This window comes from Kogia breviceps, chromosome 16 (assembly GCF_026419965.1).
Source record: "Kogia breviceps isolate mKogBre1 chromosome 16, mKogBre1 haplotype 1, whole genome shotgun sequence".
Lineage (NCBI taxonomy): Eukaryota > Metazoa > Chordata > Mammalia > Artiodactyla > Physeteridae > Kogia > Kogia breviceps.
Window position 1 is genome coordinate 61140124 of NC_081325.1, and position 251103 is coordinate 61391226.

At 37.1% G+C, this 251103-nt stretch overlaps 1 long non-coding RNA gene across 1 annotated transcript; it reads right to left on the bottom strand.

Moving 5' to 3' along the window:
• Positions 1 to 87912: 87912 nt before the first annotated feature.
• Positions 87913 to 233686, bottom strand: LOC136792788 (uncharacterized). The gene is made up of 6 exons (XR_010837210.1): positions 233599 to 233686; positions 225958 to 225995; positions 188112 to 188207; positions 117080 to 117116; positions 101495 to 101591; positions 87913 to 90963 (listed from the first exon to the last, which is right to left on the bottom strand). It is a non-coding gene; the product is annotated as an uncharacterized lncRNA (long non-coding RNA).
• Positions 233687 to 251103: the final 17417 nt, after the last annotated feature.

A 251103-nucleotide genomic window follows, 5' to 3' on the forward strand; every position in this document is an offset into this window, starting at 1 on the left:
GACTTTAAATGCTTTTAATGTAATATATTCCCCAGGAATGGCCTGTGTTTGAAATAGTCCTGTCAGAGATAGAAAAGAAACACAACCATCATGAGAGATGTTTATTTTTCAGAGTTTGAGATTATAGATTTACAAATAAACACAGATACTACACAACTGGATTATCTGCATTTTCAAGGGGATTAGTATGAACTAAATGCTTCATGGTGCAGATTATCTGGCAAATTTTATCACAATGGATGATGGTGTTTAGACTGGGAATCTCTGTTCAGAGTAATTCTGTCAATACAGATCAGAACACCCGTAATGGTTTTTCTCTCTCCAATTGCAAATAACCTTTTCTTGTTTGACTTTACAAATTTGTATGATATCAATTGCCAGTGTCCCTGAGGATTTATTTATGCAGAGGAAAACACTTTGATTCATAAAACTAATTTATATTTTAATTACTAACTTGGCAGGACACTTGGTCAAATTGCCAACACAATAGCAAATAAGATCAATAATTAAACTTTGGAGAAATGTGAAGTTAGGAATTTCTCAACCCACCAATTATTTACTGTTTGTTGATTTCAATTTTATTAAAATCATTGCTAAAATGTTGAATGGGCAAAAGGTTATTTTCTTGAATATTCTGGCATCCATCAATGCCAACATTATAGAGTAGAATTCATGAATTCAATCTAAAAATAAACAACTCCTTATCATTTATACTTGCTCTAAAATGAGGAATTGCATAAGCAAGTGGAATTGGTGCAGGTAACAGGTTTAGGTTTTTTAATAACCATACCTCATTCACATGTTGCTTGCTCTTTCATTGAAGCACTACGGGATTCAAAGAGAGTTTGCAAGTATCTAAGACAAGATCATTTCCTTTAAGAAGTACAAGGGGAATTTAGGGAGATAAATTCAATATAAAGTTAATTATAATACTACATGAGAAGTTCTGTAACAGAAATGTGACTATTGTGAGATTGTGAGAGCATATAGAGTCCTACCTAGAATGATCAGAAAGGCAGATAATTAATCCTGAAAGATTGACAGGAATAAGAAAATGAGGAAGGAGCACATTTCAAAAAGAAAGGAAGGCATAATCAGAAAATATATATATATATATAAGCCATATCATCAAATGTTGCTTAAAAACCATTGCAAAATGGGTATTTTTCAACAATAAAGACTTAGGAAGATGCACATAGTTCTCTGGGCCCAGTATCCATCCACCAACTTTGTTTTTGTCCTGAGATCATTAAATGACTGTGGATTCTATGTTGACTCTATGTGAATAACTGTTTGTAGATATCTATAGTATACTGTGGGAAAGAGAACATTAGACTGAGGCCAAAGAAACCTGAATTGTAGCATAGTTTTGTTAACCCTGGGCATGTATCTGATACATTATGCACTCTGATATAATAATGTAGCAGTTAAGTATATAGCAGAGGACTCATGAATGTATATCTGTTACCACCTAATGGTGGTTCCTGGGCCTGTGTGTTCTTCTAATCTTATAAATTTAAACTATTAAATGGGGAATTTAATTATCAGTGTTAAGTCAACATTTGAAAAATAGATGGAAAAGTTGAGCACAAGAACAGCTGACTCTCTTGGCAAAAAGCCATTACATAAGTAATATCCTTTCTGAGAATACTATTGCAAAGTTAGTATACTAGAGAGAATTCAGATCTCTCTCTAGTGTGCTCGTCTGCTTCATGTAGACGATCTCTTAGTGACCTTTCAGATTTCTGGAGAGAACATCTTGAGCTGGATCAAGGTCATAGGCTTGTGAACCTACAATTGCGATTATCTTTTAAAATTTTGTCTCACTTATGAAAAGTGATTTTCTCATGAAAGTCTATCTCCATGTACCAGTACAATACACCTACACCTTATTATCAAAGGAACATTTATTTATTCTTGCTCAAGTAAATTAGGATTTGCACACCAAAAAGAATTATTTGATTGGAACCAATTTGAATATCAGTGTAAATAGAGAGAAGTGAAGTGGTCTAGGACAAAGGTGGAAATCAAGAAGTTTTCAAATTTAGCAAAATCTGAAAAACGATATTTTCTTTGTTTCTTTTTTAAGTCACTGGATTAGAATCACTAAAAATCTTACTTTATAGTCCAATCTCACTTGCTGCTCCACACTGCACAAAGGAAAATTCTTTCAACATCATGATGACCTGGCCATACCATTTCTGAAACTTTTCTAAATACCCTTTAGTGAGGTATCCAACAATGTCACAGAAGCAACAAGCATGTGCTATGTGACCAGGAATAATTCTATGTCTTATTATGATATGCAAAGGGCACATGTTGTGTCCCAAATCCAACTCCAAATGGAATGTCCAAATTTGACTTTAAAATGTGGTGATAGAGCCTGGCTTTGCAAGGCTAAGCTCTACTGTGATTTAGAGAAGGAATACAGGATCCATTTCTCTGCTTTTATGTGTGATTGCTTGCTAAACCAGAGACTTATGATGTCTACCATAGAACTAAAAAAGTTGCAGTAAGGAATTCATACATTCACGATGCCAGATTCTGTTTCAGGTAGCAAATCACTAGGGATTTTTAGTAGATTCATAAAGAGAAAGAAAGAAAAAAAAAGAAGGGAAGGAAGGAAGGAACTCTTCATTAAACAGGGGAAAGGGAATATAATCAAAGAAAAGTTTTCATTACTACAAAGAAATAAATCAAGTTCAAGATTGGATAGAGGGCTTCCCTGGTGGCGCAGTGGTTGAGAGTCCGCCTGCCGATGCAGGGGATACGGGTTCGTGCCCCGGTCCGGGAAGATCCCACATGCCGCGGAGCGGCTGGGCCCGTGAGCCGTGGCCGCTGAGCCTGCGCGTCCGTAGCCTGTGCTCCGCAACGGGAGAGGCCACAACAGTGAGAGGCCCGCGTACCGCAAAAAAAAAAAAAAAAAAAGATTGGATAGAAATTTGCTTCATTGTATAATAACTCTTTATCCTCACCTGTTGACTTAATAGTCAATATATTGGGTTACAATGATTTTTTCTTTCCTCATTGCTACCGTTCGATATTTTCTAGTGTTTTCTTACTCTTAAAAAAAAAAAAGATGACTGTCTAGCAACTATGAATGTCAAAGTAGATTTCCCTCAGTCTTAAATAGAGACACTGTGTTCTTTTTCTGTTTGTTTCAACACTTTGCAGGGAAATCTAACAGTGTTAAAAATAAGAAACCCTATCATATTTTCAACTCATAAAGCAGCGGTTGGAGGTACTTAAAAAATAGAAGCACTTAACTTTCAAAATTATCAAAATTCCTGAATTATATTCACTGTGCACAACAAGGTTGAATGGCTCCGCTTAAGCAATAGATTAACCTATTGTTCTATTCCCTGTTTGTAGCGCTATCGGAAACATATAAATGTGTTTTGTTTTCTATTGATTTGTTCCTTTCATCAAGTAAAGATTTATGTCTTGTTTTCTAAAGAGCCTTGAAATACAATCTGCTTCTTTGGTCCCAGACATTTCAATAGAACCTTATGTAAACCAGATGCCTCGGTTTCTTCAACCTCATCACTAATGTCAGTGCATTTTAATGTCTTCTTTTTTATCCATTAAAGAAATTAAACAAATTAGCATATGTGTACAAGCCAGAAAGTTTAAAAAATCAATCCAAACCCTAAGAAATAGTGCAGCAAACCAAAAAGAACCACAGCAGCCCTTGATTTATAAATTGCATGGATATCATGTTCCAAGAGTTATTAGTGAATTGTGTGGAAGATTAAATGTCTCTGTATTTTGAAAAATGTTTTTCATAACGTTTGTTTTCTATGCAAATCTAAAATATTAAGTAAAATATCTTCAGAGTTCAGTTTTATCAGAGGGTATTTGGAAAACTCAGTGATGTTCCAGTTTGAGATGTGAGCCACATTTTCCTCCCCTGTTGTAAATTCAGCTGCGGGAGAAGTATGTTCTCTTCCTATACTCAACTTTAATATTAAAAATATTTATAGTAGAAAAAAGAATCTCAAGGCTTTCGCTGCAGCAGACAGCCAAAGAAGTGAAGAGTTCATTGAATTCCCAATCAAAGCAGAAGGAGGGCCTATAGTCAGTGTTCACAGGCCGAGCACACAAAGTAAAGGAGAGTTTCTGGGCTGCTGACTCAGGGAGCTGGGTGCCCAGTGAAATCACACCTATGTACCATACAGATGTCTGTGTGTATTAGGATTCTCCAGAGAACCAATATAAAATGTGCGTGTGTGTATGTATGTGTGCACTTACATATAAAGAGATTTATTATAAGGAATTGGCCCATGCAGTTATGGAGGTTTGCCAGTTCCAATATCCATAGGGTGAGTTGGCAACGTGGAGACCCAGGAGAGCCAGTGGTTTAGTTCCAGTCCAAGTCCAAAGGCCTGAGAATCAAGAGAGTGGATGGTTTAAGTCCAGTCTGAAGTTCCAGCAGGCTCAAGATCCAGGAAGTTTTAGTTCCAGTCCAAAGGCAGGAAAAAAGCCAATGTCCTAGTTGAAAGGTCATCAGATAGGAAGTATTCTGTCTTGCTTGGTGGAGAGACTGCCTTTTTGTTCTATTCAAGCCTTCAACTGCTTGGATGAGGCCCACTCACACTGACGAAGGCAATCTGCTTGACTCAGTCTACTGATTTCGATGTTACACTCATCCAAAAACACCTTCACAGAAGCAGCTAAGACTATATTTGACCAAATGTCTGGCCACCTCATGGCCCAGTCAAGCTGATACATTAAAATAACCGTCACAATATGCCAAACATTAATAAATCAGAAATAGAGCATCTAGGGGTTAGAAAACCCTTGTTTCCTCTTCAAGGATATCTCTGTTCTTTAGGGCTGTTGGTCTATCTTTTCTGCATTGACACTTAGCACAGTAAAGACCTGATGGTAGGGATGAAGGAATGGGGGGGTAGAGAATAAAAACTTGTGTTTAGTAGCACAATTCTGGATATTAAACCTTAGTTCCTCAAGAACTGTGTATAGCTGGGCTGATTTTATTTCTCTCTGAACTATGTAAACTGAGAAAAGTTTGCAGGCAGATTTTTTTTTGGTTGTGTTTTCTTTCAAGTGGTTCTGGTAATGAAAGTATTATAGGACAAGCAAACATTTAAACTGAAAACCTCAGCGAGAAAAGACCTCTGCTTTAATCTTCTACATGAGAGGTAACTTGCTAATTTCCAGATCTATTATCAACTTGGAGTGGGATTGGAGAGGCTCTTCTGATATAATTAGTGGTACTCACCAAAGAACTACCACTTTCAAAAGAGACAAACTGAAGCACTGGTAAGGAACTGATCACCTCCGTTAATATCTTATTTAGCAAAAAGATCCTAATGTAAATCTCAAGGCATAATTCTACACTCCCAGAGTATCTGGTTTGTTACAAACCACGAAGTGTCACTTTCTAAACTCTTGAACCACCAAAGAACAAGAAAGAAGGTGCATAACAGGGGCCAAAAAACCAACACTAAGAGCTGACAAACTACAGCCCATGGGCTGGCCACCTGTTTTTTTAGATACATTTTTACTGGAAGTAGCCATGCTCATTCTTCTTTGCTACTGTCTATGGCAACTTTTGCATTATGACAACAGGGTTACATAGTTGTGACAGACTCCATATGGCCAACAAACCAAAAAAATATTTGCTCTCTGAGTTTTAGCAGAAAAGGTTTTGGAGGCAGATTATTGACCAAATAATATTTCAACATTTACTATATGCTAAGTGGTAAGAATATAAAAGTGGGGAAACAAAAAGATAAAGATCCCTGACCTTTTAGAACTTACCTTCCAGAGTCAGTTAATATTCTATCACTACAATTCCATTTAATCTCCCCAGTCCTTTCCCTCTTTATAAAATATTTCAGTTGTTTAAGGTTGCTCCTGGTAACATAAAACTTCCAGTCACATGCTTGTGTTTTATTCCTCTCTTGGCTTAATGTTTAAGTTGTGTTGCTATTCACAGAATTTTGTGAGACTTGAAAGCATGTAGTATTTTCTGAGGAATTTTACTCTTTCTTAGAAAAGGGGGGGATGAAACAAAACAGTGACTTTAGTTTCATAACCAAAAAAAGACTTGTTCACCACCTAGAAACCCATCTGGGCACCACTGGATTGTCTAGTTCCCCATTGTTGCCTGAAATGTAGGCTAATGATCATACCCACCCACGTAGGGTTTAGTATGACGATTACATGAGAGAATGCACAAAAGATATTCATCACTGTGCGTGGCACAAGGCAAATAGGCAACAAATATTTGATTAAGAAATGTCAAATTATGTGATATTCAGATATATTTAAACCTAACATAAATCCATGGTCTTTGCTCCTAGATTATGAAGATAAAAACCTCCTTGTATAATTCAGCACCTCCATCATTTTGCCTTACAGTGGTTCTATTTCACTCTCTACTAGGAAACTCCAAGCTTCTTGGGGATATCATTTCTTCTCCATCTATAAAACCCATCTGGTTTTTAAAACAGTATTTATGATGAAGTCAGCACTCAAGAAATCTCTTTTGAACTAAATTGAATAAACAGTGGGTTTCGTGAAAAAGAATCTAATAAATGCATAGTTGAGTACATATTTTCAAAGATCCCCAAGTCCTATTTTATGGAAGAAACAGATAGGGATACTTTTTTGCAGACTCATGTTACAAAAACTATACATGCTATTTGACGTAACAGTTTGCCATATGGAAACCATGAGAGTCTAACAGAACTTAACCATTGAAATTATGTTATTTGTCTCACAGTGTTTGTGTAATCATTGATACAGTTGGCTCTGCACAACTTAGAGAAGCACAATTTTGTCATAATTGACTAACAAGATGACATTTGCTAAAGAAAGTTTTTACTAAAGAAAACGAGCTGCCCCAGAGAGTGTGGAGGCTATACTTCTTTCTTTCAGGTTAAGTGACCCATTAATACATTTCAGAGTTTCCGGTGCATTCAAAATCGGTTTATTAAATTCCTCTGCAAAGATTATTTTTTAAAAATCTTCAAAAGTATCATAATCCATTTTAAAGGAAATTCTGAAACATTAAAGCAAGGGAGCCCCCTTGTGGACTGATTCTAATGCCATGTACAAGTAATTACAAGTTAAATCAGTGATTTCGCCAGTATTCATAAGATAAATTCAATAATGACAGAATAGAAGCAAATTTATTTTCAGGTGGATCCCATCAGAAATGGATTACAAACTGTTTTGTCATATATTTTGATACGTACCTACTCAATAGGATGCAAAGTAATCCCTAAAACCAGCACTGCTTGGATGAATCCTGAATTTGGCCAAAACAAACTCTTCTATCCCTTAGTGGTTTCTCCAACAAAGCCACCCAAAGGATTTATTCCAGAATCAATGGCTCATTCAAGCCCCCAAAAGTGTAATTGGCATTGGAAATCAGATATGTTTCTCCACAAGATAGTGAATTTAAACAAATGTAGGTGAATTTATTGGTGAATCCAATTTGTTTAACAAATTGGTACCCGTTATTTAAAAATATACCTGTTACTATTTCTACCTAGAAAACTGCTTTAAAAGATACATAAAAATATATCCTGTTATCTTAGTGAAACTTTTCTAGTCTTAAAAGTTCAGAATGAAGTAAAAGTAAAGTATAACTAGATTTATGAGCAGTGACAGAGAAACAAATGCCCTTCCTTTAGGCTAAGCTCCTCTATCTCTCATCTCAACAGCAGATCTTAAAGCAAACTTTTTTTTTAAGTCTAGTTTTGTCTTTTCTCATCTATCCTCATTTCTCCCATGGCACTATATTTGGACCAAAGAATAAAAATCAAAGTAAGTAGTTACAAAAAATAGTTATTAATTTTTCACATGTTAATACCATAAAAAATCTTTATGCACACTTTAAAAAGAGGACTGTGTGCTCTGGTAATTGTTTATAAATTTATTGACTTTTTATTGCATTGGAAAATTGCCCAGACGTTAGCGGGTAGAGATAAACTCAATTTGATTTATACCATTTGAATACAACTCCTGATCTCTATTTGAAAACTCCTCTGATGTTTTCTTTTCTTCATGAGTGGTGTTAGTTGTCTGTGTTTTTCTAAGGTATAAAAAAACATGCTGTTTAAAACCACACAAATGACTGCAATTCCCTCTGCACAATATATTGTCATAATTTTTTCTCTGATGTAGATTGCTTTTTTTAAGTTAAATATTTCCATGAAGGGAAAGAGATAATAAAATAGTGACAGGATGACAGCTAAAGTGCTCTGCATATGAAATTCATCCAATTCAGGGGTTTGGAAGCAGTCTAAAGGACTGGGGGATGTGAGAGCTACTGAGGGGCTGAGCATATGTGTAGTCTGAAGAAGACGGAGGGAAACGCCACTCGGTATATAATTTCTGGCTATTGGGCTAGGTGGTCACATGCTTTCAGGCACAGTGATGTCTAATTCTATCAGTATTTCAGGTTTTTTTGTTTTTTTTTACTGTGTGGCAGACCACTCTTCCCATTATCAAAAAGCCTCTGCAGAAGTTACCCAATCAAAACTGCCTTGTGTGCATGTTGTGTTGAAAGCATAGAAAATGAGCTGCACCCCATGGATATGGAAGGTTGGAGCAGAGGAGGGTTCAGCAGTGTGCAGTGTGACAGCCCAAGCATCCCCCAGCAGCCGGGCTCAAGTCAAAAAATGACCATCAGAACATAAACTTTCAAATTTAAACAAACTAGAGGACTGGGTAGACTTCCTGCAGGACATGGGTCATTGGCCAAGATAATCCCAGGTAACAGCCTAATTCCACAATTACTGCAAGCTCCTCTAATCTATACTATCATCACGGCCTTATAATTGTTCTACCTACAACTCTGACTGCCTACAAAACAAACATTATTTTAACCCAATGTTGAAGATGCTTTCGTGGCTTTAAACCACTCCTGAGATAAAGCCTCTGCCTACGCCTTTAGCTCCTTCACATTCATCTTCACAACTTTGTCTTTGGACTCCAGCCACTTTGACCTCTCAGCCTCTCTAACATGTGAATTCCATCTCAGACCAGTGGCCCATGCTATGCCTAGAATATTAGCACTCTTTGTTAACTTGATTTATGGAAGTCTTTTCATGACATCCTTGATTTCTTTCCAACTGACAGCAAACTTACTAAAGCAAGGCATGTGTTCCATCATTGGGCAACTTTTCAGCAACATATCCACTTATGCCATATCCTCTAATCCATCACTGGATAAATCCACTTCACTTACACCTCTCATTTTAACAACATTAACGGAAGAGAAAACAGTCTTCTGGAGGATTATCACTTAGCATCTTTCTCATCTTTCTGCCATGTTTTCTGTGGCTGCCTGTGAGACGGTATCACAGATGTCCTTATCCTACCATGTGTTCCCGGTTAGACTGTCCTTCTCCCTTGTCCACAACCAGCCTGAGTCCTTGGAGGGACTAGTTGTTCAGAAGCCTGGTTTCATGAAGCTAAGTAATCATTCCTCGACCTTGAATTGATAGACTATCTTACTTCAGTTTTCAAGACCAACGCTGTTATGACTTATGGTCATTCATATCTAAGTTCCAGAAGCTCCAGACTCCCAGAATACCCATATTCCACTCCTCTGTGCATTCTCAGAGATCTACAAAACTTTTCCACTGTACTCTCTGAATGTCCTATGGAATAACCCACAAACCTCTATAATCTTCAAATTTCTTTAGCTTTTATATCACCTTCTTATGTCATCTAAAACCTAGCTTTCTTGTGAATACTGTTTCCCTGAAACCCTCTGAGGTGGAGCTTTGTTTTTGCTCATATTCAGAATGGAGTTTTGGGGCTTCCCTGGTGGCGCAGTGGTTGAGAGTCCGCTTGATGATGCAGGGGACACGGGTTCGTGCCCCGGTCCGGGAGGATCCCACATTCCGCGGAGCGGCTGGGCCCGTGAGCCATGGCCGCTGGGCCTGCGCGTCCGGAGCCTGTGCTCCGCAACGGGAGAGGCTGCAACAGTGAGAGGCCCGCGTACCGCAAAAAATAAAATTTTAAAATGGAGTTATGGAATTCTCCTTATTACAAGACTTGAAGGATCTATTTAATAATCATTACAATGAAATGGAGGATACTGAGAAGTGATTGCCTCCAGGTCTGAGATATTTCCAACATCTCTGAATTTTTTTTTAAACCCCAAACACCAAATAAAATCCTTGTGAACCCATACGTTTTCTTCCTCCACTTCCTTGTATATGAAGGGGAAAAAAGAATATAGATGTTAAATGCCTACCAATCAATAATAAAAATATCTTAGTTCCTCTTCTATTCCACAGTGATTTCTAAATTAAGTGGCATTAATGGTAGTGTCTGGCATTCTAGATGATGCGTTTTCAGAGCAATATCTTTTCTCCTCAGATAGATGGAATTCAACAGCTAATGCCAATAATTCCTTCTCTGGCACTCCAGTATAGGCTGTGGAAGGAATTGTTTCCTACACATTGACACTGACTGTACAAAATAAGCTGTGGTCTCCACTTCAGGTATAAAGAGGAAACTATATTGAGCACCTAACACAATAGTAACAACAGGGCATAAGATTAAAGCGCCTGGAGAACTTAAGCATCCAGCCGTTATTCAGAAGAGGCTTGAAATGTATGTGAAAATGGAAAAGACGTTATTTAGAAAGAACTGAAATAATTAAGAAACATCTATTGCAACTATTAGCACAGAGAATGGAAGGACTATAAGAAAGTTTGAAACTCTAACCTTTGGTAGATAGGCAACAACAAATACCTATAATCTTCAAATTTATTTAACGTTCATCACCTTCTTCCCTTAACGGAAAACTGGCCTCTGAAACAATACTGCCCTGTAGCCCTCTCAGGTGGAAGCTTGGCTTTCATTACCTCTATGTACGGCAGAATGTGGAGGTGGGAGTATTGTCCTGCTTGGTCCTATTGTGACTTCCGATCTGTTTTTACTCCTGTGTCTTTCAAGGCACACACTGTCTTGAAGGACATTCCTTGGCTACTGCTCCCTGGGTGATCCTAAACTGACCTCCCAGTAATTCCTTTTCATTTGCTGAAGACTTTAGCACTTGCTCATTTTCTCTCTAGCCCTACTCTTAACATCATTCTTGATAAAATCAACAATTGTGGTAAATCCAGCAAACAATAATATCTGACACTTTTATAGTGCTTGCAATATGACAAGCACAGTTAAGAAGTCTCTGTTAATGGGAAGGGGAATAGGCGAGATGCTGTTTAACGGTACAAACCTGCAACTACTAGAGAAATAATTCCTGGAGATCTAATGCACAGTAGAGTGAATGTGGACAGCAATATTGTTTTATAATTATTAAATTTGCTAAGAGATTCGATCTTAGGTGTTTCCCCCACCCAGCACACACAAATAACAATTATGTGACGTGATACAGGCGCTAACATTGGCTACAATGGCAATCATACTACAATATATAAATGTGTCAAATCAACATGTTGTATACCTTAAATTTATACAATGTTATATGTCAAATATATTTTAATAAAGAAAGGGAATTTCCAAAAATAAGTCTTTGTTAATAAAGATAATCATCGCAATAACTCTATACAGTAGGAACTATTATTATCTCCATTATGTGGATGAAGAAACTGAGACACAAGATGTCAAGTTACTCACTTGGTTCCTCTAATGAGAAGAGACAGGATTTGAACCCATAATATCTGTCACTAGAGTCTGTGAACTTACCAACTAACATCTAGGTGAGGATCACAGGTTTTGCTTTTGGAACGGAGTTGTGTTGTACTTCCATACCTAGTCCCTGTAAGCAAAAGAGCATTGCCTTTTTCTATATTCTGCAGAATCAAGAACCCTCACATTTTGGTTATTTCCATGTTAGGCCCTCTGTGCTCTCAATGTCCAAAAATAGTTATCGAATCAAGGCAAATAAGAGTGGGGCAAATTTCTCTGCTGATATGGATACAAATAATTATATTAACATAGTCTTAGCTTGTACAAATAGCTTAGCATTCATGATGAAATAAATGTAGGAATACAAAATATAGATAATGAATGAAATTACAGAATGAAGTTAATATACCCAATGTGGGTTATGATTTCCTATATATTTGCTTAATGTTTGTTACAAATTTGTCTTTCTGATTTTTAGCAGCCAGTATAAAGGGGTAATCATAATATGTTACAAGGTTCATAAAATTAAAGCAAGGCACTTTCTCAGGGGAAGCACAACGTTTAATGAAAATGAGATGAGAGAGATGTTTCCCCAATGGTTCCAATTAAGAAAACATTGTGAAATATTATGAACAACTAACTACCTCATCAGCAACCGTGTGCAAGTAAAGCACCAAGATTCATAGAGATAGTTTCTTAAAATATCCCCCAAATATAGGCCGATGGCCTTGCACCAATGTGCAAATGAATAACATTCTCCAGGGGACTAATATAATGTAGTCTTTGTAAGTGGTTTTAGTTAATGAAATTTATTTTTATTTCTCAGGTCATAGTAAAATTCATGTTTAATTGTTCTTTTTTTTCCAATGTGTGCTATCCTAGATACAGTTCTTTCTACATTTATCCATTGGGTAAATATCTGCAATCAAGATTTGGTATATCACAAGAAAAGCTAACAACTAGTGCTTCCAATTTCTCAAAGAGTAATTTTTGAAGTCATATAATTATTATGTATCATTAAATATTGATTATAATAAGAGAGTTCAAGCCACAGGCCTGTGTTTAAATAACAGTGTACTACATCATAATTAAGACCATTGATCTGAAGTCAAAGTGCCTTCATTGAAATCCAGACCCTGACACTTAGTAGCTGAGTGACCTTGGGCAAGTTTACTTCTCTCTGCCCCAATTTCCTCATTTGCAAAATTGGGATGATATTAACACATAACCCATGTGGTAGTAATAGGAATTAAATGAGTTTGTGTATGTAAGACAGTATAGTGACTAAGAAAAGGAGAACTCAATAAATATCAGTTACAATGATAATGATGATCTTCATGGTCAAGTTGCCTAGCTTCCTTAATTTTCCAGCTTTCTCATCAGTATAATGGAGATACTACTACTCAACTATCGTTTTTTGTAAGGATTAAAATATAAAGGTAGCATATAAAAAACATGTAGTTCAGTTTCTGGTCTTTTGGAAGTGCACTTGATATCTGGTAGCTATTATTACTATCATCCATTTTTCAACAAACTTGAGTGTATGTCTGTTATTAACAAAGCACTTTGCTAGTTGTAGAACAAAGTGGAATGTGAATCTTGAAGGATTTTGTTCCAACTGATCTGTGGAGCACAGCAGATAACCAGGGCTAGCAGAACTCTAGTGGCCTGTTAGATGCCAGAAATGAAAGCTGGTCCTTCCTTCCTTTCTGTCTCTCAGGTATTTGCAGGCAGAGCAGGGGAACACGATGTGGTCCTTTTCTGGGCTGCGGAGAAGGTGTTTCCGCCAGGAGTCCGGTTGGCTGTCCGTCTTGACTGGGTGTCTGATTGGCGCACACCTGTTCCGGTGAGATGAAGGTGGGTCACTATGCAGTGGGAGGAGGGGTAGGTGAGGCACAGCTTTTCTCCATAAGATCGAGGCACAAACCAGAGTCATTTGGGGATTTCTCTGAACGACTGGATGATCCAGAACTAATGTTGACCACTTTCAACTCGATTTTAACTCTCATCTGAGGCTCATTTGTGAAACATTAAGGAGTTTTCAAGCAGCTGAGAGTGAAAGAAGCTAATCTGAAAAGGCAACTTACTGTACAGTTCCAACTATATGACATTACGGAAAAGGAAAAACTATAGGTGGAGTTAAAAGATCAGTGGTTGCCAGGGGTTGACGAGTTGCAGAGGGCCGAATAGGCAGAACACAGAGGTTTTGGGGAGGGCAGTGAAAATATTCTGTGTGATACCATAATGATGGATACATGTCGTTATATATTTATCCCAATGCATAAAATCCCAATGCAAGAGTGAACTGTAATGTAAACTACAGACTTCGGATAATAATGATGTGTCAATGTAGGTTCCTCAGCTGTAACAAATGTACCACTCTGGTGGGGGATTTTGATTATGGGGGAGTCTATGCGTGAGTGGGGGTAGGTGACATATTGGAAATCTCTGTACCTTTCCCTCGATTTTGCTGTGAATCTTAAACTACGCTTAAAACAAAAATCTTAGTAAATCTTTTTTAAAATTAAATCAAATAGGATCACATAATAATTCACAGAGAAAAGACTTCGATACCTAAAGTATTCAAGCGTTTCAAAAATACTTGATTTAACTATATTTCACATGTGAAAAATATAACAATAACTGCAATTACTTAGAAGACTCTACTACTCTTACTGTAACCTTAAAATCTTGAGAAACCTTCTAGAGTTGTAAAAAAAAATGTAAAAAGCATCTGCGCATAGTGTGTGTATGCCTGCATGTGCATGTGTATATATGTGTCCATGTGTTTGGGGGAACAAGGTGCAGTTGGGAAGAGAATTGGGAGGTTACAGAGGTAGTCTCTGATGAGGGCATTCTACATATATGCCAGGCTAGAGAAACTGGGCTTGAGCATTTAGCCTACTGTTCTCAAGAATGACTATATAGTCAGTCCCTCAGTATGAGGGGGATTGGTTCCAAGACCCCCGACACTCCCCCCGTCCCCGCAGATACCAGAATCCTTGGATGCTCAAGTCCCTTATATAAAGTGGCATAGTATAGTCAGCTCTCCGTTGTGGTGGGCGCCACATGCTGGGATTCAACCAACCACAGATGCGAAACCCATACATATGTAGGGCCAACCTATTTGGAATCATCCTGGGATCCTTATTTTTTAAATGACTATGGGTGTCCCTAACCTTAAAGATTCATATTTAACAGGTTTAGGGAGGGAGGGGCCTCGGTCTCAATATCTTTCAACATTTTTCCAGGTCCGATGTGTAGCCAGTGTTGAAAATCAACGTTTTAGATGAGAAGAAGTAGCATAAAGATTTTAATTAGCTGAATAACGTGATGTGATTTGCCTTATAGAAAGCTCTGTCAGCAGTATGGGGTAGAAGGGGCACAATTGAACACAGTAGCATACAATTTATTAGAAACATCAAATTGTTAGAAAACAATCTAAAACCAATAACCAGAAAACAGTTAATTGAGAGGAAATATACCTCTGACTCCATCTCTGTATTATTCTTTATTGACTGGATAAATTGAACTGCTCACACATCACAGAAGACAGTTTATTTGTGTTTTTGAATTATGTGGCTTCTAAGATCCCAACAGTCTGAATTTTAGTCCCTAGATTTAGATCTTTGTTTCTTGTTGAACATTAGATGTTACACATAGGTTAAATATTATATAATTAGATTTCTGTATAATATATAAAATTAATTTTTCATCTCTTTTGGAACTCTTTATGTTCATTAACTAACCATGGGAAATAAATTAAAAATCACAGGTAGCAATAAGGATACTGATTAGAGGCAATGTTAAGATATCTATAAATGTTACTGAATTATAGTACTGAAAGGGATAGGAATATTTATGGAGAGAAAGTCCTAATACTAGATTAATTATGGGAGGGTAACCACTATTTAAAGCCCTAGGTGATTTTACACATAAGTTAAGCACATATTTATTAACGTTTGGAGAAGAACATCTTTTCTAAAATTTTCTTCCCTCCTAATCTTGCACTGAGAACTGACAGTTCATTCATTCGGATAAAGGAACTGTTCCAATTTTAATTGAATCAAAGGTCAAGAAAGGGACTGTATCAGCTACTAAGACCCAATGTTATCTGATTATTTATAAAATTGTAACTAAATAAGAGTAGATCACTTTCTGGGTGACACATTTCAAAATGTGAGTTTAAAGGCACCAAGGGAAAGGTAGGAATGGAAATCCAGACTATAAAAATAAACAATAATAGTTAATCCTAGATGGCAGAAATCACAGAGAATATCTTGAAAGGAGAGAAAAAGGTGAGGCCAGAAGAGAAAGCGAAACTGAAACAGAATTAAAAGGGCCCTGAACCCAGTGAGAGGTGTGAAGTTACAGAGCTAGAAGGACTATTAGAGATCATCTGCTCAATACAGTTACTCAGAATCAGCATTAGACCTCAAGCTTCAAGGCTTCTCCCTCTGAGTTCAAAGTTGTTTTCAACTACATGTAGCAACCTTTCTAGTACATAAAATATTCTTTCTTGAGATGTACAAACACACACACTCCTTTGGGCTTGTTTTAGACCAATACTGGTTATAAAGCATGGAATTATTGCTGAAAATATGCCCAGGGTTTCTCTCTAATACAATATGAAGTGAAGCCTAAACATAGTAACAGAGTGGATAATATAGTCTATGCAACAGGAAAAACTTCTTTTCTTCCAGGATTTCCGTCTTTGTCCCTAAAGTAGGAACTCCCCACTTCAAAATTATAGGGTGCTGGTAGGCGACAGTTTCTATTTGTGGAGCTTCTCACTTCTGCCTGATCACAAATGCTATGACCAAAGAGGAGTTTAAAAAATATCCACTCTCAGATATCCTGATTTAATTAGTTGATTGAAGGATTGAGAACCATTGCCTGGGTGGATCTGGGTGGAAGGTTCTATAAGTTTCACTGTCTTCCTCCAGCACACACGAGTCCCCTCTCTGTAACGTGTGGGGAATGATCTAAACCAGCAGTTGTCTATCTGCAGATCCTGATAATGCTTGGCTGGGTCATCCCAAGGCCTAGACCGGCAGATAAGTGTGAGGAAACATTTGGCCACAAATCAATGTGATATCAAGCCTATTTACACTTTTGCAGGGATCCCATTCTTAATCCATCGGTTGATTCAGAACCTATAGGAGGAAAAGTAGTACAGTCAGTGGTTATCTTCACAGCCCATTTGTTAAGGTGTAAGCCATCAGAGAAAAATATTTTGCAAGCTTGCTAAATAGGATGTCGTAGCACTTAACATAGATATAGTCCACATTCTGTAAGTAAGTATATCTGTAAGTCAAATGTCAATGGGATTTCAGACAAAATAAAAAGATCAGTCTTTACACTATGTCAAATTTACATATTATTTACACCAACGGATTTTAAAGCTAACCCCTTAAAAAATGTAGAAATATTTGAATAGGGGAATATATCTGTCTAAAATACCTATCTGTAGATTTATCTGTCAAGACAGGATACTTTTTATTTCTTAATTAAAGACATATGAATGCATATTAATATCTTTAAATTTACACCTTCCAAAAACACTTGTTTGCCAAATGATCAAATAAATAAGGATACTATAACTAGAAAGACATGCAATCAAATTTACCCAGAAGTGAAAACTTGAATATGCCTATGAGTTGATTCCAGTAGTAAATCAACAATCTATTTGTAATCATTTTTGGGGGTAAGTTAACCTTTTTCTTAAAATTGATTGTATTTATTCAGATTATTTATTTTTTAAGTTTAAATCCACTCTTTTACTTATGTTTCAGTTAAATATGTAAGCCATATTGAGAATATATTATTAAACAAGGCAAACTGTATAATTCATACTTTATTTTTCTGGGTAACTAAGTGTTTTAATGCATTTGTGTTTCATTAAGTTGTCTATATATATAACACCCACCACCCACCACCACACACATATATGTGTGTTGTACACATAATCTACTCAATGAAATCAATTTGTAGGTTTACTGTGATTTAAGTTGGTACTTTAATGGAAATAGTTATGTTATTCTAGAAAAAAGCAATATGTATATAAGTGTAAATATAAACATACATAAGTATGTGTGTCTGTTGGAGGGGGATTAGCGCTAACATACAGCTCTTGCATATTGCATGCAACCAGGCTCTAGCAATGTTTTGATCTTTTGTTCTGATTTTTTTGTTTCGTTTTGGTTTTGTTTTTTCAGGCCAGGCTTTACTGGGGCCCCTGCTGTAGCAGGAGGGGATGGGAACAAGCAACAGATTCCCTTGCCTGCTCGCTCCCTATTGGCGGCGTTGGCCAGCTTGTTCCTTATGTGGGGTGAGGGTAAAGGTGGGTCCAGGGGTCGGGCCAGAGGGGTAGCTTAGGTGGTTTGCCACCTCTTAGGTGGTGCTGTGTGCAGGGGCCACGTGCAGTACTCTGCTTTTGCTCCAGGCTCTTCAGAAGTAGCAGTTGGGTTTTTTGGTCTCTTTGTATCTTTTGTCCAGAATTTGACCCAGCTGCACATGAATGTAGTTATTTTTAGTCCTTTATAGCTTCTTTACATTTTGTTGCCTGAGGAGAGGTGTGACCAGTTGCAAGCACTGCAGCGAAGGGTCCCAGGTCCCAGCCCGTCTCATTCCCCCCTGAGAGACTCTACACCCTTATTCTTAAGCAGTAAGGGGCCCAAGGTCTCTTCTTCTGTAACTGCTTCCTGCTGGATAGGGGCCACAGACCCTAGCCTACCTTCGGGGTGTATAAGTCCCTTGCTGACTGTTCCAAGGACCTGTAGGGACCTGGGCCACAATGTTTTTAAATGGAGAGCATTAGCTTAGGAATTCATATTTACCTTGGAAATAACATTTATCAAAGATTGCTTTTGAAAGGTGTGTATTCATTACTTTACTTCTCCACAGAAAATGTATCCTGGTGGTTCTCTTCTCCAGTTATTGTCACTGCACACTGACCATTTCAAGTTCATGTTTCATCCCTCCTACAGTGTCATTGACGAAGGTCAATCCATCACTCAACAGTCTCTCAGCCTTTCTTGTCTTATTTCTTAAAGTCGAATAGTGGCACTCAGGGTTAACACTGGTAGAACTGAGACGTCTGTCTTTAATGTCTTCTCTGACTCGTCATCTGCTGCCTCCTTCTCTGCTGTTCTTGAGTCAATCAAAGACTCAGGAATGCTTTCTGCCCTGGTAACCTAAATCCCTCAATGAGCGCCCAGATAAGCCTGCCTGAAGTGTTATCTACTTTCTCTTCAGCTCTCCATATGGTGCACCTTATTTTTATATGGGGCTAATTTCAACCAGCTGTGACACTGTATAAGAAATATAAAATATGTTTGTTTGAAAATAACATTTTCCAAAGTGATCAACTATAGAATATTAAACCCAGTAAATTCCCCGGTAGACAATTGTGGGGACAGAGGGTGAGGTGAGGGAAGTTTCTAAAAGAGTTTACGTTTACCGTCATAATGCATAATAACATATCAAAAGTCCTGTGTGTTTCAGTGAAGAACTCTGTTTCAACTTGTAAGTTCAACGAGTCCTAAAAGGACCTATCCATAAATGTATTTTTATCATCTAACACCTATTAACATCCGTACGGGAAAAAGTTACATGTGTATTCTTGCTTCAATTAACATAAAATCATTGCCTCGAATATTATGTGTTATGTCATTTACTCAGCTGTTATGCATAACGTTTGAACTAGTTTCACAGAGAACCCAGTTGGAGTCCTGGAGGAAATTAGCATTCGCACGTATAAATCTCATAAATGTTGCAGTTTATCGGGATGAGATAAAAGGATGAATTCTCACCAAGGCCTCACAGGCTTAGGGATGTGGGCTCCTCAGGATTCCCCATTCTCCACAGCAGACATGTATGGTTAGTGGCACTGGGGTTCTCCCTGTCCAGGGAGAAGGATGGCCTGGCCACATCTCTTTCTCAAGAAGGAACTTATCAAGCTTTCGTACTTCCAACCCTGTCAGCTGGAACTTCAACCTTTAGCAAGCCGTGTCACTGGATCCAAAATTTAAATATCAGGAAAAACTTCTAACTTTGCCTCTGGTCTCTTCTTGCTTCCTGGACCACAAATTATGTAACAATGACTAGGAATCCGACATGTCCAGTCACTCTGTAGCTGCACAAGGAGAACAAGCCTGTGGACCTGTGTGGTCACATGATCCATTACGTGGAGACCTTGATGGAAATGATCCCAGCCAGTCTGGGCCTGGCTATTGCACTGTCCACATGAGAATTTTCTCTGCAGCTTGAACACCAGGAAAAATATTATCTCCCATAATATTGCTATTTTTATTCTGATGAAAGTTTCATTGCATTTTAACAGAACATTTCCTTCAGAAGCAGAACTTTCCAGTCTGACATGGAGCTTAGAGATAGCTTTTAGGTTTAATTGAAAGCACACGTTTTGGGTGCATGACTTTTTGTTTTGTTTAATGAGCTACCTCAAAGCATGTTCACCCAAAATTGAAATACATGAACAACTCAGACAGCTCAGATCTATTTTGAAAGAGAGAAATAAGAATAAAACAAGGTAAAGAATAAAATTAATTTAAACACACGTGATTTTCAGCAGCTCTCAGAAAATTATTAGAATTTGTGAAGAAATCTCTATTTTCTCTGCATTTATAATGATGAAGAATATATTTTTAATGATTACCTTGAAGATCATTAATGAAAACTAAATTTATATAATATCCATGTACATGCTAAATATATTTAATATGTTCTAATTCTTTTGTATTTGGTAATCTATTTGTGGTATGTATAAACCAATGTATAGGTATAATGAAATATCAGAATTTGACTTTTTACTTTCTTGGAATTCAATGTATTGATACATTCCCCATAGAAATGCTTCAATAGTAGTTAGTAACTGATTTCAGAGCACTGGAAAAGCTATTAAGCCACATATTTACTCAGATATATAGGAACAGATATTCTAAGGAAATCTCTCTCATGCAGACACACACACGTAGAGACACACAGAGATGCAAACACACATTTGTGGAATAAACGTCTACTCATTCTCTTTAACATTGGATGAACTCTCCAAGAGCATTCAGTAGTAGGAGGCGTAACAGATGTCCTCTTATGTTGGATTCAGACCTAGCTCCCAGGACATGGGGGACAGTCAGGCATGGACTGGCATAGGCAATGAAGATTCTGTTAATATAGGAGAGGATCAGGGGTTCAGTCTGAAAAGTAGGGAGACTAGCACCTACTCATAAGTGTTTTCAGTGGGCTTCAGAGGGAAAGGATAAGATTTCCAGGAGATATAACAGAGAGGGCCTTCTACTGCCATGACCTTCAGAACAGGAGATGTTCACAGTGGAGGAGGGAGACTGGGCTCTCAAAACCTCAGAACTGACTGGAAGCATCTGCTGGATCTCACATGGAAATAGTGGCTCAAATATTTCCATTGCTAAACATTCTGAAGAAATAAGATTTTGCTGAAATACTAAGAGACCCCATCATCATATCTGTATTCAAAACATCTTTTTCTTTTATTCAATCAAAGGTGATTAGAAATGAAATATGAAATGAAACCATACATGCTCCTTTTCTAGATTGACCATTTCCCTGTAACAAAATATCCTTGCTTGTATTATTTACTAATGAGCCTTTCCTGCTTTCTTTTTTATATGGTTCAATCATATCATTTTGATAATATTTGAAATTGACTGTTATTTGCATCTGATATCAAACTCTTTCTGCAGTAATGCCATCAAATTCTATTTGATTATTTAATATCACCACTTGCTCAGCTATTACATGTGCACTGAGGATGCTTACAACTGATATTTAAGACAGAGAAAGCAAGGGGGATAGTGCTATTATTTAGAACAGTAAAAATGTTATTTCAAATTTGTTATCCCCATGCGAGCCCCAGACATCTGTTGAAAGAGATGTTTAACAGAGGAGGATTACATTACAAATAGTGCTTAAATAGTACAAATTATCCTTTGAGAAACTCTCCTTCAGACCTGTACTTAAAATGATTTATTCAGGATGCAAAAGTACTTTCATTTGTCTGTATTCATCTTTGGTCTTACTTTCGAGAGCCGGTTACAGACCTAATTCTGCATGTTGTCAGCTACTTGAACCCAGTTCTTCCATTTATGAACTTGAACTTCAACTCTGTATTGTCAGAAGAATAGTGCATTATTTCACTGCTAGCAGTGTGAGTCTATTTTAATGGAAACTATTTTATATTTATGATTTCAAATGAAAATCAATTATAAGTCCAGTTAAATCACAAATTGATTAATGTGGGTCTCTTGCCAGTTGAAGAGGTTTTTAAGGGCTCAAGCTACACATGGCTGACTGCAGTGTTTTAATCAGTAATTTTTTAGAATTTCAAAATAGTAAAAACTGTGGACATTAAAATTCTGTGGCAACGGTTTGAGCATTCAACAAGACAGAGGATCTAGTTATCAGGAGGCAATTGTATTCTGTTTACTAAATTCATTTCCCTATAATATTTCAGTAAGATATCTCTTGAAAAATACAATTTTATTATTATTACTGAAATACACATTTTCATGATTACAACTTAGTTAACGCCCTTTATTTGATTATTCAAATGGAAAAGAACAAATGTGATTTCTGGCTTTGTTAACCATTCGTGGACCCTTAAACTTGGTAATGAACCAAAACAGATCACTTTGTTAAAATTAATACAATAACCAACATGATATAATTGCTATAAGGAGAAATGACAATAATGGTTGTTACATTTTCGTTTAATTAAAATTTATTTCCTTGAAAATAAAAAAAGCTAAAAAGCCATATCAATATATTTTTTCTGAATTATTCCTTCCTAACTGTATATTAACCTCAGTCATTCATGTATTAACCATTATTTCAGCCCCTAAAGCCACCTGCAGGAAGATCTTAAAACCTTTCAATAGCATTCACTTTCCTTTCACCATAATCCCCTCATATGGTGATTTCTAAGACTCTTAGTTTCCATCAAGCATAGTTGTATAGAGAACTCAGATCTACTTACAAGCTCTGTCTGGACTGGAAAAGTTTTTTTTATCCAAAATGAAAGAAGCAAGAGAGACAGGGAGGAAAGGAGTAAGAGAAAGAATGAAATAAAGGAAGAAGGGAAGGAGGATGGATGAGTGGAAGGGAGGGAGGGAGGAAGGGAGGAAGAGAAAGAAAAAGAAAAGAAAGAAAGAGAAAAAGAAAGGAAGGAAGAAAGGAAGGAAGGAAAGAGAGAAAGAAAGATGGGTAAAGAAGATGTGGCACATATGTACAATGGAATATTACTCAGCCATAAAAAGAAATGAAACTGTTATTTGTAGTGAGGTGGATGGACCTAGAGTCTGTCATACAGAGTGAAGTAAGTCAGAAAGAGAAAAACAAATACCGTGTGCTAACACGTATGTATGGAATCTAAAAAAAAAAAAAAAATGGTCATGAAGAACCTAGGGGCAGGATGGGAATAAAGATGCAGACCTATTAGAGAATGGACTTGAGGACACGGGGAGGGGGAAGGGTAAGCTGGGATGAAGTGAGAGAGTGGCATGGACATATATACGCTACCAAATGTAAAACAGATAGCTAGTGGGAAGCACCCACATAGCACAGGGAGATCAGCTCGGTGCTTTGTGTCCACGTAGAGGGGTGGGATAGGGAGGGTGGATGGGAGATGCAAGAGGGAAGAGATATGGGGACATATGTATATGTATAGCTGATTCACTTTGTTATAAAGCAGAAACTAGCACACCATTGTAAAGCAATTATACTCCAATAAAGATGTTAAAAATAAATAAATAAATAAAATAATAAAAGTCAATACCCACCATAAAAAAAGAGAAAGAAAGAAGGAAGGAAAGAAAGAAAGGAAGGAAGGAAGGAAGGAAAAGAAAGCAAAGGGAGGAAGGGAGGGAGGGAGGAATAAAATTAACACATAGCTCAGTGTTTTATGGGAATTAAAAGAAAATATAAAGAATCATTTACAGTACCTGGCACACAGTAGGAATTCAATAAATAATAAATATCACTGCTACTATTATAAATGTATTGGTAAAAGTGTTTGAAATGAAATACGAGACTAAAAATTCTTATGCCCTGTAGCCTGGCTTCCCTTCTTATCTTCTAACCCTTGCTTATTAATTAGTGAACTTACCATCCCAAATCAGTGTACACATCTGTTTCACTTAGCAGGGTTCTGCTTTGACTAAGACTACGTGGGAAAAAAAAAGAAACATTTTATACCCTTGCCTAGATTACTGAGGTGAAATGAAACAGGAAGCAATGTAGGAATATATGAAAATTTGATATGTAAATGTCTTTTGTCTCAAAAAACATAACTCAAGAAAAACTAAGTTTGTCCAAGGGCTTAACCATGATCAGTAGGACCAAAAATGATTAAATGTGGAAAAAATACAGATGTGTAAGCAAATGATGATTAGAGAGCATGGTTATTCAAGGAAAGGACTTGGAGGAAAAGTTTAGATTCCAACTGATATATAGCAGGCTAATCCTATCAACAATAAAGACATTTTTTAGATCCTGAGCCCCTCTTAAGTCTAGAGCTAAAATAATACTTCCTCATTTTATTTGATTAGACCTAAAAAATGCTACTTAAATCAGTCAGTGAAAACATTTTGTTGACAGATGTTGTTAAACCTTGTTATGTTGGGGAAGGAGGGAGGAGAAATAACTTCATCTGGATGGGATAAATATTGCCCATCACAATTTTCAAAAGCACAATTCTCCTTCTCTCCCAAATAAACCAGTATTAGTCATCAGAATCATTCACTTGAACTGTAGCCCAAGTTCCTGCCTGGGCTTTCAAGAACATTATTTGACATGTGAAGCAGGCATTTCAGGTGGACCTACTCAGTTACTGTTAATCACTACAACATCTTTCATCTTTCAGCCATATCTGTACTATACAACCCTTTGCATTTTCATTGATCTTCCAATTACTTTTGACCTAGGTTGACAGGAAATGAGTATAAACTAAACTGTGTACTGTGGCTGTCTAATTACGGAAGTTCTAAAAGATCTGTAATTTAATTCTCCTATTCGACTAAAATTCAGTAGAAACTGTCTTCTCACCTGTTAGGTAACAGGATATTAAACACAGTTATCCCTCACTTTTTTTTTTTTTTTTTTTTTTTACTTTTTGAGACTACTTTTGTCTGATTTGGATATCTGACTCCCTGACATAGAAAAAAAACATAATGATCTGCAAAATACAATCTGCAGCTAATCTAAGAGACTGTGGAGTAGGGACCCCTTGGTAACTAACTCTTTTCGCAATTCTTCATTTCTGAATTTAAACCGGTGCTGGTGATGCGGAGGTGATAAATGAGGACCACTTGCTCCTGAGTGCAGGGCACCGTGCTCAGCTGCATTCTCTATTCATAGTGTATATTGTATTACTCCGTGATTGATGAGGTACACCTACCTAAAATGAGGTCACCCCTAGGAGATGCAGGAACGTCTTCAGCCATGTGTATATAAACCTGGACAGGAAAGGAGGTCTCTGAGCTTTCAGAAGATTTTATGTAACCCTCCTTACTCAGACTTACCAATTTGCAATTGTATGCCCACTTCTGAAGGCTTTGTAGGGTATCTGGAAATTTAAACTTCTGTCTGTCATGAAAAATAGTGTGGATTTCCCTGCTGCGTACCCTCACTGGCTCACTACTGTCTGCATCCTTTTATGAGCAAACATATTTGGTTTACCTAGGTCCTTTGTGTCGGTCTCCTTCAGTCTAAATCTCTAATTTACATTAGTAGATGTAAATACTTTGATTCTAAGGTCTGGTTATTTCAACTCAACAACTCCTATGAATTGAACAATATATGTACTTCTATTTTGATTTTACATTAGGGAAACTCTATCATGGATTGATTTGAAAAATTATGTGAAGTCTTAATATAGGTAAAAGGCAGATCTGGGATGAAAGGGAAGGCTTAGGGATTCAAGTCTAGCACATTTTCTATTATATCCCAGTCTGTATAGAGTTAGAGAACATAACCTCTAAACTGAATAGACAGCATTGTGGTAAAGATCAAAAGCAGTGATACATGCGAAAATGGTTTTTCCACATAAAACTATTCAAGCTTTATAGAACCTTCTCCTGCCTTCACCTCTAGCCGCTGATAAGTAGCTTTGTGATGAAACTAAAAAATAGAAACAACTGTCCATTGTTTCAATGTTATTGTTTTAAAAATATGTAGGCTAGGGGCTTCCCTGGTGGCGCAGTGGTTGAGAGTCCGCCTGCCGATGCAGGGGACACGGGTTCGTGCCCCGGTCCGGGAGGATCCCACGTGCCGCCGAGTGGCTGGGCCCGTGAGCCACGACCGCTGAGCCTGCGCGTCCGGAGCCTGTGCTCCGCAACGGGAGGAGAGGCCACAACAGTGAGAGGCCCGCGTACCGCATAAATATATATATATATATATATACATGTAGGCTAAAATATGACAATGACATTAAATTTAATCTAAAAAATTATGGAGTGGGACATGGGGGATGGACGTATTGAGAGGAATACATACTATTGAAGAAAAAACAGGAAATCAGATAATGATGATACCATAAGTATTAATATTGGCTTAAGACCAGTGCTTTTAGAGGGAAAATTGAATAAGCCAAGGATAAAATTACACAAAAAATAAGCTCACCCTGGAAAGCCCTGTTTCAAAAGAGTCAGTTGATACAGATTAATCTAATAACGCTGAAACAAAGGCAGTGCACCTGGATACAGAATTTTGTAGATTAAGGTCTCAGGCAAAAATAGTCTCTTCTTTCAAAGAGCTTCCTGAATAAATATTTTCCAAGAAAACTTACTTGAGTCTTTGATTATCCGTTGGTTACCTTTTAAAATACCCCTTCACAAGTCAAATTAAGATAATGAATACAAAGTGTGCTTATGTTGCTATCAGTGCTGGCTTCTTTGTAGTCTTAAACTTTTACTCTATCAGCACGTGAGCAAACTGGGTGAGACTTTATGTTAAACACGAGAAAGGCAGGGAGAGGAGAAAGCCCTTAAAGTGCTAATTTTAGAAGCATAAATAATTGTCTCTTTTTATCCAGCTGACTGTTTAGCATTATATGGTCACAGTCTAAGTTTATCTTAACCACCATTCAACTTAAACATTCCAAAACACAAGTATATAACTTAAAATTCAATAATTTATGAAAAAAGGATACATACCTACCCACTTACCCAGACATATTCGCATACCCAGGAAAATTTATGAAGAGAAAAGAGGGAGCACAGACCTCTGATTCTGAGTCACAAGTCATAGTCAAAGACTTGGTGTTGCTCTCTAGGCAAACCTCTGATACCATAAGTGGATGCATATTTCCTCTCAAATTACATTAATCTCCTCAGAGTATTAGCTAGATAGTACATTTCAGTCCCCCTCTACCACTTTTGGGAAGAGACAGCGTATTGAAATAAAAATATGATATAAGATCAAAGATATAATGTCATAAACGTGAGTACTCCCAGCCTGAACTTCGTGTATTTCACTTCCAAAATGCAACCAAATTATATGTTTACCTTTACAAAAACCAATATGAATTTTATTTTTCTAATTATCCAAATGAGAAGAGTTAAAACTTTGAGATACATTTACTTACTCTCATTTAAATCTGGTTTTTGAGTTAAATCAGACCTCATAATACATTTCATTAGGGTAATTTTCTCCTTAAGGCCTATCTTCAGAATGAAAGATGTCTTAAAATCGTCTTGATATTTTCTCACTGCGCCATACCCATGTCTCTATAATTATACGTATGGATATGAAGCCATTCGTTGATCCTAACCCTGAAGTCATCCTATCTCTGTACTTCAGGTTTCAGAAACTAATAAACTTCTACATTGTGCCAGTTGAGCCGGATTTTCCATCATGTACAGCCGAACACATCCAAATTGATCCACAGATTTTTCCCCCCAAAATAATCATCATGCCCAAAAGCATGTGGTTCTGGCTAGAAGGAAAGAGGAGAGCCCTTGGAACTGTAAACTGGCTCCAGGTAGAAAGAGTCAGCTATACCTGATGAGTGGAAGTCCAACCGAGTAGGAAGAATACAGTCAACAGATGGTAACGCAAGTAAACATTTGGCTTCCTGAACGTTCAACACAATGTCATGAAGGGGCCTCTACAGGCAGCACTCTGAAACTCAGCAGAGCAAGTGATAAATCTGTCCCGATGTTCTGTCCCAGCTCCAGAGGCAGTGTTGAGGAAGAATTCTTCCTTTCTTAGAAGGGGGGACAGATAAGAGCAAAGCAAAAATCCAGCCTTAGACAGATTCTGCTACTAGTTAGATGACAAAAACAGGACTTGGACCCTGGTAATAACACACACACAGAGAGAGAGAGAGAGAGAGAGAGAGAGAGAGAGAGAGAGAGAGAGAGAGAGAGAGAGAGAGAGAGAGAGAGAGAGAGAGAGAAGGAGGGAAGGAGGGAAGGAGGGAGGGAGGGAGGGAGGGAAAGGGTGTGGGGAGCGAGGAAGACCTGATATGAACAAAGAAGCAAACTATGTTAAATGGGACAGATTTAGACAGAGTAGGAGTTATTCTTGTAGAAAAAAATGACTTGCTCTTGAGTCACTGGATTGTTTGAGCCTTTTAAATCCCTCTTGACTAAAGTCAGGCTTGATCTTATCACCTAGAACATGGGGAGGCAGTATATTGATGAGGTAAAGCATCTCTTCGATAGAGGGCCAGGAAATCAGGAGCCGAGATACTGGTAGATCTTAAAATGATGAAAGAATCACCTGGAAAATTCCTCATTTCTTAATAACCACTTGACCTTATTAACAAGTTGATACTTAGAACTTACTTATCCCATTTCTTGGGCTTTTCATAGGCCTGTGTAGTTAATACTATCATTTCAGTTTTATCCCACAGCTGATCAACTAGGAGGCTTGGACCTAGAGAACACCATAAAATGTAAAAAGTAAATTGAATCCTGAAAGAAGTGCACAAAAGGGCCTGGGGGATAATATATAAATGAGAGCAGAAGTCTTACCTCCTGTTTTACCTACATTAGCTGAGCTCCTACTTGTAGCAGAATCAAAGTATATGAACTACAACTAAAACTAGTAATAGAAAAAAATAGCTTTAAAAAATTGTCTATATTTAAACTAACTTCATCACAGGCCACCAACCTATTAGGAAATAAGAGACAGATAACTACAATATCATTGTTTAAAATGATTTTTCAAATTAATCTCTTTTGCATGAATTCTGCATTAATATCCAGACCATTCGAAGTTCAAGCCCCTATCAAAGCTATTTCTCCCAGTCTTTCCCTACTTCTTAACAAGACATCTAGATTCAAGAGTAAAGCATGGCACAGTTCATAGTCTGACTGCTAGTCTCTGGTCTTTGCTTGTCTTGTATACCTGGCCTTTTCTCCTGCTGATGAATTCAGAGGCTGGAGAAAGACATGGAGTGTTAGCACTGATGGTATGTGATTATAGCTCCCGGGCTCATAGTTATTTTTCTGGTCCATTGATTCTATGCTTAAATTTGCAGACACTACACATCTCTGATTCTTGGGCACAAACTCCATATGTTGCCTCAATTAAAATGTCTATTTTTCAACTTCATATTCAGAGTCCCCTCACCCCTCATGATGGCAGCTTCATGAGAGACATGAAATCTCTCATCTCAGCTACTTTATGCTCCCTTGTGGGTGTCACTAAGAACTAGGTCTGTTACACATCGGTGAATGTCCACAGGGAAGTAGGGTTGTTATTGGTATTTCTGGATTTTCCACTGGATCACCAGCCTCCATCAATGCCGTAATCTACCTTGCACAGTTAAAAGAGTGGGTTTCGACCACAACTTGGTGATGAGACATTTCTCATACCCTGTCCTTTTGGGGTCTGCATTCCTTCGTGACTCCTCTTGAAACTAGGTAAAGGGACCTTGCTTTGATTTGCTGAGAAATAAGATGTAGTGGATAAGAGAATTCCCCCGTGTCATATCCTCAATCCTCTCAATTCTATGGCTTAATTGCAAACTAAAATTTAAATTCCTAAGCTTTCTTTTGATACATACACATGTTTCATTTAGGAGAAAATGGTTAGGTTGTCATCTTATACGGATTCAAAAAACAGCAAAAAAAATACCTTGTTATTTCTCTTCACATTCTTTTTTATTAATCCCAAACCTCTTCAAGGTAGTAAAATTTGTCTTGAAATCCTTGGAGAAAAGAAAAGTGCAATGCAAAAAATGAAAGAAAAAGAGAGAGAAAGAGAGAATGTGATTCATATATTTTTAAAATTTCTGTTTCTACTAATTTTACTTTCTCTGGTCATTTCCTCTCTTGTTCTACTTGAAGCACTTCTCATTTTCAAACACCACATCTCAAGGCCTGAGTTTCAAAATTGTGTGTGTATTACCATTAAAATATACAACTGAAAATTATATAAGTAAATCAGTAAGTGAAGGCTGTAATGAATATAGCAACAGTCATACTCAAAATATTATTTAAATTAAATTTTTATTTTTATAATAATATCTATATCTAGTTTTTAAAAATAGTATTGAAAGGTTTATACAGAAAACTAGGAATCTCTTACATCACCACTCAACACCCCCAAATCCAATTCCTTACTATCAATCATTTTCTAATTCTTAGCTACTCTTATTTTTGCCTCCGTATTTATATAAAATATGCTTATACAGATATGTCTGGGATTTTCAATTATTGTCATGTATTATTATTCCATATTATTTATACCTCACATCTACCCTCCATGTCATAAAATAAAATTAAATGGCTCTCTTGCTAGCACCATTGTTGCTTGAGTTTTTTGTTACTTGCAGCCCAAAGAAATATTAAATGATACATGATGAGAGTACTGGGAAATTGCATCTGCTTCACCCAACCAACTACCCCCTTCCTTCAAAAGTCAGCTCTAGAATTCTCTATTCCTGTGAAGTCTGCACTATCATCACTATTACCCTGCCTTACACACACACACACACACACACACACACACACACACACATTCTGTTTCTATTCTGTTCTCCCATAACACCACAGGACTATGTTTATCCTTGCTTTCACGTCATTATGTTAAAATTGTTAACCACTTGTGTGACTTTCCTAAGAGACCATAACTACTAAATAGTTATTCAACTAATGACAAGAAGTCATTCAACTTCTTATCTTTATGAGTAACTGTGGAGGATTTTTAGAAATCATTCAATACATACTTACTGAGTTGAATTTTTCAGAGTCCCTGGTTCCAGTGCATGTTAATCTTTTATTTTATGCCTCAAGCTACTTGGCATGTGCTTCATACCTCTATGATAAGTAGCAATTCACTGTAGCAACAATCTTGGTTAGAAATAGGTAGGGTGCGTTCTATCAATATTTAGGGCTATATCATAATCTTAGAGGAGAAAGCATATACAGTTTGAAACTTCTCCCTCCAGATGACTCTCATAGGCCGCCCTTATAACCTACCCCAGATGACAGTCACTGTTCTAGATATCTCACCAAAAGTTAATGAGGTGTGGAACCCCACAGTTATTTCTCTATAACAGTTCTCTTAGCTGAACTCAAATCATGCTGTCTCCAGCTGGATTCCCATGCACTTCAACCCCCAGATTTCCAAAACTTTAAAAAAAAAACCTGCTCCTTTTCCTTCAAATCTTATCTTCATTAACAAAACCATGATTTAACTAGTCAGTCTGCTCAGAACATTGAAAATCTTTCTTGGGCTTCTCTCTTTCCATTATCCACTGTATATAATCTGTTGTCAAAGTCGAGTTCATGCACCTCTTCTAAGTCTCTCACAAATCTACTAAACCCTCTCAAGCCCCACTGCTAAGTCTTGACTGAGGCCATGTAAGTTTCCTACCTGAATTCTTAGGCCACCTGACTGCTTCTAGTCTTGCCCAATTCTACAGTGCTGTCAGAGTGAGCTTTCTGCAAAGAAAATCTGATCATACAATTTTCCTGCTTAAAAGTCTTTGAAGACACTTAGGAAAAAGCATAATAAATCTTCTTACTTCAACTCTGACTCACATTCCAAAGAGTGACTCAGTTCCAAAGCCAGGCTGATAGAGGTGATGCAATGCAAGATGTCAACTCACAAACACCATTTGACTTTGCCTAGACAAATGGTTTCTCATTGTGAGAAAAAAAATGCCACCCCCCAAAATGGCTATGGTCCAGCAATGTGAATAATGTAGAATCCCAGGAAGGCTTGTAATTCCACCACACAGAAGTAAGATGCTCCCTCACTACTTCCTAGGATGCCGTAGCCCAGTCTTGCTTAGGCTATGCGTGCTCTTTTATTTTTCTGTTAGTGACTCATTTGTTTAACAGTAGTTTTTTATTTCAGGATAATTGAGTTTTTGACGAAAATTAAACATTGTTCTTAATGCTTGAAAATTGTTTCCTTTTACATCATTTTCTGTTCAAATTTGAATTAATGATGGTAACTATTCTCAGAACAGAATCAACGATTGTAAAGTTTACCCCCAAAGAAAACCTTTTCAAAGATTATAAGGAAACAAATGAGTAATATAAATAAAAAAAGATTTTTCCCACATTCAATTATATTTTGTTTTTTATAATTATTTGCTCCACATTTTATCTTTAGATAACACCTTGTTTTCTTAATTTAGGGAAAATCTTAAAACCATCTAAAGTGAAGAAGCAGGATATCTCAGAGTATTATTCTTACCTCTAAATTCTTTGGCACATTTCACTGTTTGCTATTGGTCAAATTCAGGGAAAAATTCAGGTTTTGAATTAAAAAACTCCTTAGTTGAACTCTGTCAGACATCCTACCTGGAAAGAAATATAGCAGTGTCCTAACTCAGAATTCATGGATTGACTTCAGGATGTCAATAAATCCTCTAAGAATATATGAAAAATAATTATAAGTATTCACATGCAATGTTTTTCTTAGGATGATAGTTCAAATATTTCAAAATATTCTCAAACATGCTTTTTTAAAAAGTGTATTCCCACTAAAATCTGTAATACAAGATACATACTTTCTAAGAATAGCCAGCATTATTTTAGATAAGCATAAATATCCCTTCAAATTGGGGTTTAGATTATCTTTTATTTGACAATATTAAAATGTATCTTTCCAAAAACTTCTTTTTAAAATAGCTCTGAAAGATGACATTATAATTTCCCAATCAACATCTACATGGATTTGGGCAGATTCATTGTTAAACTCACTCATGCTGAGAACGTGGTTGTAAAAACCATGTCTTCAAGAAATTTCTAAAGCTCATTGTGAAAATTCATACTACTGACCCAGTAAGATTCTGATGGTTTTCACTGTGAATTACTATTTTTTTCCATTAAGTGGCATATACCATTCTATACATTTATAAATTTTGACAAGCTTGTTATCCCGTCTGATCCACGCCACATCAATGTTCTCAGGACAGACTCTCTTTCTCAATAGGCATAAGTCTGAAAGTTTAAGTGACCTCTATTCGTAATCACAGGGTAAGTAAACTATGGAACTGTCTCATATCAAGGAATTTTAATATCAAATCTAGCTTTTATTTTCATAACCACTCTATCTTCTTGGACAGACAGAGGCAAAGAAACTATTTTTAATATTGCCTCTAGGAGATACTCATCTTCCTAACATTTTGTTAAGAGGACTACCCAAAATAGAGAAACAACATTGTACAGTATCATAATGCAGGAAAATGGTATCACAAGTAACAAGTATCACAAGTAATTAATTTTCCAAGTAATTGTTTTACTTATTTAAACATCAAATAATATATGTATACATATACACACACATACATACAAACATACTTACACAGTTTTGATAGAGGATTTTAAAACATAGAAACGTACATCAACAGAATTATTGAGCACACACTGTCCTTCTTATAATGAGCCAGGAACATGGTTCTGATGATTATTCACTGTGCTAGGTTGCAGTTCAATGATGTACAATGAAACTATTCCGGAGGAGCTCTTTGCTCCCCAGAGCAAATGTCCACAGACTGAATTACAGTTGTTGATTTTGTCTCTTCTCTTGTCTTTCTCAACACCAGGTGTTGCATCTTAATGTTTTGCTTCATCCTCTCATTCTCCATTTCCTCTGTTTGCCTGCCTCATCCTCCCAATGGATGGCTAATAGCCTATTAACAGTTAACTAAGGGAAATACACATAACCAAACTTGTTAAATCACTTAATTTAATTTCATGTATTTAGATCTTTTCTTTTTTTTTTTTAACATCTTTATTGGAGTATAATTGCTTTACAATGGTGTGTTAGTTTCTGCTTTACAACTAAGTGAATCAGTTATACATATACATATGTTCCCATATCTCTTCCCTCTTGCGTCTCCCTCCCTCCCACCCCCCCCATCCCACCCCTCTAGGTGGTCACAAACCACCTAGCTGATCTCCCTGTGCCATGCAGCTGCTTCCCACTAGCTGTCCACCCTATGTTTGGTAGCATATATATGTCCATGCCACTCTCTCACTTTGTCCCAGCTTACCCTTCCCCCTCCCCGTATCCTCAAGTCCATGCTCTAGTAGGTCTGTGTCTTTATTCCCGTCCTACCCCTAGGCTCTTCATGACATGTTCTTTTCTTAGATTCCATATATATGTGTTAGCATAATGTATTTGTTTTTCTCCTTCTGACTTACTTCACTCTGTATGACAGATTCCAGGTTTATCCACCTCATTACAAATAACTCAGTTTCATTTCTTTTTATGGCTGAGTAATATTCCATTGTATATATGTGCCACATCTTCTTTATCCATTCATCTGTTGATGGACACTTATGTTGCTTCCATGTCCTGGCTATTGTAAAAAGAGCTGCAATGAACATTTTGGTACATGACTCTTTTTGAATTATGGTTTTCTCAGGGTATATGCCCAGTAGTGGGATTGCTGGGTCATATGGTAGTTCTATTTGTAGTTTTTTAAGGAACCTCCATACCGTTCTCTACAGTGGCTGTATCAATTTATATTCCCACCAGCAGTACAAGAGTGTTCCCTTTTCTCCACACCCTCTCCAGCATTTATTTTTTCTAGATTTTTTGATGATGGCCATTCTGACCGGTGTGCGATGATATCTCATTGTAGTTTTGATTTGCATTTCTCTAATGATTAATGATGTTGAGCATTCTTTCATGTGTTTGTTGGCAATCTGTATATCTTCTTTGGAGAAATGTCTATTTAGGTTTTCTGCCCATTTTTGGATTGGGTTGTTTGTTTTTTGTTATTGAGCTGCATGAGTTACTTCTAAATTTTGGAGATTAATCCTTTGTCAGTTGCTTCATTTGCAACTATTTTCTCACATTCTGAGGGTTGTCTTTTGGTCTTATTTATGGTATCCTTTGCTGTGCAAAAGCTTTTAAGTTTCATTAGGTCCCATTTGTTTATTTTTGTTTTTATTTCCATTTCTCTAGGAGGTGGGTCAAAAAGGATCTTGCTGTGATTTATGTCATAGAGTATTCTTCCTATGTTTTCCTCTGAGAGTTTTATAGTGTCTGGCCTGACATTTAGGTCTTTCATCCATTCTGAGTTTATTTTTGAGTTTGGTCTTAGGGAGTGTTCTAATTTCATACTTTTACATGTAGGTGTCCAGTTTTCCCAGCACCACTTATTGAAGAGGCTGTCTTTTCTCCATTGTATATTCTTGCCTCCTTTATCAAAGATAAGGTGACCATATGTGTGTGGGTTTATCTCTGGGCTTTCTATCCTGTTCCATTGATCTATATTTCTGTTTTCGTGCCAGTACCATACTGTCTTGATTACTGTGGCCTTGTAGTATAGTCTGAAGTCAGGGAGCCTGATTCCTCCAGCTCCATTTTTCGTTCTCAAGATTGCTTTGGCTATTCGGGGTCTTTTGTGTTTCCATACAGATTGTGAAATTTTTTGTTCTAGTTCTGTAAAAAATGCCAGTGGTAGTTTGATAGGGATTGCATTGAATCTGTAGATTGCTTTGGGTAGTAGAGTCATTTTCACAATGTTGATTCTTCCAATCCAAGAATATGGTATATCTCTCCATCTATTTGTATCATCTTTTCTTCATGGAGAATTGAAGGTAAAGTTCACAAGCTGTCATGAGCCGTACTTTTATACAACTCCTATTCAGGGCTAATTGCATGTTTGAGGCATTACTATTATACTATATCGTGCAATGGGAAATATAACCAGTATTAAGGATTACAGTGGACAACATAGACAGATTATCTTTTCCACACTAAATGAATTGATTTTTCTCCATCTTCGTCTGCACAGAACTCATGCATTCTTTTGACTGTCATAGAAATTACTGAAATATACATATGACCCCATTCATTTTGATCAAATTGTAGCAATGTTGCTGACAGGAAAACCTAGGAAGTCTTTCAGTTTCAGCTTACTTTCTATTAGTATTTCTCAAAGTGGGAGTTGGTAATATTAAGGGCCTCTCTATTGACCTGCAAGGTGATTCCTGCATTATATTGTTTATATTATGATAGAGTACATTTTATTTTAGACAACTAAGTATTTAAGTTATGGCAATTTTCCTTTTTTCTCTTCCCATTTTATATATACATGACCAGTACATGGTAAGCAATAATAAATACTTATGGTTTTTAAAAGTTAATAAAATCAATGTGAGAAACAGCACAGATTTTAAGTTTTTTATCCTTCTGAAAATATTTATGGTGATTATCAAAAGCATATAGACTATTTTACCAAAATATTTGACAAGCACATTTAAACTATGTGTTATTGCTCAATATATGTCAAAAAACCCACAAACCCTCAATTAACTTATCAACATTCACTTTAATGAACATAAATGGTACTAAGAACAGGAGGCATGTTCTGCCTGATTACAGTTTAAATTGAATTCCATATTTGAAAGTACCAAAAATCTTTGAAGAAATAAGCATGTTTACTATGCCTTTGTTTTTTTCTGTTACATCTAGATCTGAATCATTCCTTAGGTTTGCAGTTCTTCTAAAGCAATAATGAATTTAAAATTAAGCGTATGTCAATAATTGAAATGTGTAAGCCCTCGGGAAATGAGGTCCAGAAGACATAATTCCAACAATGATAGTCTTCCAATGCTTCGTATCTCTTGGGTGATCTTGGGTGCTGGTCTGAGAGCACAGATCCCAGCAGCTATAGCAAATAAGCAGCTCATAACTGCAGGAACTCCTTGTAAGAAGGGAACTGAATCATGTAACAGGCCACTGAGGGAAACATTTGCCTTAGGGCTTGGCTTATTCCTGGTAATATTTCACACTTTTGTTTTCCTTTTATTTTTAAGACCCAGTGCCCTGCTGAGCCATGTCGTAGCCTGAGGCAAAAGGAAAGATTAATAATACTGATCACATCTTTATTTAAAATTTTTATAATATGTTCATCACTTTTTGCACTTTGCAGTAATTTTTATTTTTTTAAATATTGCATTAAAATATTGTTTATCTTGATTTCTAAAGGTTTTCTTGGTGCCCCTTATACTTGGTGTCTGAGGGAGGTACCTCACAATATCTGTTGACTAAGTACTGACCCAGAATCTTCTGGGTGAATCCTAGGAATCCATATTTCTTTTTAATGATTTTACAGAGTAGTCCACAAACTCCTGCATCAGAAGTTACAGAATCACCAGCATCTCATTTGCCTCACCCTAGACCTGTCTTTATATTAATAAGAGAGCTCTTTATGTAAAGTCCCCTTGTATATCTCTTTCAAAGCCTAAATTTATATGCAGGCTTGAGTAGTTTTGTATTAAATATATATTGACATTGCCATTTGTGGCTTTTCATCTGTTCTCATAGAATCTAGACAAGAGTTATTCAAAACCTGGTTCCCAAAGAAGTCACTGCATCTTTTTTTTTTTTTTTTTTTTCCAATCTCTGCTAAGACTTTTCAAATGGTCATCACTTTTAGCTTGAAATACCTATAAGAATGAAAAAGCCAGGGGCAAAGTGGAATGAAACATTACACTTTGCTGTTAGCATAATGTGGGTATCAATTATACACAGTCAAAATAAATACAGTATTTGAAAACACTTTATAGTTTGTTTTTCATTTTAAAATATTTATTAAATATTTATTGAATACCCATTTTGGGGTGATATTAGAAACACATGAAAATTTATATTAAGAAATAAGAAACAATCTAAGCTGAGGTCTGGTAATGTAATGCTTGAAAAATAAACCCAGAGGAACTATAAAGTATTTATTAATTCAAAACCAAGTTAGATAGTCTAAAGTTTCTAAGGCTTCATGGGATCTCATTAATGCATGGAAAATTTGGCTGTAAATTTATTATTTCCAATTTAGAAACTACGGTTAACATGTAAAAGTCACAAAACTTATACAGGAAACAAATGCAAAACTGAAAAAATTTCACATCACAAACTGCAAAAATCTTTTAAAGGGTTTTCACAGCACAGCAGATTGTGACAAATCATAAAGAAGATTCTTGGTTAAAAGGCGAGATGCTTAACAAAATATGAAATACAGAGGCAGAGAATTCGATATCAATGATTTTATCTTTTTCACATTTTAACATTAAAAAGTAAATATTAGGACTTGAGTATCGGAGGAACCAGGAATTCTCATGCTCTCATTGTGCTGTAAGAGCACTAATTATGAGGACTTTGGGAAATCGTAAAATCACCCAAATCTCTGAGCGTTCCTAAGAAAGCTATGAGTTGAAGAAATATTATTACAGCGACACATCTTTCATTAACAAAACCCTAGCTATTAAGTCATCTATGCCTCTGCCTCCTTTCTCTCATCTGCGCAGGACAAGAGTAAGTGATAAAGGCACAGACAGGAGACAGAGGCTGAAATGCAACCCCAAGTCGATTCATTTAATCTAGAGCAAATACATATTGAATCCCTCCTATACTTTTAGAACTGTGCTGGCAATCAAGTTGGATTCACAGATACAGCTTCGACCTCCAACTCTCCAAAGTTTCAAGGCCCCTCTGTTATGAATCTGGCCTCGTCAAGTTCAGAAAAACTAACTGTTAGGGTCAGGGAAGAGGGCAAAGGGCATCTTTTCTCCTTCACACCAGGGAGTATACGTTTTCTAAAAGTTAAAGCAAATTAAAACTTTTGAAATAAGTAAATAGGAGAACCAAACTCTCTACATCATTAATTTTCACCAGAATGACTTATAAATACCAACACGTTAATGTGTATAGTATCCATTACAGTTTCGCAACACATTTCCTTCCTCTCAGAAGTGTAAGGTCTTCTTTTTCTCTTCTTTAAGATCTATCCTGTTACTCTTCCCTTGCTCTATTCTAGCCCTCATCTATTCTCATTCTACACATTATCACAAGAAGACCAGCTCCATCCAAAGTTCTCTGCAAGCCATAGGCTGGTCATGCTCCCCCAAAATGTCTCCATCACAAAATTCACTCTTAAAGCCTAGGATTTTACCTATACTAATGTGTAATCTTGACCTAGAAATCTAGACCTAATGTCTAAAATTGAATTCATTATTTTTCCTCAGCTATGTTCTTTATGTTTCCTACCTGTCAGTGACATACATATCCACTCAATGTCCCAAGACAGCAATCATTCTTCAGTCTTCCCTAAACCATGAGATGGGAACAGAATTGACATTCACAAAATGTGTTAAGAACAATGTATAGATAAATAAATTGATGCCATCACTCAATTTTATTCATTGACTTTATAGTAATTACCACAGAGATAAATTGGCAAAAATAATTCTTAAAACTTAATCACATGACTGTTTATATATGGTTTGTAATTTTGCACACTTTTTTAATCCAAATGTTTGCTGGATTGTTGTTTAAATGTACCAAAAATAGAAATATGCTTCAGAAATTATTAACCATTTTTGTGTAAAGAATTTCACTTATAATGTCATTTATACTTCCCTTTTTCAGGGCAGCCTGCATTCTAAAGATCCAAATAACCAATTACAATTTTTGTCACTTTTAGCTAATTTAGGCTTCTATTAGGAGGTCTCTTTGAGACTAGTTAACTCGTCAGCATGCACCTAATAAAGTTTAGGTACTTTGTCAATTCTGCATCTTGCCACGTAGTTTCCTACCTTTATTTAACTAATTCTGTGTAATCATTTTGTTCCACTTCTAATAACATCGGATGGAAAACTGTACAAAGTGTATTTCTAGAATGTGGAGCTAATGCATTATTATTAGCATCTGATTCTCTCTAACGATTAACTGGCAACTCAATTTCTTAAGCACCTTAGTAATACCCACTGGGCAAAACAACTGTTTATTTGAGTGAGGAAGGTTGAAAGAACCTCCTCTCTCCTCATCTTGGTTGCCCTGCTACAGAAAGAGACTAACTGCAAAATAAAACTTCACCAATGGAGCCTAAAGAGCTTTAGCTTTTGTATCCAATAGGAATGTGCATAAATACTACACACAGGTGTCTTAATAAAATATATAGTTTCCCGCAAAGATATTGCATTCTAGGGATAGATTTCATCTGAAAGCTGTCTTCGCCTTTTAAAAACAAAGTGACTTTTAAAGATAAATTCCTCTCTCCTACACTTTACCAACTCCACCATCATAATCTAGAGATAAGAGATGAAGTAAAAAGAAAATATAGAAAGACAGACAGAGCAGAGAAATGCAAGGAGACATTGTAGACTGGACAAAAGCAAATCTCCTCGGAAATATTGTTGATAAAGACCTTGAATTTTGAGGAAAACTTGGAGCAAATTTATTGAGGAATATACTGGTATCAGAAATAAAAGCTGAAACAAGGAAGCAATCATTTACATGCATGGTGTTGAATATGAACAGAGAAGGAAAGGAAATCCATAAACGAATGATGTAAAATCAGCTCTGCTAAATAAGATTTAGATAGACACTGATCAACAGAAAATTTTCCTTGGACAGACGTGGCTAAGAGTTTCATTTTTCTTAGTGAGGAAGAATTGGGAGATAACAGGACATCCATAGTGTGAAATGTGTTTAAGCTCCAATATAGTAATTTTACATATGTATTTTAATTATAGTGTGGTTCATTCTTTCTCGAATACTTTTGTGTTCTCTTTATAAATTCAATATTCTAGTGCCCAAAGTGGGAAAATCAGGTAAATGACACATATCTGTTGAACGCTGGCTCCCCCAAAATATCATTCAAACAAGCTGTTAATCACACAAAGCTAGTTGTGCATTATTTCAGCAAGGATAGGAAATAATATGCCAGAGTCTTAGCCTCTCAAAGAGAAAGGTGAAGTCAGGATATTCACAAGGCTTTGGAATCTGGCTTAAGGCAGGTCTTTCAGTATGTGTGATAGACAGAGGGTGAGATGGGGATTGGTTAGAACTGGGGAAAGATCATAATAATACTAGTTTAGGATTGGTGAACATGGCAAGATTTGGGTTCTGAAGTCAAGAGGTTTCAAAGAACTGGGGAAGTGAACAACTGTCAAAAGTTATCTTTTTAAGAGTTCAATAGTTTGATATTTATCTAAATGATTTTCTCCATAACAAAGTTACTTGGAACCTTTATCTTCCCAAGACACAGTTTCCTAGAATAATGAAATCATGATGATGAAGTCAGTGAAATGGTAAAGTCAGACTAATTTAATTTAATATAAACAGTAATCCTTGTAGATAAAGTTGGTTTTGGTTTTAATGCTACACAGATAAAGCTATATATTGTAGCTCAAGTTCTGCTAGTCTACATTCAAGGTACTGAGTTAGTGTCTCTCTGTCTATATGTCTTTCTCTCTCTCTCTGACTTATATATAGGAATTCAGAGAAGACTGAAAGAATGATAGGGCACTTGAGAGAGGTTGTAACATTTATTTTGCACATAAAGCATGTAATAGAGTAATGGAAATTCTGGAGACGATAACAGTACGAATAAAAGGCAGATTTTAGAAATTTTAGGGCATGAGAAGGGAACAGAGAGTGGTCCATTGTCCTAAAAGATTGCAGTTAACTTTGGTAGAGCTCTTTTTCTTTTCAAAAGAGAGAGGTGTATGTATTAGGAAATTTCAAGTGAAATAACAAGCAAGCCTTAAACACCAGATCTACAGTTTTTGCTTAATAGACTATTTCGCCAACATAAGAAAGCAGGTCATTGATCTCTTGTGAAATTCCTACTTCCTTATATAATATGGAATTTGGCCTTCCTTTTCCCTTCTTCTAAAATTATAACCAACTGAGATGAAAGGAAACATTATTCTGTCTGATATTTCATGGCAGATATTTGATTCACCTCATGCAAGTACAAAAAACTCTTTTATCTAGCTTTCCCCTACCTATTTCCCCTCAGAAATTTAAAATGGACTTCATGAGTGTATGATACTTCACACTCTCTGAGAATGCGGTGTAGCGATCAACTGAGGGGATCACTGATAAATGTGGGAGGTAGAGTGTGTCAGTGTTTTTCTATCACAGTTTATGTACATGGTAGACATTCACATTGTTTTTCAAAAAACTGTAGTTTCATAGTCTCATACCAGTAGAAATAGAGCTCTAAAAACACATCTTTTCCTGAAAACGGGCAACAATTTCTCCTACATCTTTATTAGCAAAATTCCATCACCTCTCTTTCTGATCTCAAATTGGGAACTTTGTGGGAAATTGTGGATTGGCTTATGTATCAATAGATGTCCTAGTTTAGTTAGTTTAGAATGGAAAGGACGGGTTACAACACATGCCCATCAGCAGATTCAGAGACTGGAATAGACCCAAAGGTTTATTAAATGCACTTGTCAGAAGTCACATCACTGGTGTGATGCATGAATCAAAATTTATTTGAAACTTGTTGCAAACAGTAGTGGAACTTCATAATATGTGCTATAAAATCATGAAAATAAGCACCAAACTAGGAGTTCTTCTAAAAAAGCAGGGTGGTACAGAGAGAATTCCAACAAGACAAGCTGAAGTCAAACTTACTTGTCCATCTAAAATGTTGAATTATAAATATTAAATGAGAAAATCATAAGTAAAAATATATCCAAGGTATGAAAAATTTTAAAGAAATTAGATCTACTTATTCACTTTGAACAGTAATGCAATAAACATAAAATGAAAGCTGTAAATTAACACTCTGAAAATATTGGATTGGCCAAAAGGTTTGTTCAGTTTTTTCTGTAAGATGGCTCTAGTAGTACTTAGCTGTCTTTAACTACATTAGAAACAATTTTGTTAGATTGTATTGTGACAGCTGCCATATCAGCGTGCATTTAAAAAAAAAAAACTATCAAACTTGGTGAATTCTTGTGTGGCTATTTTAATATTGAAGATGGAAGGGAAAAAAAGCAACATTTTTGACATATTACGCTTTATTATTTCAAGAAAGGTAAAAACACAACTGAAACACACACAAAAAGATTTGTGCAGATATGGAGAAGGTTCTGTGACTGATCAAACATGTCCAAGGTGGTTTGTGAAGTCTTGTGCTGGGGATTTCTTGTTGGACAATGCTCCACAGTCAGGTAGACCAGTTGAAGTTGATAGAGATCAAATCGAGACATTAACTGAGAATGATCAACGTTATACCAACCGGGAGATAGCTGACATACTCAAAATATCCAAATCAAGTGCTGAAAATCACCAGCTTGGTTATATGAATTGCTTTGATGTTTGGGTTCCACATAAGTTAAGCGAAAAAAACCTTCTTGACCGTATTTCTGCATGCAATTCTCTACTGAAACATAATGAAAATGTTCCGTTTTTAAGACAAATTGTGATGGGCAATGAAAAGTGGATACTGTACAGTAATGTGGAACAGAAGAGATCAGGAAGCAAGTGAAATGAACCACCACCAGCCACACCAAAGGCCGGTCTTCATCCAAAGAAGGTGATGTTGTGTATATGGTGGGATTGGAAGGGAGTCCTCTATTATGAGCTCCTTCATAAAACCAAACGATTATTTCCAACGAGTACTGCTCCCAATTAGACCAACTGAAAGCGGCGCTCGATGAAAAGCATCTAGAATTAGTCAACAGAAAACGCATAACCTTCCATCAGGATACTGCAAGACCACATGTTTCTTTAATGACCAGGCAAAAACTGTTAACAGTTTGGCTGGGAAGTTCTGATCCATCCGCCGCATTCATCAGACATTGCACCTTCCGATTTCCATTTATTTCGGTCTTTATAAAATTCTCTTAATGGAAAAAATTTCAATTCCCTGGAAGACTGTAAAAGGCACCTGGAAGAGTTCTTTGCTCAAAAAGATAAAACGTTTGGGACAATGGAATTATGAGGTTGCCAGAAAAATGGCAGAAGGTAGTGGAACAAAAGGGTGAATATGTTGTTCAATAAAGTTCTTGGTAACAATGAAAAACGTGTGTTCTATTTTTATTTAAAAACCAAAGGAACTTTTTGGCCAACCCAATAATTTGCTAACAAACAACACATTAGCAGGAGATATGAATTAACATAATAAAATTGAAAGACAGGAAAAAATAAAACAGTAAAAACATAAGGCAAGAAAAAAAAGGAGAAGGACAAAATCAAAATCAGAATTTAGTATGCAACAGAAAAAAAGAAAACCAGGAAAATATTAATAACAAAAGAGCCATATTATACCACAAAAGCCAGAACAACCTAAAGCCAATAAAATGAGGTTGAAAAAGCTTCAAAGAAAAGCAAAAAATATTCAAAGGGAACCACATTTAAAATGAAAAGTCAGTACAAAGGATTGGATCATGACAGCAAACTGCGCACATACATCATTTTTGTCGTCTGCCTCAAATCCTTTGAAATGACAGAAAAATATGTTTTAAAATGTATAAATCCATAATAATGCTGGTCAGCAAGGAACAGCGCCAAAAGAGGAAGAAAAATGTTGAACACTTTTTAAAGAGAGAAAGCAGACAGGACTGGATTGGGAACTAGGCAAGACTCGAGAAATCTCACCCAGGGCTAGTGCCCGGAGGACCACGAAGGAGAGGTGCTTCAACATCATAATCAGAGGAGTGCTTCAGGATACTAGTCTTTTAGAATTAATTGAGAAAACGCCTTTAGGGAGGCTGGGAAAATGAACATCTCTCTTCTCTTCCCACTCTGCTAAATTGAGTACAGCCACCAAGCTGGCTGACAGCTAAAGCAGCCAGTATTGATGTTGGACCCTGAAAGGCACAGCCATGCCGCAGGCCATCAGTGTGTGAAGAACCTTCTTCCAGGAGGATCCCTCTTAAAAGACAAACTGCTGACTCACCTCATGAAAGCATATGTCACTCCTCTCCTCTAATCACCAAGTCTATGTGATAAGAACTTGCAAATACAAACAAAATAATTGATATTGTCAAACAAGTACATAAATAAATAACAAGAAACATGAGATATTTCCAATAAGAAGAAGTAAATGGTAAATATCTTGTTGAAAAAGGAATTAAAGTTAAACCAAAATACACCTAGAGTTGGAAAATAGAGAAATGAGGGTGAAAACAAGAAATACCCAGCAAATTCTAACAGAATCAATCATATTTGAAAATATTCAAGAGGTCCTAAATAAAATACAATGAAAAAGCAAGAAATCAGAATAAAATGAAGTTATTTTCAAATCAAGTTTGAAAGGTTCCAATGAATAAAAGACTCATAAATGTTTATTTCAAGATTCACCAACTCAAATACGGGTTTTTGGTTTTGTTTTTCCCTAAGTAGATAATAATGTAAATGGGGCAGGAAGTATATAAATGAATGAGAATGGTGGGCAGTACGATACAAAAAAAGAATCATTAATCCATATCTAACTATTGATAAACACTGCATAAATAATGTCTGAATTACACAAACAAAATTTCAAAACACATGAAGCAAAAACTGATAAAAACTCAAGGATGACTTGAGAAACCCATAAATTGTACCAAGAGGTGAGTGTGATACTCCGGCAGCCGTGTAAAGGAATCACATCAAGAGGGAAGTGATCAAAGTACATTTGAACAGAAAAAAAAAAAAAGAGGGAAGTGATCAGCTATGTCAAAACTACAAACAGGTTAAATACTGTGAGAACTGGGAATTCACGTAGGAATTAGGAATTAGCATTACTTTTGTCATTAGTAACCCTGAGAAGAGCTATTTTGGGGAAGGGTGGAGATAAAAGCCCCATGGTAGTGAGCTCAAAAAGTGGAAGGAGAATTGAAGACTCTCGGTACAGAAAACTTTCTCAAGGAGTTTTGCAAATAGAATCAAAGCAAAGGGCTGATATCCAGAAGAAAATTGATGTTAAGAAACTTTGGTGGGTGGGGAGAAGTGATCATAGAATTGAGGTGATTTATTATAAGCAGTATTTTTTACTTTGTTCCAGTAAGTTGCAATAGGAAATCCAATCATTACCTATATAATTGAAAAAAATCATTAAGACATTGAGTGCTTTGTTTCTACTTTTGCTTTTTTTAAATAACTGAGGAAAATAGCTTGTTTGTATGTGGACAGTAATAATGAAGTAGAGGGGGGAAATATGACAATTTGTAAGGCACAGAAGAAAACGGCTCGAGGAATGATTTTAAGTAAGTAAGACAGGATAGGATGTGTTACACATGACTTGGTGTTAGAAACAAAGAGTTCAGTCATTGGAACCGGAGGGAAGTGAGGGTACATTGTCACCAGGGCAGGTGGCTGGATACACCCTGGTGAGAATACACTGAACTTCTCTGATGGTTCCATTTTGCTCAATGAAATAGGAAGAAGATCATCAATGGAGAGTGGAAATGGGAAAGAGGTATTGGAGACTTGAGGAGAGAGGAATAAATATAAAATAATGATCTTGGAGCTAATAAGAGTATTCTGCAGGAGTATAAATTATCCATGCCCGTCAGCATTAAGGACCCATTACAGGCTAGTGATTATGAATTTAAAGTGAGGCTGACAAATTGGTCGTGGGTTTTCCCGCAGCTACATTTGGTTACACAAGGGTAGACACTGAATAGGTGAAAAGTTGGATTTAACCGTTGTAACTTAGCCAAAAGAGTATGACATAGTGAGAGAGGAATAGGGCAATTGTGGGGTATGCAAGAAAGGGGTCACTGTTATTGACCATGGAATGAAAACCGTTATGGAAGGAAGTGAGTATACTTAAAGCCATTGAAGTTTACATTTTGATTGATTAATTGTATGGTATGTGAATTATATCTCAAAAAGTTGTTACCAAAAAAAAAATTAAGAAAGGGGAAGTGGAAAGGAGAGGGAGGAAGAGGAAGGAAGTTGAAGAAACAGAATGATCGTGAAACAGAACAGCGAAATGAGAAAAGGAAATATGCCCCCAAGACCAACAACCATTTGAGGACACAGGGATGTGGAAGCATAAGCTGGGACGAAGTGAGAGAGTGGCATGGACATATATACACTACCAAATGTAAAATAGATAGCTAGTGGGAAGCAACCACATAGCACAGGGAGATCAGCTCGGTGCTTTGTGTCCACACAAAGCGGGATGGGGTGGGATAGGGGGGTAGGAGGGAGATACAAGAGGGATGAGATATGGGGATATATGTATATGTTTCTGCTGATTCACTTTGTTATTCAGCAGAAACTAACACACCATTGTAAAGCAATTATACTCCAATAAAGATTGTAAAAAAATTAATTTAGCAACATTTCCTCAAATACATCTTCTTATTTTCCTAATGTGACAATGTTTGGTGACCTCCAAACGTGGAAGATTGTAAAATTTTTTATCAGTTCACATTTTTAGAGTCTGTGTGTGATGGCTATTTCTACATTTTGGGTTTTGACACATATTTTTGTCATAGTAAGACCTCAGCAATAAAAATGTTTAAGATGCTAAGTAGACTGATAAAAGGTCTCAGGAGCTGGCTGAAATATCATTAATAATTTGGTAGCTTTAGTTAAAGAAAAATAGTTTGTGTATCCATGATGTTTAACTTGTGTGGGAATCCTCTTTCACCTGGTTCTGTGTTTCCTTCTGCAAGGACCTCTTCTAGAGTAATGCTGGAGGCATTGCCCCATCCCCACACTTGCACCTTCCTGGGGCAGGTGTGATTTATCTAACTGTTGAATTTGGAAAACGAAACTTGCGGGTCCACTTCCCTCCACTTCCTTCTACAGGGGAGCCTGCCTATCTCAGGCAGCAAACATTCTTTCTCTATGCCATAATCTTTATAGGGTAGGTCCCTGCAGAGCAAGATGCCTGAAGTATTTCAAGACGACACACATATCATAGATAGAAGAACTGGAATTTGAACTCGGAGTGTGGCTTTATAGCTTACCATCTTAGGCATTAGACTACACAGCATCTGTGAGTTTGTGTCAGGAAATGGGAATGAATACCCACGTGATAAAGTAAACAGGGAAGAAACCTCACCCCCTTGCTTGATAATGTAAAGAGTGTAAGAGATAACTGGGATGTAATCAGCTGCATTTATTTTTTGCTTTTGTTCTAATTTGGATGTAACCGTGCTACAGTACTTCTTACTACACCAGGGGAAATATCTGTGCCCCTGAACTTGAATCTTCAGGTTGCAGAGAAATAGAAATTGAAGACATGTTTCAGAGAGTGGATCAGGAGGGATCAAGGATCAGAATGTAACACGAGCAGAGTTTGGAGTCAGACAAGCAATGAAACTTTATAGAGTACTTTAAGGTATTTAATCTATACAGAGTTGCAAGTCGACTAGAAGTCAATATGAAACAAGAAAAGAAAAAGGGTTTCAAGGGAAAGGAAGCAAAACCTTGGAGAATAGAGCCACAAAAGGTAGGAAAAGGGGGAAAAAGAATAAAAGGAAAGGAAAGATTGTATTCAGAATGAGACATTGGATAACTGAAGGATATAGATTTCATCATGAGACCCAAAGCAAGACAGCTTTTAAAAATTAATCGGAGAAAGGTGATCAATGACCCTGCTTTAATCCACCCCAGTTAAACAGCATACTGAAAACCATCCACCTATATTCAGGGAAAGCTAAAGCAACCAGAGTTGATCCATGTATCAGAAAGAAGTCAGAAAAATACAATGATTTTATTAGAAATAAGTTTAGTTACTTTTTGTGTTTTCTGATGCATTTGTCCCATCAATATTTCAAATGAAATAAATGTTATTTTGTTTTATGTAACAAAATTAAGTGTGCTATAATATTTGCAAGGTTAAAAAAATCTTTAAATAGACAATTAGGTTGATTTTCTCAATGAGAATCTAATATTTTAGCTGTGCTATGTATTTGGTAGTGAGCTATGCTTTCGCACCTCAGGGGTGCCATTCAAACAAGCAAATCCTTTCACAGAGGTCAAAAAGGGAAATATCTCCGCCAGCGGTAAAAGCAACCATCTCCCACTTTATGTTTACAGGGTTTTTAAACCATAATGAAGTTTAAATCACCCTCTCCCCAAATGCATGATTATGATGCCAAAGCACAGTGGCAAGAAAATAACCAAACAATATGCCTAATTTGTTTCCTTGTATAGCTGATCTTGTGGAATGTTCTAGAATTGAAAATAATCTCTGCTACTTGCCTTCCTGCAAATACGCTACAGAGTAAATAGTTCTCGTGAGCTTTTCATGAAAGATGGATTTTAATTATATTCACTTACTATGCAAATCAGGCTTGAATCCACCAGTTCATTAATATCATATCTGAGGTAGCAAAATAAATACACCACCTAAATTTTATTAAACATGCCTAGAGTCCTGAGATATTACAGAATGTGAATTTTTACTTCTGATACAAATTAACAGATTGTCTTATTACTTGATATAATATTTGTTGTTAGCTGATGTAAACACTTGCAAATATCGTGCACATGCAGGATTTCTTTCTTTTGTTGACATTAACAAGAAAAATCTCTTTATAAAGTTCATTTTCATTTACAATCTTAGATTAGTCCTGAGCGTTTTTTCCTCATTATGTGTGAATCATTAATCATACAAAATGAATGCAGCATCACTTTTTGTTCTCCAGAATGATGTGCGTTGTTATGAATACTTATTATCATAAATCTTTCTAAAAGAGCTCCTAATAGCATCCAGTAACTTGTAACATCAGTGAGTAAAATTTAAAGTGTACTCTTTTCCACCAGCTTTTATATCTGAAGGCAGCATCATCAATTTTCACAAGGACAATTTAAACTACAAGCATGTAAAATCAAATATCCATACCATCAGTAATATAAAACACGTTTTCTACTGCTTTTCCCTGAAGAGGATTTCACAGTGCCTTTGCTTTTTGTTTTTGGCTTTGTCGCCTGCCCCATCCCATACATTTCTAAAATCATTAGACTGCTGCTCAATGATTAATTCCTTTAGCCTTGGTAAAACAAAGTTTCAGTAATTTATTGTTGTTGTCGTTGAGATCTAGAGTATTTTCAAACATTGCCCACACCCAGAGTGAACCTGAACTAAACATTCTTGTGTCCTTGTGAGAGTGTCCCGATGAATACAGTAAATATTTGTAGATCAAAACACAAAAACAGATTTAAAACAAGACCAAAGGGAATATAAAAGCTACCTCACAAAATTTGATTACAGGGAAGGGTGGGAGAGAGACGCACAGGGAGGGGATATGGGGATATATGTATACGTATAGCTGATTCACTTGGCTATACAGCAGAAGGTAACACAACATTGTAAAGCAGTTATACTCCAACAGAGATGTTAAAAAAATTGTTTGATTACAGTTATACTTATTAAGTGGCACTTTGAAGTCTTTAAAATGAAACTCCTCTTACAAATTACTAAATTTTGACCTTCTACTTTAAGGTCAGAATATTGTATACAAGGCATAATTTTCAGGAAACAATTCAGATCATTTAAGGCACCATATGGAAGACATTTTCATATATATTTCATCTATTGATTTTTGTCGCTGTCTTTGTTTCCACTTGAAGTAGTTTTAGAATCATCATAAAAAGATTAAAATGTCAGGTTCTAAAATTTTCTACAATTGAGATACTTAGACCGAAAAAAATGTTGCATCTTCCACTGGTGAAAACAAAAATCATGAATGGAAAGTTTTTAAAAAATTTTAAGCACTTCCTAATTATTATAACAATTGTAATAATTTGCTGAGTTTCTGCAACTGTGATCTCAGGACTATTTCAAGCTTTAATTCCATTGATCTCATTGAGTCCAGAAAATAGCTTGTAAGGAACGTTTTGTTTGTTTTTTTGTGGTACGCGGGCCTCTCACTGCCATGGCCTCTCCGGTTGTGGAGCACAGGCTCCGGACACGCAGGCTCAGCGGCCATGGCTCACGGGCCCAGCCGCTCCGCGGCATGTGGGATCTTCCCGTACCGGGGCACGAACCCGTGTCCCCTGCATCGGCAGGCGGACTCTCAACCACTGTGCCACCAGGGAAGCCCGTAAGGAAGGCTTTTATGGCCCTGTTTTATAAATGAGCAGAATGAAGCTCAGCGGGCTTATGTGGTCGCCCTCAGAGCACCCTACCGGATAGGTGGCACAGGGCGAAATTAGAATGCAAAATTGTCTGTATTCAAACCCAGCTTCTTTCATCATACATCTTTTTATTGGTTATCTTCATTTGTCTTAACTTTAAAATTAGAGGTGTGGTTTTAGGTTCCTTCTACAAATAGACGTGAGAGTGTAAGATACACAGTGTAGATATAGTAGTTCATATAGGTCTACAGCTGACCAGAAGACCCACATCACAAGGAGTTTGCTATGTGTTTTATAAAAGTAACTTCTACCTTTATATAGAAACCAACTCTGAGAGAAATATATTGTTATTTCTAATGTCACTTTTTAATATACTGGAAATATAATATATAATAAGTAAAATTGATTAAAATATATTATTTAATGCTTACTATGTATTTTCAGGAGAATATTTACATTACCAAATAACTCAACTGGTCCTAAGATTTTCTATGGAACAGTGAATTGCTAATATTATTTTCTTAGCTATGAAAAAATATACACTAAAATATAATCTGAATCTCTTAAAAACACATAAAATACAACATATATAACATTACATATGTGTGTATACACATATATGCAGATATATAATTAATGCATATTTTAGGAATTATAGAAACCTTTTGAGTGTTTAGTTCTACAGTTCAACTCATCCGTCCTAATACGTGCATAAATTGCATATGTAACTTTTAAATGGTTGAATTTATTGTTTTTGGATATACAGTGAACAAGGTATGATACTGATTTAGTTGAAGATATTGTCATGTTATAAAATCAGATCCAGAATTGATATCATCAGCAATATCAGCAGAGGAAATTATAGTGTGCCATAGGGAAAAAGAGAAACTTAATAAACATAAAAGTTTAGATTTTGAAATATCAGGAAGAAGAAGTTATAAAATATATTAGTTACACATTACTATGGTGATAATAATCTAGTACTAATCTCTAAGCAGGTGATTGTCACTCAGGGAATACATGCTGTTATGAAAGCTATTATGTTCCTACTCTTAGGCAAGGTACTTGAGGCTGTATAAACATAGTAAGAATCTCTGTGTCAAAATGGAAGCAGAGTTTCCATCAGTTTCTTCCAGCTAAAATCACCTTGGCAAGGAATAGAATAGAGGCGTTGTACACCTGCCTCTTTATTCCCATGAATAATAGAGAAATAGCCTTGGATGTATTTGTAATGTGCCATTCAGCTTAAGCTGCTTACTGTGTATAAGTACCTGCATCGGCAGAGGAGAGTGGGCACTTATCTCTAGGACTTGGTAAATGGAGCCCCAAGAGACCCAGGAAACATAGTATTTCTGTGAAGCCTTAACATTTATCTAAAATTTCATACCATTCTGTATTTAGGTAAATAGAAACTATTTAATGTAAAAACGATTTAAAAATTTCCATTAAAGGCTTAATCTTCCCCAGTTTCACCATTGATACTTCATAAAGACACACTTATGAAAATCTATATGTGAGAGATATTATCGTAATATTTACTTTCAGATATCCTGAAGCTTTGTTTCAAGGTTTCCAATGTTTAATAATTCACTATGGTTTTCATAATTTAATGTAAAAATGTAAAAGTTACAGTGTAAACATGGATATTTGCAAAATACAGAATACTCCCAAAGATTCTTTTTTCCTTTTGGTAAAATTTTATGACTACTTTGTTGAATAAGATGTTTGGCTTGTGTGGGTTTTATGCTGAATTACTTGATTGAAATCATTTTTTAAATTATCTAAACTTAGGAGAAAAATTATTAGAATACCTATGTAAATAATTTACAAATGTAACCTACAGGCATGTCTGAAATCCACATAACTTAAAGTCAAATGAATTCTTTTTCTTTATGTTTTTAGATTTAAGTTAATCTTGATGCTATTATGAAAATACTTGAGAAACAGCAGATTGTGAATCTGGAATTTTCCTTTTAATATTTATCAGTTTCCGTTATATTTTCATTTTTGCAGATCTTCATGATCTGTGCTGATAAAATATTCTCTTAAAAATATGTTTTATTATGGGTACTAGTCAGTGGCAGATGATGTTGAGCTATGCTAGTGTTCACATATAAGCCTTGTTTATCCCTTTTAAACTTTAAAAACAATAAAATGTAGATTTTCTCCATGTTTTTGTCAAACACTGTATTTTATATGTTAATAGGCTCCCTAAATCCATCCATAATTTTTGAATGCTCCCACCGTTATTCTAGCTAGTAGATTATTTAAATGAATTAAGCTGTTTAATCCCCTGTGTTTAAAATGATAGACTATTTCACTGTAACATAATTTTAATTTCTACTCTGTCTTCTTCCATTGAAATAAGTGTGTAATTAGACCACTCACAGAAGGCTGTAAATAACCTTTTCTTAAAGGGCGTGTCTTTCATCTTTTCAGCTTTATAGTTCCTAGATTTGGGGAGAGCCTTTTTCATTCATTTAGTCCGTGAACACCTGAAGGCTCTCTGCTAGGTCCTGGGGAGAGAGATTTTGAAAAGGAAAAACAGCAACAATGACAACAACTTTGTCTTAAGGAAGGAAGCAAGTCCCAGTCACAGAAGGTCACCTAACTCTAACTCATCCTTGTTACTCTACACAAGGAACAAGCACCTTGTATGAGGTGGCACTGACTTGAGTCTCATGAAATTTGGAACCAAAAATCAGAGAAAAGCTGGCCCAGAATGCATGGCTCTTCACTGCTGTTGTATATACCAGCAGACAGTGGCCATGGAGGAAGGGCATTTCAGACAGAGGAATTGAAACCTAAGTTTTCTGCAAAAGTCCAAAGAAATGCATTGGCATTTTGCTCTGGAGTAATGGGGCAAATGACATACCATTTTCATTTTAGGAAAGTTACTTTAGCAACACTTGAAAATGTGTTGTAAGAAAGAAGCAGGAGCCAGTGAAACTTGTTCAAAGCCTGTTATATATTTTTTTAACATCTTTATTGGAGTATAATTGCTTTACAATGGTGTGTTAGTTTCTGCTTTATAACAAAGTGAATCAGTTATACATATACACATGTTCCCATAACCCCTCCCTCTTGCATCTCCCTCCCACCCCTCTTGGTGGTCACAAACTACCTAGCTGATCTCCCTGTGCTATGCGGCTGCTTCCCACTAGCTATCTATTTTACATTTGGTAGTGTATATATGTCCATGCCACTCTCTCACTTTGTCACAGCTTACCCTTCCCCTCCCCATATCCTCAAGTCCATGCTCTCGTAGGTCTGTGTTTTATTCCCGTCCTACCCCTAGGCTCTTCATGACATTTTTTTTTCTTAGATTCCATATCTATGTGTTAGCATACGGTATTTGTTTTTCTCCTTCTGACTTACTTCACTCTGTATGACAGACTCTAGGTCTATCCTCCTCACTACAAATAACTCAATTTCGTTTCTTTTTATGGCTGAGTAATATTCCATTGTATATTTTTGCCACATCTTCTTTATCCATTCATCTGTTGATGGGCACTTAGGTTGCTTCCATGTCCTGGCTATTGTAAATAGAGCTACAATGAACATGTCTCTTTTTGAATTATGGTTTTCTCAGGGTATATGCCTAGTAGTGGGATTGCTGGGTCATATGGTAGTTCTATTTGTAGTTTTTTAAGGAACCTCCATACTGTTCTCCATAGTGGCTGTATCAATTTACATTCCCACCAACAGTGCAAGAGTGTTACCTTTTCTCCACACCCTCTCCAGCATTTATTGTTTCTAGATTTTTTGATAATAGCCAAAGCAATCTTGAGAACGAAAAATGGAGCTGGAGGAATCAGGCTCCCTGACTTCAGACTATACTACAAAGCTACAGTAATCAAGACAGTATGGTACTGGCACAAAAACAGAAATATAGATCAATGGAACAGGATAGAAAGCCCAGAGATACACCCATGCACATATGGTCACCTTATCTTTGATAAAGGAGGGAAGAATCTACAGTGGAGAAAAGACAACCTCTTCAATAAGTGGTGCTGGGAAAACTGGATAGGTACATGGAAAAGTATGAAATTAGAACACTCCCTAACACCATACACAAAAATAAACTCAAAATGGATTAAAGACCTAAATGTAAGGCCAGACACTATCAAACTCTTAGAGGAAAACATAGGCAGAACACTCTATGACATACATCACAGCAAGATCCTTTTTGACCCACCTCCTAGAGAAATGGAAATAAAAACAAAAATAAACAAATGGGACCTAATGAAACTTAAAAGCTTTTGCACAGCAAAGGAAACCATAAACAAGACCAAAAGACAACCCTCACAATGGGAGAAAATAGTTGCAAATGAAGCAACTGACAAAGGATTAATCTCCAAAATTTACAAGCAGCTCATGCAGCTCAATAACAAAAAAACAAACAACCGAATCCAAAAATGGGCAGAAAACCTAAATAGACATTTCTCCAAAGAAGATATACAGATTGCCAACAAACACATGAAAGGATGCTCAACATCATTAATCATTAGAGAAATGCAAATCAAAACTACAATGAGATATCATCTCACACTGGTCATAATGGCCATCAGCCTGTTATATTCTAAGCAGAAAAAAGGACCTGAAATAAGAAATGATAGTGGGAATGGAGAGGAGGGAATAATGAGGAGATATTCTAGAAAAGGATTTGATGGCCCACTGATGCAGGGAATAAGATAGAAAGAAGAATCTAGGGTAAGCATATGCATTTGGCTTGGATGAATGGCCAGCTGGTGGTTCTCTTCACTGAGCTGGGACAAAAACAGATTGAGGGTCTTGTAGGAAAGTAAATGATGAGTTTCATTTCAGTCATGTTGAACTTGAGTTATTTGTTGGAGAAGTCCAACAAGAGGATGGATGTATTTATTGTAAAATCAAGAAGAAAAATGTGGTATGGCGGCATACATTAGGTAGTTATAACAGTGATAATTGTAGCCAGTGACAGAGTTTAAATGATACAAGGGACATCATATGAGAGAAAAGAGAGCAAATGGCAAGATCTTAGATGACACCCATATTTAAGAACCTGGTACGGAAAGAAGCTGCTGTGAAAGAGAATGAAATGTATGGAAGCTCTTTTATTTTGCACCCACCGGACCCTGCTTCCCTGAACAAATGAACATTGTCAGCTACACAGAATTTCCTTGGAAAGATGTCCATTTATTTCAGTAATGCTGTCATTGCTCAAAGCATTTTATTAGATTCTCTTTCATCTTCCCTCTGAACTAACAGCATTTTCTTTTTAATATCATCAACGGTAGCAAAGCTTTATCCTTTGACAATAAATGTGTTTCTGTAGAAAGAGCGCAGACATCAGCAAGATGTAACTATCCAGTAATGATACTTATTTTCCCTCAAATGCATTATAAACTGACTGTGAAGGTAATTTCAATGTGAGAAGTTTAAAATTAAAAGTAAAAAGCTACCTTTTAATCATCTTCAAAAAAGTATATATTCTCCCAAAGTAACTTTTTGGAAGATATTTTACTGGGTAAGTTTATTATATTATTTATAGAAATACAATCAAACCTTATATATTACTGTGTTAAATAAGCTGATCTTTAAATAATATTACTGAATCTACACAAATTAATGTGGCTTCTGACTTTTATACAAACCTATCAACTGTCTTACTGAGATTAGTGATTCACTGTAATTGTAGAACCCATTTTCAAGTTTCATTAAAATTCTTAGACACCCTTACATTTTTAGACATAACAGTTGGCCCTCCTCACCTTTGGGTTCTGCATCCTCAGATTCAGCCAAATGCAAATTAAAGATATTTGAAAAAATAATTCCAAATTCCAACAAGTGAAAATTGAATTTGCTATGCTCCAGCAAATTTTTACATGTCATTTACATTGTATTTAAAACTATTTACACAGCATTTACATTGTATTAGGTATTATAAGTAATCTAGAGAAGATTTAAAGTATGTGAGAGGATGTGCATAAGTTATATGCAAATACTACATGATTTTATATAAGGAACTTGAGCATACACGGCTTTTGGTATCCGCGTGGGTTCTGGAACCAATCCCCTGTGGATGCTGAGGGAGGACTGTACTTTCTTGCTTGTGTACTACTGGCTAATCTGAATTTGTGTGAGTTGTCTGTCTTATCAAGACATTGACGAGCAGATATGCCCCAGTAGTTAACAGCTCCTGGCAATCTATCTTATTTCTTCCTTAAATTGTCTCCATGGCTATAACTTAAATGCATTTCCAATACAATTAGTGGTCAATCTAAGAGATATTTATTTATTTCAGAAACACTAAGGCCCAGAGATTACATGTTATATACCAAGATATCAACAAATTATGCTCAATGATAAGAGTAAAATAGAGTGAGTTATGGTTTTTGTCTTTGATCAGCTCATGTATGTTAGAAGCAGCATTTGACTGAAAGTCCCCAAATCTGCAAATAAACGAATCGGACAACCAAGACTTTATTTTCCAGTGTATCATGTTAAAGAGCTTCATAGTTGATATCTAAGATACCCAGACTTCCAAGTTTAGAACAGGCTTACAATACTAATGCTCTAACTTTATACTCTTAACATAGAGTATATACAAATCTATTACTATTATGAAAAGCCTTTAGACCCATACATTGGTCTTCTTAATCCTGGACTTTTGTCAAATTAATTTCCAGAGGAAAAAAAACATCTAATCCAATTTTGACTTTAGCTCTTATTTGTATTTTTGTTGTGTAAACATTGATTGAATTCAGCTTATTAAACATTAAGAAACATTTCTTTTTAGTATGACTTCAAATAATATAATTAATGTATCTAGAACCTTCTTTGTATCAGAAAGAAGACTGCTAAATGGAAAAGGAAAAGTTATTAAGGTTAATAAATTGCCTGGTGAGCATACCACAAAGCTGGGATATGATTTAGTCTCAAGTCAGCATTTAGAAATATTCAAATGAAGGCTGTTTGCTCTTGCACAAAGATTCGTGATTGGTTAAAAGATTGAACTAGGTGAATGCTAAGGTTCCAACAAACTATGATGTCATGACTGCTCCCCATATAATTTAAACTGGAACTGTTAATACTCAGTTTTTTCTAAAACTCTGTGCTAGGGTAGTCTTATACATTAATCTAACTGTCGTGCTTAAACTCTGTGAACTCCTAGACAATGCCTAATTCATCTTTTTAGCCCTGGTACAGCATTCAGTAGACAAACAGAAATGTTGGTCTTGTCAGTTCTTTTCCACAAAAAAAAAAAAAAAAAGGAAAGGAAAGGCAAGGAAATAATGAGGATCTGGTGGCAGTTACTGGTGAGTTGTATTTTATCTCGATCATTGGATACTTGACTGTGACAAAACTCAGGTTTCCACCCTTTCTACTGCAGACTTTCATATGTTTCTCTACCTGCCCTACCTTGTGATTCCTCTTTTGGTTGTCCGTCCTCAAGTACTGGATGTTATTTCACAATTTTTGATACTCTAGTTTCCTAGAAGTTTGATAAGTTATCATTATATGTTACATAAAACATGCCACAAGCACACATTTTAATCACATGCACAGACTTTTCCTTGCATAGCCTTTCACTGACTGGATAGTCATCACAATTGATTGTTAAGGTATGTTAATAGTGTCAAAGCATTGGCATCCATATAGTCACCAAATGAAATGCTTTGATTAAGAACACCCCGCAGATATCCATACAAATGCAACAACAAAGGAATAAAACTTTATGGGATGAAGAAAATGTTTGGTGCATTTACTCTTCGAATATAAAAACTATAAGGTCATGCCTTATTCACTACTGCATAATGAATGGATACAAAAGAATAATTCTGAGCACATTTATGCTTGCATGTGAAGTACTTAATTATAGAAACACTAAGTTGCAGAAGTAAATCATTATATGGGTTGCATTTTTAAGGTTATTCAGTTCAAACAATCCCAACCATTTGCTAAATAAATAGCAAGCACAGGATCTTATAAAAGGAAGGAAAAAGAAGATTCATAAGGCAGGTAACATTTGTTGAGCTTAAGTTATATGCCAGACACCATGCTGGTCCCATCCCTGCATCTTAAAATGAGATTAGTATAATTAATGGTCCTGAGACACATGTATCAGTCATACCAGGGGGACCACACAGACTGCCAGTGGTTGGCTCAGGTCTCTCCCAGCTTACTGTTGTAGTGACTTTTCTTTGGGAACAAGAATTCCTGGTTTTGTGTCCCTTGAGTTTGGGGGCTATTGAATGTCAAGTTGCCACTCACCTTTCAGTGACCACTAGCTCTACTTTTCCTATAGCCCCACGTGAGAGACTCGCTACTCCAACCCCAATTCCATGAAACCCCATTAACAGCCTACACTCTGTTTGACTCATGTATCAGTTGGGATGGGATAGGTTATGCTTCAGTCACAACTTCCAAATTCTCAGCGGTTTATCTCAGCAAGAGTTGTTTGCTCTCGCATAGTAAAAGCCCAGCAGGAGTTGCCCATGGGGCTGATAAACACGTAGGACCCTGCAGGATATGGAAGTTCTACCTCCATAGAAGCTCCATAAACAGCAGAGCAGAGGGGGAGAGTGCTGTGGGTCTTATCCTGACAATTAAATGCACCCATTTAAAGCTACACAGTCTGTCCTACAGAGCGAAGTGAGTCAAAAGGAGAAAAACAAATACCGTATGCTAACACACAGATATGGAATCTAAGAAAAAAAAATGTCATGAAGAGCCTAGGGGTAGGACGGGAATAAAACACAGACCTACGAGAGCATGGACTTGAGGACACGGGGAGGGGGAAGGGTAAGCTGTGACGAAGTGAGAGAGTGGCAGGGACATATACACACTACCAAATGTAAAATAGATAGCTAGTGGGAAGCTGCCGCATAGCACAGGGAGATCAGCTGGGTGCTTTGTGACCACCTAGAGGGGTGGGATAGGGACGGTGGGAGGGAGGATGATGCAAGAGGAAAGAGATTTGGGAACATGGGTATATGTATAACTGATTCACTTTGTTGTAAAGCAGAAACTAACACACCATTGTAAAGCAATTATACTCCAATAAAGATGTTAAAAAAAGAAATCTCAATAGACAAGCCTGCCAATGGCTATGTCCCAGTTCTAGAGAGGAAGGAAGTCTAATCTTCCCATAACCCATAAGGAAGAGGAAAACTCAAATGTCTTGGACAGCCCTATCAACTGTCAGACCCAAGCATCCTGACAACCACTAAAACCACCAGCACTCCACACCTACATACAGACACACGCACGCTCTCTCTGCTCCTCCTTTCTCTCTCGACTAGGGGATAAGGGATCAGGTGTATGTTACATATCATTGTCTCACCACTCACAACAGGTAATGAGGTTAAATATCAATAACCTGTGCTTCTGAAGTGAGAGAACTGAGACTTAGACGCAAGGCCTTGAATATAATCACACATGTTATTGGGCCCAACGTTCAAACCCAGATATTTTTGGCCTAAAGCCCCTACTGAGTATCCAATTTCCATAAGAAAAAAATCAAACTCCTCCCTATGGCTATGCAGAGTCCTCCAAGACTGCATCATCACTCCGTGGAGTCATTTCTTACTGCTCTCAACGCTTACCCTCAACTATACAGCCATAAGAAACCCCTTATGGTTTCTTTGGGCTTCATTTCAAGTGGCAACTCCATTTGTACCATTCTTCTCTCTTGTCCTCCTGACACACACTAATCTACTTTTAAAAGACAGTTCACAAGTCCATGCCCTCGATGAAGGCTTTTCTGATCTTTACTTTTGCACAGAAGTCAAATAAGCTATCTGTTCTTTATGTTCCCATTGGATCCTGTGCATACTTTTATCAAACTAATTTCTGTCGCATTTACTGTCTTTGGTACCTGTTATCATTATACGCAGGGTACCTTGTGGATATCTCTCACTCATTTTTATAACTGAGTGTCTGTGTGTCTGTGTTGATGGCTAATACTTGGGCATTTATTGAATGCTGAGTGGATACAGAATAAACACGTAGCAGAGTGGTAAAGCGTGGGCTCTCTGGAAGCTCGACTTTCTCAATCAGAAAACTGCCTCCTTTCCTACTATTGCCTGACATCGTCCAAATTAACCTCTTTGTATTTCCCTTTCTTCATCTGTAAAAGTAAGGTAATAATATCATCTCTCTATTGTTCTGTCAGGGTTATTGTGAAAATAAACAAGAAAATATGTGAAGGTTTTAAGGTAGTAATAATTGAAATTAGTAGTGGTCATGGTGATAGTAGTTGTACTAATGCTATTAATAGAGATAATCTGTGACACCTCTCTCCACTAACCTGAAACTGTTATAAATCTATATCTTTAGATCAGAGCTTTTCCAAATGGTAATAGATCAAAGTTACACAGAACTCAGAAAATAATTACAATTATATCACACATGTATGCATTCAGAAGACACTGTATGTCATGTGACAAACTTACACTAAAAAATATAACTTGGATGTCAAATTGGATGGATTGGTTGGTTCAGATAATTGTTTTCCTGATTTCCTATCTGCTCATGTAGAATAGAATTACCACCTCTTGTAACTTAATCCTGATGGATATGAAAGAATTAAACCTAAACCCTCAAGCCATAAGCTTAGAAACTTAGAGTTTTCTCCCCATCCATTACACCTGCAGACAGGCAGGGAACAGCCATAAAAGAAAGAAAAAGTGCTTAAGTAATGGAAGAAAGTTACTTAGCCTGGACGATAACCACTTTCTCCTATCTAACATTAGGATGTTCTTTGAAAAAAAATACTCCAAGGGAACTACATAAGCTTTCATAGATAATTTACAGGCATTCTAGGGCCCTTGAAGAAAGCCACTCTTGAGAGTTTACTTCTTGTAGTTTCTGTATTATGTGAGCTGTTTAATAGCAGTCAGGAACAGAAGTAGAAATAAAGAAAACACGTATAAACATATATATATATGTGTATATATATATATATATATATATATATCTCAAAGGCAGAAAGCCTGTTCTACAAGGACTCAATTTTGAATGAATAAAAAAGAATTTTCGGAGCAAATTACACGGGTACAGACGATTGGAGGATTACAAAAGTAAAAATAAAGCTTCACAAATGAATGAAGAGATGAATAGGATAAGGAAAGATATGTCAACTCATCTTCCTGGCTAGTACTTCTCTGGTCTACAGGTGTGATGGCATCGGTGGTTAATATTAGAATGAGTATTATAGGCACGGCCATTGCCTACATAACTAACATTATATTTCTCTACTATCCAGGACCCAATGATTTGTAACCCCATCACTTCAAATCAATAAACATAACCTATATAATTCATTTTTACTCAAATTACTAATGCCGTGTAACAGCAATGTTAATATTAAAGCCTAAAGTTATACTCCTTCTGGAGTTTCCATTTTGTTGTCTCATTCTCCTCAAATATGGTGATGGTTCTTGATATTCTTGAGTCACTGGAATGCTCTGGGCGATAGTTTCATCCATGTGCCCTTCTAAACTGTGAGAAAATTATCCAGATGAAAGAAATCCTCTTGACTGTGAGAAAATGGGACAATTAAGACAACAAAAATTTATTAGAAAAATTTTTTTTCACTTCTAAAAAATAGTTTTTAAGAGCAACTGCTCCCAAATACACCACATAAATTAAGTTCCTCGTAATTAAAAGAATTTTGTTATGATTATAGGAAAAATTTTAAGGTCACAAAATAAGGAAAAGTACCCAGCAATTTGCCTTTTCATTTTAAACTCTTAAGTTCAAGCAATTGTTGAAATCAAGTTCAATATATATTGCTCAAAATTTACCTTTTAAAAACCCTGGCCTTACTGGAGAATTTCCCAATGGTAATTTGGATTTCTACTCATTATATCTCTATGCCTAAAGTCCCTCTAGTGAAATTTGCAATGAGGATCTGGAGAGAGACAAATTCATTTTATTATGAATTAACTGTTTCATGAGCTGTTCATGACTAAATTGAACTAAATTTTATCTAATTTTCACGTGTAATCAAACAAACTAGACTTTAACAAATGACCAAAATTTCTTGCTGAAGAATTTGAAGGGATAAAAACTGAAGGAGAGAAATTGATAAATGCTTTTAGCATCAAATCGAAAATCTCCATTTGGTGCCCCATTTTTCTAATATAAATCTTATTGTGAAGCTTGTAATTTTCATGTGTACTGTTTATAACCCAGAAAGAAATTCTTTCCTAAGGAGCATTGAGTTTAACAAAAACTGTTGGAAACAATCCATTTATGTCTGCAACTTTGTAAGAATTCTGGAAATTACTTCTTTTATTTCATACATTAGATATATAGGTAGTTTTTTTTTTTAATGAATTTTTTCTTTCTTCTCTGTTTAATGAAAGAGTCAGGAAAGCTAGAATGCACGCTGATGGAATCCTTCATTTGGAGGGAAAAAGCTAAATATAGCCAATATGGTTTGATCCGTTTGAGGATTTTTTGGTGGAATTATAAATTGTTACATTAAAGAAACTTTGGATTTTATAGCTATATGTTCTTATATAATGAAAGGAACTATTTTAGGAAGGCTGATGTCAGATGCATTAAACCATTTATGGATACTACTCATAAGAGGATGACTCAAAATTTTCTTTTAACATCTTTATTGGAGTATAATTGCTTTACAAATGGTGTGTCAGTTTCTGCTGTGTAACAAAGTGAGCCAGCCGTACATAGACATATATCCCCATATCTCTTCCCTCTTGCGTCTTCCTCCCTCCCTCCCTATCCCACACCTCTAGGTAGTCACAAAGCACCAAGGAGTCTAAAAAAATAAAAAAGGTTATGAAGAACATAGGGGCAGGACAGGAATAGAGATGATGCAGATGTAGAGAATGGACTTGAGGACACGGGGAGGGGGAAGGGAAGGGTAAGCTGTGACAAAGTGAGAGAGTGGTGTGGACAAATATACACTACCAAATGTAAAATAGATAGCTAGTGGGAAGCAGCTGCATAGCACAGGGAGGCTCAAATATTTTTAAATCAAGATGTACCTAACAGTTCAATACCATGAATCAAATCTTAAATTTACAAACAATATTGCATTATAAGGATTTTCCTAGAAATTGGCAACATTTAAAAATAGCAATTCCAATTTTATATGAAGACTTTCTTGGTCCCTGAAATCATAAATGATCTCACAATCCTCTAATTTCCAGTAGGACATTGTATTTCTTCTGCATACCTCTCATTTAATGTTGTAATATACACTTAGGTGTGTACCTGTCTTATCGCTTCTATTATATTGTACCTCCTTAAAGATGAGAAGTAGTATTCATCCTTTTTTATACATCACAGCATGTGGCAGTGTCTTTCTTGCCTGCAGTGAATGCTCAATAACTGTTTCCGGCATCAAAGACTGAAGGAGAAAATCATCAAAATTCAGACGGCTGACCTGGAGAAAACTGAATGTAACTCCCTGGTAATAATCCTCTACATTCGGAGCAGGTTTTGAAGCAAAATAGCTTCTTGACTAGGAAGAATCCTAACAGACAGAAAAGTACTGCCACTAACCTTCAAAAGTGATGTTTCGTTGTGTGCACGTAGGGGTGTATGTGTGTGTGTGTGTGTGTGTGTGTGTGTGTGTGTGTGTGTGTGTGTGTAGGGGTGTCAGAATCACCTGAGGAGCTTTTCTTTTTCAAAATACAAATAAACAAACCACGCTCCCTACCCCCACAGTTCTTTGTTTGTTGGGAGCATGGGGGGTAAGGCGAATGGTGAAGAATCAGGATGTTATTGAAAAAATTCTTAGGATAATTTGAAAGCTCATTACTTCTTCCCTCTGTTTAGAATTACTGTCCTAGAATTTTGGCTTAACTAATAAAGTCATATGGAGAATTAATTGAATGCAGATTGTCTGGAAGTAATGCATCTTTTTCAAGGGTCTTTGTGACCTTGGTCAACAGTATACACTTTCAATATACACTAGTAGAGTTCAATCACTGACACACACATTGCTCTATAAATATACATTATTAGAGTAGCATGTAGCATTTGTACTGTCAGTGTCACCTTGGCCATAAATTATATAGGGTAAGCCCAGTGGAGCAGGTATAGTAAGGCCTCACAGGAAAAGCACAAAATTCACATAATACTAATTATATCAAATTCAAAACATACAAATATTTTCATTGAAAACTAAAAATTGTAATAATGCAAAGAAAACTATATGACCCCCAAAGAGCAACATTAAAATAATGGCAATACAAACATGAATATGAATGACATTTTCATCATATCGTCTCATTAATTTACTTGAAAACTTAACCACTTTAGTGTTTAATTTCAAAACATTTTTTTTCAATTTTTATGGCTGTAAAATATCTGTTCAAACTGGACTAGTCAAGTCAGTCAAAAACATAGTCAAGAAAACTGAAGAGAATTCAAATATATTGAGTAACTACTACTCTTGAGAAACTGTGATAGATTCGTTGAAATATTATGCCTCCTGTAATTCTATCGACAGCCCTCCAGGATAAGTATTGCAACCCCATTTTATAGGTGAGAATGCAAAGGCTCTGGAGAGTTGGTGAACTGATACACAAGTTCATTTATTTAAGAGTGATAAACTCAAGATTGAAAACAAGTCTGAATACAACTCATATTCTTTCCACTGTTACTATACATCAGAGGTTTGCAAATGATAGCTCACAGGCCAAATCTAGACTGTTTTCTGCTCTGGTGAGCTAAGAATGACTTTACATTTTTAAAGAATTTTTTTAAAACACAAAAGAAAAGTAATATTTCCTGACACATAAAAATTATATGAAATTCAGATTGCAGTATCCACAAATAAAGTTTTATTGGAACACAATCACATCCTTTCACTGAACTATTGACTATGGCTGCTTTCATGCTTCGGCATCAGAATGAGTAGTTACAGTAGAGATTATGTGGCCTGCAAAGCTGAAAGTGTTTTCTATCTGTCCCCTTACAGAAAAAGTGTGTAGATCTCAGCTATCTATTCTTGCTTCCTCATGAATGTATGTCTATGCCTAGAGCTTAAATAGAAAGTGGAACCATAGGAAAAATAAAGTGAAAAAAGTATGATTCCAAAGATACAGATAAGTAATATTTTTAGAGAGCAATAATGCACCAGATACAATCAATCACTCTGCATTTTCCTTTCCACACAATTTAGAGTCCATTGCTTTGAAAGCTTGCAGCACTTAATTTGTGCATCCATTAAACCTCTCAAGGTTATTTGGCCTGAGTGTTGTGAAAGGCATCTTGGAGGCACTTTATTACATAAGAATTTGTCACTGATTAACTCTTTTCTTAGATGTGTCATGGAGCAGAAAGATGAAGTCACAAGTGACAGTTTTGACAGTATTTCCGCCAAGGAGTTGAGATTCTGCCAACTGGTACTAAAAGGATTGTCTCACCACTGCATGTCCTTTCCCGAGGCCCAAGCCCAAACTCCACCCCACCCCCAGGAACCGGGTTTTGTGGAGCCTGAAGCTTATAAAATTTGACGGGCCCTTTTTAAGAAAAAGAATACCAAATTGCAAACACAAAATTAGACATAAAGCCTTGGAAACAGCCCAGACAAGTGAGCGACCCTGAAAATTAACTTTCATTAGCTTTAAGAAAATCATCTTTTGCTTCAACAGAAAAGAGAGACTGGAGGCATCAAAGAGAGGGAGTGGCCATATAGTCATCAATATGTTTGTGATGCAAACATATAAACGTTAATAGAGTCAATCATAAAGTGAGTTTTCCAGATTTCAGTTTCATTCTGAATTACGAAAGTATCTTTTATATAACTTTAACTTCTTAAGCAAGTAAGGTCCTGCTAGATCTCCCCATTTTCTCAGAAAAATATCCAGCTGTGGATACACTACACTACACCACAGCAGAGGGTAACAGCTACACTGCTGCCCCAAAGAGATGCTTGCAGAAGTGTAATTCTGCCCCGTTGCACTTCAGTTCACTCCTGCTCTGCTTTCTTCCAGTTCTTTTTGAGGTTTCAACTCAGAACGCCAAACTAGGGCAGCCATGTGCTCTCTGCAGGGTTCACCATGTGCCCGAAACTTCAGAGCAGCAGCCCAGGCTCCCTGGCAGTTTCAACTCCCCTGGCCCACTTCAGAAGTGCCAGCTCTCTCGGTGGACACTTGCTGGCCTCTTTACTTACTTGCAGTTTTTTCTTTCACACTCTTCATCTTTGATTCCAGATTTTTCCAAACCCAAGTAGATTTTGTGTGTGTGTGTGTGTGTGTGTGTGTGTGTGAGAGAGAGAGAGGGAGAGAGAGAGGGAGGTGGTTGACTAGAGTCTAGGGACCGGAGCCAGAAAAAAAAAAAAAAAAAAAAAGGAAAGAAGTGGACCAGATGGTAGGAAAGTAAAGCGAGGACCAGGCCTGGGTTGAAGCCAGATCTGAAAAAGGAACAGACTTGGGAGGTCTGAAGTAAAAGGCCACAGTGACAATCCTGCTGACAGAAGTGGTCACTGCTACCTCCAGAAAAGACGATAAAGGGGTTTTGCTGCCTGTTTTTCTTTAAGCTAAGCAAATGCTTTCAAATGCCAAAGGGAAGCGTGATGTAAAGGAAAGAATGCAGGCTGAAGAGATGATGAGAATTCAGCCTGAAGACCAATGTCTCTACTTACCAGCTATTTAAGCTCTCAAATATCAGGGTTTTTTGGGTTTGGGCTGTGTTTTGGTTTTTTTTGTTTTGTTTCTTTTGCTCTCTTTCTTCTTTTAAAAATCTGTACACATTGGTAATGATTCCTCCCAGAACTGGGTATTATCAATATGAAATAAGACAAAATGTTAAAAGGGCCCAATATTATTCCTGGCATGACCGTATTCAAGGCCAGTACGCACCATCGGTTTCAGAGTGCTACCTCTCCAAACAGTTACTTGGAATCTCCAAGTTTCTGGACATGCTTTTTGAGGCCAGTTGTAGGCACACTGCCCGAGGTTATCCTGGAGACCTTCCCAGCCTCTCTGGATTCAAATCTGTGCTGAGCATTCACCGTTCGCACCCTCCACTCAGATCCTTTCACGACCCCTCTCTGCCCTGCTGGGCACTCTGCTGGCTGTATCACCCAGGGTCCCTGGCTTATTGACGTCTGTTGAGTTGACCCCTACTTGGCATCGGCAGATCAGGGAGTAGGAGAGAGATGCAGGGTACTTACTCTTACAACTTGCTCCCTACAAGGCCCCGTCCCTCTACAACCAGAGCTCCTACTGGGCGACCCCTCTTCAGCTGCTCCATCGCGCTCTGGCCTCCTGGATGGACACTATCTCCTCCCTTTTCTCCTTCAACACCGAGGGAGGTGATGGCTTCCTAAGATGCTACTCCCTGGATGCTTCACTTAGGATTTACTTTTGTTCTTTTAAGTAGTCCCTTCATTATAGCCCATGATTCTTTTAAACAGCTTCTTCATTCAAGCCATCGGAATTAAATTCCTCTAGTTGGGTCCCTGCCTAATATAGATTTCATGTCTAGAAGAGTTGGGGTTTTTTGTTTGTTCCTTGGTACTCTATAGTCAGCCAGACTGCATTTAGGTAAATGTATCCATAGTGAAGTTACGTTGTAAATCACTGCCTATCAGGAAAGGTTCCGTTCTTTCTCCAAACGTAGATTTTAAACACATTTAACCAAGAAGGAGTCGTGAGGAAAGAAATAGGACATCCTTTTAGGGGGTCAAACCAACACTGACCATCACTGGGTCGTAGATGTTTCAGTCACACCCCACTGCCATTGAGCATTTTATCTTGCAGAAATAAGGGTTATATTTTATATTCAATGACATAATAACATATCACCTCTTTAATTATACATGATGTATGAAAAATAATCTAGCCTACACTGACTTCACTATATACATTGCTACATTTTAGACTTGTTAGCAAATTCAATTTATTTACCTTTCAATTTAATGAAGTTATTTCAAATTTCATAGATGTGGAAATAATAGAAATACAGACATTAGAAATCTTATTTCAATGTCAAATCTCATTTGAAACCTCATTTATATCTTATGGAAATGAGGACTCTGGTAACCATAATTCTTAGTACTCCCATAAATATAAAGAAATAAGAAATGTTAAAAAGTAAAAAAAGGGGGGTTCCCTGGTGCCGCAGTGGTTGAGAGCACGCCTGCCGAATGCAGGGGACACGGGTTCGTGCCCCGGTCCGGGAAGATCCCACATGCCGCGGAGCGGCTGGCCCCGTGAGCCATGGCCGCTGAGCCTGCGCGTCCGTAGCCTGTGCTCCGCAACGGGACAGGCCACAACAGTGAGAGGCCCTCCTACTGCAAAAAAAAAAAAAAAAAGTAAATAAAAAAAAATATGTGCTCACCAAACTATAATTTAATTTATAATTTCAGGGGGTGAATCTAATACAACAGAAGAATCAAATATTCAGTCACATTCTTGTATCATCTCTCTCTTGTGATACTAATGCATGTCAAGTAATTTTTTTTCAAGTAATTTTAAATCAAAAAAAGTTACAGCTTCTAGAGCCCTAACTAATGAGCAGTCTGTTTTTAGCTGCTAGAAGCACCAAAAATATTATTTCAAAATCTAGATATAGAAGAGGAGAAATGATTTTGAACTTGACATGTGTACTGTTTTAGTCAGGTTTTCCGTTCAATTCTTTCTTTGTCAACCTCCTCCAAAGTCTAATGTAAATTCATATTGGCAGGCTTCCCTCGTGCTTTTAATGTGCATTTCAGATACTAGCAGGGAAGAAAGAGCCAATGTACACAAGAAGCCACCAGTCTAGTGTCAAGTCAAAGAGGGAGTACTTGGAACTTCCAGAGGAGTCATGCTTCAGTTGAGGTCACTGCACCATCCCAGCAGCCATGATAGACATCACAGGCCTGGATCTGAGAGGAGATTGATACAGAGTTCCCTGGTGTGCATCCTGGTAGAGATGCAGGCTGTAGTACAATAGCGCTGGCCATCTAGTTGAGGAGATAATCATGTTATCAAGGATGTCAACACATTTTCTTGTACTTGGGGGTATGTCTGGTGAAATTAGAACCAGAGAAGATGAAAAAGGTTTTCTTCTTATGCATTACGTAGAACAAGCAGTAAAATAACATATAATGGGGCCTGTTCTTGCTCATGTGCAAATTTTTCCCTGGTTAAGACTATAACTACATTTGATACTCTCATATATAGAGTAAGCCCTACTAGTTGTCAACTGAATTGAACACTTCTGGTTGTAAAACTTCAGTAGTTTTCCTTGTTTCAGTATGTCCCTGTTTCTGGCTGTACAGTGTTTCAATACCTTCTGAATTAAGAATTACAGCCAAATGCTTTTGCTAATTTTCTATATGTCTGATTAAACCAGCTAGCTATCACTGTTGTTTACAAATCTTGGTATAACACAGAGTTTGTAAATGGCATCATTTCCAGCCTTTTGATTGAGTTTGTACAATTTTAACAGTCAATCTTGATTTAAAAATTGAAGAATTTTACATAATCTAGATTTTTGCTTTTTTATAAAATCAGAAGATCTCACAACACAGGGTCTCTATTCCTGTGGACAATTAGCTTGAGATGGGGGCTAGCCACCACTCCATATTCTTGAAAGACTCTTTCTTTGCTTTAAGTAATATCATACTTTGTTTTCTTCCTGATTCACTAACAGTTCTTCCCCCATTATTTTTTCATCCTCCTCTAATTTTAAATGTGGGAATTTCTCAGGACTCAGTTCTAAGTCCTGAAGAAGGTTCTGTGTTCTCATTCTAGATGCTCTCCCTAGGCAAACTCATTCACTTATTACATATATATTTATATCTATATCTATATCTAAGTATCTATCTGCCTATCTATCTATATCAGCAATCTACATAGGTCTTTTTACAAACCAGTCTGCTTCCACCAATCTCCCTATTCTTTTTTTTTAAATACATTTATTCTTTATTTTATTCCTTGAATGTATCACATCACTTCTAGTTATCTAGCTTTTGCAAAGCTAATTCCACTATCTGGAAGATTCTTCCTCTGCCCCTTTACCTGCTTCCTACCTATCTTTCAGTTTCTCTTAGCTTATATCTTATTCTTCTAGAAAAACTTTCCTGAACTTCAGATAAGATTACATCTTCCTATTATCTTCTTTACAGTAGCTTGAAATGCCCCTCTTTGTAGCACTTATCAGACCATAACACATTACTTGTGTAATTGCATGCTTAATATTGATCTTAATATAATCTATAAAGTACATTCAAACAGGTCCTACTTGTATTTTTCACTATGTGTCTTTGCATTTAGCACAGGCTTTGACACCTAATATGCTCCTAATAAATATTTATTGACTTTGACATAGGTGTTAGGGTAAAAGTTATATGAGATCTTTAGCATCCTTCAAGAAATTAAAAAAATCTCTCTTTCCTAATCAAACTTAAGGATAATCCAGATAATTTTAAACAGGTGGGCTAATTAAGTGCTTTATGGACTGTAATGAATAGGTTATATTTCTTAGCATATTATTTTAGTCTGAAAAAGCTATGTTATCATGGAATTAAAAAACATTCAAAATCTCTGAACAATAATTATGAAGTACTAGCCACTAACAGTTTCTTTTAAGTTAATAAGTATTTGTAAAATGATATTCTTCATAATAAAGAGAACAAGCCTATTTAGAATGAATATAACATCCACATTTGTATCTAGCAGTTTTTGGGTAATTCTCAAACTATTTTATTTCCTTTTTTTTTTTAACATGAAATGAATTGAACATGTTAAATGTTTTGTGTCATTACCTTAACAGTGCAGCTGTTTCACCAAACACATGCATGGCCAGGTTATCAAGTGTCTGAAATTATTTATTTCAAGAAGTAGACTAAAAACAAAGTCATGCGTTCATATAGTTGTTTGTTGACGACTGAGAACTAGAGATCTGGAGGCTTTGTAGAAAAACAAGGCACAGAGCAAAAGAGTTTTGCATCTTGAGGTTATCTGTTGAGCAGAAAGCTGCCATCCCTTTTCTGCTTTCGCCTAAAGACCTGGAACATTCGCATGTTCACTTGGCCAGAGACAGATGGCTGCACACACGTTCTCCCAGGCTTAACGCTTGTTTTCCCAAAACCAACCACCAAGGAGTTTGGCCCACCATCTGTGGATCTGTGGCCTCCTCCTCGCTGTATGAATTTTATGACAAGAAGCTGAGTGGCTTTGGACTGTACATTCTGGGACGGTTCTTTTTTTAGTATATAAGCCGTGCAGGTCACCACCTTTACTAGTCAGGATGGGCTAGGTCAGGCAGCAATAACAAACACTACCTTATTCTGGGCGGCTTAACACGACACATTTATATCTCACTCATCCTAAATGTCCAAATGGAGCAGCACGCTGTTCAGCTCGCGGAAGTCACTCAGAGCCCCAGGCTCATGGAGGCTCCCTCTCAACTCGTGCTCCTGTGATCACCACCTGAGAAATAGAAGTTAAAATCTCAGTGACTACAGTTAATTCCTCCTACAAGGAACTGACACATTTCTCTCCTGCTTCTATTTCATTGGCCACAGCAGGTCAATGGCCATGCCGAACTGAAGTGTGGGAGGTGGTAGGGAGGGGAGGATGCAGTACAGTGCAACCACGCATCAAGGAGAAGAACTGGAATAGAGGTGGACGCCTCTCTGAGGAATACAGGGCGAGAGTAATGTTTTCTATCTTAATAATCAAACTTATAAAAATTATGTATTATACTTCTTTCACCCTTTCAAGACAAAACATCTCTGTATCATATCCTTCAACTTCCTTGCCTTTCTCACTATTTCAAAAAAGTTTTTCTTTAGGACAGTTTACAGTAAGAATATCAAGCAGCTCTTCCAGATAGCTATGCACAGTCTGTAAAACCAAAAAGCCTGCCATTTATACAGGTCTTTGCCAAATAAAGGTGGTTCTTGCTACCCAAAGATGTCATGCTCTTTGCCACGTGACCCTGAAAGGCAGATTATCCCTTAGCTGTAAGAGGTCATGACATATGGTGTGATATATGATATGATCATATGTCATGATATGACATCAGGGACATATGATAGGTGTGTACATGAGGAGCTATGATAAGCTCACACAAGAGTTACTTACGGGTTGGAGATAATAAGAGACATTCAGAGAATAGCACCTTTGAGGATACAAGATGAGTGGATCATTAGAACTGCTAATCCGTACTTGATTTATCCAGTTTTCTATGACAACAGCCATGCATTGCTTTGAAAACAGTGGTGGAGGAGTTTCCTTTATTACCGTACTTTGTGTCCTTACATCACCATCATAACCCAGTATCCCCCTTCTTTCTTCATCAATGTCACCATCATTATTATTGCTTCTTCCTGATTATGTGCCAGGGCTTGTATATGGGACTTAACTACCTATCACATTTAACACTGTATTCAACATTTAAACTCAGAAAATCAAGAATTGTCACTTTCTTTTCACCTAAAATAAAGCATAATACACAGCCCTGGTTAAGGCATCCCCCCCTTTTTTTTAAATGAGTTTTGCTTAGCTGAGTTTCTCACTCCAGACATCAGAATTTAAATTGCAATTATCATTGAGATCTTCTTACTTGGTACAGAAAACAGCCAATAATTATAGTTGAAAGGATATAACAATAACTTTTGTAAAGACAAAAATAATGATTGAGAATTACTGAATCCATTCTATACAATAACCACAATATAATGCTACTATATAGAACAGAGTAGCCTGAGTGACATGCTAAGATTTATTAAGAACCATGAGATAACATGCCACAGCTTCTTGAAATTTTATTATTAATCCAAAGTCCACAATTTAAAGAACAGTATATTAAAACTGCAGAACTGAACAGAAATACAGTGGCTTTCTATTGTCAAGTTAGCCAAGCTGGAACTAGATTTCCCACAATTTGTCTTCCATATAGATGAATATAGAAGGTTGCAAGTGAGAATTGGCCACAAGTGGAATTTGCATATATCTTGAAAGATGGCGGGGCAGCAGCACGGATGTTTATCCTCAGAAGGGGAGTGTGAGTTTGGGAGCTATTGTAGCTCACGCGCTTTGTCGCTGATCTGCTGGTTGAACTTGTTGCAGTAGCAGCCAGGCCTCTAAACTCCTCTAGTTCCTGCCATCTCCTCTTTCAGCTTCTCCAGCAACTGGACTGAGAATATGGTGTCATGGTCAAGGGCACCCACATATTTGTGGGGCACCTGCATCTAAGAATGGAGACTACGAGAAACATCCTTGTCAGTCAGTTGCTTTCCCTGTTTCTCCTCTATCTTTTCCTTCCCAGCTGATCCTTCAGACCTAACCCAAGAAACAGAAACAACAGCCTTCAATAGACTGTTGAACAAATACCCACCAATGCTTATGGTCTCTCCCTATAATAAATCCTTTATTTTATATTATTCACTGCGGTTCTGTTTCTGTACTCCTCTGATAAATGAATGTTCAAAATAAAAGACTTCCTATAAATCCCCACCTGCTTAGTTTCCTCAGTGGAATCCCTGAGAAGGTACATTAACTCTCTTCTGCTTTAGGGGTGAGAAACACTGATAAATACATACAAATTCAATTGCCTGATATCGTTTTTAACGGCTCATAGCATATTTGATTGAACGGGGTCTTGTCTCTTATCCTCTGCGGAAATAGTGCATGGTGTAGCCTTGTTCTCTGCCCTAACACGGTCACTACCTACCACTCTCGGATCTGCCCTGAGCCTCTGCTGGCCTCACTGAGACCTGTGCTCTGGGATTCTGGAACCTCTCTCCTCCTTAAATACAGTGCAGTTACAGTGGCCTCGGCAAAGACAGATGCAAAAGAGCTCATCCTTCTTCTACTGCCCCAACACAAAACTATTTTGAATGTAGTAAGACTTCACTGGAGACTGGAGCAAGGGGGGATTACAGCATAGGGCAAAGCAAATATGAATGAAATAGTACAGTTCTCAAGAGTACGAAGAAAAAAATATTTTTAATTGCACCAACCGTATATAAACCTCACATGATCTGATCTTCATTCTTGCATTCTTGAGGCAAGATTCATCTTTCTCTCTTCCTTCTCCTCAAAGAGAGTGGTTCTTTCTCAATGTCTCATTTTGCAAATCTTTCACCTTTTTAAAGAAAAGTCCATTCCTAAATCAGAGGTATTCATTGCATTCATCCAGGGAAATGCAAGGAATACAATAATTCACCGTGCTGCGTTTTCCAAAGTCTGAGATAATGTGCATAAAATAATATACCATGGGTTTCAGCAGAAACACTCAGCTGCTGTCTGGTGCAAGAGATTGGAAGGGGGCTACTGTGTGGTAGGTCCACATGAGGTTAGCTGTCTAACATGAGGTGAATAAAAGCTTTCCAGATGTTCCTGTGGTCTTCCTGTCTCCTGAGGACAGGTTTGAGATGGAAAAAGAAAACCACACACACGCTCACACACACACAATACACATGCACAGATTCAAAGTGAATATCCACATTGTGGAAGATAATCCTGAAGACAGAAAGAAAAATCTCTCAGACTTCCTTTATCACTGTCTAGTATCATTGCATTCCCAGGGGATATTTTTTTTAATTCAAGCATGTTTGTATAAATTTGAAATGTTACCAGATATTATATATTGGAATTTTAAAGTTAACTTTTGATATTTTTTAAGCACTAAATTAATGTTCATGTGTGTGGTTAGAATTCAATCCCAATTTCTCCCTCTAGTCTGGAGTTTGCATTATGCAGGCACCTCATGTTTTTGTAAATGACTTTCCCATTCCATGTTATTTATAAATAATTATATCACGAATCAAGGCATTTATAAATAACTTAAGTGAAGTACTAGTATCTTGATCTGGGATTACTAACAACTCATATATTATCAATTAGATTTTAAAGTAAGTGTTATTTGCCTTCTATTTGCTGTGCAAATGCTCACTACTAGACACTTACTACTCCCCAGGAATTTGGTAACCAACCTCCTTCTCTCTGGCCTGGGTATTCTACTGATCCATGGCCTGTGTAGATAGCATTTGATCCACAGTGGCAGCCTCTCATGAATATTTCCAACGTAATTATATTAAAACTCCTATAATATATCTTTTTTCCTTCTTTTTTGTATTTTTGTGTAGGTACTTTTACATATTCACATGAGATCTCCTACATATACTCAAATAAAACCTCCTTCATAACTTTTTGTACTATAGATTGTCACAACAAACCAGGTGTTTAAATAATAGAGGTGTTTAAACAGAGCTTTAGATCATGTGCACAAGTGTATATTCATGGTGTATTATTCACCCTACCACGCCACTTGGGGGTTTGAGAGAACTAAAAAGATGTAAAAGAGAAAAAAATGCCTAAGTAATCATTCAAAGTTAGCAAAAAAATTGTGTATTCTTTTTCTCTGAGTCCCTGTTCTGTTTTCCGTCTCCCTTTTATTTCCGACGCTCACCCTTAGTCCAATCATCCACAATTAACTTGATAGTGTACAATTTAAGATAAACCTTTTTTTTAACATCTTTATTGGAGTATAATTGCTTTACAATGTTGTGTTGGTTTCTGTTGTATAACAAAGTGAATCAGCTATACGTATACTTATATCCCCATATACCCTCCCTCTTGCGTCTCCCTCCCACCCCTCTAGGTGGCCACAAAGCAAAGAGTGGATCTCCCTGTGCTATGTGGCTACTTCCCACTAGCTATCTATTTTACGTTTGGTAGTGTATATATGTCCATGACACTGTCTCACTTCATCCCAGCTTACCATTCCCCCTCCCCGTATCCTCAAGTCCATTCTCTACATCTGTGTCTTTATTCCTGTCAGCCCCTAGTTTCGTCAGAAACATTTTTTTTAGATTCCATATACATGTGTTGGTATATGGTATTTGTTTTTCTCTTTCTGACTTACTTCACTCTGTATGACAGACTCTAGGTCCATCGACCTCACTACAAATAACTCAATTTCATTCCTTTTTATGGCTGAGTAATATTCCACTGTATATATGTGCCACATCTTCTTTAGCCATTCATCTGTTGATGGACACTTAGGTTGCTTCCATGTCCTGGCTATTGTAAATAGTGCTACAATGAACATTGTGGTACATGTCTCTTTTTGAATTATGGTTTTCTCAGGGTATATGCCCAGTAGTGGGATTGCTGGGTCATATGGTAATTCTATTTGTAGTTTTTTAAGGAACCTCCATACTGTTCTCCATAGTAGCTGTATCAATTTACATTCCCACCAACAGTGCAAGAGGGTTCCCTTTTCTCCACACCCTCTGCAGCATTTATTGTTTGTAGATATTTTTGATGATGGCGATTCTGACTGGTGTGAGGTGATACTTCATTGTAGTTTTGATTTGCATTACTCTAATGATTAGTGATGTTGAGTATCCTTTCATGTGTTTGTTGGCAATCTGTATATCTTCTTTGGAGAAATGTCTATTTAGGTCTTCTGCCCATTTTTGGATTGGGTTATTTGTTTTTTTGATATTGAGCTGCATGAGCTGCTTATATATTTTGGAGATTAATCACTTGTCAGTTGCTTCATTTGCAAATATTTTCTCCCATTCTGAGGGTTGTCTTCTCGTCTTGTTTATGGCTTCCTTTGTTGTGCAAAAGCTTTTAAGTTTCATTAGGTCCCATTTGTTTATTTTTGTTTTTATTTCCATTTCTCTAGGAGGTGGGTCAAAAAGGATCTTGCTGGGATTTATGTCATAGAGTGTTCTGCCTGTTTTCCTCTAAGAGTTTGATAGTGTCTGGCCTTACATTTAGGGCTTTAATCCATTTTGAGTTTATTTTTGTGTGTGGTATTAGGGAGTGTTCTAATTTCATTGTTTTAAATGTAGCTGTCCAGTTGTCCCAGCACCACTTATTGAAGAGGCTGTCTTTTCTCCATTGTATATTCTTGCCTCCTTTATCAAAGATAAAGTGACCATAAGTGTGTGGGTTTATCTCTGGGCTTTCTCTCCTGTTCCATTGATCTATATTTCTGTTTTTGTGTCAGTACTATACTGTCTTGATTACTGTAGCTTTGTAGTATAGTCTGAAGTCAGGGCACCTGATTCCTCCAGCTCCGTTTTTCTTTCTTAAGATTGCTTTGGCTCTTCGGGGTCTTTTGTGTTTCCATGCAAATTGTGAAGTTTTTTGTTCTAGTTCTGTGAAAAATGCCACTGGTAGTGTGAGAGGGATTGCATTGAATCTGTAGATTGCTTTGGGTTGTATAGTCATTTTCACAATGTTGATTCTTCTAATCTAAGAACATGGTATATCTCTCCATCTGTTTATACCATCTTTAATTTCTTTCATCAGTGTCTTATAGTTTTCTGCATACAGGTCTTTTGTCTCCATAGGTAGGTTTATTCCTAGGTATTTTATACTTTTTGTTGCAATGGTATATGGGAGCGTTTCCTTAATTTCCCTTTCAGATTTTTCATCATTAGTGTATAGGAATGCGAGGGAGTTCTGTGCATTAATTTGTATCCTGCTACTTTACCAAATTCACTGATTAGCTCTAGTAGTTTTCTGGTGGCATCTTTAGGATTCTCTGTGTATAGTATCATGTCATCTGCAAACAGTGACAGCTTTACTTCTTCTTTTCCGATTTGGATTCCTTTTTCTTCTCTGATTGCTGTCACCAAAACTTCCAAAACTATGTTGAATAATAGTGGTGAGTGGATAACCTTGTCTTGTTCCTGATCTTAGTGGAAATGATTTCAGTTTTTCACCATTGAGAACAATGTTGGCTGTGGGTTTGTCTTATACGGCCTTTATTATGTTGAGGTAAGTTCCCTCTCTGCCTACTTTCTGGAGGGTTTTTATCATAAATGGGTGCTGAATTTTGTTGGAATCTTTTTCTGCATCTACTGAGATGATCATATGGTTTTTCTCCCTCAATTTGTTAATAAGGTGTATCACATTGATTGATTTGCATATATTGAAGAATTCTTGCATTCCTGGGATAAACCCCAATTGATCATGGTGTATGAGCCTCTTAATGTGTTGTTGGATTCTGTTTGCTAGTATTTTGTTGAGGATTTTTGCATCTATGTTCATCAGTGTTATTGGCCTGTAGTTTTCTTTTTCTGGGACATCTTTGTCTGGTTCTGTTATCTGGGTGATGGTGGCCTTGTAGAATGAGTGTTCCTCCCTCTGCTATAATTTTGGAAGAGTTTGAGAAGGACAGATGTTAGTTCTTCTTTAAATGTTTGATAGAATTCGCCTGTGAAGCCATCTGGTCCTCGGCTTCTGTTTGCTGGAATATTTTCAATCCCAATTTCAATTTCAGTGCTTCTGATTAGTCTGTTTATATTTTCTATTTCTTCCTGGTTCAGTCTTGGGAGGTTATGCTTTTCTAAGAATTTTTCCATTTCTTCCAGGTGGTCCATATATTGGCATATGGTTGTTTGTAGTAATTTCTCATGATTCTTTGTATTTCTGCAGTGTCAGTTGTTATTTCTTCCTTTTCGTTTCTAATGCTGTTGATTTGAGTCTTCTCCTTTTTTTCTTGATGAGTCTGGATAATGGTTTATCAGTTTTGTTTATCTTCTCAAAGAACCAGCTTTTAGTTTTATTGATCTTTGCTATTGTTTCCATCATTTTTTTCATTTATTTCTGATCTGATCTTTATGATTTCTTTCCTTCTGCTAACTTTTGGGTCTTTTTGTTCTTCTTACTCTAATTGCTTTAGGTGTAAGGTTAGGTTGTTTATTTGAGATTTTTCTCGTTTCTTGAGGTAGGATTGTATTGCTATAAACTTCCCACTTAGAACTGCTTTTGCTGCATCCCGTAGGTTTTGGGCCATCGTGTTTCCATTGTCATTTGTTTCTAGGTATTTTTTGGTTTCCTCTTTGATTTCTTCAGTGATCTCTTGGTTATTTAGTAGCGTATTGTTTAGCATCCATGTGTTTGTATTTTTTACAGTTTTTGTTCTGTAATTGATATCTAGTCTCATAGCATTGTGGTTGGAAAAGATACTTGATATGATTTCAATTTTCTTACATTTACCAAGGCTTGATTTGTGACCCAAGATATGATCTATCATGGAGAATGTTCCATGAGCACTTGAGAAGAAAGTATATTCTGTTGTTTTTGGATGGAATGTCCTATAAATATCAATTAAGTCCATCTTTTTTAATGTGTCATTTTAAGCTTATGTTTCCTTATTTATTTTTGTTTTGGTTGATCTGTCCATTGGTGAAAATGGGATGTTAAAGTCCCCTACTATTATTGTGTTACTCTCAATTTCCCCTTTTATGACTGTTAGCATTTGCCTTATGTATTGAGGTGCTCCTATGTTAGGTGCATAAATATTTACAAGTGTTATATCTTCCTCTTGGATTGATCCCTTGATCATTGTGTAGTGTCTTTCTCTGTCTCTTATAATAGTCTTTATTTTAAAGTCCATTTTGTCTGATATGAGAATTGCTACTCCAGCTTTCTTTTGATTTCCATTTGCATGGAATATCTTTTTCCATCCCCTCACTTTCAGTCTGTATGTGTCTCTAGGTCTGAAGTGGGTCTCTTATAGACAGCATATATACGGGTCTTGTTTTTGTTTCCATTGAGCCAGTCTATGTCTTTTGGTTGGAGCATTTAATCCATTTACATCTAAGGTAATTACCGATTTGTATGTTCCTATTACCATTTTCTTAACTGTGTGGGCTTTGTTATTGTAGGTCTTTCCTTCTCTTGTGTTTCCTGCCTAGAGAAGTTCCTTTAGCATTTGCTGTAAAGCTGGTTTGGTGGTTCTGAATTCTCTTAGCTCTTGCTTGTCTTTAAAGGTTTAAATTTTTCTATCAAATCTGAATGACATCCTTGCTGGGAAGAGTAATCCTGGTTGTAGGTTTTTCCCTTTCATCACTTGAAATATGTCCTGCCATTCCCTTCTGGCTTGCAGATTTTCTGCTGAAGGATCAGCTGTTAACCTTATGGGGATTCCCTTGTATGTTGTTTGTTGCTTGTCCCTTGCTGCTTTAATATTTTTTCTTTGCATTTAATTTTTGATAGTTTGAGTAATATGTGTCTTGGCATGTTTCTCCTTGGATTTATCCTCTATTGGACTCTCTGTGCTTCCTGGACTTGATTAACTATTTCCTTTCCCATATTAGGGAATTTTTCAACTATAATCTCTTCAAATATTTTCTCAGCCCCTTTCTTTTTCTCTTCTTCTTCTGGGACCTCTATAATTCGAATGTTGGTGCATTTAATGTTTTCCCAGACATCTCTGAGACTGTCCTCAATTCTTTTCATTCTTTTGTCTTTATTCTGCTCTTCAGTAGTTATTTCCACTATTTTATCTTCCAGGTCACCTGTCTGTTCTTCTGCCTCAGTTATTCTGCTATTGAGTCCTTCTTGAGAATTTTAAATTTCATTTATTGTGTTGTTCATGATTGTTTGTTTGCTCCTTAGTTCTTCTAGGTCCTTGTTAAACTTTTCTTGTATTTTCTCCATTCTATTTCCAAGATTTTGGATCATCTTTACTATCACTTCTCTGAATTCTTTTTCAGGTAAACTGCCTATTTCCTCTTCATTTGTTTGGTCTGGTGGGTTTTTACCTTGATCCTTCATCTGCTGCATGTTTCTCTGCTTTCTCATTTTGCTTAACTTACTGTGTTTGTGGTCTCCTTTTCACTGGCTGCAGGTTCATAGTTTCTGTTGTTTTTGGTATCTGCCCCCAGAGGGTAAAGTTGGTTAAGTGGCTTGTGTCGGCTTCTTGGTGGAGGAGACTGGTGTCTGTGTTCTCGTGGATAAGGTTGGATCTTGTGTTTCTGGAGGGCAGGGTTGTGTCCAGTGGTGTGTTTTAGGGTGTCTGTGAACTTATTATGATTTTAGGCAGCGTCTCTGCTAATGGGTGGGGTTGTGTTCTTGTCTTGCTAGTTGTTTGGCATGGGGTGTCCAACACTGGAGTTTGCTGGTTTTTGATTTGAGCTGGGTCTTAGCGTTGAGACGGAGATCTCTGGGAGAGCTCTCGCCAACTGATATTACGTGGGGCCAGGAGTTCTCTTGTAGTTCAGTGTCCTGAACTTGGCTCTCCCACCTCAGAGGCTCAGGCCTGACACCTGGCCAGAGCACCAAGACCTTTCCTCTTTTGGCACTGGACTCTGTGTGGACCACTGCCCCATCCTCATCACAGAGGGATGCTTTCACATAGGTAGATGTGGAAGGGATGAATCACACACTGGTGGAGAGGCGGGGGACTGGGAGATAAACCTTCTTGGTAGCATTATCAGCATACCGAGGAAAAGAAGGGGACTTTTGCATTAAAACAATAGCAACAATGAAAACTCTGTCCTCACAAGATGCTAAAGCAGGTTTGTAGTATAAAACGCCTGAAATTGTAATTAGGATTCTTGATATTTCAAAGACTTGTATTGCTGTCTAAAAATCCAACTTTAAAAAAATATATATAGAAGCACAAGAAATTACAGAACCTTTTTATATGCACCTAAATGAATTTTCATGTTTTTACTTTATTTTAAAGATGCACACACATTTAAACACTTCAGACACTACCCTCTGTCTTCCTCCTCTGGGCAGCAATTATGTTGGTTGCCAACCACGTGGCCATCCACTTTCCTTACTAACAGAATCCCAATTTTGTCTAGGCAGCAAATAAGACCCAGCCCCAGGGGAAGAGGACTAATTGGCCTAATAAATCAGGGTCTTTCATCACTTTTTGCCAGTGGTCAAGTGTTGGGCATAAGATGTTCATTCACCATATTCATTCAGCAAATATTTATTAAGTACTTACTCTGTGCCAAAGAATGTACACAGCAGTGGGCAACACCATCAAAATTCCATTCTTCATGTAGTTCACATTCTAATGAAAGGAGAAAGGCAATAGAGAAGTAAATTTCATAGTGCATCAGATGATAGTAAATGGTATGAAAAAAAGTCATGAGAGAGGAAAAGAAGTACTAAGTAAGTGGGAAGGGAGGCAGAGGCAAAACTTGAAGTATGTGATGCAGCAGCTATGAGGATAGCTGAGAAAGAGAATTTCAGGAGAAGTAAATAGCCAGCCTTCTCCATGGGCAATTTGTTTTCATTTTTTAAACTTTATGTAGATGCAGAATAAGTTCTGAAGGAAGTTTCTTAACTCTTTTATATTAGAGGGGTAGCATTTGCTGTATCTCTTTTTCAAAACAGATATTCTACAAAAACAAAAATATAATTAATCATATTTTACATTTATAATATCTTATTCTAGCCTAATATGAGGTCAAATTGCAGACTTTTCTTATAATACAATGCTCAAACGGACTTCGCATATACTTTTATTAGTGTACTGTTTTGAAGGTGGTATTAATCTTTAGATGGAAGTTCAAAATATAAACACAAGTCCGCCCTGATTATTGCACTTGAATATCTAACACACTGCAGGCATTATAACCCAACTGAACTGACTACATAAAACAATAATATCATAACCCAACTGAACTGATTACAAAGAGGCACTGATAAATGAGCTGTTTTAATAAGCATTTATTTATGAATATGTTATCAGAGTTTCTTCCATTAAAGCAAAATAATTAGGAGGCTGAATCAGATGAAGATGACAGGGCTGCCAAGCAACATCTTTAGAAAAGAACACGACAGTGTTTGAAGAAAAGTGAGGCAATGTTATTAAATGAACTCAAATTCCTTTTCAAATTATTCTGCTGCTCAAAGAAAGACTCTTATCTAATAAAAATTCTGTGCCATAAACATCAGTCAGTCTCATTCCTTATATGCAAAAAGGAATTGAACAGGAGCTATTTCTACTTAGGCGTTAAGCACTTTTTGTCTTTAAGTAGAGGCTGTAAAGTGGAGAGGGTCATTTTGTTATAAGCACCCAAGTGAAAACAGTTATGTAATTACTATTTGTTAATGAGTCATATTAGAAGCTAAACTGAAGACTGGAAAGGGAAATCCGTAAAAGCACTCCAAGTTCTCAGATCTTTGAGGTCACCAGGACGCTGAGCCTCAAAACTGTCCTATGACTATGTGCATGCATATTTCCCTGTCATGCCCAGGTGCCATGATGACAGACACTGTGGAGATACACAGATGACACTTCAATCTCACCATGATCTCTAGTTATCCTTCATCTATTTTCCTCTTCTAACCCATGGTCCAGAACTCAGGTCAACATGCTTTCCATCTCCTGGGTGTTTCTGCAATTAGACTAAAGATTTTAATATCTGATCAGCATTCTGTTAGAAAATAATTATTTTAACTACTTTCAAATAAGTGAAAAAGTTATCCAGGTTTTTAAGTATGTATACAGTTTAATACTTTGATGCACCACATGTTTATAATAAAATCAAATCTACCTAAAAGACAGACATTTCAGTCTACATTAATTTACTATAAAATTATATATATATGTATTCAAAAGATACCAGTCTAAAACCTCTCCACACTCTGCTTAAAGATAGAAATTTACTCATGTTTCAAAGATTTCATATGTAATTATGGCCACAGGAGTCACAAATCTTGAAACTTATCTCATGACTCATTTCATTTAGAGTCAGTGTATCCTCTAAATTAAATTTCTCTTCTGATAGTGCAATTAACCAACAGGATATACGTGGACTTAATCTATTTCATTGCTTTCATGTTAAGATTAAAATCAAAATGTTCTTAAATTCAGACCTTATTTTATCTGTACTTTTCAACGTGTACCACATGATCAATTCCTCAGTTGATGCCGTTAAACATGTATGAATCTCAACCTGACTTTCTGACTCTGCATATTTAAAGGTGAACAATAGAACTGAAACTGATGATATTGAACTCTCATAATGAATAAGACTAGGTTTTAATATCAAATTTGAGACTTTTCCAACAACAGATATAACTGAAAAGTTTCAGAATTTGAGTAAGTTGTTGCAAAGAAATTGACTCATCAGTGAAAAGGGAGGCTTCAATGAGACACAGGTAGGGAACAGTTACTTCTTGATATTCCAGTGAGTTGGAATTCCTCAATAAACTGACTGTAATTGCATGACCTGTAAAGATACAATGAGACTTTAGATTCTCAGAAGTTTTCTTAATACCATAGCCTACTGGAATCTTGGTTTAAATTATATTAAGCAAATTAAGAGAGCAAAGAAAGGCCCCCAATACTTAGAAATACATGAAACAAAATGTCCATTTGTGTCACATTTCTGATTATCCTAGTTTTGTATGTATATGTGTATGACAAATACAGTATACAGTTATTTCACTATGTCTTTAAAGGTGAACAAGATTTCTTTGCTACACAGCAAAAACCTAAGCATATTTCTATTTCATGTTGAGTCTTAGAATAGGAATCTCTTTGGAGACTGGTTGTCTGAAATTCTCTCTTGCATGACCATTCAGGCTTAACCGTAATCCAGCTAAAGCTGAGTCACTGATTGACACTAGGCACTGGGGCAGACAGATGAATTTCTCTGGTTCAGTTTAATGGAACAGATCTTTTGATCTCTGATTCTGTAAGGAATCTGAAGTTTATTTTTTTTGCCCAAGTTTCTTTGGTGTTAGTACATTGTCGCATACAGGTCTCATTCTCATGATTAGAATGTAATGTAGTGAGGTCAACATTGCTAAACTAATACAGAGATTTATATTCATGCTTCATGGCAGGTTAACTTGATCATTATTATTTCCAAGGGTGCTTAGTGTATCTAATTCAAATGTGGCATAAGCTCTTTTAAGATCTCAGTTTGGGTATGATGTCTTATATGAATATAAACTACATAAGAATCCTGTAATTCAGCATTTGCTCTCCTATTTCTAAAATGGCCACAAAATTATTTTAATGTGACTATCAAAGCCTCAAAAATTTAAGAAAAAAGGAATTCAACTATTCCTTACTTTCTTATAGTCCAGTCTTTTTCTCCCTACGTCAGCTTCTAAGACACCAAGCAATATCCGAATCAGTGGAGGAAGAGAAAATATAGCAAGCCACATCCCCCACAGTAGAGCTCATTTATTATTTCTAGTCTAGTCTCATGGATGCAACTACAAGACCCATAAAACCTAATTGAAGTTTCTCTAGTTTTGCATGTTTATCGAAGTCTTTTCTTGATTAGCCTAGAATAATGGGAGGGCACACACACACGTCAATGCAGATACACAGATTTTTAGGTCCTTCCCAAGAAAACAGATTGTTTCGCTTTTTACAATAATCCAAGGTCCCCTCCCGTTCAAAGTGATGTAAAGTGGAAGATTTGCAAGGTGAAAATAAAATACACACAGCCAGTTTTTTTTTTTTTTTTTTTTTTTTTTTTTTTTTTTTTACTGCATTTACTTCTATGTAGAATATTTTGATAAAGATCTATCCTCCCAGTCTTTGCCAGCAAATTGAGAGACAAGGTACATTTGGGCACTTTTTCCAAATTTAAATCATATTCAAATAAGACAATTTTTAACAGAAAAAAATGAACAAAATTGGCATAAAAATACAGTATAAAATTTCAAAACACCAGTTTCTCTCTAAGCATCATCTATTAGATTCCTTTTCTTAAAACATGTAGTAATTTTAAACCAAATGTGATCATGTATTTGTTCTAAAAGAGCTTTTGGAAGAGTGCAAACTGCTAAGGCCAATAAAGCTGAGATTTTAAACTTTTTGCATTTCAGTTGCATAATCAAAACCTGATGATAGCACATCGCACACTCCAAGAACGCCATGGGCACTGCACAGCAAATGAAAATTAGTTCTAAAAGCCTTTTCATTCTCTGTGGCAGAGGACGCTCCTCTCCTGGCTGTATATGAAAGAGGATCAGACACAAAATGGGAAAAAAAATATTATGCCTGTGAGTGAAAGCAAAACCCAAAGAAAACGGAGAGCTTTGGGGGTTGAACTAGAAGAGTGAGCAGCTGTAATTAGCTCCAATGCTGTATGAGAATAAAAAACAAAACCACTTTAAAAAATATAAACAGGCAGAATACCAGCTGAGATAGTGCCCAGTGCTATAGCAAACCTTGGTAAATAGTGAGCAATATGAAAGTAAATAGAGCCTGCAGACAAAAGTTTGACATCAATTCCTTTGGTTACATTTTTCATAAATTACCATGTGTAATAAAAGTCATTCTGCCATATTGCTTTTTAGGTAAGACAGCGTTTAATACCAAAGGTTGTTTTAAATAAAGGCAGAATATCATCACATATCCTCCACTAAACAGACACATAAGGCAATTTTAATTACCTTCTGTTTGGGGAAGAGTGAAATTTCCTGTGTTTACAGATATATTCATTTTAAGAAAGTAGTGCAAGGTTAATCAAGGTAGTGAAATGGCCTTCTCTCCAGCACTCAGCATTGATTTCTGTCCTGCTTGAAACATGGTTTCCTTATTCATTCATATTCCTTATTAAGCAAACTGACCTTGCAAAAAGCGTTAAATTAAATCAAAACTTGCCTATGCATTTATTTGCGCATGCTGAAGGCTATGACCTTGAATTATTATTAACCATGAATTATTGTAGAAGGTTTCATATTTGTTCATTCCACTGAGTTTAGATGAAAATATGCTCAAGCCATGTCAGTAGGAGGCACATGTATGTTGTGTTAATATGGTCCTTAATACATTTAAGGCAACTAATTCCTGAAAATAAAATAACTTGACCTTCTTCTTGATGTGTTTAAGACAGACGTAGAGAAAAAGATATCTTGGGACTGGCACTGTATTTCCTCAGTTTTATCTTTCTACCCACAGCTTCTACAAAATTTTAAAATTTTGCAGAAAGGGCTAATTCTTCTCCTGTATAAACTACATGAATAGAGTCATACATTCTAAGGAGTGTGTTCTATAAGCAAGGGCAAGGCCAAAAAGTGACTCCATTCTCCAATGGCATTTTGCAGTTTTTCAATAATTCTTGAAATAAGCCTGTGGCCATGCTTGAGTCTGATGCAAAGATGGAACACTGGTAAAAGAAGAAAAAGCATCCCCAGGGCTTCCCTGGAGGCACAGTGGTTAAGAATCCGCCTGCCAATGCAGGGGACATGGGTTTGAGCCCTGGTCCAGGAAGATCCCGCATGCTGCGGAGAAGCCAAGCCCACAACTACTAAGCCTGCGCCCTAGAGCCTGCGAGCCACAACTACTGAGCCCGCGTGCCACAACTACTGAAGCCCGCACACCTAGAGCCCGTGCTCCACAACAAGCAAAGCCACCACAGTGAGAAGTCCATGCACCACCATGAAGAGTAGCCCCCGCTCGCCACAACTAGAGAAAGCCCGTGCGCAGCAATGAAGACCCAACGCAGCCAAAAATAAATAATAAATAAAATAAATATTTTTTTTTTAAAAGCATCCCCTTTTAAGTTGGGGACTATGAATCCCTTAGATATCCCCATTCCGTCCTATTTTTCTTCTTTAACTCATCACCACTTGATATACATTTGTTTCCCTGTTAGAATATAAGAAGCATGAGAGAAAGAATTTGTTTTGTCTACTGCTATATCCCCAACCCTTAAAGCTCATTGGAGGTGCTCCACAAATATGTTGTGAATGATTGAATGGAGAGAAACCAAAACTGATAACCTGTCAGGCCTGAATTATGCATGTACTCCCCCTTATTCTTCACTTTCTGAAACCTGCACCTTTAGAATCCTACAGGTACCTCAGAAGGGTACGTTAGAATGGCTGGCGGCCAGTCCTTACTTTGTCCATCTTTCTGTTGTACCTTAGAAAACTACCAGCTTTTCTTTTTAAGACTTTTTTAGATTCAGTAATACCCTATCTCTTTTAGTCCTTTTAATTTTTTGCAAACTCATTCCCTTGTCCTATACTGGATTCTTTATGGGATTAACTGTGGGCGTGCCCTAATCATAGTCTTTGCTATATGACTCTTCTCATCTTATATGGAGACCATAAGAAGCCTTGCCCACCCTCTTGGCTTCAACTTTCATAGCTGTACTGATGACTACAAATATTTTCCTTCAGCAATGACGTAGCTCTAAAATTTCTTCCCTTATAAGAAACAATATGGTGGGAGTTTCCATTTGTATTGCCCTTTTCCAGTTCTCTCTCCAGACCTGTATATTTTTATTCATGGAGTCATTACTTTGCTTTGTATTGTTCCTACGACCAACAATATCTCATCTCTCTCCATATTTTATTCATTTTATACAAATAGATCTAATTAAAAATCCCTTGCCCCCAGTCCCCTTATCTTGAGATGTGGTGCCTAGACACTTAACAGCATCTTTATGGCCTTCTTGCTTCACTGCTCTCCTCTGCAATCTTTCTAGAACTGTTAGAGCACTGCTTCTATCATACAACTCCCTCGCTTATTGTGAAGGACTTGTGATATCCATGGTTATTAGAGTCTACATTATTAGGAAGTAAAAACTTCGTAATTCCTGGCACAGGTTTCAATGCCCATTACAAACAGGGTCCCAACCTCCCTTAACAGTTTTTCTCATAACTGTCTTTCATGAATTGTCATCTGTAGCCTACCAAGTCAGCTCAACTGTGTTTTCCTATTTACGTGTTTACTAATACTCCTCTGTGGAAAAGTTTCCCACTCATTTACATCTATTCAAATCTTACTCATTCTTCAAGAGGCAGTTCAAATATAATTGCCTTCATGACCTCCATTAAAAGTCTCCTGACAGAGCTGGAAATACTCTGCTTTCTGAGTGCCTTAGCATGCTTTTATTACTCACTGAAAGTCTGTAATTTACTATTTAGAATGTGCTCCATCCTTTCCTGAGTGTCTGTCTGCTTTCTTTCTTCTACTAGATTAAAATTCCTTGAGAGCAGATCCTGTGCATTCCTTACGTGTTTATTTCACTCAGTGCCTTGCACATAGTAGGTTCATGTTCAATTAATATAAAGTATTTTTATTAAGTTGAAATTAAAAGTCTATTTTCATGTTTAATTCGATGATAGATTTATAATTGAGTTATTCACTTAGTATTTAGGCATCAAAAATGAGTTGTATACCTTTACATAGGAAACCAAGACTCCAACCTTTAAGACAGTCAATCAATACAGAGGAAAAAAATTACATAACTTCTTATTCTTTTGTCATATGCATAATCATATGATTTCCATTCCAGTTCTTTGCTCTTTGGCAATTTTTAAAAGTCAGATTTCTGAGCAGTTGCTCAAGAAGTTATATCTAGGGCTTTCAATTTTGTAACATTCCAGATGGAACTGAACTATTATTAACTTCTTGGATTTTTAAAATTATTCATATACTTTTTTTCTAAATTAATTGCTTTTTTAATTTCCTGGTATAATTTGGTGACATTTACCATATACAAGGAATATCATCCCCTATAAATCATCTCTGCTGGGGCAAATTTACCCAGTATAAATGGAAGCATCTAGGAGCAAGGCAGATGATCTATAGAAGGTGATGCCTTCAAGGCCTATCCTAATCCCAAGCAGGAACTTAAATAATGACTCAGGCAGAAAAACTGGACTTCATTTATCTTTTCCAGCTGTCAAGGCTGAATTTTCAACATGTTTAGCTCAGTCAAATTCTCCTCCACTAGCATTTGAAATCTAAAAGCTGTAGTTTCCCTCATATAAATAGAAGGTCTCTTGCTATGCACCTTCTCTCATCAAAATATCACCTACAAGGAAAGAAAGGTCATAGAATTTTATCTACATGTAACTTTGAGCAAACAAGTGCCTTCTACAAGATGACAGATTATTGATTTTTGGAAGAGGAGTTAATATATTTTACAAAGTTTTAGTGCATATAATATACAGAAAGATTAGAAAAAAATTTAATGTTATTATATGAACATGTTACTCTCTAAATGTAGCATGCAAAATTGTACTAATATTCTAGATTGCATATGAAAATTAAACATTTGACAAAAATCTCCAATAATTTCAAGATCCAGTAAACAAGCATGTAATTAGCTCTTACTATTCACCCCTCCATTTGCTCCCTGACTTATGCCGACCTCTCCCTTTGTGTTAGTGGCTACATTACAAGTTGGCACTGTCACAGGTATTCCTTTGTGTCTGGCAATGGTCTGACTTCACATTCTCTTTTATTTCACTTCAAAACATTTGTTTGTGTTTCTTTCATCCATCAGATGACAGATATCTCAAGAACTGCAACTGCGTCTTATTTGTCTTTGAACTTCAACACCTAGAAATATTAGAATACGGTTAGTGTCAAGTATAAGATTGCTAAATTGAACCGAGTAAGCTTTAGAGGGAAAGGGAGCAATCCTGTCCCAGAACTTCCCAAGAATCTGTATTCTACCGTTTGCTCCTAACTTCTTAAGCAAATCCTTGATTCAGCAATTCCACTTCTTCTGCCAGCTCCAGATCCTTACTGGGCTTCCACCATTATCCATCCATTAAGTTAACAGCATAACCAAATTCCATCGTTAATGGCACAGAGAAAGGTTGGGGCTTATCACCTGTTTTCCCTTAAAGGCTTTAATTATCTATATCCACTTTTACCTCAGAATAAAAATAAACCTTCCATTATTACCAAACCTAGGGTATCAAGATCTTTCCCAGATTTTTCAACAATAAATATTGGCCCATATTAAACATGATATATAGGCACAAAGAAATCCCATGATTTGAAGAAAAAAATGAGAACAAATATTTTATTTAAAATCCATTGTGTACTCTGCTCTGTGCTACACATATCATCTATAATGTGGTGAAACCAGAGCCAATACACCACATAACAATCTATAATTATGTAAGGATCTGTAATTATGTTTCAGCAATGGGACTTCAGAATGTAAACAGACTTTCTACATAAAACTTATTCTTTAAAAAGAATATTTCATAATGTTAAAACAGTTAATTCAGCAGGCAGATGTCACAACTCTAAATTTATATAAATTTAATCACATGGGCTAAAAATAAATGAAGCAAAAGATGGACAGAGACTGTATTAATAGATACATCTACATATGTACTTAGAAATTTTAACATATGTCTCTTAGGCTGATAGAACACACCACATGCACACACACACAAAAACAAAGAGAAAAATATGGATTTGAATAGAACAAGTAAAAAAAAAATAATAAAATAACTTTAAAGAGCTCAAATATTTGGTAATTAAGTAACATATTTCTAAATAACCCAAAATGAAAATTAGAAAATATTTTTAACTTTAATGGTAATAAAAATAAAACACATTAAAAGATTTGGAATATAGATAAAATACTGCTTAGAACAAAATTTAAAATAATACAAAAATATAACAGAGAAATCCAGCAAAGCCAAAAGTTGGTATTTTAAAATGACTAATATAATTGATAAACTCCTACTAATACCAATTATGAAAAGAGCGAATACTCGCTGTCAACAATGGAAATAAAAAGGGGACACACTACAAATCTTATAGAAACTTAAAACATAACAGAAGTTTATTGCAAACAAATTCAGGCCAATATGTGTGAAAAATATAAAATGTACAAATTTCTCAAAAACACAAATTTTAAAACTAACATAAGAAAAAATATATATTTTCAATATATTTATAATTAGAAATCTTCTCATGAAAATCTCCTTCCAAAAAGATATCAACATCTTTTATCAAATCAAACCCTCCCCCCACACCAAAACATGACATGGATTTTATAATAGAAAATTACATGCCAAACTCTTCCATGATTGTAGAAGCAAAAAACCTGTCCAAGATTATAGTAAACCGAATCTGTCAGAATGGAAAGCACTGATGCTGCGAGACATGGTAGCGTTAATTTTATGAATGGAAATTTGGTTTAATATTTGAAAATCAATCAATGCAATTAACTATATTAACAGGAAAAAAAGAAAAATAATATCACAAAAGATGCAGAAAAAAAGTATTTGATAAAATTCAAAATTGATTCATAAAAATGTTGTTGTTTTGCAGTACAGTAATATAATAGAACTGCCTAATCCTGATAATGGGTATCCTCTTCCCCTCAAAAAAGCAAAAATAATTGCCATAGCCATAGCAGTCATTGCAGTCCTTGGATGGATTGTTATTACTAATATTATTTTTTAACATCTTTATTGGAGTATAATTGTTTACATTGTTGTGTTAGTTGCTGCTGTATAACAGAGTGAATCAGCTATATATATACATATATCCCCATATCTCCTCCCTCTTGATCTCCCTCACATCCTCCCTATCACACCCCTCTATGTGGTCACAAAGCACCGAGCTGATCTCCCTGTGCTATGTGGTTGCTTCCCACTAGCTATCTATTTTACGTTTGGTAGTGTATATATGTCCATGCCACTCTCTCACTTCGTCCCAGCTTACCCTTCCCCCACCACCTGTCCTCAAGTCCATTCTCTAGTAGGTCTGCGTCTTTATTCCTGTCCTGTCCCCAGGTTCATCAGAACCATTTTGTTTTTTTAGATTCCATATATATGTTTTAGTATACGGTACTTGTTTTTCTTTCTGACTTACTTCACTCTGTATGACAGACTCTAGGTCCATCCACCTCACTACAAATAACTCAATTTTGTTACTTTTTATGGCTGAGTAATATTCCACTGTATATATGTGCCAAATCTTCTTTATCCATTCATCTGTCGATGGACATTTAGGTTGCTTCCATGGCTATTATAAATAGTGCTGCAATGAACGTTCTGGTACATGACGGTTTTTGAATTATGGTTTTCTCAGGGTATATGCCCAGTAGTGGGATTGCTGGGTCGTATGGTAGTCCTATTTGTAGTTTTTTAAGGAACCTCCATACTGTTCTCCATAGTGGCTGTATCAATTTACATACCCACCAACAGTGCAAGAGGGTTCCCTTTTCTCCACACCCTCTCCAGCATTTATTGTTTGTAGATTTTTTGATGATAGCCATTCTGACTGGTGTGAGGTGATACCTCATTGTAGTTTTCATTTGCATTTCTCTAATGATTAGTGATGTTGCACATCCTTTCATGTGTTGTTGGCAATCTGTATATCTTCTTTGGAGAAATGTCTATTGAGGTCTTCTGTCCATTTTTGGATTGCGTTGTTTGTTTTTTTGATATTGAGCTGCGTGAGTTGCTTGTATATTTTGTAGATTAATCATTTGTCAGTTGCTTCATTTGCAAATATTGTCTCCCATTCTGAGTGTTGTTTTTTCATCTTGTTTATGGCTTCCTTTGTTGTGCAAAAGCTTTTAAGTTTCGTTAGGTCCCATTTGTTTATTTTTGTTTTTATTTCCATTTCTCTAGGAGGTGGGTCAAAAAGGATCTTGCTGTGATGTATGTCATAGAGTGTTCTGCCTATGTTTTCCTCTAAGAGATTTATAGTGTCTGGCCTTACATTTAGGGCTTTAATCCATTTTGAGTTTATTTTTGTGTGTGGTATTAGGGAGTGTTCTACTTTCATACTTTTACATGTAGCTGTCCAGTTTTCCCAGCACCACTTATTGAAGAGGCTGTCTTTTCTCCATTGTATATTCTGGCCTCCTTTATCAAAGATAAGGTGACCATATGTGTGTGGGCTTATCTCTGAGCTTTCTCTCCTGTTCCATTGATCTATATTTCTGTTTTTGTGTCAGTACTATACTGTCTTGATTACTGTAGGTTTGTAGTATAGTCTTAAGTCAGGGAGCCTGATTCCTCCAGCTCCATTTTTCTTTCTCAAGGTTGCTTTGGCTATTCGGGGTCTTTTGTGTTTCCATGCAAATTGTGGAGTTTTTTGTTCTAGTTCTGTGAAAAATGCCACTGGTAGTGTGAAACGGATTGCATTGAATCTGTAGATTACTTTGGGTAGTATAGTCATTTTCAAAATATTGATTCTTCCAATCCAACAACATGGTATATTCCTCCATCTGTTTGTATCATCTTTCATCAGTGTCTTATAGTTTTCTGCATACAGGTCTTTTGTCTCCTTAGGTAGGTTTATTCCTAGGTGTTTTATACTTTTTGTTGCAATGGTATATGGGAGTGTTTCCTTAATTTCTCTTTCAGATTTTTCATCATTACTGTATAGGAATGCAAGAGATTTCTGTGCATTTTGTATCCTGCTACTTTACCAAATTCATTGATTAGCTCTAGTAGTTTTCTGGTAGCATCTTTAGGATTCTCTATCTACAAACAGTGACAGCTTTACTTCTTTCCAATTTGGATTCCTTTTATTCCTTTTTCTTCTCTGATTGCTGTGGCTAGAACTTCCAAAACTATGTTGAATAATAGTGGTTGAGTGGATAACCTTATCTTGTTCCTGATCTTAGTGGAAATGGTTTCAGTTTGTTCACAATTGAGAACGATGTTAGCTGTGGGTTTGTCATATACAGCCTTTATTATGTTGAGGTCAGTTCCCTCTATGCCTACTTTCTGGAGGGTTTTTAATCATAAATGGGTGTTGAATTTTATTGAAAGCTTTTTCTGCATCTATTGAGATGATCATATGGATTTTATCCTTCAGTTTGTTAATATGGTGTATCACATTGATTGATTTACATATATTGAAGAATCCTTGCATTCCTGGACAGACCCCAATGGATCATGGTGTATGATACTTTTAATGTGCTGTTGGTTTCTGTTTGCTAGTTTTTGTTGAGGATTTTCGCATCTATGTTCATCAGTGATACTGGCCAGCAGTTTTCTTTTTTTGTGACACCTTTGCCTGATTTTGGTGTCAGGGTGATGGTGGCCTCGTAGAATGAGTTTGAGAGTGTTCCTCCTCTGCTATACTTTGGAAGAGTTTGGGAAGGACAGTTGTTAGCTCTTCTCTAAATGTTTCATAGAATTTGCCTACGAAGCCATCTTGTCCTGGGCTTTTGTTTGTTGGAAGATTTTTAAATCACAGTTTCAATTTAAATGCTTGTGGTGGGTCTGTTTATATTTTCTAATTCTTCCTGGTTCAGTCTTGGAAGGTTGTGCTTTTCTAAGAATTTGTCCATTTCTTGCAGTTTGTCCATTTTTTTGGCCTGTAGTTGCTTGTAGTAGTCTCTCATGATCCTTTGTATTTCTGCAGTGTCAGTTGTTACTTCTCCTTTTTCATTTCTAATTCTGTTGATTTCAGTCTTCCTTTTTTTCTTGATGAGTCTAGATAATGGTTTATCAATATTGTTTATCTTCTCAAAGAACCAGCTTTTAGTTTTATTGATCTTTACTATCGTTTTCTTCATTTCTTTTTCACTTATTTCTGATCTGATCTTTATGAGTTCTTCTGCTAAATTTGGGGTGTTTTTGTTCTTCTTTCTCTAATTGCTTTATATGTAATGTTAGGTTGTTTATATGAGATTTTTCTTGTTTCTTGAGGTAGGATTGTATTGCTATAAATTTCTCTCTTAGAACTGCTTTTGCAGCATCCCATAGGTTTTGGGTCATCATGTTTTCATTGTCATTTTGTTTCTAGGTATTTTTTTATTTCCTCTTTGATTTCTTCAGTGATCTCTTGGTTATTTAGTAGTGTATTGTTTAGCTTCCGTGTGTTTGTAATTTTTTTTTTACAGTATTTTTCCTGTAATTGATATCTAGTCTCATAGCATTGTGGTTGAAAAAATACTTGGTACAGTTTCAATTTTCTTAAATTTACCAAGGCTTGATTTGTGACCCGAGATATGATCTATCATGGAGAATATTCCATGAGCACTTGAGAAAAAAGTGTATTCTGTTGTTTTTGGATGGAATGTCCTATAAATATCAGGTCCATCTTGTTTAATGTGTCATTTAAACCTTGTGTTTACTTATTTATTTCATTTTGGTTGATCTGTCCATTGGTGAAAGTGGGGTGTTAAAGTCCCCTACTATTATTGTGTTACTGTTGATTTCCCCTTTTAAGGTGGTTAGTATTTGCCTTATGTATTGAGGTGATCCTATGTTGGGTGCATATATATTTATAATTGTTATACCTTCCTCTTGGATTGATCCCTTGATCATTACATAGTGTCATTCTTTGTCTCTTGTAATAGTCTTTATTTTAAAGTCCATTTTTGTCTGATATGAGAATTGCTACTCCAGCTTTCTTTTGATTTCCATTTGCATGGAATATCTTCTTCCATCCCCTCACTTTCAGTCTGTATGTGTCCCTAGGTCTGAAGAGGGTCTCTTGTAGATGACATATATATGGTCTTGTTTTTGTATCCATTCAGCCAGTCTATGTCTTTTGGTTGGAGCATTTAGTCCGTTTACATTTAAGGTAGTCATTGATATGTACTTTCTTAATTGTTTTGGGTTTTCTTAATTGTTTTAGGTTTGTTATTGTAGGTCTTTTCCTTCTCTTGTGCTTCCTGCCTAGAGAAGTTCCTTTAGCACTTGTTGTAAAGCTGGTTTGGTGGTTCTGAATTCTCTTAGCTCTTGCTCGTCTTTAAAGGTTTTAATTTTTCCATCAAATCTGAATGAGATCCTTACTGGGTAGAGTAATCCTGGTTGTAGGTTTTTCCCTTTCATCACTTAAAATATGTCCTGTCACTCTCTTCTGGCTTGCAGAGTTTCTGCTGAAGGATCAGCTATTAACCTTATGTGGATTCCCTTGTATGTTGTTTGTTGCTTGTCCCTTGCTGCTTTAATATTTTTTCTTTGTATTTAATTTTTAATAGTTTGATTAATATGTCTTGGCATGTTTCTCCTTGGATTTATCCTGTATGAGACTTGCGTTTCCTGGACTTGATTATTTCCTTTCCCATATTAGTGAAGTTTTCAACTATAATCTCTTCAAATATTTTCTCAGTCCCTTTCTTTTTCTCTTCTTCTTCTGGGACACCTATAATTCAAATGTTGGTACATTTAATGTTGTCCCAGAGGTCTCTGAGACTGTCCTCAATTATTTTAACTTTATTCTGATGCGATAGTTATTTCCACTATTTTATCTTCCAGGTCACTGATCTGTTCTCTGCCTCAGTTATTCTCCTGTTGATTCCTTCTAGAGAATTTTTTATTTCATTTATTTTGTTGTTCTCCAGTGTTTGTTTGCTCTTTAGTTTTTCTAGGTCCTTGTTAAACATTTCTTGTATTTTCTCCATTCTATTCCCAAGATTTTGCATCATCTTTACTATCATTACTCTGAATTCTTTTTCAGATAGATTGCCTATTTCCTCTTCATTTGTTTGGTCTGGTGGGTTGTTATCTTGCTCCTTTTCTGCTACATATGTCTCTGTCTTCTTATTTTGCTTAACTTACTGTGTTTGGGGTCTGCTTTTCACTGGCTGCAAGTTCGTAGTTCCTGTTGTTTTTGGTGTCTGCCCCCAATGGATAAGGTTGGTTCAGTGGGTTGTGTAGGCTCCCTGTTGGAGGGGACTGGTGCCTGTGTTCTGGTGAATGAGGCTGGATCTCGTCTTTCTAGTGGGCAGGACCATGTCCGGTGGTGTGTTTTGGTGTGTCTGTGAACTTAGTATGATTTTAGGCAGCCTCTCTGCTAATGGGTGGTGTTCCTATCTTGCTATTTGTTTGGCATGGGGTGTCTAGCACTGGAGCTTGCTGGTCATTGAGTAGAGCTGGGTCTTAGCATTGAGATGGAGATCTCTGGGAGAGCTCTTGCCAACTGATACTACGTGAGTCCAGGAGGCCTCTGGTGGTCCAATGCCCTGAACTTGGCTCTCCCACTTCAGAGGCTCAGGTGTGACACTTGGTCAGAGCACGAAGACCCTGTCAGCCACACGGCTCTGTTTTGAAGAGCCAGACATTCAGGGGTGTAATTTATTGGCACTGATAGGTATGAACTGATTTGGGCACAATTCGTCTTCCCTGTCTAACTCCACAGAGTTCCCTTCATACTCTTCTCATGTGCACAAGAGCAAATGCTTTACTCCGAGACATCAGAACAAATGAGTGGGTGTTGATGAGTTTGCTCCTTCCAGACTCTGGAACTCTACACTCCAGAGGCCCTCCTTTGGACGTGCTGCCTCTCCCCTTCTGAGCAGGTCCTAACGTTTTAAGAATAACCCTTTGAAGAGCTAATTTATTGGGATACAGCCTCAGGGCAGCCAGGCCAGGGCTCTCAAACTTGTCCACTGTCTCTCCCTTCACCTTGTGTTTTCTACACTCCAGGCCTCCAATCACAGCAGCAAATGCTCCAGACAAACCCCACTTTTGCCATCTGCATTGTTATTATTAAGAAGATGTTCAGTAGAAGACATATTTAGGCTTAGATATTTTGCTAAATGATTTATATAAAAATGTATAAAGTATCTAAATAGAGAAAGTATGATATTCTTTTTCCATGAAAACAAGTTATATACAAGTTATACAATTCTATATCATTGCATTTTTAAAGATATTTTCTTAATAGTCTGTTTTCTGAAAAAGTTGTATAAAAGTCTAAAAAGCTTTAAGGTATTTACTTTAGAAAAGAATGAGTCATTAACACTCCTTGATTTTACTCTACAAATAATGTGCTTACTTTTCCACATTTCCTATTATTTTAATGGTTTAAAAATAAACATTACACTGGTATATTTCCTCTTTTCTGCAACTTGTATTTAATTTCAATTACTTTCATATAAATACTTCTAGTTCTCTGAAAGACTAACTAAGTTAAACTAACATTTATACCACTTTAAAAACTTATTCCTCACTATAATATTGTGTGATATTATATTACAAAGTCCTTAGAAACTTAAATTTCCCATCCATTACTGATTCAACTTTTGCTTAAATAAGGCTACAGACTCACTAAAATAAAGAAATTGAAAACATATTCCATTAGGAACCAATTTTACCCTCAATTGTGTTACCCAAATGACTTTTCAGAGCCTCCTACAGAAAGTATATGCCTCCTTGCCACAGTGGTATTGGGTTTGATTTATTCAAATTGTCCCAACATCATTTATTCATTGATTGAAAGTATTGACTTTATATCATAGTCTTCCACTAAACTATTTAATAAATTAATAATTACTACATAATAATTTAATATTTGTTGGGAAAATAAGCTAATGAATGAATCATATACAAATTTCTGATGTACGCTTATGTTTGCAACTGATCTTTTTAGTCTCTTCTATGATTCACTAGCTATGTACTAAATACTTATTTTGACATAAATCCAAAAAAAGGATAAATAAATCTTTCTGTTTTCAGAGAGATTATAATTTAGTTGCTCATTACAACTAATACTCCAAGGAAATGTTACAGATTTATATACATTGCTGAGTTTAATCCATGGCAATTTATTTATGAATAAATAAATAATCAATATAGCTACTGCCTTGTTGGGAATAGGAGTTTGCCTTCTTGGAAAACCTGTACACACTTTGGATACCTTATCATTGGCTGGGTTTAAAGTAAAATAATGATCCTCCTTTGAATGTACTATAACAACACAAATGCCAAGAAAAAGACATAGACAGCCGGAGGTGAGAGTATGAAGATGCAATGTGCTTCTTCACTAAAGAACAAAGTGCAGGATCAAATACTGATCTTCTCAGAGTGGAATCCTTACCAGGCATCCAACTAAAGGCTGGGCAGAAGTTAGAGAGGAAATCAATATTTCACCACTATTTTTAGAGTGTAAAATTATAGGACATAGAAGGCTCTGACAGAGAGCAAGTGAATGGTGCACAGTGTATGTGTCTGAAATGTCTAAAAATACTCCACTTGACAAAGCAGTAGAAGAGGTTATTCAGAGTACCCAGCTTTGATAACTGTTTTTAACTTGTCTTTCCTCAGATTTGAACACAGAGACAAAATGTTATGTCCTGTGTGTACACTATCTACTGAAAATTATGGGCTTGCCTGGATCCATTTTTTTAAAATAATTTTAAATTATCTGTAATATCTGTTACCTATAAACTAATTAGAAAAATGCAAACTGGTTCAAAGAAAAAGTCCATTATTCAAATAACCAGAAATAATCACAGGTAGTATAATGGGTACATTGATTCATTCAAGTGTGTCACTTCACAAAACATACTGAGTCTCAACTCACTTTACTTATTTCAGAAATGGAATTTCAGACTGTGATTTTAATGGCATTATAATATTTTAATACATGGGGGTGCTATAACTTATTTCAATAATTCCCAACAATTCCATGGGATATTGAGAAGATATCCAGCGTGGTGCTTTTATAAGCCACGCTGTGATGAATGTCCTTGTGGTAACTTTTTAAAGTTTATTGTATTATATTCTTAAGTTCTAGTCAAGATGAAATACTGGGAGTAAAAGTCCTGATATCTAAGGTCAAATTATCATCAGAGAAGTTAAAACAATGTTTTCCCATCTGCACCGGGAATTACCATTGTATTATTAATTTGCATATTTTACTACCTAGGCTGAAAATGTGCATGTCGCTGTTCATGCTTTTGTAAATTGTATCTCTGGAGATAGATCATGTCTCGTTCCCACATATTTGCTCCCCTTCTCTGCATGTGGGTTATACCCTCTCACACCTAACGCTGCATAATTTTCTCACACCTAATGCTGCATAATTTTTTTCAGGGCCTCCTGCAGAATGTATATGCATCCCTGCCTCCTTGGCACTGAGACTGGTTTATCCACTGTGCACTGTATATATGTTTAATTTTTTATATATTACGAGGTTTTGACATCTTAAAAAACCTTTCTGACTGGGAAAAGACTGCCCCTCCTGGGGCTAGTTAATTTTTTTTTGGAGGTGGGGGAGGCTTAAACAACAAACATTGCTCTGGGAAAATTTATTCTGAAATACCGCCCTCTCTACATTGGTGTGTATCAGGCAGGATATGTTAGGGCATGCTAATGATTCCAAAATCTGTGCACCTCATAATAAGTATGTATGTACGTACGTATTTAATCTCACACTGCATGTCCTGTACATGTTGTCTAGAGGTTTTGCTCCATGTCTTCTCTCTCTGGAATCCAGGCTGATGGAGTAACCATTGTCTGAGAAAAAGGAGAAGGAAAGAGATAAAGGATAAATCACACAGTGGCTCTTACATATTTCACCCAGAAAAAGCACATTATCTCCACTAGCATTTCATAGACCAAAAACAACGCATGTGACCACAACTTACTCTAAGGGGAAATGAAGTACAATCCTGTAAGGGACTGGAAGAAACATCTTAAATATTTGTGGAACAACTCTAATGAGCACTACTTGTGACATTACCTGAATATTAGACTTCCTACTCAGTGGCTAGATGGAGAATGCAGGGATCCTGGTATAGAAAGAGTAATAAAATGCATGAGAGAAAAGGGAAGAAAGATTCTTAGGAACCTGTAACTCTTTAACCACTCAGTCCTCTGTGACAGCACCTCACCTCTTGCTTAACCACAATTCCCGTGAGTGATTTCTAGAAATGCTCTCAGGACTTATGTGTACTAATTTGTTAGGTTTTGTTAGTTTGCTTTTGTTAAGCTTGTTAGACCCACAGTTTTTCTTCCTTTCAATTTCTGAGGAGAAAAAAATCCTTGCATGCAAAACTTTACCTAGAAGCAAGAAAGTTTTATTCACTGTCTTGAAAAAGCTAGCTCCTAAGTAAAATTTGTTTTCTTTACTAGATCAACTAAAGGTTTAAGACATAGTAGTATCAATGTATTATTATCTTGGCAGCCTGTAAGCACGGTGAGTGAAGTAATTGGCCAGCCATAAATTGGGGATAGAACTATTATTTAATTTCTTCCCATGAACAAAGGATCTTACAATTTCAAATATAAAACTTGAAAATGAGTCCTACTCTCTTTCTCTTTTAACACAATACACAGTAAACTAATGAAAAAAAAGTCTTTCATCTTGAAAAGATAATCACTTAATAAATGAAAATGTCATAAGAAAAGAAAATGAAAATTCTAACCTAAATTCCAATAAATGTCTTCTCTGGTTGATTCAGTGTCATTCACTAAATAATGTGAGTATATCAGAGTCATCACAATTGCCAAGAGTCTGCAGTCATCCTTGCCTTGTGTCATAGGATGAAAATGAAAGAACTTAGAAATACGTATTATGTACAAGACTGTAGGCACTACTTCAGAGTCTGACCTAAATAAACATTACAAGAATATACATGATTAAGACATATAAAATGTGTGCTTAAATGTGTTAAAATGTGTGCTTTTCTAAAATAATATGTATACTTAACACATAGCCAACAAATATAAAAAGGCACAATAAATATAAAAAGGCACAATAAATAATTTCAAGTACAGTGGATAATCTGGTGGGAAACAATGAATAGTAGTTTCTTCTATCTGGCAAATATTTGATCCTATTGCATTTGAGGAAATAGAAACATCGCCAAATCCTACCTGTAGTCTTCTCCGTGAATTGTAATATATTTCTTAACTACCATGAGACACATGGCTACTCAGAAAGTACCTTAGTTCTGTAAGTAAAGGCCTACTTGATTAGTTTTACGCTGGCATTTCCCCACCTCCTATAGAGATAAGCACTGTGCTTTCTAGGTCTCATGCTGGATCTCCACAGTTCTGAGCAATCAACTGATACCCCAGGAAAATTCGGTTCTATACTTTGCTTCAAGGAGGTAGTGCTCCTGTACGGAGGCATAGAAAACAGTAGTTTTTTGTTTTATGATTCAAGAGTCCACCTGATGTAAAAGCCCACCTGAAATGGGCTCGCTATGAGTTATTGCATGATAAAGCAAATTACACTGTAACAGTGTATATAGAGCTTGTATCTCTGAAAGCCAGTGGAAAGGTAACCACTGCCCAGCAAACACGGAAGCCCACAAGGCTAAGGGAATGGGTAGGTCCATATCTCAACTCACAATTGTTCTGGGTTGTGAGAAAGGTTGTTAAGAAAAGCTGGTTGTCATCATTTCTCTACTTGGTGTCTTACACCTAGATATTTATCGTACACCCTAAATTGATTGAAAATATCACTTTCTTGCATAATTATGGATATTACATAGGGATTGGCTCCATGTGACTTGGAGGTTTCCAGCAGCCCACTTTTTGTGCCTAAAATACCAAATAAAATCCATAGACCTGTGTGTTTTTCTCCTCAGCTTAGTGAGAGCCAATTTTCCTTGAAATAACTCATGAAATGATAGTCTAGGAACAAAGAGGAAATGACAACAGGGGAAGATGTACAACAAATTGCCACTCCCTTCCTAGTACCCAACTGCTATGCTCACAGAGGTTAGTAAACTACCACAAAGAAAGGAAAACTGTGACATAGGCAAGTATAGCCTCTTCCTTTCTCTAGGGAGAAAAATAGTCTCATTGACCTTGGCTCACCTGTTAGCACATCTCAGACTTACATCAGCGTACCAAAGGTGCAAAGATCCAGAAGTTACACTAGTTCTCTATTTCTCAGAATAGGAAAGAAACACACAGAGGTTTTAGAAGATGCAAGCAGGAGAGCAGGAAACAATGTGCTATGTCTATTACTTCCCAAAGGCCTGAATCTGTCTCAGAAATAAAGCTGCTGAGGTTGAGAGTTCTGTCCCTTCATTTTTAAAAGATAAAGGAGTTTTTTTTCACTCTTATCCTTTTATCTTTAGCATCATTGTCCAAACTGGAACTTGCTTTTTTGACTCATAGCAAGTTAGGGACCTCTTTTCTTGTTAGTCCATCTCATTGTCACATTAATGTTCTTCATATTCATAAAAGGAAATGAAAGTATTTTTCTTGTCTGTTAGAAATGACTCATGACCTTATACATTGAAGTATGAAATATACAAAGTAAATTGCCCTATGGTAGTGATTTGGCAGAATTGACTTTGTTATTCTTCTTTTCCTGCATAAGTGACCATAAAGAGCTTTTCTGCAGAGGAGCTTCACGACGGTGGAAGAATAAGACACGAAGATCACCTTCCTCCCCACAGATACATCAGAAATACATCTACATGTGGAACTGCTCCTACAGAACACCCACCGAACGTTGGCAGAAGACCTCAGAACTTCCAAAAGGCAAGAAACTCCCCCACGTACCTGGGTAGTGCAAAAGAAAAAAGAAAAAACAGAGACAAAAGAATAGGGACAGGACCTGCACCAGTGGGAGGGGGCGGTGAAGGAGGAAAGGTTTCCACACACTAGGAAGGCCCTTCGTGGGCGGAGACTGCGGGTGGCAGAGGGGGGGAAGCTTCGGAGCCACGGAGGAGAGCGCAGCAACAGGGGTGCAGAGGGCAAAGCGGAGAGATTCCCGCACAGAGGATCGGTGCCGACCAGTACTCACCAGCCCGAGAGGCTTGTCTGCTCACCCGCGGGGAAGGGCGGGAGCTGGGAGCTGACGCTCGGGCTTCCGTCGGAAGCCTCCGACCGGGAGAGGACTGGGGTTGGACACAGCCTGAAGGGGTTAGTGCGCCATGGCTGGCCGGGAGGGAGTCCGGGAGAAGTCTGGAGCTGCCGAAGAGGCAAGAGACCTTTTTCTTCCCTCTTTGCTTCCTGGGCCGCGAGGAGAGGGGATTAAGGGCGCCGCTTAAAGGAGCTCCAGAAACGGGCGCGGAGCTACCGAAGAGACAAGAGACTTTTTCTTGCCTCTTTGTTTCCTGGGGCGCAAGGAGAGGGGATTAAGCGCGTTGAGTAAAGGAGCTCCAGAGACGGACGCGAGCCGCGGCTATCAGCACGGACACCAGAGACGGGCATGAGACTCTAAGTCTGCTGCTGCCACCACAAAGCCTGTGTCGAAGCACAGGTCACTCTCCACACCGCCCCTGCCGGGAGCCTCTGCAGCCTGTCACTGCCAGGGTCCCGGGATCCAGGGACAACTTCCCTGGGAGAATGCACTGTGTGCCTCAGGCTTGTGCAACGTCAAGTTGGCCTCTGCCGCCGCAGGCTCACCCGCAATCTGTAGCCCTTCCTCCCGCCGGCTTGAGTGAGCCAGAGCCCCCGAATTAGCTGCTCCTTTAACCCCGTCCTGTATGAGCGAAGAGCAGACTCCCTCGGGCGACCTAAGCACAGAGGCGGGGCCAAGAACAAAGCTGAACCCCAGGAGATGTGCTAACAAAGAGAAGAGGGCGAGGTCTCTCCCAGCTGCCTCAGAAGCAGCGGATTAAAGCTCCACAATCAGCTTGAAGTGCCTTGCATCTGTGGAATACCTGAATAGTCAGCGAATCATCCCAAATTGAGGAGGTGGACTTTGGGAGCAAGATATATTATTATTTTCCACTTTTTCTCTTTTTGTGAGTGTGCATGCGTGTGCTGCTGTGTGAGATTTTGTCTGTATAGCTTTACTTTCAACATTTGTCCTAGGGTTCTGACCCAGCCTTTTTTTGTTTTTGTTTTATTTACTTTAAAAATTATTTCTTATTTTTTATTTTAATTACTTTATTTTACCCTACTTTATTTTATCTCTTTCTTCCTCCCTTCCTTCCTCCTTCCCTCCCTTCCTTCCTTTCCTATTTTTTCTCCCTTTTATTCTAAGCCGTGTGGATTAAAGGCTCTTGGTGCTCCAGCGAGGCATCAGGGCTGTGTCTCTGAGGTGGGAGAACCAACTTCAGGACACTGGTCCACAAGAGACCTCCCAGCTCCACATAATATCAAACAGCAAAAATCTCCCAGAGATCTCCATCTCAACACCAAGACCCAGATTCACTCAACGACCAGCAAGCTACAGTGCTGGACACCCTAGGCCAACAACTAGTAAGACAGGACTACAGCACCATCCATTAGCAGAGAGGCTGCCTAAAATCATAAAAAGGCTACAGACACCCCAAAACACACTACCAGACATAGACCTGCCCACCAGAAAGACAAGATCCAGCCTCATTCACCAGAACACAGGCACTAGTCCCCCCAACCAGGAAACCTACTGAACCCACTGAACCAATCTTAGCCACTGGGGACAGACACCAAAAACAATGGGCACTACAAACCTGCAGCCTGCAAAAAGGAGACCCCAAACACAGTAAGCAAAATGAAAAGAGAGAAAAACACACAGCAGATGAAGGAGCAAGGTAAAAACCCACCAGACCTAACAAATGAAGAGGAAATAGGCAGTCTACCTGAAAAAGAATTCAAAATAATGATCATAAAGATGATCCAAAATCTTGGAAATAGAACAGGCAAAATGCAAGAAACATTTAACAAGGACCTAGAAGAAATAAAGAGGAAGCAAGCAATGATGAGCAACACAATAAATGAAATTAAAAATACTCTAGATGGGATCAATAGCAGAATAACTGAGGCAGAAGAACGGATAAGTGACCTGGAAGATAAAATAGTGGAAATAACTACTGCAGAGCAGAATAAAGAAAAAAGAATGAAAAGAACTGAGGACAGTCTCAGAGACCTCTGGGACAACATTAAACGAACTAACATTCGAATTATAGGGGTCACAGAAGAAGAAGAGAAAAAGAAAGGGGCTGAGAAAATATTTGAAGAGATTATAGTTGAAAACTTCCCTAATATGGGAAAGGAAATAGTCAATCAAGTCCAGGAAGCACGGAGAGTCCCATAAAGGATAAATCCAAGGAGAAACATGCCAAGACACATATTACTCAAACTATCAAAAATTAAATACAAAGAAAACATATTAAAAGCAGCAAGGGAAAAACAACAAATAATACACAAGGGGATACCCATAAGGTTAACACCTGACCTTTCAGCAGAAACTCTGCAAGCCAGAAGGGAGTGGCAGGACATACTTAAAGTGATGAAAGGGAAAAACCTACAACCAAGATTACTCTAACCAGCAAGGACCTCATTCAGATTTGATGGAGAAATTAAAACCTTTACAGACAATCAAAAGCTGAGAGAGTTCAGCACCACCAAACCAGCTTTACAGCAAATGCTAAAGGAACTTCTCTAGGCAAGAAACACAAGAGAAGGAAAAGACCTACAAGAACAAACTCAAAACATTAAGTAAATGGTAATAGGAACATACATATCGATAATTACCTTAAATGTAAATGGATTAAATGCTCCCACAAAAAGACACAGACTGAATGGATACAAAAACAAGACCCATATATATGCTGTCTACAAGAGACCTACTTCAGACCTAGGGACACATACAGACTGAAAGTGAGGGGATGGAAGAAGATATTCCATGCAAATGGAAATCGAAGAAAGCTGGAGTAGCAATTCTCATATCAGACAAAATAGACTTTAAAATAAAAATTATTACAAGAGACAAAGAAGGACACTACATAATGATCAAGGGATCGATCCATGAAGAAGATATAACCATTGTAAATATTTATGCACCCAACATTGGTACCTCAATACATAAGGCAAATACGAACAGCCATAAAAAGGGAAATCGACAGTAACACAATCATAGTAGGGGACTTTAACACCCCACTTTCACCAATGGACAGATCATCCAAAATGAAAATAAATAAGGAAACATAAGCTTTAAATGATACATTAAACAAGATGGACTTAATTGATATTTATAGGACATTCCATCCAAAAACAACAGAATACACATTTTTCTCAAGTGCTCATGGAACAATCTCCAGGATAGATCATATCTTGGGTCACAAATCTAGCCTTGGTAAATTTAAGGAAATTGAAATCGTATCAAGTATCTTTTCTGACCACAATGCTATGAGACTAGATATCAATTACAGGAAAAGATCTGTAAAAATACAAACACATGGTGGCTAAACAGTACACTACTTAACGAAGTGATCACTAAAGAAATCAAAGAGGAAATCAAAAAATACCTAGAAACAAATGACAATGGAGACACGACGACCCAAAACCTATGGGATGCAGCAAAAGCAGTTCTAAGAGGGAAGTTTATAGCAATACAATCCTACCTTAAGAAACAGGAAACATCTCAAATAAACAACCTAACCTTGCACCTAAAGCAATTAGAGAAAGAAGAACAAAAAACCCCAAATTTAGCAGAAGGAAAGAAATCATAAAGATCAGATCAGAAATAAATGAAAAAGAAATGAAGGAAACAATAGCAAAGATCAATAAAACTAAAAGCTGGTTCATTGAGAAGATAAACAAAATTGATAAACCATTAGCCAGACTCCTCAAGAAAAAAAGGGAGAAGACTCACATCAATAGAATTAGAAATGAAAAAGGAGATGTAACAACTGACACTGCAGAAATACAAAAGATTATTAGAGATTACTACAAGCAACTCTATGCCGATAAAATGGACAACCTGGAAGAAATGGACAAATTCTTAGAAATGCACAACGTGCCGAGACTGAACCAGGAAGAAATAGAAAATATGAACAGACCAATCACAAGCACTGAAATTGAAACTGTGATTCAAAATCTTCCAACAAACAAAAGCCCAGGACCAGATGGCTTCACAGGCGAATTCTATCAAACATTTAGAGAAGAGCTAACACCTATCCTTCTCAAACTCTTCCAAATGATAGCAGAGGGAGGAACACTCCCAAACTCATTCTATGAGGCCACCATCACCCTGATACCAAAACCAGACAAAGACGTCACAAAGAAGAAAACTACAGGCCAATATCACTGATGAACATAGATGCAAAAAACCTCAACAAAATACTAGCATATAGAATCCAACAGCACATTAAAAGGATCATACACCATGATCAAGTGGAGTTTATTCCAAGAATGCAAGGATTCTTCAATATATGAAAATCAATCAACGTGATAACCATATCAACAAACTAAAGGAGAAAAACCATATGATCATCTCAATAGATGCAGAGAAAGCTTTTGACAAAATTCAACACCCATTTATGATAAAAACCCTGCAGAAAGTAGGCATAGAGGGAACTTTCCTCAACATAATAAAGGCCATATATGACAAAACCACAGCCAACGTCATTCTCAATGGTGAAAAACTGAAACCATTTCCACTAAGATCAGGAACAAGACAAGGTTGCCCACTCTCACCACTCTTATTCAACCTAGTTTTGGAAGTTCTAGCCACAGCAGTCGGAGAAAAAAAGACATAAAAGGAATCCAAACCGGAAAAGAAGAAGTAAGGCTGTCACTGTTTGCAGATGACATGATACTATACATAGAGAATCCTAAAGATGCTACCAGAAAACTACTAGAGCTAATCAATGAATTTGGTAAAGTAGCGGATACAAAATTAATGCACAGAAATCTCTGGCATTCTTATACACTAATGACGAAAAATCTGAGAGTAAAATTAAGAAAACACTCCTATTTACCATTGCAACAAAAAGGATAAAATATCTAGGAATAAACCTACCTAAGGAGACAAAAGACTTGTATGCAGAAAATTATAAGACACTGATGAAAGAAATTAAAGATGATACAAATAGATGGAGAGATATACCATGTTCTTGGATCAGAAGAATCAACATTGTGAAAATGACTTTACTACCTAAAGCAATCTACAGATTCAACACAATCCCTATGAAACTACCAATGGCATTTTTCACTGAACTAGAACAAAAAATTTCATAATTTGTATGGAAACACAAAAGACCCCGAATAGCCAAAGCAATCTTGAGAACGAAAAATGGAGCTGGAGGAATCAGGCTCCCTGACTTCAGACTATACTACAAAGCTACAGTAATCAAGACAGTATGGTACTGGCACAAAAAGAGAAATATAGATCAATGGAACAGGATAGAAATCCCAGAGATAAAACCATGCACACATATGGTCACCTTATCGACAAGAATATACAGTGGAGAAAAGACAGCCTCTTCAATAAGTGGTGCTGGGAAAACTGGACAGCTACATGTAAGGCCAGACACTATTAAACTCTTAGAGGAAAACATAGGCAGAACACTATGACATAAATCACAGCAAGATCCTTTTTGACCCACCTCCTAGAGAAATGGAAATAAAACCAAAAATAAACAAATGGGACCTAATGAAACTTAAAAGCTTTTGCACAGCAAAGGTTACCATAAATAAGACCAAAAGACAACCCTCAGAATGGGAGAAAATAGTTGCAAATGAAGCAACTGACAAAGGATTAATCTCCAAAATTCATAAGCAACTTATGCATCTCAATAACAACAAAAAAACAACCCAATCCAAAAATGGGCAGAACACCTAAATAGACATTTCTCCAAAGAAGATATACAGATTGCCAACAAACACATGAAAGAATGCTCAACATCATTAATCATTAGAGAAATGCAAATGAAAACTACAATGAGATATCATCTCACACCAGTCAGAATGGCCATCATCAAAAAATCTAGAAACAATAAATGCTGGAGAGGGTGTGGAGAAAAGGGAACACTCTTGCACTGCTGGTGGGAATGTAAATTGATATAGCCACTGTAGAGAACAGTATGGAGGTTCCTTAAAAAGCTACAAATAGAACTGCCATACGACCCAGCAATCCCACTACTGGCATATACCCTGAGAAAACCATAATTCAAAAAGAGACATGTACCATAATGTTCATTGCAGCTCTATTTACAATAGCCAGGACATGGAAGCAACCTAAGTGTCCATCAACAGATGAATGGATAAAGAAGGTGTGGCACATATATACAATGGAATATTACTCAGCCATAAAAAGAAATGAAACTGAGTTATTTGTAATGAGGTGGATAAACCTGGAATCTGTCATACAGAGTGAAGTAAGTCAGAAGGAGAAAAACAAATACATTATGCTAACACATATATATGGAATCTACGAAAAAAAATGTCATGAAGAGAGTAGGGGTAGGATGAGAATAAAACACAGACCTACTAGGGTATGGACATGAGGATATGGGGAGAGGGAAGGGTAAACTGTGATGAAGTAGAGAGTGGCAGGGACATATATACACTACCAAATGTAAAATAGATAGCTAGTGGGAAGCAGCCGCATAGTACAGGGAGATCAGCTTGGTGTTTTGTGACTACCTAGAGGGGTGGGATAGGGAGGTTGGGAGGGAGGCAGACGCTAGAGGGAAGAGATATGGGAACATATGTATATGTACAGCTGATTCACTTTGTTGTAAAGCAGAAACTAACACACCATTGTAAAGCAATTATACTCCAACAAAGATGTTAAAAAAAAAAAAAGAGCTTTTCTGCAATAGTGACTCTTTCTCATAAATCTTAGATATGGGAGGGGTTCCATAATGTTTTTAAATGAATTCACAGATGTGTATGACAGTCATATCCCAACATGATATTTCCATAGAAGTATATTTCAGACAATGTTATGATATGAAGACAATAAGATATTAGTCACAGTTCAGGGAATCCCTAATGGATATTGAGGAAAGATGCTGTGAACATATTAAATTTTCCTCAGAATATGCAATTTGTAGTAATTCTGTGAAAAGCATTAATGTTTAAAATGCTATGTGTCAGAGGCTGCTGATTAGAAAATGATTTCCTCTTCTTCCTGGGCCTACACTCTTTAGGCACTCATTGAAATTAGATATGGCCTTGTGACCGACTGCTATTAAGTAGGATGTGAGTGGAAAGGACGTGTGCTACCTCCCACACTGCCCATCGAAACATCATGTGTGTGGTGCTCCATACTCTTTCTCCATTTATTGCTCCTGAGAAGAGCAGACCCTCAAGACAGAAGGAACTGAGACATGAAGTAACAACATGGATGGAATCACTATTTAAGATTTCATGTGAGCAATAAATAAACTTCTGTTGTTTGGGAATAATAAAAAAGACCTATAGAATATTATGTTTAGTGAAATAAGTCAGATGGAGAAAGACAAATACTGTATGATGTCACTTACATGTGGAATCTGAAAAATAACACAAACAAATGTATATAGCAAAACAGAAACAGACTCACAGATACAGAAAACAGACTGGTGTTTGGAAGAGGGGAGAGGGAATGGGGGCAAGTTAGGGGTACAGGATTAAGGGATACAAACCACTATATATAAAATAGATAAGCAATATATATAAAATAGATAAGCAACAAGGATATATTGTACAGCACAGGGAATTATATATATTACATTTAATAGAGTATAATCTGTAAAAATACTAAATTACTATGCTGTACACCTGAAACTAATATAATATTGTAAATCAACTATACTTCAGTTAAAAATAAATAATTAATTAAATTTAAAAAGAAGTTTCAGATCTGATACGATGGACTAAGCTTCTACCAGAACATCCTTCCCATAGATAAAAAACTATAAACTTCTGACAAAATGCAAGGAACCACTGTCTAAAGACCCTGGAGAGTGAACAGAACAGGCAAATTCTGTAAGGGAGTCAACTACTGAATTAGCAAACAACATGAGACAACATGCTCTAACTTGACACTGTATTATAGCTGATGCTGTTCATGGTAGCTAAAATTCTCATAGAAAATCTCCATCTTTCTAGCCTGACAATAACAGATTACAGAATTCTGGAAAGTGAGAGGGGAATCTTGGAAGTAAGGGAGACTGAGATGGGGAGCTACAAATTCTGTGTAAATGTCTGTGGCTGACCCTTGAATTATGCATGCACATGGCAGATTCAAAACAGTCTGAGTAAGGATAAAATAACTGAGCTGAGAATTGAACTACAACCCAAGAGACTGTTTTTGTCTATGAAGTTAATTGTCTGTGAAACAAGAAATTAACACTCTTCGGAAGACTAGCAGAATCCAGAGCCTCCAAAACATAACATTCCTGACGTTCAGGGTACAATCTAAACTTCTTCAGCATAGAAAAGAGAGAAGAAAATGTGACCCACCTAGAGAGGAAAGAACAATGGAAGAACAGCAAGATTATGTTAAAAATAATAACGAATGTAAAACAGTTAGGTTAATGCCATCTACTAACCTCAGTAATTAATATTAGCTTAATGAATATCCATTATACCTACTCATGAACACTAAAATTTTCTTTTGTAGACAGACAAATGAGATGGATTCATCAAAAAGATTCCTTATAAACTAAGCTCAAAAATTGGAAACAAAGAAAGCATTCAACAAAATGAAAAGGCAACCTTTGGATTAGGAAATAATATTTGCAAACCATATAGCTGATAAGGGATTCATTTCCAAAATATATAAGGAACTCCTACAATTCAATACTTAAAAAATTAATTAACCATATCACAAAATGGGCAAAGGACTTGAATACAGTCTCCTAAAAGAAGACATACAAATGACTAACAGGTATATGAAAAGATGCTGCTCAACATCACTAATCAGCAGGAAAATGCAAATCAGTGAGATATCATCTCACTCCTATTAGAATGGCTATAGTCAATAATACAAGAGCTAACAAGTGTTGGCTAAATGTGCAGAAAAAGGAACTTTTGTGCACTATTGATGGGAATGTAAGTTGGTGCAGCCATTATGGAAAACAGTATGAAGTGTCCTCAAAAGGTTATAAAGAGAACTACCATATGATACAGCAATCCCATTCCTGGGTATACATCCAAAAGAATTGAAATTAGGATCCCGTAGAGATATCTAAAATCCCTTGTTCATTGCAGCATTATTCACAATAGCAAAGATATGGGAACAACCCAAATGTCCATTGACACATGAATGGATAAAGGAAATGTGGTATATACATATAATGGAATATTTTTCAGCCTTAAAAAAAAGAAAATCCTACCATCTCTGACAACATGAATGGACCTGGAAGACATTATGCTAAGTAAAATAAATCTATCACAGAAGGATAAAAACTACATGATTCTACTTATATGAGGTATATAAATAGTCCAATTCATAGAAACCGAGAATATAATGGTGGTTGCCAGGGGATAGAAGGTGAGGGAAATAGAGAATTGTTTTAAAAAACTCTTGTACTAAGCTCAAAAAATGACAAAAGCTCACTTCTAACATGCCTGAAACAAACAAAGAAGACCAAAAATGAGACTGACAATATAATTTTTTATGCAAGAAGAGATGGATTATATCATATTAAAACTATCACTTGTTGAAGGTCTAATATATTCCAATCACTGTTAAGTGGTTTGGGCAGGCAATAGAATATTATAACTTAAAAAAATTCCGTCAGTGAATGTGTCTGTAAGATTTACTAATTTTATCACTATCTCATACGTATAATAGCATGAAAAAAAAACACAATGTCTTTTAGGGTTCAATGGAGGAAAACAGAAATTCCTCAAAGTATTTCCATATTGAAAGAGATTGATTGAGGAATTTGATGCTTACAAACTTATTAAAAGCATGAGATGAACAAAATTCATAGGGTTGCTGTTAGATTTCAACTCATGCCACTGCAATTGTGAAAGATTATAAAGCTGCTGCTGTTACCCAGAGGTGAGAAAGCCTCCTGACATAACTGCCAACTTCCCAACTGCCCACAGCCCTAAATATGGGAACCAGGTAGTGCAACACTGAGTTCAGCTCCTGTCAAATTTGTCTGTGGAAGTCTACGTATCAGCTACCACCACTGAAGGAGGAAAAACCACTCCTGCACCCCTTCACCTTTCCAGTCTTGCACAAGTAAATCTCAATGGCCAAACCTAAACCACACCCAAGACCTGGCAGCAAGAGAGTCAGAGTCTGGGGAATATAGTTTCAAGACTTCTAGCCCCCATAAAAAAGATGAAAATGCAGAATGATTGAGAAAGGATTGAGAATTCAGTCCACAGACAAAACCTAGCACTAAAACTAATTCACAGGACTATTGTAAACACAAAATGGGATGAAACATATGACAAGGCCATCAAAAATACTAGCTCTCTTTCCCTTCTCATAACTACAAATATCTGGGTTCCCAGATGAATCTTACAGTCTAGCCTTACAATCTGGTTTTATCTACAGAATTCATGGGATGGTGTTCCTAGCTAATAGGAGAAAAAGTTCTTGTGAGGAACCTGGAAGGAGGATCAAGTTCTTCTGAAAAACCTGGAAGGTGAGGAAGGAATAAGACTCTATGAACTTTATCCCCCAGACAGGAAGTAGATTTGATTCACTGGGCTAAGAACTGAGATGAAAAGGACAGTTTTGGGAAATGGGCAACATTCAAGGAGCAAGTACTTGGCAAAGCTTTGGGATCTTTGGACAACTTTATTCTCATTATTTGGGGAAAGAATTATTTTCTGTATTGCTACTGAGATTGACCCTAACACAATAAAAATAAAGGAATGTACAGCATTTGGCAACTCAAAGGTTCTACACCTTGGGTAGCATCAGGAGGCAGGGAACCTGGAGCCTCATGGAACATCCTTGTAAAAAGCAGAGCCACTGCAAGATGCTTTGTAGCAAAAGCACTGCAAGATAAGGCAGGAAATATCAACAAGTTATTTGACTTGATAGAGGAACATAAAGTGCTGGTCATGGGTACATGAAAACCCCCAGAGACATTCATAAGGAAATTTTAGGGGAGGAGAGCAGCCAAGACCTTACTTTTGTTCAGATGGCAGGTAATGAGACAGCAATATAAAGACATTCGTTTTAACATGATTATTCTCCATAAGTCATATAAACTCAAGATCTTTGGAGATCTGGACTACACCCGTAAGGACTTGGCTCAATTTCTGTCTTTTTTCTTACCTGATATTGAGCACATATCCTTCTGTACACAATTGGGACCAAGTTCTTGTGGTATGACCTAGAGTTACAGCATTAAACCTTTCTTAAACTCTTGCTGGTGAATTAGACAAATTTCTTTAGCTTCTGAGGAGAAAATATCCTTTCCCAGTGAGCTTAGGAAGAAAGCCCAAAAAAAGGTGCAGTAAAATAATAATTTCTATTTAAATATGTGAAAGAAGAAATAGACAAAGTTCTGGAAGGGAGGCGAAGGCTACGACCACTGATAAGCAGTATTTCCTCTGTGTCCCCTCTTCTTCTGGAAGGGCTTTGTTGTTCTGATTTAAAGTCAAGCCAATAGTTTCCTTTGCCATGGCATTTAGTGTGAGTAGTAATTCTCCTATTCAGTTTTACTGTCTTTGAGGTAGTTACTCTTATAATCCGCATTTTACAAGTGAGGAAACGGTCTCAGAAAGGTTAAGTAGCTTGTCCAAGTACTCTATGCATGTTACAAATTACATTCTTCCCAGAAGCGTTGAACTGAATATATAAGCTCTTCTGACTCCTAAATTATAGGAAAATGTACTTAATATCAGATATGACTCCTTTCTAGAAAATTATCTAGATATTAAATGCAGAGGATTTTAATCTGCATTGCTTTATTACCATTATATTATAATTATTATTAGATAATAATCATAATCTATCAAGTTGATATATGTAGAAGGTGAAATTACTTCATAACTCTAATCCTGAAGCAAAAACCATTCAACAAATTGATATATATCCTTGTGGGTAAATGTATATGTTTTAATTTACAAATACTACGTCTATATAGCTATGCCATTTCCCCCCTTAACCAACCTCCTTATGAGTTGAATTGTTTCTAGTTTTTTGCTCTTTCAAATGATGCTGCAATCGATTTTGAAATTTCCTCTAGGGAATCAATTTATGTATGAAATACTTATTGCATCTTCAATTACTGTGTATTCATAAAAGGGCATATGTCTTCCCTAAACTCCAGGAATAAGAGTAAAATATTGGTTATTTAGTAACCAGGAGTTTTCCTGCAAATAACCAATAAGTAGACCCACAAATTACTACTTACCTTAATGACTGAAATAAGGCAAAAATCCCTGGATGACCTACAGAAAAAGGAAAAATTGGAGAGTGAAAGTACTGAAAAAAGCACTTGTGTGACTGATTTCTATGTCTCTAATGGACAAAAATCCTTTAATTAAATTTGTTATAAATGGATTTAAATTATTGTTTCTACTGAAATTCAACTTCTCTAGTTATATGAATAATTTTATAAAGGTTCCAACGATGCAGCAACATCACGGTCAGTTCCCCCCTATCTGGCAATTAAGTTTAACACATTTCCTAGAGTTAAATTCTTATAACAATTGCAGAGGTAGAAGAAAAGATGAGATCCAGTAAAACAGATCTACTAGGTGAAAACATTTTCTAGAATAGACTAATAATAATAAAATAATATTATATATTCCCAAAGAGTTTTTCTGTATCAATATTTCTATCACACCCAACAGATTATGAAAGTTTCTGTCTTCTTTAGGAGAATCACTTTCAGGGTCTATGTATACCTACAAGATATACAAATCTCAAAAACCACATGACCAAAGGCACACTGGAGCTAATCTAACTACTCTGTGACTTGTCAGAGTAAAGAGGATCAGATATGAGAGAGAGAACACAAGGACAAGTAAATGCATAGTTGGATGAATAAATGAGATAAATGGATAGCTAGATATTGTACACTGAATATTTATATATTCTGTGCAATATAATAAGGGCTTTACATAAATTATCCTTCTTAACCTTTATCAGAATCCTAAGAATTAGACATCTTGATTGAGATGTGGAAGTTGAGGCTTAAAGCTGAATTGCCCATGATCTTGCTCTTAAGAAAAGTCACTCCCAGTATTCAACCTTGAAATTTGAAAACACAGACACTCACTCATTCATTCAATATAGTTGGGTGACTATGACATGCCAGCTCCATCCTCGGCATCACAGATCAAGCAGGGAACAAAACAGACCGAATCTCTGCTCTCATACCGTTTATATTCTACTCCGGAGAAGAGACAGAAATGTACGTGTGTAATGTATCAGCAGCTAATAAACAGGATGAAAAAAAGTACAACCAAGGTGAGGAAAGATATCATGAAGGCAGGGAGCCTAAGATAATTTTTGATAGGAAAGGGAAACATTTGAGCAGAGGCTGCAATGAAGTGCAGCACTGCCATCCATCAAGCAGGTGGGTGTTTGCTGGATGTGTGAAGCAAACTGCAAGGAGATCAGTTCCGACTGAAGAGGAGTGAGCTGGGGGTGTTACTGGAGCAGGGATGTTAGGAGGGGAAGCAGAGACGTTATCAGGGAAAGAGCACACAGCCCTTCATCTGGCGTTTTATTCTATGTGACACGGAAGCCATTGGAGAACTCTTCCAAAAGAGGTGGCAGGGTCTACTCCAGGGTTGTAGGATAATTGACAGCCGTGGGAAGAACTGATGGTAGGGAGGCAAAGAAGAAGAAACCAGTAGTAGAGTGATTCTCAACCCTATCGAGCCCAGTGCATTTTTTTAAAATAAAAAATATTAATAGTGCCCTCTTTACAATTCTAAATAAATCCAACCTACCAGTACAACTGATTACCAAAAGAAATCAACACTTAGAATAATGCAGAATTTCAAAAGCCCTATTTTTAATACCAAACATCAGTAAATGAAAAATAATTTATTTTAAAAATTATGGGGCTTCCCTGGTGGCGCAGTGGTTGAGAGTCCGCCTGCCGATGCAGGGGACACGGGTTCGTGCCCCGGTCTGGGAAGATCCCACGTGCTGCGGAGCGGCTGGGCCCGTGGGCCATGGCCGCTGAGCCTGCGCATCTGGAGCCTGTGCTCCGCAACGGGAGAGGCCACAACAGTGAGAGGCCCGCGTACCACAAAAAAATAAATAAATTAAAAAATAATAATAAATAAAAAAAAAATAAAAAATAAATAAAAAAAAAATAAAAATTATGTATTTCAATGTGTCTTTTCCTACAAGAAGACATTAGAAAACAGCTACTAAGGATCAGATTTTGACACCCATTTGTATGCCTGCTGTAAATGTGAAAGCTAAAAGAGCTGACCAGTGTTTTATACCGGCAGCTCAAAGACCAAGAACGGCACAGACAATGACGATGTCATTTTCTGAGATGATGAAAAAAATCCTAATAGTTTTAAACAACACTAAATATAACATTCCTTCAATTTACACAACAGGCACATTCCTGGAAAATTCCTATACATGAAAACAAAAACAAAAACCCACTTTGTATTTATAAATAAAATGGAATTAGATTCTAGGCTCAGGAATGATCATGAATGTGAGACATTTAAAACGAAAGCAGGATGGAGGATAATTCATTTTTTTCTGGAGGACTGTTCTGGGTGTTGAAGGGCATCTGGCATCACTGGCTCCTGCCCATTAAAGGCCTAATGTCTTCTTCAACCCCTCGGACTAAGGAACATGGCTCTGCATGTTTTGAAAATGCTTCAAAATATTTTGATAATACTCACATTGGGAATCACTGACTCTGGAGACTAAAGCAAAAGGCAGGTGAAAAAAGACAGTGCAAGTGGTTAAAAGTAGCAGATTCAGGATGTGAAGTTAGACGTTACAGGATTTGCCAATGATTGGACGTGGGGTGTGAGGGAAACAGAGGAGTTGAGGATGACTCCAGGTATTCCAGCTTAAGAAACTTGGAGAATGCGGTTAACCACATCCAGAGACAAAAGCTGTCAATTGCTATGATTACATCATCTCTTCACGTGTGATCACTATGAGACTCCTGGGAAGGCCTCTTGTGACCACAATACTTCACCACCCATACTTAGTGACTGGAAATATAGGGGCCGTGTTAATTATAACAAACGGCTTCTAAAACTAGAGTAAATTAGATAAAAAAATGTCCACAATAACATTCCTGTAATATTTAGCAGAGGTAAGAACATCAAGGGGATGCATATTTTAATGGGAAAGAATTAAACGGGCTGGATGTGTACTGCCAAAGGAACACCAACCAGTCTGGTTAAGGTGTGCATGAGAACCACGAATAGAAACTGAAAGTGGGGTTGAAAATGCGCAAAGGAATGTAGAAAGGAGAAGTGGCTGGAGGGTGATGACAAATTTTGTTGGCTTCATTATTTTGCCTAAGACTGATCCATAGTCATGGCCATCTGCCGTATGACAGCTAAGTTTCACGGAGCACCGACCCATCTCCAATGCAAGGAAAATAACTAGGTTGACTTCAAGTCAAGAAAAATAAGGAAACATATCTCAGTTTCCCCCACGAACCTGAGAACAGACGGGACTACCACCCACCTCATAAGGGCAGCAGGATATAGTCACAGGCTGCTGTAAATCATGACATATTTGCCCATGAATCCACAGTGGGTATCTTTCCCCTTTATTTTTTTATTTTATTTTTTTTTTTTGCGGTACGCGGGCCTCTCACTGTTGTGGCCTCTCCCGTTGCGGAGCACAGGCTCCGGACGCGCAGGCCCAGCGGCCACGGCTCACGGGCTTAGCTGCTCCGCGGCATGCGGGATCTTCCCGGACCGGGGCACGAACCCGTATCCCCTGCATCGGCAGGCGGACTCTCAACCACTGCGCCACCAGGGAAGCCCTCTTTCCCCTTTAGATCAAAGGAGTTTACTAAATTATTTCCTTGACCTGCCCACCTTCCCTGACCAAACTACGAACATACCAAAGGAAAGAAGATAAGCCCAGGAAAGTCTGTCTGCGACATCATCATACCCCATCCCCCAAAGTCATATATCTCAATGTAAATCTGAATAAGAGAGAGGAACAGAAGTCAATGTTTTAATTTCAATATGTTATCTCAGTCCTTCCACATACAGAATACTCTCCGATAATCCATGGTATTATTTCTCAGAACACTTGAAAACCAAATCTGCTTTCCTTTCATTTTCACTGGGTCAGTGTGATTTACACAACAATATTGGTTGCGAAAAGGGGACTGGTTGGTGAGAGAACTCTGGGCTTGAACCAGCTAAAATGAAAAACAGAAAAAAATGTATGATATTACCCTCCATCAAACACGGAAAATGCGTGAGTTGGCAAGGGTCTACATCCTGCACTACTGTTCGACAAGCTTGATGTTGAACCGCATTAAATATTAATTCGTATAATGCAGCAGTCATATAAACTAGGCTTAAAACACAGCAGGGGAAGTTGCAATTTCTTACTGTTAAGACTGTTGTTACAGTCTTCCGGTACCTCTCGCTGTCAGCCTACTTAGTAGATTGATGTTTCTCTTCCCAGCACACGCTGACTGCCATCAATAGCATTACTAACTTGTCTACTGTTATGTTGCCCTCAGAAGTAGTAAATCTTGCCAACCAGGAAAGGGTCTTTAGATTCAAGAGATACTCGTAATCTCCTGACATGAATTTAATCAAAATTCAGAAATGCCATGTGAACGCCTGTTTCTGGCAAACAGTTTACGTTAAACCTCAGCACAGCTTTGGCCTTGATCTAAACTCATTGTATGATGTAGGTCCTGGGATAACTTAACTTCAAATGTTATTTTCCTGTGTTTTCACCTGTGCAGTCTGTACCAATGAATGTGTCAGCTCTCTCCTAAGTCTCTAAAGAAGGGTATTTGCCAAATAGGCCCATTCATCCTTTCCCTGAGTCATTCACGGTTTACTCTTTAATCTTCTTTTTCTTGTCATAAGTCGTGAAACTATTAGTTTGATTCCATTTTTTCCAGAACACCCACAACATCATTCTATAAAAACTACAGCCATTGCAAACATATTATTTAAAGGCAATTTCTTTCCTCCTTTTTTGTTTTGTTCCACTCCTGTCTCCTTTATTGCTAGTGCTCAATATATATGCACATCCAAACAGACACCTCTCACTACACACCCTCTCCAGAGACTTGCCTCAGGCATGCTTCTGTCAAAGCTCATCTATAGACCTTCAACTGATGAATAGCAAGAAAATGTCACCCAGAAGGAGATGGGTTACAAAGTTGACAGGATATCGTGCGCTGTCCTGTTTCTCCACCTTCTCCCATATATCTGCCCTGGCCAAATGTAGTCTTGATCTTCCCGGACCGGGGCACGAACCCGTGTCCCCTGCATCGGCAGGCGGATTCTCAACCACTGCGCCACCAGGGAAGCCCCAAATGTTGTCATTTTTGAGCTTCACTTCTATTTTAGAAGTAATCGCAAAGTCTGGGGCTCAGTCCTAACTCGAACTTAAGCAAAGAGGAAGAACAGAGAACAAGTAGAGAATTTCAGAAATTTTTTCAGAGAAAAGAGGTTACCTGATGTTCTTGTTTAAAAACATATTCATTTTGCATAGATAGGAAAGGAGAGGAGCAGGAAGGGAATTCTGGAATTAAGGACATTGAAAATGTGTAATGAGTGAGAAACTCCTGATGAATTGCCTAATTCCACCTGGATTTAGAAGGATCAGAGGTGTGCCCTCTCTTTTTGGCAAAGTTAAACCTTAAAGTTACCAGATAACTACAATAACTCCTACTTTCAATTTCCCTAGAGGAAAAAAAAATCTGCTTTATTCCACCAGTCATTTCACATTCTCATCTAGAGTTTTGCATCGATTAAAGATAACATATTTTGCTTACTCATCCCACTTCTGCAAATGCCTGACTGTCTCACAGAAATATTATATGATGCTGAGCAGTGGGTCTGAGCCACTGTGCACTCCTGAGCAAGAGACACTCTAAAGACTGAAGGTTGAGGTAGCTCCTCCTTCCTAAAAGTTCCCTGGAGATGTTGATAGACATTTATATCTTCTGTTGAAAATTACTATTACAAATGTTCCTGTGTTGTACAGATTCAAAAATTTAAAATTAGATTAAATATTTCTGCTTTTCTTGCCATGTTATTGCACTCTCTTTATAGAAACAAAATTCCCCAAATACTAAGACTCTTATTTATTTGAAGTAATTTGCTATCATTATTCCCTCAAAAAAAACTTGCCTATTTTGATGTCATCTCAAACAAATTCCTCCCAGATGTAAAACTGGAGTTAGAAATTCAAAAGGCACATTGGAAGTTTTAATCAGCTTAACTGAGGAATTTAGAGTTGACTGGTAAATCTTCCCATGATAGCCTGTGACATATACTAATCACAGGCCACTGGCTCAGTGGACATTCGATAAATAACAATTGATGAAGTCGAAAATGTGTTGCTCTAAGTTGACTCTCTAGCTTTAAATAATCACTTTCAAAACTACACCTTAAAAATGTCATGAGCATAAAGAATATTTATGAGTGACGGGTCTCTTCATCCATTCCAAACAAGTGATTTAGTTCCAGCAGACAACTGTGGGTCTCTGTATCTGGGTTTTCATTTTCAAAGTCCAACATAAGAATAAGAAAATGCCTTATATATGCATTACTACTGTCAATCAGAAGATTGAGTTAAAATTTAAACAATAAAAATAATTACACCTATATTGGAAAAGACTAAAACAAAATAAATCAAGAAACGTGAGCTGGCAAAATAATTTAAATAAAGGAATAAAGTTAGAAATACTGACATTACAGACATAGACGAAGGGAAAATGCTTTGTGAGAGTGGCGACAAAGGAGTGGATAGTCACAGCATATTCACACTGGTATCTGAATTAAGGACTGCAACTCATAAATATTAATCGGAAAAGGAAGTCTGGGTTACAGTACAGGAAAAATTACTTAATTTTAGCCTTAATAAAACACTCGGATAATTTATAAAATTAAGTTATGAAATCTTCTTATTAAAAATACCTTAAGGATACATTTAAGAATGATTACAATAGTTCAGCCAGTTTGCTATAAATATAAGCAGAGCCTCCAACTTCAAAAATCTGAATTTCTAGGCCTTCTCCTGCCCTGGAACTGCTTGTCAGCTGGCCTTCTTTAAAATCAAGTAAGACCCCCATTTCTCTATTCTACTAGCAAATAAGTATATTTTTTTAACATCAAAATAAGATTTAGAAATAGTTTTTTTCCCTGAAATAGCCGAGAATGTTAATAAATGATTAGGTGTGTTGTGTGTCTATTCCACAACACACTTCTACGATTATCACAATGATTGCATTAGAAAATAACCAGCCTAGTATTATATAAGGGGGGAAAAGGAAATACATATTAAATGCCTACTGATCAACAGTAAAATCTTTTAGTTTCTCTCCTACTCCACAGTGATTTCTAAATTAAATGGTATTCTTGATGATCTCTGATGTTCTAGATGATGATACATTTTTAGACTAATAGAGTTTTTCTCTTCCTATGAAATTCAACATCTAGATTATGTCAATTATTCCCTTTTTGGCATTCCAATATGGACTGTGGAAGAAATTGTTTCCTCCACATTGACACTGACTGTACAAAACAGGTAGTGGCCTCTACTTCAGGTATAAAAAAGAAGTACATATACGGAACATCTAACAGAGCAGTAGCAACAATGCTTATGTCAAAAGATTTAAGCACCTGGAGATTCAGTATCCAACTGTTATTTAGAAGAGACTGAAAATGTGTATGAAGATGAAAGAGGTATTATTTAGGAAAAACTGAAATCATTAGGAAATAAACCTATAGCAATCAACAGCACAGAAAATGGAAGGAGTGCATAGAAACTCATTTGAAAACTATAACTTTAGTTAGCTGGGCAACAGCATTCCCTTAGGTTAGGAAATAGATTATTAACAAAAATCCAAAGCAGAACCCTAAAAAAAGTCCCATGATCAGTGTTGTCTTTTGGGTTCAAGATGACAATTTTAAAAACTGTTCTAATAATTTAAACAATTTCTGTGTTGTATCAGAAGATTTTTAATAATATAATGTTATTATTATGAGATCTTATGGTGCTAATAATATTGCTTTTGAAAACAAAAGATTATCTAATTAAATGTCTTTCTAGGAAACTGCTTTCCGAAACCTCAGAAAATTTTTATATTGATAAATCACATGCTATGTTTCATATTAAGGCATTCTATTACACACACGCAGACACACACACACACACACACACACACATCACATCACAGAAAACAGGGCTTCTACCATATTATTTGTGCTTTACAATGTCCCTTCCCTGTTCCTCCAATGCCATGCTCTTATTTGTTAACTCTGCAAATAACTGAAATACTCTTTTTTGCACTCCTTGTCCACTTGATAAAGTCACAGGCATCCTTCAAAATTCAGCTGAAGTGATTCTTTCTCTGAAGCAAAACCTAAACACTTGACAACCATGGGCAGGATTGTGGGCACCCCAACCCCCCTTCCATGGTTTCCTGTACTCCTGTGACATTTCCTGTAGGGTACTGAAATGTGTCATAGGAGAAGGCATGTAGAGAAAAGGGAAAAGATGGTTATCAGAATTCCAGATGTATGGCTTATGAATTATTAGCAGTGTAACTTTAATCAAAATATTTAATTTTCAGAGCTTCAGTTTCTTCCTCTTAAAGTGGAACCTACCTTACAGGTTACACTAATGGTTAAGTGAGTTCATACATATAAAGCCCATCACACAGCATCTGTCCTGAGTAAACAAGAAAGGACAGTTATCATGACAATGATGAGGAAGAAGATGAGGATGTTGACATACCCTCACTAGACGGTGGGGTCTTTGAATTTTTGATGATTTGAGGTAAACATAGGGATCTTGTTATCTCCAGGGCCTAGGATCTACTACACTATGGATTATCAACAAATCTTTGTTAAATTTTAAAACTATAAGTAGGTGCTCAGGATATGATGTGTAGCAAATATGAAAAAAAGTATAAGAGGACAAATAATTAAATACTACATGTGGAAAGTAAACTTGATTTTACCTAGTGGTCAATAGGTAACCACTGACATATTTAAAACATGGAAATGACATGATAAGTATTACCATTTTAGAAATATAGGCAGCAGGCTAAAAAACAGATTGAACATATTTTTATTCTATGTATATAAATGGAAATATATCTTTTTTTCAGCCATGAGTTCTCATGTCTATTACTGTAGACTATAGAAAAATTATGAAATTTTATTATTTTAAAGAACATTTTGTTTGTATTCTTCTATTTATTAACTACTCTTATACCTAGGATTTGCATCTTTTTACCTTGTATATTTTAAATCTCTGCCATATGTATATTTTGTGAAGGTAAAAGATGAGGGAAAGGCATGTGAGGTTGAAAGTCCACTAAAATGCTTGTAACTAAATGTTAAAAGCTAAGTAATTTTTTTAAGCTGAGTAATTATAGAAAAATAATATAGAATTATAATAATTTTTTAGTTGCTCTTCACAGAGGAAGAAAACGTGACAAGACTAGAAAGGTCTCTTGGTAGATTAGTAGGTCATTAAACATTTCATTCACTTTTCTGCATTAGAAGATATGAGTTATTAACTTTCATGCTTTTTTTTTTTTTTTTTTTTTTTTTTTTTGGTATGCGGGCCTCTCACTGCCGTGGCCTCTCCCGTTGCGGAGCACAGGCTCCGGACGCGCAGGCCTAGCGGCCATGGCTCACGGGCCCAGCCGCTCCGCAGCATGTGGGATCCTCCCGGACCAGGGCACGAACCCGTGTCCCCTGCATCGGCAGGCGGACTCTCAACCACTGCGCCACCAGGGAAGCCCAACTTTCATGCTTTTTGATGCTTTTAATACTCTGTAGAACTATCCTTGAGACTCAGAGGCTATTTACCTTTCTTCACAATGTACACATATGTCAATCTTTAAAGACTCAGAAAATCTGAACAACAAATCCTCTAAAGGAAATGACATAGTATTCTTAAGTGTATCAGTTTGCTAACATGTATTTAATCTTTCTTATTACCATTATTTCCGCAATAAAAGCAAAATGTCAACTGTGAGTTGGGCTTTAAGTAATCATTAAAAATAGAAAAGTTAGTCATTCCTATAGAAAAATACCATTTTTATTAAAATATTAAGCATGAAACCTTTGATTGCAATCCATTCAGGTTGAAAGATATCACTTTGTCTAATTAACAATATTTCAATTAAACATGAAATCAAATAAAATTTATCTTATAAGCAAGTCTTTTGTTGATGTACATTTTAATGATTCTCAATTATATAGCTTTCTTTGAAAAATAGGTGGTTAAAAAGAAATCTTGAGAAAGAAAAACGAAGCTGGAGAAATCAGGTTCCCTGACTTCAGAGACTATACTGCAAAGCTACAGTAATCAAGACAGTATGATACTGGCACAAAAACAGAAATATAGATCAATGGACAGGATAGAAAGCTCAGAGATAAACCCACACACATATGGTCACCTTATCTTTGATAAAGGAGGCAAGAATATACAGTGGAGAAACGACAGCCTCTTCAGTAAGTGGTACTGGGAAAACTGGACAGCTACATGTAAAAGAATGAAATTAGAACACTCCCTAACACCATACACAAAAATAAACTCAAAATAGATTAAAGACCTAAATGTAAGGCCAGACACCATCAAACTCTTCAAGGAAAACATAGGCAGAACACTCTATGACATAAATCACACCAAGATCCGTTTTGACCCACCTCCTAGAGAAATGGAAATAGAAACAAACAAAAAAAACAAATGGGACCTAATGAAACGTAAAAGCTTTTGCACAGCAAAGGAAACCACAAACAAGACCAAAAGACAACCCTCAGAATGGGAGAAAATAGTTGCAAATGAAGCAACTGACAAAGGAAAGGATTAATCTCCAAAATTTATAAGCAACTCAATAACAAAATAACAAACAACCCAATCCAAAAATGGGCAGAAGAACTAAATAGACATTTCTCCAAAGAAGATATACAGATTGCCAACAAACACATGAAAGAATGCTCAACATCATTAATCATTACAGAAATGCAAGTCAAAACTACAATGAGATATCATCTCACACCGGTCAGAATGGCCATCATCCAAAACTCTAGAAACAATAAATGCTGGAGAGGGTGTGGAGAAAAGGGAACACTCTTGCACTGCTGGTGGGTATGTAAATTGATACAGCCACTATGGAGAACAGTATGGAGGTTCCTTAAAAAACTACAAATAGAACTACCATACGACCCAGCAATCCCACTACTGGGCATATACCCTGAGGAAACCATAATTCAAAAAGAGTCATGTACCAAAATGTTCATTGCAGCTCTATTAACAATAGCCAGGACATGGAAGCAACCTAAGTGTGCATCAACAGATGAATGGCTAAAGAAGATGTGGCACATATATACAAAGGAATATTACTCAGCTATAAAAAGGAATGAACCTGAGTTATTTGTAGTGAGGTGGATGGACCTAGAGACTGTTATACAGAGTGAACTAAGTCCGAAAGAGAAAAACAAATACCATATGCTAACACATACATATGGAATCTAAAAAAAGAAAAAAAGAAAATGGTCAGAAGAACCGAGGGCAAGATGGGAATAAAGATGCAGACCTACTAGAAAATGGACTTGAGGATATGGAGAGGGGGAATGGTAAGCTGGGACAAAGTGAGAGAGTGGCATTGACATATATACATTACCAAATGTAAAATAGATAGCTAGTGGGAAGCAGCCACATAGCACAGGGAGATCAGCTTGGTGCTTTGTGACCACCTAGAGGAGTGGGATAGGGAGGGTGGGAGGGAGGGAGATGCAAGAGGGAAGACATATGGGGAAATATGAATATGTATAACTGATTCACTTTGTTATAAAGCAGAAACTGACACACCAATGTAAAGCAATTCTACCCTAATAAAGATGTTAAAAAAAACAGGTGGTTAAGATCAATAAAATGTGTCCTTACACAGCTATAATATGACCATAATAATAAAATAATTATTTTATTATAGTTTCTTAGTAGATACGAGGTGGCTCCACCAACAATGTAGAAATCAAAGAAATAGATTACTCTCTAGGAGTCAATGAAAAGAGGAAGATGGATCAAGTGTGCAAGACTAGAATCCTACATATTTATATAAACATTGTGTCAATTAGGAGTACTTGTTAACTATAGGACCCGAAGGAAATAGTCAACAAGGCAAATGTGGTGAATGCCCATGTCACCACTGTATAGGAGAAGGAAGCTTGAAGTGGCCTAGAACCACCAATAGAGATAAATGTAGGTGGTTATGTCCAATGGATTTTAAATATTCTAGTCCCCAATATAAAAAATATAATAAAAATTGATAACTTTTGCTCTTCAAAAGTTAATGTTTAAAAAAATGAGAAGGGCTTCCCTGGTGGCGCAGTGGTTGAGAGTTTGCCTGCGGATGCAGGGGACATGGGTTCGTGCTCCGGTCCGGGAGGATCCCACATGCCGTGGAGCGCCTAGGCCCGTGAGCCATGGCCGCTGAGCCTGCACGTCCGGAGCCTGTGCTCCGCAACGGGAGAGGCCACAACAGTGAGAGGCACGCATACCCCCCGCCCCCCAAAAAAAAAAAAATGAGAAGACAAGTCATAGACTGGGAGGAAACACATGCAAAATATATATGTAACAAAGGTTGTCATCAAGAATATATGAAGAATTCTTATAGCTCAATAATAAGATAAACAATCCAATTTAGAAAAGGTCAAATAGACATTTCACCGAAGAAGATATATAAATGAAAATATGCACATGAAAAGAAGTTTAACATCATTAGTAATTAGGAAAATGCAAAATAAAAATACAAAGAGATACTACTACACACCCACTAGAATGGATAAAATCAAAAAGACTGCCAATACACATTGTGGGCAAAGATGTGGAAAAAGTGTAACCCTCATGTATTGCTGATGAGAACGTGAAATAGTAAAACCTCTTTGATAAACAGTTTAGCAGCCTCTTAAATATTAAACATACACTTACCACATGGCCTACAAGAAATGAAAATAAGTGTTTGCACAAAGACATACATGAAGGTTTACAGCATCTTTATCCATAGCCAAAAACTAGAAGCAACAAAAATAGATAAGCAACTGCTCAATAGATAAATATATAATAGTCATCCATATACTGGAATAGTACTCAGAAATATAAAGGAAAAAACTCCTGATGTATGCAACAGTATAAATGAATCACAAAGGTATTACATGCTAAATTAAAAACATTAGACACACACAGAAAAAAACTGATTTGACTTAGAAGAAATTTCTAGAAAATGTAAAAACGGAAACATAGAGCAAATCAGAAGTTATTAGGGACGAGGGATGGAAGTGAGGATGGGCAAATTGGCAGAAAGAAGCTTTTTAGGGATGATGAAAATGTTCTAAAATTAGATTTTAGTGATGGTTGCACAACTGTATAAATTCAGTAAAACTCATCAAAATGTACATTTAAAATGGGGGGGGCTTCCCTGGTGGCGCAGTGGTTGAGAGTCCGCCTGCCGATGCAGGGGATACGGGTTCGTGCCCCGGTTCGGGAGGATCCCACGTGCCGCGGAGCGGCTGGGCCCGTGAGCCATGGCCGCTGAGCCTGCGCGTCCGGAGCCTGTGCCCCGCAACGGGAAAGGCCACAACAGTGAGAGGCCCACGTACCACAAAAAAAAAAAAAAAAAAAAAAAAAAAAAAAAAAAAAAAAAAAAATGGGGGAACTCGGAAGCTATAAATTAAACTATGAGACATCACTGAATTAGTTGAGATAATGTATGCTAAAAAATTAATTAATCCTAAATTTGAAACAAGGAAGTTAAATAAATTCTGGTGATACCTGGAAGGAACTTTTAGATGATATGGCAAAGATTTAACAGCAACAGTCACCTAAAGGAAATATATGTTAAGAATCACCTGTTACAGCTCTGAATCATGTTTCTAACCATGGTATCATTCACAGCTTAAAATATATAAATCAGTCCAATTTAACCCAAAGGGGATGACATCTGCCATGATAAGTCATGGTAATTCATAGTAAAATGATGTAGACAGGAAAGTACATTGCCACCTCCCAATATATATTATCTAGCAGTGAGAATTTGAACTAATTGGGAATTGATATATCCATTTCTCAAACTGATCTACACTCTCACAGGATTCTACTACTTCACAAAACTATCTACACCACTTATAGGAATCCAGAAACGTGTAAACCACTTTGCTGGGAGACAGTTCTCCAGAGGTCTCTCAGGTTTTTCTTGCAGGAAGGCACTGCTGTCCTTCGGTTACAGATTATTTTCTCAAGTATGTTTGGATCGTGAATAGCCTTAAAAGATGAAGATAGTGTCTTTTTGGAGCAAAAGCTGGGTTTGTTTACTGCCCATAAGAAAGATTAAAGATCCAGGCTCAGGGCTCTCTCTTGTAACACAACCTGCTAGGTGTGCAGATAATACCTGTGCCTCTTTGTGTCACCAGGTTCAGGATCAGGGACTTGGAGAACTGGAGTAAATGCTGATACTATGTCTACTCCTTTGTCTCTGTCACAGGAGTCTTGTGGCTTCTGCCAGCATCCATGAAACTGTAGTGGGTCAGCTTATTAGCTTTCAAGTAAGGTACAGTCTCAAGACTCAGAGTTCTTAACACAAGTCCACTTTCAACATTCCTTTTTTGTTTGTCAACCCTATTCCAGAGCAGAAAAGGCTAAACTTATTTTGTAGATAGTTAAAACTGTGCAATATTATATAATTCAACCATTTGAAAAAAACAGGACCTAGTAAATTTGTACTCAATAATTTTTACTTGCCTTACTATTTTGGTATTATTACCTAAAATAAAAGTTCGGCATGGAAAATATCAGTGAATTTCAAAAAAAAAAATAGACAATTAGTATAAAACATTAAAGATAAAAATACACAAAAAAAATCAGTGAGATTGTGTATTTACTCCAAATTTTTCAATCATTTACACTACTAGATCAATTTCTTAATTGCATAATTTGAAAATCAAATGCATACATTTTTCTAAACATTCAGAATACACACTCCAGCCTAAAATCTAAGAAAATAACTAATGTTCATTAAACTAATATTCATCGTCATAATGGTACAAATTTAAAGATATGCCAACAAGGAATGTTAGAAATAATGTAACAAAATTACCACAATTTATCTTTTGCCAATTTAAATAAATATTTTGATAAGCTAAAAGTCTTTAGGGGTAAGTCAAGAAAAGGAGTCAATGCAGGTACAGGCTACTCATTTGAAGACTGCTCATTCAGGGACTTTATTGTGACATGTACTTAGTAAAGCAGTCATTATTAAATCCGGTTTCTGGGTTAAATCAATAGTCATTGATAAAATGCCTTCCAAAGAACATGTATCATTTTGTGCAATTTTGAAAGTGCTACTTGCGATAATGTAATGTTGTCCTTAACCTTTTTGGAGGAAAAACTAAGTACATTACTGTCCCCATAATGACAGGAATGGCAATCATTAAACCGTATTTCTGAGAGACCAAATCTATTTTTTTCCATTGACAGCTCAATATCAACACAATTACTTTGCTTTGGAGAAAATAAAAGTTGACTTCACAATGTCAAAGCCTGGAAATAATTAATCTCTAAAGGCAAGGGCTCTTTCCTTCAAGACTTAATTTCAAAACTAGTTTGGAGCATTTTAAAGAATCCTCTCATGCATTACACACACACACACACACACACACACACACACACACACACACACGGAAAGGATCTCATTTATAGATACAGATATACTAGTTAAACATACTAATCAAAGACATAAATAATATGGACAAACACAGCTGAAAGGTATTAAGCTTCATATTAACAACTATATGTGTAACCAATTTTTAAGCTTTTTAATAAACACATAGGTGCTACAGGATGAAACAAAAGAGTAAAGACAAATCTGAGATTCTTAATCATAGTAGTTTAAAATTTTGTATGTTTTTTTGTACTGGAAAATTTTCTGATAAAAGAAAACATATCCAAAGAAATTTAAAATTAGTCAATACATCACTCCTTTTATGTGTAAATATATAAATATGTGTGTACGCCGATACATAATTGTGAGGTTTAATATATAAAATCATTTGGGGAAGGGAGACTTAGAAAAATATTAGGCTGAGTTTTATCAAAAGAAGTTCAAGACAAATTATGTTAAAGACCCGCACTTAATGTTAATCCTTTCCTTTCCATGTTATTTTTGACACTGGGCATTCATGACCTAAATGCACAGGCCCTTGATCTGATTCCTTTGTAGTTTAGGAATCTTACTGGATTTTTTCTTTATCCCATTTGCTCAAATTTATTTATAAACAAAATGCAGCTGAATTCAATACAGAGCTGATATGAAAGCAACTGACAAACCAACTAGGAAAAGCAAACTTTTCCTCAGTCTCAAAGTAATGTTTGATAATTAGCTAAAAGAATTATTCAAGAATTAGAATTTTCTGTCTTCAACTAAGAGCTTTCCAATCAGTCCTAGCTAGGAGAGAAAGAGCTAACATATACATTAAATCTAAGCACGACCTTATTTTTAAGAAGGCGATATGGTGGAAAAGTTACAATTTGGTATGAGGCTTTGATGTCAAAAAAACAGAAGCGGATCTGAATCTGAGCTTTGGCACTTGTTATCTATGTGAGCTGGAAGTTACTTGATTTCTCTGAGTTTCGGGGAAAACTAGAAACTATTTAGAATCAAAACTGCCTCTTGACCCTTCTGTCATTAGGAAGTTGTCAGGCTAAGAGTACGAGGCATGATTCATAATAAAGGGAAAATAAAATTTTAAACAGCTCCATTCAACCTACCTGTGGCTAAGAGGGAATGGGATAAGAAAAGACTAACCTTCCCAAAATCTTGGCCAGTTTTCTAATGTGCCTGGGTGACTCCAAGTGTAGATGACTGTGTCTTTGACAAGAACATAAATACATTTGGGGATATGCAGGAGTTAGTCCAGAGTCTAGTTAGAGGAAGTAAGTTAGATTGTTCTGGCTGATAATATCAGGATATTTAATTTCATAAGAAAGCCCCAATGGCAGGTACCCAAAAGAGAGAGAAGCATGAGGTGTAAAGTGAGTTAAGGGATGAGGCAGCAGGTTTCTGAAGAATTTGGAGCCTACAAATTAAGATGTCCCATAAGAAATCTGGGATAGTAAAAAGCCCTTTAGAGAGGGAGGAACACTCCCAAACTCATTCTATGAGGCCACCATCACCCTGATACCAAAACCAGACAAAGATGTCACAAAGAAAGAAAACTACAGGCCAATATCACTGATGAACATAGATGCAAAAATCCTCAACAAAATACTAGCAAACAGAATCCAACAGCACATTAAAAGGCTCATACACCATGATCAAGTGGGGTTTATTCCAGGAATGCAAGGATTCTTCAATATCCACAAATCAATCAACATGATACACAACATCAACAAACTGAAGGAGAAAAACCATGTGATCATCTCAATAGATGCAGAGAAAGCTTTTGACAAAATTCAACACCCATTTATGATAAAAACCCTGCAGAAAGTAGGCATAGAGGGAACTTTCCTCAACATAATAAAGGCCATATATGACAAAACCACAGCCAACATCGTCCTCAATGGTGAAAAACTGAAACCATTTCCACTAAGATCAGGAACAAGACAAGGTTGCCCACTGTCACCACTCTTATTCAACATAGTTTTGGAAGTTCTAGCCACAGCAGTCGGAGAAAAAAAGACATAAAAGGAATCCAAATCGGAAAAGAAGAAGTAAGGCTGTCACTGTTTGCAGATGACATGATACTATACATAGAGAATCCTAAAGATGCTACCAGAAAACTACTAGAGCTAATCAATGAATTTGGTAAAGTAGCAGGATACAAAATTAATGCACAGAAATCTCTGGCATTCTTATACACTAATGACGAAAAATCTGAGAGTGAAATTAAGAAAACGCTCCCATTTACCACTGCAACAAAAAGGATAAAATATCTAGGAATAAACCTACCTAAGGAGACAAAAGACCTGTATGCAGAAAATTATAAGACACTGATGAAAGAAATTAAAGATGATACAATAGATGGAGAGATATACCATGTTCTTGGATCAGAAGAATCAACACTGTGGAAATGACTTTACTACCTAAAGCAATCTACAGATTCAATGCAATCCCTATGAAACTACCACTGGCATTTTTCACTGAACTAGAAAAAAAAATTTCACAATTTGTATGGAAACACAAAAGACCCCAAATAGCCAAAGCAATCTTGAGAACAAAAAATGGAGCTGGAGGACTCAGGCTCCCTGACTTCAGACTATACTACACAGCTACAGTAATCAAGACAGTATGGTACTGGCACAAAAACAGAAATATAGATCAATGGAACAGGATAGAAAGCCCAAAGATAAACCCACGCACCTATGGTCACCTTATCTTTGATAAAGGAGGCAAGAATATACAGTAGAGAAAAGACAGCCTCTTCAAAAAGTGGTGCTGGGTAAACTGGACAGCTACATGTAAAAGTATGAAATTAGAACACTCCCTAACACCATACACAAAAACAAACTCAAAATAGATTAAAGACCTAAATGTAAGGCCAGACACCATCAAACTCTTCAAGGAAAACATAGGCAGAACACTCTATGACATAAATCACAGCAAGATCCGTTTTGACCCACCTCCTAGAGAAATGGAAATAGAAACAAACAAAAAAAAACAAATGGGACCTAATGAAACGTAAAAGCTTCTGCACAGCAAAGGAAACCATAAACAAGACCAAAAGACAATCCTCAGAATGGGAGAAAATAGTTGCAAATGAAGCAACTGACAAAGGATTAATCTCCAAAATGTATAAGCAACTCATGCAGCTCAATAACAAAAAAACAAACAACTCAATCCAAAAATGGTCAGAAGAACTAAATAGACATTTCTCCAAAGAAGATATACAGATTGACAACAAACACATGAAAGAATGCTCAACATCATTAAATCATTAGAGAAATGCAAGTCAAAACTACAATGAGATATCATCTCACACCGGTCAGAATGGCCATCATCAAAAACTCTAGAAACAATAAATGCTGGAGAGGGTGTGGAGAAAAGGGAACACTCTTGTACTGCTGGTGGGAATGTAAATTGATACAGCCACTGTAGAGAACAGTATGGAGGTTCCTTAAAAAACTACAAATAGAACTACCATACGACCCAGCAATCCCACTACTGGGAATATACCCTGAGAAAACCATAATTCAAAAAGAGTCATGTACCAAAATGTTCATTGCAGCTCTATTAACAATAGCCAGGACATGGAAGCAACCTAAGTGTCCATCAACAGATGAATGGCTAAAGAAGATGTGGCACATATATACATTGGAATATTACTCAGCCATAAAAAGAAACGAAATTGGGTTATTTGTAGTGAGGTGGATGGACCTGGAGTCTGTCATACAGAATGAAGTAAGTCAAAAGGAGAAAAACAAGTACCGCATGCTAACACATATATATGGAATCTAAGAAAAAGAAAATGTCATGAAGAGCCTAGGGGTAGGACGGGAATAAAACACAGACCTACTAAAGCATGGCCTTGAGGATATGGGGAGGGGGAAGGGTAAGCTATGACGAAGTGAGAGAGTGGCATGGACATATATACACTTCCAAATGTAAATTAGATAGCTAGTGGGAAGCTGCCGCATAGCACAGGGAGATCACCTCTGTGCTTTGTAACCACCTAGAGGGGTGGGATAGGGAGGGTGGGACGGAGGGAGATGCAAGAGGGAAGAGATATGGGAACATATGTATATGTACAGCTGATTCCCTTTGTTGTAAAGCAGAAATTAACACACCATTGTAAAGCAATTATACTCCAATAAAGATGATTTTTAAAAAGCCCTTTAGAAATAGTGCTGTTTAATATTCAATTTTAAGTTGATGTCTTAAGTTTTCTGCAATATAAACCTCCAAAATGGAGATAGATCCATTCTGTAAAAGCACCCTGTGGATACCTGCTGGTTGATCTTCTCATGCTCCATCCGCCCACTTCCAATTTCAAGCACATCTGTGGACGACATATCTGAGCGAGCCTAGACATACACAGATCAATTCCCCCTGCATGCTTGTACCCCCTTCTTGGGGCATCCTGCCCCAGAGTCTTCTCACATGCCACAGGAGCTGTTCATCCAAATACGCCCAGCCCAGGAGGCAGGTAAGTAGGCATGCCCATGTCAACCTTCAGCCACAGGGGGCAGGAGATGGCAAATAACTGCTCAGCCCCTGCCCACGGAGGGAGGCATCCCGCATGGTTCTCGGGGGTCTCCTGTGGGATGGAGCCTTCACTGCTCACAACAGCAACACCAATGGCATACCTCACTCAGCTTTTCCTCCCTCCCTGCCTTACCCCTCCCCCGGCTTCCCTCGCTCTGGCTGTCCCGGAACATCTTCCCAATAGACTCCCTAGGCCTTATCCATCCATGACTCTACTTTCAGTAGATTCCAAACCTAGATGCTTTGTGGAAACCATTTTAGTGGACAAACAGAGGGAAAGAGGCTGAGTTCCCTATGTGAGCCAGTGCAGAGCTGAGAGGGCCAGCAGGCTGGGGGAGAGAGAAGACCAGGGATTAACAAGGACTCTAAGCAGGGGTCTTGAAGGGCCCTGACATTTCTCTGGGAAGGGTGACAAGAGGATTGAGTTGATCTTATTTATATATCAAATGACAGGGCAACCTTAACTAACTTCTAATTACATAGTAGGTTCACGATAAGTAGAAGAAAATTAATTTAATAAAGCTGATGGTAAGAATTTTGCATTCTGAACCAGTTTACTGCTGTCAAGATCTTCACTTTCAGATTCTGCTGATCTGTTATCAGGTCTAACTTTTAGTGAGATATTCATCAATTAGCAGGTGGAACATTTTGAATCTCAGGGCCATTCTATGAGTTGGGGACAATCTATCTTTCAAAACGTTATTTCCTGAAACTCCCATTCATGTATAATATTTGAGCCAAATTATTACCTATGTACACCTTACATCTTGACATTCCCTATACTTGGAATATTCTTTATTATCATCTGCTTTTTTCCCCCCTAAACCTAGCCACCTTTCCAGGCCTGCCTGAAATAGTATGTCATCCATAAAAATTTCCCAAACCATACCAGAATGTATGACTATGTTTCATGGTAATCACCTGCCTCTTGGTATTTATATTTTTTTCTTTCTCCCATTCTCACAGGACAACATTTAAGTTCCATTCACCTTTTACTTACATATACGGGATCTCTGCATAGAGCTGAAGTTTAGACTTGATCAGCTTCTTAGTCTTTGTTAATATGCTGGGTAAGTTTTTACTACAGAGGATGTTGCTACCAGCCTTTCTTATTGGCTTCCAAATTTCCATGTGTCCCATTCCACAGTCCATCATTTCACACATCCTATTCTGAAGCCTCATTCTGACCCTTGTTCCTTAAATAAATACCTACCTGTCACAACATTTTGCTTTCACTCAGATTCTCTTATCTCCTCTAACTCACAGGGTAAACATACAAACCGGTTTGCCTAGAACATCTCCAGTTTAAGCCTGTCGTACAAGTGTAATTGTAGCATCCCTTTTTACTCCCAAACGTTTCCAGGTTTTGGAGGATAAATTATACAGTCACCTTATTTTATGCAGCTTTTGTGCTTTGTTGCTTTTCCTTCTTTTCTGTGCTTCACCTATTCCCACACTGCACTGCACGTTACACATCCACTGTTGCAGAATATACAGTATTTTTAAAGTGAAGGAAATTGTCATGTAAAATGATGTAACATAATCAGTTTGCTCTGGGTATATGGAAGACTCTCCTGTGACCAACATTATAAACGTCTGAGCACTATTAAGTCTGAAAAGCGGACACAAAACAGAATGGGTGGAAAGAGAGACTGCGTTTGGCATAGCTTCAAGAACATCATTTCAGGAAGAAAAATCCAATTCAGTTTTCAGAATGACTGGTTAACCAATCCATGACACGTCTACATAATCAATATCTACTGCCACTTACCTTGGCAGCATTCCTGGAGAGATCATTTTCCAAAATTGTCCTCTTCTCAGCCACTTTCCATTGTGTTTTATGTAAATTATTTTGGCTTGTCTACTGTATCCCTTTTTTTTTTTTTTGCCTCTACTACAATAAAGAACTTAACCCATGTATTGCATTAAGTATGAAAGAATATTTTCCAACCCCTGTATGCAGTTTATTTCTTTGAGTAGTCAGTTTTAAAATTCTTTTCAAAGTTATAAAAGACAGCTCAAAATATTTTCCCATTTTCAGAGTTCTTGTAGATAATCCTAACCCAACACTGACATCAAGCATTTCTATCTCTGTTATCTATCCCACTTTTCCAAATTGCCACGCAAGTTCTGCCCTACCACAGCAGGAACAGCTTTTGACCTTTCCCTTGAAGGAATTAGCGTTTTTCTGGTCAGCAAAACCTTTGTCAGCAGACATAGTCCTTGGTTAAGGAACTCTTGGTGTTCTCCCTGATAAGTACCCTCTGTCAAAGGATAAGCATCCTTAACTTGTGCCTCCTCAACAGAAACGGATAAGCAACATGGATTTACTATATAGCACAGGGAACTCTGCTCAATATTCTGTAACAACCTAACTGGAAAAAGAAATGGAAAAAGAATAAATGCATGTATATGTGTAACTGAGTCACTTTGTTTTACACCTGAAACTAACACAACATTGTTAATCAGCTATGCTCCAATATAAAATAAAAATTAAAAAATAAATAAAGAGAAATGGACCAGGAACTGCTTTACTTCCCCACTTAAATACCCCTCACAACCCTCAGCAGCTTCCCACTGCATTGAGAACAAACCTAGAACTCTGGCCAAGTCAGCACATGGTCTGGCTGCCACTCTCCCCACCGAGCCCCATCTCAGCCACTCTCTCCTGCGTTGGCCCCCGTGTTCCGGCCACACTGGCCTCCTTTCTTTGGCTGAAAGAGCACACCAATCTCTTTCCCCTCTTTGCCCAGAAGGCACTTCTATCAGCCCTTCAGGTAACAGGCTTGTTCGCATGCTCCCGTTCTCAGCTCATGCAGTGCCTCCCCCAGAGAGGCCTCCCGTGACTGCACCATATATGAATTTCCCCAGTTAGTTGCCTTCGTTGCCCTCTTAATCTCTCCATAGTTCTACAGTTAATTTTCTTATGTGTTTGCTCACTTAGTTGTTGTCTGTCTACCCATTAGGGACTGTGCCTATGTTTTTTTTTTTAACTCTTAATAATCCCCAGCGTCTAGCACATAATGAATGATCAATGAATGTTTGTTACATGAATGACAGCCCTAAATAAGACTGATACAGGCAGTGTTTCTCCTGGTATCATTTTGTCTGGCTCCATTTCTGCTAGTAGCTAGCAGCTCTCCAGCAAGCTATTAATTCCCTCTAAATCTAGACCTTGGTTGCTGGGAGCAAAGAATGAAAGAAGCCAACCTCTGATCCATGGAGGAAGGGGGAGGGATGAGGGAGGAAAGGGGCAGCCTGGGTGAATGAAAAAAAAAGCAAATGACTTTGTTTAATCCTTATGTCAACTGGACCGCCAGATAAATGGACCAATAGTACTTAATAGGAAGAACAGACTTTTTCTCTGAAATGCCCTTAGTAGCCATCCCTGGTTGACAATTACTTATAGTAAAAGGAAAGTAGCATCTATAAGCCATGAATAATGCTACACGTGCTTTATCACATATAAAATAGATCTGCCTAATAATTCGAATGCTTCACCATGGGAGGTGATTCCTACAAATCTTACACACAAGTCTCAATCTATTATTCTGGGTAAAAAGTGCATGTCTATCGATGGAAGATAGGACCTGCGGATTCATTCTGAAGTCCCCATACCTCTCTTTGCTCCATCTGAGCTGGGTAGGATCTCTGATTTATGAAATCTGATTTGACTATCCAATCGTGTGTGTTAGCTTAGCTGTGAATTAGAATTCCATGGGGAGTTAAAAAATACTAGTATCCAAAAGTTCAATGGTGAGGGAGAAAGGAAAAGAGTCTGTCGAAGTTGTTTTTTCTGTGATTTAATCCTGGCCCAGGGAAGTAAAAATGTAACCAAAGAGCGTCGGGTGATACCAGTTGCAGCGGATTGAAGGGTGGCCCCCAAAGACGTGTCTACATCCTGGCTCTTGAAACCTGTCGTCTTTGCCAGCTCAGGCTGCCATAACAAGTCAACGTCAGCTGGGTGGCTTAAACAACAGACATTTATTTTCTCACAGTCCTGGGGGCTAGAAGTCTTTAAAGAAGGTGCCAGCAAGTTCAGTTCCTGATGAGAACCCTCCTTCTGGTTTGAAGATCGCTGCCTTCTCGCCATGGATGGTTGTCTTCACATGGCAGAGAAAGAAGGAGCAAGCTCTGTAGGGGGCGGGTCTCGGCTTATAAGGGCACTAAATGCCTCAGGAGGACCCGACTCTCAGTACCTCGTCTAAGCTTCATCACCTCCCGAAGGCCCGGTCTCCAAACACCATCACGTTAGACATTAAGCCTTCAACATATGAATTTTTATGGGGGACGCAATTCGGTTCACAGTACCTGTGAATGTAACCTTATATGGAAAAAAAGGTATTTGTAGATATTAAGGATCTTGAGGAGAGATCTTCTAGGATTACCCAGGTGGGCCACAAATCCAATGACAGGCGTCTTTAGAAGATAAGCACATGGAGGAAAAGGCAAGCAAACACCAAGGCAGAGAGGGACTAGAGAGTCTCAAGCCGAGGAACACCTGTAGCCAACAGAGCCGGAAGAGGCAAGGACTGGCTCTCCCTTTAGTGCCATCAGAGGCAGCACAGCCCTGCTGACACTTTGATTTTGGACTTCTGGCATCCCGAGCTGTGAGACAATACATTTCTGTTTTAAGCCAAGAAAAAAAAACGCCAGTGCTCAAATTCCATGCCTATCCAATTAAATCAATACCTTCTGGAAGCGAAGTCCTGGCACGTTGCTGTTGTTTGAAGCCCCTGGGGTAGTTGTAACTCTGCATGTAATTAAGGTTGAGAAGCTCAAACTTAAAGTGTTTCTCCTTCCAGAGTTATTATCATTGTAGTGAGGGTTTCTTTATTCTGAAAGACCAAAAATATTCTTGACCTTCTGAAAAATTAATGCCTGGTGGCAAATTATTTGTACCAGGGAATGTATTGGAAACTAAGAATAGTGACAATATATGTTAGAGACGTCTGGATCCTTTAAAACTCTGCCGTCACTTCTATTATGACTGAAAAGTAATATTTTAAAAGAAATTTGAAAATAAGCCGAGAGGCATTATGAAACAATGACGCATTTTTATTCCTTGATATTGCACTAAAAGTAATCATTCTAAATTAGCCTGGAGAGTAACATCCAAAGGTGGGGTGTTTTACTTCTTTGATGTTATAAACTCCTATAGTTTTCCTTTCCCAATCTATCACCCTGATCAAGAGTAAATAAATCTACTATACCAAGCGAACTAAAGAGGCAAAATAATCACAGTCTTACAGGGAAATAGAGATAGTTCATCTAACCCCCAATCCTTCCATTTTAACCTGCCAAAAGAAGGCTGGGCAGAAGGTCACCTCTTCATCTCTATTTCTCAAGGAAAGAATTAGTCATACATATTGTTAAACTGGCTTCATCCCCAAAGAATAAATGAGAGATGAACTGCACTGAACAAAGAGACATCACTACACTCAGAAAGCCATTTGCTTGCAACAGGAAATCGATATAAAGCAGTCTTACAACATTGCATGACATTAAATGTCTATAATCACTTTATTCTGCTTAACTTGTATAGATGTGTTCTGTCAGCATTCTCTCTCTATAATCTCTCCCTAGGAAAACTCATCTCCTTTCCGTGGGGGTCACTTACAAACTAATAGCTCTCAAATCCCCATCTCTAACTCAACATCCCTTCTAAGCCCTAGAGGCAGTACTGTGCAGTGGCTAAGGATGTATATACAGGCTTTAGAGCCAGTCTGTGTTCAACTCCCAGCCACCACTCATTGGTCGAATTATTTATCTTCAATAAGCCTCACTTGCATCATCTCTAAGTTGAGAAAAATGCATGCAGCCCAGTGCCTATTAAGAAGTAAGGATTTGAGAAATGTTGGATTTACTGTAATTATTATCATTAGGCCTATCCATGCAGATGTCCCAGGAATACATCAAACACAAAACTGTCCAAGGTTGAATTCATGATTTCCCCCCAGTAAATGACTCATCTCCGTGAGTTCTACGTATTGAATAAAGCCATCATCCTACCAATATGCGGCCCCCAGGGAATCCTTTTGTGGTCCTTCCTTCTCCCTCATTTCCCACTTACTTTTCGTGGCCACATCTTGCTCTATCTCTACAGTGATTCATCAATCCATCTTCATACGTCCCCATGGACATGACCTGAATTCAGGTCATTGCCACTTCGATGACTACAACTTCCTTGTAAGTAGTTTCCTAGGCTCCAATCTCTTGCCCTCACATTGCTGCCTGACGTCCTCCAGCAACACAGATCCGAACTGGAAATGACCCTCCAATGTACTCAAATGCTTTACTTCGTATGTCATTCAAAGACTTCCAAAATCAGGTCCCAACCAACCTATCCAGACTCATCTACCCTACAGTCTACTAAGGAGGATCTCAGTCCCTACTCTACTAATAAGAGTCACCCACTCCCATGGGCATTCTCAGAGGGAAATGTAATTACCCAGCCACCGACTGTAAATCTATCCCTCAAGCAAACAGGACGGACTACAAGTGAGAGCACAGTTAATATAAATATATATATATCATCTTAATGTGATTCTAATTTATATCTTTTAAAGCAAATTATGTGTAAACTTTGGCACCTTATAATTAGCTTTAAAAGGATTACTAGATTTTTTACCTCTCATTTAATCTTAATAATCTTTGGGGGGACTATATTATGCATGAATAACGCTAGCCAGCAACCTAAAATTCAGATTACTGTAAGCCTCAAAGTTTATTGTGACACCTCTTAGGACACTCTTTTCCTTTAACCCTCTTCCCCAAACACCTTATACCACAACCCTTGACCTCCCAGCTCTTGAAAACCTAAGCATATAGTGTTCCCTATGCCTCCCTAGCTTTATTTGACCTTCCTCCTCCTTACTTATTTACACTTTTTCATCCTCCCTCTCTCAGCTTAATTAGGATGTTCTCTTGAATGTTTTTCTTTTATCAAATTTAATATTATTAGTTATTTAACATTTCAAAACTATTTAAGTTATTCAGTAAGGCTACCTTTTAATGGGCAGCAGCATACTTTTCCTGAATACAGATTACCATCTTGGTTTTGTAATAATTCAGTCAGCAGCTGTGCAGATCACTGGCTCTCCCCTTCCCTTGCCCCCATCTTTGGGGTACCTGCCAACAGGGACAGGTTCTGCTCCCGTCCACATAGCAGCTCAGAAAGTGGCTCCATGTGTTGCATTACTTGTCTTTTCACTCTTTTTCCTTTGGTGCTTCTGATATTAAAAAGTTAATTTTAATATAAACAAATGTGTTCATTTCTTTTTCTCTATGGTTTGTAATTTTTATATTTTGTTTAAGAAACCCTTTGTTACCCTGAAATAATAAAAAATATTATCCTATATTATCTTCTGGAAACTTTTTGGTTTTTCCTTTTACACTTATGTCTTCTACCCACCATGAATTAATTTTTGGTTTTGGTGTAACAACCATTAGAAAACGATAATGATTTTTAATACCATTAATAATAGCAACAAAAAATCTCAAATATCTAGTAATAAATCTCATGAAATATGTCCAACATCTCTACAGGAAACCTGCAAAACTTTGAGAGAAATTTAAAAATCAAAATAAATGAAGAGATCCATGGATTTTAGGATTAAGAAAATGACTATTGTTAAGATGTCAATTCTTTGAATGTTCTCTGACTCCCTGGAGAGTAGGTACCCATAACGCCATGTATCTGAACTCCAGACTGTGTTGAAATTCTAAGGTACAAGTCTAGGCTCAGGTTAGACTGACCCCTAAACTACAAATTGCAACATTCAGGTTAATCCAAGAGCAAGAGCCTAGGAAAGAAACTGATACTGAAAACCAGAAAAACATACAACTGAAGTGACTGCGGAGAGCGAGAGAGAGAGTCTAGGTATAAAACACCTGGACAGAAATCACAATTTCAACTCAGAGACCATATTGAGCAGAATATACGTAAGAAGAATTATCCTTAGATTATTTAAGGAGGTGAACTGCAGCCACCAGCTCTTCTTACAGGCCATGGAGGCTCTCATCCAAGAATGGAGAAAAAGCTCTGAGAGGCCACTCAGGCACACCAGTGCAATTCATACATTTCCTATTGTATGGGAACTTGTGATATTTTTTCTGAGACAAACTGATGAGGGAGGAAAAACTCTTTCTAAGTGAAGGAATTAAGTGTAAATGTATAAACAGAAAAGAAAGAACTTCATGTTAATCCACTGGTAGAGAAAAAAATGGGGAGACACAAATATATGGTATATCTTTAATTACTGATATAATCTGGGCTTATTAATATATGTAAATTTCAAACCAGAATCAGGGACCACCTAGTACTTCTAGGCTGAGTCCAGGAATCTTGCTCCTAAGCTTTTCTAGGTAGAAAATGGATCATCTTATTATAGACATTGTCCAATTTTTCCTTGGTAATTCAAAATAGAGTTAAGGTAAATGAGGCAATTTCAAATTAAAAAACCAAAAAGGCAATTCTGATTCCCCTGGGAAAAATTTCCTTGCATTGAAAAGTAAAATTTCAAGCAAATTTTCATTGATTTTATTTTTTTATTTTTTTGAACATCTTTATTTAATTTTTATACAGCAGGTTCTTATTAGTTATCTTTCATTGATTTTAAATGCAACAATCTCTGTTGAAGTTATTCTTTGTAATATTTTAAATACATTTTAAAGGTTAATATAAAACATATTGCTGTCAAGTAAATAATATCAACCTCATCAGAAGAGATAAAGAAGAACCTAGAACCTGATGTGCACAGATCGATAGATACATAGATATAAATAGATGATAGCTAGATAGATGATAGCTAGCTAGCTGACAATGATGATGATAGATAGATATTTACTAACCAATTTTAGTTGGTTTTTAAAAAATATTTCAATTCATCATATTCATGTCTCAGTTGATCCTCTGTTTAAAAGGAATTTGTGCTTCTAGCAGGTACAAAGGCAGCACACAGCCTGAAATCTATCTGAGTTTCCTTCGCCAAGTCACATGCCCTAGCTCAGGCTATATCCTGGAGGAAGCAGCAACTTTTTTCTAATTTACACCAAGGCTGGTAGGAGATTTTATAGTTCTATAAAAACTCAAGTGTCTGTATCCTTTTTAATTCAAAATCAAAGTTATCACATAACACCTGACATGTGATACCCCCTTACACTGAGAGGAAATATTCATTCATGCATGCATGCTTACCCCGAGGGAAACAGAACCCAGAGGAAAACTGAAAGAAATCTCTCTTCCCGTGAAGATAATATTCTAGAGAGGAGAGACAGACTCTAAATCGGACTCTAAATTATAATAAATTAATAAAACATAAAGCCTCAATAAAACATAAAGCAGCAGAAGAAAGGCTAAGGAGAAATATAAGGAGATACATAAATGATATGAAAAAAATAAAGCAAGGAAAGAGAATAAAGAGTATGGGGAGGCTGGGGAAGGCATTACAATTTTAGAGAATGTGGCCAGCAAAGGCCTACATCAAAGACAGCAATTGAGTAAAAACCTAAAGGAAATGAAGAATGAGTCATGTACTTATCTGGGGTAAAGAGTGGTCCATGTAGAACGTGCAGCATGTGCAAAGGCCCTGAGGTGAGATTACGCCTGGTGAGTTGGAGAGTTAGTACTACCAGATATATATAGCACTTAAATATGCAAGGCAGTGTGCTAATCATTCTACACAGAAATACCCATTTAGTCTTCACAGCAACCCTTTGATACAGGGGCTACTATTATTCCCATTTTATAGATGAGTAAAGTGAGGCAAAGGTTGTTAGGTAACTTGCTCAAGATCACAAAACTATCAGTGAAAAATTCAGACCCAGGCAGTTTGGCCCCAGGGTTGATGTCCATAACCACTCCATTATAGTATGTCTTAGTAATTTAGTAATTTTAATCATCAGTGGATTCTGATTATGATTATATCTACATTTTAACAATAGAAAGAAGAAAAAATTTTAAGAATCCAGTGAAGTTGATCAATCCAATGAACCAACCCAGAAAATCCAAATCTAGCAAAGTAGATATCCATTCATTAATTCCTGTGTGATAAACATTGCTCCTTGTATAGCATAAAGTTTTCTCATTGGTTCAAGCCTTATAAATGATGTAAAGTTTAAAAAGAAGAGACCTTAACAAATCATCAAATTTTGATTATTATGACTGAGACAAAGCTAAATTAATTGCCTACTTTTTAAAAATATTAGGTAAATAACAGAATAGTTAATAGGTATTCTACAACCAAGATTTCAAAGTGTGAATCACAGCTCCATTATGTATTATCTGCGATGTTAACAAGCTGCTTAGCCTCTCTGGGTCTCAGAGTCTCAGGAAGTGTGGGTAATAATAGTATCTACCTCACAGGGTTTTTGTGATGATTAGTTGTGTCATCCGTGCCTGTTATGAGATAAGTGTTAGTTTTAGTATTACTTTAGTGGCAGTGTAGTATATTATGTAAGTAAGGGACCATAGTGGGAGGCTGTATGGTTTGGAATCCCAGATTAACCACTTGTACCAGCTTCGTGACTCCAGCAATTTACTTAACCCCTCATTTTCTCAGCTTCTCCCCTGTAAAATGGGAATAATAACACTAATGACTTCACAGTGTTGTTGGAAGGATTAAATGAGTTACTATATGTAAGATGTTTAGACTGGCACCTGGCCCTTAATTAAGTATTATATTTTTACTGATAGTAACATTAACATTATGCATCATTTAGATTTATTAAGGAAGTTACTTCCTCTTCCATTTTGGTTCAAGAAGACATGATCAAACCATGACTTCTCTTTAAATATCTTTCTTTATAATTTGCTTCTCTCTGTCACTCAGAGGTAATCCAACCAATTGAAAAGTATACACTAAGAGTTTAGGCCTTTTACTTAAAACAGTCAACATGTTAAGTGTTGTGCTAAATTATTTAGCCACTTTCCTGAAAACTGTGTTTCTGCAAACTCCCTTCCCTCTACTCATTACTAACATGAAAATTCAGGTAGATTTAATTTTATATCCCCCATCTGTAACTACCATCATCTTACTGAGTGTTTTCAGCATTCACTCATATTTGACAGTAAAACCCTGATAACATATAAAGATCTATGACATGTGTCATTTTTTTCTTTATTATAGGATAGTTTAGGGCCTCACTTAATTACATGTAAGGGAAAAGAAATTGAAACGTAGCTGCAGTTAGATATACTGATGACAATTACTATTTGCAGTGAACATGTCCTTACCAATCTTTCTTCTCCATGCCTCAACATCCAAACTGCCATGACATTGCCTTAGAGCTCTTCAGACAGATTAGGCAAGGTGTTATTTACAGAGAACATTACCTTTGGTCTTACTCAAATGGCAGAAAAATCTGCCAAAAACCTGAATTGCTGTGGAATCAGCTTGGTTTGGCACACTCCATAGAGCTGGCAAGACAGAGCAAATGTTATGACAAATAGTCACTCTCGATGCTGCTCTATTAAGGAAAACATGTTGTCTCTATTCCATACTTAGTAGAAGCCTAGCAGGGAGAAGTTCCATGCAGAAACTACCTGATATGTGCAGAGTACCTTGAAATGTCACTATAAGCCTATTATGGTAAAGAATTCTGAATATGGAAATTCCATCTCAGACCTCATAACAGTTTAAGTTACCATAATAATCTCATTATGAGTGCTTTTATCAAAAAGTAATTCTACTCTACAAATCCAAAGCTCATGTGGCTATTTTGCTCATTTTGAAAGTTTCAATAAAGATTGTCATTTCCTATCTCTACAGATACCTTTTAAAATCTGAAATTCAACATTTCTAAGTTAAAGAGTGAAGCAGGAATTACCAGTTGATATTATCATCTAAAATAATACGGACAGTACTTGATAAAAGGATCAAAGTACAAAATCTGTTTCAGGTTTTGAGAGGGAAGATTTTTTTTATAACCAGGAGAGCACAAATTTTCATAAGTTATCACAACTTGTTTCCGATCAATGTTTCTCAAGCATTTTCCAATTTGTATTCTCCTGAGGGACTCTACAAATGTTCTGCAGAATCTATTTAGAGCAATTGGTACTTAACTTCTTTGGTCTTACAAAACTTCAGGAATCTTAAAACTATAAAACTAACGTATGGATAATGCACATACAGAAAGACTATGCATCTGATAAGAGGAATTGATTCCAGATATCAGAAAAAAATAATTTTTTACTCTAGGAGTCATGGATTTTCCTTTCTCTAGTCAATATCTTAAACACATTATGCTGAAGACATTTTCTGCTATTTTCCATTTTGTCATATAACGGTTCCCAAAAGTGATGTGTTTGACCACAACTCGTAACAGTGACTGATCACCTTACCACCTCTGAAGTTCCACTGATTACAGTAAGATATCATCTGACATTTAATTTGTTTAGAGTTAGAGATTCACTGTGACACTTCTATCATGGCAAAAGTTTGGAGGTTTCCAAAACCATTCTGGAAAGATCGCTAATCTTTTCTCAGTTCATTACCTTTGTTTTCATCTCTAGTAACTGTTACCAGGAAATTAACAGCTTAGTATTCCAAAAAGGGACCCAAAATACAGCATTTCTGAAGGCAGGGAAAACTGCCCAAATTCAGAAGATACACCATATTCCAGGCCCCAATATATTTAATATAGGAATACACTCATTTGTTTAAAAATTGATAAAGGACATAATTAATTTTAATTGTAAGCCTGAAATGTCATATCATGCAGAGTTGAGAAGAAAAAATTTTCAATTTCAAATTTCTACCATAGTTTAGGAAATTCTATAGAATAATCACTCCCAGTGGTCTATATAGAAGTTGGAATACAATTCTTGTCTGCTCACGGATCTCCAAATTTATTGGGAAAACTGATAGTGTCCAGCTCCCCAGAGATTCAGTTTTAGGAGAGTCCAAAGCCAGGGCCCTCTCAGAAACACTCACCTATTTTTAATTCTTATTCTCTTTTCCACTTCTTTTCCTTTGAGGTTTCCTTGGTCAAACCATTACTTTGTTCAGTCTGAAAAACTGCAGTTTTTCAATGAAAAACTTCCCATTGATTCCTGCAAATATCCTAAAACTCTTGATTCCTCTAGACTCTGGATCTTGATATTTATAGAACAGACTTGGGAAATCAAGAGCCTTTTTCTCTCCATCTGATCCTTGCAAATGAAACTCTGACTTTCAGGACTCATGCTTTCTGCTTTACTCTTTAAACATGGTGTGGTATAATTTAACAATATATTTGGTCTTTGTCCTGAGTTCCTGGTACAGAGCTCCAAAAACACTAGAAATTTCCTGAGCAAAAAGTGTGTCTTTTGTTATTCATAACCAGTGCCTTTGGATCACATATGAGTTTATGATAATGAGGTGACTTAGGGTGGGCCCCCTATTTAGCCTCAGTTTGGAGGTCACAAGGAAGACCAAGTGATTAGCAAGTTGGAACCTTCAGCCCGACCCCCTGACTTCTAGGGAATAAAGGGGGCTGGAGATTGAACTCTGTAATACCTCTGAACAATGAGATTCTTCAAAGAACTTCCTTGTTCATAAATACATCAAGGTCTAAGAGGGAGGACGGTTCACCCAGAGAAAGTATAGAAGCTCCACACATCTCCTCCCCTATACCTTGAACTATGCACCTCTTCAATTTGGTTCTTACAAACCAATAAATATAAGTAAAGTATGTTCCTGAGTTCTGTGAGCTATTCTACCAAATTGTTGAAACTGAGGAGTGGTTGGTAGAGACCCCTGATCTATAGCTAGTTGTCAGAAGGTGGCCCAGGACTTGTGACTGGCTCCCGAAGTGCAGGAAGTCTTGTGGGATTGTACCTTAACCTGCGGGGTCTGTGCTAACTCCAGGTAGTTAGTATCAGAATTAAATTAAATTGTTGGAGGCCAGTAGGTGTCTGGAGAATCAGAGAACTGATTGTTGGTGTCAGGAAACACCTCACAACATGGTGATTTTGAAAGTCTAAACTAAGCAATGCCTTCAATGGTTTTTTGCTGTATTACCACTGCACCCCTCTCCCTTTCCTATCCCAAGCATCCATGCTTCAGTATCGATGAATGCAGCACTGTGAAAACAGTGAGTATTACTTGATGTGGAAAATAAATCTGTGTTACGGACTGAATAGTATTCCCCTAAAATTCATATGTTGAAGCCTGAACTTCCAATTGTGACTGTATTTGGAGATATGGCCTTTAGGGAACTAATTAAAGTTAAATGAGGTCATAGGATGGGATCCTAATTTCGTAAAGCTAGTGTCCTTATGAGAAGAGGAAGAGACGTGAAAGATCTCTCTCCCTCTCTACAAATACACACAGAGGAAAGGCCATGTGCGAACACAGCAAGAAGGCTACTGTCTGCAAGGCAAGAAAAGTCTCACCAAAAACCAAATTTGCTGCCACCTTGATTTTGGACTTGTAGCCTTCAGAACTGTGAAAAAATAAATTTCTTTTGTTTAAGCTACCCACTCTTGGTATTCCGCTATGGCAGCCTGAGCTAACTAATGTAATCTGATAGAATGTTTAAAATATTAACACATTCTAGTCAACACCTAAATCTTTTTTAGCTTAAAGACTGACATTTTTTCCAATAGCTTGTAATACCAGGGATGGGGCAGGTGATTCAATTATTTCAATTCAAGCACTCGGTTAACTGGTTGCTAAAATAATTCTAGAAACCTAATTTTAGAAAGTCTGATGTTTTTACTTTAAGCCATTACACTGTAAACTAGAGATTTCAACTCAAAATTCAATCATTCGTTCTTATTTCCATATATATATGTGTGTGTGTGTGTATATGTATATATATAAAACTATTCAAACTGAAAAGTATAGTTCCTGCTTTCAAGTGTTTACAGTTTTGTGAGAGGACAGATATTAACCAAATAACCACACAATTCCCAGAGGTTCAAGTGAGCTTAGCAACCCAAGCACATTATTCCACATTTACTCGTATCCGGTTGATGCAGGAAGACAAGCAGAAGATTCCCATGAGAGGTCCCTTTTTTTTTTTTCATAAAATGCACAGAAATATACTTAATCTTGTCATACATATTATATTACAGAAATGCATTGAGATTATATAGTTTTATAGTTAGCATTTTATATGAGAAATCAAGAATAAGTACTGAAAAGGCCGATAGAACCAGAAGGACTGATTTAAGAAGAAAGATTGAAAAGAGTAAATGCCTATAGCTTGACCAACTCACAGCTGAAAGAGAATACGGCATTAGAAATAAACTCAAATCGTTCAGAAAATACAAATATTTCAATAATGTGATAAAAGGAAATTATTTTTACATTATAGAAAATGAGCCATATTTATTATTAAATTAGACATCCAGTTAAAGGTCTTTAAAATCATACATGAGCGCAGAACTGGGGGGAAAAAAATCCCAAGTGACTTTGGTCACTAAAAACAAGGTAGCCACAGGAAATTTTATCCACTCATGGTTATCACCACTCAAAGCATTTATGGTGATAGGAATATTGGAAGAGTTTTCTAACAGTTCAGGGAATAATCTATGGGGGAAAAGATCAAGGAAAGTTAGCCTAAGAATTCTCAAAGTCAAGGAGTATGTATTCCTGCACTGACCTGTCATCCTTTTTTAGAAAATTCAGAGAAAAATGAAGTATTTGCTTTCTGTTGTGAGGATCAAACTCAGGACCTTATTAATGACGGCACCAGTGAAGGCAATGATGATGAAACCCTTATGTTGCATGTAAAGCAGTCTTCTTGGTAGCTGATACAGGGAAAAAGGTAAAGAGCCATGTTTTTCCATGGAGCTCTAATAAGTACGTCACTGAAGAGTCCCCAATCCATTTACCATCCTCAACAAATAAAGTGGATTTACCTAGAATTAAGAACTGTTCAGGTAGGGCTTCCCTGGTGGCGCAGTGGTTGAGAGCCCTCCTGCCAATGCAGGAGACACGGGTTCGTGCCCCGGTCCGGGAGGATCCCACATGCCGCGGAGCGGCTGGGCCCGTGAGCCATGGCTGCTGAGCCTGCGCGTCCGGAGCCTGTGCTCCGCAATGGGAGAGGCCACAAACAACAGTGAGAGACCCGCGTACCGCAAAGAACTGCTCAGATGAATTATAATAGTCCCCCATTTGAAAATTTTTTAATTACATGATTTTAAATTAAGCCTATAGGTCTACTGGATCATTGAAGAAAACCAAAGACCTTTTAAAATTACACATAAGAAATAAAAATATTCGAATAAATATTTTAAACCCCACTCAAATATTAATAGTACAGTGTAATGTTTGCTTCTCCCTGAAATCAGCTCATTTTTAAAGATGCTTCAAAGGGAAAAGGAAATGGAAGAAGCAGGGCAAGCACATAGTTCTAGCCCAAAGCTAACCCAGGGCTTAATGCCTAAGGCATTCTATGCCTAAACAGCAAAGGTAAGATAGCGACCTTTTGGCTAGACTTACAAAGGAAGTTCCTGAGAATAAGAATTAGGACATTTAAGTAAAATACGTATTATTAATGTCAAAGTTATTTCCTGATGTCTTCAAACACCAAGATAAACACTGCAACCGTGAACTCTAAGATACAGCTTTTCCATATCCTCCTGAAGTCTCTATGATAGCTACATTTGTCCAAATGGGATGTCCCTTGGATTTTAAAATTCCCCCACCACACCATCTCTGCCTCTTAAGCAGGAAGACCACTCAAAAGAAGGCTTTGATCTAAAACTAATGCAGTACTTTAAAAACTTGAAGGGGCTTCCCTGGTGGTGCAGTGGTTGAGAATCTGCCTGCTAATGCAGGGAACACGGGTTCGAGCCCTGGTCTGGGAGGATCCCACATGCCGCGGAGCAACTAGGCCCGTGAGCCACAACTACTGAGCCTGCGCGTCTGGAGCCTGTGCTCCCCAACAGGAGAGGCCGCGATAGTGAGTGGCCCCTGCTTGCCACAACTAGAGAAAGCCCTTGCACAGAAACGAAGACCCAACACAGCCAAAAATAAATACATAAATTAATTAATTTTTTTAAAATGTGAAACTCCATGAGAAAAGCAAATAAAAATGCAATACCAGTATGACTATTTTTTTAAAAAAAACTGAAGAATAAGCAACAGCAATGATCAATGTGGAAGCCCTTTGATCCTTGTGAATTAGTAGTCCCTGTGGGATATCCAAAAAATAGGAGCTGGGGTCCAAGTATTCAGTGATAAGGAAATATGCAAGAATTTAGATGCCTAGATGCCTCAAACTTTATAATTCTGTAATGTCCTTTTCTCCACTGTGAATTCCTAAATTAATTTGGGAATTCTTTTAGTTTAGTAAACTGCTCTGAGTTGTCATTAAATTAGAGAATTTTGTATTATAATTTGGAGAGAAAATTTCCTTCCACCATCATTAATCACTTATCAATTTTGAATCAAAACATTTATTTTAATAAAGGATTATTCAAAATAAACAATAGTCCCAGAAAATTCTGTATACTGTAAGCAGCAATAAATATCCAGAATTGGTAGAAATAAAGACAAAAGTTGTTGGTTGATTCTTCTTTAAGGGAGTGCTAGAAATGCATAGACGGGTCTTGGTTATTTTTAACTTATGTTAGAAACAGTGGTTAAAATTTTGGACTCTGCAGTGGTTTTTAAACCATGTTCCAAGAAACCATTGGGTGGAGTTCCACAGAGAATCATGGATTCTGCAAAGATTGGATTTTAATTAAAATTTAAAATCTACATTAAACTATTTTTAAACCAAACACACACACACACACACACACACACACACTCCAAAAGAAATTGAATGGAGGCAGATAGACAGGTACAAATTCTGACTTTACTAGCTGCTCGAAATTGGTATTAATACTTAAACTTTCATCTCAATTTTCCTATCTAGAAGTGGAGATAATAATAATGTAGTCATATCTCAGAGTTTTTGACAGGAATAAATGAGATGCTGCAGAGAGGCAATAAAGCATAGTGCTTCAGAGCACAGGTTCTATAACAATGGGGTCTCAAGTATGGTACCTGGACCAGAAGCATCATCTTCTGCTGGGAACTTGTTAGAAATGCGAATTCCTAAGACCTGCTCCACACCTGCTCAGGGTGGGACTAGCAGTTTGTGTTTTAACAAGTCCTACAGGTGGTTCTGATGCACAACACAGGTGAGAACCACAACCCTAGACTTGGGTTTGAATCCTAGGTTGGCCATGTAATAGCTACATAGCCACAGGCAAGTTACTAAATTTCTATAGTCCACTTGAAGTGTATGAAACAGAATAATAAATGTTAGCTGTTATTAAAATACTTGGGATAGTGCTGGACTATCTTAAGCATCTCAGTAAAGAGCCACTAGTATGATAATTATTATTTTAATTATCACTATTTTTATTACATGTCACTGTGAAACAGGATCAAGTAATAATATGCTTCAATATGTTCGAGTTCAGTAGAATGCTTAAATTACATTCAAGTTCAAGGTAAATAAAAAGAAATCGAAAGCTGATGGCTACATATGGTGACTTCTATGTATTTTTTAGAGTGAGACCCATAGAAAGGTGCCCAATATACTTATTTTTAAGTTCCAAAAACTCAGGTTGCCCTTTCTTCATAAAATCAAACTTGTTGGAGGCAGACACACTAAAAATAAAATCGATTCACTGCGATCATTCCTGCAGCTTTAAAATTCAAAAATCAGAAGACACAATGTTCCTTCTAATGTGCTGATTTTATTCCTTCTGTAATCCAAATGTCCACACAGTGCCAGGTTTGGACGCCAAGTATGACATGTCAGTATTTTTTTTCATTCTTTGTATCTCATAAAGGTTCAAAGAAAGGCAAACGTGCCAATATGCATATGGCCTGACATTTAGCTCTTTAATGCTGTGACAAAGAATGATTGAGGATTAGGATGCTGGGAATGTAGATGTTCATGCTTGAGTGAGATGGTCATGAAAACGACAGCAAGCATCTGCTTCTTTACAGCCCAAGGCCCTGGAACTTCACAGCAATCTGATGATACCATCTGTAAGCATGGGAAATGCTTTATAAGAGTCTTAATTTGCAGTTTATCATGTTTACTATGTTTTGCCATTATTATCTTTTTCTATAATAATAGCACATTAAAGTCCATAGAGCCTGGATCTTTCTGTGAGAGATTTCTGATGACTAGTTCTGGCTCCCTCTTTCTTTGATCCGCTAAGCTCTACCGTTCGTAAGACCTTGCCCATTTCACCTAAATTTTCAAACGTGTTGGCCCAAAGGTTGTTCATAAATTCTTCACATTACCTTTTTTAAATCTCTGTAACATCTGTAATTAGGTCTCTTTTTTCATTCTGGTATTAATTATTTGTGCCTTATACTTTATTGCACTGTATCATTAATCAAATTTTGTCTATTTTATTACTTTTCCAAATAACAACCTTTTGGCTTTTTTCAAACTTCCTAACGTTTATTTCTATGACATTAATTTCTGCTTTCATCTACATTATTGTTACATCCTTTTTATTTGCATTTGTTCTGGATTTCTTCTTAAAACAGGAGATACATGTTTAGCTCATTAATTTTCAACATTGGTCCTAAAAAAGAAAAGTTTGGGCTGTTTTCTAATACTTTAAGACATAGTAGTATTTTTCTTATAATTTTCTTCATTTTTCATCACTTTCTATACCTGTGAGGATATATTCCTTAACACATGGATTATTTTAGCTAATTCCTTAATTTCCAAGATATGGAAATATTCTACTTAATTTCATTATTGATTGCTAATTGAATTCTAGGTTAACTACATAGTTATGATAGCAATCTTTTGAAATGTTTGAAAATGTTCATTATGGTCAAGTTTCAAATGGTCAGCTTTTGTAAATGTCCTGTGTGTGCCTGAAAAGAAGGTATATTCTAGAGTTATATGATATGGTATTCTATGTGCATCCATTAGGTCATATTTGTTAATCACATCCTATAAACCTTCCATATTCTTTACTGATTTTGTTTGCTTCCTATCAATTACTGAGGGATATTTGTTAAATTCTACTACTATGTGAATTTGTCAATGTCCCCTTATTTCTGTATTTTCTTTGTGTATTTTGGGACTATGTTTTTACATACATACATACATTTAGAATATTTTATGTTCCTGGGAAATTGAAACTGTTAGTATTATTAAATGACTATTCTTATCTCTAGTAATGCTATGGACCTTAAATTCTATTTTGTCCAATATCAAATAGACATACCAGCTTTGTTTTAGATTTTATTTGCATGGTTACCTTCTTCATCTTTTGCATTTAACTTTTTATATAGCCTTATAGTTTAGATGTATCTTTCATAATGTTTTTCATTCAGAGGATTTTTTTTGGTCTCAGAAAATTTATTCAGTCAATAAAAGTTTACTGAGCATCTACTATGTGCAGGGTATTCTACTAGGTGCTACAGTTTTTGAAATGACAAAACTGTATATGTAGGATCAGAGCTAGTCCTTGATAGTTTTCCTGATTTGACAGAGGAAAGACAGACTGCCCCTACCAGGCTCATTTAGGGAGTTAACAGCATGGATGAGGTCTACTTTCTGTCCTTCTATCAGCCCAGCATAAACTTTTGCCTTCCTCAACTCAGTCGTAAGTCAAAACAAATAAGGCACATTAAAAAAAATTTCCTAGCAAACTGACCAAATTAAAGACATGACATTTCATTTGGTAACCTGCTCAAAATTATAAAACTCATTCCATTTGACCCAGCTCATACTGCCCAGGGCAAAACTTCCAGACAATTCTAATCCCACTGCGCTCTGTTCTTATAAACTACATATTTTTTTAAAAAGTCTTCAGCATCCTAAATGTGACATGCTCAGTGATTTTATTTAACAATATTTTTGTCTAACTTGGGTCAATTAGACAATTTACATTTAATGTAATTACTGATTTATTTATATTTCAGCCTATCATCTTATTTTGGGCTTTCTAATTAGCCTGTTTCTTAAATGTTTCTTTTTCAATCTGTTCTTTTTTGGGAAGGATGATCAATAATAATGTCATAGTGGATTAAAATGATAAGCATTAAAACACATGACAACAATAATGCATAGACTGGGGATGAGATCATGTGAACGCAAATCCTTGTATTATTCAGGAAGTGGAAAATTTTATTAATATTAGAAAAATTCAAGATGCATGTGAAAATTTATATGTAAACTGGTAAAAGGAATAAAGGACAAAGCTTCCAAACTATTGGAGGGAAAACATGGAAGGATGAAACGTATTCATCAATCTACCTTTATTGTGCTTCATATCTTTCTAGAACTCATACTATTGTTCTGCTTCCCTTAGTAAAAAATCTGCTGATGGAAAATCCTGTTTTTCTTTATCTGAAAACATGTTTTTCTTGCCGGTGTTGGGTACTACTGGATTAGGAGAGTTTTCTTTCCTTCAGTATACTAAAATTGTCAGGCCCCTCTCTCTGGCTACCATTATTGCTGATGACAAGAGAGCCACATCGGTCTAATTAAAAATCTTTTGAAGGGAACATTCCTTTTTTTTCTTTTTTTTGCTCTGGTGAATTCTAAGATTTTTCCTTGTTTTTTGACGTTCTTCAATTTCATTATAATGTGCCTACACGTAACGGTCTTTGTACTTATACTGGTTAAGATTCAGTGAACTACTTGAATCTATGGGTTGGTGTCTTTCACCAGTTCTGGAAAGACAACAACCCTCCATGCCATTCATTCTTTCTTCTAATCATGATCCAATGAAACCTCCCATACCACTTAACCTGTCTCTCTGAAAAGTGTGTTCTGGCTAATTTCTTGTGATCTTTCTTCTACCTAATTTCTCTTCAGCTGTATGTAATCATTTGTTAAACCCATTCATTGACTTTTCAATATTTGATATTGTCATTTTTATTTCTAGAAGTTTTATTTCATGATTTTTCAAATCTGCTTGGTTATTTTGTATACTTTTATGTTCCCTTCAGATATATACAAACTTGTCATTTCTTTCTCTGAACATAAAAATAATAGTTGTTTTCTAACCTGGCCTGATATTTACAATTCATTAAACGTTTTGAAGTCTATTTCAGCTTTCATTTTTTTCTGCCAATTTTCTCTTTGTGCCTTTTTTCTATGTATGTATGTTTATTTTTGACTAGTGCTGCTTAATGTGCTTCAAAAGATTATTTGTGGGGAATCTTTGTTACCTAGAACACAAATGACATTTTCCAGATAAGGTTTCTATTTATTTCTGCCAGAAGCCTAGGGAAACTACAAGTCTGGGTCTTTTTCAGTATACTTTCACGGCTCCACTCCAAGATATCTGATGTGAATTCGGGCTGCAAAACTACCTAAGAACCATCTAATTGTGATTACGTCTCCGGGACTTATTTTCACCCCTGACCTGTTCAACACCAAGGTAACATTTTTTGTAAGCTCATAGGTGCTGGGTGTGGGGTGTTATTGTTGTCTAACTCTCCCTGAAAACCCATGGATAGTTCAGTCTAAAGGGTCAAAGATCAGCAAACACTTCTGTCCATGAACCAATTGGCTTCAACAGTAATAAGGATGACATTTTAATTTCTTATCCTCCTAATGAGTTATTTCTCATTTGGCCCTCAACTTTGACAGGAAAGAAAGTGTATACTTGATGTTTTGTTTTATTTGTTCCTTTTTGTTTTTTAAATGAGCTGTCCTTATAATTTAAGACAATCCGATTTTTTACAGATGTGGAATGTAGGCACACAACTTCTTTGTTTAGTAAGATTTCGTCATCCTTATTTGACATGAAAATAAGTCTTAACTCACATCATTTCTGCCCTTTATTAACATTATCCGTGTACTCATTCAATTCATGCTTATTGCGTGTCTGCTCTCTGCCATTACTACTCACTGTGGCTTGTATCACTTAGGAACTTAGAAATATCGAGCAATTAGGTCACTTTCAAATTTCTTAAAAATCAAAATGTATATTAAAGTGTAATTACATCACAGTGAATGTGATCTAAAATTCAGGATAAAATATATTATCAAAGAATGAAAAGAATAAAAGTATTATGATACTGAATTTTGTAGGAATCTAATGTGAATGTCTTAGATTTTTTTTTTAAACTGTTCAAAAGTTATTTTGTTTTGAAAAGAAAAAACATTAAAAAGAAGACACTCAAATCAAAGTTGAGTTCTAGCAAGGACATCTAAAATTACTATGTGATAACGAATGAAATAGTCACATTAGTATTTAAAAGTGGCGCATTTTTGTGCCTTAGCCCTCAGTACTCGTTTGTGACAGAAGTAATACCAAGAGTACGTATAAAGATTTCCTCAAAACTTATTTTTAAAGCATATGGAGAACTTCATAAACTTTTGGATAAATGGCAAATTCAGTGATCAAAAGGTTATCTAAACATAAACTCTACTGAAAACACCTGTAGGACCTAATTTCAAAGCATTCTGTAGCATAATTGAAACAGTAATTACCCGAAGTCAGGTAATTACTGTCCTTCCTTCAGGAAGGACAACAGGAGGCATTCTTTTTTTTTTTTTTTTTTCCAGCGTATCACATAATTTTTACCTAAGAAAATAGTCCCTTTACATTTCTAACAAAAGTTTTGATAGGTAGGAACAAGAAGCATTGGCACTATAATTTTTCAGTGCATTATAATAAAGTGAATGTTTTCTAAATGTCATAGTTTAAATTTCATGGGGCATGAAATCTCCTTTGAAATGAAATTTAAAACCTTTTTCAAATAAGAAGACTAATCTTACAGTCAAAAGCATTTTACATTCCCAGACATTATTAACCTTGGAGAACTGCTTGCAAAACGATAATACTTTCTGACATATTAAGATTAAATTTGTCTTTATATAATTATGTTAAAGAATACATTTAAACTAGATCAGATTGCAAGAAATGTGCTAAGTGTGTGCAATAGTAAGATTTCCATTTACTAATACTAAATGTAACTACTCATCGTGTAAATGGTAATGCTAACATATATTTGAACAGATGATTTCTAAAGAACACTATTCTTGGAATAAGCATGGTGCTTAATGTCAAAAATGGTAATGTTGCACAATAACCTATAAAAGAGTTGGCATTGGGCTTCCCTGGTGGCGCAGTGGTTGAGAGTCCGCCTGCCGATGCAGGGGACGCGGGTTCGTGCCCCGGTCCGGGAAGATCCCACGTGCCGCGGAGCGGCTGGGCCCGTGAGCCATGGCCGCTGAGCCTGCGCGTCCGGAGCCTGCGCTCCGCAACGGGAGAGGCCACAACAGTGAGAGGCCCGCGTACCGCAGAAAAAAAAAAAAAAAAAAAAAAAAAAAAAAAAAAAAAAAAAGAGTTGGCATTAACTTCCTATACTATTAAATATGAAAAAGCAGATAATTATTTTTATTGATAAAGTGCAAAATCCTTTTCCCAAAAATCAAATGCTATTTTAGCGCATCCCAAAATGTTTTAAAATGTGGTTTAAAATACGTTATACTTTTGAACAGCTTGTTTTCAGTTTGTTTTTAATTACAACTAGATGTACATGAAATTTTTTGCAAAAAGAATGCATGGTGATTGCCCATTTTTCTCAGACATGGGCTGTCAACGCCAAAAACCATTTCAAATATGAAAGGCAACGATGTAATCATATTTTTTATCTGCTTCAAGTCCTTGAAATCTTAATGGCAATGGAAAGTATTATGTATCTTTTACAATTTTTATTCTTTCATGATAGGACTAATACAATTTCCATTTTCATGATCTTAATGTTTTAAAACACAACCAAAGGTAACAAATTAGACAGATGAAAAATAATTATTATAATAATAAAGGCAGGTCCATCAACCTCATACTCATCTACGAGGGAGAAAACTCAGCCTCTTCTAGGGTAATAAATATTCCACTCAAATTACTGACTTTCACCTTTTTCCTCAGGGCTTTTTCACCCTAAATGCTCTTTTCTAAACAATTACCAGTTCTTCTGGGCCTTGGGCCCCACCTGCCGGCTGGTTATGAGAGTTGATGACCAGATGCTCCTTAATTTCTCTCAGAAATCAATGTTTAGGCATAGCTTCTTTCACTTTCTTTGTTTCTTCTTGTTTGATACGTCTTGTCCATAATGCAGTTAATTTCAACACAGTGAATATCTGTGTTGCCCAGAGCTACAGCTACTGTAGATCCCATTGTTCTTGCTTTCTCTGTGCTGCCCCCATTGCCTCATGAAGTCTCTTTCCTCCTCATCTTTCAATCTCTCTAATTTTAACTTGAGAACCAAAAACAACATGGCTGATAAAACATAATATTACTAACTACCCGAATCAAGAACAAGAAAAACCATAGAGTATATTTTAAGCCCTCCAAGGAATTGAAAACTTTCCCCTCATTGCTCACAAAACTATCCAATTGCCTCTTCTAAATAAACTAATATTCCTCAGTGCCAGGATTCAAGATGCACAGAAATCTTTTCTATCTTTTTTTTTGCCATTGTATATGTTTACTTCTTCAGTTATAGTAAGGCAAAATTTTGTGTAGGGTGTGTGTGTGTGTGTGTGTGTGTGTGTGTGTCTACTGGCTTTCTTAATATTCAGAACACTTAAACCAACTTAAATAACCTATGTTTATATTGGATACTGCTTATATTAAAGCCTTTTATCTTTATTCTCAGGTTAATTTCTCCCCAGTAAGAGAACATTTTCTTTAATACTCCAAGCACAAGGACACAAGTAGCAATTTGCAATAAAAGTGTTATGCTAACTTACTTCTCCCAAAGAGCCACTTGTGCATTTTTAACGTTTTACTATCTATTAAAAGTACTGATTCTTCCCAGAGGAATTAATATTATATCACAGACCACCTTTGTTCAGGCTAAATAAGACCCACGTACAAGAGGTATTTATATCCTTTAAAATAAGTTTATGTGACTGGCAACTGCACTTCAGGCTGCCATTATTACAACATCATTCTCATTTTAATCATTTGAAAAGTGAACTATATGTCCAACTGAATCCTTGAACCAAAGAACAAACTCTTGACTTTAATTGTCTAAACCTAAGTGAGCATTTTGAATTTCCTTCCTCAGGAATGCTTCATAGAACATTCCATTAGGATTCTCAAATGGCTGCTGAAACGACTAAATATCCTGGGCTGGAAAGGAATCAGTTCAGATACTGGCCCTGCTATTTAAGTTTTTAGCATAGGGGAAACGTTTTTACTAATTATAGGCACAGAACACTCTGCTTTACTTTGTTCCAAGAGAAGGATCTCTAAACCAAGGGGAAGAAGCTTTTATTGTTTGAGGGGTTTGTTCAGCACTTTACAGTTTATTAAGTGCTTTATTTTATTTCATTAAACATATTTCTGAGTTCAGCTTCTCTAATGGACTCAAATACATCTGTAAAACTTCTTTTTAATTTCAGTCTCTAAATCTGTAAATCTATAAATCAGAATAATGAAAAATGTTTTTGCTTCTAAAAAGAGCATGAATTTGTACTATTTTGGAAACTATCTTTACTTTTTTCTTTTTTTGGTTAACCCTACTCAAATACATTGCCACATAGTATTGATGTAGAAATACAACTTTATTGTAGAAAATTAAAATTGCCCTATATAGAAAAATGAATATCCGGGAGTCTGAAACTGTTGCTATTTTCAAATTGTTCATCCTGGAACCTTATTATGTTATCATGTAGAATTTTAACCGAAAATATTTTTGTAGGAAGAATATCACCATTATCAAATAACATCTCTTCAAAATTGTTAAAATAATTGTTGTTTCTTCATTAGTTATGTAGTTATATAAAACCTTGATAGAAGAAGCTAACATAGCACAGTTTGAGAGCCATGATTTATTTAGAGGGCTATTTATAAGTGTTGAAATATACAGTGCAAAGTTAATATTTGACAGCCATTTGAAAGCATGTCACAGAAACACTGACTTTTGTTTTAAATAAAGATAAGCTGATTTTAATATTTGCAACATGTTATATGACTTAGATGGAACTGTAGGAAAGTTATCATAGTCACTTGAATGCTTCAAAAAAATTTACAAAGCTCTATTACATTTACTAGCTCTTGAAAAATACCATTGAGACATGACCTATAGTCACATGTCTCTACCACATATTTATCACTCATATGCTTTATGTTCAGCCAAATTTAAAAGTAAAATATGTCATTGGAGCATAAAGACTCTGAGTCAGACTTTTAAACTCTGAGCCATTCAAGATAGGCTGGTTTTATTTTCGAGGACATCTTCCGCTCAAAATCAAATAGAAACATTCTCTTTTATCACTGCCTATCAAATAGCTATTAACTCTTCTAATAGAATTAGCATATTTCTGTCTATTTAGATTACAAAGCTTGTATTAGTTCCTTGGGCTGCTATAACAAAATATCATAGGGTAGCTTAAACAACAGACATTTATTTCTCAGTTCCTGAGACTGGAAGGCCAAGGTCAAGATGCTGGCTGATTTTGTTCCTGATGAGGTCTCTCCTCCTGGCTTCTTGCTATGTTTTTTTTTTTTTTTTTTTTGACATCTTTATTGGAGTATAATTGCTTTACAATTTGCTATGTTCTTACATGGTGGAGGGAGGACGAGACTGAAAGAGGGAGAGACTAAGAGAGCTCTCTTGAGTCTCTTCTCATAAAGACATTTTATGAGGGCTCCACCCTCATGACCTAATTACCTCCCAAGGCCCCATTTCCACATTGGGCGTTAAGGCTCCCACATATGAAATTTAGGGGGACATTAATTCAGTCCATAACAAAGCTTGTTCTTAATTATGACACATCACCCAAGGAATTGATAAAATTCATTAATACCTATAGAGTTTCTCCATCCCTCACCACCCTTCCCAAATAAATATACCCCAAATGTGCATATTGAACCTATAAGACAATTATTTTTTCATTTCTAGTAAAGCCATTAAAGAAAAAAATAAAACGTTACTAGGACTTTCTTGTGAAGTTACTAAAGGCCTGTAACACATGTTCTCTATCTTACCTCTCTAGCCTATGAATAGTGTAAAAACCAAACAGGATGTCAAGAACATCTCTAAATTTTCTACTTAATATGATATCTATTTTAGGCTTTTGAAAATATACATACTAATTAATGGAACCAAGTAACACACCTAGGAGATGTTTAGAAGCCTATGACAGCCAAACGTGATTGGGATCTCATTAAGATTAAGATTATGCACTGATGACTGAAGTCACCAGCAATGGCATGCAATTTCAGTTCTACTGGAAGTAACATACACTTGTAAGGAATTACTTGGGTAACATCTCTTTGCACAAAGTAATTACCTTTTTATGTTTTGACATGGATGACACTTGTTAATGGCAAAGTCTTAAGGTGTTACAAATGCATAAATCACTGTCAAACACTCTCAATTACATAATGTGGAGTATTTTTATACTAACATCATCATCATCAAAAAAGTACTTAAATTACCTCTGCTAACAGTATTACATAAACGTCTTTTAGTAAGGAGGGTTTCCATATTGAAAATAGTAACACACTTGTACATACACGGAGAAAGGACCTAAGTACAGCATAAAATAAGGTAAAAAGTCAAGAGGATGTTGAAGAGTAAGTCAGAATTAAGTGTATTTTGAAACCGAGAGTGACATGTCTTGTCGATAAGGTGAAACTGTGGTGACGTTCAATGATAGAGGAGAGCTGTATTTAGTCCCACAAGTACATATCTGAGTATGATATCTCAGGTGAATGCTGTTATATTGGGTTTATGTTCATATATTGACCTGGTCCACCAATGTGTATGAGCAGAAAATACAATGGCTTATATACATTAATGACTGGAAACATGGTGCAGGTACCAAAATATGTATGTTGAATTTGAAAGTCACTCTTATTACAAGGAGAAGACGATTACTTTCCTAGTTATATTTTAATATGAGTTGGCATTTCCAGAACACACACTACTTATTGAAAAGGAAGATGCTTTAGAAATATGCTAATGCCATGCAAATATGAAAGATACAATGGGATTTTATTTGTCATACACACACATACACACGCACACCCCCCACACACATCTGGAGAATCTGGATCTTGAATCCATTCCTCTTTCAGTGAGACTTCATGTCAAAGAATACACTTACACCTTACCTTCGAAACTACTTGCTCTGAACTCTGGCTATAGCAACCTGTCAGTGTGATTTGCAAGAACAAGCAGTTAAGTTCAGTATTTCACTGTTTTCTGTGTAATTAACCATCACTTTCCTCTCACATCCCAGAGAAACAGCTTGCTGGGATTAAAACTTTGTTACTCGTGATCTGGTCACGGCATTGGAAGCTTAATGGACCTCCTCTTCTCTGATAAACTGTGCCCCCAAGTTTGAAGGGACACCACAGCTGCTGGTGGGCAGGGAGTCAGCACTGGGAAGTCAAAGATAAGAGACAGATGTAAAAGGAAAAACATAAAGTGGATATGAGAGAATAGGAAGAAAAAGGAAACAGAAAGTAGGGACCTAGAGAGGGACTAGAGAGGAAGAAGGCAAAAGAAAAGGAAGCGGAGAAATGTGCATTGTGCACATTGTAGAACATTTTCTTTCGTACTAGGAGGTGGAAAAAACAGCTTTCACAGTCTGCGCAGAGCGCTCAGACGGCCGTGTGCTGCTGTAAGAAAGCTGAGGAAAAGGCTTTCCCTGCAAAACGATGCAGCAACAATGTACAGCAATGAAGGCTACCACCACCTGAGTGCCGACTGTAGACTGGGGGCAGTATACACACATGCTTTCTAGTTTCCAGTCGTTAAACAAAACTGTAACGTGGTTATTTATGCTCACTTTACAGATCGAGATGCAAAGGATCAGATCGTTGAAGGGACTCGCCAGAGGCAGCAGAGCTCTTGAGCGGAAAACTCTTAAGATTCCCACTTCCTCCACTACACCATTCTGACAGATTTATTTACAATATTCTACATTTGCAGTATTTCTGATACATTAAGGCAGCACTTGGCAGTTGCTTTCAGGACACAGATCTCCTGTGAAAGTGCTTCTGGTTGATTAATCTGCATAAGATAGCAGAGTCCACTTTGGGGGGAACTGCTTTTCTTCCTCTCCAACCATGGAGGACTCCTAAGGGCAGACGAGTGTTGTGCAATCACAGACTCTCTAAGCCACAGTGATTAACGCAGAGATGTCCTATGGCCCAGCGTGGTTCAAACAGTGGTCTTTCCTATTATTTCTCAAATGGGAACTGGTAGGAGGAGCCTGTTGATTATGAGACTGTAAGTCTGGATTATGAGACGATAAACCCTGGAGTTGCCTGGTTAAGTGTCTGTGACTTAACCAAGGAGAATAAAGCCTTCAGGCACTAGATGAGATATGGAAAGAAACAGATCCCTGGCAGCATTCGGATCTCTAATTCCAAGCATCTCTAAGACTGAGAATGCCATGTTTGCCAATAGTTTCTCTATTTACCTGTTAGCAGGAGTGATTTTTAGTCATTTAAAGTAAGAAGAATCCTGACTTACATGTAAGTGAACTCCTGATTTTAAAAAATACATACAAAAATTTTTAAATGGAAAACAATCATTTCATTGCATAGGACATTGATTCATTTACCTAGAACATAAAATACATATTCATTTTAAAAATATATTGCTTTTCATGGAAAAAATGAATAATATACATTTCTTATGAAAACAGATAAAGTGAGAAAGGAAAAGGAAAAGAGGAGGAGGAAAGGGAGGATGATTCAAATCATCCAAATAAAGTAATATTACACATGAATTCTGTTTTTTAAAATGCTGTGAGTAAACATCAAATGTCAATTCTAAATTTTTTATTGGTGGAAATAAATTCTGTTATCCCCGACCCACAAAGGTAGATAAAAGAAACTACTCAAACCTGCCCTTCCGCTTTTTTCCACATGAGGATAAGCTTGTTTAAAGGAATAGCAGAGTTCTGCAATACTCTCAAGATCGAATTCTGCTCACATCTCTCTTTGGCCCCTCAGTCAATGAGGTCATCCCTGGCTGGATCTGTACCTTGATATTGATATGTTATATCACCATGAAAAATACCAGAAATCTACATTTCATTTAAGTTAAGGGGCATGGATTCCTGCCTGTTTTTATTTGAACTTCCACCCTATTGTTCACCCTCAATCCACCTTCTTGAGGCAAATACAAAGATATCAAGGAAATGAATTGAAAATCACTGACCAGGAAGATGGGTGGTGTGTCCAATGTAGAACCTTACACAGAGGAGTACACTTCTAATATTAAATCTCAAGGAAGAATATGCACCAAGCAATAGTTTGGTGCATGCAAAACATAAGTATGTTTATTTAAAAACAATATGTATACTAAAGAGATGAGGTGTCTTAAGTAGGAGTGGCCTGTGGAAATACCGTACAATGAGATTCCATTACCTTTAGTAATGTGAGCTGACCATTGCTAAATACATGAAGATTTTGACAAATTTATTTGGAGTATTAGAATTAAAATTGGTGAGCATTTAAAAACTTTAAGTATACCATATTCAAATTATGCTTTGTCATGTTTATTTTGAGAAGTCTAATTATTGTTCTAATTATTTAGGGTAATATTTCAATTTATACTACTTCAGTTTATGTGAACAATTATGTCGTCATATAAGGATGGATTACAAAAGGATAAAATAAAATAAAAATATTATGTCATATCAAAAAAAAAAAAAAAAAAAGAATGGATGATAGCCACGTAAAGTTAAATTCATCCCAGAAGTTGAAGATACAATCATTTGTTCAAGAAAAACACCAAAATTTGCAAGTTGCTTTAAAAAAAGTTTATCCTTCAGAGGGCATTTTGCTTTCTTATAAGCTTTCTTTTTATACATTATAAAGAAATTAAATTATTGTCATGAATAAACTATTGATGGACTGGAGCTTAAAGCCTAGTTGCCTGTTTCTGATTGGCTGTCCTCAAGCTGTTCCCCCAGGTCAAGACACTCTGCGCTAAATGCAAAATCTACTGCTGGCCCTGGCACAGACAATGGCAAGTGTGCTGAGGCCTTCAAAGCCTCTCACACTGCAGCTGCTGCTGACACCATGGATTCCTCCCAAAGAAGGATCAATGACTCTGCTGAAAGTGTTTTTCTGAAGGAGGGAAAGAACTTTCCCTCACCTTCCTACTAGGCTCAGATAATGAGTTGAAAACTGCTTCCTTGAGCCTCTCACTGAGATTGTGAATGAAAAATATTCATCAGTGTAAATATATAGATACAGCTTGTTTATTTTTCACACACGATAACTTTCCATATATCTGAAGTTGGGCATAATCGCATGGCGAGCTGAGCTGTGAAACAAATGATCTGAATGACACAAATCATGCAATGCTCAAAAGCATAGCTCTCTTGAGTCGTTTAGTATAAAGGAAAATATCTTTATCTAGCTCACCATCTCCTGAGAGTATAACTGAATTACCGTTCACTGTGTTGGTTCCTCTCATAATTTTAAGGCACTAAAAGGGTACAGTTCCTTTTTCAAACTTTAATTCAAAATAGTTTTAATAAACTAAAGTCTTGGTGCTTAAAACAATGAGCTTTCATAAGTAGGAAATCAGTCACACGGAACGCCTCTTTCACTGAAGATTCTGGATAATGAGGCATCAGTAGAAGACAGGAACACTATGATATTTATTTTCATAATGTTCTCCACAAATCAGAAATCCAATGTTCAATTGATTTCTGAATTTGGAGGTGGCATATGAGTTCAATCCAAATAACTGAGGGGAAAATAAATATATGCAGTAGATATATGACTATAACAAACCAACTCTACTCAAGCTGTGAATAGTATAATAGGAATGATTCCATGGACAGACCCTAGATACTGAGGGATATTGGAAAGGAAGAAGCAAGCACTTCCAGAGGAAAAGTACGTCCTTCTTACAGATGGGGTAGACTGGAATTGTTCTGTGGTGTGATTCGCCAGCTATTATGCCCTTGTGAGAGGGCAATGAAAAAGCTTAGTTTTGCCCAGAAATGCCTTTTTCCTAAGACCTTAAGATTGATAACATGATGCCTTGAGGGGGCAGAAAAAAAAAAAAAGGAAGCCAGCAAACTATGGCCAGTGAGCCACATCCTGCACATGGACTGTGACTGTTTCTGTAGAGAAAGTTTAATTGGAATAGAGCCACGCCTATTCATCTGCATGGTGCCTGTGGCTGCAACAAGAAGAGTTGATTAACTGCCAAAGACACTGTAGGGTCTTTTGCCAAAGACACTGTAGGGTCTTCTACCGAAAGTGTTTGCTAATCCCTGCCTTAGGATATCAAGTACAAGTGTGAAACCTGCATCATCCATGAAAGACTTAACTGGAAACTTCTGAACTAACAAGACTTAAAAGGTTACTCGGCACAGATCTTGACATTCGAACCAGACAACTAGACTTTGGGTAATTAAATTCCCAGGTGACTTCACTCTAGATCCAAGCCTATGTACCAGAAAGTTTCCTTGCCTTCCTTTCTACTGTATATCAAGTATTTCTTGTTATGTGCTGTTTCCTATTCAGATCTGTGCAGATTAAGGAAGTGACTATTGTTCTGGAAATTATTTCCACTGAATGTACTCAATACACTGAACTTGAGCATTCTCTGCAAAAGATAATAGCTGCAGGGCTTCCCTGGTGGCGCAGTGGTCGAGAGTCCGCCTGCTGATGCAGGAGACACGGGTTCGTGCCCCGGTCCGGGAAGATCCCACGTGCCGTGGAGCGGCTGGGCCCGTGAGCCATGGCCGCTGCGCGTGCGCGTCCGGAGCCTGTGCTCCGCAACGGGAGAGGCCACCACAGTGAGAGGCCCACGTACCGCAAAAAAAAAAATTAAAAAAAAAAAAAATAATAGCTGCAAAAGTTAAAATGTGCAGCATCTTAGATCAGGCTGCCATAACACCATCAACTGGTAGCTTAAACAACAGAAATGTATTTCTCACAGTCCTGGAGTCCAAAAAAGTTCAATATCAAAGTGCTGGTCAATTCAGGACCTGGCGAGGGCTCTCGTTCTGTTTTGTACCCCCCTGCCTTCTCACTGTGTACTCACGTAACCTCTTCTGTGTGTGCACTCATGGAAAGAGAAAACCAGCAAGCTCTCTGGTGCCTCTTCTTTTAAGGCCTTAATCTCATAATGAGGGCATCACCTTCCTGACCTTAGAAATGGCCTTTGTAGAACTTCTTCACAAATCAGATAAAATTGTAGTTCAAGCTTGCTATGAAAAGCAAATAGTACAAAGTTCATTTTCTCCCTTCTTCAAAGTTGTTGATAGTCAGTGATGATTATTTTGATTGGTAGATATTCTGTACTAACTTAGGTCCCTATCATTATTTATTAACAGATTTCTTCTTAAATTGAGTACTTGAATTCATTCCATATGTAAAAAGAGAGGTTGCAATTGTCAAAGCACTTCTTGCCGTATATTTAAAATATATTTTATTTATTGTGTCAAGGTTCTACTTTTGAGATAGTTTTAGAACAGTTTATTTATTTATTTATTTATTTATTTTGTGGTACGCGGGCCTCTCACTGTTGTGGCCTCTCCCTTGCGGAGCACAAGCTCCGGACGCTCAGGCTCAGCGGCCATGGCTCACGGGCCCAGCCGCTCCGCGGCATGTGGGATCTTCCAAGACCGGGGCACGAACCCGTGTCCCCTGCATTGGCAGGCGGATTCTCAACCACTGCGCCACCAGGGAAGCCCTAGAACAGTTTATTTTAAGAAAATTTCTACATGCAGAATTTTAGCTTAATTTGCTTCTAAAAATAACTTAACCTAATCTAACCTTTTGGGAGCGGTAGCTCTCAGAAAAAAAAATTTCCCGCAAATGTGATGAAATCTTTTTAATAGGTGAAAGTGTGGCCGACTTTCTCCTGCAGCCCCCGACGAATGACAACAGGTGGATCAGGAATTCCTACCCCTCTCTTGAATTTAATCAAGGAGACACAAAGATGGAATCAATGAACTGTGGGGAACCAAGTGAAAGAGCAAAGCTAAGTGAAAATCACAGGGAACAAAAACACGCCAGACTTAACAAATAAAGGTCTAGAGGAGACCATTTTGCCCAAAGAATACTGAAAGAACAAACATGGTTCCAGACAGAAGCCTTGTTTCCAATGGCAAGTCCCAATAGACCTGGCTGTATTTATCCAAACCTATATAATAAGCTTCCCTTTCTGTTTAAGGAATCTTGAGCAGGTTTCAGTTCCTTGCAACCAATAACCCCTGTCTAGAATAGAAACGGATGCCAAAGGACAGCATAGCTAGATAGGGATTTGCCTATGGCCTTGAGAAATGGGATGTTTCTCAGGTAGGGGAGGAGAAAGGCAGGTAGGGCTAGGATATTATCTGTAGGGTGCACTGGGGACACATGTAATTAATTTATTTACTGTAATCTGGTGGGAACTAGATCACGCCACTGAAAGAAAATTTGGGGGGACTAAGTTGCAGAATATAAGGTAAATACAGATATTCCTTATGCCATTAAATCAAGTTTTAGTAAAAGGAAAAGATCTGCTCTGGTTCCAGGTGATCCTGCTGAGTGTGGACAGTGAAAAGCAAGGTGCTTGCACTAGTGTAATAGCATGTAGGATTGTCATTAGGAGAAAACCAAGGGGGACAAGAGTAAGTCTGGGGAGAAGATTTAGTATTGTGTCCTATGAGAAAATATCACTTAGAGATTCCCAGAAGAATCAGAAACTTAGAAAGTCAAGTAGTCAAAGGGATCAGAGAGTCAGGGGAAAAAAAAACATTTAAAAAGCAAATCTGGGGGAACTCCCTGATGGCTTAGTGGTTAGGATTCCAAGTTTACACTGCCATGGCCTGGGTTCAATCCCTAGTAGGGGAACTGAGATCCCACAAGCCAAGCAGCGTAGAAAAAAAAAAAAGCAAATCTGGTTCACATTACAAAACTGGATATAACTATAAAGAGGACATTCTAAGACTTCTTCTGTATTTATAACATACTCATCATTTGTTAACTTTGGTAATCTATATTTGCCTTCTTATAAATTTAAGTTCTTTAAAAATAAAAAGGGAGTTAAGTACTTTAAAGAAAAGAAATAGGGAATAGGAATCCTATGTTCTATTCCACAGTGTCTTGGAGAAGAGAACAAAATCACAGGGAAGATTAACTGACATAAATTGGAAAAGTAGGTCAAATTTGGGGGTATGTAAGAGGAAAAGAAAATGAGAAGGATATAGGATTAGACTGTGTACATAACCCCGAGACATTATCTGGCAAGAAACTCCTCTTTTCCCTGCAAGAAGACTGTAGCAGAAAGCAAAGGGATGAGGGGTGGGAGGGGAGGAGTTAAGGGGGCAATAAAATTATATTAAAGCAACCAGAAGATACAACTAGGAGGCAAAGCAGTATTGATTAATTTCCAAAATATGCTTTTAGAAAGCACTGTTCTCTACTTTGGGCCAATTCTAAATATCTGACCTCTGAGGGAAACACCTACACTGTTTGAAACTGCTTTTCAGTCTTTCACTAAAGTGAAATGTGAAAGAAATAACTTTTTTCTTCTCTGGAAATTTAAGTAAAATGATTACAGACTATTCACATACTTTGTACTAACAAAATCTATCTTCAAAAGTTTAGGATTTTTCTATTCTCTTCATTGTATAAGATAATCTCTCAGTTCACAGTTCTTAAATTGGGTCAGAAGAAAAACCTTGTCAAAGGAAAAGAAAGAACTTTTATTTAGGCTCTGACATAATTCATTGTATTTGCAACTATACATAAAAAGGAAGACAGATGAAACCCCAGCCTATAAATGTACTTTTATATGGCTGTCAAGGAACACAAATACAGCCACTATTTATCTGATGACATTGGAGAGAAAAGTAGTTCCCAAATGATGTGAGGTTAAATCGGCAAAGATAAGGTGAATTGTAAAGGGAAGCATTTAACTGGTGAAACCGATCAGCACAGACAAGCAATCACAGCAGCACTGTCACTTTTTCTTCCTCACTAAAAGGTTTATACTGTTAGGCTTTGGGGACAAAGTGTCTTAATAATTACATCACATGTTTACTTCATTTTGCCTGTCTACAAATCACTAGGTCACTATTTGACATAAATCTGATTGTTCTAAGCAATCTCACCTTAAATCTTCACTTCCATTTGTACTTACCACACCGTATTGCTCATTTGCTGTCTTCCCCACCTGGCTGTAAACTCACTGAGGACAAGGGTAAATCGAATGCAGTGGTTCTCAAAGTGTGGTTCTGGGACCAGCAGCACTGACACCAGTGTAACCTGGGAAATGGTTAGAAATGCAAATCTTGGGCTTCCCTGGTGGCGCAGTGGTTGAGAATCCGCCTGCCGATGCAGGAGACACGGGTTCGTGCCCTGGTCCGGGAAGATCCCACATGCCGCGGAGCAACTAAGCTTGTGAGCCGTGGCCGCTAGGCCTGCGCGTCCGGAGCCTGTGCTCCGCAACGGGAGAGGCCACAACAGTGAGAGGCCCGCATACCGCAAAAAAAAAAAAAAAAAAAAAAAAAAAAGAAATGCAAATCTTGGGCCCCAGCCCAGGTCTGGAGCCCGGGACTCTGCTCTAAAGGGTCTTCCTGGTGATCCAGATACTAACGGTTTTGAGAACCACTAATGGTGAACCACATTCAGGCGCTGAGCGCAATATACCCGGCAGAGTGTCAAATCTAGAAGGAAAATTACACTTACGAGGAAATCTATCTCGTGCGGCTTCCAGCAGCTTCATTATATTCAGTGTCTCATTGTCTAGATCCCAATTATCATAAAGAAAATGAAGTATTTACCTGTTCACACTATGGAACCATATTACTTTTTTTCTGGGATATTTTAAATGTTAAAAGAAAAACGTTAGAGATATTAACACCTATTGTCTTGTGAAGGATTCATTTCAAGTCAACTTCCTTTTAGACCAGGGCATCAGGAAAAGCTTCTGATTTAGGTAAGGGTTCTTTGTACTATCATAACACCCTGAACACAATAGGGAATATTCTAGACTTTCTCCTCTCTTTCACTGTGTGCTCCTGAATGGCAATTACTGTGCTCATTTCTTAGACCTCAATAGCCTAGAACCATAAGCAGCAAGTAGTAAATATTCAGTATATATTAAATGAATGAATGAATTCACCTTATAGAAAATCAGCCTTCCATTTACAGTTACCTAGTATTAAAATTTATAATTTATAATACTTCAATAATAAGTTCCATCTTCAGGATTTCCCTACATTGATGCAGGTTCAAAAACATTAAACCCATTCACATCAGATACTGTTATTACCAAAGCGCTGTCTCTCTTTGCTGAGAAGATACAACATTCTGGGGTTCTGGGGATTAAAAATATTTTAATAACAGAATTATTATTCATAATGGGCATTATTATAATGCCCATTCTCTTCAAAATAATCCACTACTTGAGAGCAATCAGTCAAAAATCAGAAAGCAACACATAACTGACAGAATTATAGTTTTATTGGCAATGTTCTTAGGTCACTAAGAAACAAGACGGGTTACCCAGAGACAGCCAGGTGGCTATTTATTTATTGCAAACTGAAGTGAAATTGCCCACATTAGCTCCACAACTAGGTGGTTCCATGTAGCCAACCACAGCAATGCCAGTAGATATTAACAACACGCTGCTGTAACTCTTCCTATCTTCCCACCTACTCACACTCAAAGCGATAGAGAAGGACTTCAAAGGCCTGGACACACTCTTCTCAAAACCACTCTTTATGTTGCAAAACATAGAAAATATTCACTCCCATAGAAAATTCATGGGTCTATAGCTTCACTGAGCATAATTTCAGAACACAGGCTTGCAAATTTGTACAAACAGTTCTGATTATTCACCTTCACTCTAAATACAGTTTTACTTTTTTACTATCTGGAGAGCATTTTTCTTATTTCACAGCACATAAAACAAAACCTATGTAAAACCATGCCTTTCCAATTATAAGCATTATTCTCCACTATTGATGAATTCAGTATTTTCCAGTCTCGTGTCTATGAATTTTCTCAGTTGCTATAGAAAATGGACTCTGCAGAGATCTTTTAAAGCCAAACCACTTCCCAAACTCTACCCATTCTACCTGTAATTATATCTCAATCCATCCTGTAAGGAAATGACTCCTGCCCTGAAGGAGTTTAAACTGTAAGAAAAGTCAAATTCCTTTTCCCAAGCTGCTTTTCTTTTTCTGCAAGATGAAAGTAATCTTATTCTTTAAGTAACCTAATTTGTGACACTCCTTCCCCTTTTATCGATAGCCTCTTCTGATCTAATCCATGGCTGTAGGTACCATCTATATGCAGCTGATCCACAAACATATACTTCATCCCTCTTCAGCTCCAGACCCATATAATCCACTTACCATTGGACATCTCAATATAGATTTCAAAACACTTAATACAGTATCTCTAAAACTTAACTCACAATCTCTACCCCCAAAAGCCATTCCTGCTACTCCAGTCTTTCCACATACAGTTTCCAAAGCAAAAGTTCAGAAATACATTCTCAAATCTGACTGCCCTTTTACCTCACCATCAAACCATTTCCCAAATCTTGACCATTCCAACTAATTAGATCTCAAATCCATCTACCTGACTCTTAACTCCACAGCCACCGCCCTAGTCCAAGCCACTTTTCTCTCCAACCTGGCTCACTGCAACTGTCCTTGAACCGCTCCCATCACCCACACTTCTATCTTGCAATCCAGCAGCCTGACATCTATAACGACAGATCTGATCACGTCATTCCCGAACTGTAACCTGCCCACAGTCTCCTATAATCTTCATGATGAGGTCTGCATATCTTTAACATGATGTGTAGGGCCTTGCTTGAAGTCTGAACTCTTTGCCAAGACCTATACGGCCCTACCTTTCCAGGTTTATCTCCTGCCAATCACCTGTTCACTCTCTATGACCCAGCTAAACTGGCTCTCGTTTTCTCAGTTAAGTCACTTGTTTGTCCCACCTCAGGATCCTTACTCAGACAGCTTCCTCTGACCATAATGTCTTTCCATATTTATTCCCTTGCAAACAGCTTCAACTTAAGTATCGCTTTCTCAAAGAGACTGTGTCAGACTGTATTTTTCTGAAAACGTTTATAGCAGAGCAATATTTCTTATCTTATATGCTTTCCCAGAGTTCTGTCCCTTGTCCGGTAAGAGCTAAAGCCTGTTTCCCCTCCCCTTGAACTTAGGCTGGCTTGTGACTGCTCCAACCAGTAAAGTAAGGCAGAAGTGATACTGTGTGACTTCTGGGACTAGGTCATAAAAGGAATACAGCTTCTGCCTGCCTTTTTCTTGCAACAGCTTTGGAACTCATCCATAATTCTGTGAGGAAGCCCAAGCTCGTGGTCTTATGAGTTGTTCTGGCCAGGAGTCATAACTAAGATTTTAGCCAACAGCCATCATCAAGTACCAGACACAGGACTGAATGTCCTTCGGACAATTCCGGCACCTTTGCTCTGAGCCCTCCAACTGAGGCCCCAGATATCAAGAAGCAGAGACCAGCCATCAGACCGTAGTCTGTTTAAATGCTTGACTCACTGAATATGTACACATAATGGTGCTGGTTTGATGTACTAGGTTTGAAGTTAATATGTTATGTTTTCCTAGTAATTGGAAGAGATGCCTCCCTGGTCCTTCTCTGAGACTTGGTCTTGCTGTCATCAACATCCATAGCTCTCATGTTACTTTAATTATGTCTTTAATATCTGTCATTTCTTTTACCTTGGAAGTTTGATAAGGATATGAATTCTATCAGCTCTGTTCACTACTGTATTCACAGTGTAGATATTCAGTAAATATTATTGAATACAACTGTAAAATTATTAAATGCAGTTCTGTTAGAGAGAGTTAAAGAAAGAGGACCTTGGCATTCAGAAATTGGAAAAAAGAAGCTAAAATGAGTAGCAGAGAAATAATGAGTGACTTTTCAATAAATCCTTTAGAAAGAAGTGAAAATAAAAGACTACAATGCTATGCTTTGGAATCACACGTTGGTGGTGTTTGTATTTGTGTGATGGGGAAGCTAAGACATAAGTAAGATGGGTTGACAGTGTATATTTTCACATAAAGCCTAGCTAAAAGCGTAAAACCCTGGGAATCGGGAAGCGGTGAAAAATACCTTAGTACGTTAAAAAAAAAAGTCAAAAAGTTTTTTAAAAGTCAAATATCCAAGCAATGATGTCACTACAAAGTGAGAAAAGGGATAAAAGGACATGGAAGTAGGAACCAGTATAAGAACCCTGTTGTTAGCAGCTCTAAGTAACAAAATCACAAAAGTATTCACAATTAGATTGCAGCTAAGACAGAGAAACCAGCATCAAAGAGCTTCTCTGCCTGAAAGCTCTCTCCAACAAAGAAAACAAATTATAAATACATCATTGGAACTAATGGCGATAGAGACCCTAACAATTTCCTCCACATCATACACAGTAAATACAAATATTACTGTATTAATAATAAAGCTGTCTTTTCTAATAATGTCAGATGTGAAAACCATACAGGTAAGTTCTCTAATGCCATTTACACTGTAAGGTCTTAAGTTCTTCGAACCTGATTTTTCCTTTTGTTGATTTTTTTCAAGATTCTGATTTTCAAGATATCCTTATTTTCAGCTAATTTGTGTTGGGATAAACAATGACACATTTGCAAAATTGATTTCATACAGTATCTAGAATGAAGGAAAATATGCATGTAAAAAGGAAATGGATAGACATACACACTTTATTTATGTTATCAAGAAAACCTTGAATAAAACTACTTTCATGGTTATTTTTAAATCTCCATGGGATTGAAAAATGGATAAACAAACAGTGTAGATATGTAAAAATCTATCAAGGGAAATCAACACACTTCTGGAGAAAGAAAGGGAACAATAGGGCTCTCCAAGGATTAGTGCTACAATAGATTCAAGTTTTAACTACTGTAGACCACAAGCCACAATAAATTCTCTAAAACTGTACTTCAAAGCCAAGCACTTTGAGATAATAAAATGTCCAATCAAATGGGTTGTCTTGAAAAATGTCTACAGTGGATAGAAAAATGCCAGCTAAGCTTTACTCTAAGCGTATATGAGAATGTATTTAAGTAAAAAGTAATCCAAATCCCATTTACAATCTAACTGGGTCTGAGCTATCAGCAAAAGCAGGGAACAGCCAGAGAGGACTTTGTAGATTGACAATCCCTAAAGACATCGATGTAACGCGTTCCTTTTAGCTAATGCCTTTAAACAGAGAGTCTTCCAAAACGCCACACGGAAAAAGTAGCCACACATTGTAGCCTGTATTCAGAAACTACTTTCTAAACCGCCTAATTCGATCTCACAGCTCATCCAGTCCTGCTCTCATTTCCCAGCTACAAACTTCAGAATTCATTTCCTTTTATGCTGCTCTCAGATTTGACAAACTGAGCTAGCTCCAGCTAAAAGCCTGCCCACCTGCTCACTGAAAGCATCACCAGCAAACCTCCTGATACCTAGTCTGGCTCGACGTGGCCTTTCCCCACGGGGAGCCCCTTACCAAGGGTAGGATGCCTCACAGCAAGGACTGGACATGATATTCTGCTGAGGTCAGAAGAACAAGTAAAGCAATGGGCATTATTATCAAGATATATTATGGAGATTTCTTCTCTCCCTCTTCTTTCTTTCTTTTGTGAGAATGCATCTCATTTAATATAATGAAAACAAACAGAAAATCAAGCTTTACTTCACTGCATTTTGGTTGTGTGCATTCTTTCCCGTTAGCATCAATACCAGAAAAATTATCTGAATTTTGCCTAATTCATGTTTATTTTGCATGAATATAAATTTTACCATCCTGATCTCTCAGTGGTTACAATCACATAGCTGCATAATGTTCTTGGTTTAAATTACAGTATTGTCAAATTAGCAAGAACATAGACAAGAATACCAATGGAATTGTTATGCGTATATGCTTTCTAAATTACAATATGTGCAATACTATGTACACTCTAAAAAATACTGGTATTCCATAACTGAAAACCAGCATTTGAATGTAAACGTCTTACGTCTTTCTGCCTTTTAACTCCCACTGCAGAACACTATCTAAATAACGGGTCTTCTTGGCTTATTATTACAAAGTGCCATATGCCTTTCTTTTAATTAAATTGACTTCCATATTATATCCAGTTTGCTTCATTAAAATAAATCAAAAAGAAAAAAAAAATTTTAAAGCCTGGTTGAATTAACTGCAAGATTAACACGCAGGCATGACTTAATTCTGCTTGAGATCACTCGTTCCTCTGAACTATTTTTTGTCTTTAATTCTGTAGGATTTCAGCAAAACCTGTCTGCATCAGTGGTGTACGTGATGGAATGCTATAATTCCCTTCACATCCACGGTGTCCCAAACACAACGAAGGCAGATTTTTAAAACAGGTTGAGACCATTTGTTCATGCCTTCAATATACAAGTTTCAAACATATTCCAAGTTGGTGCACAGTATTCTTTTGCCATCTGCTGGAACAACGATAGACTGCAGGTGTAATAATCTGCAGCAAGAGGAGTTGAAACAATGGTGATTAAATCGGATTAACCAGACACTTTAAAGATGGTTTCTCAGGGCTCTCATACATATATAAGCAGAGTAATCAGTCTCTTTCAAGATTTTTAGGAAAGAGATCTTCCAAAATTAGAGACCTTCGGGGAAGCCTGAGAACCTTTCCTTTGTCTATGATTACTATCTTTGCAAAGGTTCCTTTAAGATGCAAGTGTGTCTATTTAGAATATGCAATGCCGTAGCCAAACAAGAGAAAAAAGTCTAGATAATAGACTTTTAGATAATAGAAGGAAAAATGCAGTCATACTAAATCATTTTCATTTGCAGCAAGCATTAATTTTTGCTGAAAATTAATTATTTTTCCATAAATATGATCAACGTCTCCATTATTTGACGGGAGAAGTTTTCCGTGGTCTTCTTACATTTAGGGACCACAACATGCATTCCATAGCATTTTGAACTTATGATAGCATTTTTTTTTTTTTTTTTTTTGCGGTATGCGGGCCTCTCACTGTTGTGGCCTCTCCCATTGCGGAGCACAGGCTCCGGACGCGCAGGCCTAGCGGCCGTGGCTCACGGGCTTAGTTGCTCCACGGCATGTGGGATCTTCCCGGACCGGGGCTCGAACCCGTGTCTCCTGCATCTGCAGGCGGATTCTCAACCACTGCTCCACCAGGGAAGCCCCGATGATAGCATTTTAATTTTGTAGTTCTCTGAGTTTGGTAGATTCAACATTATTACCATCATCTGAGTGGTTTGGTAACTGACATATGGAGAATTGGAGCAGGTAGACTCTAAAAGGACCCATAATTATCCCGCCTCCTGGTATTCATACCCTTGTGTAATTTTCTATCCTTTGGACTGTGTTCTGGACTTGGAAACTTGCCTCTTACAAATAGAATACAGCAAAAGTAATGGAATGCCACTTCTGAGATTAGGTTATAAAAGACTTGACCTCCATCTCTCTGTCTTTCTTTCTCCTCTGTTTCCCTCCTTCTCCCTCTGACTCTTCTCACTTGCTGAGTCTGATGAAGCAAACAGCCATGTTGTGAGCTGCCCCATGAAGAAGACACAAGGAATAAGGGGAGTTCTCTGACAAACAGCCAGTGAGAAAAATGAGGCCCTTAGTCCGACAACCTGCAGGAAACCGAATCCTGCCAAAATCCCATGAGTGAGCTTGGAAGGAGCTCTTTCCTCAGCTGACCTTTGAGGTGACTGCAGCCCTGGCACTATCTTCACCGCAGTACCACACGTGACCCTAAGCCAGAGCACCCAGCTAAGCCACACACGCATATCTCATGCACAGAAACCATTAACTCGTAAATATGTTTTTAGCTTGAAGCTAATACATCTTAGGGTAGCTTGGTATGCAGCAGTAAGTAGCTAATACCAGTAGAGTCAGTGATTTCCCATAGATACCAGCCTGGCTAATGACTTTGCCTTTAGGCAGCAAACACGTTTAGCTTATCTCAGTAAGTCAAGAGAAACTCTTATGCCAGCAAATTTAAAACTTATGCAAAAGCAAGAGAAGAAACAAGTGATGCAATGCAACAAAAATTCACTGAGCACCTAATCTTTGAAAGGCCTAGATTAGGTAAACAAGAAAAAAAGTTCCGTATTGAATGGGAAATGCCACAGGCTGAATGCCTGTGTACCCCTGAAATTTGTATGTTGACCCAATGTGATGGTATTTGAATGTAGGGTCTTTGGGAAGTGATTAGGTCATGAATGAAACTAGTGCCCTTATGAAAAAGAACACAGGGAGCTCCCTTACCCCTTCTACCATATGAGATTATAGTGAAAAGACAGCCTTCTATGAACCAGAAAGCAGGCTCTCACCAGGCACTGAATCTGTCCTTGATCTTGGCCTTCCCAACCTGCAGAACTATAAGAAATAAATTGTTGTTGTTTATAAGCCACCCAGTGCATGGTATTTTTGTTATAGCTGCCTAAACAGACTAAGACAGGAAGTAATACAGGTAAAGATCCGTTAATAGAGGAAGATTAGATTGAAGGATAGTAATAATGATGCTAATGTTAGTATGACTCGAGGAAGAACATCCCCCCATGTAAAAATTGGGATAGACACCAGTGGGCAGACAGCTTTTGAAACAGGCCTTGCAAGGAAGCCTAGGATTTCAAAAAAGGAAGAAAATTCTGAGTAATGGTTAAAACGGGAAAATGTACAGTAGTAAGGAAATGAGGCATATTTAAGTAAGAGTGAGTGAGTGGTTCACACACAGAAGATACTGGGGAATAAATCTGCATCAGTCACATGAGCAAAACTCCTGAATGCCAGGTCCAGGTCCAAGAAGTCTGTACTTAATTAATTCTGCAAGGATCCAAAGAAATTTCCTGGAAAGGAGAAAGCTGAGACCAAATTAGCATCTTAAAAGAATTATTTTGCAACAAAATGAAGGACAGGTCCAGATGGTACAAGGAAAAAATGTGAAAGACTTTGAAATGGACCAAAAAGGTTATTGGGTGACTTTAATCCTAAAGTACAGGTGTTGAGAGCAGGAGTCAGGTGTGCTAGGACCATGGGCCAAATCGGGCCAGTGGTCTGTTTTTGAACAGTATTGGAGCTGTGAAGGGTTTTTATATTTTTTGAAAGGTTATAAAACAAAACAGAACAAAGCCAAGGTGAATATGTGACAAGAACCATATGTGGACCACAGAGCCTAAAATATTTACTATCTGGTCCCTTATAGAAAAAATTTGCTAAGCTCTATTCTAAAGAACATTCTTCCAGGTTCTGAATCTAAGGGATGTGCACCTTTCTTGGTCTTTTGAGCTATTTTAGAATTCTGTAAATTGTAGATAACTGATAGCACTGCAAATGGCTCTTGTCAGTTAGCGTGCAAAACAATCCTGTCTGATGGAGAGACATTTCATGTCTCCTCCCTAACCCCACCTGCCCGCCCCATCCCTATGAAAAAGAGTTGGTTTTGCTTCCGTCTATAAAATCATTTCATGGCCTCTATCTCTGCTCTTTACTTTTTGAGCTGGTTGTTAATATCTAACTGGTTACCTCATAAATTCATGAGTTAAATAAAATCTTTAACATGTGTTGATCTTATGTTTTTTATGAGAGTCAGGATTTGGCCTTTTTATAAATGCATATTTTAACAATAGGAAAAGAAACAGATGATAAATTAGAGATGATCAAAGCTGTCTCTAAGACTTACGTATGTTGCAGTGTATCATTCAACACCATGGCGTTCTGGGTGTCTCTGGTTATTAAGTTCAGCAACTCCCCAAGTCCATATGGAGGTTAGAGGCTAAGCAGGCACATCAGCCCTCTACTGACCCTAAGGATGTTCTGGGTGTTAAGATGAGGACCAAACCAAGCAAAGTCCAACAGAGCAGCATCTCTCCTACTGGATAGTCACCCAATGAGGGTCTAGATGAAGGAAAAACCCCATCCAGTAAAAATCATAGCATAAAACCTCAATGTGGCAAGGAGAGGCGCAGTATGGGAGTCAAATGTACCTGAGCCCTGAGCGTGTCAGCAATGCCCCCTCACAGTGGGTTCTTTTCCAAGTCCCCCCAGAGGGCAAATATTGGTCTCTTCTTCTGGAAAGCCCTCTTTTCTCTCCTCTCTCATCCCCTAATCTCCTTTTTAGACTAGGACATGACTTCCTCCCTCAAATGTTTTACTTTCCTTCTTGCTTTTTCAAGCACTTTTCTTTCCTCCCTTCTAACTGCCGTGCAAAAACCCTCACCACTGGTTCTTCCTTAATTGACTCTGACGGTCCATTAGAACCAATTCAGCAAATAACTATTTATCTTTGCTCTACAGCAAGAGGGTTTAATCCTGAAACTCCGAGTGAGTTGATATTTGTGTGTTTGGGGATGGTGGTAGTGAGATATTTAAATTCTAAAAGGCGGAAGGAGTTCATTTTTCCTATTAGAAAAAAATCTGAATTAGCTTAACTTACACTTCCACAAGGGTAATGGCAATGAATATGGGGAAAATAAAGTGGATTAAGAAGGTGTTGTGTAGGTAGAATATCCATAAATTGGCATTTTATGGAATATAGAGGATGAAACTTAAGAATTGTTATAAAAGGTATTCCAGTATGTCAAGGGTGGTCCATTGGTAATGATGTTAACAGTTATGGGGAATTCAGGTCAAGGAATTGGTTTGGGAGGTTGTTGGAGGGATTATGATGTGACTTTTCTCAATATAAAGCACAATTACAGTTGTAATAGTCATGACAGAAAAATTCAACGTAGTGACTAGGTCTTGGAGAATGAATAGTGTAAAAGTAATTCCTGTCTATACCACAGATAAATCATATGGTTTGGGTACTTATTTTGTCTTTTTTACCGAATTCTAGAGTAGAAACTTTTCCATGACCTCACAGAACTTTTCTAGTATTTGATCCCTGGATTTGAAGAAATAGTACAACAACAAAAACTGTCTGTTCTTATATTTACTGTGTTTGGAATGCACTTATGGGATATTCCCTATTTTTAAAAAGCTTCCCCATATAGCAAAATATGATGATGATCTTCTATTAATCTCTAAAAACTAGAATACCATCATTAATCTTTATCAACTGAGTCCATGGACTTTATATCTCTGCAAGATCAGTCAGCAATTCAAGAAGATTTTTATCAGTGGCAACTAACATCTGGAATGGAATAAGTCATATTTTATTTACTTTATCAGACTAAGTTTATATTTTACTATTTTGATTCAGATATTGAAAAGAGACAAGACCTCATGATTTCGAAGTAATTTTTCTATATACGTGGTTTATTTTGTTGTTATTGTTGTCGTTGTTTCTTTCTGGCCAGAAAAGGGTGTTCAGAGTCCTAAATCTTCCAATACCTCCAAAAATAAATAAGTTTTAAAAAATCAAGCCCATTTAAAAGCCTGATTCTATGTAGTTTAATGTGTAAAAAAATGTTTCAAAGTCAAACATTCTTTATTTCCCCATTTTCCCTCATTATTTTGTACAAAATACAACTTCATTTGTAAAAGACAGGTATTACATCTTTTGAGAAAATGGATTGTATCCTGAGCCTTGGCAAATCTATGGAAATCAACACTCAGTCAAATGAATAATATGAATCCTAGTTTCAGGACTTGCTTTAGGCAAAATATGTCATATAGACAATCTTTTCTTGCCTCCCTGGAGACCAGGGTGAGAATCTGACAGAGTAGAAACCAGAAAACACATTACCTCAAACTGAAATACTGTTTCGGCCCCAGACATTTCCTATTCACTTTAAGAAAACTAAGACCCACATACCACATGACAGTTAGTTCCTTTCAAATAAATTTGTTTTTGTACAGATCCAGTGATGAAAAAAAAGATTAATCTTCAAGTAAAATACCAAGAAAAAGCATAAGTGTATTTTTTTTCTACCTGTTCTAATGAATTAAACATTCTTTTTTGAAGTAAAACAAAGGCTTAACTGCTTTTGAATGTCCTAGAGCTAGTATAGTGACATACACTCAAATTTTTTTTCATAGAACTGATTTACTACGGTCCTTCAGCATGACCAAAAGCCCACTCCAAACTAAATCATTTCACTACTGTCAAAACTAGAATTTACCAAACAGTTTTAAAATGCAACACAGTATTCAAAATGAATCCTTAATGAGTTATTATACTTTTTTTTTTTTAACAAAAACTTTGTACACTGAGGCAAAGTACTGAGGATCTCTTAGAGGTGTTACATGCAATTAATCATAAAGATTTTTTTCTGGGAAAATAAATCTATGTAGGTTTTAAAATTACAGTATTAGGAGTCTTTTTTATCATGTGCATGGTAACTAAAATTTATAAGTAGAACACACAAATCTTTTATACACTAAATCTGTCTACTTCACATGTAGCTACACAGGTCAATGCCTTCTAAATTTTTATGCTGGCAAATTTTCACTAACCCTGCTGAATTCCCTCCCTTATGCAAAATAATTTTTTATACTCCAGGGACAACTACTGTGGTGTATCAGAGGAATTCCTGACCTCCAAATCAAACTTAGGTTAAGCATGGGGTTTAAATTATCTGCAATTATTTAATATGGCCTGACATTATCAAAATGGTTTAAGGAACATATTTTAACCTACAATTTATCTCCCCTTTTGAAAAAATTCTTCTGGTTACTCAGGGAAATAAAAACATCTAATTTACTTAAGAAATGATTATCTCTTAGGGATAAGATTTGTAAATACAAACACTTTGAGATTACATAAATTGTATACTTTTGTTTGTGAGCGAGGATGGTTGGGAGAAAAAAAGCATGAACTTTGGTTTGAGAACACTATTCAAATTTGAGCTCTGTCATTACTGGCAATTGATTGCCCTGAGTCTCAATGTTCTCATCTGTCAAATGGGACAATAATATAGACTTTGCAGATTTATTTGATAGGCTTAAAAGAGCTGGGCAGTAAAGGAACAAACACATGCTATTCAATGAATAATGATTCTTTTTTAGTCAATACCTATACCAGGAAAATTTGACAAGAAATCACTTGGATCCACATACTTTTATTTGAGAGAAAGATTTCTTTTGGTTTCTGACTTAAATTCTTGGGAATACAATAATTTATCAGTAGGGCTGGGAACATTCTAACTTTGTTTGTTTCATTATTTTTGTTTAGACAAACTCTAATTACAAAATTCTGATGCATTCAAGTCCAGTCATCTTGTATTGCCTGACACCGGCCGGCATGGCCCAAGACAAATCCGCTTACAAAATAAATAATTCTAAGCAAATGAACCTGGCTGTGAGTCAATAGTCATCAGTTACTATAACAGCAAAAGCTAGAATTATAAGCTCACCTCTCACAACTCCCTACAACTATGGGTGGAAAAAAAAAGTCAAACAACTCTATGATTTGACATGCCAGAATTAATATACATAACCACATATCCCCAACTTCTCTGACATAAAGAGTGACTAAGTTTAGTTGAGTTATAATTAGAGAGGCATAGTGGGTTAGCAGAGAAATCATTGTGCCAAAAGGCCAAAGACTGGGTTTTCAACCCATCCTCCAGCTCCTAGGGTCTGGATATGTCATTCAGAGTCTTTAATTTGCAATTTCTTTATACAATACCAACAACGCTACCTACCTTGTCTATCTTACACAGTTATTAAGAAGATAAAGCATGAAAGCACTTTTAAAGTTCCAAATTGCTAAATAGAAATGTACAGCAGTTGATTTCAGTGAACTCAATGAAAATTTACTATGGAAAATATGTGCATCTATTTTCCTTCTACAAGAAACAACAATATGATACTTGGCCTACGTGGCCCAAATACCAGAAAGAACTCTATTTTGCCACAAAGACAAATTTGCATAGGAATAAAATGAATATCTCCTTGTATGCATTGCCTAGTGAATTTATGCTTTAGAATAAACATGTTTAATCACAATGAAAGTAAGAATAAGGCAAAATAAACCTGTTTGAAAAAGAGTATAAGGTTTGCTACCAAAAAAGAATAAAGTACAAAATGAACCAAAACTGAAACAAATTTGCCTTTTGCCAGGGACTGACTGTGGCTATTAGCACATCAAATCAGGAATATTTGATTCTCAAAAAGTACTCACCATAGTTTGCCTTGCCAGCAGTATCTAGGCTTTAGCTACACAGTTTTAGATATGATAATCCAGACCATTTTGCTTGTAGCAAAATCAGACTTGATGCTGACAAAAAAAAAAAAAAAAAAAGCTTAAACTTCAAAATCTGAGAAGCATTATACCTCCCAGTGAATTTATAACAATGTATTCATCCCAGAAATGTAGAAATTCTGTAAATATACTTCTCGAATTGAAGAATAGCACTGTTAAAGAGAAAAACCACAGACCTAAAATGGTGTCACTTGTGCTAAAGCCCATGATGCCAAACCTAGATTTAATACCCTGCCCAACTGTAGTTTTGACCTTCACCAGAAATGTAACCTTAATTAACCAATCTGGAATTTTCTGGGCAGCACCAGTAAGGTAATCTGTCACATGGGCCCTCTCTATCTCCCCCCAGAGGAAGAAAAGGTAATCTGCAAGATAAAACGCTTGCCCTTGGGTTCCCCTGAAGATTTCTTGCCCAAAATAATTTTTTTTTTTTTTTTTTGGTAATAGTGACTTCCTGCCCCACCCTCCTTTCTATAAATTCATTTTGTATAACCCCTCAGAGCTCGCTTCTAGTTGTTAGATGGAATGCTGCCTGATTCATAAATCATTGAATGAAGTTAATTAGATCTTCAAATTTATTCTGTAGAATTTTGTTTTTTAACATCACTAATAGCTGTCCAGGAATAAATTTGATTTATAGTAAGGGAACTTTAAAAAGACATCCATTTCTACCCAAATTTACATCCAGTAAATTATTTCTTAGTTTCTCATATAGGCTAAATATAATAAAAGTAATTTTCCATAATTGAGTCCTTATATAAAGAGAATCTAAAAAAAAAAGAGTAGCCTTTAAATGTCTATAAATAAAAGCCAGATCTCAGAGTATATTTAGGAAACTGAGAAAAAGGAAGAAGCTAAAATTTTTTGATCATTTGCTATGTGCCTGGCTCACTGCTTTGGATTTGGTAAACATTTCATCATTTCATTTAACCCTACCCCACGCCCCCTCCCCCCCAAAAAAAACCCAAAAAACTCTACAGTCAACAAAGATCAGTAGTTACCAGGGTTGTGGTTAGATGGAGGGATGAATAGGCAGAGCACAGAGGATTTTCTGGGCAATGAAAACACCCCGTGTGATGCTACAGTAATAGATATATGTCATCATACATTTGTCCGAAACCCTAGATTGTACAACACCAAGAGCAAACCCTAAGGTACACTATTTTCAACCAAGAAGAAACACAGAAGGCTACAAATAAGAAAAGAGTGCCGGGAGAGAAGATGGCGGAAGAGTAAGACGCGAAGATCACCTTCCTCCCCACAAATACATCAGAAATACATCTACACGTGGAACTGCTCCTATAGAACACCCACCGAACGCTGGCAGAAGACCTCAGACCTCCCAAAAGGCAAGAAACTCCCCACGTACCTGGGTAGGGCAAAAGAAAAAAGAATAAACAGAGACAAAGAAATAGGGATGGGACCTGCACCAGTGGGAGGGAGCCGTGAAGGAGGAAAGGTTCCCACACACTAGAAGCCCCTTCGCGGGCGGAGACTGCGGATGGCGGAGGGGGAAGCTTCGGAGCCGCGGAGGAGAGCGCAGCAACAGGGGTGCGGAGGGCAAAGCGGAGAGATTCCCGCACAGAGGATCCGTGCCAACCAACACTCACCAGCACAAGAGGCTTGTCTGCTCACCTGCCGGGAAGGGCGGGGGCTGGGAGCTGAGGCTCAGGCTTCAGTCAGCCGGGAGAGGACTGGGGTTGGCGGCGTGAACACAGCCTGAAGGGGCTAGTACACCACGGCTCGCCGGAGGGAGTCTGGGAAAAGGTATGGACCTGCCGAAGAGGCAAGAGACCTTTTTCTTCCCTCTTTGCTTCCTGGGGTGTGAGGAGAGATTAAGCGCGCCGCTTAAAGGAGCTCCAGAAACGGGCGCGGAGCTACCAAAGAGACAAGAGAATTTTTCTTACTTCTTTGTTTCCTGGTGCGAGAGGAGAGGGGATTAAGCGCGCCCTGTAAAGGAGCTCCAGAAACGCGCGCAAGCTGCTGCTGTCGGCGCGGACACCAGAGACGGGCGTGGGACGCTAGGGCAGCTGCAGCCGCCTCCAAGAAGTCTGTGTGCGAGCACAGGTCACTCTCCACACCACCCCTCCCGGGAGCCTGTGCAGCCCGCCACTGCCGGGGTCCTGTGATCCAGGGACAACGTCCCCGGGAGAGCGCGGGGCGCCTCGGGCTGGTGCAGCATCACGTTGGCCTCTGCTGCCGCAGGTTTGCCCCGCATCCGCGCCCCTCCCTCCCTCGGGCCTGTGCCAGAGCCCCCGAATCAGCTACTCCTTTAACCCCGTCCTGTCTGAGCAAAGAGCAGACGCCCTCGGACGACCTACGCACAGAGGCGGGGCCAATTCCAAAGCTGAACATCAGCAGCTGTGCGAACAAAGAGAGGGGGAGGTCTCTACCAGCTGCCTCAGAAGCAGCGGATTAAAGCTCCACAATCAGCTTGAAGTGCCCTGCACCTGTGGAATACCTGAATAGCCAGCGAATCATCCCAAATTGAGGAGGTGAACTTTGGGAGCATGATATATTATTATTTTCCACTTTTTCTCTTTTTGTGAGTGTGTATGTGTGTGCTGCTGTGTGAGATTTTCTCTGTATAGCTTTGCTTTCACTATTTGTCCTAGGGTTCTAACCGTCCATAAAATTTTTCTTTTTAATAAATATTTTTTATTTTAATAACTTTATTTTATCCTACTCTATTTTATCTTTTTTCTTTCTTCCTTTCTTCCCTCCTTTCTTCCTTTCTTCCTGTCTTACTTCCTTTCTTCCTCCCTTTCTTCTTCCCTTCCTTCCTCCCTTCCTTCCTTCCTCCCTTCCTCCCTCCCTTCCTTCCTCCCTTCCTTCCTTTATTCCTTTCTTGCTTCCTTCCTTCCTTCATTTCTTCCTCCCTTCCCTCCTCCCTTTCTTCACTCTTCCTTCCTCCTTCCTCCCTTCCTTCCTTCCTCCCTTCCTCCCTCCCTTCCTTCCTCCCTTCCTTCCTTTATTCCTTTCTTGCTTCCTTCCTTCCTTCATTTCTTCCTCCCTTCCCTCCTCCCTTTCTTCACTCTTCCTTCCTCCTTTCCCCCTTCCTTCCTCCCTCCCTTCCTTCCTCTCTTCCTTCCTTCCTTGCTTTCTTCCTTCCTTCCTTCATTTCTTCCTTCCCTTCTTTGGCCTTTCCTTCCTTCCTTCCTTTCTTCCTTTCTTCCTTCCTTCCTTCTTTTCTTCCTTACCATTATATATTTTCTCCCTTTTATTCTGAGCCGTGTGGATTAAAGGCTCTTGGTGCCCCAGCCAGGATTCAGGGCTCTGTCTCTGAGGTGGGAGAACCAACTTCAGGACACTGGTCCACAAGAGACCTCCCAGCTCCACATAATATCAAACAGCAAAAATCTCCCAGAGATCTCCATCTCAACACCAAGACCCAGCTTCACTCAACGACCACCAACCTACAGTGCTGGACACCCTATGCCCAACAAATAGCAAGACAGGGCTACAGCCCCATCCATTAGCAGAGAGGCTGCCTAAAATCATAATAAGGGTACTGACATCCCAAAACAAACCACCAGACATGGACCTGCCCACCAGAAAGACAAGATCCAGCTTCATTCACCAGAACATAGGCAATAGTCCTCCCAACCAGGAAACCTACTCAAGCCACTGAACCAACTTTAGCCACTGGGGACAGACACCAAAAACAATGGGCACTACGAACCTGCAGCCTGCAAAAAGGAGACCCCAAACACAGTAAGCAAAATGAAAAGACAGAAAAACACACAGCAGATAAAGGAGCAAGGTAAAAACCCACCAAAGCTAACAAATGAAGAGGAAATAGGCAGTCTACCTGAAAAAGAATTGAGAATAATGATCATAAAGATGATCCAAAATCTTGGAAATAGAATAGGCAAAATGCAAGAAACATTTAACAAGGACCTAGAAGAAATAAAGAGGAAGCAAGCAATGATGAGCAACACAATAAATGAAATTAAAAATACTCTAGATGGGATCAATAGCAGAATAACTGAGGCAGAAGAACGGATAAGTGACCTGGAAGATAAAATAGTGGAAATAACTACTGCAGAGCAGAATAAAGAAAAAAGAATGAAAAGAACTGACCACAGTCTCAGAGACCTCTGGGACAACATTAAATGCACCAACATTCGAATTATAGGGGTCCCAGAAGAAGAAGAGAAAAAGAAAGGGACTGAGAAAATATTTGAAAAGATTACAGTTGAAAAAGTCCCTAATATGGGAAAGGAAATAGTCAATCAGTGCAGGAAGCACAGAGAGTCCCATAGAGGATAAATCCAAGGAGAATCATGCCATGACACATATTAATCAAACTATCAAAAATTAAATACAAAGAAAACATATTAAAAGCAGCAAGGGAAAAATAACACACAAGGGAATCCCCGTAAGGTTAACAGCTGATCTTTCAGCAGAAACTCTGCAAGCTAGAAGGGAGTGGCAGGACATATTTAAAGTGATGAAGGAGAAAAACCTACAACCAAGATTACTCTACCCAGCAAGGATCTCATTCAGATTTGATGGAAAAATTAAAACCTTTACAGACAATCAAAAGCTGAGAGAGTTCAGCACCACCAAACCAGCTTGACAATAAATGCTAAAGGAACTTCTCTAGGCAAGAAACACAAGAGAAGGAAAAGACCTACAAGAACAAACCCGAAACAATTAAGTAAATGGTAATAGGAACATACATATTAATAATTACCTTAAATGTAACTGGATTAAATGTTCCCACCAAAAGACACAGACTGGTTGAATGGATACAAAAACAGGACCCATATATATGCTGTCTACAAGAGACCCACTTCAGACCTAGGGACACTTACAGGCTGAAAGTGAGGGGACGGAAAAAGATATTCCATGCAAATGGAAATCAGAAGAGAGCTGCAGTAGCAATTCTCATATCAGACAAAATAGACTTTAAAATAAAAACTATTACAAGAGACAAAGAAGGACACTAGCTAATGATCAAGGGATCGATCCATGAAGAAGATATAACAATTGTAAATATTTATGCACCCAACATTGGAGCACCTCAATACATAAGGCAAATACTAACAGCCATAAAAGGGGAAATCGACAGTAACACAACCATAGTACTTTAACACCCCACTTTCACCAATGGACATATTATCCAAAATGAAAATAAATAAGGAAACACAAGCTTTAAATGATACATTACAGAACATGGTCTTAATTGATATTTATAGGACATTCCATCCAAAAACAACAGAATACACATTTTTCTCAACTGCTCATGGAACATTCTCAAGGATAGATCATATCTTGGCTCACAAATCTAGCCTTGGTAAATTTAAGAAAATTGAAATCGTATCAAGTATCTTTTCTGACCACAACGCTATGAGACTAGATATCAATTACAGGAAAAGATCTGTAAAAAACACCAACACATGGTGGCTAAACAATACACTACTTAATAACAAAGTGATCACTGAAGAAATCAAAATATACTTAGAAACAAATGACAATGGAGACACGACGACCCAAAACCTATGGGATGCAGCAAAAGCAGTTCTAAGAGGGAAGTTTCTAGCAATACAATCCTATCTTAAGAAACAGGAAACATCTCGAATAAACAACCTAACCTTGCACCTAAAGCAATTCGAGAAATAAGAACAAAAAAACCCAAAATTTAGCAGAAGGAAAGAAATCATAAAGATCAGATCAGAAATAAATGAAAAAGAAATGAAGGAAACAATAGCAAAGATCAATAAAACTAAAATCTGGTTCACTGAGAAGATAAACAAAATTGATAAACCATTAGCCAGACTCATCAAGAAAAAAAGGGAGAAGACTCACATCAATAGAATTAGAAATGAAAAAGGAGATGTAACAACGGACACTGCAGAAATACAAAAGATTATTAGAGATTACTAAAGCAATGGTATGCCAATAAAATGGACAACCTGGAAAAAATGGACAAATTCTTAGAAATGCACAACCTGCCGAGACTGAACCAGGAATAAATAGAAAATATGAACAGACCAATCACAAGCACTGAAATTGAAACTGTGATTAAAAATCTTCCAACAAACAAAAGCCCAGGACCAGATGTCTTCACAGGTGAATTCTATCAAACATTTAGAGAAGAGCTAACACCTATCCTTCTCAAACTCTTCCAAAAGATAGCAGAGGGAGGAACACTCCCAAACTCATTCTATGAGGCCACCGTCACCCTGATACCAAAATCAGACAAAGACATCACAAAGAAAAACTACAGGCCAATATCACTGATGAACATGGATGCAAAAATCCTCAGCAAAATACTAGCAAACAGATTCTGACAGCACATTAAAAGGGTCATACACCATGATCAAGTGGGGTTTATTCCAGGAATGCAAGGATTCTTCAATATCCACAAATCAATCAACGTTCTACACCATATCAACAAACGGAAGGAGAAAAACCATATGATCATCTCAATAGATGCAGAGAAAGCTTTTGACAAAATTCAACACCCATTTATGATAAAAACCCTGCAGAAAGTAGGCATAGAGGGAACTTTCCTCAACATAATAAAGGCCATATATGACAAACCCACAGCCAGCATTGTTCTCAATGGTGAAAAACTGAAACCATTTCCACTAAAATCAGGAACAAGACAAGGTTGCCCACTCTCACCACTCTTATTTAACATAGTTTTAGAAGTTCTAGCCACATCAGTCAGAGAAAAAAAGACATAAAAGGAATCCAAATCGGAAAAGAAGAAGTAAGGCTGTCACTGTTTGCAGATGACATGATACTATACATAAAGAATCCTTAGGATGCTTACCAGAAAACTACTAGAGCTAATCAATGAATTTGGTAAAGTAGCAGGATACAAAATTAATGCACAGAAATCTCTGGCATTCTTATACACTAATGATGAAAAATCTGAGAGTGAAATTAAGAAAACACTCTTATTTACCATTGCAACAAAAAGGATAAAATATCTAGGAATAAACCTACCTAAGGAGACAAAAGACCTGTATGCAGAAAATTATAAGACACTGATGAAAGAAATTAAAGATGATACAATAGATGGAGAGATATACCATGTTCTTGGATTGGAAGAATCAACATTGTGAAAATGACTCTACTACCCAAAGCAATCTACAGATTCAATGCAATCCCTATCAAACTACCACTGGCATTTTTTACAGAACTAGAAAAAAAAATTTCACAATTTGTACGGAAACACAAAAGACCCCGAATAGCCAAAGCAATCTTGAGAATGAAAAATGGAGCTGGAGGACTCAGGCTCCCTGACTTCAGACTGTACTACAAAGCTACAGTAATCAAGACAGTATGGTACTGGCACAGAAACAGAAATATAGATCAATGGAACAGGATAGAAAGCCCAGAGATAAACCCATACACATATGGTCACCTTATCTTTGATAAAGGAGGCAAGAATATACAGTGGAGAAAAGACAGCCTCTTCAATAAGTGGTGCTGGGAAAGCTGTCCAGCTACATGTAAAAGTATGAAATTAGAACACTCCCTAACACCATACACAAAAACAAACTCAAAATAGATTAAAGACCTACATGTAAGCCCAGACACTATTAAACTCTTAGAGGAAAACATAGGCAGAACACTATGACATAAATCACAGCAAGATTCTTTTTGACCCACCTCCTAGAGAAATGGAAATAAAAACAAAAATAAACAAATGGGACCTAATGAAACGTAAACGCTTTTGCACAGCAAAGGATACCATAAACAAGACCAAAAGACAACCCTCAGAATGGGAGAAAATAGTTGAAAATGAAGCAACTGACAAAGGATTAATCTCCAAAAGTTATAAGCAACTCATGCAGCTCAATAATAAAAAAACGAACAACCCAATCCAAAAATGGGCAGAAGACCTAAATAGACATTTCTCTAAAGAAGATATACAGATTGCCAACAAACACATGAAAGAATGCTCAACATCATTAATCATTAGAGAAATGCAAATCAAAACTACAATGAGATATCATCTCACACCGGTCAGAATGGCCATCATCAAAAAATCTAGAAACTATAAATGCTGGAGAGGGTGTGGAGAAAAGGGAACACTCTTTCACTGCTGGTGGGAATGTAAATTGATACAGCCACTATGGAGAACAGTATGGAGGTTCCTTAAAAAACTACAAACAGAACTACCATACCACCCAGCAATCCCACTACTGGGCATATACCCTGAGAAAACCATAATTCAAAAAGAGACATGTACCATAATGTTCATTGCAGCTCTATTTACAATAGCCAGGACATGGAAGCAACCTAAGTGTCCATCAACAGATGAATGGATAAAGAAGATGTGGCACATATATACAATGGCATATTACTCAGCCATAAAAAGAAATGAAACTGAGTTATTTGTAATGAGGTGGATAGACCTGGAGTCTGTCATACAGAGTGAAGTAAGTCAGAAGGAGAAAAACAAATACATTATGCTAACACATATATATGGAATCTAAAAAAGAAAAAAGAAAATGGTCAGAAGAACCTAGGGCAAGATGGGAATAAAGATGCAGACCTACTAGAGCATGGAATTGAGGATATGGGGAGGGGGAAGGGTAAGCTGTGACGAAGTAAGAGAGTGGCATGGACATATATACACTACCAAATATAAAATAGATAGCTAGTGGGAAGCAGCCGCATAGCACAGGGAGATCAGCTCGGTGCTTTGTGACCACCTAGAGAGGTGGGATAGGGAGGGTGGGAGGGAGGGAGATGCAAGAGGGAAGAGATATGGGAACATTTGTATATGTATAACTGATTCACTTTGTTGTAAAGCAGAAACTAACACACCACTGTAAAACAGTTATACTCCAATAAAGATGTTAAAAAAAAAAAAAAAGAAAAGAGTTTACTGTAGGGTCTTAGGAATTGCACTTTGGGAGACACAAATTCTGGTAAAACCAAAAGAGTGTTCCAGGGAAGAGAAAGAATATTTTGTAAAAATAAGTATGAAACATATTAGAAATTACACGATTCAGCAAAACCAATGTTTTACTCTGTGAAAATTCACAGCCTTAATAAATTTGTATTACTAAAAATGAAAATATTAATATGATAGTGGATATCCCCATCTTAGTAGAAATATTTTTGAAGTTTTACCATTAAACATGATGCTGTCTCCTGATTTGGTATATGTTTGTTCTGTTTCACTTCCATCACAACTGGATGTATTGCAATACAATTCTAACCCTAACTACCAGGAGTTAGCATCAGACCCCACAAGTTTAAGGGCTTAACCCTTCTCAGGATTGTACTTGCATCAGATGCCAGCTGCATTTTAGGGGGTTGCCAGGCAACCTGGACTTCCAACTAACTGACTGTAAGTTGGAGGGTTCCCATAACCCCCTCAGCTTTGATAATTCACTAGAATGACTCACAGAATTCAGGAGAGTTCTATACTTAGAATTACAGCTTTGTTAAAAAGGATACTCATAGGGTGAAGTACTGGAAGGGAATGCAGAGTCCCCATGCCACCTCCACATGGAGACAGGCATGTCACCCTCCAGGCACATTAATGTACTTTCCAGTCAGGAAGTTCCACAGAGCTTCTAATCAGGGTTTCATAACTTAGGCATGAATGATTAAGTCATTGACCATGTGATTGAACTCAATCTCCAGCCCCTCTCTGCTTCCTAAGTGTCAGGCTACCTCAAAGTCCCCAACCCTTTAATCATGTGCTTGGTCTTTTGTGGACCAGACCCCATCCTGAAGCTACCTAGGGAACCACCAAGAGTCACTCCATTACCATAACAAAGACACTCCAATCACTCAGGCAATTCCAAGGGTTTTTGCAGCTCTGTGCCAGGAACCTCAGACAAAAGACCAGATACATTCCTTCTTTGTCTGTTTACTTTATTGATATACCACAATGTTTGATCATGTTAAGGAAGTTTCCCATATGAACCAATCAAGGTCACAGAAGGAAACCGATGGCATACTGAAATTAGGGTAATTTTATTTTAACAAAGGGACTATTTATTAAGGTGAGGCTGGAGTATCAAGGAACCTCAAAGCCTATTTCAATAAAACTGGGATTATTCCAAGGATAGAAGGGACAAGGAATTGAAGCACTGTTCAGAACTCAGAAGGAGAAGGTCCTATAGAAAAGCCAACTTCAGGGTAGCAGGGACACTTTTCTGAGGCACACAATTAGCTGGAAGCATTGCTTCCGAAAGGAAAACAGGAACTAAATACTCTGACCTCAATCTCTTCTCACTCCATGAGCTCCTCCTGAACCCAGCTAGACCCCATAGATTGAAACAGCCCTTTGATGGAATCCATACAGGTCAGCCTCCTGGGGCACAGAGCAGAGTGAAGAATGATCTGGAAGAGCAAATATAATATATCCAGCACACCGTGAAGAATGGGTGTAGAGTTTTATATAAAGCTATCTCAATATCCATGGACAATGATCTTTTGGATTCACATTTGGTCTATTAATATGGTCAAAGCTGCCTAAAACTGAACTATCCTTAGATTTCTGGAAAGAAGCCCACTTGGTAATGATGTATTGTTTCTCCATGTGCTGCTGGATGCTACTAGGTAACTTTAAGATTTTTGCATAAATATGTGTTAAAAAGAAAACTTTGCATTTTTCTTATTGTTTCTAATACCTTCTATTTGCATAAATGAGGACTCACTAAAGTGTTTCCCAAACATGAATGCAAAAAATATCAAAGAGGTGTAAACCCTAGTGTCCACCTTTAGCAATATAAAGAACCAAATCCTGGAAGCTTTTAAAACTCAGATTTTCCTTTCCCACCAACCATCCTTTTATGGGAAATGGTAAAGGGAGAGAGAGATTCTATAGGGACCATGGCTTTTTAAAATCATTCTCCTTACACTTATACACTTAATAATAAGGACCATTTAATAAGTAAATGGACAATGAGATGTACTGATATAAAACCAGTTAAAATAGTGCAGCCTATTTCTCACTTAAAACCACTGCCATGTATACTCTTCATTCTCTTTAAATGTACTTGTCCACCCTTTACTTTGGTGTATTATCAGGAATGTTAAAAAATACAACTAGCTTATAGATCAACATCAACTCTCTTAAATGTCCTGAGACTCTTCTTCCAAAAGACATGCACACACAGCAAAAGCCTAGGTGCTAATAATTCACTGTAGTTCAAGTGCCAGGCTATATATCCTTGGTGTTAGTGAAACACCATGGAAATATTTAATGGTAAAGATAAACCAAGCATTTCTAGCCAGTCACTTTCAACTGAGATCAATATAGTGTAATGATGATTTAAGATGCTTCTGAGTTTAACTTAAGTAATTTTCCCTTCTCTCCTCTGAGATTGTAAATCTGACTAATTGCTTCACACTCTAGAACGGCTTCTTCTTGCTAAGTATAATTGCTATGTCTGGATTCTCCTACGCCCCAAGTAATTTTATGGAGGGCTTGCCTACTGATCTCATTATACTTCCAACTCTGATGCATCAGGCTCCAGGCTGTTATTTACCTACATCAGTACACTTGATAAATTAAATCCAGGCCTTGTTAAATTTACCCCTTTAAGGTACAAATATCACAATTTAATATGGATTAAATTAAACCAATAGGCATTTTGCTTCCTCCACCATGGAATATACATTAGTTGATGTCAGTTTCACCACTGAAACACCAATACCAATAATCAGGCTATTTTTGAAATAGACAATTGGGGAAAAAAGCATTCTAGAATAATTTTTGAACTGAAAAAGTAAAAATACTCTACCATGGCTTAATCAACTCCTAATTATAAAAGTGTAACGCATGGCAGATAAAAAGGAACACAAGAAGGATCCAAGGAGTAAAGAAGTAAAGAATAATTGCCACGCAGAGCTAACATCCAATTGTAAAGCCAGTTATTTTGATACCACAAAAGTCTGCCCTTTTAAATTCAGCCCTAACGAAGAAAGTCTATTTTTTCACTTAGACCAGATTATTTCAGTCCCGTTAAGAAAATCAATCAATTCAATTTGATAAACTTGGGACTTCCCTGGTGGCACAGTGGTTAAGAATCTGCCTGCCAATTCAGGGGACAGGGATTTGAGCCCTGGTCCAGGAAGATCCCACATGTCGCAGAGCAACTAAGCCCGTGCGCCACAACTACTGGGCCTGTGCTCTAGAGCCTGCAAGCCACAACTACTGAGCTCGCGTGCCGCAACTACTGACGCCCACACACCTAGAGCCCATGCTTTGCAACAAGAGAATGCTCATATGGCATTAGGTAAAGCAAGTTACGTGGTCAAGCTCAAATGTAAGGGGCAGGTGAATATACACCACTTTTAGAAGAATTGTAAACTCCCTAAGCAAAGGATGTAGATACAGGGAAGTGTGAAGAACTGGGGCCAGTGGTGAGATTTAGTAAGACTGTTAACTGTGCTATCAATCCCGCTTGCCAAACAATACACACACACACACACACACACACACACACACCTGACTAATGTCTTCCTACTAAGTTTGGATGGATTTTTTATTTATTTGTTTTTATTTTGTATTTTTAAAATTTTATTTATGTATTTATTTTTAATTAATTTATTTATTTATTTGGCTGCTTTGGGTCTTCGTTGGTGTGGGCTTTTCTCTAGTTGCAATGTGTGGGCTTCTCACTGCAGCAGCTTCTCTTGTTGTGAAGAATGGGCTCTAGGCCTGTGGGCTCAGCAGTTGTGGCTCACAGGTTTAGTTGCTCCATGGCATGTGGGATTTCCCGGACCAGGGCTCCAACCTATGTCCCCTGCACTGGCAGGTAGATTCCTTGTTGCAAAGCACGGGCTCTAGGCGCGTGGGCGTCAGTAGTTGCGGCACGTGGGCTCAGTAGTTGTGGCTTGTGGGCTCGAGAGCGCAGGCCCAGTAGTTGTGGCACACGGGCATAGTTGCTCCACGACATGTGGGATCTTCCTGGACCAGGGCTCAAATCCCTGTCCCCTGAATTGGCAGGCGGATTCTTAACCACTGCGCCACCAGGGAAGTCCCAAGTTTATCAAATTGAATTAATTGATTTTCTTAACGGGACTGAAATAATCTGGTCTAAGTGAAAAAATAGACTTTCTTCGTTAGGGCTGAATTTAAAAGGGCAGACTTTTGTGGTATCAAAATAACTGGCTTTACAATTGGATGTTAGCTCTGCGTGGCAATTATTCTTTACTTCTTTACTCCTTGGATCCTTCTTGTGTTCCTTTTTATCTGCCATGCGTTACACTTTTATAATTAGGAGTTGATTAAGCCATGGTAGAGTATTTTTACTTTTTCAGTTCAAAAATTATTCTAGAATGCTTTTTTCCCCAATTGTCTATTTCAAAAATAGCCTGATTATTGGTATTGGTGTTTCAGTGGTGAAACTGACATCAACTAATGTATATTCCATGGTGGAGGAAGCAAAATACCTATTGGTTTAATTTAATCCATATTAAATTGTGATATTTGTACCTTAAAGGGGTAAATTTAACAAGGCCTGGATTTAATTTATCAAGTATACGTAGAAGGGACAGTGTGCCAGTTCCAAGAGTAGACCTAGGATGACACACCTTTTCTCTTCTTCTCTTGTGCCTCTGCCATTTCCATGTGAAAAACATGCTCTAACTAGCCAGCTGTTCCAAGAGAAATGAAAGACATTGAGTAGAGCCACCCCAGACAACCTACAGACCAGTGTTTAGAAGCAAAATTACTCAAGCTGTTCCACCCCAAAAACGAGCTGCTCACCTGAGCCAGCCTAAATCAGCCAAGCCTACTGACCCACAGATCTTTGCCAATAGCTGATTACTGTTTTAAGTCATCAAGTGTTGGGGTAGTTTGTTACATAGCATTATTGGTGTATAACTCAGTATACACTGAGCAAAGTTGTTAGGGAAAAGTCTGTCTCTCTCTCTCATAAAGCTTCTCAAAATACACTATATACTTTCCCTTAAACCTCTTAACAGCTTTACTACTGAAAGTGTCTATCTGCCTAACTGGTGACTCTATTCCAGAGAAGAAAGGGTTGATAAAGTTGTTCTGTAATGGAAAAATGTCAATTTTTAAAACCATGAAAGGCCAAAGAAAACATAAACTTGTTATTATAAATATATAGAATTATCAGTAAAATATTCTAAATAGCTATCTTTAATTGTACAAAAATACTGCTATCAAACAGGTTTTAAGGATATGAAGCTTGTTGTTATGATACACATTTATCATTGTCATGCTTGCTTGGTGGATTGACCCTTTTATCATTAGGTAAAGTTCCTCCCTGTCTCTGGAAATTTTCTTTGCTCTGAAGTCTATTTTCTCTGATATTAATATAGCCACTCCTGATTTCTTTTGATTAATGTTTGCATGATATATATTTTCCCATTGTTTTACATTCGATTTACGTATCTCATTATATTTGAAGAGAATTTCTTGTAGACAAAATATAGTTTGATAATTTTTTACTTGCTCTGTCAAATTCTGTTTTTTAACATGTATTTAGACCATTTATATTTAGTGAAATTATTGATAGGTTAGGGTTTATTATTCCATTTTTTTAAATTTTTCGATTTTCTGTTTATTTTCTCTTTTCTTTTTCCTGCCTTCCTGTGTCTTACCTGAACATATTTTAGAATTCCACGTTGATTTATCTATAGTGTTTTTTAACGTATCTACCACATTCTTTTTAACAGCTGCATAAAAATTCCATTGTATGGATGAACCTTAATTTATTTAATCAGCTCCTGGTTCATTCATTCTTCACAAACATAGCCTCTTTGAACTGATCTGATATTTCTAACTCTAGACCTTTTTCAATTATGATACTCACTATATCAAGTTTTTTTTCTAAAATAGTATTTACAGCTTATTTTTACCAATAAGAGTAGTGATATTATTGAAAAAGTTACCACCTCCTTGGGCCTCATTTTCTCGTGTGCAACATAACATGTTCAAATACACATGTATTTTCTCAGGCTATACTGGTTGTAAAATCAAAATAAAATAATACTAACAGAATACAGATTGTTTTGTCCCTGACAACAGCCTCTATAATGGGACTTCTGAAACACTCCCCACACATATTTTTCTCAGTGGCCCTGAGCATACCTCTTGTGTCCTTTAACACAGCCCTATCTACAATATTGTGACGGAACTATTTTTGTCTTGCATTTTAGCTCAAGTTTCCTGAATCGATGTGGCAGATATTTCTGATGCCCATTGGGTGATTTGAAGGAGTCTTAATACTGCTAGTGCAATTTCTCCTAAAGAGATTTTTCTGTGCAATGTTATCACACTGTGTTGGAGATTTTTTGAAATAGAATAGAAATAGAAATAGAAATAGAATTACTATGTTCTGGTTGAGGAATTGGATTTATGTTTTTAAGGATGTCTATGGAGTACAAAATTCAGCAGACAGTTTTTTGTTACCAAGCTCACTTGAAAAGTATAGACCTCAAATGGTTTATGATTCACCAATTAATCAATTTAACTATCATAGTTTCTATATCTTAAACTATGTGTTGGATGGTCACAATTAAAATTTCCCATACCGTTGTTTTTACTCAATATAGTAGGCCTATGAGAATCAGATACCTAATTGGCCAAATCAACCAGTCAGCAATCATCAGCTAAGATATTTAGAAAATATTGACTCATTCAAATAGCAGTGGATTCAATGGTCCTGTATTACAGTTTGACTCTGTCATCAAAAAAGCAGCAGATACATTATTACATTTCCTTTAAATTGGTGAGAAGTCAGTATTCAAACCATTAAATAAGGTGTTAACACTCTAACTCAAAACTCTTCAGCTTAAGGGCACTGAATTGATTCTTCTAACAGTGTAAAAGATTTTTTTCCAGGTAATTTTCTATTCCATTACCACATGTGATGCACAAGAGTACAGCTACACATCAAGTTTTGGGCTGATACGTTTTTTACTGAGTATTGACAGAGAACATTATCCCAGGTTGTAAGGATCAGCACATCATGCAGATCTTTTCGAATTTATCATTATGACTTCTCCTGCAAGAGGCACAACAATTTTAACGATGAGAAAACCTGAGCAAAGGGTGACCCTCTGACTCAGAGGATCAGCAGTCAAATTCCGACTTCTTAACTAAGAACTCCACTGTGCCATGCATTGCCCATACAGCCTCATCAGGTTGTCTTTACTGCTCCAGTCTGAGAGAACAAGGAGTCTCCCAGAAACTTACGTTTTACGGCAATTTGCATTAACATAATGCCTGGCAGGAAGAAACAGCAGCTTTGTAGTGACATATTTTATTATGTATTGGTTTAAAAGCAGTCGTACAATGTGCAGGTAACATTTCACTCTAGACATCATTCAGACTTTCTTATAATGGTTACACGTGTCAGCTCCAGGATGGAGTCAGACAGTCTGGTTTAAAATTCTGCCTTGGTAAGTTTTAGGTGTTCGGACTTAGACAAGTTCCTTATTTATTAGACCTCAGTTTCTTCACCTGTAAAATGGGGCTAGATTGTTCGTTTGTTTGTTTGAGTTCATTTATTTTGGTCCCAGTCTTTTATATTAGAAGTTTTCCTTGGAAATCTGATGACTGCTACCTGAGTTCATGTTTGTGAGGTATGTAGGGTGGGTGTGGTTATTGAACCGTGAACTTCAAAAGGGGGTGAAAAGACAGGGAGCTGAATTTTTCATTGAGGGAAACTCTAGTGTCAGCACCTGTATTGTTTCTTGGGCTTAGTTCTCTAAAAAGGAATCCTCTGATTTTCTGCCTGGGAGGGTATAAATCTGGTTCTCAGAATCTGAGGAGTGCAGTCGGTGAAAGAGGACCCTGAGAAGCAGTTCACCAAGTCAGAATCAGTCCCCTTCTTTTTAGGACAGGACCTTTTCCCCACAATCAGCTGTGCCGACCTCTACAGAAAATCAACTCTAGTTTTGATACCAACCCTCACATACTTGAGAAATGACTAAATAAGATAATTTGCATAAAGAATTTAGTAGAATTCTTAGCACTTAGTTGGGGCACAATTAAGTTAAATATTATTGTTATTAAATCTATAAACTGATATACTGTCAGACTTGCTAGTACACTTGCACAATAATTGCACCAGAACATGTGCTTAAAGATTACCTGAAGAATGAGAAGAAGAGAAAAAGAAAACTATTCTAGTGCTAAAAGTTATGCAAGATCTCTTGTTTTATTTCCTTGGGTATTGACATTATACAAATATAATACTCAGGAGTCCACATCATCTATGAAAGAATACAGAACAGTCATTCCAAAATAGACTGGTAATTCTAGGAAGTGAATCCGTACAATAAATACTAAAGGAAGCTTTAGAAACAAACATTTAAATCTTCATTCTCGAGTTAAGTTTTTTCCAGAAGTGCATTTTTTTATTTCAGTCTTTAAAATAGAACGTACCTTACTAAATGTGCTTTATTTCTACTCTCTACATGCCATTATATTTGTTTACTGAGACACTTCTTGGGTTTGAGAAATAAAACATACACATTGCTTTCCAGAGTTCAAAACCACGTTGTCTCTTTAAATTAACACCCATTTCTCCAGCAGAGGGAGCAAATAAGTTTTTGCATTTTCATTTCTGCCAAAAAGAACTTCTCTGAATTCCAATGTGCTACGGATAAAAAGTGTTGAATAAGAGAGTATATTGAAGAACAAATTTGTAATGAAAATGTATCAAGTAATCTCGATAGCATATATTAAATGTTTATAAAACACTTGTGTGTAAACCCTAAGATTTCATTTTTCTAGAAGCACTACATCTGTGAAAATTTAATTCAAAACATTAGCCAAACAAAGAAAAAATGTTTTTAAGCTCTTCAAATACTAAAGTATACATAGTACATTTTTAACAGTAATCTGCTCTAGTTTTTTGGTTTTGTTGGGTTTTTTAAACCCGCCTTTTAGAAAGCTAGTAGTAGTAGTACAAACATGCCAAATAAACAATGGAAAAAAATCGTTACACATTCTGAGATAGGCTGTTTGTGAATTAATTGTGTAGTATGAAATTCACATTGGAATATCATGATCTAATTATTTAGGCCCCAAAATCACAATTTTTACGTTGTGATTTCTCATATTTAATATCAAGTCATTTGAATAATTTTAAATGGCTTAAAATTTTGATTTAATAAAATAAAAATTCTTTAGTGAGTTTTTAAATCCTATCTTACCTAGTTCTTCTTTCATAGTCTTAGAAATAATCAATTAATAGTCTTTCAAATTTTAATGACTATTCATTCTGAGCAATCCTAATAAGACCCCAAATTTTATTACAGACTTTGAGCAAGGAGAACATTTTTTATGTGTACCTATTGCATTTAGCATTTATGAATTCTTAATATGTGTCCTGGAACTAGGACTGATAGGTTGGATTTCTTGAGTCAACTGATCCATGTATTTTATATCTATATAAAATCATTTACAAATCATTTTTAAGGATAATTTTCAAACTTGATTTTGTTTCTTTCATTGAGGTAGAGGCACCCAGAAACCTTAAGAAAGTTGTGTACAGTTGCTAAGGTATATTTAACCATAGCAACGCAGATGCAAGCAGCCTGGAACACTGGTAGTGCTTCTGACTTCAAGTTTAATTACAAAGATGGGGGACAGGTTAAATATTCCAGTCTGACACCATACCTCGACATGACAGAATGTACTTGCTACAGTAGAAAATGGTTACCTTCGGTGAAAAGGTCGACTGCTGTTTAGTCACCAGGACCCTAGTTCCTGACTGTTCTTCAGAGATGACTTCCATTTGCTTGTTACACTGCATTTGAAAGACAATGCCTTCTTCTCCAATCCTAAATACCTATAGGAACCTGGTGATGATTTCAGTGATTTTATTGTAAAGTCCCTTGCCTCATAACTGCTGTCTCCAAAGTGCTGGAGAAAATATACAAGGCAAAAAAAATGACTTTTTGCTCACTGAGTGTCACCTGTGTGCCTCTAGTCCAAACTAGAATTTTCTCTCCTTCACCAACATGTCAATACAATCACCAAATACTTCGTTTCTACCTCCAAAAGTCCCCTGAATCTGTCTGCTGCTTTCTCCTTTCCTACTGCACTGCCCTTGCCAGGGATACTGTGTTTTAAACTTGGGCTAAGTGGCCTCCAGACCTGCTCATTCCAGGTCAGTCTGCACACTGCAGCCAAATTCATGTCATTAAAATCCAAATCCTATGATGGTAAGCCCCTTTTCACTCCCAGTTTCTATTTGTCCTTAGTACAAAGTCTAAACTTCTTCAGTGGCTTACAAGAATGTTAACTATTTGAACCTGCCTGATTTTCCAGTTCTTTCTGGTGTTGCTCCATGTCGTAGGCAAACTGTTTGTTTATTTCAATCTTAGGTCTTCTTCTCAACTTTATCAACACTTTCCCTAAGTCAAAGTTTCTCACACTTGGCACTATTGACATTTTGGGTTAGCCTTGTTCTTTGTTGTGGGAACTGTCCTGTGCATTGTAGGATGTTTACCAGCCTCGTTGGCCTCAACCCATCTGATGGCAGTGGCGCCCAGCCTCCAGACAACCAAAAATGTCTCCAGATCTTGCCAAATGTCCCCTGGGAGCCAACATCATCTCCTGTTGAGAATCATTGCCCTGGTGAACTAACCCAATCCATGATTTTATATATCAAATACGACAAGAGTTTTATAAGCTAGATCTCTTTCCTCCTTCTTTTCCACTCCCTCTTCTCTTCTGTCTTTCCCTTTCCCCCACCTCCCTTTCCCTCTCCCCTTTCCCCTCCTTCACCCTCTTTCTCTCTCGTAGCAGTCCAGGGGTGAAGTTGTCCAACTCCAGTATTGTTGGGAATCCAGTTTTGTTTTGGTTTTCTGGCTTTATCAAATTAAGAATTTTTTCCTCATCCACAAGGCCTAAGATGACTCACTACCATCGTGTCCACATTCTAGCCAACAAGAAGATAAGAACCAGAAGTGAATGAGCTTTTTCCTTTTAAGGGCCTAACCTAAATGCATACATCACTTCTCCTAGCTTCAAAGAAGGCTGAGAAAAGTAAAACTCAAGTTTCCATTGGAAAAATAATAATATTAATAAAAATAAACAAATAAATGAATAAAGAATCAAAGTGGAAAGTATGCATATCGGGGAACAACCAGCAGTTTTTGCCACAATGTGCCTCCCTGATCACCGAAATAGTAGATGTTCATCTTTCTTTTCTTAACAAAATGCATTCACATTTTGCCCAAGGAAAACAACCACAAAATTCCAGCCAGTTCCTGCACCCATATCAAAGTCCAGGGTCTCTGAGAGATAGCTTTCTCCATAATCTCCATATGTTGCTTCTCCTGATCAGGAAACTATGAAGTAAAAGAAAAGTAATATGTTCCCCATCACTACAGACACACACATGCTTACAAACTCAATACCCAATCATGTCATACAAACAGGAGAACAGTAATTTTTAAAATAATAATTTAATAAGAACTTTCCTCCAAAAGAGGGAAGAATAGGAAATGCACAATAATCTCTGGTCCACAGGAACTATCAACTCCTGCTGGGTAGAAACTGGGAAGACTCCTGCCCAGACAGGGACTCAGTTTCTGAGTCAATTCCATCTGGAAGCCCCTGATTCCTGTACCCCTAATTCTACTTCCAGAAGTTTCTTCTGTCTTTTTATTCTCTATGGCCCCATCAAAGTGGGAAGGAAAGGGAAGTCTGCCCTTGCTAGGGACTGCACTTTTGCAGCCTGATTCCTGCTAGTGAAGGCTTGGATTCCTGAGGGTCTCCGTAGAGCTGAAGTAATCCCAGGCTTTCTAGGTCAGGCTTATGGTTTCTTTGATTATAGTAAATTTCTGGCACTAGTCTCCATTAGAAAGACTTCTAGAAGTTTTGAGTCTTAAGACTTTTACTTACTGGCCTCTTGGCCCTTCCAATCTCCCTCTTCTCTCAACTTAATTGTGGCTTCCTTTAGAATTTGAAAGAACAGGCTTTAGAAAGAAGGCAATCTCTATAATCTGATCTTTGTTGTTGACAGACAGAAATATATAACAGGAGAAAATCTTGGGGTCACAATCTTATTTCCTACTAAAGCTACCTCCTCAGAGCTACCCTTTATAAATGCTTTAATTGGGGGTAAGATGTAGTTAGTTGGTTTTTTCAGCTCTGCAGAGTCCAAGTTACTAGACCCTCATTCAACATAGAACACAAGATTCTCATGGATATTTTTTCTATCTTCACCACCATGTAACACTGAGTATGACTCTTACCAAGTGTTCAGTAACTGTTTTTCAGTGAACTTTAAACGTTGGCTAACTACATAAAACCTGCGAGAAGGGCCAAATAAGAGGCAGGCTTGGTGAAGCATGTTTAAAGGAGAGATCACTGTGGCTGTAATTGCTACAAAAATCCTATGGAGGGGTAGGTTTTATGGAGAACTTTCCACCCCACTGACTTTTTTTTTAAATTCAAATATGTCACATAATTTTCAGATCAATCTCGTGAGATATATAATACATTGCCAGTTCACAAAGGACAAAAGCTGAACTTTAAAGCTTCCTTCTGTTAAAAAACAAAATTCAACTGAGTAAAATTTAACGACCTTGTTGGCTTTATTCAGTAATTCATGAACCAGGCAGTATCCAATCTAGCAAATAGAAAGGAGGTCTGAGGAGCTGTACAAAGTAAAGGACTTTATAGACAGAGGGAGCTGGAACAAGGAAGTTATACTTGGCAGAAAAAGTGGGTTGATTATTGCAGGTTACTTTCCTTTAGAGGATGGCAGGGGTCTACCAGGCAGGTGACCTAACTAGTGCTGATAAGGTGATCCCCGATTGATGGCTTTAAGATTCCATTTCTGGGAGATCCAAAATTATAGAGTTAAGTCTTGGTTTGGTGACATGGGGCTTAGCATAAGTGACTCCATTTTGGTCCTATTGTCTTACACTTCCTACTGTTGCACAACTAGCAAGAGGCAGAGCTTGGTCAAACCCACTTCTTCTAAATTTCAAAATCTTTGCTCTTCTCGTTCTCTAGAACTGCCTCTTGTGTGATTCCAGGCCAAGGAGAGGTGGGGGAGAGTATTCTAAGCAGAGAGACAAGTCATGAGCAAATGGTGCCAAAGGAAGAAAAAATAAGAATGTTTAGAAAAGAATTTGGTGTATATATATATATATATATATATATATATATATATATATATATATATGCTGGATTGGGGGAAAAGAGTGATTTTGTACAGAAAAAAAGAAACTAATGACAGATTAAATTGAAAAGACCCTGACAGGGAAAAGTATTGATATTTTGAGTATTTGATGACTAAGTCTCCTTGAATGAGACTCCGGAGATTTGGCTGAATTCCAATACAAAGCAAGTTGTGCTACAACAAGTTTGCATTTTATGGGTAGATATTTTAATGCTTGCCTTCTTTCTTTTATGAGATAATTATTGTTTGATTATGTGGAATAATGGTGTGTTATTGTTTTCACAATTTTGAAGGAAAAAAGTTGAAATTTCCTTTCTTTTACAATATAATTCATGCTGTTTAATATTTATCTCCTTCACTCATCTTATTGTCACTGCCACAAATAACAATGAAGTAAATAACATTTTTCATTTTCCTTGAACAATTGTTTAGGAAAAGTTACTTTAATCTTAGAGGATGAAATGATGGGTTTTTTTTTTTTTCCTCTGAATGCTTTTATCTCACATAGGAAATACAAAAGATGCACAAATGAGTTGATTATCTTGGTATCCATTTTAGCAAGCTGGTTTCATGATCAGGAAATTCATTGTCAAAGAGGAGTTTCAAAAGAAAAATTAGGGCATTTTAGTGTCACTTAATTAGATAAATGGATCTCGGTAATTAGACTTTTTGGGGGATGATAATGTATTTGTCAGACGTATTTAGGCAAGTTTATTTAATAAATATTCCCATGAGATGTTAGTCCCTCTTGTATTTAATCCTGATGGGTTTCTATACATATCCTGAGGATATTAGGGAATTTCCTGTTCAGTTAGTGGGCTGCTCCAAATTTTCTCTTAGTTTCAGAAATGACAGAGATCTCATCCCAGCCTTAAATGACTATTTAAAGAATACTGACTAGAATAGGTGATTAGCAATGGGAAATAGTTTGTGTAATTGAAATTTATCTTGGGCCAAAGAAGACAGAGAAGGGAGAGAGGAAAGGCTGAAGGGTCTAATAGTTTCTTACTTGGTATTAGATATTAAAGACTGAAGAGGGATATGTTTGCTCTTAAATCAGTACTATTATCTGGCTCAACTGAATCTCCCTGTTAACCTACAGGCTTTTTTATACTAGCTCATGTAGGCAAGGCAATTTCATCATGCATTCAGACTGAACCAGTCACCATAAACCAGTAAAAGTCCTGGAATTTATAAAATAGAATGTATTGATACCATCATCAATCAATCAGCACATAGGCACATGTGGCACTTTTCAGAGGAACATCAATTGTCTATCAACAACATACAAAACAAACAAATGTGTTTTGGTTTTTGTACACACATATTTATGATTCAAATTACAGAGCTAAATTTTGACCACTGTAGTGATAATAAAGAATTTATATGTTCTAAAAATGGAAAAGAAAATATAAGAATCTAATAAAGTTTATTATAAGTGTGGATGGTTACTTTGTGGAGAATAAGTTGAGATTAGAAGCAAATAAAATCAAATTCAGAACAAGACAATGTATGCAAAATTACTTGAAGCAGTTTAAAGCCTTCACAAATGTGAATTAAATGTCTTAAATCTTGCTGAGGTCTGAACAGGCACATATGAATAGATAAAATAATTTATCTGAAGAACTGTCATTACTTTTATTTCTCAAATTCAATCAGATTGGTCCTTCAATGATCATTCTGCTAAGATGTGAGGTAGAACACAAAATTTCTCTAGCAACTGAAGTAATAAAAAGAGCAATTCAAAAGTTTTCTTATGTGCTGCCATTGAGATAATTTGAAGGGAAAGTACAAGCTAAAAGAACTCGAGATGGGATTCTCCCAGCAAAATGCAGAAATGGATGTGGCAGATTGCAGACAACCTGGAGTAATGGAAAAAGGAGAAGCTCGGGCTTGTGTCAGACCTTTTTAAATCCACCTCCCCATATACAGGCCATGACTGGGTAAATTTTAATTTCTCACAGCCTCAGTTTCTTTCTTTTTTTTTGTTTTTAATATCTATCGATCTATCGATCTATCTATCTATTTTGGCTGCACTGGGTCGTGGTTGCAGCATGCGGTATCTTTTAGTTGCAGCATGCAGACTCTTAGTTGTGGCATGCGTGCAGGATCGAACACAGGCCCCCTGCATTGGAAGCTCGGAGTCTTACCCACTGGACCACCAGGGAAGTCCCACAGCCTCAGTTTCGCAATCTCTGAAGTAATGATGATAATAAATGTCTCAGGAGAGATAATGAGACAAAGACGTGAACAAATTTGCATAAAAGTGCTTAACATAGTTCCTGACACATAGTAGACATTTTAAAAAATATATGATATTCCTTTTCCAAACAAATGAAACATGAAGACCTTGTTCTTATAATACAATTGGAAAACTACAAAACCAAAGTGACGTTGTGGCCCACAGAGAACAAAATCAGCATTTGTCCCCTTTGTTAGTAATGAAAGTGAAGACATTGTAACTCAGGGTTTATTTGTATATAATGGGGGCTCACCCTCTGATTATCAGGTTAATATTACATATCATTATAAAATTTGGTTAATGAAAATAGCCAAAATGCTCATCCATCTTCTGTCTCCTGTTCTGGTTCAAAGGTCAGAATACTGGTTGTGCTTTTCAATAATGTGCATCTTAATCCCTTTTAACTCACCAGAAATGCATTTACTGGAAATTCTGCCTTCAATGACCTATACTTCTCACCTTTAATGTATCATATTGTGGCACCTTTTTTCATATTCCCACAAGTCTACATGTCTTATCAAGAACTCAGGAAGATGCATCAGGCACAAGTAATATGCTTCCATTTAGATGATAAATGTTTATTATAGGCATCTACGGCTGTAAATTTCCCTCTAAGCACTGCTTTAGCTACATGTCATATATTTCGTATGTGTATCTTCGTATCTATTCGTGTCAAAGTAATTTCTAATTTTCCTTGTGATTTCTTCTTTGATCCACTGGTTATTTAGAAGTGTGTTGCTTAATTTTTATAATACATACTTGTGAATTTTCCAAGTTTCTTTCTTGTTGATTTATTTCTAATTTTATTCCATTGTAGTCAGAGAACATACTTTGTATGATTTCAATTCTTTTAAATTTATTGAAGTTTGTTTTATGGCCTCGCATGTGGCCTATCTTGAACAGTGTTCCATCTATACTTGGGAAGAATGTGTATTCTACAGTTGTTGGGTAAAGTGTTCCAAAGGTATCTGTTAGGTCTAGTTGGTGCATAGTGAAGTTCAAGTCTTCTATTTCCTGTTGATCTTCTGCCTGGTTGTTCTATCCATTATTAGAAGTTGGTTATTGAAGTCTCCAATTATTACTTTTAACTTTTGCCTTGTCTGCCCATCCACCTTCATCTCAAGACTGTCTATCACACTGTCTACCACAATCCACATGGTTATGGCAGTGTGGCTTCTAGTGGCCATGTTTTAAATGTTATCAGGTCCTACTCATCACTCATGGATTGAGATAGACCAGGAGTGAGCATTCAAACCTGAACTACTCCAATCAACTAGGCACTTTCCTAAGGAAATTAAGAACTGGACCAGAGAATCACCAACACTATTTTTCAATGGAACAAATAATGGCTTATACAAGAAATGGAAAACTAAGGAAGACAGGCTTTAATCAGATTTATATACAGATACAAAAGGAGAGAATAAGTACATGCCCACAAAAGAGTTCCTTTTTTTTTTACCTCCATTCTCCAACTCAATCTGTTCTTAAGGCCCTACTATAACTCTGACCTTGGATCATAGGAAAAACCTCTGTAGCATCATAATACATGTCCCGTTTTTACATATACTAGCCTCAAGAAGTTTCTATTTATTTCTACCAGAAGAGAGCAATGAACAAATAATGGAAATATTCTTGTTGCATTAATGAACAGCTCAGTTGATAAAATAAAATGTGGGGCAAATTGAAAATATCACCTAGAACTGGCATTCTGAAAAGAATACCAGTTGTGGAAAATGGAAGAATTTCTTTAACAAAAAATTTCTAGCAAGAGATTTTTTTTTTTTTTTCCCGGTATGTGGGCCTCTCACTGCTCTTGCCTCTCCCGTTGCGGAGCACAGGCTTGGCAGCCGTGGCTCACGGGCCCAGCCGCTCCGCGGCACGTGGGATCTTCCCTGACCGGGGCACGAACCTGTATCCCCTGCATTGGCAGGCGGACTCTCAGCCACTGCACCACCAGGGAAGCCCCACGCAAGAGATTTAAATCTAGAAAGCTAACCTAAGAAAATCAGGGATAAAAACAAAAACATATATGTACTAGTAGACCATAGTCACATTGTTTGTAATAGTGAAGAATGTCAAAAAATCAGAAATTATATGTTTAATATTGTGGAATTTATTATATATTATTATATTATGAATACCAAATTACTTGGTATTCATAAAATAAAATATATATAAGATCATAAACTTACTATGAAGATCTGTCTACCTAGATACGGAAGAATTTCTGTGAATTATTAAAGGAAAGAATCCAAATAGTTTTGTAAATCATCCCACTTTGACAAATAAGTTATCTGTTGGTGTGTTTGCGTGTGTGTGTATAATGAAGAATACTGGATGGATATTCTTCAGCAATGTGTTAACAGTTATTATCCCCTGGTTTGTGGACTGAAGGAAAATTTTTGCTAAACTTTTAAAAAATTAATATTGTTTACATTATTGATAATAAGCATATATTATATAATTACAGGAAATAAAGCTGTTTTTATTTTGATAAAAAAGGAAGAAATGTATGTGGCCAGAGAAGATTTTTCTGTGGAGAAGAAAACCACAGAAACTCAAATGTTAAAAGATAACATGAAATGAAGTCAAAGGCCAAATCCTGGGGCACTGAGAAAAGGCCTTGTGTCCAGGTAGTGTGAAAGAACTCCGAAGGATTGGGTTATTTCTCTTTTAGTAATTCTAGAAAGGTAAGTAGGGAAGTCTGGTAAGAGGTAGAAAAGAAGTTCAAGTTTGATGAATAGATTTGTACCCTAAAGATCCTGAAGAAAATTTTTGGAATATCTTCCAGGAATTAAAAAAAAAAAAAAAAAAATGGTAGGAATGCCTTGGGTGTGGACTTAGGCCATTTAATTATACTAAGTTAATTTAACAATTTACCTTTCACCCTGTGCAGACCTTCCATTTGTCTTTTTGTGCCCTCCTGCCCTTGTCTCCACCCGCTCTGCTCTGTGAGTTCCAATCGTAATCAAAGCCAAGGCCTCCGCAGCCCTCTGGATTCTGTTTTGGCTGACGGGAGGGAGCACAGGCTGGACAGGAAAGGGGGTGGAGAGTGACATTAGTTAGGTGGTTCGCTCCTCGGGCAGAGCCTTCCCACCCACTAGAGCAGACAGGGCTTCTCTTCTCAGCATTTCTAGCCTCCTCACCCCTCCAAGCCTAAGGATGGAAATACACCCCTCTGCCAGTGTTTCTTGCACTCAGCCCCTGGGCTTCCCGGCTCTCTGCCCTCACCTCTGAAAAGAGTTCCTTTATTAAATTCCTCAAATTACTCAGCATGATGCGCCATCTGTTTCCTGCAGGAAGCTCACTAATACAAAAACCTATCTGTAAAACAGATTAGCAGGTTCTACCCTTCTGTTCTTTCTAGGAAACTACTTCATTAGGTAATAATTCATCAGCCTTATGATTGCTCCTGAAGCAATTACAAAGGATTCTGTAGCAGACCTGGTCAGCGCTAGGCCCATATCGCCGTATCTCTCCACTGGTTTCTTTCATTCTCATCCCCTAAGCTAACACCTGTTCTTCCTGATTGCCAAAACCCTTCCACCCATGCGCAGGAAAGATGAAAGTGCCCAGAAATGTACATGCCCCACCGCTACCTAACGACAGCCAATCAATGACACCAGATGTGGTGTAGAAACTCTTCGGCTCCCTCATCCTTACCTAGGACAGATCTGAGTCTGACATAGCCTCTCTCTGGATACACGTTGCTGGATTCAGTCGCAGTTGCTCTTGGTGGGATTTAACTTGATATCACAAGCTTGCTTTGATTCCTCCCTTCCCCTTCCCACCTACCCCTTCCCTGTTTCAGGTCCCCACTCATCGATGTGTTTTTCCTGGATACATTTCCTAATAAATCACTTTCACTTAAAGCCTCATCCCAGCGTCTGCTTCCAGGCAACCCAATCTAAGTCCGAACTGCATGATATGCATCAGAAAATAAATTTTAGGAAATATAAAATGATCGAAAATAATAAGAATTCCTTTAAAACAGGCAAACAGACATATGTCTGAAAGAAATCTGTGTCAGGTAAATTTAGATTTTTTTTGATAAATGGTGATTTAATATAATTAATTTGGGGCATTGACAGAATTTCCTAAACAGCGATGCTCAGGAGAGAATTGATTCACTTTCTCTGACATCATTTTAATGTTGAGATGTTAAATTCTAAGAGCATGAACTCTGATGAGCTCCAGTTATCTGTTACGTGTGGGTGCAGCACTTTGAAGGGTAAGGAGGAAGCATTCTGCTGGTTTTTCATAGAACAACAAGATGGGAAAAAAGCAGTGGGTGCTCATTGAACTAGTTCTGCTTGGAGAGGTCTCCCGGCCCCATTTTTCCATACTCCAGGCCCCCCAGACCTGACTCATCATTAACTTCTCTAGAGAAGAACAAACATCTTTGTAAAATCAGAGTGAAGGATGGAGAAGAGACTAAAAATACACAGTTCGTTATTTTCCTATTTCAGCCTCTACTTTGATAAATGAGGTGACCAAGCCCCAGGAGTTTAAGTGGTTTACACAAAACCATTCAGATCGTTAGTGGAAGGGTAGGCATGTAGACCCAGGTGCCCAAAGTTCTAGTTAAGAGCCGTTCCACCACTGATACTAGCTTTTCCACTTTTAAAACTACTGAAATATTCTTCCAGATTCTGAGAGAGATGCAAATTTAATCTTTCACCACCTTTTGATTTTTTTTTTAATTGAGGAACTTATATCAGAAAATTAAATGATTTGCTTAATTACCAAAGTTGATGGAGGTTAACTATTTATAAAGTCATTAGAAAGTTTACCTTCTTTATTACGAGGCTGACTTAAAAGTGAGGGATGGAAGAGAGTAGGCCACCCTCTCTCTCTTCCCAGAAGGCAGGCAGCGTCACAGCGCCCCCTCCAGGAAGGGAGCCAGGTGTCACCAACCACTCTGAGGAGAATGCTTAATGTAAAAGCACATGTTTCATAACCAAAATGGAAGACGGATATTCAAGTCAACAAAAGAAACATAAAATATTGAAATAATTTCCTCCCTAATCTTTTCTTTGTTTACTTATTGAGCTGAAAAGATGATTTTTCCCTCCTTTAATTTCTAAGCAATTTGTCAATTTAGAATGAAATACTGAAAGAATAATTACAATATTTCTATGCCTACAGAAGATAGTACTGATTTTCAAAAAAGCCTGATAAATTCAGGTACCTAAATTATTTCCATTGGTACATTTTTCAAAACCTAATAAGCAAGCATAATAAGATCTATAAGTGAGTTCTCCCTTCACACTGGTATCCCTGGTTTGGGATGTGGTTTAGGCCTGGCCAGTTTGAATATACTTATAAAAGCCATTCTACAAAGTTTACATGCACATCAATGACTATAAGTTAAAAGTGAGAAGATATAGTACATGACAGACTCTGTAGGAACAAATCTTAATGAGAAACTTTAAAACTATTTTACAAACACACTTAGAGTTATCAAATTTTGCTTGTGCTTTTTGATCAGTTTGAATAGCATACATAGTCTAAATGCAGGTTTTTAATTATTTTGTAAAGCTTCCTTTCCAAGAGAAAAGAGACCAATACTAAATAGATTTTTAGTCATTTACAAATTAAAACTCAGAAATGTTATACTGTCCTGTGATAAAACTACACATTCTATTTCTGTAAAGTTTGCTTCTGTCTACATGCAAAACTAACATTACTTGTTAGAGGAAGTTATGGAAACAATAATTAACTTTGAGAAAAAAAGAACTATAAATGTGAACAAAGTAATACCCTTTAGAAAACAATCACCTCATAATTAGAGCCATTCTGGAGAAATTTAGTGCATGTGTTTGTTGTTTTTGTTGTATGCAGACACAAAATTATCTTTGAAATGGAATCTTTATTAGTTTCCTCTAACATTAACCTCTACAGCAGAGACCTGAGCCTAATGTGAGAGTTCAAACTCAAATCAATGCTCACCAGCTGTGTGACCTTGGGCAGGTTACATAACCCTTCTGAGCCTGTTTCCTCATCGATCGAATGGAAATGTTAATAATAGGAATTATCTCAGAGCATTGCTGTGAGAATTAAAATGAATCAATACACAGAAATACTTAGAAGAAGGCCTGGCACAGAGTTACACTGTATATGTTTCATCATTATTGTTCCCATCGTATCATAGTTGCTCAATAAACATTTGCTGAATTGAATGCTCCTCCAAAATAAAACAATGTATAGCAGTCCTAATCAGATAAGATAACACAAAGTATTCTCACATTTGATAAATATGCAAGTTCGAAGGCTGGTATTTGCAAAGAAAGGAGTGGCTTATGCAGTGCTATCTGAGGGGCTCTGAGAACCCCACATCATTCCCATAAATTCTGCTCTAGTGCCTGAAGCCCACCCAATAAGACTTTGGCCAAACCACTGAAAGTCCATTTAAAAAACATGATAAAGAGTGGAAAGAGGTGATATTACATATTAAAACATAGTCAACCACTTAGAACAAGGTGGGGAATTTAAATAATACCTACTGATACTTTAGCCATATAGTTTATTAGATTAAGTCAACTAGTTACAGTCAGTGGGATTCTACCAGAGAAAACAAGGCAGCTTAACAGGAGAGTGCTGGAAGGGCTCTATGATAAGGCAGGAGGAATAAATTGCCTACTTAATATTTTTCAGAGGCTAGCCTACCTCTGTCATCTCAGAATGCCATCAATACTATTTTAAAACAAGAATTTTCAACCTCAGGATGTAGGTGGTAGTGCGTCTAGCTTTTAAAGTCACTGACAAAAAGATCTGATAATGTTCCACCATGTTATTACACTTCCATTATCCCACAAAATAAAGACTTCCTTTTTTTTTTTTTTTTTTTTTTAAAGTGGTTCCATGCTTCAAAGAGAAAGCCTGTCTCCACCTAACACTGGTGGCTTCATCTATACTGCATGCAGAGTACAAATTGCAGTGCAGGAGTTAGTGTAGATCAGTTGGTGTCACAATTAGAGAGCCTGACATTGGGTTACCACGGTAGACACTGCTGCTATATAACCTTGACCTGAAACATTCAAAGGTGGACAAAGAACTTAGAAAGAACTGGTGTGCTGTGAGACGCAAATGGCACTAGTTTTTAATACACAGCTATTGAACTAATTCCAGAAAGTTCAGTGCCTTAGTATTACTTTGAGTTCCAAGTTCTGGGTTCATATGCTCAGTGTGTGTGTTATGATAGGAACTAAAGATTGGAAGCTATGTAGTAACCCTTTGATACTTCTAATGAATGTTACATAAACTTGAGGCGGGGGCAGGGGGTCTCTATATAACATTCCACTCCTTCCTTCCCAAACTAATAAGACAGATACAGCAATCAGACTGATGGAGACTAAAGTGCCAGTTCTCTTAAGGCTAAAAGCTAGCTCACAGGACACAAGGCAGGTGTGCTGGCAGTTGACTTGCTAACACTCATGTGAATTTCCTTTTCACACTTCCTAATCCCAAGATGCGGCAGAAGCAAAGTCAATTCCATGGAAGAGAACAGACTAGAGTGTACTTTCTCCATAGGTAGGCAGCTCTCTCCCGCAAAAAAGAAAGAGTGAGACAAACATGCCAGCTCTCTCCTCTTCACTGATAAATTAGAGAACTACTCCTTTCTACATACAGAGGGTCCAGAAAAAACATCCGGCATGTAGTTTTCAGCAAGGGTGCAGACATAGTACGAGGGGACTTTGGGAAATGTATGTAGGTGCTCCTGGCATTTAGCGGGTGAGTGCCAGAGTTGCTGAACATCCTACAGAGCACACTACACTCCCAGGCAATGAACAATCATCCTGCCTGAAACCAGTAGCACTCCAGCTGAGAAGCACTGCTGGGGACCCTTTCACAGGGAAACAGCAACAGCAAGGAACGAGTGACCCACGGCTTTGTGAGTGGATGTGTGTATGCACATGCATAGCTGCACCTATGGGAATACAGCTAAGGTCATGTGAACTCTTACTTGCTTTTTAAAAAATTAAGGTACTTATCACCCTTTTTAGCGGACAGTTCTGAGACATCACTACCACCAAGATACAGAAAAATTCTATCATTCCAGAAGTCCCCCCATGCCTTTTGCAGTCAGCCCTTCCTACCCAAATCCCCTAGCAACTACCAACTTGTTTTCTGTCCTAATAATTTTGCCTGTTCCAGAATACCATATAAACAGAAGCATACCTTTGAATCTGGCTTTGAATCACTTAGCATAGCCCATTTGAGATCCATTCATGTTATTGTATGGATCAGTGTCTGTTCCTGCTTGTTGCTCAGTAATATTCCACTGTGAGGATGAACCACAGTTTGCTTATCCATTCCCCCATTAAGGGGCATTTCATGTGAAGTTTTAACCTTTAGAGATGTAAGTTGCTGGTAAAATACATATCTTTTAAAAGCCAGATCCAAACCTGAACTTGCTTCATCCTTTCCCATATTCTCTACCAACTCCTCCAGAACACCAGTCTGATTCAGGTGACCCCAATCTGTGAACACACATTTCTCATACGCGCTACTATCACATCATTTACTACATCGTAATAGTCAGTTTCTCCTAATAGACTTTAAACTCAATCAATACTTACTGAATACATGTTTGAACAAATGAATGACCAATGAATGAAAGGGCTCTTACACATGATATATCATCAACAATGATTTAAGTAATATATCAGCTACCAACTCAAATATTTTGTCCTCCAATTGCTTTGAAAGCAGAAAATTTGAAACCACCTGCCTGCAAAAGGATTTGCTGCTCAGACATTAGATTTTAATTTCTGAGTGTGTAAGAAGTACATCAGGAAAGCTTTACCAAGACTTAAGTGACCACTAATTATGACCATAACTCCTTCAGCTGGGGGCCCTTCTTTTTGACTTATATGCTGAGTCCTGCCAGTCTTCCTACTAAACCACCAAACCTATGGGTGGTCTTGGGGACCCCTCACCACACCTGGAAAACTCAGAAAGGGTGGGGAAAAGTCAGAACATAGTTCATTTCAATATATATTTTCCAATACAACATTTTTAATAACTTTTTTATAACATCAGTCTTTCTAAAATATACTCTAATATGTTTCCATCCAAACCTTGAACTGACATATTTTGATTATTCTATTTGTGAAGTGTTCTCAATATAGCCTGAATGGTACAATCTAACTTCCCTTCTATAAAAAATAAAATACCTTTAATATTTAATACCTTTAATATTTAATCTCATCAAGATTAAACTGATAAAGATCAAAATGCATTTATTTTATCCACATTTATAACTTTAGAAAATGAGTAGAAAAATAAAGTTTCTCTTTAATTTGTAATGAGATATAATATAAATGAATATACTATAATAGCTAAAATTAAACTTATCTGTATTCTTTGAAAAATGTTTATGGGCAAGTATTGAAGTCCTAGATTCAACTTAGTAGAATAATTAAATAATAACCAAGCATCAAAGTCAGAAACAACTCATTTAACTATATATATCATGACTGAACTTTTTTAATGTACTCAATGAAATGGAAAGGCATATACTATTAAAGTGAATCTATCCCTGAGCTACTACATGATTTTAGACTTTGCCTATAGATGGCAGAAAATATTAAATATTAGATGGTAAAATAAGATAAGGGTTAGCCATAATTGGAATAAACATTTCATAATATGACTTATTATGAATCTCAAAGAAATCATAACAAAATCCTAGCCTTAGACTTGTAGTCAATGAACAAATTGGTAGCACTTGAAAATATTTCAGTTAGAATTTAAAAGGCATTGTAAATAATCTATGTTTGCTTTGGTTATTTGAAGGTAATTTTAAAAAATCTTTCCAAGGATGAATATTGAGAATAGTGGAAAAGAATGGTTTATTTTTACATACATGGGAAAAACATTTTTACTGTTCACTATTTCATACTGATATTTGTTTAGATGTGCTTCCATGAGACTCTCCTGCTAAAGTAGTGCACTTTTCATAAGAGGACAGATGATGAAAAGAAAAAGAAAGCCTTTGAATAAATGTGGCCATTAATCCCACAGTGCAACGCTACCAAACACCTGAATTCAGAAGATTCCATGAAGATCCCATACAGAGCAAAATACCCTGCTTTCTAATGCCATACTGTATGCTTAAGAGAATATGTACACGGAGGGAAAAATGGTAATCTCTAAGGGGTATTGTGCCTTGTCAGTCCTTAAAGCTTTCACAGAAGTAACCAAAGGGGTCTAAAACTCTGTAGTAAGATTTGGGGTGAAGAGGGATGCTTTACTTTGATAAAATGGAAGAAGTATTATTGTGAAAGCAGTCACAGACTAATTTTAGCAAAGAGTTCATAGTAATGTGGAAGATCTGAAAACTGTCCCTTAAAAACACCTGGGCTTTCTTACCCCTTGGAAAGTTTTCTTTCACTCCCAGATTATGTGTGTCCCAGTTTGAAGACAACTGGTGACAGGAAGCACTTTCCTAAATGTTCCCAAGAATTCTTTCTATTGATAACTTAACTCCCACATCCAGTTGCAAGTTGGACTATATTGCTGACCTGACCTGCTATGGATCATATAGGATAAACTTGAAAATTGAGACTTGTGCTTAACACATTTCCGGGGCTTTCTTTCCAATGGTTTCTGTGGTTCTTTGTAGACTCCACACCACTTCACTCCCAATGTGCTGGCCTTTTTAATACTGTGTCTTGCCAGCGTAGGTAGCAGCTCTATTAAACTACTAAAGATAGTAATGTATTTTGTCCTGCCCGAGGAAAACAGTATTATCAGATATAAAATCTCCAGTGTCAAGAATATATACCCCCAACATTAATGCAGTGATTTATGTTGGTAGATCTTACTGTGAATGTCTTTGTAATGCAGGCAAATATATGCATTTCCAATGTGGAAATGAGCTTTTGTGTTTCTTATGTTGAAACTTGGGTTCTTTTATAGAAGAACTCATGGGACGTAAAACATAAAAAGTTGAGAACTACTGGTTTAGGAAATAGAAAATCAACTGGGGCAAGAACCACCCCTTTTCATATATCTCTGGTCAGCGATTGCAGAATTTTGAACCATGACTTCCTATAATTTAGTTAATAATTGCCCCAAACCAGAAATAACGTGTATGATTCTCAATATATTTTTAATAAATCTTTTTCTAAAAATAAAACATTAAGGTTAACCAATCATCCAGAATTAGCATAGTCACTCTCTAAAGTGGTTAAAGTAGTGAAATAAATTAAAGGAAACTAACTGAGGTGACACAGAGGTATATACAAAAATAAAACTCAAGGCAATTTTTGGTTCAGTCACCCCACCAAGCCATATCTTTTGTAGTTAATAATTATGCATTCCTTCTCTTACATGGTTTATACCCTTTGTACCATCAGTCCTTCAAAGTGATTATTTGGAATATGTTTTCAAATATTGGCCTTCACTTTTCTCCTCATCTATGATATTTTCAACACACCCAATAGTGAGGGAGGGGAGAGAGAGAGAGAGAGAGAAAGATGGAATGAAAGGCAAGAGGAAAAAATTTTTTAAAGATTATTTTGAAAATCTGGATACAGATGAATATCATGTTAGATAGATGGTTACATATGAAAATAACCCATTCTATCTGTTAAGAGAAAGAAAAATAGAATCATTATTGCTTATAACATCCTAGTATTGTCATAATATTTCTGCTATAGAAGGTTCAATACAGTAACAAAGGTATCCACATAAAACAAGGTTAGTACCAACTAACAAGCAGAATTGAGAATAAATGAATCTCTGATAGATTATTTTTAAAAATCTAGAAAAACAACTTTCTATTTAATTTACATTTATATTATAATTTGTTAGCAACCCAGTTCAGCCTATTCAAAAGAAATGTTTCTAATGCATATCTATAATTCAAATATAAAGGAAAAGAAACCAGTATAAACTATGCATTCTGTTATTATATTTAATTTCATTTGCTTTATTAAGCACATCCTTACTAGCTCTTTAGAAACAAATTTTTTATCCAAGATGGCAGTTTCAGGAATTATGTAAAAAGTTTCTGCATATTTCTTGCTTAAAATTTCAACTGGACTATTTTACAGTTTCTGAAAGATAATTCAGACCAACCTCATACACAATAATGTGTATTTTTTCAAGAGAACTAATATTTATGCTTTGCCAATATCTCAGAAAGCAGAGCTATCCCAATCACTATAAAATGAATAGTAAAAAGTTATGAAACCATCTATATTCTGTCTATAAGGGCAAATGAAAATATTAAGGAAAACTTCAGCTATGTGGAAAAAGGGAAATATGTAAAAAGAAAAGTTGGTCAATTTACTTGAACTTCTTTTCCTTCAAATATCCAAGAGTCAACACATAGTGATTATGCAGAAGTTAAATAAGCTGAGAAAACCTCCAAATATTTGAAATTCACATTTTTCCCTCAGTCTTAAATTCCTCTGAGAATTGCACTTAATTCGGAAATGCTTGGGAATGCAGCTCCTAATTCCCCCCGAAGAGAAGTTTCTTTCCATTTTGATTTCCTCAGCCACAAACTAATCAGTCTTAATTGCTCCCAGCTGTGATTTATTCTCCCAGGGGTTGCTTCCTGCTGGTACCCAAGTAGTACAAAATCATGCAGTTTTGTTAAACTCCAGTAACTACATGGGAGCTTTGTAGAACCTAATTTACTATACAGGAGTTCAAGCACTGTAACTAGCAAGTAAACTTTCACTCAACTTTGAAAGCTGACCACATAATGAAGATCACTTTTCTCCCAAGAGGTGACAAGATATTGGACAATTGAAAATTATATTTTCTACCATTACAGATTCAACAGAATATTATTTCTATTTCTATTTGTAATGTGTGTGTATGCTTGTATGTATGTGTTAACATATATATATGTTATATATATATATGTGTATATATATATATGTTATATATATGTGTATATGTTATATACACAAACATATATATCAAATTTGTGTTATATGTAAAATATTTTTCTTGTATATTTGGAATTTTTACTGAAATAATTTTAGGAAAAAGAAAAAATAGTTCAGAACTACATGATGCTGTCTTGAAACAAAGTACTTTGTGATAACACCAAGAAAGTGAATTAAAATTTAAAACTTGCCACGTTAAGGTCTTCATAAAATTAAATAATTGTCTCTCTTACACTTTTACTATTTAATCTCAAAAACTGGAAAAAAAAAGATTATAAAAATCTTTTCCAGTTGTTTTAATCCTATTTATCAGATCATTCTAAAGTGATATCACCTGAAAAGAATATCAGGATTTTATGTTTTCTAGTTTACTCATTGTACAAACAGAGCCATTTAGTTATTTTTCATGAATCAATCTCTAGTAATTATTTTTGCACAAAGATTGAAAAATAAGCAACAACAACAAAAATGATTAGAATATATATTACCTGGTATGATGTCATTGTCCATGGATGTCTTCATATTCCTGTTTGAAAATCACAGAAGGGGACAGGCATTAAAAAGGCAGAATTAGAGGAAACCATAAACAAGACAAAAAGACAACCTTCAGAATGGGAGAAAATATTTGCAAATGAAGCAACTGACAAAGGATTAATCTCCAAAATTTACAAGCAACTCAAGCAGCTCAATATCAAAAAAACAAACAACCCAATCCAAAAATGGGCAGAAGACCTAAATAGACATTTCTCCAAAGAAGATATACAGATTGCCAACAAACACATGAAAGGATGCTCAAAATCACTAATCATCAGAGACTTGCAAATCAAAACTACAAAGAGGTATCACCTCACACCAGTCAGAATGGCCATCATCAAAAAATCTACAAACAGTAAATGCTGGAGAGGTGTGGAGAAAGGGAACCCTCTTGCGTTGCTGGTGGGAATGCAAATTGGTACAGCCACAACGGAGAACAGTATGGAGGTTCCTTTAAAAACTAAAAATAGAACTATCATACGACACAGAAATCCCACTACTGGGCATATACCCTGAGAAAACCAAAATTCAAAAAGAGTCATGGGGGACGGAGAGAAGATGGCGGAAGAGTAAGACGCGGAGATCACCTTCCTCCCCACAGATACATCAGAAATACATCTACTCGTGGAACTGCTCCTATAGAACACCTACTGAACGGCTGGCAAAAGACCTCAGACCTCCCAAAAGGCAAGAAACTCCCCACGTACCTGGTAGGGCAAAAGAATAAACAGAGACAAAAAAAAAAAAAATAGGGACGGGACCGGCACCAGTGGGAGCTGCGAAGGAGGAAAGCTTTCCACACACTAAAAAGGCCCTTCGTGGGCGGAGACTGCGGGTGGCGGGAGGGGGGAAGCTTCGGAGCCACGAAGGAGAGCGCAGCAACAGGGGTGCGGAGGGCAAAGTGGAGAGATTCCCGCACAGAGGATCGGTGCCGACCAGTACTCACCAGCCCGAGAGGCTTGTCTGCTCACCCGCCGGGAAGGGCGGGGGCTGGGAGCTGAGGCTCGGGCTTCCGTCGGAAGCCGCGAGAGACCTGGGGTTGGCGGCGTGAACACAGCCTGAAGGGGCTAGTGCGCCACGGCTGGCCGGGAGGGAGTCCGGGAAAAGGTCTGGAGCTGCCGAAGAGGCAAGAGATTTTTCTTCCCTCTTTGTTTCCTGGTGCGGGAGGACAGGGGATTAAGCGCCGCTTAAGGGAGCTCCAGAGATGGGTGCAGACCTGCCGAAGAGACAAGAGACATTTTCTTGCCTCTTCGTTTCCTGGGGCGCGAGGAGAGGGGATTAAGCGCGCTGCTTAAAGGAGCTGCAGAAACGGGCGCGAGCCGCGGCTATCAGCGCGGACCCCAGAGACGGGCATGAGACGCTAAGGCCGCTGCTGCAGCCACCAAGAAGCCTGTGTGCGAGCACAGGTCACTGTCCACACCGCCCCTCCCGGGAGCCTGTGCATCCCGCCACTGCCAGGGTCCCGTGATCCAGGGACAACGTCCCCGGGAGAACGCGTGGCGCGCCTCAGGCTGGTGCAACGTCACGCCGGCTTCAGCCACCGCAGGCTCGCCCCGCACTCCGGGCCCTTCCCTCCCGCCGGCCTGAGTGAGCAGGAGCCCCTGAAACAGCTGCTCCTTTAACGCCATCCTATCTGAGCGAAGAGCAGACGCCCTCAGGCGACCTACACGCAGAGGTGGGGCCAAATCCAAAGCTGAACCCCAGGAGCTGTGCGAACAAAGAAGAGAAAGGGAAATCTCTCCCAGCAGCCTCAGAGGCAGCGATTAAAGCTCCACAATCAGCTTGATGTACCCTGCATCTGTGGAATACCTGAATACACAATGAATCATCCCAAATTGAGGAGGTGGACTTTGGGAGCAAGATATATTATTTTTTCCCCCTTTTTCTCTTTCTGTGAGTGTGTACGTGTGTGCTTCTGTGTGAGATTTTGTCTGTATAGCTTTGCTTTCACCATTTGTCCTAGGGTTCTGACCATCCGGTTTTTTGTTTTGTTTTTTTTTTATCCAGTTTTTTGTATTTTTTTTACTTTAAAAATTTTTTCTTCTTAATAATTATTTTTTAATAACTATATTTTATTTTATTATACTTTATTTTATCCTCTTTCTTTCTTCCTTGCTTCCTTTCTTTCTTTCTTTCTTCCTATTTTTTTCTCCCTTTTATTCTGAGCCGTGTGGATTAAAGGCTCTTGGTGCTTCAGGTAGGCATCAGGGCTGTGCCTCTGAGGTAGGAGAACCAACTTCAGGACACTGGTCCACAAGAAACCTCCCAGCTCCACGTAATATCAAACAGCGAAAATCTCCCAGAGATCTCCATCTCAACACCAAGACCCAGCTTCACTCAAGGACCAGCAACGAACAGTGCTGGACATCCTATGCCCAACAAAGAGCAAGACAGGAACACAGCCCCATCCATTAGCAGAGAGGCTGCCTAAAATCATGATAATGCTCCAGACACCCCCAAACACACCACCAGACGTGGACCTGCCCACCAGAAAGATAAGATCCAGCCTCATCCACCAGAACAGAGGCACTAGTCCCCTCAACCAGGAAACTTACTCAACCCACTGAACTAACCTTAGCCACTGGGGACAAACACCAAAAACAACGGGCACTACGAACCTGCACCCTGTGAAAAGGAGACCCCAAACACAGTAAGATAAGCAAAATGAAAAGACAAAAACACACAGCAGATGAAGGAGCAAAGTAAAAACCCAACAGACCTAACAAATGAAGAAGAAATAGGCAATCTACCTGAAAAAGAATTCAGAATAATGATAGTAAAGATGATCCAAAATCTTGGAAATAGAGAAAATGCAAGAAACATTTAACAGAGACCTAGAAGAACTAAAGAAGAAGCAAGCAATGATGAACAACACAATAAATGAAATTAAAAATACTCTAGATGGGATCAATAGCAGAATAACTGAGGCAGAAGAACGGATAAGTGACCTGGAAGATAAAATAGTGGAAATAACTACTGCAGAGCAGAATAAAGAAAAAAGAATGAAAAGAACTGAGGACAGTCTCAGAGACCTCTGGGACAACATTAAACGCACCAACATTTGAATTACAGGGGTCCCAGAAGAAGAAGAGAAAAAGAAAGGGACTGAGAAAATATTTGAAGAGATTATAGTTGAAAAATTCCCTAATATGGGAAAGGAAATAGTTAATCAAGTCCAGGAAGCACAGAGAGTCCCATAGAGGATAAATCCAAGGAGAAACATGCCAAGACACATATTACTCAAACTATCAAAAATTAAATACAAAGAAAACATATTAAAAGCAGCAAGGGAAAAACAACAAATAACACACAAGGTAATCTCCGTAAGGTTAACAGCTGATCCTTCAGCAGAAACTCTACAAGTGAGAAGGGAGTGGCAGGACATATTTAAAGTGATGAATGAGGAAAACCTACAACCAAGATTACCCAGCAAGGATCTCATTCAGATTTGATGGAGAAATTAAAACCTTTACAGATAAGCAAAAGCTGAGAGAGTTCAGCACCACCAAACCAGCTTTACAACAAGTGTTAAAGGAACTTCTCTAGGCAAGAAACACAAGAGAAGGAAAAGACCTACAAGAACAAACCCAAAACAATTAAGTAAATGGTAATAGGAACATACATATTGATAATTACCTTAAATGTAAATGGATTAAATGTTCCCACCAAAAGACACACACTGGCTGAATGGATAAAAAACAAGACCCATATATATGCTGTCAACAAGAGACCCACTTCAGACCGAGGGACACATACAGACTGAAAGTGAGGGGATGGAAAAAGATATTCCATGAAAATGGAAATCAGAAGAAAGCTGGAGTAGCAATTCTCATATCAGACAAAATAAACTTTAAAATAAAGACTATTACAAGAGACAAAGAAGGACACTACATAATGATCAAGGGATTGATCCATGAAGAAGGTATAACAATTGTAAATATTTATGCACCCAACATAGGAGCACCTCAATACACAATGCAAATACTAACAACCATAAAAAGGGAAATCGACAGTAACACAATCATAGTAGGGGACTTTAACAGCCCACTTTTACCAATGGACAGATCATCCAAAATGAAAATAAATAAGGAAACACAAGCTTTAAATGATACATTACAGAACGTGGACTTAATTGATATTTATAGGACATTCCATCCAAAAACAACAGAATACACATTTTTCTCAAGTGCTCATGGAACATTCTCAAGGATAGATCATATCTTGGCTCACAAATCTAGCCTTGGTAAATTTAAGAAAATTGAAATCATATCAAGTATCTTTTCTGACCACAATGCTATGAGACTAGATATCAATTACAGGAAGAGATTTGTAAAAACTACAAACACATGGAGGCTAAACAATACACTACTTAATAACGAAGTGATCACTGAAGAAATCAAAGAGGAAATCAGAAAATACTTAGAAACAAATGACAATGGAGACACCACGACCCAAAACCTATGGGATACAGCAAAAGCAGTTCTAAGAGGGAAGTTTCTAGCAATACAATCCTATCCTAAGAAACAGGAAACATCTTGAATAAACAACCTAACCTTGCACCTAAAGCAATTCGAGAAATAAGAACAAAAACCCCCAAATTTAGCAGAAGGAAAGAAATCATAAAGATCAGATCAGAAATAAATGAAAAAGAAATGAAGGAAACAATAGCAAAGATCAATAAAACTAAAAGCTGGTTCTTTGAAAAGATAAACAAAATTGATAAACCATTAGCCAGACTCAACAAGAAAAAGAGGGAGAGGACTCATACCAATAAAATTAGAAATGAAAAAGGAGAAGGAACAACGGACACTGCAGAAATACAAAAGATTATTAGAGATTACTACAAGCAACTGTATGCCAATAAAATGGACAACTTGGAAGAAATGGACAAATTCTTAGAAATGCACAACCTGCCGAGACTGAACCAGGAAGAAATAGAAAATAGGAACAGACCAATCACAAGCACCGAAATTGAAACAGTGATTAAAAATCTTCCAGCAAACAAAAGCCCAGGACCAGATGGCTTCACAGGGGAATTCTATCAAACATTTAGAGAAGAGCTAACACCTATCCTTCTCAAACTCTTCCAAAAGATAGCAGAGGGAGGAACACTTCCAAACTCATTCTACGAGGCCACCATCACTCTGATACCAAAACCAGACCAAGCTGTCACGAAGAAAGAAAACTACAGGCCAATATCACTGATGAACATAGATGCAAAAATGCTCAACAAAACACTAGCAAACAGAATCCAACAGCACATTAAAGAGGATTATATACTATGATCAAGTGGGGTTTATCCCAGGAATGCAAGGATTCTTCAATATATGCAAATCGATCAATGTGATACACCATATTAACAAATTGAAGGAGAAAAACCATATGATCATCTCAATAGATGCAGAAAAAGCTTTTGTTTTTAATCTCAGCCCTTTTCTTCTCAAAGCCCATGAGCACTGATAACCGTCTGGGCTTGAGGGTATTAAAGCACAGCTTCATTCTATACCTAGTATTTCTACCACACTTGACATCCATCCTTACCTGTTTACTCTGGCCTACGCTACCAGATTCCTTTCTCATTCATGGTAACTCTCCAACAGGAACTCTTCATATCCATCCTTGCTTCCAGGTCCATCAGTCTATCAGTCTGTTTCTATATATCTGAGCCCTAATTATATATAGTGTTCAAGTTCTTTCTCAAGGGACTGGCTGGGTCCCTATGAATGAAGCAATGTTCCTACATTCTTAAGTTAAGAATGTCCCTAAATATTTTATGAATTAGGACACTTCTCTGCCAAATGTCAAAAAAAATATTACCTATCTCTATCCACAAATATACCAAAGTCTCAACTTTGTACTTTCCAGGATACCAAAATAAGTGTCAAAAATCAATTTTGCAGGGCAGGCAAGAGAGAAATCAATTCAGAGAGTTGTAAGAGCAGCGTCTTAAATTTCAGTCCAAGATAAGCCTGATGTAAAACAAAGGCTGAATAGACAACTTCTTCAAAGAAACCTTCCCAATCAATACCCCCATATACAAACATCCGTTCAGTCAGGTGTGAGTGACAGCAGAAAAGGAAAATTTGCTAAGGATACCCCCTTGACTTGGTGTTTTTAAGCTTCTCCTTTTCTCACTTAGTTTTTTCTTATTTTAAATTTTTTCCTACTTGAGTAGATATAGTGATCAGCATGAGAGCTCTTTCAAAGGCCATCAATTTGAGTTGCTACCCATGATAGAAAAAGAACTATGAAAATCACTCACATTTGTCTGCCGAGGTCTTCTTTTCCTAGATCTCTATGATTATATTGTTCTTGTTCATCTAAAATTGTGAATTGGCTCCAGTGAATTGCATTCATTTATACATATCTTTATCTTCAGCTTCAGTTTTCAGAAAACACAGTTTGTTCACAGTGGGTTACGTTTTGGGGTAACAGAAAGTCCCAAGATCTCGGTGGCCTAAAAAAGTTTTATTCCTCACTTAAGCAAATAGGTGGTGAGTCTGGATGATGCTTAAGGGGAATCTGTTTTCTATGTAATGACCCAGGGTCTCCAGATCAATATTTGCTTCCATGACCACATGGCAAGGGTAAAAGCACTGAAGAGTCTCAAAATTAAAGGATTCATCCCGGAAGAAACATGGGTCACTTCTGCTCACATTCCATTAGGAACGTAAGTCAATGGCCACACATCTGCCCTTAAGAGGGCAGACAATTGTCATCCCTCACTGCAGTCTTGTCCTAACAGAAGGCAAAAATGAACTATTTGTTAAATAAAAATATGTTGAGTAACTAATGCTTTATACTGGTCAGCCAATCTAGACCAAATTTTAATGTTTAATATAAAGAAGAAAGAAACAATCAACATGAAGAAAGCAAACACTAGATAAGGAAGGGAAAACAGTTCCTACTCTATTGAGGAATCAATTTTGCATAGCTTCATAGAACACTGACAAGAACAATTCTGAGACCAATCTTAGCTCAATAGGAAAGACTGATTTAACAGGTAAATGACATCAGCCAAGAGCACAAGAATGAGAAGTATTGCTATGTCATGGATTGACTTATTGCCCAATTCCAACCCTCTTTCTGCATCCATACTTTTGCATGACCTCAGGAAGGACAGAGTAGACTTTTCTATCCTTTGACTTGGGGTTGGCTCTGTAACTTGTTTCAGTTAACGGCATGTGAGTAGAAGTAAGCAATTTCTGAACCAAGACCTTAATGTCCTCCTGTGTTTCCACTTACTCTCTGCCGTTTTCATGAGAAGAATATACCTCGGGCTTCCCTGGTGGCGCAGTGGTTAAGAATCTGCCTGCCAATGCAAGGGACACGGGTTCGAGCCCTGGTTCGGGAAGATCCCACATGCTGTGGAGCAACTGAGCCCGTGCACCACAACTACTGAAGCCCACGTACCACAACTACTGAAGCCCGTACACCCTAGAGCACGTGGTCTGCAACAAGAGAAGCCACTGCAATAAGAAGCCCGTGCTTGCCACAACTAGAGAAAGCCCAGGCGCAGCAATGAAGACCCAATGCAGCCAAAATTAAATAAATAAAAATAAAATAGATTTATTTTAAAAAACACAAAAACATACCTCAAGTGGTGCTGTGGGTCATATCAGAAGAATGAGAGATACATGGTAGGAAACCATCCTGGTTGCCACAGCCTGAAGAAGAGCTGCCCCAGGCATCCCATCAATCTGCACAGAGAAGCAAAGTCACAAAGCTGAGCCCAGCCTACATCAGCTGAACTCCTGCCAACCTTCAGAGAGACAAGAACAGTTACAAATGACTGTTGTTTTAAGCCATGGAACTTCTGGGTAATTTGTTTTGCAGCAAGAACTGATCAATATATGGTACATGTGCCAGACACGGGCCATTCATAAAGTACAACGGATGAAAAAAAACAAAAAAAAAAACAAATCCAGAATCTAGAAGACAAAAAGGATTGGAGATTGCCACACAAAGAAAAAGAATAGCATTCTTGAGTATTAGGAAAGAAAAGTAAAAATGAATATATTTAATGTGACTTTTTTTAAATAATCAAGATACATGAACTAAGTGTATGTTCTGGTTTGTGACTATATTTACATGAAAAAATTTCAAAGTTACAAAATTTGACATTTTTATATAAGATATGATTTTATTTAAAAATCAGGAAACAAAGTTGGAACAGACCCAATAATATACATGAGCGCCATTAATAATCAGCCTATAAAATTATAAACTTGAACATGATGTTTATTACAAAATCCTTTTGCATTAGAATTAAAGGGATGTCTGAATTTTGAAGGCAGTGACTTTTGGAAAAACAAGAGAAATCATTAGTTCAAAGAGTAAAACCATGGAATTCAGTGACTTAAAAAAATTTTTTTTAAATGTAAACAAATTTTTACAACATAAACTTCAGAATGACAGTTTTTCAAATGAGATCATGACGTATTTAAGAAAGCTAATTTGAAATACCTTCTGAAATGGAGACTTATGTCAAGAGGGTAGCCAGGCCTTAGCTAATATATGCAAAGCAAATTTTGATTTGGCAGGATTATGAGTCCAACCCAAACTTTTTATATTTTCATAGATAGGAAAGGGTGAAAGCGAAAAAAGAGTAGTAAGAGGGTCAGGAGCATGTAGGAACAATAGTTGATGACCTGGTTAAAATGACCCCAAACCGTTTTGTTTTTTCATTGATATTACTAAGAGATTCAAACCCAAGGATGCTCAGGTTCGCTTGCATCAGAATCACTTAGGATGCTTTTTAAAATACAGGTGCCCAGGCCCCACCTTGGATTCCATTGGTGTGATATTGGTATTTGTTAAAAGATCCCTAGGCCATTTAAATTGTAACCAAGGTTAATAATCATCACTACTTTGACCTATCCCAGGTATACATAGGTCAATTAATGATTAATTACAGTTGCCAACTCTCCAGTCCCAGGCTGTTCCCCATCTGGTTGCATTCAACCTGATTGGGTCATGTGCTCTGATTACCTAAACTTGGAAGGACTGTCAGGTTATTAAATATTTACAAAGTAACACAGTGATACTTTTGTAAGCTGTGTCTCACAGTCTGTCAAGGTGGATTACATAACAGATAAAGGCAACAGATTACCAGTTAACCCTAAAAAGAATCTGCTATATGTATAGAAATGACTATGTATGCAAAAAATACTAGTTCCCAGTTATATGAAGCAGAGTACATGTTTCGTTTCAACATTATGCTATGGAAGGGACTGAAAAACAGAAAACTCCAATGTCTTAGGTTCGACTTGTGTGAAGTAGAAGACATTTTAACTATAGATTACATAATACTGAGCTATATTTACAGGTGATTTATAAAAGAGACACAGAAGAAATATTAGCTGAATATCGACTGAAGTCCAGGTGTAGAAGCTAGGCACGTGGAATGCAATAGGGCAGAGTAACTTACCAAAAAGAAAGAAGAAATGAAAGAAGATGGGAAGGAGGAAGGGAGAGAGGAAGAGAGAAAGAAAGGGAAAATCAATTTGGGGGAAAATCAAGCAAAACAAATACAATGGAACAATTTCAAGCTTACAACTTGCCAATCTTGCTACTTGATTGAAGTGATTACAATACAAAACTCCTTTGGGAGTTATTTTCTGTAAATAAAATGATGTGCTTGCAACTGTAGAACATCTCTAATGCTCTTAGTTACGTGGAGCCTGCCAAACATCAGGTAAAAAAATAGGTGATAAGATCCTGAGCAGCTTTAGCAAGAAAAAAGCGTTTCATAGTAAGGACTGCGCTCACTGCCCATCTTTCTCTTCCAAAAGGCAATTTGACAGTAACTGTCCCAGATTTGGAGGTTACTCATCCGACTCACGGCGGGGACGGGGGAAATTTATCAGCCTCCTCCCACCACGGCTGGGCAGATGATAGAACAAAAGGGCAGCAGACAACACGAGCAAGTCAGCCAAGTTTCCTGCCCAGGCAAACAGAGAGGATAGCAGGAGAGGGGGGAGGAGAGGAAAGAAAATGGTAACAGAGGCTTTTTTTATGCCGGAAATGTAAGAGTGCCTTTGTTGTAAAACACAGGCGTTGATTTCCTGTTTCCATAACTTATGATTGGTGAGTTATTTTTACATTTATCTTAATGGGGTTACACCCTGCTCTGAGATTTCATAAGCCATTTCCCTGCCTATGAAACAAACAAAATATTCTTCTCTCTGATTCAGTTTCTTTGTTGACCTTGGGATAGCTGAACAAGAGAATGGTCTGGATTACACATTAACCTCTGTGTCTAAAAGTGTGTGGGGACCAGGAGCACTCAGGCTTTGTTAACGGTGAGGAATGCTCTACCTGTGAGACCCAAGTCAGTGTTATTTCCTGACTTTTATTTGTACCTTGAAAAGTTACAAAGGACCAGAAAGTGTTTCCTAACTCATGGAGGAAAAGTTCTCAAAAAAAAAGTGTAAATACATATTTGGCCTTGAACGATGCATCTCAAATCAATTCTGACAAAAGTCTTGTGTGGGTGAATAAAACTTAATGGAACGTGATTCATTGTGGGCATCAAACATTCAAATTAGTAAAGAGCATAGCCAAGGAGACGCACTTATTTTATTCTTGTTATTACCTGCATGCTGCAGTGGACAGAGGAATTTGGAATGTGTCCTTTATTGCTGCCACCCTGCTTCGGGCGCTGGCTTGGGAATTAAGAATCCCTGCCTCTACATAATGATATATGATTAGCACTGGGAAAGTAATTGAACTCTTTGTTCTAGACAATCCCTTGCAGTGTCAGCAAGAAGCTGGAACAAACTGTGTCATTTAACAGCGTTAGGCTGTAAGTGAGAAAAACCTCTGATCCCTGCACAATTAACTTCCTAATAATTTTTAAGTTCTCAAGATTAAATGAGAGAATTAATATAATAGACCATGTAAATGTGCATTAGAGAAATAAAGCAGTGCAAAGGCACTAAGAGGGATGGGAAAATTTAAAGAAATTAACAATTGTTCTCAAATATAATAAGAGACAGGTGTCAGGCTGTTAAAAGGATGATTAATGTAACTGGAGCAGCTGAGAGTGGTAAATGCACACAGCTGTTGCAAAGATTAGTTATGTAGTAACGGAGAATACTACTTGTTTTGCTGTGCACTCCACTAAACTAAATTATATTAACAGCTTATAAAATATCCTGGAAAGTGAAGTAATAATGATATTGACACCTGTTTTACATAATAAATCCCTATAACTCAAATCAATGATATTGACTCCTATTTTACATAATAAAACGCTATAACTCAAATCAATGATATTGACACTTATTTTACATAATAAAACGCTGCAACTCAAGTCATTCGCTCTAACTTTGTGCCTTCAAAATCACAGCACAGTAGCTTTATTATTTATGAAATTTCTCAATTTTCTTCATTAAATGTATGAAATATCTCAATAATCATTTTAAGACAATAATGCTTGCATTAGGTTGCATTAATTTCAAAATGATCAAATTTTGAAAGTAATATGTTCTCTTAGAAGTTCACTAGTTCCAAACTCTCTTTTATTCTGATAGTTTCGTTTTATCAAAATGTTGCTATATTCAGCGCAGAGTGATGAGTTGCATTTCACGTAATTCTATAAAATCTGATGAGCATTCCTCTTGGATAAGGACTGGACTATATTTGGTTCAGTCTCAGGGTCACACTGACCTTTAGGAAACAAAGGGAAGAAGGAGACATTGCTTTGTAATTATTCTCAAACGAAATTTCTGTTTGTTTTCAATACCATCTAATTAAGCTAATTAATATCCTCTTGTACAACAAAAAACATAAAACAGAAAGAAAAAGAAGTATCAAAACAGTGACATGGGGCTTCCCTGGTGGCACAGTGGTTGAGAATCTGCCTGCCAATGCAGGGGACACGGGTTCGATCCATGGTCCAGGAAGATCCCACATGCTGCAGAGCAACTAAGCCTGTGTGCCATAACTACTGAGCCTGTGCTCTAGAGCCCATGAGCCAGAAGTACTGAGCCCGAGTGCAGCAACTACTGAAACCGCGTGCCTATAGACCATGCTCCACAATGAGAGAAGCCACTGCAATGAGAGGCCCGCGAACTGCAACAAAGAGCAGCCCCACTCACCTCAACTAGAGAAAGCCCACGCGCAGTAACGAAGACCCAACACAGCCAAAAATAAAGAAAATAAATTTATTTTTTTAAAAAAGTGACCTGATTATATTTATGGCTGCCTATGGTATTTCTTTTTTTAAAAGAGTCTATGAATTAAAATGATTTCAGTTACTCATTCACAACCTTCTGGAGAGTGTACACTCCTTGGTAGCAGGGACCTGGGTTTATTCAGTAAAGTTTTTGTTAGTAACATTTTGTTTTGATAAATTATAAAATTTCTTTTTCACACCTCTCTAAGTCCTTACCCTCTCCTGTGATTTCCCTTCACATTAGCAAGTGGCTGCTAGTTCTGCCTACTATGTGAATTGAAAATCAAAGTATCAATATATTTGAGCCGATAAATTACTATGAGAATTGATCTCAAACACCATCGTTATGCAACTTTGGAAACTTTTCTATGTGTTTATATATGTTTGATGGCTGACTAAACAATTAACAATGTTAAAATGAGACACCAGACACAAGATTCTAGTCATTAATTTCTTGTTAGTGACCAGAAAAGTTTTGTTTCTACCTGGATAGACTTTAAGAAAGCATTAATCTTTCTTTACTAAAGTTAGTTTGATACTGCAGGGTTCAAATGCTTAGAATTTAATTCCATGGGCCTTTTCTGCCTTGTTTTTGTTTGTGTGTTTTAGTTTTTGCTGGAGTGAGGTGCCTATGCAATTAAGCTTCCACTAGTTTTTAATAGCCACTGATCCGTTGAATTTGGATCCAAGGTTTGATCAATATGAACACTTTCTGGCTGGTTCCCTTGCAGATTAATATTTGAATAATCAAAGAGACCAATGAGAAGTAATAATGAGTTTTTATACTGCTGAAGGTTCTTCTTATAAAGAAGGAAAAAGAAAAAACATTATATTAACTGAGTAAAGGAAATAGTTGGTTTAACTTCTTCTAAACATTTCTTAAAGTTTGGTTGAACTTTTTCCATACTTTTAAGCAGCTGTCTCACTTGTACATTCTAAAACCTTAGTGAAATTTTGCTTATAAGAGAGTGGGTGTAATAATTTAATGAAAAATTCTATTGGTGCTGCTGATATGGATGACTGTCAAGGGTGCGTCTTCAGGGTGACATCAGTGTTTTGAGGTGGTGAATCTAGTCACAGTATATTTAATAATATACTGTAGTCAGTTGGCTTTTCCATTATCTGTGCCATTCAAATTATAAATCAAGCTTCTCTAAATCTTTTGTCATTAAAGTAACTGCCTGTTGAATGAATGAGCTGAAATTCTTAGGTAAGTTTATAGAAATATAAAAATGTATGTGAGTAACAAAAAAGAATATTATATTCAGTTTTAGAATTATGAAAAATCCCAGAGCATAAACAAAAGCATGAAGCTGAGTCCCAGAAACCAGAAAATTTAGACTGTGTAGTGTGTCAGCAACAAAGAACGTAGTGAGGCATTTTGAAATCCCTGTAGTTCTTACCTTATTCGAATGTAGTAGTTGTTTGTTTAGCTACGTTTCCTTCCTTGATCTCTGCCTCATGCCTATCTCCAAAAACGTGCCAATGGCATAAGAGTAGGCTTTTGTTTTTCTCATAGTTCTATGTTCTGCAATGTCCAACCAATTGCCTTTCATTTAAAGGGTCCACAAATACATTTAAATGAATTGATAAGATGAACACCCATGGATTCAAAACTGGAGAATCAAAGTCCAAGATAATGCACAGAAACCAACAAGGAAGAAGGTACTTAGAAAGAAGTAAGGAAAATAAATGAGAAACAGCAGAGGTTCTAAAAAAATAAAAAGAAGCAAGTAGACAGGTTTCAGGATGGTTGCAGCAAATGGAGAATCAAGACAAAGTGAGAATTCATTTCATTCAATACCCAAATATTAGGTAAGTGCTAGGCTGCATGGCAAACACTGGGTGACAGCAATGAATAAAACAAACATCTTCTCTGACCTCCTGTAATTTGTTGCCTAGTGGAAAGCATAGTAAAGGAAATAAGCATTGTTCTTGGGTAGATAGTAATGTGTGGACAAGGGGTAGGGTCAGCCAGGACTTCTGAGAATAAATGACATCTACTCAGACTTAAAAGGTGAGAAAAAAAGAACAACCATTCAAAAAGTGGGAAGAAATACATTCCAAACAGAGTAAACATGTGCCAATTTCCTGAGGGAGAGAAAACAGAAAGTCCAAGAAACCAGAAATAAAAGCGAGTGAGGCCAGAGGAGTAAGTGAGAGGGGATTTAGCAGAAGATGAAGTTGGAGAAAGAGGCAGTGACCAGATAATGCAGACGCTTGAAAACCAAGGTAAAAATTTTATTCCGAGTGCAGTGAGTAACAGCAGAGGTCATGATCCAATTTAACTTAAAACAAACAAAAACAAAAAAAACCACTTTTCTGGTTGCCTTGTGAAGATTAGATTTTAAGGGAAACCAGAGTGGAAGTGGGAAAGCTAGTTAAAGGCCACAGAAGCATCTCTGATGTGTGATGATGGCAGCCTCAACTGGGGCAATCATGGTGATGACAGGGAAAAGTAGGGCTCTTTGATTGAATAGCATTTCCTGAAGGATTAGATGGTGGAGATGGGAGTGAGGAAAGTAGGGAACCAGGACTGACCCTTAGAGGAAATGGGTGAATGTTAATGCATGTATTGGTTTGGTCTCTCCCTCCCCAACAAAAGGGACGGAAGGCCAAGGTTGGGTGGAAGTAGGAATCAGTAGCCCGTGCTTAGTTATGTTCATGTGGAAATACTGATTAGTGGGCATGTCTGTATATGTGAGTTTGGAGATCAAAAGAGATGTCTTGGCTGAGATATTAATTTTGAAATCATTAGCACAATATAGTATTTAAGGAAGGAAAATGTATGAGATCATTCAGAGAGAGAAGAGAGAAAAGTAGAGAAGAGATCTAAGTACCACCGGCAATCAGAAATGTCATGAGAATCCCTTCAAGTTATTTTGTTTCTACCCTTGGCAGACCTCCTAGATCTTCCCAGCTAGAGTCAGCTACATGGAACAGGGCTCAGTCTTCATAGGATCTCCCTGTGAAAGCAGGAGACTTATCACTAACTGTCTGGGGGACATATGTTACTGGAAAATAATACCAGGTATTAATAATCTGAAGTTTCTGTTTTGGTGCCACCAACACAACTTTTGATTAAGAAAAACCATGTTCTAAGCCTAGTCTGCAAACTGGGCATGAGGAAACCTTTCTTCTATGTAAACATTCAAGTTATATGCCAATCCTATAAAAGCCTTAAGATTCCTGGCTGCGGTCAATTAAAATTACTAATGAAATGTTGATCTTTGTGCCCTGAGACATATCCTCTATCTTTTCCAATCTCCAGTACGTGTGGTTTTCCTTCCTTGATCAACATCCAATCTCAGGAATGGAACCAAAGTTAATTCTGACATAGGTAAAAATGACTAATGACTTTTTAAAATATTTCCTTTCCCTGAGAAATTTTCTTTTCAACAAAGATTTTGAAAATTATGGTGGCATTGAAAACATCTAAAGGCAGAAATAAAGCCTTCAGTGGTGGAATTTCAAGTGATTGCTTTCAGGAGAGATTAGGGAAGATAGAGGAGGGAGAAGGGGTTTTAGCATTAACATATGCAGTGAAATGCCCATTTAGGAAGCAGAGAATATAGATTTAGCTAAAAATGCATATCTTAGATATCATATCCCTTTTATCGATTACAAAGCATTGGTATCCTGACCCAGCTGAATTCTGTGTAAAAATTAAAGCATCAAGCTTTTTCCCAACAAAAATTTTTTTTTTTCATAAAGAACTGGAAAGTAGGGGCTTCCCTGGTGGCGCAGTGGTTGAGAATCTGCCTGCTAATGCAGAGGACATGGGTTCGAGCCCTGGTCTGGGAAGATCCCACATGCCGCGGAGCAATTAGGCCCGTGAGCCACACTACTGAGCCTGCGCGTCTGGAGCCTGTGCTCCGCAGCAGGAGAGGCCGCGATAGTGAGAGGCCCGCGCACCGCGATGAAGAGTGGCCCCCGCTTGCCGCAACTAGAGGAAAGCCCTCGCACAGAAACGAAGACCCAACACAGCCATAAATAAATAAATAAATTTAAAAAAAAAAAAAAAGAACTGGAAAGTATGTCTCTCATGGGGTAAAAATAATACTAACAATGGTTAAAGTTTGTTATGTATTTATGTATTTACTTTTTAAAAAAAATGCCTCCAGTGCCCTTCCTTTTAGGAGAAACAAAAGCAACACACACTAGAAAGTACTAGATTTAAAAGTAGAGCAGAGGCCCTATTATTTGAAACACAGTTTAAGGCAACTCAGACAATAAAGCCATTGGCTGGGGTAAAATTTAACTGACCCTTTCAAGGTTGAAAGAGATCTTCAAACAAAATTCTTCTCTGGGGCTTCCCTGGTGGTGCAGTGGTTGAGAGTCCGCCTGCCGATGCAGGGGACACGGTTTCGTGCCCAGGTCCGGGAGGATCTCACATGCCGCGGAGCGGCTGGGCCCGTGAGCCATGGCCGCTGAGCCTGCGCGTCCGGAACCTGTGCTCCACAACGGGAGAAGCCACAGCAGTGAGAGGCCCGCGTACCGCAAAAAAAAAAAACACATAAGCTAAAACAAAAACAGCAATAAAAACCTACCACAATTGTGGTAAGTAGACTTGTTGAGCTGTATTTCTCTACTTCAAAGTATACCACAGGTGAGAGGATTTTTTTTTTTTAAAGTAAAACAAGTCCTATGGACAAAAGTTTTCTTTAGGAATAATATTATTCCTTACTCCTGTTGTGTTAAGTTTACTCAGTCGTTGTAAACTCTTTTCAGCAGACTTTAGACATCTCTTACATATTTAAATAAAAGCCTCTATTTTTTGGACACAAAAGGATACTTATGATTTGCTGTAATGCACTTACTATCAATGTCACTGACCTACCTTCAGGACTGAATCCATGAGAAAATGTTCCCCTGTAGTGAATGAGTCACAGTAAATATGATGTTAGCTGTGCTTCTTGGGAAATGAAAAACATTTTCTCTGGAAGTTGATTTTCATCCTAGTGAAGTATCTTTCAGGGACTCTATTTTGTTTTTCAGCTCTTGACCACTTTAGCCACAATCACAGCAGATGCACAGAGCTATCAAGTTGGACAAGTTCAGATCAGTGGGTGGTTTGAAATGACTCGACAAGGTGAGGCTGGTGTGCCTTCTTAGGTTTGAAATGAAGAACAACAAATATTATTACTGTACTTCTTCTGATTCTCTCTGGGAGCAAATCTGATTGATGCGCAAGTCCCTCACCAAGAAATATTAATAGAAGCCATAATTCTGACACCTCCTCAAATTGTGGGAAGTGAGTCAGAGGCCACACAACAAACTAGCCATTATTAATTTCACACTTGAGTAGAACCACAGAGTTCAGCATTCACTGCATGTATTCAAACCACAGCAGACAACTGGATTCAGTGACAACCAAAAAGGAAAGTTGAATATTTTTTTAAAAAGATGAAAACTACAGAATACAAGGCTTTCTATCACAAAAGTCACTTTTACTAAAATACGTACTCCCTGGATTTGCTCGTAATTTATATGTATGTAGTATGAACTATCAATGAGGCCAAAGCTTATACTATTTGAATGAATTAAAGTATAAAAGTAATTTTCCAGATAGTTCTATAAATGACAATTCCTCTTGCCTGGAATCTGAATTAGGGTAAAAGTATTCTCCTCCCTTTCATTTTCCTGTCCCTAATTGTCACAGTTATTTTTACAGGTTGCTTAATTCTTCACTTTGATAATACAGATCTCTTCCAATTACCAAATTTCTCTAATCATTTTGTGATCCTTAGAAAGGCTATATAAAACATTGAATATACAGTCCAGGAGCTCACTATTAAAACAGTGGCCTGCATTATGAATATGCATAAATACATTCATTGATTGAACTGTTAAATAAAAAGATAATATCAGATTGGAGTGGTACTGATTTAGAAAAATACATAGTGAAAGGAAGAAAAGGTGAGATTACCCAGGAAAAAACTTGCTTGCCAAATGAAAACTGATTTGTTTTTCAAAGTAACATCAAAGTAATTTGAATGTCAAGAGTTTCACCTGACTTTTAGCTTTTATCAACATAAAACCTAACAATTTGCACACACACACACACACACACACACATTCCTGCATTTATCTTTTATTCCTGCCTTTGTCTGAAGCCCTGCATCTGTTTCAAACTCATCAATAAGATCTTCTGGTGACGTGAATTTAGACTTGAATAATGGACTCACGTTCACTTAGCATTTCACTTTCTTTGTACAAGGAAACATACATTCTAATCTAGATCAGCATCCTCTTTCCTGAGCTAATACCTACAGCTGTGCCCCATCCATCAGATGAGTGGACATTAACACAGATGTTAACAACCAAAAAACAACTATAGAGTGAAAACATAGGTTAAAAAAAAAATTGCATGTCCTTCAAAGCGAATTGTTACTGACTCAAGTATTTTTAAAGCTGATTTCAAGTGAAACTATTTTCCAAGTTATAATTGGAACCATGATAATTCAAATCCAAAGACTGATTTGCTGCAAGCAAAGGTTGAAAGCATTTGACTTAAAATTCTCAACTTTCTACTTCAACTTATGCATACAAACATGGTCTCAGGGTATACAAGTTGTCCCCATGAGAAAAATCACATTTTACTTGGAAAATGATTTCAAGACATTGAGCAATTAATAGGACAACTTTTGTAGCAGGCAAGGACAGCCACAAAGGAAAGTGTAACTGCTTGAAATCTAGATTAAAAAAAAAATTCAGTGGACTGGTAGTTTCTGACATGACTGTTTTGAACAGATTTACTGGTGGGCCCAATGCCTCCTTGCCTGGTATTGTAAAAAGTTGACTAGCCCACACCAAGTCTCATCTCAGAGAAGCATTTTTAAGATTTGTGGGTGTATTTTGAGATTTTTTTTATTGCCGTTTGATTTATGATGCATGTAGTGAATTTTCTAATAATATGCAGGGTGCAGGCACTCAAACGCAAAAAACATATTACTTTCTAATCATTTTCCATCAAAATACAGAAAGATATGAAGGTGGGATTGAAATAATGCTACATTTAGACTGTTCCCTGACTTGCCTCTCCTCCTTTTCACACCCCGCACCCCCCTCTGCCCATGGTGGTATGTCGTAGCCCATCCTGAAGGCATATGATGCTTATACTACAGCTGCTGCTGCAACATCTTTGATCTAGGTGCTGTGTTTATGTGTTTATGTTCCACATATTTTCATGAGAAATCAGTGATACTGGTTTGTTTGTTTTTTTAAGGGACCCAGGAGACCAAGGGTTTGAGGGAGGTTATAGTCCAACTTGACAGTATTTATAATTAGAGAAGTTTAAAATTTTTACAAGGGCTCTTTATATTCTCATGTCATAGGCATAATTTCTTCATAGAGAAGACATTAGCCAAAAACAGAGGACTGAACAGACAGCACTGATGAATTCTCTTCAGCATACATCCGTTCCACTCTTTTGGTGGTAAAGTCATAGAGCCACCACTATGATCTTGTTTAAACTAACAGGAAGCCTCAAATGCCTTTCTGACAGTAGAAGGATCTTGGAAGACTTGGCCAAATAGTTAAAGCCATGAGAGATGTTCAAAATTTAATCATATATCATTATTATATTTGCAGAAGTTGTATGGCCCCAAACAGATAAAATGAATATTGAATGAATGTAGGATCTCCAAAATTTTTAAGGTCTTTTCTAACTTGCAAAGGAGGCATTTAAATATTAAGAGCCAAAGAAATGCAAAGACCCATCAATTAATATGGCATCATGGGTGGGAATTTCAGATTTCCATGAGTAGCCCTGGAAAACAGACCTCTGGGGCTATAGGGCTATGGCTCTAAATATGAGAGATTATAAATAGGGCTTATGATGTTCCATAAATGTCATGAAAAAGAGGCCAGTGAATATTCTGTCAAATGCTTTGGATCATTGCACAATCATAACCAGCTAAGAAGGTATCCTCCAAATTGCTTGGGATAATAAAATTGTTTATTTAACAAATAAGACTCTTTAAACCCAGGGAGGTTTTAAAATTAAGCATAGAAAAGCCTAAGAGAATCAAGCATGTGGTATTAATATCTTTGTGTTAAGTTATCTGGGCTTTTAGTTTCTATAATTTGTAGTGCTCCAGAGAATTTGTCCTATTAGAAGAACAGCCTTGTGATTTCAATTTAATGTGTTGCTGAATAATTGATTTCAACTTGTGATTTAAAGTTGAAAGTGCAAGACTAATCAAAAGTATTGGACATTTAATGGAACTTACAAATAACCATTTTAATAATTTTAATAAGTAAATGTACTACTTGAGCATTTGAATGTTGATCAAAAAATCAAATTACTTTAAAAGTATATTTGACTAGTTAAATGAAAATTTAGTTTAAAATATTTACTAGTCTTTAAGTTTTAAATAGCACCAATCATTAATTATAGATCTCTTTAAGATATTATTAAATTCTTCTTGTTTTATAACTCTATAAATTGATTTACAACTTAACAAAGAACTAAATTTTAAATTTTGTGACTGTAACAAATTTAATATTAATTTTTCAACAAAAATCGCTTAATAATTATTTTGCGCGCGCGCACACACACACACACACACACACACCCCTTAGAAACATCTATAAAGTCACATTCATGACAAAGACTTTTGTGATAAAGAGAATTTGGATTTTTTTTCCCCTTAGAAGTACCTACTATGTCTGGACTACATAACAAAATGTAAACAAGAACTGTTAGGAATTAGCAGACTGATTCTAAAATAAATAAATTGTGTAATAATTTCAGCAAAAGAGGTGAACTAGTTACATTGTTTTTTTCTATTGAATTTAGTCAGATTTAAATGTATGGAGAGAAACATCTAAAGCTATTAATTATCTGGTTGGCTTACAACATTCTTAATCTCCATTTATAAATTTTGGAAATGATAAGTATAAATAGAGTTGAAGCCGTATTATTCACTGGGTTTGGAGCAGTAGTTTGTCAGTTAATGGCAAAAAAAGAAAAGGTTCAAGCAAGTAATCATTAGAAATAATTAAATTAAAATTTATTTTAACATAAAAACACATTTGTTTGCCTTTCTTTACATATGGATATTTTCTTTGATTAGAAATCAACAGATTAGTATTTTCCACATTCAGAAGTTCATTATCTAAAATTTCCAGTTTTATTTCTTTAAAGTGGTCCAACTTAAAGCAGCGGCTAGCAGTATAATCAGATACAGAAACTGTCAGCTGGTACTCCATATCTCTGTCTTTCACAGCTCTTGCTCATACCTAGAGAGCCTTTTCAGTGACTCGCCTTTCTTGATTCTTTCCATAGCATTCAACATGGTTTTCATAGAAACAAAGATAGATCTTCTACTGTATCTAGATACATTGACAGATATGTACATATGTCATGATATATAATGAAAGTGTATATTATAAAATTCTAATGAAATATAACCTTGTTTCAGTCCCCATGTCAAAACCATAAATGAGTAACTTGATCATTTGTCCGAATTGATTTCTGCCCATTTAAGTCCTTGACATGTGCAGCAAATTTGCAAAAACTGAAAGAAGAAAAGAAGGAATGTATAACTGATTCACTTTGTTGTAAAGCAGAAACTAACACACCATTGTAAAGCAATTATACTCCAATAGAGATGTTTAAAAAAAAAGAAAAGAAGGAGGGAAGAAAGGAAGGAAGGGAGGGAGGGAAGGAAGGAGGGAGGGAGGGAGGGAGGGACATCACATGAGATTAAGCTTCAGTATTTTAACCTCTGTTATTATGTTATAAAGGGCAACATCAAATAACATATATACAGAAGTACTGTGCTTAAAGCCAGCTCTTACAGGCTTATAAGCATCAATTCTTTAATTTTCAGGAAGTTTGAAAGTCAGTCACTAAACATAGCCATTATCAAAAATTTAATCACATAAACTTAAAATTAAATAAATTACATCAAAATCAAAGACAGTAAATACTTAAAACTCATCACTTCTTAGTTGCTTTAACGTATTTTCCTATTATCTATGTTCTTGAGGTTACTTACATTTGTTATATATTTGTGGTGGAAATATCCTATAATGGTATCCTACTAATATCTCTTCCGAAATCTTCTCAGTGATGTCACATTGGTACTTTGAAATTGGCCACAGTGGAAGTATTTATACCATGGAAACCAGAAAGTATGGCAAAACAGGTTGTTGCTTTTTTGGGTGAGGGAGAAGATGGGTGTAGGGGTGCAGCAGTGAAACATTTACCAGCACACCATTGTATATAGGGTATAGTATATTACAAGCACACCACTGTATATAGAGTATAGTATATTACTAAAATATATACTATAAATATTTTTGTCATGTTCTTAAAGTACTGAAATTAATTTGAGGGCAATGAACCTTCAAAGGGTTCCTGTAGGTCATTTCTAAATGTGTTACCCCACTGTACTCAAGAAGAAAGAAGAGTGCTTTGGCAGCCTCAGTGAGAAATCAATAACACACCCTGCCTTCTGGTCCAGACTTGACCCATTAAATTTCATTCCATCAATTGTTAAAAATAACTGTCAGCATATATTTTCCATTGTTGGCTGGGAAGCCAAATGACTTCATGTTGTATTTTATATATTTATACAATTTTTACAAATAGAATTGAAAAAATTCCCGCAAGAACACACCAGAATGAACACAATATAAAATATAAGAAATAACAGTCTCCCCTCCTCCCAACCTCATACTCCTGTACCAGTCACTTTTCTTTCTTAGAAAGATATTTTATTTACCTTCTCCAGATTTTACTGGACTCCAGACTTTTATTAGGCTACCTGAAATAATGCGTGGAGAATTGTGCCTACAAAATCTAAGTTGGTTTATATAAGAAAGAACAGAGCTACATTTAGGAGGAAATAAGAAAACAAGTGACCTGGAAGAAAGTGTCATAATGAAGTAAGCTAGAGTTTTGAAAGACCCAAGGGAAAGAAATTTGAGAAATAACTGCCACTATGAGGGAGAGCAATATATAAAAGAGATTTTAAAAATTAATAGCAGTAATAAAAATTTATTGACTATTAATTATGTAACAGGCACTGTTCTAAGTGGCTTACATGTATGGCTTCAACTTGATCCTCACTATTTTGATTACTATAAAATAGTAATAGAATCTTAGCATCCTCCATTTTACACATAAAAAAACCCTGGAACATTGAAAATTAAGTACCTTGCTAAAATCAGTTAAAAAGTGGCAGCATTGGAATTCATACTCAGATAGTCTGGCTCTTAGCTTATTCACTTAGCCATTAGACTGTAGATAGTTTACTTACAAAATATGCTTTATAGCAACATCAAAAATACTTACAGAAAATATCCACAAAAACTTTACTTTCTAATATTTTTGGAATTAAGATTTTTGTTTCTTTTAATCGTGTTAGCACATTTGAACTGGCCTCAATGGATACAGTTTTTGTTTGTTTGTTTTGCGGTACGAGGGCCTCTCACTGTTGTGGCCTCTCCTGTTGCGGAGCCCAGGCTCCGGACGCACAGGCCCAACGGCCATGGCTCACAGGCCCAGCCGCTCCGCGGCATGTGGGATCCTTCCGGACCGGGGCACAAACCCGTGTCCCCTGCATCAGCAGGCAGATTCTCAACAACTGCGCCACCAGGGAAGCCCAACGGATACAGTTTTATTCAGACTAATACAAGTCAAGATAAAAGAATCTGAAAACCAGTGTCCTAGTCACTGTGACATTCTAGGAAGATTAAATACAAAATGAATCATGACATTTAATGTGTTTTGGCTAAAAGCTGAAAATCTAACAAAATTTCCATTGCATGTGCATTTTTTTGCAACCTGTAGATATACAATTTTGCACATCAAAAACTTTTACATATAAATGGTCTCATACTCTTCTTTAGTAGTGAGAATTTAAGAGAAAAATCATGTAGGCTGGATAGACTCAAGGAATATAAATTCAAAGTTTATTTTGCATTAGGTTAGGATTCAAGAAAATAAAGCCTAACCTTTCTAGGCATATGCCATCATTGAGTAAAACATCTACCTAAGTTGCTTGTGGCCAAAAGTCCAGTCTTTGACCTGTACTCAAAGTTTTATGTGCTGGAAATGCTGGAAATTAATGAAGTGGATACTCCATTTAAGCATTAGAAGCAGAGTACCAGGAAAAGGCCAAAGGGAAAGATGAACGTGGGCTCAGAAAAAAAAGCAGAGTAGAAGAAGTATAATCTGAGATTGGAATCTTTGCCTTTTGCACAGTCATCCCTCTACCCCCAAGTCCTTTTAGCCTTTTTCTGTAAAGGAGAATAGTGTTTCATCAAATCTGAGACATTATCAATTTTAAGATGCACCCATGGTTCATGTAGAGCTTTGTAACCAGTCAATTAAACTGACAATGCTTTCTTATAACTAGAATTTTTATTTTATACTTGTTGAAAAATATGCAAAATACTATATATGCATATAATGCTTTTCATACCTCACTATTTTACACTCATAAAAAGGAAACGAGAATAAAAAATGAATTGGTAAAGGAACTCCAAAACTTCTTCACCAGATCTTACTCTTTTGGATCACTTCCCACAAAGAGTCATAGAGAGCTCTGTTTTCTCATAAAATATCACCCTCTATGCCATCCAGAAAACTAGTGATACTTTTAAAATATGTCCCAATATTGTCTTTGGGGTCTTCTTTGAAGTTTCTGACATCCTGCAAGTTTTGATATTTGTGCTTTCTTGATCTTAACTGATACTGACAATGGAAGGTTTCAGGTAACAATTGAGACCTTCTTCTATAGACTGAATGTTTGTGTCTGCCCAAAATTCAAATATTGAAAGCTAATCCCTAATGTGATGATATTTGGAGGTGGGGACTTTGGGAGGTGAGTAGTTCATGAGGGTGACACCCTCATAAGTACAATTAGTGCCCTTAGAAAATAGGCCTCAGATAGCTCCCTTG